The 243,793-nt window shown below is 40.5% G+C and overlaps 3 protein-coding genes, 1 long non-coding RNA gene and 1 pseudogene across 11 annotated transcripts in view; 2 read left to right on the top strand and 3 right to left on the bottom strand.

Annotated features, from left to right (window-relative positions):
- Positions 1 to 843: 843 nt before the first annotated feature.
- On the bottom strand, positions 844 to 145,620 carry dnaaf9 (dynein axonemal assembly factor 9). Of its 3 annotated transcripts, XM_059965715.1 has the most exons (38): positions 145,341 to 145,619; positions 120,379 to 120,458; positions 114,941 to 115,060; positions 113,499 to 113,623; positions 105,514 to 105,610; positions 104,563 to 104,669; positions 102,259 to 102,336; positions 102,057 to 102,152; positions 101,560 to 101,676; positions 92,660 to 92,715; positions 91,772 to 91,919; positions 85,148 to 85,229; positions 85,022 to 85,058; positions 81,397 to 81,481; positions 80,207 to 80,283; positions 72,436 to 72,480; positions 71,648 to 71,693; positions 69,924 to 70,035; positions 56,672 to 56,742; positions 53,972 to 54,022; positions 51,624 to 51,711; positions 50,650 to 50,753; positions 48,909 to 49,055; positions 39,345 to 39,433; positions 36,471 to 36,572; positions 35,320 to 35,437; positions 28,654 to 28,742; positions 27,134 to 27,292; positions 23,704 to 23,829; positions 16,032 to 16,069; positions 14,610 to 14,745; positions 14,180 to 14,266; positions 13,611 to 13,717; positions 12,486 to 12,560; positions 7,339 to 7,541; positions 7,114 to 7,179; positions 4,265 to 4,358; positions 844 to 3,588 (listed from the first exon to the last, which is right to left on the bottom strand). In XM_059965715.1, the coding sequence occupies exons 1-38, from the start codon at positions 145,433 to 145,435 to the stop codon at positions 3,482 to 3,484; spliced, it is 3,660 nt and encodes a 1,219-aa protein (XP_059821698.1). In that variant the 5' UTR covers positions 145,436 to 145,619; the 3' UTR covers positions 844 to 3,481. The 3 variants fall into 3 exon arrangements, with proteins under 3 accessions (XP_059821698.1, XP_059821700.1, XP_059821701.1); XM_059965717.1 differs by lacking the exon at positions 14,180 to 14,266 and having other exon boundaries at positions 145,341 to 145,620; XM_059965718.1 differs by lacking the exon at positions 101,560 to 101,676 and having other exon boundaries at positions 145,341 to 145,618.
- A 230-nt stretch (positions 145,621 to 145,850) lies between these two features.
- On the top strand, positions 145,851 to 213,118 carry LOC132391932 (uncharacterized). Its single transcript, XR_009511390.1, has 3 exons — positions 145,851 to 145,905; positions 148,890 to 150,339; positions 212,845 to 213,118. It is a non-coding gene; the product is annotated as an uncharacterized LOC132391932 (long non-coding RNA).
- Positions 176,460 to 176,636, bottom strand: LOC132392030 (U2 spliceosomal RNA; annotated as a pseudogene).
- Positions 179,692 to 191,867, top strand: LOC132391926 (plectin-like). Of its 3 annotated transcripts, none has more exons than XM_059965713.1 (2): positions 179,692 to 179,826; positions 182,838 to 185,652. In XM_059965713.1, exon 2 carries the CDS (start codon positions 183,005 to 183,007, stop codon positions 184,931 to 184,933), a length of 1,929 nt encoding a protein of 642 aa, XP_059821696.1. In that variant the 5' UTR covers positions 179,692 to 179,826; positions 182,838 to 183,004; the 3' UTR covers positions 184,934 to 185,652. The 3 variants fall into 3 exon arrangements, 2 of the variants coding, with proteins under 2 accessions (XP_059821696.1, XP_059821697.1); XR_009511389.1 differs by lacking the exon at positions 182,838 to 185,652 and adding an exon at positions 189,092 to 191,867 and having other exon boundaries at positions 179,738 to 179,826; XM_059965714.1 differs by lacking the exon at positions 179,692 to 179,826 and adding an exon at positions 182,542 to 182,559.
- A 10,470-nt stretch (positions 213,119 to 223,588) lies between the features above and the next one.
- Positions 223,589 to 243,793, bottom strand: part of LOC132391931 (uncharacterized) — a 30,635-nt gene continuing 10,430 nt past the window's right edge. For 3 of the 4 annotated variants that reach the window (XM_059965734.1, XM_059965733.1, XM_059965736.1), the window contains exons 2-3: positions 227,198 to 227,352; positions 223,589 to 226,148 (exon numbers count right to left, since the gene is read on the bottom strand). In XM_059965734.1, coding sequence (XP_059821717.1) covers positions 224,440 to 225,981 — 1,542 coding nt within the window. In that variant the 5' untranslated portion in view covers positions 225,982 to 226,148; positions 227,198 to 227,352 and the 3' untranslated portion in view covers positions 223,589 to 224,439. Of the gene's footprint in view, positions 226,149 to 227,197; positions 227,353 to 242,471; positions 242,645 to 243,793 lie in introns of those variants that run through there. The other variant, XM_059965735.1, reaches the window with a different exon arrangement.

Below are 243,793 nucleotides of genomic sequence, written 5' to 3'. Positions count from 1 at the left end.
AGGAGTACAGGTAAGAACGTCTTGTAATTTTATGCTGCAGGAAACTAACCAACAGCCCAAATATTGCAATTCTTCTTACTGGTAAAGGACTAAGTGTGGTGAAAAATTTCACAGTGAATCTATTTTTAATATGCTACAAAATACAATTGCTGGCTATCTAATGTACCAATCATCTTCTTGCCTCTATCATCACAGTAGTCATTGATGTTAAACTAACATGTTAATGTAGCCTAATATAAGACTCCATTTTAGTGTAAGCATCTTAACTATTCATTTGATTATGATCGACGACCTTTCCAAAACCCTGTAAAATCATACATCTGTTTTCAACTATGAACGTCACTGATCCCATGCCTCTATTTTGATGAGCCCAGAATTTAGATTAAATCATATAATTGATTTATTACAGCATGGTAATGATCTCATCTGGATACTTAATCATCCTGCATGGTATTTACTTCAATTAATGATACATCCCTCCCCAAATCATGGTGAAGCTGTCATTTTATAGCTTCAACCTAGAAAACAGTGTAAAGCTTTAAAAATATTTTTGCTATTTTTTTTTACAGTGCATCTCAGATTACAACTGTTAAGTCGTCCATCACAACTCACAAAAACTACTTTTTGCTGTCCCAGCAAGTTAATAATAAATGTGGCTATAGTGCTAAACAAACACACAAACCCATCTGAATATTAAAACAGCATAGCTGTAAAGTCTACTTTTTGGGGAAGGCTACAAAACATTTCTACAGTCACCTACTTTTAAATCTAACTCTGAACTGCTTGGACTGATAAACTGCCATTTACTTATTATGTTGACAAAATGCTCCGCTTAGTTCTCCATTGACATTAATTAACCTTTATTGTACCAATATACATTTAGAAACGAAGCTGGAAGCATTCTTCATCATATTGATGCAGCAAAACATGAAGAATACAGAGTACCTAAGTTATTGACTCTGTATGTTAGCAATAGGCATGCTATCATCTATGCAAAAATCTTATTGACCTTGGTTACGTGAACTTTTTTAAAAAGTTGAAGTATGGAAAGCTACATCACAGCAGAGTAACACAGCCTCTTCGAGAATTGCAGTGCAGCGTTCCAACTTAACAGATGAGGGAACATTTCTTATGAAGTGATTTAATGTTTGAAATTTGTAAAGCAATTGTATTCTAAATTTTATGGAAAAATTACTTGGATGGCATTTCATTTAAATTAACAAAATACTGAAGGAGCTGCACTTTACTTATATTAAGTGTCCTAATTTAAGGAAAACCAATGATGATCTGTAACCAAGTCTTCGCACATTTTTTGGTACCCTCATCAAGAATATTAAAGCAAGTGGCAGCATTATCCTACACTGATAGCCATTCCCCTTGAATGTGCTCACTTTTTAAATTAAGATTTATGTAATCTACACTCTATCATGCATATAGATGATTTACATGCATAATCAAGAGCCCAAGACCAACCAGAGTCAGATGCATATTGAATTCAGGAAGACTCATCATCTATTTAAGCAATACAAAGGATAAATAAAATGTAATACTTATTCCCTGTATAGTAAATATTTTAGAATAAGGGAAATATGTGGTCCAAATGGATCAACTTACATCTTAATTCTTGGACTCCGGTGTTGGCTAAAAGATCAATTATTTCTTGTATTATTTCAAAATCTATCCATAATTACTTTACTGAACCTGCAAAGCTTTAAAAGTCCCGTATATTTATCAAACTTTCCAGTAATATATGTCAGCTGTTTGATTCTGGGACAAAAAGAAAGGTAATGCTCTGTCTACTTGTATAGTTCTAATCAACACTTAACTGAGTACAGCTGAGTCAAGTAAATGAATAAAACCACTGTTGCAGACAGAGAAGCAGGCTACATAATGTAGTCATGTTACTCACCTGTGGAGTACCATCAGTACTTAAGTGCATTATCTGACACGATGCATAGCAGTTTTACAAGCTTCATCTAGAACAGATTAGGGCTTGTTTAGGAACAAATAATAGACTTTGTAAACTCCAAACTGTGGGAACCAAAATGCTAACTAGATTAGTGTAGCTGACTTACGCAAGCTACATAATACAAAGTGCAGCCAAAAGATTTTCTTTTTTCACATTTTTAAAGGAATTGTGTAAATATAGAACGAAGTTGAACAAATTAGCCTGAATACCTCATTTGCAGCTGAAATGGCCACTATCCACAATATTATTCATATTACTTGCAGAGAATAGGTCAGAAACGTAATTTTCACAGAACATTGAAATATTTGTTATTTCACCAATCCAACTGCTTATCTGTACCTGGTTTCTCTATTTGCTTGTCCAATTTCTCTCTCTCTATATGTAAAGTTCATGAAATCTAGCAATAGCTTTGTTTCACCATTATTTCATGCTTCACAAATAACATGTTACATATGGGAAAATTATCTTTTAAAGGATTTTACAAGTTATTACACTTCCAGGGATTCCAAAAGCTAGAAGTTCTGAACTGTGAATAGAAATACAGCTATTAGTTGTTATTAATGTATTCTAAACCTTATTCAACAGAGTAACTGGTTCCTAGCTAAAAAAAAAAATCTGATCAACATTACCATTACATGAAGATAATCCATTTCACCAACCCCTTTCATTTACTTTCCCAGCATAAGCTAATAATTTTTGGCCACAACACCTGAGTGCTGGGCAAGATGAGATAGGAGTAAAGTGAAAAATGCAGACAATTTTGCACTGTTATGTGCAAAATAAAATCACATAGGACTTTAATTTTAACATGCCAATTCAATACTCTTTCCCATATGACACAAGGGTTCATGAATATGGTGCTAAAACTGTAGACAATAGCTGAAGCAAAACATGCCTTATTGTTAGTCAAGCTTATGATCTACAGACACCATTACCAAACTATGACTTACAACTTTGCTAATTCTCTTATGAACTAAAGAATTTATGGAGGATTTTGTACTAAATTACATGGGCCAATCATGTGGAGTAATTGTGCCACCTATTTTTTTAAGCAAGCTATAAGACTGCATAGATCAGACACAATTCTAATTCCAGAATCACAAAAGAAAAATAAATTGGAAAAAAATGCAAATAGCTTATGGGTCAAACTATGTTCATTTCAAGCAGCTTGAAACTTAATAAAGTGTCGAGTTTTGTATTTTGTTGGGTTAAATTTGACCCCTTGTGTAAAACTGAAATGGGAATTTCATCAATTCTAATTCCCTTTGCAGCTTGCCCTCAACAGTTTCATGAACAACAGAAAACTCCATCTGAACATTTGATTAGAGGTATAAACATTTGTAAATTCCTACAGGTTTCTTACTTAAAACTTTTTAGTAACATTTTAAGACACATCAATGCACAAGGAAAGAGCTTGGTATTTTACCAATCTAATTCAGCTTTGAACAACTTGTTCATTATCAGTGATCTGTTGTCCTGTTGAATATAATGCACATCAGACTATACCAATATTTATGGTTCAAAGAGATCTTGACTCTCTTGTTTTTCAATTTCTGCATTGTATTTCTCAATGTCTTTGTTGACTTCGGACAGGTATTCTTCTATGAATGTGTCCATCACTGATTAGAAATATAAAGGAAAATACCCATCCTGTTTGTGATCTTTCTACAAATGGAAATCCAATTCATCTCTAATACCGCTGGTTTCCAATTCTCCTTAAGGTTATAAACAGTTTTGGATGCAATTTAATATAATGAAAAACGTGCAGGACAGACCTCAGAATTCTGCAATTTAACAGTTGCTCTTAACTACCTGAAAGGCAATGCCAAGTATAATCACTTAGACAGGCATTAGACAGCGTAAGATATTTGAATACACATGTAAAATACTTTCACTTTCCTCATACAGATTAACAAAAAGGAAAGATATCTTAGCAATCAATCCATTTGCTAGCATTAATAATGAGGCTATTTCAGTTTTGTCATTAATTTCTGTTCCATGTAAAAAGCTAATTATTTTCCGCAGAAAAGGCTCCAAATACAACATTAAAAGACATTCAAAAGCCTCAGAACAAAATTTTTTTTTTTTTTTAGTGCAAAAATCTTTTAGTGCAAATGAAGTCAATGGGAAAATTAGTATTCATCCCCGAAGAGTTCAGGCCACAAACAATTTTGAACTATCCTTACCTTGAAGCAGGAGATTTCACATTGAACTTCATAAATAAAACTTAATCATTCCATTTTTACAGCACAAACCCTAATCATTAATCTTAAAACATTCCCATTGAAAGGATACATGGATGATAGTCTCTCTTCTCACCAAAGAAGTTTACAAACTGGTTCCCATTATAAAACCAACCAGGTGGTGGTAGCTCTAAATGACGTTTCATCTGTTAAACGATAAAAAAGTTTAAGTATCATTTATATTCTTAGTTTCAATGCAAAATTGAAAAAAAAAAATTAATCCTAGAATTAACTACCAAGAAACACAGAGGCCCATTTGAAAGCAACAATGCATCACAACTGTCTGCGCATTGTACTTGAACGTATTTTTTATCCATGCTGCCACTGTCTTCTGTTTTCTGTGGAGCTCAATAATGCTTACCAGTTTGTGTAATCTCATGAAATGGTTTCTGAAAATCTACACATGCAGCAATTAGAATTGGAATTGTATTGAAATTCATTTAATATTTTCACATGTACTGAGATACTGTCTTGCATGTCATATTGAACAAATGATTACACAATGCACTGAGGTAGAATAAGGTAAAACATTAAGAATACAAAATAAAATTTAACACCTGCTTTATAATGAAGGTATACAATGTATAAGATTCAGCTGCACTACAGCAGGGGTTCCCAAGGGGTCTATAGGCTTTGGGGAGGGATGTGGTGTTGTTGACAATGCTACTGACTTTGTTTTGTTGCCCAATGTAGTACGTTAGCCCTACAAAACTGAAAGTTGCCCTGGAATTGGATTTTAAACAGGTACTGTCGCTTAGGATCTTTGATAGCTTTATGATGATCGTACCTCCTTTTCATAATCTTTTCTGTTACCGTTAATACAAAATTTGGTCATCTAGATTTAGTATGAATGATGATTACAAATTTTCTAAGTATAAGCTTGTGATCAGCTGCTTCTGACGTCATTTTACTTTTAGGCCACCCTGTGACTAGTAAGTCCCAGCTTCACAGGGCCTGGGGGTGCTCATGAAGAGAACTGGAAAGGCACTGTCAGCAATCTGTCTAAATTCACTCTGGGAATCCTAGCAGTCTCTCAGAATGTTTTGTTTAGTCTTAAGCCTTGGGGTGATTCTACAATGCATTTCCCTAGCCCAGCTACTTTCTACCAGAGAGTTAGGCTGTCTCTGAACATGTCCTTTTCAAGCTCCAGCAAGGAAATGTACTGTCCTTGTATTTTTCTGTTTATAATCTCTGCATCTTCTTAAGATTTAACATTTCTGTAGCTTAATTAGATATTGTAAGTACATATCCTCTGTGCTAATTACATATTTTGTTTCCCACTTTATATTTTGTCATGTAATATCTTTATACAGAGTAGGGAAGGTGTTAAAGTAAGTCAGCATCAGTTAAAAATAAGTACTAGGGAAATGAAAGAGACTTAAAGCTAATAAATCCACAGAACTTAATGACCGGCAGTTTAGTGCTTTGAAGAAAGTGGCTATACTATGGCCAGAGTTATCTAAAAAGTTCCATATACCTTACAAGAGTTGCCACAGAGCAGAAGATACCAAATACAAAGACACCATAATTACCAATATATGCCCATTATTTCAGAAATGAGGGAGACTGAAGATAGAGAATAGACCACTTTGTTAACATGCACTTTGTTAACAAGTACTTGCAAAATACTGGTATTTTTTAATGAAGGAAAATAGCAACAGTAATAGGATTGCATAGAGACAACATGGATTTATGAAAGATGAATTACATTTGACAAATCTGATGAGGGTGATTCAATTTGATATGCTGTATTTGGACTTTGAGAAAAGGCCTTTGATAATGAATTGATTCAGTAAACAACTAAGACAGCAATGGGTACATGGACATTACTGGAAGAGGAATTAAGTGGAAGAGAAAACATATCTTGTTCCAATTGTATAAAATCCTTGTGAAACTACACCTGGTGTGTTACTAAGATATCTTGTCTTCCTATCGAAGGAAAAACATATTTGTATTAGGAGTAAAAAGAAGATTTAAAGGATTTGATTCCTAGTTTGGCAAATATATCAGATGGAGAGTTTAAACAGATTAAGCGCACACTGTCTGGGGTTTAGGAAAATGATTCAGTCTTCTAATGTAGTAGTTTTAACATAGTTATCAGAATTAAATGAAATCAAGAAGAGAAACATCTTCATAAAGATTAAAAGTGCAGTGAAACAAGTTCCATCATTAACTGGACAAGTATTTGTAAAGAACTAATAAACTATTTAATGGGACTAAAGTAAGCACAATATTTAAAGACACAACATGGTATAATAGACCAAGTAACACCCTCTCTGCTGTGTTATTAGGATACAAAAGTGAAAATACTTCCTGAACACTGTAATGTTCCACAACCAAACAACATTCAATAGCTTTAAGTGATATACTCAACAATTTCATTTCTCTCCCCCTTTAACAGCTATGAATCAATCAATTCGCAAGTAAAAATAAATTCATGGAGTTGTCCATCAAAATGTTAACCCATTCAGGTCTTCCACCTACAAGTTAAATCTCATTTAGGCATTGATCGTGTGGATAGTCAGAGGCTTTTTCCCAGGGCTCAAATGGTTGCCACAGGAGGACGCAGGTTTAAGGTGCTGGGGAGTAGGTACAGATGAGATGTCAGGGGTAAGTTTTTTTACTCAGACAGTGGTGAGTGCATGGAATGGACTGCCGGCGATGGTGGTGGAGGTGGATACGACAGGGTCTTTTATGAAACTTTTGAATAGGTACATGGAGCTTAGAGAAATGGAGGTCTATGGGTAAGCCGAGTAATTTCTAAGGTAGGGACATGTTCGGCACAACTTTGTAGGCTGGAGGGCCTGTATTGTGCTGGAGGTTTTTCCATATTTCTATGTTTCTTTTAGTTCTGATTCAATCACTATAAAATTTTTTTAAAAATTAGTAATCAGTACTTACGTGGATATTTTTAATTTCTTGCTTGGTGAGGGTTTCTAATGTCCTGAAAGGCTTCTTCAGTAGTTTCTATAGGGAAAAATAATGAGAATATTCATATTTTCACTGAAAATATAAAGAATGTTAAGTAACCTAAATCTAGTACATGTTACAACTATACAAGACTTATTAATGATCAATTTATAATTAAGACATACGGTACTACGTATTACATTTACAACTCTCTACCTGTCTTGTGCACTGTCGCAGCCAGTCTTTCATCGTCTCCTCTTTCAGCATGCAGCCAATGAATACAACAAAATAATCAAGAGTCTTCCCATTAGTCCTCCCATCACCTTGCAAAGGAGGTGGTGAAGGGCCGTCTTCCAAAGGTTGTGCAGAGAATATATTAGTCTGGGTGTTGTGACAAATTTCAAATGTTTTTTCACAATCTAAACAAGAAAACAAGCAAAGGTATTTGCAGGGACAATGCCAGTTAAGAACATTATATTCTTGAGGTTATAAAAGGTACATAATGCTGTCTACTTAAAGAAGAGTATACAGAAAAGATTGTTCTCTAAGTGGTTATTTATCTTTCATTTTGTATTTTGCTTGCTAGATTAATATACTAGATCAATAGACCACCATATATGCCTCTGCACATACAGTGTTGCCATCAGATGTAACGATGTGATCAAACATTGCAAAAAGAACATTATGAATGACTATGAACAACCTAGTCTTGCTTCCTGGGAAAAGACGCTCCATATACACTTGACATTGCAGAAAATGATCAGTTGGCCTCTCGAAACGAAGCTATTGCAGATGAAGCAAATTAAGATTTTAGATTCCTAAATAGAAAGCTCTTTTTCCACAGGATGCAGGTATTCAGAAGAGGCAAACACTTATTCTCCATTCCCAATTTCCACTTAGCCAAGGCCATTTTGACAGCCAAATTTCAATGACATTAGCCTGCAGTTTCCAACATCTGGTAAAGTCTGCAGAATTTCTTATCAAAAGAAAATTAATAAACCCGATGAAATTTTAAAATATCCAAAGATTTTAGGATCACAATTACAACATTGGTATTCCAGACATACAGTGGCATGCAAAAGTTTTGGCACCCCTGGTCAAAATTTCTGTTACTGTGAAAAGCTAAGCTAGGAAAAGATGACCTGATTTCCTAAAGGCATAAAGTTAAAGATGACATATTTCTTTAATATTTTAAGCAAGGCTACTGATTTATTTCCATCTTTTACAGTTTCAAAATAACAAAAAAGGAAAAGGGCCCAAAGCAAAAGTTTGGGCACCCTGCATGGTCAGTACTTAGTAACAAACACCCCCTTTGGCAAGTATCACAGCTTGTAAATGCTTTCTGTAGACAGATAAGAGTCTTTCAATTCTTGTTTGGGGGATTTTCGCCCATTCTTCCTTGGAAATGGCTTTTAGTTCTGTGAGATTCTTGGGCCGTCTTTGAGGTGTATCCACAGATTTTTGATTATGTTTAGGATGGGGGACTGTGAGGGCCCTGACAAGAGGCTTGTGCCTCTTGAGGTAGTCCAATGTGGATTTTGAGGCATGTTTAGGATCATTATCCTGTTGTAGAAGCCATCCTCTTTTCATCTTCAGCTTTTTTTTTAAAACAGCCGGTGTGATGTTTGTTTCCAGAATTTACTGGTACTTAATTGAATTCATTCTTCCATCTACCAGTGAAATGCCACTGACTGCAACATAAGCCCAAAGCATGATCGATCCACCCCCGTGCTAAACAGATGGAGAGGTGTTCCTTTCATGAAATTCTGCACCCATTTTTCTCCAAACATACCTTTGCTCATTGCAACCAAAAATTTCTATTTTAACTTCATCAGTCCACAGGACTTGTTTCCAAAATGCATCAGGCTTGTTTAGATGTTCCATTGCAAACTTCTGAGACTGAATTTTGTGGTAAGGACGCGGGAAAATTTTCTTCTGATGACTCTTCCATGAACGTCATACTTGTGTAGGTGTCGCTGCACAGTAGAACAGTGCACCACCACTCCAGAGTCTGCTAAATCTTTCTGACGGTCTTTTGCAGTCAAACGGGGATTTTGATTTGCCTTTCTAGCAATCCTACTAGCAGTTCTCTCAGAAAGTTTTCTTGGTCTTCCAGACCTCAACTTGACCTCCACCGTCCCTGTTAACTGCCATTTCTTAATTACATTACGAACTGAGGAGACGACTATCTGAAAACACTTTGCTATCTTCTTATAGCCTTCTCCTGCTTTGTGGGCATCATTTATTTTAATTTTTAGGGTGCTAGGCAGCTGCTTAGAGGAGCTCATGGCTGCTGATTGTTGGAACAAGGTTTGAGGAGTCAGGTGAGCTTTGAAATTTGCATCACCTGGCCTTTCCTAATGATGACTGTGAAGAAGCCATAGCCCTAACAAGCTAATTAAGGTCTGAGACCTTGGTAAAAGTTATCTGAGAGCTCAAATCTCTTGGGGTGCCCTAATTTTTGCTTAAAATGTTGAAAAGAATGTTTCATCTTTAACTCCTGATGAAGGGTTTCGGCCTGAAACATTGTTATTACCTCCTCCCATAGATGCTGTCTGGCCTGCTGAGTTCTGCCAGCATTTTGTGTTTTTTTTTTATTTATTTCCAGCATCTGCAGATTCACTTGTGTTCATCTTTAACTTTATGACTTTTGGAGATCAGTTCATCTTCTACTCACTTAACTATTCACAGTAACAGAAATTTTGACCAGGGGTGCCCAAACTTTTGCATGTCACTGTAATTATTTAAATCTAAATCAATCTGCAGTCATGTTGGGATCCAAACAAACATTCAGTTCTCTATACACTAGTCTGATAACTAAATATACTACTGCACATTTCTCTAACAAAAAATACCACAGTGGCTCCAGCCCACTCCACTGCACATCAGGAGTCAATGTACAAATCATTTAGTCGTATGTAGTGCAATAAACTTGCTCTGACTGACCAGCCAGAAACACAATATCAGCAAGCATTTGAGAATGCTCCACGTAAATGTGCCCTTTCAAGTTACAGGAAATAGTTCACTGTCCCTTCATTCTTGCTAGTTCTAAATCTTGACACTTCCTCCCCACATAAGTATTTCCACCAGAAGTAAAGCACTAGGTAAGAACATACCTCACTACCTTCAAAATTGGAATGGGAAGTATTAACAGTCTTGGCAAACAAACTAAATCCCACAACTGCTTAGGTAAGAAATAAATGATGTACAATAGTGGTCACCAACCTTTTTAAGCCCAAGATCCACTACCTCGGCCTTAGTGAAAGGTGAGGTCGACTCCATATTGATTAGTCACACGCATGTGCACTGGGGCACAGAAGACCGGAAGTAAAGCCCACAACCCGAAAGTAGAAATAATGCATAAGCACCAGGGGTACCCACCCTTTTTTGCACCATAGGCCAGTTTAATATTGACAATATTCTTGCGGACCGGCCAACTGGGGGGTGGGGGTGGGGGGTGTGTTAAACACGACCTTCATGGCTGTTGCCACTTAACTGCTGTCCCGCCCTGCTCATGTTTTCTCCACTGAAAAAACTCAACGGGTTCATCTTTAAGTGCAGGGTGCTTGGACTCAAGGTACCGAAGCAGCTTAGAGGGCTTCATTGCCGCATTAGACAGCCTCCAGGCCCGTACTCCAGCCTCTGCCCCTCTGCTGCCAGACGCTCTGGCCAGGTGTGGCTGGTCATGCGTGGGGTGAGAGGACAAGGTCAGGGCTGGAGGTCCCCATGCCAGAGCCGTGGCAGTCGCGGTCTGGACAGAGCGACAGGCCCACGCCCACCCCCTTGGTAGGATCTATCGACCGACAAAAGTTTGTTTCAGCAGATCACAGCAAGGTAGCTGCTCTGATACTTACGAAACCTTGAGCCCGAATTAGGTCGTCTGCGAATACTTTAGCACCGGATTCCCCACGAACATTGGGTGTACTAAACAGGTTCAGAGGCGGCACACATCTGTCCGCGCTCCGAGACAGTAGCATCGGGTCTTCCCGCCAGCCACACTCCAGGCCAGTAGCATCAGCACTTCCCACCGGCCGCGCTCCGGGCGAGTAGCTTCGGCACTTCCCGCTGGCTGCGCCCCGGGCGAGTAGCATCGACGGCTCTCGCCGGCCGTGTGTTTAGGCGACTGATGACCTCGCATGGGTTCAAGGTCAACAGTGGCTGTGACAGGGAATGAGGAAAGGTGCAACTGACTCATATTGTTTCCTCGCAGCCCAGTGGTTGGGAATCACCAAAGTACACTGCGTAGTGCGGGAGACCTATGCACATGCGCACTGGGCAGAAAGAACGGAACGAAACGAAAACCCCGCAACCCAGAAACAATCTCTCAACAGTATTAGTGTATTTATTTTCTTTTTTTTGGGATCTACTGGAAAAGTCTCAAAGATCCACCAGTCGATCGAGATCGATGGGTTGGCAACCACTAATGTACAACACCGGGCTTCTCTTAACTCTCACTTTTGCATTTTCACTTTCCTTTTTAGATTTAAGTATTCGTGTATGCACTTATTGACAAGTTGAAGTAAAATAATTCAAGTTGAACTGCAGTACCTAAAGCTTAGCCTTACAGAAAGCAAATCTACTTTAATGAGGGCGGCAATGGAAAGTACAAGTAGAAAGAAGATAACACTGTTAGTCTAGCAGAAAATCTAGCAAAAATTACAAAAGCAAAATTCTGTAGAAATAGTAAATAAAAACAGAAACTAGTACAGGTACTCAGCATATCCAGCAACTATGAGCACAGAATCAATATTTCATATTAGAACATAGAACAATACTAGTAGGAAGCAGGCCCTTCAGCCCATGATGTTGTAATTAAGCCGCTGACGCCCAATTCCTTCTGCCTGCACATGGTACACATCTCGCAATCTCTTTAAAAGCTTCTATAATGTCTGCCTCCACCTCCACACTTGACAGTTCATTCTAGCACCTACCAGTCTTCTGAGGGAGAGAATTAAAGATCATTTGGAAAAGCAAGGGCTAATCATGGACAATCAACATGGCTTTATCAAGCAGAGATTTTATCTGACCAATGTAAATGAATTTTTTTGCAGAGGGGACACGAGGGATATTTTCTTCATTCAGAGATTGGTAACTATCTGGAATGCACTGTCTAAAGCAAAGTCCCTGAGAGCACTTAAAAAGAGTCAAGATAAGCATATGTATCATCTAGCACAGGCTAGGCATCTAGGACTAAGTGCTGCATGATAGGATTAATATGGAAGGGTACCCACTAGTCAGCATGGATGAGTTGAGCTGAATGACCTACTTCCATACTGTGCGATTCTGTGGACAAAAAAAAATCTCAATTGCCCCAGCATTTATACCACCTTACACAGAAGAATGATAGCAATGAAACTATGTACCTGAAAATTTCAGCTGTGCTTGAACATGATAAACATTTCCACAGAAAGGACTTGATTTCAACATGTTCCTCAGTGCTAGATGGACACAAAATGCAGATCAAGGTTACTAAGGAAAAATGCTAGAAGTATTCTTTGGTTTAAATATTTTACACAACAGTTTGAAGATTTAAGGAAATTGCCATTAATATTTACTCATCCTTCCAAATACCAACCATTCTCATTATAGCATCTAACAGTTAAATAACTCCACACACTGGGTCAGCAGGTAGCTTATTCAGGTCGTGAAAACTTACGGTAGTCATTGCAATTGATCTGTCTGGAGAAGATGTAAATAGGATATAAGTACGAACAGACACTAACAGAAGGAAAAATGCTGAAAAGTTATTGGAACATTTGAAATAAAAGTGTTGGGAATATAGACCTTAAGAGAGAAAAATAATAGTTTAACACACTGATGACATTAATCTGAATTGGAAGGCTGCCTGAATCAATTGCTTCCTGAATCAATTGGTTTGGTTTACATATAATTGCAAAGTAAACAATACCAGATATGGAAAGGAATTATTTCCTAAGAATCAATTGTATAGATCATCTAGCAAAGTCCAAAGGAAAATAATTTTTTTTCAAGTTTATAATTTATCACTTTCTTGTTTCTTTGGATCAGCAGCAAAAGATCAACTGTAAGAGGTTTACTAAGGTCTATAAATAAAATACAGCAAACAATTGTGTTGAGAACTTTCAATTGATATGTCAATATCTTTTCAACTCTGACAATAATGTACTTATTCTGCCCTTTCAAAGTTATGACATGTACAATGCTAGCTTGAAAGGGAGGTAAAGAATCTCAAATCCTTTTAGTTACGTCAACGGGACTAATGCATTGTCACACAAGTAGACATATCATCCAGAAATGAAACCAAATTATTATTCACATTTTAAAATAACTCCTATCCCATAGAATTATATTTGTACCCATCTACCAAGTTATTATCATTTTATTTCCATTTACAACTGCACCATCTTTAAGTACAAGCTTGGTAAAATAAAATAATCAGCAGCTGATGTTTTGCTGCTGATCCAAAGAAACTGAAGAATTTTATACTTCGCTATAAAACTTAACTGTACCTTTACACTTTGTCACAAATCGGGCCTTATCAAGTGGACGGTTGAACCGAATGCAGATCTGAGTCATTTGTGGGAAAACTGGTCCTGATCTGAATTTGCCATTCCACCTAGGTGAAACGTAAAATTAAAGTATACATTGCTTTCCAAAACATTCAGGAATATTTAATTTTCTTAAAAATGTTTTTCCTTAGCAAAGTAAAGCTTTCTCCAAAACAACATTGCATGCAAAGCACATTGGCATCTGTAAAAAGTGTTTCAGTACAGGTTACGCTATTTTGTTAAACTGTTAATTTAAAAATCTCTTTATCCAAGTTACATTATGTAGAACAAAACAAACCAGAAACAGGCTCTCCCGCTCACAATGTCTCCACCAAAGCTTTTTCATGAAATTGGCAGTTGCGTTGGCACAAAATAATTAATAATTTGAAGTAATCAAAGTAAATAGTAACAAAATTGTTGATATAAATGCCAGAATGTCTGCACAATTTCACATCTTAAATCATTTACACTTTTGTCTGCTGTTGTTTGTGAAGAGTAGCACAAAAATAATGTACAGTGGAAAATCTTACCAGCCAGGAAACATCAAATAACGTGTTCTCAACATAAAGGTTTCTGAGAAACTGTTTTCAGACAGAATCATTTCAATATCAGCATTCCTAAGTTTTGTGGGAAAGAAGGATAAAGGGGAATTTTATAAAGGTGATAATGCATGCTGATTTATTAATTTAATGCCGTAGGTTTTATTTTGATGTTCACAGGATGTAAAGCATTCTAACCACATGCAAGATATGTCTGTTTCCATCTATTGCAATTAATAATTGAGATATTTAATCTTTAATCTATGTCAAATTCCAGATAAAGGCACCTAGTGGGTAGCCACATTTTTACTTAATGTTTGCATTACAGAATTATAGAGGCTTATCATGTATTAACTATAATTCATTGGATGCGTCTTCTAAATGAAGGTGGAATTCAAAACTTCAATCCTGATTTTAATACCTTGTCACTGTTCCCTTTTCTGCTAGAATGAATGCAACTCTGGGGTTTGCTACACGAATCAACTTCTGCAGATGCACCAAGAGCGGATGCCTTTGCTCGGAGGTCAAGCTTGTGAAAACTACATTACTAACCACTCCTGCAAACAAAAAAAGGTAGCTCAATAAGTTATCAATAAGATTGAAATGAGTACAGAGAAAATTTATAAGGATGTTGCCAAGACTTGAGGACCTTACTTACAGGGAAAAGTTGATTAGATTGGACTTCATTTGTTACAGTGCAAAAAAAATGAGGGGAGATTTGACAGAGGTATTGAAAATTATGAGGGATAAATTCAAGCAAACCTTTTCTACTAGTCTTGTTAAGGATGAAAGGTGAAATATTTAAGGGGAACCTGGGGGGGGGGGGGGGGGGGGAGGGAACTTCACTCAGAAGGTAGTGCAAGTGTGGAATGAGCTGCCAGCAGAAGTGATGGATGTGGGTTTGATTGCAACACTTAAGAGAAGTTTGGATAAGTACATCGATGGAAGGAGCGTGCAGAGCCATGGTCTGGATGCAAGTCAATAGCACTAGGCAGAATAACAGTTTGGCACAGACTAGATGAACTGAAGGGCCTGCTTCTGTGCTATAGTGCTGTATGACTCTGTGATTGAGAAACTGAGACTAAACATAAAATGAAAATTAATGTCTTATTCTTTCCATTGTATCCCTTAGTTTGAAGTCTCATGCACCAAATCTCAGATTTCTAACTCAAACTTAGCTTTCTTCCACACCACTCCACCAGCTGCATTCTAGGTAAAAAAAAAAATAAATCACACTGTGCAGATAAATCCTCAGGTTTACACAGTGGAAAAATCTTAGTAAAAGCAGTCGTGGGTGTCTAGAAGATGCTAAAAAAAAATGTTAAATTGAGCGGTAGAATTGTAGCTCACCACTCTATTTTTGGCTCACAGACTGGAAGGGCCAATTGGGATCCATCCGTCAGTCAGGTAAAACGGTTCCATGAATAGTCCAACCACTTTAAAAATGGCTTAATGTATTGGCAAATGCCAGAAAGGACTTTAATATTTGGATTCAATTATGCAATTTCTATTGCAAAAAGCACACACGAACACTCAAGCTTAAAACAGAACTCAGCTATAAAGCTTATTACTAAAGTCAATGTTCCAGCTGGCTAAGATCACTTCACCAAGAAGTGGTCTTAGATACCTACATGGTGCATAAAAGTAGCAGTGTATCAGAAAAACTTGAACATTTGTCAAAAATTACCATTGCAATTCCTATACAGGATGCAAGCATACACTTGCATTATCTGGACACAATCCTAAAACATTTCGGTTACATCAATAGATGTGAGGTAAGCAAAAGAGCAAAAAACCAATTACTTTCAACAATATACACAGTATTTACTTCAATTCTAAATACCTTGAGAGCACTGATCCAAAAGCTTTGGGAAAAGTAACCTGGAACAAAACAAGTATATTATGAAAATAACATAATAAGTCAATTGATGCAGGCAAAATATGACCATAAGACAAAAGAGCAGAATAGGCAATTCAGCCAGCTGAGTGTTCTTTCTGAAGTCTCAAAACAATCTGCAAATTTGCTAAGGGTTATGAACATTGCCTAAGGACCTTACTTGGATCTCTACAATCCATAGGAGTGAAGAATGCTGTTCTGATCAAGCTTAGAACTGCTTACTGCTATCATAATCATGGTTAGGAATGACAAGAAACTATTACTAGGAATTTATTTCTGCTTTCTATATGGAACAGAAATGACAACAGGACTCCTAATTCAGCACAAAGCTGGGAGCAATAACTGGTTGGGATAGCACGGTCCAAAGTTACACAATGGTCTAAGAGACACAATCAAATATTCCCAACTGGTGAGGAAATCTGCAGATGCTGGAAATTCAAGCAACACACACAAAATGCTGGTGAAACACAGCAGGCCAGGCAGCATCTATAAGGAGAAGCACTGTCGACATTTCGGGCTGCGACCCTTTGTCAGGACTAACTGAAAGGAAAGATAGTAAGAGATTTCAAAGTAGGAGGGGGAGGGGAAAATGTAAAAACTTTAGGGGGGGGGGAGGGAAAGATGTGCTTGGTAGTGGGATCCTGTTGGAGGTGGCGGAAGTTATGGAGAATTATACGTTGGACCCGGAGGCTAGTGGGGTGGTAGGTGAGGACAAGGGGAACCCTATCCCGAGTGGGGTGGTGGCGGATGGGGTGAGGGCAGATGTGCGGGAAATGGGAGAGATGCGTTTGAGAGCAGAGTTGATGGCAGAAGAAGGGAAACCCCTTTGTTTAAAAAAGGAAGCCATCTCCTTCGTCCTGGAACAAAAAGCCTCATCCTGAGAGCAGATGCGGCGGAGGAACTGTGAGAAGGGGATAGCCTCCTACTTTCAAATCTCTTAATATCTTTCCTTTCAGTTAGTCCTGATGAAGGGTCTCGGCCCAAAACATCAACAGTGCTTCTCCTTATAGATGCTGCCTGGCCTGCTGTGTTCCACCAGCATTTTGTGTGTGTTGCAATATAAGCTGTATATTGATTTTGTACTTGGGTGTAAAGTTAATGGTGACAAGATTTAAGGACAGGTCTCATGAAATAATTGAATCAATAGGCAAAGAAGTCATATGTAGAGTTTAACAGCAAATTGAGGCTGTGATTAAAGTTCAGAGTAAAATTTATTATCGGAGTACATAGATGTCACCACATATAACACTGAGATTCATTTTTCTGTGGGCATATATAGCAAATCTATAGAACAGTAAACTGTAAACAAACTGCACAAAATGCAGATATAAATAAATAGAAATAAATAATGAGCATGAAATAACAATATAACAGAGTCCTTAAATGAGTGCATCTATCCCCTTTTGTTCACAAGTCTGATGGTTGAGGAGTACTAACTGCTTTTGACCTTAGTGGTGCAAGTACTGAGGCACCTGGACCTTCTACCTGATGCCAGCAGCAAGAAAAGAACCTGGCCTGGCTGGTGAGGACCTTTGATGATGGATACTCTTTTCTACATCAATGTTTCATGTAGATATGCTCAATGGTACGGAGGGTTTTACTCGTGATGTATTGGGCCAAATCCAATACCTTCTGTGGGACTTTTGTTCAAAGGAATTGCTATTCAAATACAAGGCTGTAAAGCAGCCAGTCAGAACTCTTTCCACCTCGCATCTATATAAGTTTGCCAAGGCTTTCGATGGCATGCCAAACCTCCGCAGACTCCTGAGGAAGCAGAGGCACAGTAGCGTTTTCTTTGCAATTATATTTATATGATGGATCCAGGACAGGTAGTGACAACCAGGAATTTAAAGTTACTGATCCTCTCCACCTCTGATTCTCCAAGGTTACTGGTTTCCCTCTCCTGAAATCTATAACCAGTTCCTTGGCCTTACTGACATTAAGTGAGAGATTGTTGTTGTGACACCACTCAGCCAACTTTTTAATCTTCCTCCTGCATACTGATTTATCACCCCCTTTGATGCAGCTGACAGCAGTGCAGTCATCTGCAAATTTGTATATAGTGTTGAAGCTGTACTTCGCCACACAGTCATACAGTGGCATGCAAAACTTTGGGCACCCCTGGTCAAAATTTCTGTTACTGTGAATAGTTAAGTGAGTAGAAGATGAACTGATCTCCAAAAGTCATAAAGTTAAAGATGAAACATTCTTTTCAACATTTTAAGCAAGACTGGTGTATTATTTTTGTTTTGTACAATTTTCGAGTGAAAAAAAAGGAGCACCATGCAAAAGTTTGGACACCCCAAGAGATTTGAGCTCTCAGATAACTTTTACCAAGGTCTCAGACCTTAATTAGCTTGTTAGGGCTATGGCTTGTTCACAGTCACTGTTAGGAAAGCCCAGGTGATGCAAATTTCAAAGTTTTATAAATACCCTGACTCCTCAAACCTTGTCGCAACAATCAGCAGCCATGGGCTCCTCTAAGCAGCTGCCTAGTGCTCTGAAAATTAAAATAAATGATGACTACAAAGCAGGAGAAGGTTATAAGAAGATTGCAAAGCATTTTCAGGTAGCTGTATCCTCAGTTCATAATGTAATTAAGAAATGGCAGTTAACAGGAACAGTGAAGGTCAAGTTGAGGTCTAGAAGACCAAGAAAACTTTCTTGAGAGAACTGCTCGTAGGATTGCTAGAAAGGTAAATCAAAACCCCTGTTTGACTGCAAAAGACCTTCAGGATGATTTAGCAGACTCTGGAGCGGTGGTGCACTGTTCTACTGTGCTGCAACACCTGCACAAATATGACCTTCATGAAACAGTCATCAGCAGAAAACTTTCCTGCGTCCTCACCACAAAATTCAGTCTCAGAAGTTTGCAAAGGAACATCTAAACAAGCCTGATGCACTTTGGAAACAAGTCCTGTGGACTGATGAAGTTAAAATAGAACTTTCTGGCCGCAATGAGCAAAAGTATGTTTGGAGAAAAAAGGGTGCAGAATTTCATGAAAAGAACAACTGTTAAGCATGGGGGTGGATCGATCATGCTATGGGCTTGTGTTGCAGCCAGTGGCACGGGGAACATTTCACTGGTAGAGGGAAGAATGAATTCAATTAAATACCAGCAAATTCTGAAAGCAAACATCACACCGTTTGTAAAAAAGCTGAAGATGAAAAGAGGATGGCTTCTACAACAGGATAATGATCCTAAACACACCTCAAAATCCACAATGGACTACCTCAAGAGGCACAAGCTGAAGGTTTCGCCAAGGCCCTCACAGTCCCTCGACCTAAACATCGAAAATCTGTGGATAGACCTCAAAAGAGCAGTGAATGCAAGACAGCCCAAGAATCTCACAGAACTAGAAGCCAGTTCCAAGGAAGAATGGGCGAAAATCCCCCAAACAGAAATTGAAAGACTCTTATCTGTCTACACTAAGTGTTTACAAGCTCTGATACTTGCCAAAGGGGGCCTAAGTACTGACCATGAAAGGTGCCCAAACTTTTGCTTTGGGCCCTTTTCCTTTTGTTATTTTGAAACTGTAAAAGATGGAAATAAAGTAATCTTGCTTAAAATATTAAAGAAATGTGTCATCTTTAACTTTATGCCTTTTGGAAATCAGGTCATCTTTTACTTGCTTAGCTATCACAGTAACAGAAATTTTGTCCTGGGGTGCCCAAACTTTTGCATGCCATTGTAGGTGTAAAGTGAGTAGAACAAGGGGTGAAGTACTCATCCCTGCGGTGCTCCTGTGCTGTTGGCGATTGTGAAGGAGATATTTTTGCCAATCTGAACTGACTGCAATCTACATGTGAGGAAATCCAGGATCCAAATGCACAAGGGGGTATTAAGGCTACTAGACAAGTATAAGGAGGAATTTAAGGTGAGGGGTGATATGGGAGGCAGGGTTTAAAGGTTGACACAATATTGTGGGCTGAATGGCCTGTACTATGCTGTACTGTTCTTTGAAAGAATGCACATGGAAAATAATCAAAAATCTTCAGAAGCTATCACAGATCTGTTATGTAGATTCTAAGACGACTCCCTAGAGTAAGTTCCTGGGAAGGGAAAGGAACCCTCACAGATAATCAGTTAAAACAAAATGGATATATGGTAGAGAAGGTCTGATAATGGTTGTGCTCTTTAAGTGAAACACAATGGAAATTAAGTGAACACAATGGATTCCTGTTAATTGGGCCATCAGTTAATCAGGGCAACCACTTATTTGGGACCTGAGAGTGGCCAAACAATTGCTAACTATTGTCAGTCATGTGTGCTTGTATGGCCATTAGACACTACACCACACTTAAAGTGAACAGTTTTTAAGTAGTCACTTGCATGTGTTTGTGTTCAAAAAAGTGATTTTTGTCACTGATAGTTGGCAAGAAATAAGCAGTAAAACAATTCAGAACTACTTTGCTGACTGCGGCTTCAAGCATTTAAGCTTGGGGATGCCAGAAACAGGCAGGAGTGAAAATGAAACAATTCTGCCAACTCAAGAAATCAGGAACTACGAATAGCTTGAAGTTGCCAACAATCATCTTTACATCGAAGCATTGTACCAGGCTGACAATTACCTGCACAAGGTACTACACTGATTTTGTTAACTTACAGTCAATCAAAATAACAGCAGGTGAATTCCTCAATCAATAACTATTAGGAACTGATACAGTTTTATAGTACTCTAGTAGCACTGGCAGTGTTCTAATTTGTTCTGCATTTCATTTAAATACAGTTTGTTACTCAGCTGAAGGGTAGTTTGTCTTTTTTATACCTTTATAACTATATTCATGAAACTTTGACCATTTGGGGTAGCTGCTCAATTGAGCCAAAAATATACTAGTATTGATGAATCCCAATTAAGTGGAATCAATTGTACTTTGCACCAGAATGCACTACACTGATACATACATTCTAGTCACTAATTCACTAAGAGGGGGGTGCAAGTGTGGAATAAGCTGCTAGCGGGATCATTAGATGTGGGTTCAAATGTAACATTTAAGAGAAGTTTGGATAAACAGATGAATGGGAGGGGCTTGGAGACCCAAGACCCAGATGTAGGTTGATGGGACGAGGCAGAATTATAATTCAGCATGGACCAGATGGGCCAAATGGCCTGTTTTCTTGCTGCAGTGCTCTCTGACTCTTATGATCAGCTATAATTTCTTCCATGGAAACACGGTTTCTATCCCATCAACCCAAAGTCAAATACCCCAAGTAAAATAAACTCAAAAAGATCCCAATAATTAATGGTCATGTGCAGAGCAATCACCAAGTTGTTCTGAATCCAAATAGGATGCCTTCAATGTGCATCAATAAAAATTGGTAAGGGTCAAAAGGCAACATGTCATATTTCTTTATCCTCCATAAGTAGTTGAGAGTTAGTAAGCTATCAATAAAACAGAAGTTGAAAGTCACCTTCCATTACAATCCTATTATTCACATTTCTGTGATTTCCCTACATATTATTTCTCTAATTGCCGCAGACTACTGGGGGATATATAAAGCCAGAGTGATTATCCATTTCATATTTTAAGTTCTATTCATATGGTTGTGCTGAATGTCTCCCCATTTGCAATACTAAACAAATGTTTCTTTCTGCAGAAATTCTACATGATCTGCTTTGTATTTATAGCTTTCTCTTTAGTTTCAGATTTGCACCAATGAAGAGTTCTGCACCTAATAGCTCCAGAATTGTATTTTTCCTTCCTTTTTTTTTAAAACTTTCCCCATTCACCTCCAGCTGAATCATACGTTTCAACCAAGATCATTCTCATTTTTTTTACTCCAATAGGTATAGGCCTAACCTGATGTGTATGCAAATCCTTTATCCAAGGAAACAACTTTAAGGACCTTCTCTGCACCATATTCAACACCAACTTTAGCGGTGACTTTCAAACAAACCAAAACCACTCCCAAGACTACACATGAGGGGGTTAACACTGTATGACTAGCTCCAACAATAGTTCTAAGTCAAAGAAAGTAAGTTTGATCCTTTATTAAGAAATCAGCAAAAATGAACTAAGTTGTAAGAATAAAATGAACGAAACTAAAGCTAGCAATATAATAAGCAGCTAAGCATATTCAAACGTACATAAGTATCAGCAAATTTAAATATACTAAGCCAAGCAATCTTAACATATTTTGAACATTAGCAGTCACCAAAACTAAATAATTCCCTCAAACTACCCCCTGCTCTAACCAGATTAAAAACTGAATTACCCATGAATATTAACTATACTCTTCCCCAACCCCTAAGTACCCAACACAAATACAACAGAGAGACAGGAAATAGATACGTGGCTCCTACACCGGCATTTCCACTAAATAAAACCAAATCCATATACAGTATCTCAGTTATGGTCTCACCAATACTCCACAAGTTGCACTAAAATTTCTCCACTATTTTTACTCCACACCCTTTGCACAAACGGCCAACATCCCATAAGCCATTCCAATTGTTTGCTAACTTTGGGTGATTGAGAAATCAGAGGAAAGTGTAACAAAAATAATGTCGCAATTCTGATCGACTAACTTTCAGAGATACAAGGGAAATCAAACTGACGACAATAGCCAAAATTCTTTCAAGAATAATTTTGAGAGGGTTTCCGAGTGGAGTATGTTATGTAATCAATTGGAAGCAGATAATTTTAACACCCAACAAACAATGACATGCCTTTGGTGAGAATGACCATATTTTGGTGAATCTAACATGAGAGTTCCTAATCAGCTTCAAGCAAAAACCAGGCTTCTGAAAAGCAAATACATTTAAATTGGTCTGATTGATGTTATATCCAAAGTGGAATGAAAGGTATGAATGAAGATAAGTACAGCAAATATTCAAATAAGTATCTCCTAATTCTTAATGAGTATAAATTAGATGACTCAAACTCTGTAGATGAAATTATTGCAGTGACTAATTAGTGGATTAATGACACCATTACATTAAAAGAAGAGGCTGATAACGTTGCAATTTTTTTTAATATAGAAACCAACATAGGTAAAGAGATTCAAGCAACACACACAAAATGCTGCTGGAATGCAGCAGGCCAGGCAGCATCTATAGGAAGATGTTTTGGGCCAAGACCCTTTGTCAGGACTAACTGAAAGAAGAGATAGTAAGAGATTTGAAAGTAGGAGGGGGAGGGGAAGATCTGACATGATAGGAGAAGACAGGAGGGGGAGGGATGAAGCTGAGAGCTGGAAAGTTGATTGGCAAAAGAGTTGGAGAAGGGAGAGGATCGTGGGACGGGAGGCCTAGGAAGAAACAAAGGTGGAAGGGAACACCAGAGGAAGATGGAGAGCACGCAAGGAGTGATTGTGAGAGGGACAGAGAGAGAAAAATGAGAGGGGGATAAAAGGGAAAAAATAATAAATAAGGGATGGGGTAAGAAGGAGAGGAGATTCATGCCATCAGGTTGGAGGTTCATTGGTTTTAAGTAAGGTCAAATGATAACAAAAGAATGAAAACAAGTTGATGGGCATGATAACTAAACAGAGATGCAGGCAAGAGGCAATATAGTCAACTCCAAATCCTATTCCACATGTTGAATTTTCAAGAAGCTAAGAAAGAGGTGTCCTTTGAAATATTATATCATTTAAGCCGCCAATTTCAAACGGTACCTGTGTTCCATAGTTGAGCACTGTGGGTCAACGCAGGTGGTGACAGCACCAATGACAAATGAAGACTGAACGTCAGGGTCTGGATGCATCTGGATAGCTTGCACAACGTCAATCACATCCGTGTATCTAGAAGATTAATTGCAGGCATTTGCACTGAAAATTACTTTTCAACAAATGACTGCAACACACAAAACATACGTTCCAATTTGTTAAGCAAGCTCTCATTTATACTGGTAATATTTGTTTAATAATGACTATGAAGTGCACGTGGGCTCCACTGAACCAAAACATGGCATTTGGGTAGGCTGAATGCATGTCTTTTTCCGAGGGAAAGAAAAGCAAAAACTAGAGGGCATAATTTAAGGTAAGGGGATACTCAGGCAAAGGGTTGAATGCATAATGGAATGAGAATATGTTGAGACAGGAAACTTGGCTAAGTCTTAAATAGGAAAGTATGAGAGGGACATGGGCCAATTGAAGGCAAATGGGACAAGCAAAGGTGAGCATCTGGGTGGCACTGACAAGATGGGCTGAAGAGCTTGCTGTCATGCTTTACTCCTTTATGACAGTGACTGGGCAAGCTTCAATCTCCATTCTGGTTCTATAGCTGGCCATGTATTGTACATTAATGATGGGAACACCATTGGACATCAATATCTCAGTTAAACAAGGCTTATTTTACATCATTTCATCAGAAAAAAATCCAGATTTACATTTCAATGGAACGTGCTTGCACTCCAGCTACCACAAATTATACTCACCATAAGACCATAGAAGTAGAATTAGGCTATTCCATCATGGCTGATCCTGGATCCCACTCAACCCCATATCCTTCTCGCCTTATCCTTTGATGCCCTGACCAATCAGGAAACTATCAACTTCCATCTTAAATATACCCACAGACATGGCCTCTACTGCAGTCTGTGACAGAAAATTCTACAGATTCACTCCTCTCTGGTTAAAAATAAAATCCTCTGTACCTCTATTCTAAAAGGTCACCCATCAATTTTTAGGTTGCGCCCTCTGGTTCTGAATACCCCCACCACAGGAAACATCCTCTCCACATCTTCCAATCTACTCCTTTCAACATTTGGAAGGTTTCAATGTGATCCCCCCGCACTCTTCTAAGTTCCAGTGAGTATAGACTCAAAGCTGCCAAATACACCTCATAGGTTAACCCCATCATTCCCAGAATCATCCTCTGGACTCCCTACAATAACACATCCTTTCTGAGATAAGAGGAACAAAACTGTTGACAATACTCCAAGTAGGGCCTAACTAGTGTCTTATAAAGGTTCAGCATTATCTCCTTGTTTTTATATTCTATCCCCCTTGAAATTAATGCCTACATTGCACTTGCCTTCTTTACCACAGACTCAACGTGTAAATTAACCTTCTGGGAGTCTTGTACGAGGACTCCCAAGACCCTCTGCACCTTTGAAGTTTAAAACTTCTCCCCATTTAGATAATAGTCAGCACCATGGCTTTTACCAAAATGCATTATGGTACATTTTGCAACACTGTATTCCATATGCCACTTTTTTGCCCAGTCCTGCAGCAATCACATTGCTTCCACTACCTACCCCTTTGCCCATCTTTGTATTATCTGCGAACTTTGCCACAAAGCCATCAGTTCCATTATCCAAATCAGTGATAAACAATGTGAAAAGTAGCAGTCCCAATACTGACCCCCGAGGAACACCACGAGTTACTGATAGCCAACCAGAAAAGGACCCCTTTATTCCCATTCGCAGTTTCCTGCCTGTCAGCCATTCCACTATCCATGCCAGTACCCTTCCTGTAACGCCATTGGATTTTATCTTATTAACCTGTCTTATGTGTGGCATGCCTTCTGAAAATCCAAGTAAATGACACTCACTGCCTCTCCTTTGTCCACCCTGCTTGTTCATTTCTCAAAGAATACAGACTTCTCAGGCAAGATTCCCCTTCACAGAAACCATGCTGACTTAGACTTAAATATCATTAGTCTTCAAGTATACCGAAACCTCACCCTTAACAATAGACTCCAACACTTTCCCAACCACTGAAATTATGCTAACTGGTCTATAATTTCCTTTCTTTTGCCTTCCTACCTTCTTAAAAGTGGAGTGACATTTGCAATCTTCCAGTCCTCCGGGACCATGCCAGAATCAAATGATTCTTGAAAGATCGTGACCAATGCATCCATTATCTCTACAGCAATCTCTTTCAGGACTCTGGGATGTAGTTCATCTGATCCAGGTGACCAAGCCACCTTAAGACCTTTTGAACTTGTAATAGAACTCACTCCCATTCCCAGTGAAGACTGATGCAAAGTACCTATTAAGTCCATCTGCCATTCTTTTGTCCCCTATTACTACCTCATCAGTATAATTTTCCAGTGGTGCAATATCAACTCTCACCTTTTTACTCTTTATATAATTGATAAAACCTTTAGTATCCTGCTTTGTATTATTGGCTAGTTTGCACTCATATTTAATCTTTTTCCTTCTTACAGCTTTTTAGTTGCCTCTTGTTGGATTTTAAAAGGTTCCCAATTATCTAACTTCCTACTCACTTCTGCTACCTTGTATGTCCTTTCCTTGACTTTCATGCAGTCCTTAACTTCCCATCAGCCAAGGTTGCCTACCCTTGTCATTTGAGAACTACTTCTTCTGTGGGAGATAGGTATCCTGTGCCTTGTGAAGTATTCCCAGAAACTTCAATCACCTCTGCTCTGCCATCATCACTGCAAGTATCTTCCTCCAATACACCTGGGCAAACTCTTCACTCATGCCTCTGTAATTCTCTTTATTCTATTGAGGCACTGATTGTGCTTCTCTCACTCAAACTGCAGTATATATTCAATGTATTATGATCACTGCCTCTTAAGGGTTCCTTTACATGAAGCTCCCTAGTAAGATCTGGGTTATGTAAGATAGCCTTTCCCCAAGTAGGCTCAAGCACAAGTTGCTCTTAAAAAGCTACCTTGTAGGTATTCCCAATCCCCTTGCATATTGAAGTTCCCCATTACAATAGTGTCATTACCCTTCTTACATTCCTTTTTCAACTCCTCTTGTAATCTAAACCCCACATCTTGGCTATTTGGAGGTCTATATATGATTCCCATTATTATTTTTTTACCTTTGTAGTTTCTTAACTCCACCCACAAAGATTCAACTTTCCCTGACCCTATTTCACCTCTTTCTAAAGATGTAATTCCATCTTTTAACCAACTCAGCCACACCACCGCCTATGCCTTCCTTCCAGTCTTTTCGATATAAAGTATATCCTTTGATGTTACGTTCTCAATTATGGTCTACTTTCAGCCACGCCTCAGTAATACCAACAATGTTATTCCGACCAATCTGTAATTGCACCACAAGTTCATCTACCTTATTCCAAATGCTACGTGCATTTAATTACAACACATTCAATCCTGCAGTCTTACCCTGGTGTGACAATCAGTAATCTCACTTTCTTTCTTGAGTACACAGACTGGCGAATAGTTCTATTTCTCTGTGCTTCTAGAACACTTGAAAGAAAACGGTGGATCTGATTGTAACTGAATGGCTCACAATTATCTGGCATCTGTCGGTAAACTGACCACCTATAACAAAAGAGGACAATAATTAGATGCCAGTAGAATGAACATAATTCTGATTCAGGGATGTTAGATAATTACTGAGTTCATGTTTTAAAAACTTTAAATTCTTCCAACAAATTTTACCTTGTGTAAAGGGGGTTTCTTCTTTTTCTTTGTTACTGCGTATGTTAATCAAAATGGCTTCTTTGTTTTGTTAAAAGTAGGAATGCTTCTTTGTTGCGAGAGTGTGCTGGAAGCTTGTTTGGATTAAAATTTACTGATAACAAGAATTGTATTCCTTTGTAAACCAATTGGGATTAATGTTGTTCTTTCTTCTGAGTCTGTAAGCTATTGCTGGCGGGCTTTTGGGGAGATCGGCGCGAGGGGGTGAAAGAGAGGAAGCAATGCTGTAAACTGGGCGAGGAATGGACCCCAAGCAGGGGTCCAAGGCCAGGAGGTACCCCATGGAGAGGAGACAAAGATAGATGTGCTTGGTTGACTACTTCGGGTGGTCCTCAGCTGCGAGTCAAGGTGTTCAGAGGGGACCAAATGGTGGCCAGAAGACTTCAGTAATTGAGCTCCAATGGTTGTGCACGAAGTGGTTTGAACTTTGATAAGTTTGGCGCCTTTTCTTTATTTTCTTTTCCTTCTTGTATCGTTATTAATTACTTATAGTAATCTTTATAAGCTGTAATTATTTAATCGCATATGGTGTCCTGTTTGTTCTTTGGCGAGGCGGGGACATCACACAGCATCCACATAAGCTGATTACCCAGTTTGGCGGGGCCAAAGGCTGCTCCCTCTAGACGAGAACGAGCTGAGCGAGCCTGAGGCGACCCGGGGGTTACACTTGTAATATGATTGTGCACTTCATTCTGATGCCATGCATTTTGAAATTCAAAAAACATTGTTTGGCTCATACAACCAAAAAAAAACTAAAACATGAATGAAATTAAATTTAAAATTTATTTATTTGTATCTCCACAGATGTTGCCTTATCTGCTGAGTATCCTTGACACTGTTTATCTTTTGGATTTCCAGTATCTGTATTATTTTTTTCTTCTTTATACATGGTTTTATAAGGTAACTTGAGAAGGACAACCAAATATACTGCAAATTTTAATTTGGATATTTTACATCGTTTCCTACACAATTCAGTTTGCCTTCTTGGTGTGGAAACACTTTTAATTCAAATATTAATCCACCACTTTTAAAGTAATATGTCAAATGAAGAATCGACATTGTGCATATCTTAATGACTGTTGCTACAGCAGATCAACACCTGCAGAACGACTATGGACATGAACCTTCCTTATTGCGCATCTATTTTTAAATAAGTTATGAAAAGTACATTAAATTATATACTTAAAGCAAAAATTACTGACCTTCCATGTTCTTGACTCAGGTTAACAATGTAAGTACAAAGTTCTTCTTTGTAACTGCCAGGCAGTCCTGTAATGATTGTGATCACAATCTGGAACAAATGTAGAATGTATAAATCAATTTATGTGACGTAGTGTGAACAAATGCTAACTCCAAATAAAGAAACAGAAATATTAGCAGTATTGGAAGAAGATACAGTGTACCTTCACATTACAATTGTTAAGGTAACTGTAACTTACCCATGGGATTTTATAAATCACTACTAATAACATGATTAATGGAACAAAGATTCCCACATGGAATTTGTGAAAAAATACAAATCCACAGATTAATCTTCAATTTGTAAATCTCCAGAAAAAGCAGATCCTCCTCATCTCTGTTCTGAAGTAGTTTAGAGATTAAAGATTAGCTTTTTACTTGTCACATGTACATGAAACATACAGTAAAATGTGCTGTTTGTGTCAGCAACAACAGTCAGACGATGCGTTGGGGTTAGCCACTGTTTCTGGTGCCAACATTTCTCCTAATCTCTGCCCTAATATCAAATGGATGCCATCCTCTCTCCTTCACATCAGAAACATCTTTCTTCACATTGTATGGCAATGGCAATACTATTATACTAAATAATAACAAGACTCAAAATAGATCCACAACTCAAAACTAGGCATCTGTAAAAAGCGTGGTTCTCCTTCAAGTATTTGTCCATGTTGGGAAACCTGATAAAACATAAGCTGGGGCGGAAAGAGTCTTAAACAGTTGGTAACACAAGAAGGTCTGCAGATGCTGGAAATCCAAAGCAACGCACACAAAATGCTGGAGGAACTCAGCAGGTCAGACAACATCTATCGAAAAGAATAATCAACAGTGAAGATCCTTCTTCAGAACAGGAATGGAAACGGGAAGAGGCCAGAATAAAAAGGCAGGAAGAGGGGAAAGGGGCTAGGTAGAAGTTGATAGGTGAAGCCAGGTGAGTATGAAAAATACAGGACTGCAGAGGAAAGAATCTGATAGGAAAGGACAGTGGGTCTCATGAAAAAGGGAAGGGGGAGGCGACCCAAAGGGAGGTGATAGGCAAGTGAAATGAGGTAAGAGGCCAGAGTAAGGAATCAAAGAAGCAGGAATTTTTTTTTCTGGAAGGGGAAATTGATTTTTATGCCATCAGGTTGGAAGCTACCCAGATGGAATATAAGGTGTTGCTCCTCCAACCAGAGTCCTCATTAGCATCAATCAATGGACTCGATGGAGCAGATGGTTCCACGGAAGTTTTCCCAGGTCCCGTTTCAAGGGAGACATCAAGGGCAACAGAAGAGCGGCTAGCCGCTGAAGGAGACCAGCCTATAACCTCTTCCTAATGGCCTCCACAGACCAACCTGGAAGTAACGCCACCAGCTTCTTGTGGAGCTCGGAAAGTCCCAGCCCCGGCAGCCAATGTTATGAGGATGTTGCCTGGATTGGAGTGCATTCTTGATGCGAATAGGCTGAATAAACATGGCCTTTTCTCCCTGGAGCAACAGAGGATGAGAGATGACCTGATGGAGGTGTACAAGATGATGAGATGCATTGATCGTGTGGATAGCCAGAGGCTTTTTCCCAGGGCTGAAATGGCTAACACAAGGTGCTTGGAAGTAGGTAGAGGGGCAATGTCAGGGGTAAATTTCTCGACACAGAGTGGGAAATCAATTTCCCCTTCCGGTAAAAAAAAAATTCCTGCTTCTTTGATTCCTTACTCTGGCCTCTTACTTCATTTCACTTGCCTATCACCTCCCTCTGGGTCCCCTTCCCTTTCCCTTTTTCCTGAGGCCCACTCTCCTTTCCTATCAGATTCTTTCCTCTGCAGTCCTGTATTTTTCATACTGACCTGGCTTCACCTATCAACTTCTACCTAGCCCCTTTCCCCTCTTCCCACCTTTTTATTCTGGCCTCTTCCCATTTCCTTTCCTATAGGGTCTTTTAAGAGGTTCTTAGATAGGAACATGGAGCTTAGAAAAATAGAGGGCAATGTGGTAGGATAATTCTAGGCAGTTTCTAGAGTAGGTTACATGGTTGGCACAACATTGTGGACCAAAACGCCTGTAATATGCTGTAGATTTCTATGTTCAACGTTCTATGGAATATACTTTTGTTGAGCACCGTGAAAAATCTCTTTGAAAGTGTTCCTCAACCATCCTAGCACATAGCCTATGTTCCCAGTCTACACTAGCCAAATCCTCCCTCATCCCATTGTTCAGGCATAATACACTGGTTTTAGATTGTACTATTGCATCCTCCATTTATATGAGAAACTCAATCATACTGTGATCACTAAAGATCCCTAACTACAAGATCACTAATTTTACCTGTCTCATTGCACAGGACCAGATCTACAATAGCACGTTCCTTCGTAGGTTCAGCAACATGCATTCTATGAAGTCCTCAGGACTGCCTCAACCAACTTGATTCAGCCAATCTATGTGCAAGATAAAGTCCTCTACACTAACTGCTGTTCCATTCTTACGTGCCTCAGATATTTCTGTTTATTGCCTGTGCCACTGTAATGGTAATTGGTGGCCCACAGACAACTCCCACCAGTGATTTTTTTCCTTTACTATTCCTAATCTCTACCCAGATGGATTCAACATTCTGCTCATTAGATTTTACATCATCTTTCACTATAGCCCTGATCTCATCCTGAGTTAAGAACACTATTCCACATCCCTTACCTTCCTGTCTATCCTTCCGTTTTACCTGATATCCTTGGATATTTAATTCCCAATCCTCTCCACCCTGCAACCATATTTCTATAATGGCCACTAAATCATACCTCTTTCTACTTACTGATTTATGCCTCAATTTCACTGACCTTGTTTTGAATACTACAGGCATTCAGATAAAATGCCCTTACACTCATTGTGCTTTTAAAATCTTTAAAATGTTTTTTTGCACTTAATTTTGCTCCACTCCACTCCACTCTTACTTTTCTCTTTATCTTTTGCTTTTACTTTATCTTTAACCACACTTTTCTCTGTTACTTTATCCACACTTCTCCAATCTGTAGAACCCACCCAATGACTATTTAGTTTAAAGCCCTATCCACAGCCCTAGTTATGCAATTTGCTAGGATCCAGGTCCAATTATGGTTCAGGTGGAGCCTATCCCATTGGAACAGCTCCCTCCTTCCCCAATACTGGTGCCAATTTCTCATGATTTCAAACACACTTCTCCTAGAGCTACGTATTCCCTTTGCCAATTTGCACAGGGCTCAGGTTGTAATCCAGATTAAAATCTTTTTGGTTCTGCTTTTTAATTCAGTCCGTGGCTGCTCAAATTCCCTCAGCAAAACCTCCTTCCTTGTTCTACCTATGCTGTTGCTACACACATGGACCACTACAACTGGACCTTTACCCTCCCACTACAAATTCTCTGCTGGTCAGATATGATGTCCCAAACCCGGGCACCATGCAGGCAACACAGTCTTCGGGACACTCTATCCTAGCGACAGAGAACTTTGCCTGTTCCCCCGACTATACTATCTCCAATTACCACCACATTTCTCTTCTCTCTCTCCTCCCCCCCCCCCCCACCTTAAATGGCTCCCTGACTACGATGCCACAGTTAGGTTGTTCATCTTCCTACTGACCCCACTCTCATCCACACAGGGAGCAAGAACCTCAGATCTGTTGGACAAGCTCAAGGGCTGATGCTCCTCTAGCAGCGTTTCTTGGATCCCACTACCCTCACTCACAGTCACACCCTCTTGTCCCAGGCCACAGACTGAATTTGAGGCAACTAATCCAATGTGTGAATAACTCCTGAAACAGAGCATGCAGGTAACTCTCTCCCTCCCTGATGTGCCACAATGTTTGAAGTTCAGATTCCAGGTCGTCAGCTTTGAGCCCGAGTTCCAACACTTGTTGCAGATGTGGTCACCAAGAACCACAATGGGGTCCCACATCATGCAGTTACAGCACGTCACCTGATCTTGCATCATCCCTACTTTATTTAATTAGCTGCAATTTATTGACTTTTTATTCAACCACGACAAAAGCCTTACCTGCTACTCCTCGCCAAAGCCTTGTTCCCATTCCCACAATGGTCCACTCTCACAATGGCTGCCCTGCTTTGACCCGGCTTTACTTTTATTTGCTCTTGCTAATGAATAGCGAATCGATTGGTCTGCCGCTAATGCACTAAGCCCTGCAAAACGCTCCTTTTTAAAACTTATCTCCCCGACCTGTGCGAAGCATTCTCTCTCTCTGCGTGAATTGATTGGTCCACTGCTAATGTAAGCTGTAAAGTTGGAAAGCTGGGTGGCAGAATGGTATATGGAATTTAATCCCAACAAGTGATGCACTTTAGAAAGTGGGACAGATGCAGTAAACAGTAGAGTACTATGGAATGCTGATGAGCGGAGTTAAGTCCTTAGGTCCCTTAAAGTGGCATGACAGGTCAATCGTATTAATAGTTAGATTCATATGCCTGCACACAGAAGAGTTGGATATTATAATGGAACTGTACAAAGTACTTGTCAGTCCTGCCGAAGGGTTTCGGCCAGAAATGTCAACAATATTCTTTTCTATACATGCTGCCTGGCCTGCTGAGTTCCTCCAGCATTTTGTGTGTGGTGCTTGGATTTTTAAACATCTGCAGATTTGCTCTTGTTTGTGATTAAAGTACTTGTCAAGCTGCACTTGGGAATATTGTTAGCAGTTCTGATTGCACTACTGAGCTGGGAATGAGTTCAGAAGAGCTTCACCAGGATGTTGTTGGATTGGAGGACTTTAGTTATGGGGAAAGATTGCCAGAAGTGGTGGTGAAATCAGATATCACTTCAGTGATGAGAGGCATTTAGACAGGCTAAAGAGATTTGTGCAGATAGCCAAAAAAATTCATTATGTATGTGATGAGCTAAAGGGCTCTTTTCTTTGCTGTACAAATCAATGACTAACTGGAAACCATCTTTCACCAGAATAACAACAGTATTAATGCATCAAAATAGCAAGGGCGTTTATAATATTAAATGTTTCTAATTCCATGAAATTGTAAATATAATCATTGCAGTTTGAATTTCAAAACATAATTGCATTCATATTTGCTTGCATTCTGATAACATCTTGAAAGTAACAATCAATACATCTGTCAAAGTAATAAAAAAAGAAATGCCAGAAATGTGCAAACTGATCAATTAGAACCTGCAGAGAGAAAGGATTACATTGCATATTACCTTCTATTCGGTATTTTTTTACTTTCATGTCCTTTAATCTACTGTGATATATTAATACCAATGTGGATTCAAAATAACAATGTAACAAAGAAGATTAAACTATGGATTACTCATTCCTTTAAATAAATATTGTGCATTTCCTGCCTTAACACACAGTGGGCATAAGCAATCACAATTTCACAATCCACCTACAACTTTTGAGGAAATTACAGGCAGGAGAGACTAAGGAAAGTCAGTAGATGTTGCTTACTTTGATATTCAGAAGCCCTTTGACAAGGTGCTGCACATGAGTCTGCTAAACAGATAAGAGCCCATGGTATTACAAGAAAAATACCACCATGAATAGAAGATGGACTGACTGGTAGGAGGGATAAACAGGGTCCTTTCTGGTTGGCTGCCAGTGATTAGTGATATTTTGCAAGGGTTAGTGTTGGGAATGATTCTTTTCACCTTATATGTCAATGATTTGGATGACAGAATTGGTGGCATTGTGGCCAAGTTTGCAGATAATATGAAGATTGGTGGAGGGGCAGGTAGTGTTTGACCAGGGAGCCTGCAGAAGAACTTAGACAGGTTAGGAGAATGATCGAAAAAAAGGTGCAGATGGAATATAATGAGGGAAAGTATATGGTCAGGCACTTTGTTAGAGGAATAAATGCACAGACTGTTTTCTAAACAAAGGGAAAATTCAGAAATCAGAAGTGCAAAGGGACTTGAGAGTCCTCTGCAAGATTCCCTAAAGGTTAATTTGCATGTTGATTTGGTGGTATCAAAAGCAAATGCATTCATTTCAAGAGGACTTAAAGTGGACTCAAAAGGAAGGATATAATACTGAGGCTTTATAATGCATTGGTCAGATTGGACTTAAGAGTATTGTGAGCAGTTTTGGAAAGAATGGCTGGCGTTGGAGGGGGTCCAGAGGAGGTTCATGAGAATGATTCTGGAATTGAAGGGGTTATCATATGAGCAACGTTTAATGTCTCTGGGCCTGTATTCGCTGGAGTTTAATAGAATTGGGGAGGGGGGGATCTCTCATTGAATGAGGAAGATTAGTTGAATGAGGCAGATACTGAAAGACCTAGAGGATGTGGAGAAGATGTTTCCTGTAGTGGGAGAGTCTATGACCAGAGGGCACAGCCTCAAGAATAGAGGGATACCCCTTTAGAATAGGGATAAGGAAGAATTTCTTTAGCCAGGAAGTGGTGAAACTGTGGAATTCATCACAACAGATAGCTGTGGAGACCGTCATTAGGTATGTTTATAGCTGAAATTGTCAGGCTCATGATTATTAAGAGTATCAAAGGTTAAGAAGGCAGGAGAACAATGGTGAATGGGTTAATAAAATAGCCATGATGAAATGGTGGTGCAGACATGATAGAGGCAAGTGTCTATCTGCTCCTATATCTTATGGTCTACCTTCCAAATAATAATGAAAAACAAAATATGTAACATTTAAGTGCTTCATTACCTTTTTCTGATCTTCACCTACTGAAGACGACAAAGTTGGCTGCTGTAGCAATATAGGCAGATCAAATCTTCTGACTGGCTCATGGCTCACACTACTTACAGCAAAATGCTGTAAAAACCTGTAAGCAAGATAACTTTAAAATGTCTAGTTTCCAGTATTGGTCCAATTAACATGTTTAGATTCTTGACTGGTCAGGACATGAAGGGATACGGGGAGAAGGCAAGGAGAATGGGCATGAGAGGAAAATTGGATCAGCCATGATGAAATGGCCTACTTTTGCTCCTATATCCTATAGCTTAAAATTGAGCCAAGATTATTGGACTATCATCCATAATTTGGACTATCATACCATTACCCAGCCAACACACTTTTTGTCCCTCTTCCCTCCGGGAGAAGGTTCAGGAGCTTGAAGATTCGTACAGCCAGATTTGGGAACAGCTTCTTTCCAACTGTGATAAGACTGCTGAATGGATCCTGACCTGGATCTGGGCCGTACCTTCCAAATATCTGGACCTGGCTTGCACTACCTTACTTTCCCTTTTCTATTTTCTAATTATGATTTATAACTTTTTTTTTAAGTTTTTAAAGTTTTTTTATAGTTTTTTTAAAATTATGTTTACTTCAATTTTTACTTCAGGGAGCGTGAAGCGCAGAATCAAATATCGCTGTGATGATTGTACGCTCTAGTATCAATTGTTTGGTGACAATAAATAATTTATTTCTGGTGCTTATTTTAATATTGGCAAACTTTAAGAATGTAAATCATTTAAAAACATAACTCGTAAGTTTGTGTTCAATTACTATGTATTTTACTGTAAAAGATGATATATTTTGGGTTAGAAAAAGCCTCATGGGACATGGAAAGACAGCAAGAATATTGTATTAAGGTAGATGTTCAACCTTTATTGGATTGAATTGCAAAATAATTTTGAAACAACGAATATACTGTACTCTTATTTCTTAATTCACAGGCCAAACAAAATGGATGTTTCTTAGTCGCATATAAAATATGATAAGGGCATTTTAAATCAAATGAGATTTAGTATCTTTGTAGAAAAAAAATAGGTTACTCATAAGGTGAAAAGAAAAAAAAAACATCAAATTACCAGAGTAGGTATGGGTTATTCAGTGATGCTGAAAAGAACACTTACTCATCAAGTCCTGGTATATCAGCACTGAATCTTTTTAAGTGGCTCCATCCTTCATCTCTTGCTCTGGATTGGACTTCATAAACCTTTTCCAGATTGCAATGTCTGTTAAAGAAGTGTAGCACCCTAATGAATAAAAGGGCCATTCTGACAAAGCTTCAATTTGCAATTTAAAATAATGACTTCAGCAAGAATAGTATTTTCAGTATTAATGGATTACAATGATAAATTAAACATTACATTAAAGGTAATGAAATTATAACTTTAGAGAAAAAGTCATTACACCTAACCTTTTGCTGACAATTCTAAAGAACCACTGGTGATCTCCAATTAGAGGGTCAATTCATATGCCAGAATGAGAGGCAGAGATGAAATATAGTCCAGATGTCAGGTATCACTGCATTGGGATGTTCTGCTCCTCAACTTGGCACTCAAAAGAATTCAGGGATGAAATATGTACATATTGAACTTTCCATCCAGATAATTAATTTTACATCAGGGCAGTCGGCTTACATGGATATGAACGGAATTGTCAACATTGAGGAAAAGGTCAGTGATTTTTTAAAATTTGATCTCATGATGTTTTAATTAATTTTAAGTACTTTCAAACTTTTGAAGTAAATGTACCATTTTAACTTTTATTTTTAAAAACAATTTAATCAATGTTAACTCAATGGCCTCCAAGAGAAGCGCATGTTCAAAAGGCCATCGAGGAATTTCCAGGGCAGGATTTTAGTGTCCATCAGTTAAAGTCCAACCCACCTTTCAGAAATACTGTGGAATGTGACCCTTAATGTATCTGCATCTTTTGTGCAAAATACAATTACTCAAATCCATTGTAGTGAAAACACAGTGGTTAGGGGTGGGAGCAAAACTGACAAAGAGTTTTCAACCTTAACTAGTAATTTAGTTTCTCTTTTCACAAATGATGCCCGACTGGCTGAGTGCTTCCAGCATTTTATGTTTTATTTTCAAACTTTCAATTCACAGCTTTGATTTGATTAGAGTTATACATTTCACATTCAAGCACTATTTGGAAATCCACCCAACGAACAGCACTGCCATTCAATAGTGCTAGATATTGTAACAATAATAACAGTTGATCATACATTTTGCAAATAAGAGAATATACACTAGTATTATATGGAGAAGTTAAGCAGAAAGATGGATCACTTACATCTACTACTGAATATTGTCCATTACAATGAGTTATATAATACACTGCAAGACAAATGATGCTGAAATCTCAGAGGTTTCACAAAGAGATATTTTATCTCAGCTGAGAGTTCAAATAGATTGATCAATGCCAATCTATTTTGATCAGATGATGATGTGCACACTTGATATATATTTGAACATGGGATTTAATTGTGGAGTACGCAGCCATAAATTTTGGAAAGATTTAGTGGTGTTCATCACTCTGACATTACAAATGAGGATGCAAGATAATAGGGTCAGCAGGAAAGACCAGGCATAGTTATCAGAAAAGTAAGTGCATCTCACAAAGAGAATTGTTAATACTGACATTTCAAAGGAAGAAGTCTTGTGAAACAAGAAAATAAAGAAATGCCATATTGCCACAGGTGTGATGTTATGTCAACCATTTTCAGCTATCATCAACAATCCAACTCTATTAGAATCAACATTAACTGCCACAGAATCAAAGTAGGGTTATAGCACAGAGTTTTCTCCACAAACTTGCATGTTTCTCTATCATATATCTATCCAACTCCCTTTTCAATGACATCACAGAATTTGCCTTCACTGAAACTGTAGGAAAAACACTCCAGATTCCAACCACAGAGGACAATGTAGTTTTTCCTCACACTTCTTTCCCTTCTCTTTCCCTTTATATAATACCTGTGATCTTCAGTCCTATCTCCCATATTTTCAAGCTTTATTTCTCTGTTTTATTCAGTTCATGAAAGCAAGAAATAGGAAGGTACTATTTTGATGCTTCCAGATCCAAAACGTGCATTCTTATGGTGATTTTTAGAGGAATCAACAGTTATTCACTTCCTGTGGTGTAAAGATCAAAGGCAAAGTACTGACTGGTGATAAACAGCAAAATACCATGGTAGCATATGTTCTGGATTTATAGAAGTCCATTGTCCAGGATAGCAATATAGTGTGGTTATTGTTTATTTCAGCAGCCTCTCCCTTTGGCAATACAATTAAGATCCCACTAATACAACCCAAGTGTACAACATTCAACAATACTTACCAGTTCAGTAAGCAGGCAACAATTACCTTCATCACAAAAATTTCCATGTGGTAATCCTAACAGCCGGTCTTGGCTCCTACCCAGTGATTTCCTAAAGTTGTCCTTGAGACAAATCATGCTCCAGTACTCTCTGCCACAGCCATCAAAGCAGATAAAGCTGTGTGCAACTGTAACCAGACAGCAGATTCTGAGGATCCCTCCAACTGCCACAATGGACTTTGATATTATGCAGCAAAACTATTTAACTCATAAATGTTTTACCAAAGTTATTTTAAGAGTTTGAAAGAATCAAAATCACTAAAATAAAAAGTAAAAATGGAATCATCTTAAAACATATTTAAGCAATAGAAATTAATCTGACAATTCCTCAACTCAACATAATTAAGCTTCATCCCCAAGTCCAGCAGCTGAGAAAGCAATGAAGTCCATTCACTTCTGTGCCACAATGTGCAGGCAATGCATCGAAAAAGTCCACAGTATTTTTTTAAACCAGAGTTTTACCACAATATGATCCAACTATCCAACTTATGAAAGCATTAATAATCAGTTGTAAAAAAACTCAAAAGATGCAAATGAAAATAAGCAAATAAGTAAAACGGTATTATACATTCTGTTTCATTCTAATCATTGAAGATCTTTTAATTAAATCTTACAATTTTTTCTGTTCCTCCGATAATTGGTCCCTCTGACAGACATTCAGTGCAATTCCAGATTTTCCCATCTTTTGCCATGTAGACATCACCTGAAATGTGAAAACCAATTTTAATCCTAATGTAATGAAGTAAAAGTATGCATTACAGCTTAATCACACCCTTCTGAGAATGTCAGATAGGACATTATAAAAGCAAAAATGTTATCTTTATCTAAAATTCTTTAGCAGCTGGGTCTATGATAACTGAGCATCCAAAGTACAAAAAGAACTAGTTCTGATGCCTTGCTTTAAAAAAAAATCTGACAATGTACATTGGCTACAGAAAAAAAAATTAACAGAAACAGAATCTATATACACTATCTACAGTAATTCTTCATCCATCAACACATAAAAATGCTTCAGTTTACTTGTTTTCTTTTGACCAGCTATTTAAATTAGAAGTATCAGACCTTTAAAATGTTTAAGATGCTGAATTCATCATCCCTAAGCTGATGTTTATCACATCTTCCATTCAATCTGCATGATATTATACATTCAGTATACCAGTTATCTTGTGCACCATTGTCTTTCTCAGAGTACATAGAAAGAAACAAGTACAGAACACTTTGGCCTGTGATATCTGTGCCAAACATATACCAAATTAAATTAATCCCTTCTCCCTGCACACAATCCACATCCCTGCAAAGTCATGTTCAGAAAACTTCTAGCCCAGATGGTACCTCTGGACGTGCCCTCAGATCCTGTACAAATCAGCGGGGTGGGTGGGGAGGGGAGATATTTGCAGATATTTTTAAACTTCCCTCCACTCCACTTTGTTGTTCCCATTTTCTTTAAGACTCCAGTCATCTCAGTACCTACAACCACTGCCCAGTGCCTCCAACATTCACCATCATGAAATACTTCCAGTGGCTGGTTTTTGCAGGCATTGACTGCACAGCCTCCCAGACAACTTCAACACAATGCAATTTGCCTGCCATTTAAACATATCCATATGGACGTCATTCCGCTAGCCCTATACTCATCTCTGGAGCATCTGGACAGTAAAGAGACCTATATCAGGCTATTTTTTTTAATTGACTACAGCTCTGCATTCAATACTGTAATTCCAAACAAACTCATCAACAACTCCCTTTGTAACTGGATACTCTTACTTCCAACAGACTGCAATAAGCAAGGATAAGCAGCAACATCTCCGCCACTATTTGAAACACTGGTGCTTCACACAGTTCCCTCTCTATTCCTATACACTCATGGCTAACTGGCCCAATTCAGTTCTAACTTCATCTGCAAGTTGACACCTTACAGGGCTGTATCTCACATAAAGGAGAGCCAGAATATAGGAAGGAGATACACAGCTTAGTAATATGGTGTCATGATAATCACCTTTCCCTTGAGACCATCAAAACAAAAGAGCTAGTCAGAGAGTTCAGGAATTAGGCAGGTGATATGTATACTCCTGTCTACATCAACAGTGTCAATGTTGAGACGGTCAAGAGCTTCAAGTTTTAGGAGTGAACCTCACCAATAGCCTGTCCAGTTCTAACCATATAGACACCAGGAGCCAAAGCAAATTTGGCATGTCCCCTTTGACCATGACCAGTTTTTATTGATGCACAGAAAACATCTTACCCACTTTCCTAACTGCTCTGCATATAACCACAAAAAATTGCAGAGAATACATTTCAGCATATTGTGGAAACCTGCCTCCCTCTATGGACTCTGTCTACACTTCTTGCTGCCTCAGTAAAACAGACAGCATAATCAAAGACCCCACTCACCCTGCACATTCTCGCTTCTCCCCTCTTCCATCAAGGACATGATACAAAACCTGAAAGCATTCACCACCATACTCATGACAGCTTCTACCTTACTGTTATCAGGCTATTGAATGGCTTCCTAGTATGACAGAGTGGACTCTCAACCTCATAATTTACTTTGTTATGACCTCTCACCTTATTGTTTACTTGTGTAATGTTCTTGTTCATTTTTTTTACTGTTATGCTGCATATATTTCTTTTTGGTTTTGTAAGAGAAGCTTGTTTGGGTTATAGATAAAGATAAGGGATGATGTGGAATGTGTGCCATCCAATTAGCAGGTGGTTTTCTTCGTGAGGGACAATAAGGTCAGGCTTGTTTGCTTTGTGTTCCGTGTGAGAGGAACTGGTCATATCACACTATCCAGTGGGAGACCCATTTGTTTGTGATGGATTGTGAGCGGCATTTGGAAGGTAGTGCGGGCGTACACGTTGACAGGCTCAGCACGTGAGTGACAGAGAAGTTCAAGTGGAGCTCCAACTTGTGCACATTTGACTGCTTAATTAGAATGAGACCTTTTCTTTTTGTTTTCTTCCCTAACCCTTCAGTTAAGATTCATAAATATAACTCCTTTAATTGTATGCAGTGTACTGTCTGTTATTTCGTGGCACCAATTTGTAACAGGGTAGCAAATTACGCAGCATCCACACAAACTGGGGTTGGGGTGGGAGAGTGCTTTAATCTCACTAGTTTGTCAGGGCTGGAGGTTGGCTTCCCTAGACTTGCACAGTCAAGGAAACCATATAACCATATAACAATTACAGCACGGAAACAGGCCATCTCGGCCCTTCTAGTCCGTGCCGACGCTTACTCTCAAAAAACCAGGGTGCTTCATTGTGGGGGTATTGTCGAAATAGATTTCGTTGGATGCTGTGTGATCTTGCTGAGCATTGATCCAGTGGTCTGTATTCTTAAATGCGTTTTAAACTATTGCTCAGTAAAGTATTGCTCAGTATGTGGTTATGGATGCTGCAGGGGTAGAGTTGAGGTCTAATAAAATGGCGGCCAAAGACTTTGTTTTAGTTCAGACAAGTGCTGATGTAACGGCAGTGGAAATGCCTAGGCTATAAGGGCCCCAGAAGAGGTGGGGGCCATGGGCTGTCCATACTTTCCAGGAGGAGGAGAGCAGGCCGAATCACAAGCAGTCTCCCGTAGCTGGGGGCAGAGACTTCAAAGACAGGTTGCTCTCATTTCTGCGGAGCGAAGGAAAGGACTGGTCTGATTTGAAATGTCCAATGAGTGCCCCAGTGAAGAGAGACTTCTGAGTTGGTATCAACCCTTACCTCCCTGGCAAATAAATGGCCCAGTGCCCAGGCAGAGGATCCTAGCTATCAAAAGCTGAGAATGGTCTCTGGGGTGTAGCCCACCCCCAAGGGGGAACAGGAGTACAAGACTTGGGTAGAACAGACCTTTCAGATGTTAGATAAGTGGCAGTGCTCTGATGACATAACAGGACAGCAATTGGTTGAGAGTTTGAGAGGCCGGGCTGCTGATATCGTGACAACTGGAAAAACACTAAACCCGTTTGCTACCTCTGCAGCCTACATGCAAGTGCTAGAAAAGTGAACCAAACTCATGCTCAGAACCTTGGAGATCATCAAAAAGAGCAAGTGGAGTCAACATATTGGACATCTGCTACAGTACACGACATTAAGCTACTAGGTACTCGCCTTATTATCTGGTGTTTGGGCGCGAGGTAAAGTTGTGCATCAACCTGTTTTTGGACGTGAGGAAGATCTACTACCAAAGACTTATTTTAAGTATGTGTCAGATATGAGAAGGAAGCTGAATTAACTGAGGTTGCAATGCCAAGCAGAATCAAGGAAATAAGATGTATGATCAAAAGGTTAGGTTCTCCCAACTCATACCTGGAGACCGAGTCCTCATACCTGGGAAGCATAAGTTGGCTGACCACTAGGCGGCTATGCCCTATATACTGGAAAACTACAAGAGTTCCAAATGAAAACAAAGGATAGGAATGGGCCTGTCAAGATTCTCCATCAAAACTACCTTCCACCTCTGGTACAAGAGGTGTATTTTGATCCAGAGCCTGACCTGGACCCTATATCGAGTAAGAGGACTCTGCAGCAACCTGGAAAGACTGAAGGACCAGCAGCAGGAAAGATTAGACCGGCCCCCACCCCTGAATGAGATAAGGACTTGGAGGTTGAGGATATGGGAGGGTGGAATATGCTGCCTTCTGCAAACTCCACACTAACTGAGGAAGAGCTTCGCAACTCTTCTCAGGCTGAGGCAGGTGAAATCAAGGGGGACTATGTGTGGACAGGCAGGTTTGCAGCTGGACAACGGGGAGGCGCAAGGCTCGAAAGTAACTGCGAATGAAGCTGAGCTCAGTCAAGTGGCAGAGGAACCTGCGTTGCCAGAAGGCACAAGTAACAGACGGGGGAAGACCTCGCCATGTAGACAGAAGTATCCAAGTAGTGTCTGAAACTGAAGACGATGATGATGGGATATGGAGGTCTCAAACAGTCAGAAGACCCCCAGATAAGATGCTCTTTTGGAAGAGGACAGTGAGGCTTTGAGAGGAAGTGCGGCGGTGGCCATTTTCAAATTGTCCAATTGCGTCTCAGATCGGAGTTCTGAGAGGCGGGACTGCGCAGGCAAGTGAAGGAGGCCTGGGAAGGAGGGAAGATATAAAAAGAACGCAGCCTTAAGAAGCGGGCAGCGGAGTGCGCCAGGAGCAGAGTGTAGGGCTTGGGCTCAGGGGGCTTAGGCGGAAGAGGGCACAGTAGGCTTATCTTTTAGTCCTTGTTATTTTCAGTTATTCGGGAAGTATGAGTGTGAGGGCAGCTTGTTGTTCTCGGTGTCGGATGTGGGAGGTCCTGGAGTCTCCAAGCCTCCCGGACGTCCACATCTGCGAGAGGTGCACCGAACTGCAGCTCCTGAGGGACCGAGTTAGGGAACTGGAGCTGCAGCTCGATGACCTTCGCCTGGTCAGGGAGAGTGAGGAGGTGATAGAGAGGAGTTACAGGCAGGTGGTCACTCTGGGGCCATGGGAGGCAGATAGGTGGGTCACGGTCAGGAAAGGGAAGAGGCAGGTACTACAGAGTACCCCAGTGGCTGTACCCCTTGACAATAAGTACTCATGTTTGAGTACTGTTGGGGGGGGGGGGGGAACAGCCTACCTGGTGGAAGTGACAGTGGCCGGGTCTCCGGCACAGAGGACGGCCCTGTAGCTCAGAAGGGTAGGGATAGAATAAAGGGGACCATAGTAATAGGGGACTCGATAGTCAGGGGTTCAGACAGGCGGTTCTGTGGAGGTGATCGGGAGTCCCGGATGGTAATTTGCCTCCCTGGTGCCAGGGTTCGGGACGTTTCTGATCACGTCCAAGATATCCTGAAGTGGGAGGGTGAGGAGCCAGAGGTCGTGGTACATGCAGGTACCAATGACATAGGTAGGAAAGGGGAAGAGGTCCTAAAACGAGAGTATAGGGAGTTAGGAAGGCAGTTAAGAAGAAGGACCGCAAAGGTAGTAATCTTGGGATTACTGCCTGTGCCACGCGACAGTGAGAGTAGGAATGGAATTAGGTGGAGGATGAATGCGTGGCTGTGGGATTGGAGCAGGGGGCAGGGATTCAAGTTTCTGGATCATTGGGACCTCTTCTGGGGCAGGCGTGACCTGTTCAAGAAGGACGGGTTGCATTTGAATCCTGGGGGGACCAATATCCTAGCGGGGAGGAAATTTGAGGAAACTATGGGAGAGGAGGTTAGTTCACCAGTAGATCAAGTAAATAGACAGTGTGTGAGGGAGGAAAGGCAGGTGATGGAGAAGGGATGCGCTCAGCCCGAAGATGTAGGGGAGAAGAAAGAAAAGGATAATAAATTTGAATGCATTCTTAGGGATGAAAAGAGAGGAGGAGGTGGAGAGTATCTTAAATGTATCTATTTTAATGCTAGAGGCATTGTAAGAAAGGTGGATGAGCTTAAAGCGTGGATTGATACCTGGAATTATGATGTTGAAGCTATTAGTGAAACATGGTTGCAGGAAGGGTGTGATTGGCAACTAAATATTCCTGGATTTAGTTGCTTCAGGTGTGATAGAGTAGGAGGGGCCAGAGGAGGAGGTGTTGCATTGCTTGTCCGAGAAAATCTTATGGCGGTGCTTTGGAAGGATAGATTAGAGAGCTCCTCTAGGGAGGCTATTTGGGTGGAATTGAGGAATGGGAAGGGTGTAGTAACACTGATAGGAGTGTATTATAGGCCACCTAATGGGGAGCGTGAGTTGGAAGAGCAAATGTGTAAGGAGATAGCAGATATTTGTAGTAAACACAAGGTGATGATTGTGGGAGATTTTAATTTTTGTCAAGGACCATGTGGCAGCCGCACCAATCGTGTGTGGTAGAGCGACGAAAGAAGAGGCGGCACACAGGTGCAGGAGCAAAGTTTAAAAGAGAGAGCATTGTGGGAACTCAGCTATAACCGGCACACCAATTGTGTGTTGGAGAGTAGGGAAGGTTTTGGCATAAAAGGGAAACACTATATAGCAGAACGGTCATCATCGGAGTAGTAGGGCTTTGACTCATTCAAGGTTCGGCGAAAGAAGGCTTCAGCGAGGTAAGTGGGTAAGTGGACTTCATTATTCCTTGGATTTTTTGAGGAATAGAGGGTTAGTTCTTTGCACTGGATGTCAGATGTGGGAATCCTGAAAATCTTCCAATCTCCCAAATGGCCACTTATGCACCAGGTGCACTGAGAGGCAGCTCCTGAGAGATGGTGTTGGGATTCTAGACCTGCAGCTTGAATACCTACATCTTATTAAGGAAAGTAAGCAGACGATAGATAGGAGCTACAGGGAGTTAGTCACCCCAAGGCTGCAGGAGTTAGATAAGTGGGTGACTGTCAGGGAAGGGAAGAGCTCAGATAGTAGAGAGCACTCCTGTGGCCATTCCCCTCAGTAATCAGTATCTCGTTTTGGATGCTGTTGAGGGGAGTGACTGACAGAGGACAAAATAAGAAGAAACTTTCAAATGGAAGAAGGGCACTACCATAGCTAACAAGTGAAGTCAGAGCCAAAGTAAAAGCAAAAGAGAGGGTATACAAGGAAGCCAAAGCCAGTGGGAAGATAGAGGATTGGGAAACTTGTAAAAACATGCAGAAGGAAACTAAAAAGGTCATTAGGAAGGAAAAGATGAATTACGGAAGAAAGCTGGTGACTAATATCAACGAAGACGCTACAAGCTTTTTTAAGTATATAAAGGATAAAAGAGAGTTGACGGTAGATGTAGGACCAATACAAAATGATGCTGGAGATATTGTAATGAGAGACGCAGAGATGGCAAATGAATCGAATGCACGTTTTGCATCATTCTTCACAGTGGAAGACATCTGCAGTAGACTGGAATTCAAGATTGCCAGGGAAGTGAAGTGTGTGCAATGAAAATTATGACTGAGAAGATGTTCAGGAAACTTAATGGTCTAAGGGTGGATAAATCACCTGGACCCAATGGAATGCACCCTTGGGTTCTGAAGGAAGTCGCTGGAGACATTAACGATGATATTTCAAGAATCGATACATTTGTACTGGATGACTAGAAAATTGCAAATGTTACTCTGCTATTTAAGAAGGGTGGGAGGCAATTAAAAGCCTGTTAGCCTGACATCAGTGGTTGGGAAGTTGTTGGAATCAATTGTTAGGGATGAGATTACGGGGTACCTGGAGGCACATGACAAGATGGCCAAAGCCAGCATGTTTTCCTGAAAGGAAAATCCTGCCCGACTAACCTACAGCAATTTTTTGAAAAAATTACAAGCAGGGTAGATAAAGGAGATGCAGCAGATGTGGTGCACTTGTATTTTCAGATGGCCCTCAACAAGGTGCCGCACAATCGGCTGATTAGCAAGATAAGAGCCCATGGAATTACAGGGAAAATTTTATCATGGGTGGAGTATTGGCTGAGAGTGGGAATGAAGGGATCATATACTGGTTGGCTACTAGTTACCAGTGGAGTTCCACAGGGGTCGGTGTTGAGACCACTGCTTTTTATGTTGCATGTCAATGATTTGGACTATAGGGTGAATGGATTTGTGGCTAAATTTGCCAATGATACAAAGATAGGTGGAGGAGCATGTAGTGTTTAGGAAACAGAGAGACTTAGATAGTTTAGGGGAATAGGCAAAGAAGTGGCAAATGAAATACAATGTTGGAAAGTGCATGGTCATGTACTTTGGTGGAAGAAATAAACAAGCAGACTATTATTTAGTTGGAAAAGAGAAATCAAAATGCAGAGATGTAAAGGGACTTGGGAGTCCTTGTGCAGGATACCCTAAAGGTTAATCTCCAGGTTGAGTCAGTGGTGAAGGCAGAAAATGTAATGTTGGCATTCACTTCTAAAGGTATAGAATATAAGAGCAAGAATGTGATGTTGAGTCTCTATAAGGTACTCGTGAGAACACACTTGGGAGTATTGTGTGCAGTTTTGGGCTCCTTATTTTAGAAAGGATTCACTGACATTGGAGAGGGTTCAGAGAAGATTCACAAGAATGATTCCAGGAATGAAAGAGTTACCTTATGAGGAATGTCTGGCAGCTCTTGGGCTGTATTCCCTGGAGTTCAGGAGAATAAGGGCGGATCTCATAGAAACATTCCCAATGCTAAAGGGCCTGAACAGATTAGATATGGCAAAGTTATTTCCCATGGTTTGAGAGTCTAGGACAAGAGGGCATGACTTCAGGATTGAAGGACGTCCATTTAGAATACAGATGTGGAGAAATTACATTAGTCAGAGATCGGTAAATCTGTGGAATTTTTTGCCACAAGCATCTGTGGAGGCCAAGTCATAAGGTGCACTTAAGGCAGAGATAGTTAAGTTCTTGATTAGCCAGGACATCAAAGGGTATGGGGAGAAGGCAGGGGAGTGGGGATGAATGGAAGAATTGGATCAGCCCACGATTGAATGCCGGAGCAGTCTCGATGGGAATGGCCTACTTCAGCTCCTATACCTTAAGGTCTTATGGCCTCTCCATGTTAAACAAGTCACATACAAGTATTCTGCATTAAGGGAATAACCCCTTAAGGAGATCATACTCAACTCGAGTGACCACACTACTACTCCATTTGCAGCCTAACCAATGTGTTACATAGCTAAATCATGAATTGCTTGCTTTAATACTAAATACCCGATTGATGAAGGCAAGCACACCATACACCTTCTTTATCTACCTGAGAGTATACTAATCTACTACTGAAAGACTTACTTTTGACTGCACACTCATTAAATCTGAAGTTGTTCAAAACTCTGCTGCCCAAATGCAGTTTGCACCAAATCTTATTTACCCATTCCCCATGCAGTTTTGGCCAACAGTGAATGATATTTAAGCATGGCCTCAATATTTCATGTCCATCTGTATCTTTGCAGTTTGTTTTAAAAACTGAAAAAAAAACAATACATACCCTCCAACAAATCTGGTTTCTTTTATATCGCCAAATTTAATCACTCCAACAACAGCAACCATGTTCTCAGCTGCTAAAGCCCCTAAATCTCTTGAAATCCCTTCCTAATCCTTTTGCTTCTTTGTAAACAGATCTTATTAATGATCTCTTTCACTAAGTCTTCTAACATCTGCCCCAAAAGCTCCTTGTATGGCTCAGCATTGATATTATTCTGTCTGTTAGAAATGCAATGCAATTCATAATTTTTAAAGTAAAATATATGAAAATAATACCAAATTGTTATCAAAGCACAATGATGACAGAACAGGAAACTATTTACCTTCAAAAGTATGGACTTACCTGGGAGTAAAAGGATTTATAAAGTTTCGAGCCTGGCATAAGTGCAAACACTAGGCAATTTGAGGCTGTGTGTAAATGAATGGGCAGATGGGGAAGCAACGATTTCTTGTATTCAATGATAAGGATAGCAACCACACCTGGAGAATTCTGAGGCAAAAAAAAAGTTCATGTTAAACTCACTTTTAAAACTTTCTTAAGGCAGAACTTCGATTTGTTTCACTGAGTTTATCAAAAGAGGAAGAATGAAATACAGAACACTCAATGAAAGTATTAAAATAAAAACTCAGCAGGGGAAAAAAATCATTACAGCTTTGTCCTAACTCTTTTATTAAATATATTCTATTTGTCATTGATTAGAAGTTATGGAGTACTACCTGTTCACCAGTTTGATTTGTTAATGGCAAAAGTGAGGAAATAATATCCATTTAGTCAATTGCTTTGGGATTCTGTCAGCTGAATTCCGAGAGAAATAGAAAACATGTACCGTCCCAAATCATGCATTTAAGCACATGCAACTGAGAAATGACAATACATGACTTTCATCCAAAATTCACAATGTTCTGATATGGTCTTTTACCGTCACGATTGTCTCCTATCACTAGTGCCCTGTCTGAATGCACCCTTCCCCATCTCAGTCTCAGAGCCAGTTATACTGCCAGAGACCTGATTTCAGTGGCACTAACCACTGAAAGAATATCCCAATCCATGGTTTCTAAAATGGTACTCCTGTTGTGAGGGGTAAAGCCACAGAAAACCCAGTACTGACTACTCCCCTACTTTTACTAATGGCCAGCCATCTATCTGAAGCCTTAAGTAAGACAACTTCAGTGAAAGTCTTGCCCAGGTCCTTCCTGGTTTTAGAGGTCATAAGTTTGAAAGATATTAGCAAACCAGAAATCAACACTCCTGTTCAAAGAAAATGGGAAGGAGAAAACAGGAAACTAAATAACTTTAACCTGTAAACAGATGACAGAAAACTATTGGTAATCATTATTATGGAAATGGAACATTTCACTCTATGAGTAAGAGTGTATTTCGATTACACATAGAGTCAGTATAATACAGCATGGAGACAGGCCCTTCACTCCATCACTTTCTTAGGTTGTGGGAACAGTTCAGTCCATCACAACCTATACACTCACTTTCAAAGACTCTTCATCTCATGTTCTTGATATTTATTGTTTACTTATTATTATTATTATTGTTATTATTATATTCCGTTTTTATTTGCAGTTTGTTTTTTTTTTGCATATAAGTTTAGGGTGCAGTCTTTCATTTACTCTGCATAAAAACACGGAAAACCTTCAGCACAATACAGGCCCTTCAGCCAACAAAGCTGTGCCAAACATGTCCTTACTTTTGAAATTACCTAGGGTTACCCACAGCCTTCTATTTTTCTAAGCTCCATTTACCTATCCAGGAGTCTCTTAAAAGACCCTATCGTATCCGCATTATTCTATTGTGATTCTACTGTGAATACCTGGAAAAAAATGAATCTCAAGATTGTATACTATAACATATATTTACTTTGAATTTCAGCTCAACTGGTCCACGCCAACAACGGCATCCTCTGCTGGACCCAACTGCCCCCATTCAGCCCCTCCCCTTTGTACCAAAACTACACCATACTCCAGGAGTCATTCTTATAAATCTAATCAGCCACTGGGACTAGATTACGCTGGAAACCTATGTTCAATCTACACTTTTTCTGGGGCAAGTAAGGGTTAAAGATGGCTCTTACCCCATCATAGTACTTTAATGCAGCCGCATGATTCTTTGAAATTATCATGCTTCCAGAGCGAGGATGAATAAATAAGATGCCTTCAGAAAAGATGAACAGTTTACCTAAAATTAAAAAACATGTAAATTACTGAAATAGTCTTACAATTCCATGATCTTAGAAGTCTTCAGCTACTCAATTACTTCTTAGCAAGTGTTAACAAACATTTTACATCAAAGTGTCGATATTCAAAGGTTTAGCTGATGTCTTAAATGTGAGGAAGGAGGGAGAACAGGCAAAGCAGCTTTGGGACAAAAACCTTGAAATTATGGCTTTAGCATCCAAAGACACACTCATCAATGGAAAAGCTAGGAAAAACATACATCCACAAAAAGCTAAACTTAAAGAACTGGAAAAGATGTAAATTTAAAAAGGGTAAGGCAGTAGTGGAAATAGGATACGGTTGGAATGGAAGCTAAAATGCATCACCACACATTAGGTTAGCAGGTGAATCAATGGTGAGTGTTAAAATAAAGTGGCAGCATCTTCTACAAACTCAAACTTATAGAAGGAAGAATGACAGATGGGTGAAAAATAAATCAATCAAAATATATTATTTGATAAGCATCATTTCCCTCTTTATGGGTGGGCTCACACAGAGCTAAACAGGTATGCTTATAGAGGTAAAGTTGATTAGGAATGGTGAATATGGATAAAGATTAAAAGCATCCCCTTCACATGCCTATATTGTTCAACCTATTCACATTCAAAGTAGATGTCCAAATATTCATGCTTTTTAGGAAAAATGACTGAATATATTCACAGAAAATCTATCACTATTCACACTTTACACCTTTTATTGCTAATTCTGTTACTTATAATAATGCAGAATGAGCCCAGTTGGTCAACAGGGTCCACAAAGGCACACAGGGTTGTAATCCCAATATTTTCCAACATCTCTAGAACTTTTGTTTTAGACAAATTAATTATGTTACCTTCTTCTGGTCTAGCAACTGGACTGCCAGAATAAAGATAAGCAGAGTCTCCTCCTAAGAGCAAGGTACCCAATAAATGTTTTTCCAGCTGAAAATAAAGAAAAATTATTTTAAAAGTATACCATTATCCAAGGTTCCAGATCTCTTGACTAAGAAATTGCTCTGTTATAATGCCCAATTTGATTTTATACTCCAAGCAAGCACAAATTACATAGCAAATATTCAAATTATTTTGCAAGGCACATACCATACCTGTATTAGAAGATTACAATACCTGGATAGTTCCCTTCAAATCTACATTCTATAAATAACAAATATACTTTCTTGTTCAGGAATTAGCCAAGTGAATCTCCTTTGACCTGACTCCTTTGATACTATTTCTTTTCTTAGGTAAGGGAACAAAACTATTCACTATACTCCAGATTTGGTCCCACCAATATGCTGCACAACATTAACAGAACTCTTCTATTTTAAAATTCTAACCTCTTTGCAATAATGGCCTTTCAAACACTATTGCTGTAAGAGCACCACAATGTAGGATACTTTTGTAACTGCCCATTATTGATCTAAAGATCAAAGGATCATTCTGCTTTAATATATTCTGCATTCTGTACAATGCTTTAAAAATAGCATGTATATGAAAATCACTTCCCAAACAAAAGAGGTCCACCATAATTTGTCATTTCAACGCACACCAATTTCCAGCAAAGTATTAGTATAAAAGCATCAGGTTTAAGCTGAATATAGAGGTGTCACAAAATGGAGATAGAAGAGGTGTTATCCCACATCTGCTTCAATCATGACCTTCATTACTGTCTACATGGGATTTGTCTAGTTTCCCACCACATCCCAAAAACATTTGGATAGGTAGATTAGCTAACTGCTATAAACTGCCCCTGACATCTAGATGTGTTGCAGAACTTAAAGCAAGGGTAGGATTAGTTTGAAAATTGATGTTTGATGGTCTGCTTAAGAGTCTGTTTCTTTGCTGAATCTTTTTACAGTACATCTTTATTAGAACACAGAACATTACAACACAGTGCCGACCTTTTAATATACTCAAGATCAATCTACTCTTCCCTCTGGCATAGCTCTCCAATTTTCTATCATCCATGTGCCTATCTAACAGTTTATTAAATGTCAATGATGTATCTACCTCTATCAGTAACCCCGGCAGCATATTCCGCGCATCCACTTCTGGGTGTAAAAAAAAAACACAAAATTCTGATATTTCCCCCATATACTCTCCTCCAATAGTAAAAGTATGACCCCTTTTATTCACCATTTCTGTCCTGATAAAAGGTGTCTAGCTATCCGCTCAATCTACACCTCTTATAGTCTCTTACACCTCTATCAAGTCATCTCTCATCCTCCTTGTACAACTACTTTTGATTTTGGTGCAAGTGAAGCATCCAACACAAAAACACAAGCTTGAAAACTGAAGAAGAACCGAAAACATTTTCAGAAACAATGAGAAAAAAGGGACAAATAAAGTTCAATATAATTTATTAATTTATGCAGATTCTTGTACTAGTACAAAATGTGTTAGAAGAAATGCTCCATTTGCAATCATATTTCACATGATTCAGGTAGCACAATTAAAAAGTTCTGTTTTGCATAAACAAGTACTGACTACATCTCATGATCAAATTTTGAAAAGTTTTGTTTTATTAACCATACATAAAGCAACATATTTTCAGGGACTTCAGTGTTCAAAATGTTCTCAAATGTCTACAAAGGAAACTTTTTGAAGGAACATGATGGAACAAATTTATTAAGAGCAGAATGTAGGTTATGGAACTGCTGACTGGATGTTTTTAGGTAAACACTAAATTTGGGATAAAGACTTTGCCCAATACAACTGATAAAACAAAAACAGAAAATAACCAATAAGATGAAAAACTCAAATTTCAGCAGAATACAGAAATAGATAAATAAAATTGTATTGTCAAAGCAATGTTTAAAAAAAAACAGCTACAGAGTTTAAATGCATAAGATTCTAAAATCAGATTGTAAAATTGGAAACTACAGTTTATTTTTCTTAAATTTTGATCTATTGGGATCTTGTTTAACTCATAGTGGCCACTAAACAGGCATTAATAAAAATGGAAGTCTGAATGTTCTGTAGTGAAGCATAACCGAGAATCTATTATCAAAAAGTAGATCTGATTATTTGGCCACAAAATGGAGATACAACATTGCAAGGGAATCTTTCCATTATTCCTACCACTGTTCACAATTAAAATCTGCAATATCCATGTCATTGTGGCAAACCTAACTTTCTATTTAGAAAAAAGAATTCAATTTATAACTAAGCACTTGGAAACAAAGGCAAAGATGTACAGTACCTTTAGTATCTGCTGTGCTTCTTCTGACAGTTTCACCTCAGCATCTTCAACCTTACAAAGACACACAATTTTGGTTATGAATAACTTCTCAGAAATTCCAGTTTATCAACATTAAATTACTGATTATATAATTATCTCCACATTCAAAAGAACATTCTCTGTAACTTCCACCATTTCCAGAGGGATCCTACCACCAAACACATTTTTACCTTTCCCCCAACTCTCCACTTCCCACAGGGATCGTTCTCTCCTTGATTCCCTTGTCCATTCATCCCTTCCAGCACTCATCTCTGCAAGCGACCAAAAAATTGCTGCACCTGCTAATGCAGCCTCCTCGACACAGGTGAGACCCATCATAAACTGGGCGACCGCTACATCGAGTATCTACACTCCATCCACCAAAAGCGGAACTTCCTTGTGGCCATTCCGATTCACATCCCCATTCCGACCCATCAACCCATGACCTCCTCTGGTACCAAGATGAGGTCACCCTCAGGATGGAGGAGTAACACCTCATATTCTGTCTGGGTAGCCTCCAACCTGGTGACATGAATATTGATTTCTCCTTCTAGCAAAAAAAGAATTCCCCTTCCCCACATGCTCTATTCCACACTTCTGATCTTTTACCTGTTCTCATCTAAATTCCCCCTGGGTCTCCTCCTCCCCTTTCTCTTATGGTCTATGTTCTGCTCATATCAGATTTGTTTTTCTCCACCTCTTGACCTTTCCCAACACTTGGCTTTACACCTCATATTCCAGCTAGCCTCCTTCCCCTCTCCCACCTTTTCATTCTGGCATCTTCCCCCTTCCTTCTCAATCCTGAAGAACAATCTCAGCTACATAATGTCAACTATTTGTTCATTTCTAGAGATGTTGCCAGACCAGCTGAGTTCCTCCAGTATTTTGTGTATATTGTATTGGACTTCCAATATCTGTAGAATTTCTTGTGTTTATTAAAACTAAAGAAGCTTTGATTATGATTTTTAGCTTCTATCAGTGAATCATTTTGGAGTATACTTTTTACTTTAAAAGCTAAATATTATAAAAGTAACATAGCAGAAAAACAAAGTATTCTGTAAGGTTTCAATAAGATAAGCTCTTGCCATAAGACGTGAACGAATTAAAAGAAATCTCAGATAAATACCATGGAGGTCATCTATCAGCACTTGGGCTCAAAGAAGAAAAAAAATACACAATACTGGTTTAGAGGAAGCACAAGGATCTCAATAGGTAGGTACTCCAGAACTCAGTTAGACAAAGGACAATAGGATTAAAACCATCCTTTATTCAATGGAAAATAGGCTCTGGGTAAAGGAATCAGAAGGGAGTTCATGGAATAGAAGTAATTGCATTTCTAAAAGTTAGAACAGTCTTGATGTGTTGAATGGCTTCCTCCTCTATCATATGGAAGTATAACTATGTATACCTTATCTCCCTACCCTCCCAAGTTCAAGGATCCAAGGACATGCCCCAGTACTTACTTAGGGTGTACCATTTATTGTGTATATCCTACATTTATTAGTAGTCAAAACATACAAGGCAGAGTTAGTAAGTTTGTAGATGACATGAATATAGGTGGTACTATAGACAGTGAAGAAAGTTATCAGGAATTACAGTGGGATCTTGATCAGCCAGGTAAGTGAGCTAAAAGAATGGTAAATGCTGATTCAGACAGTAAATGGCAATTCCAGTAAGTGTGACATGTCGCAATTTTGAGAAGTCAACCAAGGGTAGAACTTTCACAATGATCATCAGACCCTGTGAAATGTACAACAGAAGGATCTGAGAGTATAAGCACATAGTTCCCTGAAAATGCTATGACATGTAAACAGTAGCAAATAAGGCATCCAGTATGATAGCCTTCATCAGTCAGGGCAATGAGTTTTGAAACTGGGATATTATGTTGCAGTAGTGCAAGACATTGGTGAGGCCACATGCAGAAAAGATATACTATAGTGTTTCTAGGGCACATAGCACTGGTTATAGGGAGATTCTGGGCAGCCTAGTACTTTGTTCCTTGGTGTGTAAGAGACTGAAGGGTGATCAGGGTGATCTTAAAAGAAGTGTATAAAATCATAAAATGAATACACATAGTCTTTCTCCTCAGGGTTGAGGAATCAGGAATTAAAAGGTATAAGGTGAGAGGGAAAAAATTTAATAGCAACCTGGGGGCGGAACAAGCTGCTAGAGGAAGTAGCTGAGGCAGGTATAATAAGAATGCTTAAAAGACATCCGCATAGGTACTGTACATTTTCGAGAAAGGTTTTAATGATCTGGGTCAAACACAAATACGACTAGTGTAGATTGGTATCTTGGTCAGAATGAATGAGTTGGGCTAAAGGGCCTGTTCCTGTGCTGCATGTCTCTATGACTCCACTCCTAAAATACTCTTCAATTTTCCAGGATCTGCCATTCTTCTGCACATCTTACCAGCTCATCAATGTCATTATCTAGCTGAAGATTACATTCCTCATTATCAGTAACACCATCAGTATTTTTGTGTCATCTGTAAATTTACTAACCACTCCTCCTACATTCATTATCCTAATTATTAAAGCAGCTACTAACAACAGAATTCCCAACAGCAAGTACACTGTTGGTCACAGGCTTACATCTGTCTTCATACCTTTATGATGGTTTTAATATGCGTGAACTGAGGATTTTCTCTCATAAAGGCTGGTATAAACTATTGTCACTTACCATCCAAGAAATGTATCGAGGCACGGTTGCTGACAGAATCAGGTAGCTGCTGTCTGTAGACACAGGGCCATCTACAGGAAACAAAGTGGAATAACAGCTTGTTATTGTCTAAAATTGCCTGGATCAGTAAAGGTACAGCCATCAAATTAAGAGAACTGTGACAGCTTGGATATACAATTAAAGCCAGAAAGAACAGCAGAGGGAACAGTGCAGAGGTCAGTACAGATGGAAACTGTCTCCTTTCTTAAAGAGAATTTACAACAGAGACCTGAGAATACACGAGAAAATGTTAAATTTTGCTGATGGCACTAAACTCAAATGTAGCAACCATCAGGAAGATACGAAGGACAGATAATACGAGCAGGCGGAAAGAAGAAGTAGCAACACAGAGTCTTGAGATTAATATGTGCAACAGAAATTTATTTAGACCAAGCTAGTTCCTAACTGGTTTGGTATAAATAATCCTCTCCACCATTGAGCATAATTACAAGGAGTGTTCTCACAGGAAAGCAACATTCATTAACAAGGACACCCCTCCACCCCACTATCCAGACCATGCTCTCTTCACACTGATGCCATCAGGAAGGAGTCTCAAGTCCCATACCAGCAGGTTCAAGAGCAGTTATTACCGCTAGAGGCTCTAGAACCAGGAGGACAACTGCACTCACTCCAACATTGAACTACTGCACAATGTACTCATTCTTAAGGACTCCACTTGTGTTCTCAATATTTATTGCTTATTTTTTTCTCTCTCATGTTTGCAGTTTATTGTCTTTTGCACACTGATTGTCTGTCCATCTTTGTCACCTGTCTTTTTCATTGATTCTATTGTGCTTCCTTGTATCTGCTATGAATGCCCACAATAAAATGAATCACAGGGTGAATTAGTGATACATATGTACCTTGATAATAAATTTACTCTCCTTATGTGGCACTGCAGGGAACAGCACATCTTCGAATGTGGTGAGTGCTGTTCTTCTCAGATCTAAACTATACTGAGTGAAAAGATCCTTCATCCTCACTCTAATTCTCCTTCAAAACAATCTTTCTCTAGTTATCCACTAATTTCTCACAGAAAATCTCCTTCCTGGTAACCCAATCAGGCCCTCACATTGTTTCAGTAAACATTCCTTCAGCCTCCTTTCAGCAAAACAAACAAAGCTATGTACACTGCAGATGCTGGGGTCAAAGCAACACGTACAACACAGTGGAGGAACTCAGCAGGTCAGCAGCATCCGTGGAAACGAGCAGTCAACGTTTTGGGCCGAGACCCTTCATCAGTCCTGACCTAACCTCCAAGTACATTTGAGGTAACGTAGTAATGAATTAACTAACCAACTAGCAAGTCTTTGTGATGTGGAAGAAAACTATAGCACTCAGTGGAACCCATCCAATGAAAGGAAGATTCCACATTAAAAAGTACCAAAGATCACTGAAGTCTGCGGTATAGCTTTTTATTTTGGTCTGTAGACCTGGTTTTTTTTTTATTATCATGATTTACAGATGCTTTTTTAACTTTACTATATTGTCTTTTTTCTTAATTAATTTTTTTTCCCTCTGGATTAGATATACATGTTAAGACTTTGTAATAATGATTTATTTTTTAAGATGTCGTTTCTTCTTCCCATAAGACTTTGTTTTCCGTAAGCGTTTATTTGCCTGTATTTGAGAATGGGACGAATGTTTTGAATTTTTGAACCTTTTTTTATATATATACTGTAGTGGTTATTGAACCCTTTTTTAATTCTATTTTGATAAACTTTTTTTAAAAAAAAAGACTGGTGAATTTACATCTATATTTTGTAATATGGTCCTTTCAAAATGTCGTTTCTTTTTCCCATAAGTCTTTGTTTTTGAAACGTCATTTCCTTATATTTGAATATGGAATTTTTTTTTAAAAGGCATATTACACTATTTTAAACTTCAATGGTTATCTTTTTTTGAATGATTTTTTGCTTTTTTATATTATTTTTTCATTTTGATTGATATATATTCTTTCTGTTTACAACCCTGTATTTACATCTGGGTGTTATATAGTTTCTCTTTTCTTTCTTTTCATGAAGTCGCCATCTTGAAAATGGGGCTAATATTAGTGTTAGTTTATGCGCCTGCCGCTTGGCTTTTTTCCGTGGGGTTGGGGGAGGGGGTAGAGATCTTCTTTCACGCTTTTGCTTTTTATTTTTTTGCTTTTAATTTATGGGCCGACTTTAAATTATCAATATTGTTGAGGTGTCATGTTCTCCGGTTGCTCCTGAATCATTTTTCCTTCTTCCTGAATTATGGGTTATGTGTCTTTTTAACCTTTTATGATATACACAACTAATATTGGCATGATGGATAAGTCTATTAACTTTATCTCCTGGACCACTAATGGTTTAAATCATCCGATTAAACGTAAAAAAATATTTAAAGTATTCCATAGACTAAATGCTAATATTATTTTTGCACAGGAGACCCATATTAGGAGGGAGGATAATCAACGCTTTTTTAGGTTCTGGAAAGGTCAACAATTTCACTCGAATTGCACCGCCAAAATTAGGGGTGTGTATTTTTATAGACCCCTCAATTTCATTTACACATCATGAAATTATTTCTGATCCACAGGGCAGATTTTTGTTGATAACTGGTTCACTTTTTAATCGAAAAGTGGTTCTAGTTAATATTTATGCTCCAAACTTTGACTGCCCTGAATTCTTTAAACATTTATTTACTTCCCTTCCTAATCTAAATGAATATATGTTGATAATGGGTGGAGATTTCAATTGTTGTTTGAATCCTTCAATGGATAGATCTAAACCTATTCGAATTGTTCCGAATAGATCAGCCTTACTTATTAATTCTTTTATGGTTGATTCGGGAATTACTGAAATATGGCGGTTTTTGAACCCTAAAGATAAAGAATTTTCGTTTTTTTCACATGTATATCACAGTTATTCTAGAATTGATTATTTCCTTATTGATCATCGTTTATTAACAGATGTTATTGATTGTAAATATGATTCTATTGCTATTTCGGATCATGCACCTTTGAAGTTATCTATCAAGACTTTGGACTTTTCTAATAATACTAGATCTTGGAGACTTAACGCTACTTTGCTTCAAGATCCAGAATTCATCACCTACATAAAACAGCAAATTGACTTGTTTTTCTCAACAAACTATACAGAAGAGATTGACAGAGGAATACTTTGGGACTCTTTTAAGGCTTTCATCCGTGGACAAATTATCTCATATTCCGTCAGTAAAAAGAAAACAAAGATATTTAGATATCGCTTTATTAGTGGATAAAATTAAAGAAATTGATAAGATTTATTCCGTGACTCCAACCAAAGAACTTTATAAGAAGAGAGTTGAGCTTCAAATGGAGCATAGCTTATTATTATCTTCTTCAATTGAGAATCAATTAATTAGGACCAGGGCTCAATTTTATATCCATAGTGATCGAACTGGCAAATTGTTAGCTAACCAATTAAAAGCTATCTCGACTAAGCGACAAATTATTAAAATTCATAAACAAGACGGCAATCTGACTACTGATCACAAAGAAATCAATAACACTTTTCAAGATTTTTATAAATCTTTATATCAGTCAGAATTTGATGGCGATCTGTCCATGATGGATAACTTTTTTAACAATTTGAATATTCCCAAACTGACAGATGAAGATCGTAGCTTGTTTGATGCTCCTATCTCTTTGGCCGAAATAGGAGAGGCCATCTCATCAATGAATTCAGGGAAAGCTCCTGATCCTGATGGTTATATTATAGAATTTTAAAAAACTTTTTCTTCTTTGCTTTCCCCTTGGCTATGTGAAATTTTTAATGATGCATTTGTTAAGAAGAGATTACCTCAGTCTTTTTATGAAGCTACTATCTCTCTAATTCTTAAAAAAGATAAGGATCCCACTTTATGTGCATCTTATCGCCCTATATCACTATTAAATGTAGACTCTAAGATTCTTACAAAAATTTTAGCTATTAGGTTAGAAAAGGTACTATCACAGATTATTTCAGAAGACCAAACTGGTTTTATTAGGAATCGGTATTCCTTTTTTAATATTAGAAAATTGATTAATATAATTTATACTTCATCACCCACAATTCCAGAATGTGTTATTTCACTAGATGCTGAAAAAGCTTTTGATAGAGTTGAATGGGTATACTTATTTAACACTGAGATACTTTAATTTTAGTCCTAATTTTAAATCATGGATCAAACTAATATATCATAAACCTGTTGCTTCTGTTCTTACAAATAATTATAGATCTTCTTTTTTTCAATTATCTCGTGGTACGAGACAAGGTTGTCCCTTAAGTCCTCTATTGTTTAATATTGCATTAGAACCTTTAGCCATTGCTATTCGTGAATCTCCTAATATTTTTGGTATTACCCGCAATGAGAAATTATACAAGTTATCACTCTATGCTGATGACTTGTTGTTATATATTTCTGATCCTGACAGGTCTATTCCCACTATTTTATCCTTGTTGGCTCAATTTGGTAGTTTTTCTGGTTATAAACTAAACTTGGATAAGAGTGATTTATTCCCTTTAAACGCACAAACTTTATTGAATGAAAGGATACCATTTAAAGTTGTTGATGATAACTTTATCTATTTAGGTATAAAAATTACCAAGAAATATAAAGATTTATTTACATTGAATTTTTTACCTATGCTTTATCAAATTCAACAACTTACTACAAGATGGTCTCCCTTATCCTTATCATTAGTTGGTCGGATTAATGCTATTAAAATGATGATTCTACCGAAATTTTTATACTTATTTCAAGCTTTACCAATTTTTATTCCTAAATCTTTTTTTGATAACATTGACTCAAAAATTTCTTCATTTGTGTGGCAAAATAAAAATCCTAGGTTAAGTAAAAGGCAATTACAATAATCTAAAAAAGATGGTGGTTTAGCTCTACCTAACTTTAGATTTTACTATTGGGCGAATAATATTCGTAACTTAATTTATTGGAAATCAGATTTGGATTCACCATTGTGCCCACAGTGGGTAAATTTAGAATGCAATGAGGCACAGGGATATTCTCTATTCTCCGTTCTGGGTTCTTCTCTTTCTGCCGATTTAGTTAAAATTCAATAAACAGATATCTAACCCTGTTGTCAAACATACATTATGAATTTGGTTTCAATTTCGTAAATTTTTTACTCTGAAAAACTTTGTTCTTGATAGTCCTATTTTACTTAATTTTTTTTTCAAACCTTCTTTGACAGATCAAGCTTTTAGCATATGGAAAAGGAAAGGTATAAAATGCTTTCGTGATCTCTTCTTTGAAGGTAGTTTGATGTCTTTCGACCAACTTTCCAACAAATTTGAGTTACCTAAATCTAACTTTTTTAGATATCTACAAATTAGAAATTTTTTACATAAAATTCTACCATCCTTCCCCAATTCAACTTCAATGGACTTTTTAGGTATGATTTTTACCTTAAATCCCTATCAGAAGGGATTAGTGGCTTTTATTTATAATATGATTATGAAGATACAACCAGAAATATCAGGTAGAATTAAACAAGAATGGGAAAAAGAACTTCAATATAATATATCAATAGAAAAATGGGAAAAAATTTTACAAATGGTTAATTCTTCTTCTATATGTGCTAAACATGCTTTAATACAATTTAAAATTGTACATAGAGCTCATATGTCTAAAGATAAACTTGCTCGATTCTACTCTCATATTAACCCTCAATGTGACAGATGTCATTCAGATGTGGCTTCATTGACCCATATGTTTTGGTCATGTCCCACCTTATATAATTATTGGAAGGACATATTTGCTACCATTTCCTCAATTTGGAATATTGATTTACAACCTCATTTTATTACTGCAATTTTTGGTATACCAAATGAGGATGGTAATCAGTTTTCCCCTTCAATTAGACGAATGATTGCTTTTGTAACATTAATGGCCAGAAGGTCTATATTGCAAAATTGGAAAGAAGTAAACCCTCCTACCACATTTCAGTGGCTCTCTCAAACTATTTTTTATCTGAGCTTGGAAAAAATTAGAAGCACTATTTTTGACTCATCAGTTAAATTTGAAGAAACTTGGGGACTGTTCATTCGACATTTTCATATGAATTAATTTGACCTCTCCCAGACCTTCTCTCTGTCTATTCTTGTTCTGGTATGGAGTTCCGGAGTTTTTGGCACTATCATATACAAATAAACTGTTATTATTGCCCATGTTAGTTTAGTTTAGTATTTTTTTTTTCTTAATATATACTTTTTGCTTGTATTTTTATAATTTTTTCTTTTTCTTTTGACGATTATTCTTATTTTTTTCATATTATTATAGACTTGATTGATAATGTACTATGTTTTTCTGTTGATATTTTAATAGGATATTGTTATCCTACTATTAATTCAATTTCAAGTCTTATGCATTTATAACCTATTCATTATTATGTTATGTTTTTTTATATATGAAATTCAATAAAAAGATTGAAAAAGAAAGATCACTGAAGTCATAATGGAACAACACCACAGAGAAACAGCACCACCGTTCCAATCTAGCAATAAGGTTTTTATATCTTCCAGCTGAACTCCAATGTTATCCATCTTTCCAATAATGCAGTAACCAGGATTATTCACAGTCAACCTGCTACCAAATAATACTTAACACAATTCTAGCATGACTTTAAGCTCATACAGTTTAAATTTCTCCTACAATTTTCATTTTACCTTTAGTTTTCGGATATACCTTTGTCTTGCTTGCCACCCTCAAATACATTGCCTGGCAACTCTCTGGATTAAATTTGTCACTTTTCTTCCTAACCAAAAATCTACTGATAATTTTCTACAAGATAAAGTCGGAGTCAGCTGGAGACGCTCATGGAGTGAGTACCGTTTTGGATTCGCTCCATAACCTTTACTTTTTTTAACCTTTGATCACCCTTATTCAGCTTATTTTTACCTATACCGAAAGTTTCTTTATTCTTTTTTTTTTGGATTTACTGCCAAGAGTTTGTTGTGAACTTTTGAAGATATGCAAACAGAAATGTCTCTCAGGTCTAAGGGACGGGATCCCGGACGTAATCCGAACGGTAACGGAAAAAAGCAGGCTCCGACACAACAAACACAATTAACTTTTGAATTGTTTATGGAGGTTTTGGATAAAAAATTTGCTGAACTACAACAATTTTTTAAAGAAGATATAAAGGCTTTTCAAGAGTACATGGTTAAGACGGATTTAGTAATTAAACAGCAACAAGCTCTTATTGCGTCTCTGCAAGAAGAAGCTCGGAAGCGAGATTTGACTATTGGAAAACTGCAACAGGATTTAATTTCAACCATTAAGCTGATGGAAGCCCTTAAAGCCAAGAGTGACGATTTTGAGAATCGGTCCAGAAGACAGAACTTACGTATACTTGGTCTTCCAGACGGCATAGAAAAAGATGACCCTTCGAAATATTTTGCTCAACTTTTAAAAGAAGCGTTTCCGACGATTTTCCCGAATAACCCCCCTTTATTGGATCGGGCACATAGAATTCGGCGTCGATCACCGAGTGTTACAGACAAACCTTCGGTGGTAATTGTCCGGTTCCATTATGTACATGACAAAGAACAAGTTATAAGAGCAGCTCGTCGGGTAGGAATGATTAAAATCAAAGATTTTTGCTTCCGCCTGATCGAAGATTTTAGTTCAGATCTTTTAAAAAGGCTTCTTTTTAAACCGTTGATGGCTGAATGTTATGAGAAAAATCTGAAACCTGCGCTTCTATACCTTGCGAAGCTTCGAATTTCTCCGTCGAATGCTCCACGACAAGTTTTCCTTTCAACTTCAGAAGCGAGAAAATATCTGGAGGAGAACTTCCCTACTGCTACAGACACCAGTCTTTAATAAATGAATGATTCTGATCGTGTAAGATGGTTCTCGATCTCTTAAACCAGAATTAAAATCTGGTTATTTGTGTAGGTTCATCCTACACTTTATACTCAAGTTAAAGTGTGTTTGCGTCATGTTAATTGTTTTGCCTTATACACTTTAATCATTTAACTACATACTTGTCTATTAACTTTGTTCCTTCGAAGGTATATTTTTAATTCTTTGAAGGTAAATTTTTCCTTGTTTAAGATGGTGGTTTCTTGGAAAAGATTTTTGGTTTTGCTTAAGATGGCATTATGTTTATATTTTTCGCGTTTCTTCCGTACAATGCATCGCTTATCTTAGCTTAAATATTTTTTGTTTTGTCTGGGCCAGAGCCCGAGTTATAATTGTTTTTTAGTGATTATATTTTTATTCTTTTTACAACTAACTATACTTAGAAATATGGTTTTTATTATAGCGATTTTATTTTTAAAGTTGGGGTGATTCTTTTATATATATCCTTTTTATATGGAGTGTTCTTCAGCTGACATGGGGGTAGGATTAGTCTTACTTTTTCTCTTTTTAAGTCATATTTTGGCTTTTTCTCTTTTTCTCGGGGGGTGGGGGGATGGTCTGTTTTCTAATTCTATTTTTTTTGTACCAGTTTGTGTTAGTTTTTTTATTCGGGCTGTTTTTGAACTTCAAATATGTCTGTGTTGTCGTCACTTCCGGGTTTTCTCACTACTTTTGTTCCTCTTCCGGATGCATGAGTTTATAAGTTGGTTAACCCTTTCTATACCAAAGGGTTGATTATAGAATTATGGCTCAGACCATTAATTTTGTGTCTTGGAATACTAATGGTTTAAATCATCCAATTAAACGAAAGAAGATTTTCAAAGTATTCCAAAGACTTAATGCTCATATCATTTTTGTACAAGAAACTCATGTGAGGAGGGAGGACAAATTTCGTTTTTTTAGATTTTGGCGGGGTCAACAGTATCACGCAAATTCGAAAGCTAAAGTAAAAGGAGTTTCAATTTTTATTGACTCCTCTATTTCATTTGTTCAACATGATATTTTTTCGGATCCAAATGGCAGATTTTTGTTAATTACGGGTTTACTTTGTAATAAAAAGGATGCTTTGGTTAATGTTTATGCTCCAAATGTGGATTGTCCTGACTTTTTTAAGTCTTTATTTACTTCTTTACCCAATCTAAACGAATATAAGTTAATAATGGGTGGTGACTTTAATTGTTGTTTAAATCCTCCGATGGATAAATCTTTATCTATTCAGACTTTACCTAATAAGTCGGCCACTTGTATTAACTCTTTTTTGACTGACAATGGAGTTTTTGATATTTGGAGATTCCGGTATCCTAATGACAAAGAGTTTTCTTTTTTCTCACATGTTTATCACTCTTATTCAAGAATTGATTATTTTTTTGTAGACTCTTGTTTTATTCCATTGGTAATCGGTTGTAACTATGATATCTGATCATGCTCCGTTATTACTTTCTATGAAATTTACGGATACAGCTTCTAATGCTAGACAATGGCGATTTGACTCTACCTTGTTGCAAGACTCTGACTTTATAAAATTTATGGAGGAGCAGATCGACTTCTTCTTCTCAACTAATTCTACAGATGATATTTCCTGCGGAACACTTTGGGACACTTTTAAAGCTTATATACGTGGACAGATTATTTCTTATTCTGTTGGTTTGAGGAAACGTATCAAGATGGAAACTCTTTTATTGGTTGATAAAATTAAAGAGATTGATAAGAAATATTCGATTGCTCCTAGTAAGGAGCTTTACAAACAAAGGGTTGAACTTCAAATGGAACATAGTTTATTACTTACATCCTCGATTGAAAATCAATTAATGAAAACTAAAACTGATTTTTATATACATAGTGATAAATCTGGTAAACTGTTAGCTAGTCAATTGAAGAATGCTCTGGTTAAACGTCAAATCACTAAGATTGGTCAGCAGAATGGGAATCTGACAATTAATCATGATGAGATAAATAAGGCATTTCAAGATTTCTATACCTCCCTGTATCAATCTGAATTTCCTCACGGTTATAATACCATGTCTGATTTTCTTGGAAAATTAAATTTTCCAAGGTTATCATCTGATGATCTTTTGATATTGGATACTCCTATTACGGATGTAGAAATTAAGGGGCTATTTCCTCAATGAATTCTGGGAAAGCACCGGGTCCAGATGGTTATACAGTTGAATTTTTAAAATTTTTTTCCGCTACTCTTTCCCCTTGGTTAGGTAAGGTTTTTGAGGAGGCCATTAGATTAGGGAATTTGCCACAATCTTTTTATAGAGCTTCCATTTCTCTAATATTGAAGAAAGATAAAGACCCTACTAATTGTGCTTCTTATAGACCTATATCTTTATTGAATGTAGACTCCAAGATTTTTTCTAAGTTACTGGCATCTAGATTGGAGAAGGTATTACCCAAAATTATTTCAGATGATCAAACTGGCTTTATTAAAAATCGTTATTCTTTTTTTAACATTAGGAGATTGTTGAATATTGTTTATACTCCCTCACATGATACTTCAGAATGCGTGATTTCATTAGATGCGGAGAAAGCATTTGACAGAGTTGAATGGCCTTACTTATTTAATGTGTTGGAGAAGTTTAATTTTAGTCCGATATTTATATCATGGATTAAATTGATTTATCATACTCCAGTAGCCTCAGTGGTTACCAATAATCAAAGATCTCCCTTTTTTCGCCTATTTCGGGGCACTAGACAGGGATGTCCTCTTAGTTCATTACTATTTAACATTGCCTCAGAACCTTTGGCAATTGCCATCAGACAATCACAGGATATTTTGGGTATTAATCGTGGGACAGATATTCATAAGTTATCTTTGTATGCAGATGATTTATTACTATTCATTTCTAACCCAGAGAAATCCATTCCAGCAGTTTTATCATTATTGGCTCAATTTAGTGAGTTTTCTGGGTATAAGTTAAATCTTAATAAAAGTGAATTGTTTCCATTGAATAAATGGGTCCCAATTTATGGAAATTTACCCTTTAAATTAGTTAATGACTCTTTTACTTATTTAGGGATCAAAATCACAAAAAACCATAAAGATTTATTTAGATTTAATTTTTTACCCTTAATTGATCAGATTAAAGGTTTGTTTACTAAGTGGTCACCTTTGTCTCTATCCCTAATAGGTAGGATTAATGCTATTAAGATGGTTATTTTACCTAAGTTTTTATATATTTTTCAAGCGATACCAATTTTTATTCCAAAATCTTTTTTTATTAATGTTGACTCAAAAATTTCTTCATATATATGGCAGAATAAAAATCCCAGGTTAGGTAAAACATATTTACAGAAGACAAAAAAGGAAGGCGGGTTAGCATTACCTAATTTCAGATTTTACTATTGGGCAGTTAATATTAGATATTTGTTATGTTGGTTGAAAGATGGGGGTGGATCTTTTGGCCCTTGTTGGGTGAGTTTAGAAACTAAATCTGTATCAGCTTATGCTCTGGGTTCTATTTTAGGGACTTCTCTCCCTTTTGCTCTTTCTAAATTGCCGAAACGAATTGACAACCCGATAGTTAAACATACATTGCGTATATGGTTTCAATTTCGGAGATTTTTTGGGTTGACTCAATTCGTTTTAAATAGTCCTATTGTATCTAATTGTTTTTTTCACCCTTCCATTATAGATCAAGCTTATTCAGCTTGGAAAACTAAGGGATTACTAAGATTTTCTGATTTATTTTTAGATAATTGTTCCATGTCTTTTGAACAATTATCCAACAAATATAACTTGCCGAGATTTCATTTTTTTAGATATTTACAGATTAGACATTTTTTAAGTTCTGTACTGTCTACGTTTCCAAATTTTGTGCCTTCAGATATTTTGGAGAGTTTATTTGAATTAGACCCTTTTCAAAAAGGGCTTATTTCAAAACTTTATAATATAATTATGAAGATACGTTCAGAGCCTCTTTATAAGACTAAACAGGATTGGGAAAGAGAGCTTAGTTTTAGTATTTCTAGTGAGAATTGGGATAGAATTCTTCAATTAGTTAATACATCATCGTTATGTGCCAAACATTCACTAATACAATTTAAGGTCGTACATAGGGCCCATATGTCCAAGGATAAATTAGCTCATTTTTACTCTCATATAAGTCCTATTTGTGATAGATGTCATTCTGAAATTGCGTCTTTAACTCACATGTTTTGGTCGTGTTCATTTTTGGAGAAATATTGGAAAGATATTTTTGATATTATTTCTGCGGTTTTGAATATTGATTTACAACCTCATCCTATTACCGCAATTTTTGGTTTACCAATGTTAGATTCACTGCATTTATCTTCTTCAGCCCGTCGATTGATTGCATTTCTAACTCTGATGGCTAGAAGATCTATATTGTTGAATTGGAAAGAAATTGATCCTCCCACTGTATTTAATTGCTTCTCTCAAACTATGTTATGTTTAAATTTAGAAAAAATTAGAAGTGGTACTTTTGAGACTTCTATTAAATTTGAAAAGTTATGGAGACCATTTATTCAACATTTTCATATGATGTAATATGACCCTGTGCCAAGTTCATTTGATTTCCCAGCTTTCAGCTTATGTATTTTGAGAGGACCGGAAGTGACGGCATTGATGAATACTTATTTTTGTGAGATATTATAAACAGCCCGTTTTTTTTTCCTTCTCTTTTGTTTTTTTTCTTTTATATTACTTATTAGTTATAGTTATTAGATTAGATTAGCTAGTTCTGCATTACATAAATTTTTTTTTGTTTTTTTTTCTTTCTTTTTTCTGTTTCTTTTATATTATACATTATGAAATATTTAGATTTACTATGTCCATACATATATCTTATGGCTTATGTCTTGGTAAACTCATTTATATTGTAACTATTATGTATGTTTTTTTTTCATATGTAATGGAATGTGTATATTGGTAATTTCATATCAATATATCATCTGTACTCTGTCCATATTACTAATATTAATAAAAAGATTTAGAAAGAAAGAAAAAGAAAGATAAAGTCTTCTTCTTCACCATCAATCTAATCACTTTCCCCCCAACTTCAAACTTCTCCCTGAAATCTCTTCATGAAATGCTGGGTTTTCCTAGTATTATACTCTATTTCAGATTTCCTGCAAATTTTGAGTTCCATGAGGGTTTTATGTCTCCTCTATCTTCAATCGGTCAGTAGAATAGAATGGTTTTAAATCCAATCAGCTAGTTTTATGATCAACATACTTTTTTTTAAATTCCAGATTATTAAGCAAATTTAAATTACATAGCTATCACAGGATTCAAATTGGCTGTACCATCACCACTAATCTTTCACTAAGTAGGATAAGAAATCAAGTCATCTGAAATGAAGATACTTACCCTTTTCTTTCACAAATATTTTAGATTCTATGAATGATTCAGAGAAAACTATTGATCCTACAGTCCCTTTGGCTCCTGTTAAATCTGGAATGTCATAAACAGTCATTGATGCCTACAACACAAATGGAAGTAGAAAGCATTCAGTTAAGCAATCTCAAATCAAGGTTAGAGTCAGGCACAATTTACTAATTAGGGCAACGGAGCACAAATTTATTTTCTATGTATGGAAACAGACACATCAGCAATCTTCCTGTATCAGCTTGTTCTGCAAAACCTACATCTATATTATCGAACAAAAATAGCCTTTTGGAGGGAGAAGCTCATGAAGGAAGGCAATAGGAGATGGGAATTCATTTCCATGGATAATTTGAAGTGCAGAAGAGTAGCAGAAGTGAAGCAAAATCCAAAAATATTGTTTATAAATGTAATCAGAAATAACTCTCATCAAGTACTGGAAGATGCATGCAATTGGTTAAAGATACTCAGATACAGAAAGCACAGGCAACTTCAGAAGAAAAAGATTAACAGACAAGACTAGATCAAGATGTATATCAAATATGCATGAATACACAGCAATTAAACAAATATTATTTCAGGGGAAAAAAGCGAAGCATACACAGGAATAATGATCACAGTCACTTTCAAACTAAAGGTCAAGTTTTCAAACTCAGTGAAATAAAATTATATAGTAGCAGAAAGAAAATGACAATAAGGTTGTCTGTTCATTTAATAAAACTGGTTTATTAAAACTCTGCCATTAACAACTCCATAATAAGGTTTATAGACGACTGTGTTTCCCTGTCTTTCGGAAACACGTCTTTTTAAGTCTCATCTTTGTTACACTTAAGTCTTTTGTTGTCTTAAACTGTCCTAACTATTTTGTATTTGGAAGTTTGAAAGATTATTGGACTTTATGTAGAACAGATATTTACAACTTCCAAACAAAATTAGTGCCTAAAAATAATAATGGGAGGTTGATCAGACAAGGCATACAATCTCTGAAAAACTGCTATTTGCATTATTAGCCTTTATATTAGTGAGCAAAAATTCCAAACTCTTTTCTTTGTACTAATAGCATCCAAGTTGGATTTAAACCAGTAAGATTAGAAGGCAAGTCACTAAGTAAATCATGCTGCCATTTAGCCTGGAGTTGAGTATTAGATTTACATTTCCTTTAAATATAGTGGGAGGCTCTTCCACTTACCCAATCTATACCGATTCTCAGATCAATCCCACTAATCCCAGTTGTGTACCAATTTACCAAGAGCATTGACACTTATTGTAGTGAAGTTGCCAATTCATTCCTGGCTTCCACATTTTATGAATTTTAAGATTAAAGTCAAGAATCAACCAGAGGTTAGATGTCAGTGGGATAGAATGAGTATGATCAATCAGAACTTTATGAATTAAATACTTGGGATTTCATCACTTGTTATTTTATTGCATCTTCAAGGCAATATCGAAGACATGCAGCTACAGAACCTTCCACAACAGTAAAAACACTGAGCATGCAGTTCAGTACTTGAACGGTTGAAATAAACTCTAATCATTAATTGTCTCAAGTGTTGACAATCTGAGAATGGTAAATCTACAGGGATCTGTTGACTTTAAAATGTCACTGTTGTAGTTCCTTTCTGAACCTTTTATCTTAAATCAAATCTTTTTAAATATACTACAATTCTCAATAAATATCAGGAAAATATTTGACTTCATATATGACTTACAGTTTTAATGAGGAACTTGCTTAAATGGCTTTCCAATGGGATGATTCTAGAAAGAAATTACATTAAAAGCTATGAGAAATAGTTCACAATCTGAAAACTACAACTAGTGTGTAATTGGGACTTTTTTTTTTATATATTATTAGAATCCACTCATAGTTCTTTACAGTAACCTGTCCTAAAGTTTAACTAAGCAAAGCAAATTTATTAGAAAGCAATTCAAATTTTGCCATAACCCATTTGACATCAACAAGTGAATTAAACCACCATGAAATTTAATGTAGAATCACAAAGCACAGATGCAGGTCCTTTGACTTAACAAGTCCATGCCAATCATGGTGATGACATGATTGTCAACTATTTTCATGACTCTTCCTTACAGATGGATGCAGCAACAAATTAAACTGGAGGAAAAGGCATCACATCGACTCTTGAACTTGTATCACATGGCAACACTTGCAAATACCTGCCTCAGCCAGTTTGCCAAATGTTTATACAGTCTTAAACCCTTAAATTGCCACTCTTGACTTTAACAGGTGCAAGTATAGACTAAATTGCAGTTCTCAGCTTACTATGACCAACCTTCAAAACACCTCTACATTAGTGTGAAACTTAATCCCACAAAAACAACAGTAACCACTGTACATTTAAATCAAGAAAGCAAACTGCAGAACAGAAGTTAGGTTTTCCACTCTAAGCTCAGGAGTGAAAACATGTAGGCTAAAATCCTGTATGCACAAAGCCATCGAAAGCTTTTTGAAAACAATACCAAGCACAAAATCAATACTTACCTTGCCTGGCTATTCACAGCTTCAATCTGAAAGGACAATTTTGACCTATTGGAAAAATAAGAGATAGCAAAATATTTAACTTGAAGAGCTCAGGCTTAAAAAAAAACTACATGGAACCCACAAATTTTTAGCTTAAGCAAAATCATAAACTGTGCCTGGATGAAAGGCATCTTTTAATATACAGTCGGCCCTCCTTATCCACGGGGAATTGGTTCCGGGACCCCTCGCGGATACCAAAATTCAGGGATGCTCAAATCCCTTATTCAACCTGACTCAATGCAGTGGACCTCAGACACAGCAGAACCCCAGACCTTATTTAACCTGTCTCAGTGCAATGGACGTTAGGACCCGGCGGTAGAGATCAGAATCCGCAGTGTTTCTGTTCACGAAAATAATCACGATCACGATTGAAAATAAAGTGGAAATAATAAAGCGATCAGAAAGAGGTGAAAGACCATGGGTCATTGGAAAAGCGCTAGGCTACTTTGGTCAACGCTCTGAACAATTTTAAAAGGATAAAGTGAGAAAGGCCCTGCCCCAATGAAAGCTACAATTATTATTAAGTAATGCAGTGGTTTAATTATTGGGTTTTGGGTTTTTGGGTTTTTGATCCTCCACATCAACCCGGCAAGGTGGAGAGCGTGCTCGGAAGCGGTCTGTCCCGAGAACTTCCGTTCCCGAGCCCAGCGCTGAAACATACGTTAAGCGTTTTATATGCATAGAAAGGTAAAATATATACTACATAAGACAAATATTTGACTAACTGCCACTAAATAATACCAGATGTACCTGTTCTGACTTACTTAGTAAGAGAACTTTCGATTTTTGTTGATCCCGATCCATGATAACCCATGCACATTCTCCCGTATACTATAAATCATCTCTAGATTACTTATAATACCTAATACAATGCAAATGCTATGTAAAATGGTTGTTATACTGCATAGTTTATGGAATAGTGGCAAGAAAAAAAGTCTGCACATGCTCGAACAACAAGTACTGGAAGAGCACTTCTGGGTTTTCGCGATACACGGTTGGTTGAATTCGCGGATAAGGAGGGCCGACTGTAATGGTCACAAGCAAAAATACTGAAGATGCATTCTTGCAAAATTGCAATTTCAAACACAAATCCAGATTACCATGTGCATCAGAGGGTAGAAAAGTTATGTTGTTAGTGGTAAAAGGGACTGATAGGAGTTTTCAAGTATCATAAATAATGCAAATTAGGATAAAATGCTCTACTAATACTCAGCAGGTCAGGTTGCATCCATATACAAACTTTATTAGAATAACTGACAAAAAGGATCTTAAAATTTCATAGCTGCTCCACCCATGCTTTTCCAACTTCAGGCTAATGTACAAGCCACAACCGACTTTCAAGAAGATTTTAATCCTAACCCTTCGTCAGGACTAAGTCTCGGCCCAAAACGTCGACAGTGCTTCTCCCTATAGATGCTGCTTGGCCTGCTGTGTTCCACCAGCATTTTGTGTGCGTTTGAATTTCCAGCATCTGCAGATTTCCTTGTGTTTATTCAGAATTCCCATTCCCCTTTCTCACCTTATCTCCTTACCTGCCCATCTCCTCCCCCTGGTGCTCCTCTTTCTTCCCTTTATTCCATGGTCTTCTACCCTCCCCTATCAGATTCCTTCTTCTCCAGTCATTTATTTCTTTCATCTATCAACCTCGCAGCACTTCACCCCTCCCCCTCTCCAGGTTTCACCCATCACCTACCACCTTGTATTTCTTCCTCCGCTCCTCCATCTTCTTGATCAACTTCTCATCATCCCCCCACCCCACAGTCCTGTGGAAAAGATATGACTTTTAGCTTAATTAGCTACAATTTACTCCACAGGCAAGTGACGAAAGAATCAAAAGGAAAAAGATGCTAGAAAGAACAAGATGTAAGAGATAACAGGAAATAAGAGAAGGAATGCCAAAATGGATCATACAACATAGCAGTAGCACCATCAAGTATGCTCCACCTTTCCATCATGGCTGACTTGCTATTCCTCTGAACTCAATTTGCCTGCCTTCTCTCCATAACCCTTGAAGCTTTTATTAATCAAGAAAGGATTGGATGGGCCAAAAAAGAACCCTGCATCATAATAAGCAGATTTGGTCAGTCATAATCTTTAGTTGAAGTGGGAAACATTTATAAACTTCTACAATGAATGGAGGAACAGATTCAAGAAGTTCAACAGGTCTCCCTGTTCCCATTTGATATGTTATGCCTGCCAATGCTTTTTCATGAGAGTGAGCTTACTTTCTGATCAGATTCTTCTATCCTCATCTGCTTCACTTATCAGGAATTACCTGAGTATTTCTAAAATGTAAATCTTATAGGAAAATACAAGGAAAGAATGATTATAGCTTCAGCTGGAAAGGTACCATTAACATACAGTGGCATGCAGAAGTTTGGGCACCCCGGTCAAAATTTCTCTTACTGTGAATAGCTAAGTGAGTAGGAAGATGAACTGATCTCCAAAAGTCATAAAGTTAAAGAAGCAACATTCTTTTCAAAATTTTAAGCAAGATTAGTGTATTATTTTTGTCTTGTACAATTTTAGAGTGGGGGGAAGAAAGGAAAGGAGCACCATGAAAAAATTTGGGCACCCCAAGAGATTTGAGCTCTCAAGTAACTTTTACCAAGGTCTCAGACCTTAATTAGCTTGTTAAGGCTATGGCTTGTTCAGTCATCATTAGGAAAGGCCAGGTGATGCAAATTTCAAAGCTTTATAGATCTTTATAGAAGATTTTAGAACAGAGAAAATAACAGAAATAGCAAATGAAATCTGTGATCATGGAGAGTTACCTGATGATTTAAGTAAATCAGTGTTCATCACACTTCCAAAGAAAGAGGGAGCAACTGAATGTGAGTTACATCGTACAATAAGCCTGATGAGCCATGTGGCAAAAATTGTTCTCAGAGTATTCATGATGAGAGCAAAACGTTGTATAAAACCAGAAATCAGTAAAGAACAATGGGGCTTTGTGGAAAACACTGGAACCAGAAATGCAATTTCATGCTACGGATGATCTGTGAACAAGCCATCAAGGTACAAAAAGACATCCACCTATGTTTCATCGACTATACAAAAGCTTTGTGTCAGACACCAAGATCTCCTGGAAATGCTTCAAGATCTTGACGTAGATGGGAAAGATATCCGTTTCTTAAGAAACTTATACTGGGACCAGACAGCATCCATCAGAATAAAAGGAGAAGTGAGTGAGTATGTGAATATCATGAGAGGAGTCAGGCAAGGTTGTGTCTTTTCACCCAACTTATTCAACCAGTATAGTGAAAATATCTTGAGAAGTATCAAAGACATCAAAGGACTCACAATTGGATATGCTGATGACATCGTACTAATAGCTGACTCAGAAGCAACTCACTATAGTGGCAAAAGAAAGTAATCAGAGGCCTCTCAATCAACACCAAGACGACACAAAGCATGGTCATCTCCAGAAAGATAAACATCCCACAACGTGTGATCAAGATTGGAAATACAAACATCAAACAAGTGAACAATTTCAGATATCTTGGCATCCAAATAACAAGTAATGGCACGTGCGACGCAGATATCAAATACAGAATAGCAATGGCAAAGAAGCTTTCCAGAAAATGAAGACCATATCAACAAACAGAAAGATAAGCATGTACAATAAAAACAGAATACTGCAGTGCTACATTTATTCTATCCTGATTTATGGAAGTGAATGCTGGACCATCTCCCCAGCAATGGAAAAGAGACTAGAAGCAGCTGAATTATGGTTCTACAGGAGAATGTTAAAAATATCATGGATCACACACACATCAAATGCAGAAGAGCAAATCTAGAGGAAAGACGTCAGCTTATGGACATCAAAAGCCTAACCAAGTTGCTACACATCGAGGAAATGGAAGTCACCCAAAAAACGAGGGATAGATCTGTATCCAAAACCACTGTCACCAACATCCACACCGGATATGGTACCTAGACGGACAGACATAAATACCCTGCTCCTCAAACCTTGTCCCAACAATCAGCAGCCATGGGCTCCTCTAAGCAGCTGCCTCGCACTTAGAAAATAAAAATAAATGATGCCCACAAAACAGGAGAAGGCTATAAGAAGATAATAAAGCATTTTCAGGTAGCCGTTTCCTCAGTTTGTAATGTAATTAAGAAAATGTAATGTAATTAAGCAGTTAACAGGAATGGTAGAGGTCAAGTTGAGGTCTGGAAAACCAAGAAAACTTTCCGATAGAACTGCTCATAAGATTGCTAGAAAGGCAAATCAAAACCCCCATTTGACTGCAAAAGACCTTCAGGAAGATTTAGCAGACTCTGGAGTGGTGGTGCACTGCTCTACCTATGACCTTCATGGAAGAGTCATCAGAAGAAAACCTTTCCTGTGTCCTCACCACAAAATTCAGCATCAGAAGTTTGCAAAGGAACATCTAAACAAGCCTGATGCATTTTGGAAACAAGTCCTGTGGACTGATGAAGTTAAAATAGAACTTTTTGGCTGCAATGAGCAAAGGTATGTTTGGAGAAAAAAGGGTGCAGAACTTCATGAAAAGAACACCTCTCCAATTGTTAAGCACGGGGATGGATCGATCATGCTTTGGGCTTACGTTGCAGTCAGTAGCACGGGGAACATTTCACTGGTAGAGAGAAGAATGAAATCAATTAAATACCAACAAATTCTGGAAGCAAACTTCACACCATCAGTAAAAAAAAAAGCTGGAGATGAAAAGGAGATGGTTTCTACAACAGGATTATGATCCTGAACACTCCTCAAAATCCACAATGGACTAGCTCAAGAAGCGCAAGCTGGAAGTTTTACCATGGCCCTCAGCCCCCGACCTAAACATCATCGAAAATCTGTGGATACACCTCAAAAGAGCAGAGAATGCAAGACAGCCCAAGAATCTCACAGAACTAGAAGCCTTTTGCAAGGAAGAATGGGCGAAAATCCCCCAAACAAGAATTGATTTACCAATAATCAAAGATCTCCTTTTTTTCGCCTATTTCGGGGCACTAGACAAGGATGTCCTCTTAGTTCATTACTATTTAACATTGCCTTAGAACCTTTGGCAATTGCCATCAGACAATCACAGGATATTTTGGGTATTAATCGTGGGACAGACATTCATAAGTTATCTTTGTATGCAGATGATTTATTACTATTCATTTCTAACCCGGAGAAATCCATCCCAGCAGTTTTATCATTATTGGCTCAATTTAGTGAGTTTTCTGGGTATAAGTTAAATCTTAATAAAAGTGAATTGTTTCCTTTGAATAAACGGGTCCCAATTTATGGAAATTTACCTTTTAAATTAGTTAATGTTTCTTTTACTGATTTAGGGATCAAAATCACAAAAAACCATAAAGATTTATTTAGATTTAATTTTTTACCCTTAATTGATCAGATTAAAGGTTTGTTTACTAAGTGGTCACCATTATCTTTATCCCTAATAGGTAGGATTAATGCTATTAAGATGGTTATTTTACCTAAGTTTTTATATATTTTTCAAGCGATACCAATTTTTATTCCAAAATCTTTTTTTTACTAATGTTGACTCAAAAATTTCTTCATATATATGGCAGAATAAAAATCCCAGGTTAGATAAAATATATTTACAGAAGACAAAAAAGGAAGGCAGGTTAGCATTACCTAATTTCAGATTTTATTATTGGGCAATTAATATTAGATACTTGTTATGCTGGTTGAAAGATGGGGGTGGATTTTTCGGCCCTCGGGTGAGTTTAGAAATTAAATCTGTATCAGCTTATGCTCTGGGTTCTATTTTAGGGACTTCTCTCCCTTTTGCTCTTTCTAAATTGCCGAAACGAATTGACAACCCGATAGTTAAACATACTTTACGTATATGGTTTCAACTTCGGAGATTTTTTGGGTTGACTCAATTCATTTTAAATAGTCCTATTGTACCTAATTGTTTTTTCCACCCTTCCATTATAGATCAAGCTTATTCGGCTTGGAAAACTAAGGGATTACTAAGATTTTCTGATTTATTTTTGGACAATTGTTTCATGTCTTTTGAGCAATTATCCAACAAATATAACTTGCCTAGATTTCATTTTTTTTAGATATTTACAGATTAGACATTTTTTAAGTTCTGTACTCCCTACGTTTCCAAATTTTGTGCCTTCAGATATTTTGGAGAGTTTATTTGAATTAGACCCTTTTCAAAAAGGGCTTATTTCAAAACTTTATAATATAATTATGAAGATATGTTCAGAGCCCCTTTATAAGACCAAAAAGGATTGGGAAAGAGAGCTTAACCTTATTATTTCTAGTGAGAATTGGGATAGAATTCTTCAATTAGTTAATACATCATCGATATGTGCCAAACATTTATTAACACAATTTAAGGTCGTACATAGGGCCCATATGTCCAAGGATAAATTAGCTCATTTTTACTCTCATATTAGTCCTATTTGTGATAGATGTCAATCTGAAATTGTGTCTTTAACTCATATGTTTTGGTCTTGTTCATTTTTGGAGAAATATTGGAAAGATATTTTTGATATTATTTCTGCGGTTTTGAATATTGATTTACAACCTCATCCTATTACCACAACTTTTGGTTTACCAATGTTAGACTCACTGCATTTATCTTCTTCTGCCTGTCGAATGATTGCATTTCTAACTCTGATGGCTAGAAGATCTATATTGTTGAATTGGAAGGAAATTAATCCTCCCACTGTATTTAATTGGTTATCTCAAACTATGTTATGTTTAAATTTAGAAAAAATTAGAAGTGGTGTTTTTGAGACTTCTATTAAATTTGAAAAGTTATGGAGACCATTTATTCAACATTTTCATATGATGTAATATGACCCTGCTCCGAGTTCATTTGATTTCCCAGCTTTTAGCTTATGTATGTTGAGAGGACCGAAAGTGACGGCATTGATGAATATTTATTCTTGTGAGATATTATAAACGCCCCCTTTTTTTCCTCTCTCTTTTTTTTTTGCTTCTTTTTTCTTCTATATTAGTTATTAGATTAGTAGATTAGGTAGTTTTGCATTATATATTTTTTTTCTTTTTTCTGTTTTTTTTATATCATATATTTTGAAATATTTAGACTTACCATGTTCATACATATATTGTATGGCTTATGTCTTGGTAAACTCATTTATATTGTAACTATTGTGTATGTTTTTTTCATATGTAATGGAATTTGTATGTTTGTAATTTCTTTATCAATATATCATTTGTATTCTGTCCATATTACTAATAATAATAAAAAGATTTAGAAAAAAGAAGAAAAAAAAGAATTGAAAGACTCTTAGCTGGCTACAGAAAGCGTTTACAAGCTGTGACACTTGCCAAAGGGGGTGTTACTAAGTACCGACCATGCAGGGTGCCCAAACTTCTGCTTTGGGCCCTTTTCCTTTTTTGTTATTTTGACACGGTAAAAGATGGAAATAAAAAAGTAATCTTGCTTAAAATACTAAAGAAATGTTTTACTTTAACTTTATACCTTTTGGAAATCAGGTCATCTTTTACTCACTTAGCTATTAACAGTAACAGAAAATTTGACCAGGGGTGCCCAAACCTTTGCACCTCACTGTATGTCCCAAATATGTTACAATTATTTGCTGCATATTCTCCGATTCAATGAACCATTCATTATAATTCAGTATAAACCAAAAAAAGCTTTGATGCTGCATTGTGTGTCAGCACTCGATTGAATACACACCCTGTAATCTTACTGCCATTCTTATTTATAAAATTAAAGAGCACAATTATATCTCATACCTTAGGACAGCTTTATAGTGACCAAGACCATAACAATCCAATGTTGAAAGAAAAACATCTTCAGCCATTTCTTTGGCCTACAAAGAAATATGATAATACATTTGTGAATCCAAAGACAAAACTTAACAAGACTACATACAAAATCTTTCATGTTTGACCTTTAACATAGGACAGTTTAATTTACTTTACAAAACTAATACAGAGCAGGCTTATCAGTCAAACTGAGGGTTGGAAAAAAGATGAGAAAAGACAGGAAGGTGAGGACCCAGCAAACTGGTGGTGGAAGAATCAGGATTTAGTGAGAGTTACAGACAAGGATAAAAACATTGCCAACATCACACTTAGAGGGCATCTGACCAAAAATACATAAATTTGAACTTTAAGCCAAATGGTTGTATTCGATATGACATGGAAGTGGTCCAAAATTCAATTCAGTTGCAAATGTCAGAGTGGAAATTATATTAGTGGTACGAGAACTGGGTATGTGACAGGACATAAATTATTTAAATTTATCTTTCTAATACAATGGTGATAAGCATAATCATTCATTTACTTCTGCTGTATTTTATATTAAAACATGGCAAAATATTGAATGGCAAGCAGTATAAAATATTGTTATTTAAAAAGTATGGCATTAGCATGTAGTGGAACAATGTATTTCAAGATTTTAAAATCAAGGTTTATGCTGTATACTGTAGTTAGTTGGGAGGGCTTGTATTGTACTATGCTGTAATGTTCTATGTCAACATTAATTGGCATTCTTCTTACTTCTGTTTGTTTGACTTTGCCTACCACATTTGCCTACAAGTTACTACAGCTGCAAAAGTAGTTGACTAGGCGGAAAACACTTGTCTGGAAAGATGAGCCACAATGTTAATAGACTGAGGATGAAACAGTTGCAAAGAGTTCCAAGGACATGGTGTTCACATCCAGAGAAATAAAGTGAAGCTTGAAAGGAATCAGGGTAAATGCATTCTCAGCATTTCTGTATTTTCCATAGTAGAAAGCTGAAAATTTGTGAAACCAAAGGAATATTCATATATTAATAGAATTGTGTCCCACAGGGTGAATATCAGAGCATTCTGTTAATTTCTAATGGTTATAGTTAATACACAATACAACACCATCACCTAAGTAGTCATAAATCTTTGATTTAACAGTTAAAATACAATTTTATAGAAATCATTTACCATTTTTATGCTGGGAGTTTCTACGTAGCATTGAATGCTAGCCAACACTGCTTCTACTATAGCAAAGTAAATCTGTGGCAGCACCCTAGGAAAAACAGACCATTCAAAGAGTTAATTGCTTATTCACACACTAGTCTAGGACAATATCCTCCATCACATTTCCCACGGCTACAAAGCACAGGAACATTCCTTCCAGGTGAGGCAACACTTCACTTCTGAGTCTGTTGGGGTCATCTATTCCATCCAATGCAGCCTCCTCTACATCGGTCAGACCTGACGCAGATTGGGGGACCACTTCGTCAAGCACCTCCGCTCAGTCCGCCACAACAGACAGGATCTCCCGGTTGCCACCCACTTCAACTCTGCTTCACATTCCCATTCGGATATGTCCATATGTGGCCTACTCTACTGCCATGATGAGGTCAAACTCAGGTTGGAGAAGCAACACCTCATATATCGTCTGGGTAGTCTCCAGCCCCTTGGCAGGAACACTGAATTCTTCAACTTCCGGTAATTCCTCCTTCTCACTTCCCCTCATCCCAGTTTCGCTCTACCTTCTCCTCCAGCTGCCTATCACCTCCCTCATGGTTCCGCCTCCTTTTACTACCCATAGTACTTTCCCCTTGCATTCCTTCTTCATCTTTCTTGCCTATCCCCTCTCTGCTTTCCCTCCCCAACCCCTTGATCCTTCTCCTTACTGGTTTTTCACCTGCCACCTACCAGCCCTCTCCTTCCCACCCTCCCCCCACCTTCCTTACAGGGCCCCTGCCCCTCCCTTTTCAATCCTAACAAAGGGTCTCAGCCCGAAACGTTGACTGTTTGTTTCCACAGATGCTGTCCGACCTGCTGAGTTCCTCCAGTGAGTTGTGCGTGTTGCTTTGACCCCAGCATCTACAGAATATTTTATGTTTACATAGGAACATTTCTTGTTCATGAATTAAAAATAAAGAGTCAATGGGTATGAACAAAAGTTACATGTTTTCATAATGACTCCATATGGAATTTCTATATTTACAGTCTAAAAGATAAGCAAGGAACGAGTATTTTTTGATTATTCTGAGGTCAATATATCACTGTAAATACACTAGAACAAAACCTATAAATAAGAGACATCAGGAATTGAGATTGCCCAATGTCACCTTCAAAATTATGCAAATTCAGCCACAATTTGCATGTGTCTATCCTATATTAACCTTAGAGCACCGCAAAACAAAAGGAGAAAATGCAACTGAATTTTGTGCATATTTACTGAAGACTTCTTGGCAAGTCTGAGTGAACTGAGAACATAATGAATCACGCAATCTTCATCAAGTCAGCACAGAAATGGGAACTTTCACAATTATCTACCCTGAGAACATCGAACACAGATACACAGAATAGACATTACCCTTTACTTCCTAAAGGAACAGCTCCTCAAAGATATAGATCCATAACTGCTGCCGAGGTACTAAATTCAATGGCAGGGTCAAAGGAAGAGTACATAAAGCAAAGTACATAAAGACCACACAGCCAGAACTTGGCTTAACTCAGGAGCTCCATGAGGTATTTCTTTATGTATGAGAGGCCAACAAAATTACAAAAGATTTTTGTGTCAAAAAGTAACTTAGATCTGGTAATGTACAATGTTAATTAATATTTTCATTGTAAAGGATCCCATAGGTGAAGCATTAGAGAATTTCTAACTTCAATTGATTGTGACAACCTATAAATCATATAAGTCCTTGGGCAGACTTGAAGAAGGTGTTTCTTCTTGAAAGAAGACTTAAAATTGAGAGTCACTATTTAAAGATAAGGTTCACCCATTTTAAGATGGCGGCAGTATTTTTCCACTTCAACGGTCATAAATGTTTGTAACAACTACAAAAGACAATGGAAGCAGAAGCTTTGAATACATTTAAGTGTGAGGTGGATAGGTTCTTTCCAACCAAGAAAGTGAAAAATACAAACAAGGCAAATGTGGAATTTATGCTTCCTTCAAATCGGTCGTGACCTAAGTGAATGGCAGAGTACCCCCAAAGGGAAAAGTGCCATATTTAAATCAAATATTTGCATGTAAACCTGAAATCTAACATCCAGCATTCCAGAGATTCACTGTTCACAGAGAAGAAATTTCGTGCACATCACTTTTGAATGGCTGATCCCTCATCTTGAAACCATGTCCCTTTGGGAATCTACCTTTACCATGCTGCACTCCCTCTTGATCTTTTGTGTGTGAATCAGGTAATCCATCCTTCTGGACTGCAAGGAATAAAGACTCAAAATATTTAACCTCTCTTAATTAGGACAGCACTCATCCCAGAAATTAACCAGTTCAGTCTCCTTTGGCCTTCAAAGATTTTATATGAGTTTTAAGTGAAAGAATCAAAATCATGCACAGTATTGTAGGTATGCTCTCACCAGCATCCAAAACATAACCTCCTTATTCTTAATTAGTCTTGACCTGATGAAGTATCCTGGTTTTATACCTTTCCATAGATGCTGCCTGACCAACTGAGTACCTTTAGCATTTTCTGTGTTACTCCTCATTCTTAAATTAATGCCTTTAGCTTTTTTTCCCTTGCAATAAAAACCAACACACTTTTTATCTTAACTACTTGTTGGAACTACCACTTCACTCATTTAGTCTCCATCAATTTAGATAATAATCTATTTTTGTTTGCACTCAAAATGGACCTCACACTGCCCTCAAATTAAAATCCATTTGCCAGGTTTTTACTGAATTACTCAACATCCTGTCGCAGAATCACATTGCTCTCATTAAAATATACCCTTCGACCCATTTCCATCAACAAACTTGGAACCCTTACATTTTGTTCACTCCTCTGGTTTATTAACATAAATAATAAAGAAGTAAGCCAATAACCAATCCCTGGGGTACTCTAGTAGTTACAACCCTTCTGCCTGAAAAGGCCCCATTTATTTCAACTTGTATCTTTTATGTAAATGCACTTCCTCCTATACAAAAATTCTGATACATTTCCTCCAATACAAAACTAGAATAGTTACTGTAACTTGCAAATTAACACACAAGCTTCTGATTGAAAATCTCAACTGAAACCTGAATTGGATTCTGGGCAAATTAACAAAAGACAAGCTGGAATTTCAGTTCTTTGAATGACAAGAAACTATTTATCTTCCATATGCTATGTTTTGATTTCTAATGGAAAAGTATATTATAGATACTGAGTGCATTTCCTTTTGGCAGAATAAATACCCATATACTAAAATATTCAATTTTGTTTACACAAGAATCAATTAGTAACTTGTTAACAGACAATAATTACATAAAGTTGCAGATTTTTAATCCAGACAGATTGCTTCAATATTTCAAACTTCCAAGAGAAAAAGGTTCCTATTTTACGATTTGTTCTAAGGTTATTAAAATAGGACATTGCAATAACAGGTAGTCATTTAGAAATGTAATAAAGAAAACCTTCTTGTCACATCTGTTTGTGAATCTTTGGAATACTCTGCACCAGTAATGCACTGTGGATTTTAACTACTTAGGTATGGTCAAGGGGGCTAAAAGTCCATTCCTGTTTCATCTTCTTATTCAAATATCCCTGAATTTATTATTCATACATTTACTTTGGAACATGGCATAAATTTATGAAGTCAAACTTACAATAGCTCATCATTTTTCCGTTGATTGTTGTCTTTGGCTGCAGAATTAATTAAAGTTGGTATTAATTTCAGTTCTGATCATTTTTATAATAGAAACTGAATTGCTTTTCTATTAGTATTAATTTACCTATGTAAGGTACATGAGTGTTTCCAAAGAAGTATGTCCTTGAGCATGCCAAAGGTCCTCTGGGAGATGTACACTGCACAACCTGCAGGTACAAGAAAGATACTGCATGTAATTTCTGCAAGTTTGAAATCACAACTGATAAAATATCTTTCAATATTTTCAGAAAAGTCTAACATGGCAGCCAACTTGCATAACTTTGTTAGTGTAACATGACCAATTTAGAGCCAATTCGCATTTCACTCCAAACTCTAGACTGCTGGACAATCTACCAAATTAAATTTTAAACTGAGGGCCCTGGTGCCCTGGCCATTATTCTTTGATTATCTGCTCATTATTTTCTGACAGTTTCCTGTATACAGTTAGATGTTGCACTTCCTGCATTTCTCCAAAAAACAGAACCCTGACTGCATGAGTAGAATCAGAAATAGAAGCAAGAACAAACCATCTGAACTCTTGCACTTGCTGCGCCACTCATTAAATTCATTGCTGATCTTTTGCCTCATCCAACTCCATATCCCTTAATATTAAAAAATCTGCCATTAGTGTATTCAGAGATGGAACCTCCAAAGCCCAAAAGGTTAGAAAATTCCAAAGGTTCACAACCCTCCAGGTGGAGAAGTTTCTTCTAATCTCTGCCTGAAGGGCTACTTCCCGCCTGTCCATTTCACTCCACAGAAGCTGCCTGACTTGCTGAGTTTTACCAACATTTTTTGATCCACTGCACTTCACACCCCAACCACAGAAAACATCACCACATTCACGCACCATAAGAATTTTGCACATTTCAATAAATAATCTTGCGTTCTTAAATTTAAGGGAGGGCAAGTCCAGTCTGCTTTATCCTCATATGACAAGCCCACCAAGCCACAAATCAATCTGCTGCACACATAGAGTTGCAAGAGTGTTTGAGTACCCTTTACAATTGCCCGGTTCTCTGCATTAATTACTTAATCTGATCTTCATCTAAGTCACAAAAATAGACAAACACAACCTGCCTAAGCTAATGACACACAATTGTACTACTTCTTGTCAATATTCAGTACACTATTTAAACAATCACAGTCCAGGCTGGAAAAAGTATGTGAACCCTGCTATTTAATAACTGGTAGAACCTTCTTTAAAAGCAATAATCCCCACCAAATGTTTCCTGTAACTGATTAGACTTGCACAACTGTGAGGAGGAATTTTAGATCATTCCTCCATGCAAAACTGTTTCAGTTTTACAATATTTCTGAAATACTTGCATGAACAGTCCTCTTCAGGTTATGCCACAGCATCTGAATTAGATGAAGGTCTAGGTTCTGACTTGGCCATTCCAAAACACAAATTTTCTTCTTTTTAAGCCATTCTATTGTTGACTTACTCTGGTGTTTCAGATCACTGTCATGTTGCATCATCCAACTTCTCTTATGCTTCAGGTGACTGATCACTATCCTGATATTCTATAAAATGTCTTGACACAATTTTGAATTCATTGTTCCCTAAATGATTGCAAGCTGTCCAGGACCTGAGGCAGCAACATAGCCCCAAACAATGATGCTCCTTCCTCCATGCTTCACAGTTGGGATGCGGTTTTGCTGTTGCTCCTCCAAACATAGTGGGGTGGATTTCTGCCAGAAAGTTTAACTTTTGTCTCATTTGTTCACAGAACATTGTCCCAGAAGAACTGTGGAACATCCAGTTAGTCTTTTGAAAACTTGGGACATGCAGCAATGTTTTGTTTTGGAAGAACAGTGGCTTTCTCAGTGGTATCCTTCCATGAACACCATTCTTGTTCAGTGTTTTTCTTGTAGTGTTCACATTAACAGAGACTTTACCAAGTTCCAGAAATTCCTGAAGGTCTTTTGATGTTACTCTTGGGTTCTTTTTCACTTCTTTCATATTGCACATTGTGCTCTTGGTGTGATCTTTGCAGGATGTCCACTCCTAGGGAGAGTAGCAACAGTACTGAATTTCCTCCACTTGTGGACAATTTATCTTACAGTGGACTGAGGAGCACTCAGAAATGCTTTTGTAGCCTTTCCAGCCTCACTCATCTCTACAATCCTTCCTTTAAGGCTCTCTGAAAGTTGTATTGATCGAGGCATGGTACACAGAACCAGATCTCTCTTTAGAAGAGGAGGCTGTCAGTAAGCTGACTTCCTGTGATTTTTTTGTAGGGTATACCTGCAGTCCATACCTTCGGTCTCATCTTATTGATTGGAACAGCTGACTCCAAATTGCTTTTGTAGAAGGCATTACCCCAGAGGTTCACATGTATTTTTGTATCTACACTGTGATTGTTTAAATGAGGTACTCAGTATTGATGAGAAGTACAATTGTTTGTGTTTTACTGGTTTAGGCAGATTGCATTTATCTATAATTGTGGCTTAGATAAAGCAGACCATGTTTTATAAGTAATTAATGCAGAAAAATCATATAATTTGAAAAGTTTCACAAACTTTTTCTTGCAACTGTACATGTTCCTTGGTCAGGAAGACCAGTATATCCCAAATGCAGTCTCATTGGGCCCTATGTAATTGAGGTTTAAATATGCCAAAACTATAGTTTGTTTTGTGCTATGTGCTCAAACCTTCCCCAACCCCCACCCACTCCCGTTAACCTTAGTCAACAGAAATAACGAATCAAGGGAATATGTCCCAGAGACTTATTTATATTTTCTCTTCTTCCATTACTCAACCTTCAATCCATCTCAGTTTATCACTAATTAAATCAGACTTGAATTTCTTTAGTCTTTTGCATGACACCTTATCCAAACTCTTAAAGGTCCAAACACACATCAACCGTTCCTTCTTTAACTATTCTGCTAATTCCAATCTCAGTAAACTGTAACAAAATTTCAATTTGGAAATCCATGACGACTCAACCCAATCCTATTACTATTTTCCATAAGTCGTATTACAACTTCCTTCAGCACATACAGGGGCATGCAAAAGTTTGGGCACCCCTGGTCAAAATTTCTGTTACTGTCAATAGCTAACAGAGTAAAAGATGACCTGATTTCTAAAAGGTATAAAGTTAAAGATAAAACATTTCTTTAATATTTTAAGCAAGATTACTTTTTTATTTCCATCTTTTACAGTTTCAAAATAACAAAAAAGGAAAAGGGTCCAAAGCAAAAGTTTGGGCACCCTGCATGGTTAGTACTTAGTAACACCCACTTTGGCAAGTATCACAGCTGTAAACACTTTCTGTAGCTAGCTAAGAGTCTTCCAATTCTTGTTTGGGGGATTTTCACCCATTCTTCCTTGCAAAAATCTTCTAGTTCTGTGACATTCTTGGGCTGTCTTGGATTCACTGCTCTTTTGAGGTCTCTCCACAGATTTTCAATGATGTTTAGGTCGGGGGACTGTGAGGGCCATGGCAAAACCTTCAGCTTGTGCCTCTTGAGGTAGTCCATTGTGGATTTTGAGGTGTGTTAAGGATCATTATCCTGTTGTAGAAGCCACCCTCTTTTCATCTTCAGCTCTTTTTTTTTTATGTTTGCTTCCAGAATTTGCTGGTATTTAATTGAATTTATTCGTCCCTCTACCACTGAAATATTCCCCTTGCGGTGGCATGGCTTTACCTAACTTTTGTTTATATTATTGGGCAGCTAATATACGTTGTGCTACCTTTTGGTCTTTTTTCCATGGCCAACCCGAGTGCCCTAATTGGGTGGCAATGGAGTTGAGCTCCACTAAAGAACTATCTATCTCTGCACTTCTTGGCTCTGCACTCCCTACTAGTCTGTCCAGATTAATAGCTAATCCTCTTGTTAGACACACTTTGCGTATATGGGCTCAATTTAGGAAATGCTATGGTTTCCATGGTTTTTCCGTTTCCAGCCCTATCGTACATAATCACCTTTTTCTACCTACTACGTACGATTCAGCATTCCATGTTTGGTATAGGAAGGGCATTAGGCATTTTGAAGATCTTTTTTGAAGTTAATCGCTTTGCTTCTTTTCAGCAGCTCTCTTTTAAGTTCAATCTGCCCAATGCTCATTTTTTTAGATATCTCCAAATTAGACACTTTATTGCTCCTTTAATTCCTAACTTTTCTGAAATGCCTGCAAAAAATGCTATGGACTTATTTCTTTCCATTAATCCACTAGGTAAAGGTTTAATATCAATTATTCGTGATAAGTTAGCAGCCTTACGACGGGCCCCTGTGGATAAAATTAAAATGGCATGGGAGCAGGATTTAAATACCTCCTTATCTGATGAGAGTTGGGACTCGATTCTCAAATCGGTTAACTCAACCTCTCTTTGTGCTCGCCATTGCTTTTTACAGTTTAAGATTGTTCATAGAGCCCATATGTCTAAATCTAAACTATCTCGATTCTACCCTAACATTAGTCCGCTTTGTGATAAATGCAAGAGGGGTGAGGCCTCTCTCATTCATATGTACTGGTTCTGTCCTAGCTTGGAGAAATTTTGGAAAGATGTCTTCACTACGTTATCGTATATTCTGAATCAGCACCTAGAACCAAACCCCTTAATTGCTTTGTTCGGATTCTGGGGCGAGACAGATTTACGTCTGAGTCTGACCAAATGCCGAATATTATCCTTTGCCTCTCTCCTGGCTAGATGCTTGATCCTCCTTAGATGGAGAGATGTTGCCCCGCCCACTCATGCTCAATGGCTTAACAACATTATGGCCTGCTTGGACCTCGAAAAAAATCCATTATTCAGTTCTTAATTTGGATTTAAAGTTCCATAAGGTCTGGGAACCTTTTATCGAGTACTTTCATAACCTTCCTCTTGACTAGGGTTTTTTTGGTCCCTTACTTTCAGCTCCCTTTTTTTTCTGGTAGTAGGCATTATCATCATCCTCTGTTGCTAAGTGTATTCACAGTCTGGGAGTTTGATTGTCCTGATTTATATTCTCTATACTGTGTTGTGGTTGGTCTGGAGTTTTTTTATTGTGTTGTGGGGTTGGGGGAGGATACTGTAGCGGTGTGCTACACGCAGCGCTAAAATTACGACACGGAGTCGGTAACTGCAGTCGAAGGAAAAAACTTTATTCGAAAACTTCAGCCTCACTTTTAAGCCTCTGTCAACCGGCCCCCCATGACGTAGAGGCTCCAAAGCTCTGTGCTCGCAAACCCCCGTAGGCTATCTAATTGTGAGTCGGTTCGGATACGCTAGGAAATGGGGCGCCACAATACTAAGTTTACATGTCTTCAATTTAGGTGCTTTTTTTAAAATTCTCTTTCTTTGTATCATATTGTCATTGTATGCTTAATTTTGCACTGTATTAATGTTCCTCATTCTGATTTGGGTTTTTTTTAATTTGTAAAATGTATATAAAAAAAAGAAATGTTCCCCTTGCCACTGGTTGCAACACAAGCCCAAAGCATGATCGATCCACCCCGTGCTTAATAGTTGGGGTGATGTTCTTTACGTGAAATTCTGCACCCCTTTTCTCCAAACATATCTTTGCTCACTGCGGTCAAAAAGTTCTATTTTAATTTCATCAGTCCACAGGACTTGCTTCCAAAATGCATCAGGCTTGTTTAGATGTTCCTTTGCAATCTTCAGACACTGAATTTTGTGGTGAGGACACAGGAAGTTTTCTAAAGGTCATATTTGTGCAGATGTCGCTGCACAGTAGAACAGAGCACCACCACTCCAGAGTCTGCTAAATCTTCCTGAAGGTCTTTTGCAGTCAAACAGGGGTTTTGATTTACCTTTCTAGCAATCCTACGAGCAGTTCTCTCAGAAAGTTTTCTTGGTCTTCCAGACCTCAACTTGACCTCCACCGTACCTGTTAACTGCCATTTCTTAACTACAAACTGAGGAAACAAGCTACCTGAAAACGCTTTGCTTCTTCTTATAGCCTTCTCCTGCTTTATGGGCATCACTTATTTTAATTTTCAGAGTGCTAGGCAGCTGCTTAGAGGAGCCCATGGCTGCTGATTGTTGGGACAAGGTTTGAGGAGTCAGGGTAATTATAAAGCTTTGAAATTTGCATCACCTGGCCTTTCCTAATGAGGACTGAACAAGCCATAGCCCTAACAGCTAATTAAGGTCTGAGACCTTGGTAAAAGTTATCTGAGAGCTCAAATCTCCTGGGGTGCCCAAACTTTTGCATGGTGCTCCTTTCCTTTTTATCCCCACTCTAACATTGTACAAGACAACTTGAGTAAAATGTCAAAAAGAATGTTTCATCTTTAACTTTATGACTTTTGGAGATCAGTTCATTTTCTACTCACTTAACTATTCACAGTTACAGAAATTTTGACCAGAGGTGCCCAAACTTTTGCATGCCACTGTATTTCAACATGCTCCTGCAACTGGTGCCAAACTGTATGGGTAAAATTTTACAGGATGACTGCCATCTCCACAGCCGCCCGCTTCAAAACTTCAGAATGTTTATAAACAGAGGCCATGAGACGCTGTTCTTTCTTGGATTGTTGCAAAATTTTACACTTATTGAATGTGATAAACAAGATTAAAAAAATTCTCTACCAATACACTTCCCTCACTTCTATATAGAATAAACGCCACACATAGAAAAAAATCTTCCGGAAGTTGAAAAATTATTTAACATACAGTAGGGAATAGGCCCTTCAAGCCACACGAGTGAACATACTTAACCATCCTAAAACATGACAAATGAGAAATGAATTGCAATACCATATGTCTGGCAGTGCCTCCTCTGTTGTTTGTGTTTTTAACAAGGTGGCCTTCAGATGGAAACGTAAAGCTGTACGAATTCAAGTTTTCTTTCGTTGAGTGACAACCAAAGAGAACAAAAGGCTGCCGATGTGTGCTGAATAAGGAACTAAAAAAAACAGGATGCAAAACCAACTTCAGCACTTGTAGTTCAATTTCATAAAGTGCAAACTGTATTATTTATCTATGTCAAAATATTCAAAGGATTACTATATAACTTCAAAACTAGGACACTGATAATTTATGGTTAAAGAAGTTAACATTCCATTTATTGAAAATTTTTTTCCAGAATTCACTAAAAACAAGCATGAACATGCCTTAACATACCACATTCATAAATCTATTTTACTATTTAATAATGATCTCTCAACTGCCTCTCCATAACATTACTAAAACAATAGCAGGCTAGTAACAAATTGAAAAATCTGTACTGCATTACTCTGAAATATTGGTGTGTCAAGAGCTGGTCTACTGATAGTACAGAATCACTATGCAGCACTTAAGTTACATTGAATAGACAGAAACCGCCCAAAGATTTTTATCTGCAACAGTGACAGTTTGATTCCTGGACAAATTCCATAAAGGGACTTTTTATAACCCTTACCCTTTACAAGCATCAAGCATTTTTTACCTGTAGGTATGCTTTGAATACACTAAATTATTCAACAAATTTAAAGTATCTGACAATGGGCAGTAAATTTCTCTTTTTCTGAACAATGAGGAATAGATATCATTTTAAAATATTTACTTGAGAATTAATCTCCATTCTTTCAATCTCATTTAATGGTATAATTAGCAAACTAAATTGATTACTCAGTAAAATATAAAAAATTTGGCAGAAGCAAATACCTTTTATCTGTAACTTGACTTGTTATCAGCCCATGGCTGAAGTAGGTTCTAAAAGGCTGAAAAACAAAACATCAAAGAGTATTTCTTATTTAGCTTTAAAATGCACTTGTTTAGTTCTGATCCCCTCCTCATCCCGCTCCTGAGCAATCCACACAATTGCAACAAGCTTCTCCTTCCCTGCAGGTCTAATCTAGCTCAACTGCTTACTGCCACCCAAGTCTAATAAAGCACAATCATACCCAAGGCAGCACATTTTGAAACCTCACCAGAAATAAATCCCCGGTCCCATGCAAGAAATATCCTAATGCTCTGTTTTGAACCATTTCTGAACAACCGCTTATCAGAAGAAACACAAAAAATGAAATAAGTTTAAATAATTAAAATGTAAAATGCTAAAGAATGAAAAGGGGAAAAAAAGACACCCTGAGATGAACACAGTAATATTCATTGAAACAAAATAACGTACCTCCACTTACCTATTATGCAGATGGCTCCACTAGAGAGAGAAGGGCAACACTTCACCCCTTGTAGCTGAAGTCTCAGTAAAGAAGCATTTAAGGAACAGTGACCATAATTCTACTAATTTTAAAATATACCATGTATGGAAAGAGGGGGGGGGGTGGAGTTTCAAGATGGCGACGTAAACATCTGCCTTTTAGGCGCTCTTTATTTTTTCAACTATAATCACCCTTTAATCAAATCTTTTCGAATTTAATCATATGAGTTGATACTTTCGATTAACTTTTTTTTCCTAAAAGTATATTTGATCTAATTCTGTCAAACTTAAAATGGCTACAAGCAAGAAATCATCTAAGGAGCCTTTATCTATCGATGCAATTTCTAATCTTCTGGACGTTAAACTGGATGCTAAACTTGGAAGTTTGGAAAGCAAGCTGGAAAGTAAAATGGAAAGTAAAGCAACTAGTTTGGAAAGTAAACTGGCAAGTTTGGAATACAAGCTTACCACGAAAATGTCTGAACTTGAAGGAGTTGTTAGATCGCTTGATAATAAGCTTCAATCGCAGGCATCGGATATTCAGCGGCATGAAGATAAGTTTACGACTCTTGAAAAATTAATTTGTGAAAAAGTACGTACAATTGAAGCGCTGGACAAGAAGATACAATCGACTGTTAAAACAGTAGATCAGTATAAGTTTAAGATTACTGATCTCGAAAACCGATCTCGCAGACAGAACTTGCGAATCATCGGGTTTCCCGAAAAAGTTGAGTCCGGTGATATAACTGAATTTTTCTCTAAATTACTGTGGGAAATTTTCGGTGATGAAGGTTTGCAAGCTAAACCTGTTATCGACCGCGCTCACAGAGTTGCGAGGTTTTCGGCTACGAGTGTTAAACCACGAGCGGTGATTGTTCGCCTTCATTATCCTCGGGAGAAAGAGCTTTTAATTCGATTAGCTCGTAAAAAAGGTATGATTTCTCACAATAGCAACACATTTCGAATTGTTGAAGATTATTCGTTCGAAGTAATGAGAGCGAGAATTGCTTTTAAACCAGTGATGGCAGAGATTCACTCGACTGGACTTAAACAAGCTTTAATGTATCCAGCGAAGCTTAGAATTACGCTGAACGACAACACTCAGCAATTTTTTAACACTCTGCAATTTTTTAACACTCCGGAAGAAGCGAAGAAATTTGTTGAAGAATATCGATCTTCTAGTGCAACCTGAACTATGTGTTACGTTGAAGATTTTTCGGAGAGAGGATGCCATTTCATTTTAAGTTTTAACCTATGAAGCTGGGTTTGGTCTGGTGTTTTTTTTTACTATCACCATTGTTTATAGATGCTCTTTTTAATTTTTATAATATCTTTTTTTTATTCTTTTTTCTGTTTTGGATATAAACGTTTATATTTTGTAATAATGATTTACTTTTTTTTTCAAGATGTCGTTTCTTTGTCCCGTAAGACTTTGTTTTCTGTAAGCATTTATTTGTTTGCCTGTACTTAGAAATGGGACGAATGTTTTGGATTTTTTGGTCTTTTTTTTATATATTGTAGTCTCTTTGATAACTATTTTTTATTAAATTTCTTTTAATAGGTTGCTGAACTTACATTTGTATTTTGTAATATGGCTTTTCAAAATGTCATTTCTTCTTCCCATAAGCCTTTGCTTATGAAACGTCATCTTTCTTGTATTTGAATATGGAATTTTTTTTAAAGGTATATTACACTTTTAAATTTTAATGTTTATACTTTTTTATTAATGATTGTTTGTTTTATTATATTAGTTTTTTCATTCTGACTGATATATATATTTTTTTGCAACCCTATATTTAAATCTAGGTGTTACATAGTTTTTTTTAATCTTTTTATGGAGCTGCCATCTTGAAATGGGGGTAATGTTAGTATTAGATTATGCGCCTGCCGCTTGGCTTTCTTTCAAAGGGTGGGGGCAGGGGGGAGGGATCTTTTTTCACGCTTTTGATTTTTATTTTTTTGCTTTTATCTATGGGCCGACTTTAAATTATTAATATTGTTGAGGTGTCATGTTCTCCGGTTGCTCCTGAATCAATTTTCCTTCTTCCTGAATTATGGGTTATGTGTCTTTGTAACCTTTTATGATATACACAACAAATATTGGCATGATGGATAAATCTATTAACTTTATTTCTTGGAATACTAATGGTTTAAATCATCCGATTAAACGTAAAAAAATATTTAAAGTAATCCATAGATTGAACGCTAATATTATTTTTGCACAGGAGACCCATATTAGGAGGGAGGATAATCAGCGTTTTTTTAGGTTCTGGAACGGTCAACAATTTCACTCGAATTGTACCGCCAAAATTAGGGGTGTGTCTATTTTTATAGACCCCTCAATTTCGTTTACACATCATGAAATTATTTCTGATCCACAGGGCAGATTTTTGTTGATAACTGGTTCACTTTTTAGCCGAAAAGTGGTTCTAGTTAATATTTATGCTCCAAACTTTGACTGCCCTGAATTTTTTAAACGTTTATTTACTTCCCTTCCTAATCTAAATGAATATATGTTGATTATGGGTGGAGATTTTAATTGTTGTTTGAATCCTTCGATGGATAGATCTAAACCTATCCGTACTCTTCCGAATAGATCAGCCTTACTTATTAATTCTTCTATGGTTGATTCGGGAATTACTGAAATATGGCGGTTTTTGAACCCTAAAGATAAAGAATTTTCGTTTTTTTCACATGTATATCACAGTTATTCTAGAATTGATTATTTCCTTATTGATCATCGTTTATTAACAGATGTTATTGATTGTAAATATGATTCTATTGCTATTTCGGATCATGCACCTTTGAAGTTATCTATCAAGACTTTGGACTTTTCTAATAATACTAGATCTTGGAGACTTAACGCTACTTTGCTTCAAGATCCAGAATTCATCACCTACATAAAACAGCAAATTGACTTGTTTTTCTCAACAAACTATACAGAAGAGATTGACAGAGGAATACTTTGGGACTCTTTTAAGGCTTTCATCCGTGGACAAATTATCTCATATTCCGTCAGTAAAAAGAAAACAAAGATATTTAGATATCGCTTTATTAGTGGATAAAATTAAAGAAATTGATAAGATTTATTCCGTGACTCCAACCAAAGAACTTTATAAGAAGAGAGTTGAGCTTCAAATGGAACATAGTTTACTATTATCTTCTTCAATTGAAAATCAATTAATTAGGACCAGGGCTCAATTCTATATTCACAGTGATCGAACTGGTAAACTGTTAGCTAATCAATTAAAAGCTATTTCCACTAAGCAGCAAATTATTAAAATTCGTAAACAAGATGGTAATTTAACTACTGATCATAAAGAAATCAATAATACTTTTCAAGATTTTTATAAATCTTTATATCAATCAGAATTTGATGGTGACCTGTCCATGATGGATAATTTTTTTAACAATTTGAATATTCCTAAACTGATAGATGAAGATCGTAGCTTGTTAGATGCTCCTATCTCTATGGCCGAAATAGGAGAGGCTATCTCATCAATGAATTCAGGGAAAGCTCCTGGCCCTGATGGTTATATTCTAGAATTTTTTAAAACTTTTTCTTCTTTGCTTTCCCCTTGGTTATGTGAAATCTTTAATGATGCGTTTGCTAAGAAGAGATTACCTCAATCTTTTTATGAAGCTATCTCTCTAATTCTTAAAAAAGATAAAGATCCTACTTTATGTGCATCTTATCGCCCTATATCATTATTAAATGTAGATTCTAAGATTCTTACAAAAATTTTAGCCATTAGATTAGAAAAGGTACTATCACAGATTATTTCAGTAGATCAAACTGGTTTCATTAGGAATCGGTATTCCTTTTTTAATGTTAGAAAATTGATTAATATAATTTATACTTCATCACCCACAATCCCAGAATGTGTTATCTCATTAGATGCTGAAAAAGCTTTTGATAGAGTTGAATGGACATACTTATTTAATACATTGAGAAGTTTTAATTTTAGTCCCAACTTCATATCATGGATTAAATTAATATATTATAAACCTGTTGCTTCTGTTCTTACAAATAATTATAGATCCTCTTTTTTTTCAATTATCTCATGGCACGAGACAAGGTTGTCCCTTAAGTCCTTTATTATTTAATATCGCATTAGAATCTTTAGCCATTGCTATTCGTGAATCTCCTAATATTTTTGGTATTACCTGTAATGAGAAGTTATACAAATTATCACTTTATGCTGATGACTTGCTGTTATATATTTCTGATCCTGACAGGTCTATTCCCGCTATTTTATTCTTGTTGACTCAATTTGGTAGCTTTTCTGGTTATAAACTAAACTTGGATAAGAGTGAATTATTTCCCTTAAACGCACAAACTTTATTGAATGACAGGATACCATTTAAAGTTGTTACTGATAACTTTACCTATTTAGGTATAAAAATTACCAAGAAATATAAAGATTTATTTAGACTGAATTTTTTACCTATGCTTCATCAAATTCAACAACTTACTACAAGATGGTCTCCCTTATTCTTATCATTAATTGGTCGGATTAATGCTATTAAAATGATGATTTTACCGAAATTCTTATACTTATTTCAAGCCTTACCAATTTTTATTCCCAAATCTTTTTTCGACAACATTGATTCAAAAATTTCCTCATTTGTGTGGCAAAATAAAAACCCCAGGTTAAGTAAAAAACAATTACAAAAATCTAAAAAAGATGGTGGTTTAGCTTTACCTAACTTTAGATTTTATTATTGGGCAAATAATATTCGTAACTTAATGTATTGGAAATTAGATTTGGATTCACCACTGCGTCCGCAGTGGGTAAATTTGGAATGTAACGAGGTAAAGGGATATTCTCTATTCTCTGTTCTTGGTTCTTTTCTTCCTGCTGATTTAGTTAAATTCAATAAACAGATATCTAATCCTGTTATCAAACATACATTACGAATTTGGTTTCAATTTCGTAAGTTTTTTACTCTGAAAAACTTTGTTCTTGATAGCCCTATCTTACTTAATTTTTTTTTCAAACCTTCCTGGACAGATCAAGCTTTTAGCATATGGAAAAGGAAAGGTATAAAATGTTTTCGTGATTTTTTTTTGAAGATACTTTGATGTCCTTTGACCAACTTTCCAACAAATTTAAACTACCTAAATCTAATTTTTTCAGATATCTACAAATCAGAAATTTTTTACATAAAGTTCTACCAACTTTTCCCAATTCAACTTCAGTGGATTTCTCAGATTTGATTTTTACCTTAAACCCTTGTCAGAAGGGATTAGTAGCTTGTATTTATAATATGATTATGAAGATACAACCAGAAATATCAGACAGAATTAAACAAGAATGGGAAAAAGAACTTCGATATAATATTTCAACTGATAAATGGGAAAAAATTTTACAAATGGTTAATTTCTCTTCTATTTGTGCTAAACATGCTTTAATACAATTTAAAATTGTACATAGAGCTTATATGTCTAAAGATAAGCTTGCTCGATTTTACTCTTATATTAACCCGCAATGTGACAGGTGTCATCTAGAAGTGGCTTCATTGACCCACATGTTTTGGTCATGTCCCACTTTACATAACTATTGGAAGGACATATTTGTTACCATTTCTTCTATTTGGAATATTGATTTACAACCTCATTTCATTACTGCAATTTTTGGCATAACAAATGAGGATGGTATTCAGTTTTCTCCTTCAATCAGACGAATGATTGCTTTTGCAACATTAATGGCCAGAAGGTCTATATTACAAAACTGGAAAGAAGTGAATCCTCCTACCACGTCTCAGTGGCTTTCCCAAACTATTTCATATCTAAGTTTAGAAAAAATCAGAAGCACTATTTTTGACCCATCAGTCAAATTTGAAGAAACTTGGGGACTGTTTATTCGACATTTTCATATGAATTAATCTGATCTTTTCCAGACCTTCTTTCTGCTTATTCTTGTTCAGGTATGGAGTTCCGGAGTTTTTTTTTGACATTATCACATACTTATAAACTGTTACTATTGCCCATGTTAGTTTAGTTTAGTGCTTTTTTTTTTAATCAATATACATTTTCTTTTACTTATTTTTAATTCTTTTTTCTTTTTTGACGATTATTTTTTGTTTTTTTTTCATATGTAATTTTCAGACTTGATTGATTAATGTACTTTTTTCTGTTGATGTTTTAATAGGATATTATTATCTTATTATCAATGTAATTTCAAGTCTATTGTATTCATAACCTATTCATTATTATGTTATGTTTTTCTTTATATATATATGAAACTTAATAAAAAGATTGAAAAAGAAAGAAAGGAAAGGGGCTGCAGTAAAGCTAATTTTGATGGCATTAGACAGGAATTTACAAAAGTTGATTGTTAAAGTTATTACCAGGTAAAGGGACATCTAGCAAGACATTAACATGAAGAGCAAAGCTGGCAGGGTCAGGGAAATCTGTCTGACGAAGGATTTTGAGCCTCAGCACAGGAAAAAGAGATGCTTATGTCAGATATAGACAATTGAAATCAAATGAGTCTCTTGAGGAGTTGGAGATGTGCCTAGGAAACTAAGAGGTCTCCCGGGGACATGATGTATCTTTAGCAAATAAGGAAAAGGGAAATCCAAAAAGACTCTGTAAGTACAGGTTACTCAAGATTATGAATGGGTTCCATTCCTGAGAATTATTCCTAGCCCAAACAGTTCACAAGGTAGACACGCTACCACCTAGAAATATATTTAATTAAGAAGATAGGCCAACCAAGAGCAATTAAGAGTCATCGAAGACTATGGCACAGAAACAAGCCCTTTGTCTCATCTAGTTCATGCTGAACCATGCTGGGTCCTTGGCAGAGATCTGCGTATTTTCATTCGCCAGCATATGGCAAGTTTACCTATTAGCCATGACTAATGTGGTGCCTTTACTTAAGAATGGCTACAAGGGCAACAGCCCACTGAGCTGAACATTAGTGGTAACACACACAAGATGCTGAAGGAGCTCAGCAGACCGGGCAACATCTGTGGAAAAGAATAAACACTAGACGTTTCAGGCAGAGACTTCATCAGTTTTGAAGGATGGTCATCGGCCTGAAACAGTGACTGTTTACTCTTTTCCAAGCATGCTGCCTGGCCTCCTGAGTTCCTCCAGCATTTTGTGTTTGTTGATTGGATTTCCAGAACCTGCAAATTTTCTCAAGTTTAACATAAGTGGTGTGCAAGTTCCTCAAAAAAAAGATTTTGAAAGTTAAGGGCTGTCTGCATTTGGAAAAGCAATGACTGAGTAGGGATGGTCACATTACTTTGGGAAAAGCCATTGATGAATCTGTTTTCTGACTGAAGAGGTGACCAAAAGGATTGATGAGAATAGGGACCAAATGAAGGCAATGGTATTTGCTCAAGAAGGCACCTTGGTCAGAATGGATGAGTTGGATCTACAGGACCATTTCCATGTTGCATAATTCTATGACTATATAAAATTACAGAGCTGTATAAAAAAGTGCATTCTGCTCTTCAGCACAACTAACTCTGACCCCTAGAATCCAGAAGCAGAGTAGGAGCAGGAGGACCTCTATTATATCGGTGCAATACGAACACCACCAAAAAGCAAGTCATGAATTTACACAGTATTCAATTTCCATGAATAGAAGAGCTCTGCTAAAATCCTAACTCATAAACTGAAGTAAAAAGCAGAAAACCGTAGGCCAGTTAGCATAAACTCTCTTATTAGAAAACTGGAACTTATTGTAGTAGCAGTAGGGCGTTGAGAAAAATCACAGCTAAAAAGTGGCACGTGGCATTGTAACAGAAAATCACATTCAACAAATTATTATAGTTTTGACAATGTAATTAGTAAGCTGGATAGACAATTATGCATATGCCGCATCTGTGTATTTCTAAAACACATGAAATGGGTGTCACAGAAAAGGTTACTCCACAAGTTACAAGCTCCTGGAGGTCATGCACAGAGGTTTTTCTTACACAAAGTAGGTAAATTTCAAATTGGCATGTGTTAACTTTAACTGGTGGGATGCCATGGAATAAGTGTAGGAACTGAACTATTTATAATCTATATTAATGATGGATGAAGTATTGCTGCTTTGTACTAATTTATTATAAGGGGCATTATGTGGAAGTACCTTACAAAGGCAGAAAACTCTTTGTAAAAGACACGGAGGACAGTATGCATCAAATAAGCAATAAATTTTAAAATAATACTCTTAAGAAAATGAATGTATATTAAATACATTGCATCATTTTAATTATGCAAAATGCCAATTAAAAACATCAGTCCCAAATTTCATCCAAATTTTGGAAATGTTTGTATAAATGTTTGTAACAGTTGTCATGAATTTCCACTGGTTTCATTCGAAGTTAGCGGGGCAATCTGCCAAAAGCACTGCAGCTTTCTCTTGCAGGGTTACAAAGAGAATTCCATACCCCTTACCATCATGCCTCCTGCTACTTGATCCATGAAAGAGCATTGGCGTTGAAAGCCAGGAAGAAGTTTGCAGCCCATTTGTCTGCTCTTCCAGTTATATGAGGTATATCTGGAGGCAAGTGGCTGTGAAAGGGGCAGGGTAATAGAGTTAGGGGTAAAATAAGGAAAGACAATTTAATGAAATACCGAGGAGAAGCAAAACCACATTAACCATAATCTAACATAACATTTAGGATGCCAAATCTGAACATTTGATTTTTACCACAATGTTAGTGAAACCATCTTCTTTACAACCTTAGACCAAATTCTGAGGCAAGATCAAAATGCTCAGCCAAACAATGCTCAGGAAAAGAAAATGTAGTTATAAATTAACTTTGTAAAATTTTCTTGCAGACAAAATTCTTGCTGACATAGTTTTTTGGCCATGTGAGTGAAGTACTTTTATCCAAAATAAATGTTAAGAACTTCTACTATAAATTATATATTTTTTTTAAATTTCCCACCTCTCCAGCTTGTGCTTCTGAAAGTTCCAGTATTGAGGAAGAATTCTCAAAGTTAGAAAAGAAGCTGTTCCACTGTTTTTCAAATGCCGTCAAATCCTGAAATACAATGAAGTCAAAACCAAATTCAGAGCAGGTAATAGTGATGGAAGTTAGTACTATTATGATGTAACTTATTCCATTATGTTTGCAAACAAAACCTTACCTCAGTGATCAAGACTTCCAGAGAAACTGGATCCAAGCTGCTATACACTTGCCAAAGTTCCTCACTAGCATCAAACAGCTGCAACAGAAAAAGTGAAAGTAGCAACTTGACACTAAATTATTAACTAGCATTTTCTTTGTACAAAATAAAAATGAGTTACAATAATGTACTTAATTAGATATTAGATGGTACATTGACACATGGTCATTACAATTAAACAAAATGTGCCATTTCTTTATCTGTAGTTCAATATTTTTTAAATTTTAAATAAAAATTAATACAATTAAGCAAACTTGAAAACTATTTATCCTTCACAATGAATTAATGTTACTGAAATTTGTATTATAATTTATCATGCTTATTTAAATTTCTATGGTTTGTACAGACTGTGACTTCAATTTATTGCTAATAATCAGCCACTACTGAAAATTACCATCAGTTAAATATGATATTAGTTAGTCCATGAAATATCACATTAAAATTAGAAACTGGCTATTTTTTCATAGACTTTTTTTTGTCACTTCCTGAACAGAAAACTTATCAGGTCACTCCTTCTCCACCCATTGTAAATTTTGATGGCCATCTTCATAATAATAATCATCCAGCTTTACCCATCATGTCAAGTAACAATTACACCACCAGATGGTTTCTTGTTATCTTTGTTGTTTTTACTTCAAATTTGAATGTTGATTTACTCATCTGACAAACAATAACAAAACTGTGTCTAAACAGTAAAAACAAAATGAAAGAAACATATTAACAAACTCTAAGGATTTCAGTGAGGTTATCATTTAAATTTTTTGCTCTCCCAATAATCATTGTTAGGACTTGACATCCATTTACAGTCCAATTGGGTGCAGATGACTTAATTTACCAGGATGTTTCTTTAATAATGTACAGCTACACATTCTGCTTTGTTTCATTATTTTAAAACAAATTATGTTGAAGAACAAATTCTAGTTTTATTTGAAAGCTAACTTCGGGTAGCATTCTGCTTTTATTCCAAGCAACAACTATTTTCACTTTAGAGGCAAAGGCTTTAATTACGAATGATTTTACAACAGAAACAACAAATTGTTTTCTTCAATTTACTTCATAACAGTACAAGCGGATAGTAAACAGAGAATGTGAACCAAATAGGTAGAGAGAAGGAATGCAAGAAATTGGTGAAGATAAGAGAAACTGTCACCTATCCTGATGGAATAGCTGAAAGAAATCAGAAAGCTGGAAATGAGGATACCAAGATTTTGCTAGTAATTCAAGAAAACTGAAAAAGTGCTGCAAGACTTATAAAATGAAAAAAAGTATATTCAATTTTCCATGGTCACCCCTTACTTTAGTTTCCGGAACCACAGTCTCCCAAATCCTCACCTATAGTCTAAACCAGAGGGAAGGTAATGATCAACAAATGGATTATTTGAATCATTGGGCTCTCTTCCAAGGACGATGGGAGGGATTAGAGGAGGAGGGCTGGCGATATCAGTCAAGGAAAATGTCACGGCAGTTCTCAGTCAGGACAGATTGGAGAACTCATCTGGTCAGGTGTTATGGGTGCAACTGAGTAATAAGAAAGATATGACTACACTAATGGACTATATCATAGACCACTCAACAGTCCAAAGTATTTAGAGGAACAAATTTGTAGAGACTGGTGCAAGAAACACCAGGTTGTTTTGGTAGGTGATTTTAACTTTCCATATATTGACTGGGACTCCCATATTGTAAATGGACTAGACATAGAGAAGGTTGAAAGAGTAAAGAGAAAATTTACAAGGATGTTGCCGGACTGGAGGATCCGAGTTATGAGGAAGAATTGAATAGGTTAGAACTTTATTCCTTGAAATTTAGAAGATGGAAGGGAGAGTTGATAGAAGTATACAAAATTATGAGAGGTGTTTATAGGGTAAATGCAATCAGACTTTTTCCCACAAAGGTTGGGTGGGATTACAACCAGAAGTCATGGATTAAGGGTGAAAGAAAAAATTTTTAAGGGGAACATAAGAGAAAATACCTTCACTCAAGAGGGTTGTGAGTGTGGAACAAGCTGCTGGCACAGGTGGAGTATGAACTTTTAAAATCCATATAATCAATTTTAAATTTTGGCTCTGGTAGCTTTTTTCAGTAGCTTCCCAAATGAAATCAAGGAACACAAAGCTCCAGAGGGACTCAGCAGGTCAGACAGCATCAATGGAGGGAAATGTATGGTTGACATTTCACATAATCATCATTCAATTTATTGTGAACCTTAATGTTATGATATTGGCACAACTCTGTCTAGCACTTACATAAATTTAAATTTAATACCTCATGTTTCATTGTAAAAAACTCCCCTCCTCCAATTCCTTCCAGGGCAAATGCTTGTACAATGGGCCACTTCTCAACAATGAACATGTCAAACTTCTGAACATGGCCTATAAACAGTAATGGTCACACAATGATAAGCACAATGAGGTGATCAACAAATAGAAATACATAATGCAATAAACAACAAGATGTAGTTAATTCATTAATTGTACTACAGAAGGGGAAAGAAAAAACAAAATTACCCTACAGGTGAATGTTTCACTACACTTTTAACTAACTAAATGCAATTCAATGTTATTGGGCAAATTTCAAGTAGATCAAAACCTATTCTGGGATTTTATTTCTGTCCAATGCACCCTGATACAAATCCACCTCAAAAAGCAGAAATTCAACAATGTGGTCTAAAAAAACAGTAATTTCTCTTTAATACAGTTCATTTTTATATGGCATCATTAAATACCTATGGCACAGGAAGTCATTTAGCCCACTGCATGCACCTCCAATACAGCAATTCACTATTTCGCCCACCAGCTTCTCCATAGCTTTGCAAATTTTTCTGCATCACATATTTATCTAATTTCCTCTTCAAGGCCAGGTCTGCATGCAGCACGTTCCAGATTCCAAACACATGCTGCATAAAATCTCATTACTCATTTTCTTTCCTTTTAAACCTTTACACATCAGGAATCAAAGCCAAAGTGTTTAGCATGTATCCAGAATCTTGAAAGAGTCACAGTAACAAATTTTATGAATGAAAAGTTAAATAGAGATTCAGCACAACCCAGAAGCTGATATTTCAAATCCTAGCCTGAATATTTATGCAGAAAGCATTTTACATTTTAGAGGAAGAATGAAGAACCCATAAAAAAAGACAGAAATTAAAACACTGTTAGGATTTGCCTAATTTTTTTACTTTACACTTATAATGTTGGGAAACAGTTTTGCCTTTACCCTGAAAACTGTATGGAACTTGAATTCGGCTACAGTCTTGTACCATATTGACAAAGCTGGTAATTTTAAATTCTTCTGCCATCTCTTCATCTTCATACTAAGGAAAGAAATTTAAAATTTGTAAGTTATAGTGTAACATTTTGATTCTGTAGTGATAGAATATGGTATCTTAGAAAACTAGATGGGTAATTACCATGAGCATGGAAAGACAGTTAGCTGCAGATTCTCCTCTAAGTCTCAAAATGTCTTGGAAATACATCAGTGCTTGGGCATGTAAAAGGATCAGTCTCAGAATGCCTTGCCTACTACCATGACTGCATGGTAGTCACTGCAATGTAGCATGCGGTTAAGTCATCACTACCATTCATGTTCTGAAGGTCCAATTAGTAGGAGCAATTTACATTCAATCTAGCCAGCAAATTCCATACACAAAATTATCTGCAGAGAGCAATTTTTTATTCTTAAAATATGGCTGGTTATTGTCTTTTCCATCATGAAGTTATTGTGCTTCCTGAGACTTTTGAAGTGACAAAGCCTTCACCCACTCTGCTTAAAATATCTTAAAAGATTATTTCCTTAAATTAACACAAGTGACTTTTTTTAATGTTTCAAATATACATGAATTTCTTTGTGGTAACAGCATTACAACAAACTCAACTCAAAATTTATGCAGTTAATAATCTGTATTAATTTTCTCTTGAGTTAGCTTACTCTCAAGCACATAAGGGACAAGCTCAATCTTGTATACTGCAGATTGAAACTTTGATGTAGACTTCCGCGGCACCTAGGGTCAACTCGAGTAGTAGCAGTACTCTCAATGGTTACAATTAAATATTCCCATTTCAGCCTGATACAGCTAAAAAGCACAACTGCTTCCTAAGTCAGTAAAGTCAACAAAGATGTCTTAATGAGTTTAAGCAAACTATCACTGCTTAAAACCGATTGAAACAACACTGATTTGGGTTGGGAGTGCCCATGTAGGACACTTTGGAGGATACGGGGGTGTGGAGCGGGGTTACAAGTGCGTTTAAGGAAACTGGGTTTTAAACTCCCAATACCGACTATCTTGCTGGCAAACATGCAGTCTCTGGTGAATAAAATCAATGATCTCAGAGCTAGGGTGCTGAATTAGAGGGACATTAGGATCCTGGTCAACCTCTTCCATGCGGGATGCAGTGATTCAGATTGACGGGTTTACTATACACCATCAGGACAGATCTATAGAGTCTCTCAAAAGCAGAGGTGGAAGAGTATGTCCCATCATCAACTCTTTTTGGTGCACAAACATATCAGTGCTGTCCCAATTCTGCTGAACAGACCTGGAATATACAGTAAAGTGCTGTCCTTTTTATCTACCACAGGAGTTCTCTGGGGTCATTTTGGTAGCAGTGTACATTCCACCTCAGGCCAATGTCAAGCAGGCTTCAGATGATCTGAGCAATGGGATCAACATGCACAAAACAGCACACCCTAACGCTTTCACCATCATTTTAGGAGATTTTAACCAGGATAGTCTGAAAAAACCACGAAGCACTACCATGAAGAGATCACTTGCAATACTAGAGGAAACAACACACTGGACCATTGCGACACCACCATCAAGTATGCCTACTGTGCTATTCCACACCCTCACCAAGCTGTACTTTTACTCCTTGAGTACAGGCAGAGACTGAAGACTGCAGCACCAGCAGTAAGGACCAAGAAGGAATAGATAAAGCAAGTAAAGGAGCGCCAACAGGACGGCTTTGAATCGGTGGACTGGACTGTATTCAGGGATTCATCTTCGAACCTGGATGAGTATGCTGCATTTGTTACCAAATTCATTAAAACCTGTGTGGTTGAATGTGTGCCCACAAACACTTGTTATACATTCCCAAACCAAAAGCCATGGATGAACCAGGAGGTATGTCATCTGCTGAAGGCTAGTTCTGTGGTATTCAAGTATAGCAACCCAAGTCTGTCCAAGAAAACCAGGTATGATTTGCGAAGGGTTATCTCAAGGGCGAAGAGACAATTTCGAATGAAGTTGGAGGTGACATCGGATGCTCTGGCAGAACTTTGGCAAGGTCTGCAAGATATTACTTCCTACAAAATGAAACCCAATAGCATGAATGGCAGCGATGCTTTACTACCAGATGAACTCAACACTTTCTATTCACCATCTGAAAGGGAGAACACAACTACAGCTGTGAATAACGTTTCGGCACCCAGTGACCCTGTGACTTCCGTCTCAGAGGCCGATGTTAGGCTGTCTTTAAAAAGAGTGAACTCTCGCAATTCCTGATGGAGTACCTGGTAAAGATCTGAAAACCTGTGCCAACCAACTAGCAGCAGTACTCAAGGACAGTTTCAACCTCTCACTGCTATGGGCAGAAGTTCCCACTTGCTTCAAAAAGGCAACAATTATACCAGTGCCTAAGAATAATGTGGACTGCCTTATTGACTATCGCCCAGTAGCATTCACATCAACAGTCATGAAATGCTTTGAGAGGTTGGTTATGACTAAACTGAACTTCTGCCTCAGTAAGGACCATTGCAATTTGCCTATCGCCACAATAGGTCAATGGCAGACACAACCTCAATGTCTCTCCACATGGCTTTCGACCACCTGGACAACACAAACACCTACGTCAGGATGCTGTTTAGCACCTAAAACCATCATTCCCACAATCCTGATTGAGAAGTTGCAGAACCTGGGCCTCTGTACCTCCCTCTGCAACTGGATACTCAACTTCCAAACTGGAAGACCACAATCTGTGCAGATTGGAGATAACATATCCTCTCGCTGACCATCAACACTGGTGCACCTCAGGGGTGTGTGCTTAGCCCACTGCTCTACTCTCCATATACACATGACTGTGTGGCTAGGCATAATTTAAGTACCATCTATAAATCTGCTGACAACACCACCATTGTTGGTAAAATCTCAGGTGGTGACAAGAGGCCATACAGGAGTGAGATAGGCCAACTAGTGGAGTGGTGCCGCAGCAACAACCTGGCACTCAACTTCGGTAAGATGAAAGAGCTGATTGTGGACTTCAGGAAGGGCAAAACGAAGGAACACATACTAATCCTCAGAGGGATCAGAAGTGGAGAGAGTGAACAGCTTACAGTTCCCGGGTGTCAAGATCTCTGAGGATCTAACTTGGTCCCAATAGATCGATGTAGTTATAAAGAAGTCAGGACAGCTGCTATACTTTACTAGAAGTTTAAAGATATTTGGCATGTCAACAAATACACTCAAAAACTTCTATAGTTGTACCGTGGAGAATATTCTGACAGGCTACATCACTGTCTGGTATGGAGGGGCTACTGCACAGGACCGAAAAAAGCTGCAGAAGGTTGTAATTTAGTCAGCTCCATCTTGGGTACTAACCTACAAAGTACCCAGGACATCTTTCGGGAGCGCTGTCTCAGAAAGACAGCTTCCATTATTAAGGACCTCCAGTACCCAGGACATGCCCTTTTCTTACTGTTACCTTCAGGCAGGAGGTACAGAAGCCTGAAGGCTTCTCAGTGATTCAGGAACAGCTTCTTCCCCTCTGCCATCCGATTCCTAAATGTACATTGAATCTTTAGACACGACCTCACCTTTTTTTTTTAAACATATACAGTATTTCTGTGTTTGCATTTTTTGTAGCTATTCAATATGTATACTATAATTGATTTACTTATTTATTATGTTTTTTATTTATTATTTTCCTTTCTCTGCTAGATTATGTATTGCATTGAACTTCAGCTGCTAAATTAACAAATTTCACGTCACATGCTGGTGATAATAAACCTGATTCTGATTCTTCAATCAAGAATGAAATGTTATAAAATGTATTGAATGGGCATTATTCCAATCAGAATAATTTGTTAAATTTCTCAGAGAATACTATGGAACACGTAATAGAGGATATGACTGGTGTGATAAAGCTTAATAAAGAAAGAAAATATCAAAAACCAATCAGCTTTGCAAATTAGACTGCCCTCTTCCCACAACATAAAAAGTTCAGTGACATGCATGCAATATATCCATTTTCAAACTTACATATCAAAAGTACTCAGCAGTTTATGATCGTGTCAAATAATTCTCATTACATTAAAAATGCATCTTCTGCAATAACTCCAGTTTGAAATGTGGAGTTAAAATAATTCACTAAGACATTTGCAAGTTTTCCCCCTTCCTTGCTTGTGTATTATTCAATGTTTCTTGGCATTCTCAGTAAGAACTTAAATTGCAGTTGATGCATTTTTATGTGTACTTTAGTTTAATGTTTGGAGAAACTTTTTAGCTGTATGGTATTTGTGATTTTTCAAAAGGAAGAAGGACACTACTGTGGCTGACGTGTGACGTCAGAGCCAAAGTAAAAGCAGAAGAGAGGGCATACAAGGAAGCCAGAGCTAATGGGAAGATAGAGGATTGGGAAGCTTTTAATAACCTGCAGAAGAAAACTAAGAAGGTCATTTGGAAGGAAAAAATGAATTATGAGAGGAAGCTGGTGACTAATATCAAAGAAGATATCAAAAGCTTTTTAAGTACATAAAGGGTAAAAGAGAGTCGAGGGTAGATATAGGATCAATACTAAATGATGCTAGAGATATTGTAATGAGAGATGCCGAGATGGCAAAGGAACTGAATGTGTATTTTGCATTAGTCTTCACAGTGGAAAATGTCTGCAGTACACTGGACAATCAGGGAAGTGAAGTGCATGCAGTGAAAATTACAACTGAGAGGGCGCTCAGGAAGATTAATGGTCTGAGGGTGGATAAATGTCCTGGACCTGATGGAATGTACCGTTGGGTTCTGAAGGAAGTAGCTGGAGAGATTACAGAGGCATTACCAATGTTCTTTCAAGAATCCATAGATTCTGGCATTGTAGTGGATGACTGAAAAATAGCAAATGTTATTCTGCTATTTAAGTAGGATGGGAGGCTGCAGAAAGGAAACTATAGACCTATTAGCCTGATATCAGTGGTTGGGAAGTTGTTGGAATCGATTGGGATGAGATTACGGAGTACCTGGAGGCCATTGACAAGATAGAGGAAAATCCTGCCTGACAAACCTACTACAATTCTTTGAGGAAATTACAAGCAGGGTAGACAAAGGAGGTACAATAGACATGGATTTTCAGAAGGCCTTTGACAAGGTGTCATACAGGAGGCTGCTTAGTAAGATAAGAGCCTATAGAATTATAGGGAAGTTACTAGCATGGGTGAAGCATTAGCTGATTGGCAGTAAACAGAGAGTGGGAATAAAGGAATCCTATTCTAGCTGGCTGTCCGTTACCAATGGAGTTCCATCGGGGTCAGTGTTGGGACCACTGCTTTTTATGATGTATGTCAATGATTTGGACTATGGTATTAATGGATTTGTGGCTAAATTTGATGATGTTACAAAGCTAGGTGGAAGAGCAGGTAGTGTTGAAGAAAGAGAGCCTGCAGAGACTGAGATAGTTTAGAGGAATGGGCAAAGAAGTGGTAAATGAAATACAATGTTGGAAAGTGTGGTGGAAGAAATAAATGAGCAGACTATTATTTAGATGGGGAGAGAATTCAAAATGCAGAGATGCAAAGGGACTTTAGTGTCCTTGTGCAAGGTACCCTAAAGGTTAATCGCCAGGTTGTGTCAGTTGTCAAGAAGGCGAATGCAATGTCAGCATAGAATGTCGGTATAAAATATAAGAGCAGTGATGTGAGACCAGACTTGAGTATTGTGTGCAGTTTTGGGCTCCTTATCTTAGAAAGGATATAATGACATTGTAGAGGGTTCAGAAAAGATTCACAAGAATAATTCCAGGAATTAAAAGGTTACTATATGAGGAACATCTGGCAGCTCTTGGGCTATATTCCCTGGAGTTCAGGAGAATGAGGGGGGACCTCATAGAAACATTCCGAATGTTAAAATGTCTGAACGGATTAGATATGGCAAAGTTATTTCCCATGGTAGGGGATTACAGGACAAGAGGGTACGACTTCAGGATTGAAGGACGTCCTTTTAGAACTGAAATGTGGAGTAATTACTTTAGTAAGAAGGTGGTAAATCCCTGGAATTTGTTGCCATGAGCGGCTTTTGAGGCCAAGTCATTAGGTGTATTTAAGGCAGAGATCGATACTCTTGATTAGCCAGGGCATCATAGGATAAGGGGTGAAGGTGGGGGGAGTGGGGATGACTGGAAGAATTGGATCAGCCCGTGATTGAATGGCAAAGCCAACTCAATGGGCCAAATGGCCTACTTCTGCTCCTGTATCATATGGAATTATGATTTCCAAAGAAAGCTGAAGTTAAATTGATCTTCTATCCTTTTAGTAATATTTTGTATACAAAAGTGAACCTGACATTGTGATTGAAGATTTAAAAAGGCAGCACTTTGCAGCAGTTTTCAGATTTGGCACTGCGCCCAACCAGTGAACGGAATTCATGAAATAATCATGCGAATAAAAATAAGGCAGGGCCAAGCGGAGCAGCCATAGTGGGAGTGGGCTGGTGTTCAAGTTGATTTGACTCATCAGGCTTGGGGGAGATAAGCAAGTATCTGGTAAGTTGTTTCTTCTTTATTCTTCATTCCTTGTCTGTTAAGGCAGAGTAAGCACTGAGAATGGCTTCAGGAGTGGTACTGTGTTCTTTACGTGAGACGTGGGAATTCTGGGAGACCTCCAGCCTCCCAGATAACCACATCTGCATAGTGCACCGAGCTGCAGCTTCTCATAGAACACATTAAGGAACTGGAGCTACAGCCCAATTACCTTTGGCTACAGGAGACTGAGGAGGTGATAGATAGGAGCTACAGGGAGGTAGTCTCCACTAAGTTGCAGGAGGCAGGTAACCGAGTGACTGTCAGGAGAAAGAAGGGAAATAGGCAGACAGAGGGAAAATTCCAGAACTGAGTCCCCAAGGCAGTCCTACACTGTGTTCAATGCTGACTGGCAACTCCTGCCAAGCTGCAGGGCCAAACTCTGCCATTCCTTTGTGTTTATCAGATGTGTGGAGAGGGGGAGCTTGCTGCATGAGCAACAACTTGCTCTCCATATCGTACTGGCCAGGTTTGCGTATCTAGACCACTAGGATGCAATATCCAAGGTCAATTCTGACCAACAGAGGCCTCACTCACTCACAGAAGGGGACAAAAATTGAATAGGGTGATGAATACATGACCGAAGATGTTATATATAAAAAGGCAGATGAACTTGTAGCACCATAACAGACAGGCATTAATGACATTGTGGGCATCACAGAACTGTGGCTGACAGAAGATTATAGCTAGGAGCTTAACATTCAAAGATACACATCGTATTGAAGGACAGGAAGTTAAGCAGAAGAGGCGGGTTGGCTCTGTTGGTAAAAGATGAAATCAAAACACTATAAAGAGGTGACATAGGATTGGAAAGTGTAAAATGATTGTGGGTAGAGCTAAGAAACTGCAAGAGGAAAAAGACACTGCAGGGAGTTACATACAGACTTCAAAAACAGACTTCTACAAATTACAACGAGATAGAAAATTCATGTCAAAGGGGCAATATTACAATAGTCATGAGGGATATTAATATGCAGCTAGATTGGGAAAATCAGGTTTGTAATGGATCTCAATAGGAGCAATTTGTAGAATGCCTATGAGATGGCTTTTTAGAGCAGTTCGTGGTTAAGCCTACTAGTGAATCAGCTATTCTGAATTGGGTGTTGTGCAATGAACTGGAATTGATTAGAAAGCTCAAGATAAAGGAACCTAAGGGAAGCAGTGATCATAATATGACAGAATTCAACCTGCAAAGCACAACAGCAGAGATAGTGCTTAAAGTTGCATGCAAGGCAGCAGAAACAGTATAGCTATGTTTGTTTGATTTTATCATTAACCATAGAAAAATATTTATGATGGACTTGCCCCTCAAACAGATTTCAGATCAATACTAAAATATTTCTGAATAAGAATGCTATAACATCGTGAACTTTGCATGTCTGCTCAGCTATTATTTTCTGATACAATATCATTTTTAATACTTACTTCTTTTTCTGTCAAACAATGAAGGTGTAGATTTTTCCAATATACCACATAAGGCAGAAGATAGTTATAATTTATTGGGTTGCAATATAGATGAACACTCTCAGGCTTTATCAGTAGGATTACATCTGAAACAGAATGGGAATTTAATTACCATGTTTTCAATTATTAGTATTTCACTTAAGTGAATCCAATTAAAGACAAGATATCCTAATTGAAATGAATAATAATTACATAATTCCACCTTTATCAATGGAATGGAAATAAGGGTTCTTCCAGGTGTTTCTAAGAAAAATAATAGTTTGACATTTACACAAAATGCTTTCTGCAATACAAAATGCATACCACAGCTATACCCATTCTAGGCACACGCCATTAGAGCAACTAATGTCCTCTGAGACATACAGTTGAGGTGTTATGTTGAAATTATGAGATGTTAGCGAGGCCAAACTTGTGTGCAGTTCTGTTCACCTATCCACAGAACTATCAATAAGCCTGAAGGAATGGAAAGAAAACTTACATAGATGTGGCAATACTTGAGAACCTGTTATAGGGAAAGGTTGAATAGGCTAGGACTTTACAATATTCAATGCAACACAAAAGAATGAATGAGATTCTGTACAGATAGGGTTTATGCATGCAGGCACTTTCCCATCAGGTTAGGAGACACTAGAACTAGAGATCATAGGGTTAGACTGAAAGGTGAAATATTTAAATGGAATCTGGGGAGGGGACTACTTCACTCACAGTGTGGTGCGAGTATGATCAGAGCTGCCAGCGGGAGTGTCAGATACGAGTTTAATTGAAACATGTATGAGATATTTGGATAGGTACGTGGATAAGAGAGATATGGAAATTTATCATTTAGGTGCAGATAGATGGGTCGAAGTAGAAGACCAGGCTGGCATGGACTAGATGGACTAAAAGGCCTGTTTCTGTGCCACAGTTCTCCAAGCCAAAATATCTGGCAAAACATATGGGGAAAAGAATTCCAAGGAAATATAATGTCAGCATGGGAAAAGTACCCTGTTATCATAATAAGAAAGGCCTGAAATGTGACAATAGCATTAACTGGTATTGGACATAGCAAGATCAGATATTTTGAGGGAAAGCATTTACTTTTTTAAATCTATTTTCAGATTTTCTTTTTAAAGAAATGCTGATTGAGAAGGTTTATATTGAGAATGTGATACCCAATGTTCACTGGTGATTATAACTCAAATAGCTTAAGCAAGCAATACTAAATGGTGGCTGAAGACACTGGCAGGGTGAGAGCATGCATAGTGAATGTAGAAGAAAATTCCTATTCAGTGACACTTGCCCTCCCAATTTCCACTTTCTTCCATAAATACCATAATGGGGAAATTGTTCATAAGTAGACAAACAGAATTCAATGATTCACTTACTTCCTCTATGTGCACAAATGATAAAGACTACATATTTACCATCAAGCACTTCTTCTGGCAAATCAGTAACATCAGAATCAATGTTAGTCAAATTATACAGATCAAACAGCAGATAATTTGCCAGTTCTCTACAGCCTTCATTATATCTGCTATCAATACCTGCAAAAAAAACACAAGTTACCACAAAAATGCACAAGGAAATGTTGACACTATTTTTCAAACCATTTACTATTATAAATGTAAATAGAACACGTCTGATGATATACAAGACAGAATTTCAAAGTTAGCAGAAGAAAATATGAGAATTGTGAAAAGACTGATTGGCTAAAGTGGCAGATAAAATTTCAGATAAGAGGAAAATGAGAAAGGCATGGGAACTTCACAGCTACAGACCCAGACATGCCCAAATACTTACCAGTGGCAGGACAAGTTGATAAGGCAGTTTTAAGAAAAGAAAAAAACATGAAGCACAAAATTCAGGCCTTAACTGATTTTAAGAGAACTGGGCATTGCCAGTATGACCTGGTATGGGAACACCAATGCCTTTGAATGGGGAAAAAAACACTACAAAAAGTACTGGTTACATCCCAGTCCATCACACGTATAGCCCCTGCCACCAGTAAGCACATCTACATGGAGTGCTGTTGCGGCAAAGCAGCATCCATCATAATGAGCCCCTCCAAACAGGTCATGCTCTCCTCTCACTGCTGCCATCACGAAGGAGATACAGAAGACAAAAGTCCCACACCAGCGGATTCAGTAAGAGTTCAACCATCAGGCTCTTGAACAAGAGGAGGTAACTTCACTCACCCCAATACCAAATTGATTCCACAACCTATTGACTCAGTTTTAAGGACACTATAACTTGTGTAAGCAATATTTATTGCTTATTTAATTCAACAGAGTTGTCCTTTACAGCATGGAATGCTTTACAAAAAAAAGATAATTAAAGCAAAGACCACTCCAAATCAGAGAGAAAAAAATATCCATATACAACATAGTGAGATTGTTCTATTAAAGAGTTGCCATAGGCACATTCGGCAGAAGGATCACCAAACATATCAAAGTCAAGTTTATTGCCACATGCACAAGTACATGTATGCACAGGTGTAATGGAAAAATGTACAGAGCATCATAGTCAATTGGCAACTGATTCACAACATTTACAAGAAAAATGTAAGCTAAACATAAATTATACATGAAAATACTTTATTACAAAGGAAATTACAACAGTAGCATTACAAGTGCACAAATATAAATATTAGAGAAGTAGAAAGAATAAAAAATAATTTAGCACGAACAGTCTAACAAGAGGTGATCATTATAGAGCCTAATGGCCAAGGGTAAGAATGACCTCATATAGCACTCTTGAGAGTAGGGCAATTAACTGCACTAGTCTATTACTAAAAGTGCTCTCTGTTCAGTCAAGGTGGCACACCGAGGGTGAGAAACCTTGTCCAGGATTTTCCATAGGGTCTTTTGTTTGACCACAGTCTCCAGTGTGTCCAGTTTGACTTATATAACAGAGCCAGCCTTTCTAATCAGTTTATTGAGCCTGTTGGCATCACCCATGTTGATGCCATTGCCCCTGCACACCACCGCATAGAAGATTGTACTGGCAACAGCAGACTAGTAGAACATGTGAAGGAAAGGCCTGCATATACTGAAGCTCCTCAGTCTCATCAGGAAGTAGAGGAGACTCTGGCCCTTCTGGTACACAACTTCTGTATTGGTGCTTCACTTAGGTCTGTCATCGAGGTTCACCCCCCGATACGTGTCGTTCCTCACCACATTCAAATCCTCACCATCAATAGCAACAGGAAGCAATGCAGGCTGGGTCTTCCTGAAGTCCATCAGCACCTTGTCAAATGATGCAAGCTGAATGGTGTAGCTCAACATTAGTAAGACAAAGTCCTCCATCAGGACTTTGCATTCTTCCTCCTTTCCTCCCTTTACACACCCAATTATTGCCGAGTTATCAATAAGTTTCTGCAAATGACATGACTTAATGTTGTATCTAAAGTTCGAGGTATACAGGATAAAGAGGAAGGGAGCCAATACAGCCCCTAGTGCTGTATTGGGGCCCCAGTGCTGCTGGTAGCCAACACTGACACACAGCTCTGAATCCACGCATACTGTGGTCTGCCAGTCAGGCAAGTCCATTATTCAGGATATAATGGAAGTGCCCATCTGTATTGAACAGTGCTTTCCCCCCAACAATAAGGGTGCTGTATGGCACTTGAGAAATTAAAAACGTGACCCTCACAGTGCTGCCTTGCTTTTCCAAACTGGGGTAGGTTCTGTTCAGCAGGTAGATGACAGCATCATCAACTCCAATGTGCTCATGGTAGGCAAACTGCACGGGATCGAGGGCTGATCTGACCAGGGGTCAAAGGTGAGCCAAGACCAGCATCTTGAGAGACTTCATGATGTACAAGGTCAGGGCCACTGGATGGTAGTCATTCAAGAACTTCAGTCGGCTTCCTTGGGTGCTGGGACCATACATGATGTTTTCCACACAGTCGGGACCCTTTCCAGACTGCGACTCAAGATTGAAAATGCACTGGAGAACGCCACACAACTGCTCAGCACACTCCTTCAGGACCTTGGGGTTCGCACCATCCAGTGTTTTGCCATGTCTGAGTTTTCCCACAGCCCTTCTCACCTGCTCGGTAATGAAGGCGAGTGCTAAGTGGTCAAGCGTTGCTATACTGATTTTGTTGGACAGATTGGTTCAAGAATCAAACAATTGAAGGGCAGTAACTGTTCTTGAAGTTGCTGGTGTGGGACTTCAGGCCTTTGTGTCTTCTGTCCAATGCTAGCTGCAAGAAGACAGCATGGCCTGGATGGTGACAGATACCAGCTTTTTGAGGTAGCACTCATGTAAGTATTACCGATGGCAGGGAGGGATGTGCCCCTGATATACTGAGCCAACTCCACTACTCTCTGCAGCTTCTTGTATTCCTGCACATTTGAATTGTCATACCATACCATGATACAACCAGTCAGGATACTTTTAACAGTTCATCTGTGGAGGTTTAAGGTGTTTAGTGACATATCAGACTTTCTTGCAGCACCCAGACAGGTTATCCAATATAGCACATCCAGGGAATTAAAGCTGCTAATCCTTTCTACCACTGACTCATCAAAGTAGACTCACTACCCATATGGACTTTTGATCTAGGACTTGCCAACTTACTCTAGTCTCCTCAGCACCCACCAACTGGAACTCTAGGACTGCTGATGTTCGACCACGGTACACCCCAACCGAGAGTCGAACACCTGCTCAACCTCTTCATTTATTGTACCTGACTTTTAAGTCCCCTTCATCCCATCCCTACATTCTAGCCTGATCTCTAACTTCCCTCACTTTTTCCCCAAAACCAGCCCTACAAACCTGAAAAATACTAAGTCCGAGCAACAACATTGATGGACGCTGCAGTTCAGCATGATCTTGACCGAGAATCAAGATAGAATGACAAATAATAAGTTCCATATAAGCAATGTTCACAATAAAAACATAAGTTGTACACAACTTTCACAAAAAAGACAAATAAGAAAAATAATGATAAAGTCCATTTTAGTACAAAAGCGATCAAAGTGGTCACATTATTGCTAAACTTAGGGTTTTGCCTGTTGGTTCAAAAACAAAATGGTTGAAAGGAAACTGTTGCTCTTTAACCTGGAAATTTGGGACTTAAAGTTGCACACTTTATGCCTGATAGTAGCTGCAAAAGGAAAAAAAAGCATGCCCTGGATGGTGGGGATCTTTGATGACAGGTGCTTCCTCCAGAAGCGTCTCCTGTAGATACTTCCAACAGTGGAAAGGACTGTGCCTGTGACTTATTGGCGGTATCTACTACTCCCTGTAGCTTCTTACATTCCTGAGAATTTGAGTTGCCATACCACACCATGATGCAACCAGTCAGAATACTTTCAACAATATATTTCTAGAGTGTTTTGTGGCAACATCCTTAAACTCCTAAGGAAATAAAGTTAATAGTATGCTTTCCTTATGATTGCCTAATCTACCTACATAATTTAAGTTAACAAAATCTAGAAGCATTTTGCTAAATCTCTGTTGTACATAAAGCCTATACAATCCTTATGTGTGACACCCACAACAGGTTATGAATGCAACACACACAAAATGCTGGGGGAACTCAGCAGGCTAGGCAGCATCTATGGAAAAGTACAGTCGACGTTTTGAGTGGAGATCCTTCAACAGGACTGGAAAAAAAGAGAGGAGTAGATTTAAAAAGTGGGGGAAGGGAGATGGAAACAAGCTGATAGGTGAAACTAAGAGGGGGAGGGATGAAGTAAAGAGATGGGAATTTGATTGATGTAAGAGATACAGGGCTGGAGAAGGAGGGAGTCGGACAGGAGAGAACACAAGGCCATGGAAGAAAGAAAAGGTGGGGAGCAGCACCAGAGGAAGGTGATGGGCAGGCAAGGAGATAAAGGTGAGAGAGGGAAAAGAGGATGGGGAATGGTGAGGTAGAGAGTGGGGGGGGGGGCATTACTGGAAACTCAGGAAATCAATGCAAGGATCCCATGATCCTTTCCCTTCTCCAGCTCTGTATCCCTTTTGCCAATCACCTTTCCGGCTCTCAGCTTCACCCCACCCCCTCCGGTCTTCTCGTATCTTTTCACATTTTTCTCTCCCCCTCCTACTTTCAAATCTCTTACTATCTTTCCTTTCGGTTAGTCCTGACGAAGGGTCTCAGCCCGAAACATTGACAGTGCTTCTCCTTATAGATGCTGCCTGGCCTGCTGTGTTCCACCAGCATGTTGTGAATGTTGCTTGAATTTCCAGCATCTGCAGATTTCCTCATGCTTGCTTAAGGATTAAGGATGCTTTTGGATTAAACACCCTGACCTCAAAAGCTCTTACACCTTTCCCTCCCCCCCCCAAAAAAAAGCCATTTCCATTAGGTCATAAATATTCCATGAGCATTAGAAACATGGTCCTGCATAGAATGGTCAAATAGTACTACAAACTAAATTAAGACTCAATTCTTCCCTACATCTGCCTGCACTTTTTTTCCAGCCTAGTTCATTTCAACAGATATGCAGGTCAATCACAAATCCTAGTTTCTACTTTTCTTATAGCGTCAATTATTGAAGTTTATGGTGACAGAGAAAACTGAATAATTAAAGAAACCAGTAAAAATAAATGTACAAACACGAGGAAATCTGCAAATGCTGGAAATTCAAACAACACATATAAAAATAAATATAAAATATAAAACACATATAAAAATAAATCTACTTTACATTTGTCAGTTTTCCACCATTCCATTCCCCATTTCAACTGAATGAGAAAAACCAAGGTCACCCTGATAAAAATTAGTGATCCAAGTACCTAACCATTAAAACCTTAACTTACTACATTCTCTACCAAAGGTAGTAAATGATGAAAAAAAATTATATATAAAACAGCATATTGTGGTTGAAGTTTACAAACTAAAACATACCCAGAATGCAAAGAATTCCGTCAGATTTTTGCTTGCTGCTGTATTTCAGGAGGGCTTGAATTCGCCGAAGACGGCTGCAACTAAAAGAAAATATAGAGTTAAAATAACAGGCGATTAAAAATATACCACAACACGACAAAAAGTAGAATAAAATAACATAGTACTTCTTGCAAAGACCAAGTAACTGCTTTTACGTTTTGCCTATTAAATACAATATTTATTAGTCACAACAATTATAATTTGAACATATCTGCAAACACCAACATAAAATAAACAAACTCTTCTCAGGCTTCTACCCAGGATACAGGTATCAATTATAACCAATGCTTCGATGACAAACTCTGCCATCTTCATTATAACGTAGGTTATAATCAATACCTGTACCTGGCTGGAAGCCAAAACAATTTATTCATCATATACGCCAGGAAAGAACTAGATCCTTTTTTGACAACACAAAAAGTAATTCAGATTTCAAAAGATGTGAAAGCTGCGGCATCTTACAAATTAGATGTAAAATTGAAAAATTAGGAAATATAATTTTATTTTACCACTCAAAAACTTATTTAAATATCAGCACATGATGTTTGGATCGGACTTCTTTTCAGTCTTATGAACTTGCTTACCACCATCATGAAAGTACAGTCTAGCATTGGTATTAAAAGTATGATTTATGATAGCTCTAACAAATTCATCAAAAAAAATTAAACCTGGCAATGCAACTTCAACTCAGATTTAAAGTCCACTAACATTAACAAAAATGCCCTGTTTGTAATTTATTATAGCTTTCTTAAAGAAAGCAAGTAGATGAAAAAGTGTAAAGCATAATTCAGGCCCCGCTTCAATACTATGAATATATAAATTTAAAGCAAGCATTCAGCCTTTCGAGCATAATCTGACATTTAAATTGATAATGGTTGGTCTGATTATAACATCTCATTTACATTCCTGTCATACAGTATAGATAGTATGGTTGAGCACAGAAACACAGTACAGCCCACAACCCTGTGCAGAGCCAATTAAATTAGCAATCAAATAGCTAATGAAACTTCTGCCTACACAATCTCCATATCTATAAGACATGGGAGTAGAATTAGGCCAGTTGACCCATCAAGTCTGATCCACTATTCTTTCATGGCTGATATTTTTTCCCCTCCTCATCCCCACTTGCTGTAACCTTTGATGCCATGGCCAATCAAGAACCCACCAATCTACACCTTAAATACACCAAATGACTTGGACTCTAAAAACACCTGTGGTTACAAATTCCACAAGTTCACTACCCTCTGGCTAAACAAATTTCTCTGCATCTGTTTTAAATGGACATTGCTCTATCCTAAGGCTTTACCCTCTAGTCCAAGACTCCCCCACCATGGGAAACATTTCACATCTCCTGTCTTGGCCTTACAATATTCCAAAGGTTTCACTGAGATCCCCCCCCCCCAACCTACTAAATTCCAATTCAGTACAGGCCCAGAGCCATCAAATGTTCGTCATATAACCCTTCATGCCCAGAATCATCCTTGTATTTGCCTTCCTCACCACCAACTCTACCTGCAAGTTAACTTTTAGGGTGTTCTGCACAAGGACTCCGAGTCCCTTTGCATCTCAGATTTTTGGATTTTCTCCATTTAGAAAATAGTCTGCACATTTATTTCTTTCACCTAAGTGCATGACGTGCATTTTCTAACTTTGTATTTCATTTGCCACTCTCTTGCTCATTCTCCTAATCTGTCCAAGTCCTTATGCAGTTTTCATGTTTCCTCAACACTACCCGTCCATCCACCAAACTTGATATCATCTGAAAACTTAGCAACAAAGCCATCTATTCCAAACTCAAAATCTCTGATTGTAGAGCATAAAAAGAAGCAATCCCAACACCAACCCTGCGGTACACGACTAGTTGCTGGCAGTCAACAAGGATCCTTTTATTCCCACAGGCTGCTTCTTACGTATCAGCCAAAGCTCTAACTACACCAGTAACTTTCCTGTCATAGCATGGGCTCTCAACTTGGTAAACAGCCTCTTGTGTGGCACCTTGTCAAAGGCCTTCTGAAAATCCAAATATACAACCTCCACTTTATCCCTACTTGTAAACTCCTCAAATAATTCAAACGGGTTTGTTAGGCAAGATTTTCCCTTAAGGAAACCATGCTGACTTTGTCCTATCTTGTCCTGTGTCACCAAGTACTCCATAATCTCACCCTTAACAATCAACTCCAACATCTTCAGGTTAAATGCTCTATAATTTACTTTCTCTTAAAGAGTAGAATGCCATTTGCAATTTTCCAGTCCTCTGGAACCATGCCAGAGTCCAATGGTTCTTGAAAGATCATTATTAATGCCTCCACAATCTCTACCACTGCCTCTTACAGAGCCTTAGGATGCAGTTCATCTGGTCCAGGTGACTTGTGTACCCTTGAGACTTTCAGCTTTTTGAGCACCTTCTCCTTTGTAATAGTAACTGCACTCACTTTTCTTCCCTCACACCTTCAAAACCTGGCAGACAGCTAGTGTCTTCCACAGTGAAGACTGACGCATTTTCCTCACATTCATGTGCCAATGTAAACATCTCTTAAGTCTCCAATGTGTACCTCTACCAGGACCCTAGGCAACCAGCACTCTGTAAAAAAAAAACTTGCCTCTTACATCTCCTTTGAAATTACCCCATTACAAACTGTAATGTTTTAGAAATGAACCAGCAGCAACAGACCACACACGGAGTCTGGTTTTGATGTTAAAACCACTCTTTATTAATAACTACTTATAATATAGTAACTTAAACCAAGAAAAACAGAAGTTAACAGTGTTATGTATATATATGTGTGTAAAGTATAACTCCTAAACTACACTGAGCTGGGGGTGGGGGGTGGAAAACAAGGCTTAGAATCTTGAAATGGTTAAGTAGGAAAGTTCAGTTCATTCACGGAATAAATGATGGGAGAGAGCTATTTGAAATCAGGGTAAATGTAGAGAGAAGGCAATTACGTCAAATTCCACAGGGTCCACGATGGTAAGACTAAATATCAGTTGTCGAAGATCCTCCGTCGATCCATTCCAAATCCACATATGAATTATCAGCGAAAGTGGCCTGTCACAGAGATATCATCTTCAAGTGATTACCACACAACACACCCAGGCAAAACTTCTTTGAATGCCTTCCACTTGATTTTCTCCGGTCCCTCTAGAAATTCTTCAAATTGCCTGTCATTGATAACCTGTTTGATTTGTGGACCAACAAAAATGCTTTCCTTAATCTTGGCATCAGTAATTCTGGGAAGCATCTGTCTCAAATATCAAAATCCTTCATAGAGATTTTTGTGCATGGTGATAGCAAATTCCATCCTGACAGTCCTGAACCCAATAATTATAGCTAAAACCTGTCCTGCCATGCAGCAGCCGCACCACCTATGCATGCCTGGACAAGATAGGGAACTTTCCAGCTTACAGTGTTGGCAACATTTTAATTGAATTGAATAATGAATTGAAATAATAAACATAAGTTTATTTTAAAAAATGGTGTGATAGGGAAATTTCACAGTGATTTTCATTTGTCTGTTCTATCTGTGCCTCTGAATCGTATAAAGCTTTATCAAATCTCTCCTCAGCCTCCATCACTCCAGAGAAGACAATGTAGCAAGTTCATCCAACCTTTTATTATAGCATATGCTGTCTAATGCAGGCAAACTCCTGGTAAACTTCCTCTGCATCCTCTTCAAAGCATCCACATCCTTCCTATTATGGAGCAACCAGAACCATATGCAAGACTCCATATGCGGCATTACTAGAGTTTTATAAAGCTAAAGCATGACTTCCCTATTTTTGAACTGAATGCCTTGACAAATAAAAGCAAACATTCCATATACCTTAACTACTCTATCAACATGTGTAGCCACTTTTAGAGAGCTATGAACTTTCACCTCAAGACTACCTGCTCATCAACACTGTTAAGAATCTTTCATTACCAGTGTCTCTTTACATATGACCTACCAAAGTGCAACATTTCACATTCGGCAGGCTTAAACTCGATCTGCCATTTCTTTGCACTTATCTGCAACTGATCTCCATCTTGAGTACTAGCCTCCATTGTGTCCAAGACATCTTCAAGCACCAGTGCCTCAGAAAGGCAGCATCCATCACCCAGGACATGCCTCTTCTCATTGTTACTATCAGGAAGAAGGAACAGAAACCTGAAGGCACACATTCAGTGATTCAGGAACAGCTTCTTCCCCTCTGCCACCCGATTCCTAAATAGACATTGAACCCATAAACACTACCTCACTTTTACTATTTGTTTTTACATTATTTTTAATTTAACTATTTAATATACATACTTACTGTATATACTTAATATACTTGATTTACTCATTTTATATATTACCATGTATTGCACTGTACTGCTGCCAGATTCTGATTTATATCCCATTGCATTCCTTCCAATCTTATATGCTATTCACAACACCGCCAACCTTCTTATCATCTGCAAACATATTAACCCACACATCCACATTTTCATCCAGGACATTTATAGACATCAGAAAGAGCAGAGGTCCAAGTGCAGATCCCTGCAGAACACCACTAATCACAGACTTCCAGCTCGAATAAATTGCTTCGACTACTAGACTCTGTCCTGGGCAAGTCAATTCTGAACCCAAGCAGCCAATTCACCATGGATCCTATCCATCTTAATCTTCTAGCAGAGCCTCCTATGAGGGACCCTGTCAAACCCCTTACTAAAATCCATATGTAACACTTACCCAACAGGCTGGTATATGTCTAGGGGAAAAGGAGATCCAGCCACACACCAATCCCACCTCCCGCACACGCAGGTGCTGTGAGAATCGAGTTTATGCCTCGCGCCCGCCCACAGTATCAAACCCACAACAAATACCGTTATGAAATACACTTCAAAGAGTTTACTAAAATTAAAAGAGTATTAGGCAATACAATATATATGCAAGGGAAAAAAAACAAAAGGGCGCTAACTTATCAAAGTTCAGTCAGTTTAGTGCACATCATTGAAGCTCAAACATCGAACCATTCGACCCCTCGTAACTTGCCTCCAACCTCCATGTCTTCGCACCTAGGACCACGCTGGTGGTCTTCCGAGCAGTGCCGCGCACGTCCACCTTCCTCGACGTCTTCCTCCCGCTCCCTCCCAAAAGCCCACGAAAAACCCCTCCCCCAAGTTCCCAGCCTCACAAGACAAAATAACATTCCCCATTGGTTAACAAATGAATACAATTACCGTATCAATAAGCATAAAGCAAAACAACTGCGAGAGAAACACTTATCAAAGAAGCATTCCTACTCTTAACAAACCAAAAAACCCATTTTGAGTAACATACACAGGACATTGTAACAGGACATAAATAACATCCACAAGTCTACCTTCATCAATCACCATTGTCACCTCATCAAAAAACTCAATGAAATTAGTAGGACACAACCGTGCTGCTCAGAGCCATGCTGGCCCTCTCTAATTAGGTCAAGCTTTTCAGCGAACTTAAATATGCCAAATTGATAATAATGGATTTGTTTCATTACAATGTTTTATAAAACTCAAAAATCCATTGTTGGACTTCTTTAATGAGAAATTATTTCTAGCTTGGACTCCAAAACAATGCCTGAAGCTAAGTAAATATTGAGTACCCTGCACGCTGAAGCAAATAGAGCCTTGATCATACATCGTGATTGTATCTCCGGCAATGAAACAGAAGCACTATACCCAAACCCAATTTTTTCTTGCAGATGTTGTTCTTTTTTGCTGCTGTTCACTGTGCTTGTTGCTTGTGTGGTCATGCTGCACTATGTGGGCGTGCTGCTGACACCAGTATGTGTGGAAACACACATGAGCCGATTGTTCGGTTGTGTTGGTCATTAAGAAAATAACGCATTTCATTCTATGTTTCAAATAAATGTGATAAGTCAACCTTAGCCTGCACACTGTGATTCAGTAGGTGCTTTTCCTTCTGCGTAGAATCAGAAAAGATACTTATAGCATTACATATGCTGAAGCGCATTTCTGACAATGGAAGCAGATACAAACTTGTGCTACCCCACAGCTGTTCTCTGCTGTGTCAGGAACTTCAATGGATTTTTCTGAGCATCATATTTCAACTTTGAGAAGCTGCTTGTAATGGCTGTTGTTCTGTGGGCCTGCATGAACAGTGGCAATTCAGCAAGTTACATGGGCTCAGAGTTATATTCTTACCAACATGATCCAAGATGGCGGTGCAACGCAGCTTGCAGCGGCCACTCTGGAACTGATTATCTGTTATTTGTGAAGTGGGGTGCCATGCGCAATCATAATCGATTGAAAACGGACGTGGAAGCACGGAGAAACACCAGGAAATTCCAGGAAGACCTTCTTCGTTGACGCTGCTGCTGTGAGGTCCAGGACTCTGCTGGGAAGAACAGGCCCCCAGTCCTCGGGGTCGCGTAGCCGATGGCCTTTGGCGGGGCCGTCTTACTACGTTCGGCAGAGGATGGTGCTCGGAGAAGCTGTGCCAGAGGGGATGGTCGTCGCTTGGAGGTTCGACAGACTTGGAGTCCTTTCGACGGACTCAGGTCACTTTCGGTATGCGCTACGTCTGCTAGGCTGGTTTCGACGGAGTTTTCATTGTGTGCTGCGTCTGCGAGGCTGAGTCGGGCGGCGCCTTGGAAGTCCATAGTGGGGGTATTCCCTTCTGCCGCCGGCGTGGGATGGCAGTCTGTCGGGACCCTGGGGACTTGTGGAAACTGTGTGGTGGTTTCTTTTGAACTTACAGTCCTTTAACATCTTGGACTATTTTTACTGTGCCCATAGTCTTTTTTTTAATCAATTATTCTATTGTTTGCACTGTTGTAACTATATGTTGTAATTATGTGGTTTTGTGCAGGTCTCGTAGCTTTAGTTTTTGGTCTTATTTTTGTCTAGTGGATTTGGAGCTCCTTTCGAGGGAACACGAATTTGCAGCAGCCTCTCCGGACTCTGGATTGGGGATTGCCAAATGTTACGTGGATTTTCTGGTGTAGTCTGTTTTGTCATATGCTTTTGTGATATAATTCTGGGGGGATGTTGTCTCATTTTTTAAACTGCATTGCATTTGTGGTTTCTAAATGACAATAAACTGAATCTGAATCTGAACATCAGTGACACCTAGCAGCACCTGCTCCATGTGTTCACAGATCAATGAAAGAGACTGGGCATCTGACAACCCCTGGAGTAGATGAGATAGTTAGGATTTAATGCAACGTAAACTTCAAAATCAAATACTCAACTTTGTTTGCTTTAAAAGATGAAATAAGTTAAGAAGTTTTTCTGGCAAAGTACCATAACTTCTTAAGATAAATCTATCAGAATTCAAAGTACAGTAAATTTATTATCAAAGTACAGTTGCAAAAAAAGTTTGTGAACCATTTGCAATTACCTGGTTTTCTGCAGTAATTATTCATAAAATGAGGTCTGATCTTCATCGAAGTCACAATAATAGACAAAACAAAATCTGTCTAAACCAATAACACACTAACAACTGTACTTCTTCTCAACACTGAGTACACCATTTAAATAATCACAGTCTAGGTTCAAAAAGTATGTGAATCGCTGGGGTAATGCCTTTGAGAGAGATACAGTGGCATGCAAAAGTTTGGGGTCCCTGGTCAAAATTTTTGCTTGCGAATAGCGAACTTCTGACGCTGAATTTTGTGGTAAGGATGCTGGAAAGGTTTTCTTCTCATGACTCTTCCATGAAAGTCATATTTGTGCAGGTGTCGCTGCACAGTAGAACAGTGCACCACCACTCCAGAGTCTGCTAAATCTTCCAGAAGGTCTTTTGTAGTCAAACAGGGGTTTCGATTTACCTTTCTAGCAATCCTACAAGCAGTTCTCTCCGAAAATTTTCTTGGTCTTCCAGATGTCAACTTGACCTCCACCATTCCTGTTAACTGCCATTTCTTAATTACATCATGAACTGAGGAAACAGCTACCAGAAAACGCTTTGCTATCTTCTTATACCCTTCTCCTGCTTTATGGCCATCATTTATTTTAATTTTCAGAGTGCTAGGCAGCTGTTTAGAGGAGCCCATGGCTGCTGATTGTTGGAACAAGGTGTGAGGAGTCAGGGTATTTATAAAGCTTTGCAATTTGCATCACCTAGCCTTTCCTGACGATGACTGTGAAGAAGCCATAGCCCTAACAAGCTAATTAAGGTCTGAGACCTTGGTAAAAGTTATCTGAGAGCTCAAATCCCTTGAGTGCCCAAACTTTTGCATGGTGCTCCTTTCCTTTTTTCCCCCACTCTAAAATTGTACAAAACAAAAATAATACACTAATCTTGCTTAAAATGTTGAAAAAAATCTTTCATCTTTAACTTTATAACTTTTGGAGACCAGTTCATTATCTACTCACTTAACTATTCACAGTAACAGAAATTTGACCAGGGATGCCCAAACTCTTGCATGCCACTGTACATGAAACTGGAAAACACTACAAAAGCATTTTTAAAGACCTGAGTGTCCATCAGATCACAGTAAGAGAAATTGTCTACAAATGGAGGAAATTCAGTTCTATTGCTACTCTCCCTAGGACTGGGTACAAGGTCACACCAAGACCACAACATGCAGTGCTGAATGTAGTGAAAAAGAACCCAAGAGTAACAGCAAAAAACAGCAGAAATCTCTAGAACTTGCTAAAGTCTCTGTTCATGTGTCCACTGCAAGAAAAACACTGAACTAGAATGGTTTCATGGAAGGACACCACAGAGGAAACCACTGCTCTCCAAAAAAATAAATGCTGCATGTCTCAGGTTTGTAAAATATCACCTGGATGTTCCACAATGCTTCTGGGACAATCTTCTGTAGACAGAAGAGACAAAAGTTTAACTTTCTGACAGAAATGCACACCAGTTTGTTTGGAAGAAGGGCACTGCACACCAACAGCAAAATCTCATCCCAAATGTGAAGCATGGTGGTAGGTGCATCATGGTTCGGGGCTACATTGCTACCTCAGGTCCTGGACAGCTTGCAATCGATAAGGGAACAATGAATTCAAAACTTCAAGACATTTTACTGGATAATATCAGGGTAGAGATCCGTTGAAGCTCAAGCTGGATAATGCAACATGACAATGATCCGAAACACAACAGTAAATCAATAACAGTATAGTTTAAAAAGAAGAAAATTCTTATTTTGAAGTGGCCAAGTCAGAATCAAGACCTTAATCTAATTGAGATCCTGTGGCATGACCTGAAGAGGGCCATTCATGGAATGTATTTCAGAAATATTGATGAGATGAAACAGCTTTGAATGAAGAAATGGTGTAAAATTCCTCCTCGCCGTTTTGTAAGTCTGATCAGCAGCTACAGGAAATGTTTGGTGGAGGCTACTTCCGCTAAAGGATGTTCTACCAGTTATTAAATACAAGGGCTCACAAACTTTTTACAGCCTGGACTGTAATTGTTTAAATGGTGTACTCAGTATTGACCAGAAGTGCAATTGTTTGTGTTAATAGTTGACCCAGATTGTGTTTGTCTATTATTATGACTCAGATGAAGCTCTGTATGAGTAACTAATGCAGAAAACCAGGTAATTGCAAAGGGTTCACAAACCTTTTCTTGCACCTGCATACATCACCATTTGCAACCCTGAGATTCATTTTCTTGCAGGCATTCTGGTCAAATTCAAGAAACACAATAGAATCAATGAAAGACTCACTCCAACAGGACAAACAACCAATGTGCAACAGACAAGAAACTGCAAATATTAAAAGAAATAATAATAAACAGTAAATATACAGAACATGAAAGGAAGAGTCCTTGAAAGTGAGTCCATACGTTGTGATCACCAACACCGACCCCGTGGAGCTCCAATGGTAACCGACAGCCAGCCAGAATAGGATCCCTTTATTCCCATTCTCTACTTTCTGCTGACCAGCCAATGCTCCATTCATACTAGTAACTACCCTGTAATTCCATGGGCTCTTATCTTGCTAAGCAGCTTCATGTGCGGCACCTTGTCAAAGGTCTTCTGAAAATCCAAGTACACCATGTCTATTGTATCTCCTTTGTCTACCCTGCTTGTACTTTCCTCAAAGAATTGTGGTAGGTTTGTCAGGCAGGATTTGCCTTTCAGGAAACCATGCTGGCTTTGGCCTATCTTGTCATGTGCCTCCAGGTACTCCGTAATCTCATCCCTAACAATCGATTCTAACAACTTCCCAACCACTGATATCAGGCCAACAGGTCTATAGTTTCCTTTCTACAGCCTCCCACCCTACTAAAATAGCAGAATAACACTTGCAATTTTTCAGTCATCCGGTACAATGACAGAATCTACCAATTCTTGAAAACTCATTGTTAATGCCTCTGCAATCTCTCCAGCTACTTCCTTCAGAACCAAGGGTGCATTCCATTAGGTCCAAGAGATTTATCCAACCTCAGACCACTATGTTTCCTGAGCACCTTCTCAGTCGTAATTTTCACTGCACAAACTTCACTTCCCCAACACTCTTGAATGTCTGGTATACTGCAGGCATCTTCCACTGTGAAGACTGATGCAAAATACGCATTCAGTTCCTCTGCCATCTCTGCATCTCTCATTACAATATCTCTAGCATCATTTTGATTTGGTCCTACTTCTATCCTCGACTCTCTTTTACCCTTTATATACTTAAAAACGCTAATTCACCACACTTTATTCAACAGTGGTGTCATCAACAAACTTAAATGTGGCACTGGAGCTGTGCTTAGTTTCACAGTCATAAATATAAAGTGGCCTAAGCACACAGCCTTGTGGTGCATCTGTGCAGATGGCAATGTTGTTGCCAATTCAAACAGACTGTGGTTTGCAACTGAGCAAGTCAAGGATCCAGTTGCACAAGGAGGTACTGAAGCTTAGTTCTTGAAGCTTATTGATTAGTTTTGAGGGGATGACAGCTTTGAATGCTGTGCTGTATTCAATCAAGTTCATCATGATGTATGAATCAATGTCCAGGTATCCCAGGGTTGAGTGAAGAGCCAATGAAATGGCATCTGCTGTTGACCCGTTGTAACGGTAGGCAAACTGGAATGGAGCTCAATTGAAGCAGGCGGGTACCTCAGACTGTTCATGTCAATCTCAGAAATTGCAGGGTCACTGGGGATGAAGAGAGTTTATGAAGTTTCCTTCATGCTTTGACAGTCAAAACAAGCATAAAAGGCATTGAGCTCATCTGGGAGTGAAGCCTTTTTGCCACCTATGTTTCTTGGTTTCATTTTGTAGGAGGTGATAGCATTCAAGCCCTGTCACAGCCATCAAGCATCTTTCAGTGATTCAAGTTTAGTCTGGAATTGCTATTTTACACGAGATGGCTTTCCAGAGATCATACCTGGACCTTTTATATTTCACTTGGTCACCAGATCGAAATGCCACTGATCTGATGCTCAGCAGATTATGGATCTCATGGCATCCAGATGGGGTAGACGCTGAATGAATTTGTGGGGGGGACACACACACCTGTATATGACCATTTTTACAACATCCAATGACAATTGTGGCATGTTCATTCAGATCTTCTGATGAGCTTTTAAACATGGTCCCATCCACTGACTCAAAGCCACTCCTCTGCCTCCTGCGATCATCCGTTTTGTTGTCCTCATCTCTGGATCCTCGCTCTTTAGCCTTTGCCAGTATGCTGGTTGGAGGAGGACAGCAAGTGATCAGATGCAGGTGATCATGATCATAGTTTAACAGCAGTTGAATGCGTTGGGAACCTGAGTGCTGCAGGTGTTATGTTAATGATATTTGGGCCAAAATTTCTTCAAACAAGCCTGATTGAAGTCCCCAAGAATAATTTGTAAGGCATCAAAGAAGGCTGTTACTTGTTGATGGTGACACTCAATACCCTTTGGCAGTATATAAATTGCAGTCAGGGTCACAGTGGAGGAATCCCTTGATGAGCAGAATACTTAATCATTGGATGTTCTAGGTCGGGGGAATAAGACTGCAACAATACCACTGTTGTTTCCAAGCACCACAAAAAGTTTATCATGACCTCCACATTTTGCCTTCTCTGAATCAGCAGTGTGGTCCATCTTGTGTATTGAAAACCATTCTGGTCTTACCAACATATCCAACATCCATAGTGAGCCACATTGCCATAAAACAGAATGCAGTAATTCTTCATTTCCCTCCGATACATCAATCTTGCCCATAGGTCCAAAATCTTGTTCTCCAGTGACTGTACTTCTGCTGACAAGATGCTGGGTCGAGAAAGTTTCATACCTTGGCATTTCATTCTGGCTTGGAGTACTTCCTTCCTCCCCTATTTTTCAGCCATCAGAATGTACCTTCGTCTGTTTAAAGGTCCCAAACTTGCAAGTCTCAAGTCTGCTGAGACTCTCAGGAGATCGTGAAATTAAGACAGTTCAAAACTATGTTAATTAGAGGGAAATTACAGGCTGCAATTGTCCAGTGAGAGTAGTTCAATCCATCATAATAACTTTAACAATAACCAGTATGTTTAAGAATATAGAATTGCAATCAGTTACTCATTTTAAATTTACATTTACTATTTCCATATTTAAATTGCTTATCACTTTGTAAACCAAATAATCTTAATAAAATTGTAAGCACACCAAACAATTGCAACACAATTGTATGCTGTGCCTCCAAAATGTTTACATTTTTGCAGAATGCTCTGCAGAAAAGTAGTGGTTCAGTAGTACATGTAATTGATTCAATCCACTAAATAATACAACTACACCACTACAGTGTACATTACAGCCACTATAAGATTACAAATATTAAATGACTCATATTGGAATAGAAATAAAACATAGACACTCCAACTTCCACCATGGTGACACAAGCACATGTATACAAAAGAAATATTGCCCAGTATGTTTTGATTTGCATGGATTATACGTCCATCTCAACAAGGTAGCACACAGTCAGGGAGAGGGGGAGAGGGAGAGGGTGAGACGACAAAAAAAAATAGCACATCTTAAAGCTGGGGTGACAATAAGCCAAAGTTGCAAAAGAGTAGAGTTCTTAAAATTGTAAAATGAGATACCTACAAAAATTGGGAAGGTTATCTGAACAGGAGCACAAGAACTTTGAATCTGAGGCAATCATCAGTGTTAATATACTTCAGCAGATACAAATGTACTAGGAGAGGAATTATGAAGATAAGATGAGAAGGGTGGAAAATTTTACTAATACTTAACAATCAAGAAACATATGTGGGACTAGAAAGAATTAAAATTTCAAGAAGACCTTTTATTGGAATAAAGAAAAAAAGAAAATGCCAGTTTTAAGTCACAGAAAATATGGAATAAAGGCAGTTCAATAGTAGATTACCTTTTGCTTATGGAGGGCAATAGAATGGAAAATGTTTAACTGTAAAATTAACAAATCAGCAGAAAAATGACAGCTTATAGAAAAATGCACTAGATGGTAAAGAGAAACAGGTCATGAAAAAAGGCGCTGCTCCTCGAGTCAACCAGCCTTTTTTTTTTAAAATACACTGCAGTAATAACTCACAAATGTTAGATATTTGGATGCCACAACCCAACACGTGTCCACAAAATACAAGAAAACATTAAAATAAACCCCAAAACAGCTTTCTTGCACTACAGCATTTTGGGATTGTGCAAGAATGTAACAGATAGGTAGTTAGGAGATAGGGGGGTGTATCTGAACTGAAACATCTCCAATAAGAAACCACATGAGATTAACAAAGAATTCTAAATGCATTATTATGGAGTAATATACTGATGCAGTTTGAAGATTTGTTGATGGACAGAAATTCAATGAATAAAAGGGCCATTTTGAGGCTGGAAAACTGTGACCAACAGTGTACCACAGATTACATTCACAATCTCTTTGAAGAATCTAATTTCTTGCAAGTATACAGTCATCAAAAACTGAAATTGTTGATTATAATAACAGGTTACATTCAAGCTCTTATTGAAATCTCAACTCTCTGCAAGGTCATCACTGTCACAACACTGACCAGTGTGAATCACAAACAAATGGGATTGGTTGATAGTCTGCATGATTGCAGTGGATTCCGGATAATCAGGCCATCAGTTAATTGAAGAAGCCATTTATTTTGGATAATTCTTAAAAAGAACAAGAACTAAATCCAGAAAGTAACTGGATTCCCTTTATTAATTTGGGACACTGCACTGCTTAACTGGGACAGGAGACTTTTGCCAAACAGTTTCTAACTAATGTTAGCCACGTGCACTTGGGTGGCTATTAGACACTACACCGTGCTTAGAGTGGTCAGTTTTTAAATAGCATAGATTGTGTGTGTCTGTGTTCAAAAAGCACGAATAAAAATCTCTGATCCTTGGCAAGAAATTAGCAGCAAAGCTACTTGGAAATGTTTGTAGACAGCAGTTTCAAGCACTTGGACATGCCAGAAAAGGCCGGGAGTGAATCTGAAACAATTTCACAACTTCAAGTTAGGAATTACAAACAATTTGAAGGTATCTACAATGTTATAACAAAATGAAGATTTGCAGGATACAATCATCTAAATCACTATATGAATGCAGTCCCTTATCTGCACTAAGTGTCTGCACTGAGTTTTTAAATTTACAGTCAATCATATGAACACGATGAATTCCTCCATAAATAACTATTAGGAACTAATACAGTTTTATAGTACTGTAGAAGTATTGATATTCTGATTTGTTCTGTATTTCTTTAAGTACATAAATTGTAACTCAGTTAAAAGATAGTTTTTATGCACACTTTAAAAGGGAGAATAAAACTATATGTAAGCAAGTCCCTGCAGCACCCAGTAACCCTGTGACCTCTCAGTCTCAGAGGCCAAATTCAGAACATCTTTCAACAGGGTTAACTCTTACAAGGTATCAGGACCTGATGGTGTATCTGGCAAGGCTTTGAAAACCTGAGTCAAGCAACTGGTGGGAATTTTGAAGCAGATCTTTTATCTCTCACTGCTGCAGTCGAAGGTTCTCACTGCTTCAAAAGGGCAACAATCATACCAGTACCAAAGAGAAACATGCTGAGCTGACTCAACAAGTCACTCAGTGGCACTGACATCTACTGTGATATAGTGCTTTAAGAGGCTGGTCATGGCTAGATCAACTCCTGCCTAACCAAGGACACAGATCCACTGAAATTTGCCTATCGTCACAATAGGTCGACACCAGGCACAATCTCACTGGCTCTCCATTCAGCCTTGGATCAACGAGACAAATGTAATACTTAGTCACACTGCTGTTTATAGATTATAGCTCAGTGTTCAACACAATCATAACCTCAGTTCTAATCAAAAAGCTCTAAGACCTAGACTTCTGTATTTCCCACTGCAACATGTCAGCCAGTGATGTGGAGGCATACAGAAGCAAGACAGATCAGCTGGTTGAAAGGTGTCACAGCAACAACCTTGCACTTAACATCAACCAAGGAAATGACTGTGGACTTCAATAAGGGAAAGTTGAGGGAACACACATCAGCCCTCATTGAAGGATCAGAATTGGGAAAGAGTGAACAGTTTTAAGTTCCTGGGTGTCCACATCCCTGAGAATTTATCCTGGACCTACTCTATTGATGCAATTACAAAGAAGGTACAATAGCAGCTATATTTCATTAGGAGTTTGAGGATAATTGGTATGTCACCAAAATGTACCATGAAGAGCATTCCAACTGGTTACATCACCATCTGGTATGAAGGGGCTATTTCACAGGATCAGAAAAGAAAAACTGCAGGAAGTTGTAAACTCAGACAACTCCACCATGAGCAACACAAAGTACACTGCAGCTGTGGTCAAATCAACACGTACAAACATGCTGGAGGAACTCAGCAAGTTGGGCATAAAGAAGGTGGGGGGAGGGTGGGAAGGAGAAGGCTGGTAGGTGCCAGGTGAAAAACCAATCAGAGGAAAGATCAAGGGGTGGGGGAGGGAAGCAGAGAGGAGATAGGCAGGAAAGGTGAAGGAGGAATGTAAGGGGAAAGCACTGTGTAGTAGAAGGCAGGATCATAAGAGAGGTGATAGGCAGCTGGAAGAGGAGGCAGAGTGAAACTGGGATGGGGGAAGGGAGAGGGAGGGAATTACTGGAAGTTGGAGAATTTGATGTTCATACCAAGGAGCTGGAGACTACCCAGACAGTATATGAGGTGTTGCTCCTCCATCCTGAGTTTGGCCTCATCACAGCAGTAGAGGAGGCCATGTATGGACATATTCAAATGGGAATGTGAAGCAGATTTGAAGTGGGTGGTAAATGGGAGACCCTGTCTGTTGTGGCCAGTGGAGTGGAGGTGCTCAACGAAGCGGTCCCCCAATCTGTGACGGGTCTCGCCGATGTAGAGGAGGCCGCACCAGGAGCACCAGATGCAATAGATGACCCCAACAGACTCACAAGTGAAGAGTTACCTCACCTGGAAGGACTGTTTGGGGCCCTGAATGGTGGTAAGAGAGAAGGTGTAGGGACAGGTATAGCACTTACACTTTCAGGAATAAGTACCAGGTGGGAGATCTGTGTGGAGGGACCTGTGGATCAGGCAGTCGAGGAGCAAACGATCCCTGCGAAGAGCGGAGAGGGGTAGAGAAGGGAAGATGTGCTTAGTGGTGGGGTCCAGTTGAAGGTGGCGGAAGTTGCGGAGGATAATATGCTGTATCTGGAGACTGGTGGGGTGAGGACAAGGGGAACACGGTCCCTGATGTAGTGACGGGAGGATGGGATGAGGGCCGAAGTGCGGGAAATGGAGGAGATGCGGGTGAGGGCATCATTGATGACAGCAGAAGGGAAACCACGATTCTTAAAGAAAGAGGACATTTCAGATGTCCTGGAATGGAAAGCCTCATCATGGGCACTAGCCTCCCCAGCACCTTCAAAAAGCAGTATCTCAAAAAGGCAATATACATCATTAAGGACCTTCATTACCCAGGATATGCCATCTTCTCATTGCTGCCATCAAGCAGGTGGTACAAGAGCCTGAAGGGACACACTCAACATGTCAGGAACTGCTTCTTTGCTAACGCAATCAGATTTCTGAATATACAATAAATTCATAAGACACAGGAGCAGAATTAGGCCATTCAGCCTATCGAGTCTGTTCCACCATTCCATCATGGCTGATCTAGGATCCCACTCAACACCATAGACCTGTCCTCTTGCCATATCCTTTGATGCCCTGACCAATCGGAAAACAAACAACTTCTGCCTTAAATATACCCACGGACATGGTCCTCCACCAGAGTCTGCAGCAGTGCATTCCATAGATTCACTCCTCTCTGGCTAAAAAGAATTCCTCCTCTTTGCCTCTGCTCCAAAAGGACACCCCTTAAATTTGAGGCTGTACCCTCTGGTTCTGTATATCCCCACCACAGGAAACATCCCCTCTATATCCAACTTACCTAGTCCTTTCAACATTCAGTAGCTTTCAATGAGATCCCCATGCATTCTTCTAAATTCCAAAGCTGCCAAACACTCCTCATACGTTAACCCCTTCATCCCTGGAATTATCCTCATGAACAACTTCTGGATTCTCTCCAATGACAACTCATCCTTTCTGAGATATGAGGCTCAAAACTGTCAACAATACTCCAAGTGGGGCCTAACTAGTGTCTTATAAAGGCTCAGCATCATCTCCTTGCTTTTATATTCTATTCCCTTTGAAATCTTGTGTGCTGTCTTTACGACAGTTATTTAGTTTATAATATTTTCGCTTAGTAATTCATTCAATAGTATTTTCTAGTTAGAATTAGAAGTGTTTAAAGTATATTCATTGCATGTAAAATATATCGGCATGCGATGACGTCACATCCGGTTTCGCCGCGTCTTGTGGAAAAATACCGGTTTGAAATTAGCGCGAGGGTGGGGGCTTACCACGAGGCTCACCTGAGCAGAAGTTGTTTTGCAGGCATGAGAAATCACAGTGAGAGCAACGCTGTAAGTTAATAGATAATCGATATATTGAACTAAGATGTTAATGCCGATCCTGTTAGAAGTAACGACGGTAGATAATGTTTATGCTTTCGTTAGTTAAAGAGTCGCGGATAGTTTGCATGGAAATGTATTTAAAGTAGTCCCTGTATACTGCACCTTAGTGTAATGTAGTTATAGTCACCTTTGCAAGTATTTACACTTGAAATGTGATATTAAGGAAGGAACAAATACTGTATCAATCTTGTATTGTTTTATCAACAGTTTTCACCATATGTTAATGTGAAGAGTGAACAGTAAATGGTTAATCTTACTGCGATCTGGTTCTTATTAACTGGTTTATCTCGACGTTAAATTCGGCGTTCGTGACACGCGAAGGAGAACGTTACATCTTGCATTTGTCAATTTTACAATACACTCAACCTGTAAATAACCTTCTGCGAGTCTTGCATAAGGACTTCTAAATCCTTCTGCACTTTTTTTTAAACTTTCTCTCCATTAGCTTATAGTCCGCACTATTGTTCCTTTTATCAAATGCATTATCGTACAGTTCCCAACAATGCATTCCATCTGCCACTTCTTTTGCCCTTTCTTCCAAATTGTCTAAATCTTGCTGCAATTGCAATGCTTCCTCAACACTACCTACCCCTCCACCTATCTTTGTCACTGATCTGGATAATGGAATTGATGTCTTTGTGGCAAAGTTTGCGGATTATACAATGTGAAAAGTAGTTGTCCCAATACTGACCCGAGGAACACAACAAGTCGCTAGTAACCAACCAGAAAAGTACCCCTTTATTCCCACTCACTGCCTCCTGTCAGCCATTCCTCTATCCATGCATCTTTTCAGCAACGATTTTATCTGAAGCAGCCTCATGTGGCGCCTTATCAAATGCCTTCTAAGAATCCAAGTAAATGACATCCACTGTTTCTCCTTTTTCCACCCTGCTTGTTACTTCCTCGAAGAATTCTAACGATTTGTCAGGCAAGATTTCCCGTCACAGAAACCACACTGACTTATTTTATCATTTGTCTTCAAGTACCCCGAAACCTCATCCTTAATAATAGACTCCCAACACTTCCCCAACCACTGAGGTTATGCTAACTGGCCTTCAATATCCTTTCTTTTGCCTTCCTCCCTTCTTAAAGAGTAGAGTGACATTTGCAGTTTTCCAGTCCTCTATGACCACATCAGAAGCAAGTGATTCTTGAAAGATCATGACCAATGCATCCGTTACCTCACTCCTGCTCCGTGACACTCAAGAGATCTCTGGCACACTGCTAGAGTCTTCCACAGTGAAAACAGATGCAAAGTACCCATTAAGTTCTTCTGCAATTTCTTTGTCCCCCATTACTACCTCATCAGCACCATTTTCCAGTGGTCCAATATCAACTCTCACCTCCCTTTTACTTTTTAAGATTGATAAAAACTTTAGTATCCTGCTTTATATTATTGGCCAGTTTGCACTCATATTTCATCTTTTCCCTTCTTATAGCTGTTTAGATGCCTTTTGTTGAATTTTAAAAGCTTTCCAATTATCCAACTTCCCACTCACTTTTGCTACATTATATGCCCTTTCCTTGGCTTTTATGCAGTCCTCAACTTCCCCTCTCAACCACGGTTGCCTACTCTTGCAATCTGAGAACTACTACTTCTGTGGGACATATCTATCCTGCGCTTTGTGAACTACTCCTAGACACTTCAGCCATCTCTGCTCTTCCGTCATCCTGTCCAGTATCCTCCTCCAATCCTCCTGGACAAGCTCCTCACTCATGCCTCTGTACTTCCCTTTATGCCATTGTGGTACTGAGACATGTGACTTGAGCTTCTCCCTCTCAAACTGCAGTATGAATTCAGTCATATTATGATCACTGCCTCCTAAGGGCTCCTTTACATTAATCTCCCTAATAAGCTCTGGGCCATTGCACAACACCCAATCTAAGATAGCCTTTCCCAAAGTAGGCTCAAGCACAAGCTACTATTTGGAGGCTTATTTATGATTCCCATTAATACTGTTCTTCCCCTTCTTTTTGCACTCATTTTTTTACATATCTACATAACTGCAATTCAGTTTTTATTGCTCTATATTGTGATGTACTGTTGCTGCAAAAGAACAAATTAAACATATATTGGTGATATTAATCTTGATTCTGATTTTGATAGTTCGTCCCTTTATACCTCTTAATTATTTCGATAAAACAGGGTAATTGTGGCAGTTGCTTAATTAGGCCAAAATGCACCAGTCCTAATGTCTCCAATTAACTGGAATCCATTATATTTTGAAAGCCATAGGCAACATAATTTGGACTGCAGAGGGAGAGCTAGTAGAGCTTCTCAGTTCAATGTGGAACTTGCACATTATCCACAACCATGTGGATTGCCCCTGTGTAGTCCTGTTTACTCCAGCTTGCCAGGTTAATTTACCACCATAAATTGCCCCAAGCACAGAGAGGAGTGGCAGTATCTGGGGAAAGCTTATGAGAAAATGAAAAGAATAAAAAAAGCACTTGACAGACAGCTTAGGCTCAGTGGAATGAAGAGCACGTTACTATGCCATTTAATTCTATAACTCTTATATTGAGCTTAAACAGTACAGCACAGGAACAGGCCCACTGGTCCGCAATATTGTGCCAAACTAATGAATCTGGTAATTAAATTATAATTACTTCTCACTACACAACTTCCATATCACTCCATTGCCTGTACATTCATGTGGTTATCAAAGAACCTCTTAAATGTCATTAATGTATTTGCCTCCAGCACAACCCTTGTTAGTTCATTCGTCATTTAAACTATTCCTCTTACCTCAAATGTATGACTCCTTGTATTAAACATTTTAACTCTGGAAAAGAGATAATGGCTTTCTGTCTATGCCTTGCATTTTCTCATAAACTTCTCCAGGTCTGCCCTCAACCTCTGCTACTCCAGGAAAAAAAGACACAATCCAGGATTGTCCAACCTCTCCTTACAGCACATGCTCTTTAATCCATGTAGCATCTTCGCAAGCCTCTTCTGCACCCTCTCCAAAGCTTCCATATCCTTTTCTATGAAGGGATGTCCAGAATTGAATGCAACAAACCAGACTGCAGTCTAACTAGTTGAATAAAGCTACAACATAATGTTTTCCAACTCTTGAACTCAATATCCCCACTAATAAAGGCAAGCAAACCATACACCTTGCTTACCATGCTATCAACCCATGTCGCCACTTTCAGGGAGCTATGAAATTGGGTTCCAAGATCCCTCCATACATCAACACCGTCAAGGAGTCTCCCATTAACAGTGTACAGTCCCTTTACATTTGATTTCCCGAAGTGCAACATCTCACACTTGGCCAAATTACATTCCAGCTGTCAAAGCACATATCTGGAACTGATTTATATCCCGCTGTATACTTTGGCAATCTTCTACTCTGTCCAAAACATTACCAATCTTTGTATTGTCTGCAAACAGCCATCCACTGTTTCATCTAAGTCACATATACTATTTATCACAAACAGCAAATGCCCCAGTGGATCCCTGTGGAACACTACTAATCACAGACCTCTAGCCAAAATAAGTTCCATCAATCACTGCTCTCTGTTTCTATGGGCTAGCTAACTCTGTATCTAAATAGTCAAGTCATCATGGATCCCAAGCATCTGGATGTTGCAACGTCCACAGTTGTACCTTCATCAATCATCTTTGTCAATTTCTCAAACAACTCAACCAAGTTAGTAAGACATAACTTGCCCCATACAAAACCACTGCTTCTAATTAGTTAGCCCATGGTTTCATAAATACTCATAACTCCTATCCTTACGAATCCTCTCCAATAATTTTCCCACCACTGATGTGAGATTCAGCAGTCTACAGTTTCCAAGGTTACCCTATTTCCCTTCTTCAGTTATGGAATGACATTAGCTACCATAAGTCCTCAAGGACCACATCAGTAGCTGGAGAAGTAATGAAGATATTGATCAAAGTCAAGGCAATCTCATCTTTTGCCTCTGGGGTATATCCCATAAGGCCATGGGGATGTGTCCACCTTAATTTTCTTTAAGAATCCCAAACAACCTCCTTCCTCACCTCAAAATGCCCTAGCATGTAAGCACATTCCACATTGAAATCACGAACTGCTGAGTTCTTGCAGCATTTTGTGTGAGTTACCTTGAATCCCCTGAATCTACAGAATCATGTGTTGATGAGTTTCAAGTATAAACTGAAATACAGTAAAATACTCAGGTCCAGCAGTATCTGAGTTAATGTCATCAGTAAAGACCTTTCATGAGAACCAACATCGAAGGATGATCAAGTATCAAGGAAGAGTGAAACTGGGATGGGGGAAGGGAGGGAAGTTTCACTCTGCCTCCTCCTCCAGCTGTCTATCACCTCTCTCATGATTTTGCCTTCTTCTACTACACAGTGCTTTCCCCTTACATTCCTTCTTCACCTTTCCTGCCTATCCCCTCCCCCACCCCTTGATCTTTCCCCTTACTGGTTTTTCACCAGGCACCTACCAGCCTTCTCCCCACCCTCCCCTCACCTTTATAGGACCCCTGCCCCCCCCTTCAGTCCTGATGAAGGGTCTCGGCCCGAAACGTTGACTGCTCATTTCCACAGATGTTGTCCGACCTGCTGAGTTCCTCCAGCTTGTTCCACAGGCTAGCAACAGGCAAAAAAATTTCCAGAGCAAATCAAAACAGGAAACAAAAGGATTTAAAAACTAATGTTCTAATATAGCACACACAGCTCCTTTGAATCTGTATTAGATTCCAAATATAAAGAACAGAAGCCTGAGGCAAGAGACATGTTTTTCTCACCTGCTGACAAACTCATCCGACTGAAAAAAATAAAATGTATTCAAAAACAGGGCAGTAATTCCTCAATACTCTGATGCCCAAAGGGCCTAAATATTTTCTCTGCTACTGATAGGTAAGGCTTGTATTGACATAAACTCACAGATGGTTCAAATCTGCTTTTAAGGTACATCAGCCAAAATGCTGACTGTAGAATTATTTTCCAACTACATAAAACTCAAAAAAAAACAGGTCACAACGCATCAATTGCAATTTCATTTTCAACATTAGACATGACTGTCTATGCATCTTCTATAAACTAATACCACACTCTGTAAAACGAACAAAAATTATGCTTTGTGATTGAAAATTTAGTGCCCAAATTCAAGTACTGCTGGTTCTAAATACATGACAATCATCTTGCTGGAATGATTAAACTCAAAAGTGTTCAGCTTTTTTACAACCATAGAAATGTATAAACCAAGACAAGTATTTGGTCTTTCTGCAATGTCCAAAGGGACAATGAGGATAAATCTAGTTCAAGTAAATGAAAAGGACAGACACACTTGCAGAGAAGGTCAACCATGGAATGGCACAATCACATTGGACAAGAGAACATCATTGTTACTCCTTAAGCAGGAATGTCAAGAGCGGACAATCAGGCTGGAGTGAAGAGGATGAAGGGAAATAAGAATAACAGGCTAAGGATAGGGTGGAGGCGGTGGGGAGTAAGAGAAATTAGTCAACAGGCAAAAGCAGAGGCAGTGGACAAAGGTGAGGGGCATACAGGGAGAAAAGAATGCAATAGGATGGGGAAAGTATGTCAACCCAGGAAACGAGGCCTGGGATCACATGGCCAACAGTCAGGGCTGTGTTAAGGGTGAGGAAAATAGGCAAAAAAAAAGGGCAATTGGACAACTTCTATCCCTTGTTACAAGATCACTAAATGGCCCTCAGTACAAGAAGATGGACTCTTGGCTTTATAATCTACCTTCTTACACCCATGCACCATATTGTCTGCCAGTACTGGGAATGGAGCAGCATAAAGTGAGCAACAGTGGTACAGGAGTAATAAAATATGGCAGTGAAGGGAGGATAGTTATCATTTGGTTTGAGACAGCAGCAATGGTACCTGGGTGTAGGGTAACTGCAAGCACGAGGAAATCTGCAGATGCTGGAAATTCAAACAACACACATTTGTGTTCCACCAGCATTCTGCGTGTGTTGTAGGGTAAGTGGTTAAGGGGGTAGAAAAGGAAGATAATGTAGGGGTGGGGAAGGCAGCAAAAAGATGGGCAACGGAAAATGTAAGAGTGTGATGAATGGGAGGGAGAGAGAAGACTATGGATGAGGGAATGTGGTGAGGTGCTGGAGAGGAGGCAGCAGTCCAGGGAGGGTAGAGGATGCAAGATTGAGGAGGAACCAGAAGGGAGGGATGTGGCTCAGTCCGAGGAGAATGGTCAAGGGCTGACAAAAGTCAAGGGATAAACTGGGAAGTGTGGTTTAGTGTCCACCTAAAAGACAGTAACAGCTGAGAGGAGTGGGAGTTGTTAAAGAGAAGTGGAAGAACTAGGGAGTAAGCAAGGAAAAAGGAGTTGGGGTGGGGGGGTCCCAAAAGAGAAGAGGGAAATATGAATGAGAAGGGAAAGGAGCAATTGTGAGTGAGAGTTCCTGGGCAGAAGAGCATGGACTGTGGGGGAGGGGGGAGGTCTACCAACAGAAAGGAGGGGAGAGGGGCCATGCAGCGAGGTTCCCCCAGAATGAAGAGGGAAGAATTGCCCCAGACTGACAGAGTGAGGGGAAGTTGTGTTGGAGGGGGGATTTCCCCAGACGGGGAGGAGGAGAAATGCTCCAGACTGGAGGGGGAGTTAGTCGTGGGAGGGGGAAAAACCGAAGGGCGGAGTGGTAATGGAAGGATGACCAAGTAGAAAAGGTGCTATGTAGAAGGATATTCACCTGGGTAGAAGGGGGTAGAATCCGTTGAGGGGCTTACAACCCCCAATTTAATACAAATAACAAGCAAAAAAGAAAAAGACAGAGAGAACAAAGACGTGACGGGTCGCAGAGGGGGCGGGGCACTTCATCCTGGTAGCTGGACTGACAACGGCGAAAACCCCCGGAGGAGCGAAACGCGTTTGCGAAGAGAAACAGAAGATGCGATTAGGAATCGTTTCTGCGCTTTTCTCGGGCGCGGTGGCGCCGGTCCCGCTTCCCGCGGCGCGGCGCGTGCACGTCCCGCGGCCCGGACGGCGCGGCGCGAGCCGGCCCACCGAGCATTCGAACGCTAACGGCCGCTCGCCCACCTCAGGCTCGCGCTGAAAGCCTCGAACTTGACACTCCTCCACGCAGACGCTCGGCGGCCTTTACCCGCCGAGGCTTCCTGCAGCATCGACAGCATATCGCGTTAAGTGTCCGGTTTGTTCGGTCCCGTTAGTTCCCGTCCCGCGCAACCGATTCTTTTGCACAGTAGTTGTGTGGGAGGAGAAGAGCGAAGCAACGAACCTCCCTCACCGTGGTGCCATCGTCGTGAATGGCAACTGCACGAATAGGGCGTTGAGCTCCAGCGCGAGAAGAAGGGGGAATTACGACAAAACGCACTTCTAGTGTCACTCTAGAAACTCGGTTTATATTTCCCTTTGTATCGCATAATTATAAATACTTTGACTACTATTATTTACAAATAATTTGTTTGCCTATCTATTCTGCATTGATTTATTGTCGTTTATAACATTTATGACGCCCCCTCCATCATTGTACTTATGGAACATCTTCCACCCCCGTACCCACCCCCAACCCTTACGTCACAGCAATGGGAATGTTGTCCTTGTGGTTGTTGGGCACTGTCGTCCAGGCGATGCTGACAGGGAGGTAATAATTAAAAATTCAAAGAAAATTTATTTTCAAATACATGTATGCATATACAATCCTGAGATTCGTTTTCTTGCGGGCATGCTCAGTAATTCCATTAACCGTGATAGAATCAATGAAAGACCGCGTCAACTTGGGCTTCCAACCAGATTGCAAAAAGCAAGAAACTCTGTAAATACAATAAGATATAATAATAAATAAGCAATCAATATTAAGAACATGAGGTGAAGAGCCCTTGAAAGTGAGTATCTAGGTTGTGGGAATATTTCAATGATGGGGGAAAGTGAAGTTATCGCCTCTGGTTCAAAGATCTGATCATTTACATGCAATATCTGGTCATTAACCTGGTGGTGTGGGTCCTGAGGCTCCTGTACCTTCTTCCTGATGATAGCAACAAGAAGAGAACATTTCCTGGGTGGTGGGAGTCGATGATAGATGATGTCTTCCTGCAACAATACTCTGTGTAGATGTGCTCAGTGGAGGGGAGGGTTTTACCTGTGATGGACTGGGCCAAATCCACTGCTTTTCCTGTTATTTTCCATTCAAAGGCAGTGATGTTTCTCTAATGCAGCCAGGCAATTTACTCTCCACCTATAAAAGATTGAAAAAATTTTAGATGTCATCTGGAGTTTTCACAGACTTCTAAGGAAGTAGAGGTGCTCCCATGGTGTCTTCATAATTGCTTTTACAGCACGTAAATGCAATAACGTGGGCCCAGGACAGGTCCTCTGAAATGATAGCACTGAGGAATTTAAAATTGATGACTTTCTTCACCTGAGATCCCCCAATGCACACTAGCTCACCGGACTCCAATTTCCTCCTCTTGAAGTCAATAATCAGCTCAGTGGGTCTTGCTGACTTTGAGTATAAGGTAGTTGTTTGTGTAATTGGTGCCCTGCCTCACCCATCCATCTCTGTTTCTTTCCCCTCTTTGGAATAATGACTTCTTTTGGAGTCATAATGTACTATAGCACAGAAACAGATCCTTCTGCCGGTGAAGAATAATCTCCTATCTCATTTGCTTTTCCCGTGCTCTAACATGAAATACTGATGTGATTAAACATTGTATGTAGATGGTACGTAAAACAATTTTTCTCTGTACCTTGGTGCATGTGACTACAATAAATCACTCATCAATTCCTCCATCCTCAAAAAATACATAGAACACGGATCTTCAATCAGAATCTTCACCTAAATGAGTGACAGAAACCTTCAACTTGAATAAGTAAGAACAACCTTCAGGTGGGCTGAGGAATGGCAAATGCAGTTTAACTCAGACGTGTGAGTTAAAAGAAATAGAGGTAGAACTTCCACAGTGGAAAATGCTGCCCTGTGGGCAGTGTTGTAGAACAGAGGAACCTTGAAGTTCAGGAACATAAAGTGGAGTCACATGAAGAAAGTCTGAACTTCATCAGTCAGATTCACTGTCAGGGCATTGAGTACAGAATTTGGGAAGTCATGGTGAGTTGTACTGGAAACTAGGAAGACTGCTCTTGGAATATTGTGTTCTATGTTCTGTTGACCTTGCTGTAGGAAAGGTGTGGAAGGATTGCAGAAAAGACTTATGAGGGTGTTGTTAAGACATCAGGGATGGAGTAATAGAGGTTGGACAGGCTAGGACATTTTTGAGATTGACGTGTGTAAAATCATGTCAGAAATGCACTCGTTTTTTTTAAATCCAGGTTGGGGAATTGAGAACTAGAGGGCAAAGGCTCAAGGAGATGTAAAAGGTTTAATAAGGAACTTGACAAACAATGTTTTTTTTAGAATAATGTTATGTATGAGGAATGAGCAGCCAGAGGAAATTGTTGAGGAAAGTACAATAAAAACTTCAAACAGACGGTTGGGCAGATACATGGAGGTTTAGGTTATGGTCCAAATGCTGAATGGGCATCTTGATCAGCATGGACAAGCTGAGTCTGTTTCTATGCTGTATTCTGTAGCTCTGAAAACTTAAACCATTTTCTCCTTCCACAGATGTTGCCTGACCAAAATATTCTGGTTTTATTTTAAAACATTGACTTCTCTAACTTCCGTTAATGCCCCTCCTCCCCTTCTTACCCCATCCCTGACATATTTAGTTTTTTTCTCTCTCTCTGCCCATCACTCTGCCTGTTCTCCATCTCTCTCTCTGGTGCACCCCTCCCCCTTTCTTTCTCCCTAGGCCTCCTGTCCCATGATCCTTTCCCTTCTCCAGCTCTGTATCACTTTTGCCAATCACCTTTCCAGGTCTTAGCTTCATCCCATCCCCTCCGGTCTTCTCCTATCATTTCACATTTCTCCCTCCTCCTCCTACTTTCAAATCTCTTAGTATCTTTCCTTTCAGTTAGTCCTGACGAAGGGTCTCAGCCCGAAACGTCAACAGCGCTTCTCCCTATAGATGCTGCCTGGCCTTCTGTGTTCCACCAGCATTTTGAGTGTGTTGTTTGAATTTACAGCATCTGCAGATTTCCTCGTGTTTATTTTAAATTCAACTACTTTTTTACTTCCTTTTCAATAGTTCCTCAGTAAATATTTCCATAGGGGACTATCTGGGTAAATTGAGTCTACAGTGGCTCATAAAACAATGCATTTCTCACCAATCTTTCTGACAAACATTAATGCCAACTACCTCCAGATTCTATCACTCAGAGCAATTTGCAGGGTTCAATTGACCCTTCAATGTTTATTTAGCTTCCCTTTAAAAATCCTTTTACTCCTGTTACTCACTCTGTACATGAGTCCTTTGTTCTCCTTTGGTTCTTTCAAAATCGACTAGCTGACGAACAATGACCTTTGAGTCCAGAAAAAAGGTCTCAGCCCGAAACGTCAACTGCTTGTTCATTGTTTATGAACAGTTGTTCATTTTGGTTTTAGTAACCTTAAATGGAACTTTTCCACGCAGATTTGGAATGTACTCCTGATTGGTTGGCAAAAACAGATTTAGATATAGTTTTCAAATATAAAAAATTGTTGTACATTGAATTCTTGTCAATCTGCTTTAGGAAGGCCATGAAGGCTTTTGCTGAAGATGATGCTAAAGAGGTTGGCCTCTAGGGAAATCAGCTGTGCAGATCAACCGAAAAAAGTAGAAATGACGTCTACTTAAAATGATGTTCTTGTGCACAAATCCTTGAAAACCAACATGCACCTGCAGCAGACAATTTGGAAGGAAAATGGAAGTTGTAACTGACTTCATTAAAACCTGTGTGGATGAGTGTGTGCCTACAAAGACTTACTGTACATTCCCAAACCAAAGCTGTGGGTGAACCAGGAAGTAAGTCGTCTTCTGAAGGCTAGATCTGTGGCATTCAAATCTGGCGACCCAGGCCTGTAGCAGAAAACCAGGAGGGCAATTTCAAGGACAAAGAGACAATTTCAAATGAGGTTGGAGGCGACATCAGATGTACGGCAACTCTGGCAGTGTGAGCAAAACATTACATCCTACAAAGCGAAACCCAGTAGTATGAATGGCAGTGATGTTTCACCACCAGATGAACTCAACATCTTCTATGCCCACTTTGAAAGGGAGTGAAAATCATTGCTGCACCTGATGACCCAGTGATCTCTGTCTCTGAGGCTATTGTTAGGCTCTCTTTAAAGGGAGTGAACCTTCGTGAGGCGGAAGGTCCCAATGACCTTCAGAGACCTGATAAGTCTCTGAAAACTTGTGCAAACAAACTGGCAGGAGTATTCAAGGACATTTTCAACCTCTCACAGCTACAGGCAGAAGTTCCCACTTGCTTCAAAAAGGCAACAATTATACCAGTGCCTAGCAAGAATAATGTGAGCTGCCTTAATGACTATTGCCCGGTAGCACTCACATCTACAGTGATGAAATGCTTTGAGAGGTTCGTCATGACTAGTCTGAACTCCTGCCTCAGCAAGGACCTGGACCCGTTGCAAATTGCCTATCACCACAATAGGTCAATGGCAGACGCAATCTCAATGGCGCTTCGCATGGCTTTAGACCATCTCGGCAACACAAACACCTATGTTAGGATGCTATTCATTGACCTATAGTCAACGTAAATACTGACCTAAATACTCAGCATTTAATACCATCATTCCCACAATCCTGATTGAAAAGATGCAGAACCTGGGCCTCTGTACCTCCCTCTGCAATTGGATTCTTGACTTCCTAACCAGAAGACCACAATCTGTGCAGACTGGTGATAACATCTTCTCCTCACTGACGATCAACACTAGTGCACCTCAGCGGTGTGTGCTTATCCTACTGCTCTACTCTCTATATACACATGACTGTGCGGCTAGGCATAGCTCAAATACCATCTATAAATTTGTTGACGATACAACCATTGTTGGTAGAATCTCAGGTGGTGACAAGTGGGCATACAGGAGTAAGGTATGCCAACTAGTGGAGTGATGTCTCAGCAACAACCTGGCACTCAACGTCAGCAAACATGAAGGAGATGATTGTGGACTTCAGGAAAGGTAAGACTAATACTAATTCTCATAGAGGGATCAGAAGTGGAGAGAGTAAATAGTTTCAAGTTCCTGGGTGTCAAGATCTCTGAGGATTTAACCTGGTCCCAACATATCGATGATTCTGATGTCACACTTTATTGCAAAATTATTTGACTTCATAGATAAGGATGTCTTAACATAATTATACACTCAGTGGCTACTTTATTTGATACATCCTGAACATGATGACCTCTGAGTGAATGTTCATGGTCTTCTGCTGCTGTAGTAGTCCATTCACTTTAAGGTATGACGTGTTGTACGTTCAGAGATGCTCTTCTACACACCACTGTTACAGACGCCTTCCTGTCAGCTTGAACCAGTCTGGCCATTCTCCTCTGACCTGTCTCGTCAACAACTTGCTTTTGTCCTCAAAAACTGCCACTCACTGGATGTTTTTAGTTTTTACACCATTCTCTGTAGACTCCAGAGACAATGGTGTATGAAAATCCCAGGAGTTTCCAAAATTCCCAAACCATCCTATCTGGCAGCAACAATCATTCCATTGTCAAAGTCTCTCAGATCACATGTCTTTCCCCATTCTGGTGTTTGTTTGGAACAACAACTGAACATCTTGACTGTGTCTGTATGCTTTTATGCATTGAGTTCCTGCCACATGATTGGCTGCCTTGCACTAACAAGCAAGTGTATCTAATAAAGTGACTACTGACTGAATATCACAAAAGGAAATTCAGGTGTTGAGACTGAACACTCCACACATTAGTTTTTAACATAAAGCTTCCTTTCTCTTTCACAGACGTGCTAAATTAGTAAACTAACAGCAGCTGTTTGGCAGCAATCCCTGAGCATTGGATTAATTGGTAATTAGTTTATTATTGTCACATGTAGTAAGGTACAGTGAAAAGTCTTGTTGCATGCCACCAGACATCATTCCTTACATAATTACATCGAGAAAGTACAAAAGACAAACCAATAACAGACTGCAGAATATAATGAAGTGCAGGAAGATAGACAATGAGGTGCAAAGGCAATGATAAGGTAGACAGAGAGATTAAAAGTTTTTCCTTGTTGTATAAGGGCTCCATTCAAGACTCTTAACAGCAGAGCTCAAAAAGGCTTGTAAAAACTAAAAGTGGTGAGTTTGTTAATACAGTGGATTCCAGTTAATCAGGATATTGGTTAAACAGGACAGCCATTTATATGTGACAACTCTTAAAGGACAAAAACTAAATCGACAAAATAGCTGGGATGGATTGTGTTTATTTGGAACAATATGCCATTTGTTTTGGGCAGGAGACTGTTGCCAAACAGTTTCTAACTAACGTCGGTCACGTGCACTTGCAAGGTCATTAAACACTACACCAATCTTGGAGTGATCAAAATGACACTTGTTACCTCACATGATTTATCATCTCAAGAGGTGACATGGTTGTGCTGCTTGAAGATGTGTTCCATCACAGCGCTAGAAACCCAGGTTCAATCCTGACCAGAGTTTACACATCCTTAATGTGACAGTCGATTTCCTCTCAGTGCTCCATTTTCCACCCAAATCCCAAAGGTTGTTGGGAAAATTGACCATGCAAATTGCCCTAATTTGTGAAAGAGCAGTACAATCTGGGGGAGTTGAGAAGTTTGTGGAGAAAACAATATATGGGATTAATGTTGGATTAGTTTAAAATGTGTTTAGATGGTCAGCATGAGCAAGGGCCTGACTCCATGGTGTATCTCTCTATGACTCTTTAATGCTGCTCCAGCCCTAGTAATTTGTAAGCTCTGTTCACCTCTTTATGGACTGTGGGTTTGTGAAGAGAGCATGGCGAAAGAAGCAAGGGCCTGTGTTGTGTTCATCCAAGCATCTGCATAACAGAGTACTATTTGTGGGTTGTTTCCACGGACACACACACAGATGGACATCAAATGATGCTGGCAGGTCATCAACTCAGTGAAAAATGCCCTTTGGTCTGCCTGAAAGTTGTTGGGCCAAGATGACCGTGGAGGAATGCTGCCTACTGGAACTTTCCAGGCTGCAGGAGTATGTGATGAGGGACACACTGTATCTCCATGCAAGGGCTCAGTGCAGAAGAACTACAGTATAGGGTTCTGCTGCTGGACAGGGAGTGGCATTGTTGGGGGAGGAAACTCTCAATTATTGTAATAGGACACCACCCCAGAGGGCATCAACGTTGCCATTGATTGATATGTGGGAATGTAATAAAACAGTACTGAAAAGCACCGACCTTGGATACAAAGAATGAAAAGGCATTGTGCACTTATTCTTGAAAATACTTCTTTATTGTGAATAAAGTTTATTTTCTTTTAGAAAATTCAGGACTCTGCATTTATGTAGTGACAATGGCCAAATAAAACCAGTGAATTAGATCATGCAAGAGAATGTTCACCTCATATCAAAGGAATAGCTTGAGGTAATAGGACTTAGTATATTCCAAAGCAACACACACAAAATGCTGGTGGATCTCCACATCAGGCAACATCTATGGTAAAGAATAAACAGCTGACATTTCAGGCCGAGACCCTTCTTCAGGACCGTAAAGGAAGGGGAAAGATGCCAGTGTAGGAGAGAGGAGGCTAGCTGGAAGGTGATAGGTGAAGCCATGTTGGTAGGAAAGGTCAAGGGCTGGAAAAGAAAGAACCTGATAGGAGAGAAGCAGCTTCAAGGGAACAGGTGGTTGCTTAGCTTCTTGAGGATCCTCCTGATGAACTCTTTCTTTGTGATCTTTACCTGAAGGGGACATGGCACATATCTATGAGAAGGTGAATGACCGGAAGATGTAATCAGTCAGGATGTTACAGTAAATGAAAATTCAAAAAGAACAATTGCAGATACTGGAAACCTAAAATAAACAAAGGGGAGGAAGAGGAGACCCGGGGGAAGTAATGGGCAAGTGAGAAAAAGTAAAAGGTCAAAGTGGGGAATAGAGAGGGGAGGGGAGGACAAATTCGTTTACCAGAAGGAGAAATCAGTATTCATGCTATCAGTTTGGAGGCTACCTAGATGAAATATAAGGTGATGCTGCTCCATCCTGAGTGTGCCGTCATCTTGACACAAGAGGAGACCATGGATCAATACATCAGACTAGGAATGGGAATGGGAAACGTGATTAAAATGTTTGGCCACCAGGAAGTCCCATCTATGATGGATGGTGCGGTGTGCTCAATAGGTGTATATTCCATGCTGCAGAAAGTTGCCTTAAAGACAATAAAACCTTCAAAAATGTTACAGTTTGAAAGTGCTTGCATAACAACACTAGGTGGAGTAGCTTACCGCAGCTTAATATTATTTGCTATATACTACAATTTGAACGCGCAGACAGAATTGAATTTGTGATGCTGATAAACTCATCCAAATACTTCATGACTTGTGCTGTGGGTAAAAATACCTGAGAGAGCTGTGAACGTTGTTATCAAGACCAATTGTTTTTCTGTTCTCATTGGTTAAAATGCAGAATTGAATGCTGTTGGGGCCCATCAACTGACCCTAGTTCACACCAGTTGACTCGAATTCATCCAATTGCTTAGCCATTTTCTCCAGTCTTCCAAAGGTTGATTTTGAAAACCTCAAGTTCAAGTTTATTGTCATCTGTCTATACCTATGTACAATCAAACGAACAACGTTCCTCCGGACCATGGTGCACCACAATAAATGTTTCACATTAGCATATACAACAAAATATTAAAACAAAGAAGCTAGTAAATTATAATTTAAAGTACATGTGGTGTGCAGCACAGGAAAACAGCAAGCAGTAAACCAACAAACTGAATGAAGAAGTAAAGCACTTTAGTTAAAGGAATGTCAATTGTCTGATAAAAGTTGATCAGGCTGATGTTCTGCAATACCTTCATTCCATCCATGCTGCAAGCTATCTCATTTTAATAACATTCTGATAAGCATTATATAGAAATGTTCATGAGGAAAGGGCAAACATAATAACAATCCTGTGTCAGTCTTCAGCTGGTATCTCAAGGACTGGAACATACTGAAGTTATTGTTGATTAGAAAACTCAAACTGTATGATATTTGCAAAAAATATCATCTGGTGTCCAGGACCTGATGGCTTCCACAACATGGTTTTAAAGAAAATATTACAATAGACAATAGACAATAGGTGCAGAAGTAGACCATTCGGCCCCTCGAGTCTGCACCGCCATTCTGAGATCATGGCTGATCATTCACTATCAATACCCAGTCCCTGCCTTGTCCCCATATCCCTTGATTCCCCTATCCATCAGATATCTATCCAGCTCCTTCTTGAAAGCATCCAGAGAATTGGCCTCCACCGTCTTCCGAGGCAGTGCATTCCACACCTCCACAACTCTCTGGGAGAAGAAGCTCTTCCTCAACTCTGTTTTAAATAACTGACCTCTTATTCTCAATCCATGCCCTCTGGTACTGGACTCTCCCAACATCTGGAACATATTTCCTGCCTCAATCCTATCAAATCCTTTAATTATCTTAAACGCTTCAATCAGATCCCCTCTCAATCTCCTCAATTCCAGCGTGTACAAGCCCAATCTCTCCAATCTCTCTGCGTAAGACAGCCCTGCCATCCCAGGAATCAACCTAGTGAATCTACGCTGCACTTCCTCAATTGCCAGAATGTCCTTCCTTAAACCTGGAGACCAAAACTGTACACAATATTCCAGGTGTGGTCTCACCAGGGCCCTGTACAAATGCAAAAGAACATCCTTGCTCTTGTATTCAATTCCCCTTGTAACAAAGGCCAACATTCCATTTGCCCTCTTCACTGCCTGTTGCACTTGCTCATTCACCTTCATTGACTGGTGAACTAGGACTCCTAGGTCTCTTTGCATGTCTCCCTTACCTAACTCGACACCGTTCAGACAATACTCTGCCCTCTTGTTCCAGCTTCCAAAGTGGATAACTTCATGGGATTACATGGGATTACATTGAATATACTGGGATAAATTGGGTAATCCTGTCTAATTAGTTCATGCTGGTGCTAATATTTGATTTCTGTTTCCTACCATCCCACCTAATTCAAACCTTTCAGCATATTTCTTTTCTTACCTCTATTTGTATGATTTCTGAAAGCTTATCTACACAACTATTTCTTGTGCTCTCTAATCATTTGTTCACTGAAAATTTTCATAACTTTTCATAAAACCAAACTGTTCAGAAACAGGCCCTTCAACCCACAATTTCTGCATGGAAAACAATGCCAAATTAAACTAATTCTCTTCTATCTGTATGTGATCCATATACTCCCAACCCTGAATATTCATGTGTCAATCTAATGGATTCTTAGGCACTATGTTATCTGTTTCCAGCATTTCCATTCCAAGTACTTACAACTTTGTGAGTATATATTTTTAAAAACCTGCAATACTCATATTGTTTAAACTTCTCCCATATAACCTTAGATGCATGTCCTGTTATCTACCCTAGGAAAAACTACCTCTGACTGCCTACCCTATCTATTCCTCTCATAATTTTTATAAGCTTCCATAAGGTATCTCCACTCCCCATTCCTCAGTCTGTGTCACTCCAGAGAAAACACCCCAACTTTGTCCACTCACTCCCTATAGCTCACACTCTCTAATCTAGACAGCATCCTGGTGAACCTCTTCTGCACCGTCTCCAAAGCCCCCACATCCTTTTTGTAATGGGACAGCCTGAACTGCACACACTATACCAACTGCAGCTGAAGCAAAGTTTTATAGGGCTGCAATGTAGCTTCCTAAAGCTAATACTAAATGCCCTAACCAATGAAAGGGAGCACCCTATCTATTTGTGTGGCCATGTTCATTTGGATCCTAAGATGCCATCAATGCTCTCAATGGTCCCACCATTAACCATATACTTTCCCCTTACATTGGCCCTCCCAAAGTGTAACACATCACACTTCCCTAGAGTAAACTCCATCTGACATTCCTTTCCCCGTATACGTAACTGATCGATATTATGCTGTATCCTTTGATGGCCCTCTTCACTGTGCTTATGATATCTAAAGACTTACTAACCTGCCCATCAATATTTTCATTCAAGCCATTTATATATAAATGCTCTGTTTTATATGGGCAAGCCAATTCTGAATCCAAACTGCTGAGTCATTTGCACATCTAATATTAGAGACCTTGTCTTATGCCTTACTCATCAATTGCCTTCCCCACTACCTCAAAAAAACTCTTAAGTTTGTAGGATACAACCCACACCGCACAAAGTCATGCTGACTATCCCAAAGCAGGCTATGCTTTTCCAAATATGCATAAATCACATGACAAATAATCCTCTCCTGCATCTTCAATACTTCTATAGTGAGGCTCACAATTTCCTGGATTATCCCTATTTCCCTTCTTGAACAAAGGAACTCTATTGACTACTCTCCATTCTTCCAGGATCTCACCTGTTGCAAGTCAGGATACAAAGATCTTTGTCAAGTCCCCAGTTATCCTCCTCTCTTGCCTCCTTCAATAACCTGGGATGTATCCTAATATAACCAGGAAGAAAAGCAGTCTCATTTTACAGTCTGTGGTTCTAACAAAAAGGCTTTCCTGATATGGGTTGTCATAGTAGGGACTCGGGTACATGTGGGGTCAAACTCCACTCCAGAGATTTGAGAATAAAAGTTGTGCTGAAATTCCATTGGCAAAGAGAGGAGGATGGGGACTGCTAATTTTCATGTGGAGTGGTTAAAGTATAAAAGTTCGCAGGTGGATATCTCAGAGCATTATCTCCCAAGCAGTAAGGTTGATCAACACCTCCACCCACTAACCCAACCTACCACACCCCAACACAACTACTTTATCATTTTCTTTCGGACTCACCTTATGTACAGACACTCCTGTGCCTAGTGTCACTCTATGGGCATACAATCAATATGTGTAAATTGGCTATCTTATGTATATTTATTTAATATGTTTTTTTAATTATTGTGTACTTTATCCAATTGTATTTTTTTGTTGTGCTGCATCGGATCTGGAGTAAAAATTATTTTGCTCTCCTTTACACTTGTGTACTGAAAGTGACATTTTAAAAAATCTTCAAACCTCTAGATGGACATAAATAAATAGTCATGACACTCTTTCAAAAAAGGACATAGAATCTCTTGGTGTGTCACTTTGTATTTGCTCCTCATCAACATGAACAAAATCGATTATCTCTGTCATTCTTTATTGGAGTTCTTGCAAACCTGCTTTCTGATCGATTGCCCCATTTCTAAAATGTAAAACCAATTCAATAATCACTGGCTATAAAGCTGTTCAGGATGTTTCAAGATTGTGGCAATCACAATAAAAGCTCTTTTCAGGTACGAATTAAAATGACTTTCTGCCTCACTGATTGCCTCACCCTTGATTTCCTGGCTCTACAGACCTTAAGTGATGTTTAACAATGTCAGATTGACAAGTTTCCTTCACTTAGGCTTCAGAGACATTTTATTTCAGGTCCACCAACATCTAAATTGGGGATCTGAACATATGTTATGATGAAGTAGCATTCCAACCTTGCTTCAAAGTCCAAAGTAAAATTTATTATCAAACTGCAAACATGTCACCACATACAATCCTGAGATTCCTGTTCTGCAGGCGTAGTTAGCAAATCTATAGAACAGTAACTGTAAACATCAGAAACTGTTAACTGTAAACAAACTATGCAAATGCAGATATAAATAAATAGCAATAAATAAAAATCATTAAATAACAATCATGAAATAACAATATAAGAGTCCTTAAATTAGTGTAGCTATCCCCTATGGTTCACGAGGCTGATGGATGAGGGGTAGTAACTGTTCTTGAACCTGGTGGTGCAATCCAGAAGCACCTGCACCTTCTACCTGATGGCAGCAGTGAGAAAAGAGCGTGGCCTGGATGGTGGGGATCTTTGATGATTGATGCTGCTTTTCTACAGCAAATTTTCATGTCGATGTGCTCAGTGGTTAGGAGGGTTTTATCTTGCATCAACTCCACTTGTTTCACTGTTTCTCTCTATGAATCTAGAGTAATGTGATAAAAAATCAGTCAGTCTTTCTTTTAAAAGAATGACTGAAGAGGTGGCTAGGGGAAGAAGAGTTCTTGTTTTTCAATCCCCGTTTACTATGAAGAAATGTTTCCTGACATCACTTCTGTGTGCACTGCCTGCAGTATTGAGGTCTGGCTTTGATAATCTGCGTTTCCCCAACAGAGGAGGTAGCTTCACTCTAAGAACCATACCTAATCCTTTAATCGTCTTAAGCACAAACATCTCAATTAGATAACCTTCTTAATCTTCATTCCTCAAGAGACTAAATTTAGCAACTCAGCTTCAGAATTTAACCTTTTCAGTCTGATTAGCAACAGCAATATCTGAAATTTGCATTGTTTGGTGATTTCATATGGTTAATCTGGGAGAATTGTGATTTTGACAATAAAGAACAGAATAAATCTATGCTAACCATGGTTATTAATCAATGATACCTTGTTAACCCATGACCTTAGCTGGGTACACGTTTATCTATACTTTCTTTTTTATTTCTTTTGTCTCTGAATTTGGTTGAATCTATGGGATCAGCTAATACTTAAAGAAAATTATCAACTTGGCTTTATTTTAGTTGAACTAAATTTAGGACTTATCCCAAGAAATTATGAATCTTGAAATTAACATTAATTTTTCAAATTATGGTAAATCCATATCTCATCATTTCTTTGAATAGCCACAAAACAGCTTTTAGTTTTTACACTTTTTTGTCAAAGGGGAGTTTGCAAAGAGGAATGGTAAGAAAACCTGCACCTAACTTTACAAAGTGGAAAATCTGATGGGAAATTCTGGAGAGAGTTGTAAATGGAAATTTATTGGTTTCCCATTCACTGTTTTGCATTCTTTGGATTCAATAAACTTTGCTATTTTCCTAATATTCCTTCTATTAAAAAAAGTTTGAAAGTGCTGGATGTTTCATTGTATATAAGAAATTTAATGGCATTTTATGTCAATATTATTGCTTAAGATATTTCAAAAATACAAATTTGTTTTATTATTTGTCAATTCCTCATTACTTAAAAATTCTTTGTTTAAGTGGCAATCCTCGTGATATTATTAAAAATCTTTAGTTCCACTTACCTTAATTTCATGAGTAGGTAGAAATTTAATTTCACGCTTGTATTCAGATTCAGATTATTGGCATAAGTACCAGAGTACCATGGAATTCCTCGCTTGTAGGAAGCACACAGACTAAACAGTGTACAGTACATGATAATAATAGATACCACAATAAATTCAGCCAGAGCAAAGATGGAAAAGTTTGTGAAATGTTTAAAATTAAAATTAAAAAAAACATTTTACTTCTCAGTTCATTATCCTTAAAGATACTTCAACGTAATTAGTTAAGCAGCTTGTTTAAAAATGAAATAAATTTTGCTGGATACTTGATATCCCTGCAGAACCATAGGAACTGGATAAAGGTGACACCCAAGATCAATTGGTAGTTGTTCACATGTTTCCTCAGCTCAGTATTGATCTCAAATTCCAGGAAGTGCTTTTGAGGATATTGGCCAGGACATTTATTATTGCTTGTTGTTTAAGTATATTTTTGTACTTTTATTTTATAATTATCCATTTCAGCATTCAAATGTCATAATCAAATTGAGTATAATACAAAACAAAGATCTTAAAGTTTCTCATAATAATGTTCTTAATCTGACATCTGTCATGCCAATGATATTTCAATTCCCATGCTGGAATTGTAATTGGATTCTGGGGCCTACCATGAATTTTAGTGACGGATTCGTACTTGCTGAACAAAAGCTGCTCAATCATTTGTGTCGTACTGTTATAACAGTAGAACATAAAAGTATTCATTCATAAAGATAAGACTTGATTTAGCCTGAATAGATTTAAATTTAATGCAAAAATTGAATCCAGCTAGCCAGTTACTGCAAAAATAATTCAGCATTGTGTGATAGCGAGGTATCTTCATTATTAATTATAAACACAAACTTGCAGTTGTCTCATGGATATCATTTGACATAATGTGAATATCTTACATTACCTACTGAAGAAAATTTATAGGAAATTCAAGATAGCTATGTTTCAGAAGGAAATTTGAATTCCCAAAGAGAATAAATAATTTTAGGTTTTCTCTGTCCTTTTTACAGTACTGTACAAAAGTCTTAAAAAATGTAAAAAAAGATTCTGTAAAGCAAAGATGCTTTCAAAAGCAATGAAATGAAAAGTTACTATGTATAAAAAAAACTATAGAGAGCAGTAAACAATAAAAAACAAAATCCAATCAGTATTTGATGTGACCACCCTTTGCCTTTAACACTGCATCAATTCTCTTAGGTACACTGTCATGCAGCTTTTTAAGAAAGTCAGCTGACAGGTTGTTCCAAGCATCACAGGGAACTTGCAACAGTTTGTCTGCAGACTCTGTCTCTCTCGCTTGCTTCTGTCTCTCCAGGTTATCCCAGACAGCTTTGATGATGTGGAGATCAGGGTTCTGAAACCATATAAAAAATCAAGGGTGCCTAAGACTTTTGCTCAGTACTGTATGTTGTTATGAACTAAGTAAATCATACTACAAAGAAATGAGCCCTTGCCCCAAATGATCTGTGTTGCTGTTAACACTGCATTGATCTTTATCCATCCTTTCGATATTCTATCAGTCTTTCACCCTTCCTCCTGAGCTCCTGTAAATACATTTTTTAAACATTTTTCCCTCCAGCCTCCTCTCCCTTTTAATGACAATTAGAGACTTTACGAGTAAAGCCTGAAGCAGATGGATACAATGAACTACGACTGGGGAGAGATGTCTATCATAATCCTATCGGTAGGCCAGGGATCTAAAAAATATCAGCAAAGCAGATGGTGACCTTTCGTTAGTCAGAGAGCAAGATTAGAATCAGAATTAAGTTTTGACATCATTGACATTTGTTGTAAAATTTGTTATTTTGCAGCAGCAGTGCAATGAAAAACATAAAAAGTTCTAAATTAAAGCAAAAAATATATTTTAAAATGAAATCAAAGAACTAGTGCAAGCAGAGAGCAAATATAGGTAGTAGTGTCCATAGGTCCTTTCAGAAATCTTATGGCTGAGGGGAAGAAGCTGTTACTAAAACATTGAGTATGAGTCTTCATTCTCCTATAACTCCTCCCTGATGGAAGCAATGAAAAGAAGACATGTCCTAAGTGATGGACGTCCTTCACCAGGAAGCTGTGTTTTTGAGACATTGCCTCTTGAAGGTGTCCTGTATGCTGGGGAGGCTGATGCCTATGATGGAGTTGGCTGAGTTCACAACTTTCTGCAGCTTTCTCTGATCCTGTGCAGTGGCCCCTCCATACCAGACAGTGATGCAACCAGTAGAATGCTCACAAATGGTACATCTGTAGAAACCTGCGAGTGCCTTTGACGACATACCAATTCTCCTCAAATTCCTAATAGATGCTGTCATGCCTTCTTTGTAATTGCATCAAAATACTAAAGGCTTTGGCCCAAAACGTCGACTGTACTCTTTTCCTTAAATGATGCCTGGCCTACTGAGTTCCTCCAGCATTTTCTGCATGTTGCACAGAATTCCAGCATCTACAGCTTTTCTCTTGTTTGTGACCAAAATACCAAGGTTGTGTTCATGGGTTTACTGTCCATATAGAAATCTGATGGTGGAAGGGGAAAATTGGTTCCTGAAATGTTGAGTGTGTGTCTTCAAGCTCGAATACCTCCTCCTTGATGGTAGCAGTGAGAAGAAAGCATGTCCCACGTGATGGGAGTCCTGAATGATAGACGCTGCCTTTTTGAGGCATCACCTATTGAAGATGACCTTGATGTGATGCAGCTGCCTGAGTTTACAGTTTTCTGCAGGTTTTTCCAATCCTGTGCAGTGGCCCCTCCATACTAGACGGTGAATGCAACCAGTCAGAATGCTCTCTACAGAACATCTGTGGAAATCTGCTGGAGTCTTTGGAGAACATCAGCGGACATGTCGGGATGATAGTTGTTGGTTAGGGTGTCAGTTAAGTGGTGGGATTAGGAGCAGACAGACTGCAAAATGATAAATGTGCAATCTCTGATCGGGGGTTTACGCGCAGGATAACAGTGTTCATTGGGTTAGCGTTCTGCAGAATATACCCATGCTGCTTCTGTCAGTAGTTCTGAAAAGAGACATTACCTGGGGGAATCCAAAAATTTTCAACTTTTACATGGCTGTTTGCCTAAATCCTGGGAGGTGATGCAGAAGTTTAACAAAAAACTGATTAACAGTTTGTACATTAATTTGTCTTTATCCAAAATAGCTTTCCTTAAATGCCAAAGTCTGCTCCACAAGCAAATATGTTGTCTGTCCTTCAGCATGTGTTTATTAAAAATATTTAAGGACAAGTATGTTGGGCCTTTGGTTTTAGATATTTTTAATTTTTTTCACCTCCCTTGAAATTCCTGGCATTAAAAGCTGGATTCTGTAATGTGCACACTGCTGTTGTTTTTTTTGGACAAAGGAGTTAGGGTGAATCTTGTAACCTGTATTTTATGGAATTGTGAAAAAACAGGCTCTGTAGTTTATATCAAACAGTGAAATAGTCTTGCCATTAAACGACAGTAGTTACATATTTACACTTCTGTTCATTCTCTACAGGATTACTTTGGAAATTCCTGCAATTTCACAGGGCTCTCTGAAACAGTATGTCACTGTGAAAAGAGGATTTATTTTTAGACTGCAGAAAAGCAGTGGGTGGAACCTCAGATAATGTGGCTGCCTTTTTTTTCCCCCTGCAACATTTCTAAGGGCTTATTTTTAGTTTTCTGAAATTGTGTATCCAAATGGTTGAATGTCGTGTCTTTCCTTCCTGTAGGAAATCAGTGGCAGTTTCAGTCAACAGCTCCACATAATACAGCAATTAATCGGAAGATATCACATAAAACTGTTTAGAAAGAACAACATCTGTATTTTGGTATGGATTACCGCATATTTATGATATACGTATTTACAAAATCTGCAGTTTGTAACAGTGAGTTGATGCATTGCCAAGATTAAAATAGCAACATTAATCTCCAACTGTTTACTTTGCTGTAAAACCTTGGCTCTGATGTCCAGGGACGCAGCATAGCAGTTAGCACAGCGCTATTACAGATTGGGCCATTCTGGAGTTCGGAGTTTATTTCCTGAGCCATCTGTAAGGAGTTTGCACTTTCTCCCCGTGGCTGTGGGGGTTTCCTCTGGGCACTCTGGTTTTCTCCGACAGTCCAAAGCCGAGTTAGTAGTTAATTAGTCATTATAAATTGTCCTGTAATTATGAGGGTCTTCATTGGTTGAGGTTGACCATGGATGTTACAGCCCAGCTGTCTACATGGTACGCAAGCCAGGGCAGTACAACGAGGAGTGCAAACTGTTGCCCATTCAGCAGGCACCCCCTCCCCACAAAGGTGGTAAATCCAAAGGAATGGCAGAGACCGATACAGTTTGGCTCTGGCAGCATCGCCTGAGGTGCTGAGTTTCTCCGGTATTCTGTGTGTATCTCTTAGTCCTGGTATCCAGGGATTTATCTGACTCTCAAAACAGGCTAACCCCACACTGACATTGTATTGTTCAAGATTAAACTAGTACTGACATCCAAGCATTTTGCATTAGTTCTGAAGCTGCTTTGAATAAAAAGTATTAGAAACTACCTTAGAAGGTCAGAATCTTTTTACCAAGGTGGTATTGTCAAGTTAGAGGACATACACTTAGATTTAAAGATAAAGATCAGTTTTATAAGACAATAAGACATAGGAGCAGAATTATGCCATTCAGTCCAACAAGTCTTCTCCACCATTGCATCCTGGCTGACTTATTATCCCTCTCAACCCCATTCTCCCACCTCCTCCCTGTAACCTTTGACACCCAGACTAATCAAGGACCTATCAACCTCCGCTTTAAATATACCCAATGACATGGCCTCCACATCCATCTCTGGTAATGAGTTCCACAGATTCATCACACTCTGACTAAAGAAATATTCTTTATTTGTGACATGTATGCCTAAACATCGAACATGCAATGAAAAGCATTGTTTTGTGTCAACAACCCATGCTGTCCGAGATGTGCTGGGGACATCCAAAAGTGGGGCCATGTTTCCAACACTAACATGGTTTACTCACAAGTTACTGACCCTCCCCTAACCTGTATGCTTTTGGAATTGGAAGGAAGCTGGAGCACTCAGAGTAAACTCATGATCACGGGGAGAACGTACAAGCTCCTTACAAGCAGTGGCAGAATTGAACCCAGGTCACTGGCGCTGCAAAATGTTATGCTAGTTTAAAGAAGATGGAGAGGGTACAGAGGAGATTTACCAGGATGTTGCCTGGTTTGGAGAACAATTCATGTGAAGCAAGGTTAGCAGAGCTGGGACTTTTCTCTTTGGAGCATAGAAGAATGAGAGGGGACTTGATAGAGGTCTACAAGATTATGAGAGGCATAGATAGGATGGATCGTCAGTACCTGTTTCCCAGGGCACTAATAGCTAACACCAGAGGGCATATGTACAAAATTAAGGGAGGGAAATTTAGGGGAGACATCAGGGGTAAGTTTTTTACACAGAAGGTTGTGAGTGCCTAGAATGACTTGCCAGGGATGGTGGTGGAGGCTGAAACATTAGGAGTATTTAAGAGCCTCTTGGACAGGCACATGGATGAAAGAAAAATGGAGGGTTATGGGGTAGTGTGGGTTTAGTACTTTTTTTTAAGGACTATATGGGTCAGCACAACATGGAGGGCTGAAGGGCCTATACTGTGCTGTAGTGTTCTATGGTTCTATGGTAAGAAACACAGGACAAAATTTTTATTTACACAGTGTACCTGGAACAGACTATGGGACAGTGATGAATTCAGATATATTTGTGGTGTTTAAAGGGCTGCTTTAAAGAGAAATGAATATGGAAGAATAAAGGTATGTGGACCATGTCCAGGCCAAATGGATTTAGTTCATGCAGACATTATGGGATGAAGGGCCAGTTCCATGCTGTTCCTGTTGAATATTCCATACTTAAGATGTTTAAACTGTGGATCATTTAATTTTAAAGACTGTGTTTCAAATTTCAGATTTACTTATTTATCACATATACATCAAAACATACAGTGAAATGCATAATTTGTGTTAAATACCAATACACCCGGCGCCAACATAGCATGCCCACAATGTTAAGCAGATTCCAAGAGGACCACAACCTTGGCGTAGGATTTGGAGGTTTGCCTGCCTCAAAGACCTGGAGAACTATGTTGGCTGGAGTACAGGCCTTGTGTTTTAGCTCCTGGTAGGGTCAACAATGCCAAACAGGTCAAAGGGTAGAGGCCAGTATAGTCCACCGGTCGTCCAGGGGTTCAGGAGTTCCAATCACATCTAACAACTGTGATTAGTCAAAAAAAAGTTACTAGAAAAAGCAATGAAGATTCCTTCTATATCTGTGTGCAATGGTATTCCTGACTCTCTACCCAGGAATTACATTGCTGATAGTAGTGAAAACCAAGATGAAGCTACTGGCAGGATGAAGTAATCCCTGAACACTACCAAGACCAAGATCAACATTGGTTTTTGGAAAGTATGAACCATGCACAACACTGGCAAGCTTGGACAGATAACTGCAGAAATGTATTGTTACAACCAACATTTACTGGGCGCCAGTGAAAACAGATAGACAGGGTCTGACAGACTGAAGGCAGCAACTGGTGAAACAGTTTTATCAGTACCTGCAGATTCACCTACCTGGGCAGTAGGATGGTGGGACCAAGGACGACATCTAGTGCAGACTCAGCAAAGATAGAAATGTTTTCTGATCAATGAACAACTTATGGGGATTAACCAAATACAGTGTCCACACCAAGGTGAAGCTGTACCAGCAGAACTGTGTTCTGTCCACACTCTTGTATGGGTCAAAATGCTGGCACATGACAGGATGACCTTGCAAGCTGTCATCATTCCACAGCATGAGTCTTCAGAAGATCCCCTGCATTTTCTGGCCAAGAAAGATCTCCAAACTCATCCTACTCTTTCAGTGACACCAAGAGGACACGGCCACAATCATCATGAGGAAATGTTGGAGATGGATTGGGCATGTGATGAGATTAGAGGCCAACTCCATGAAAAAGACAGCACTTCATTGGTCCCTTGAAGGGCGGCAGAAACACAGGAGACCAAAGACAACATGGCACTGTCCCACAGAGGCATGGACCCTGAACCACAGCTGGGGCACAATAGAGAAGATAGCCAAGGACAAACAGCAATGTAGGACCTACATTGCTGCCCCAACGCCAGTGGCATAATGGGCAGTAAATAAGTAATGTTCAGCAGAGCAACACTAACACAACAACAGCGACAAAGAGAGTTGCGCACCTCTGCTCCATCCACCAAAAACAGAACTTTCCGGTGGACAGGCATTTTAATTCCAATTCCCATTCTCCAGCCCTTTACCTTTCTCACCTGCCCAGCTTCAACTATCACCTTCCAGCTATCCTCCTTTCCCTAACCCCTCCCCAGCTTTTTATTGTGGTGTCATCTCCCTTCCTTTCCAGTCCCAAAGAAGGATCTCAGGCAGAAATGTCAACTGTTCATTCATTTCCGTGGACGCTGCTTGACCTGCTGAGTTCTTCCAGCATTTTGTGTGCCTTGTTTTGGATTTCCAGCATCTGCTGTATTTCTGGTGTCAAACAAAACAAGTAAAGTTCAAGGAGCCCCTTTTCTTTCTCCCACCCACTCACTTACAGGCCTCCAACCTCATCCAAGTATTGCAGAAAATCCATCAATCTGATGAAAGATACGTTCTAATCAGTCCAAAGCTCAAAGACTTCTGTCATTCATGACTGAGAGCTGTAAACTTGAACACTCAAAATATCTACATACTGGGGGACAAGCTGAAACTTTTCATTTCAACTTCAAATGTGGTTTTAGTTACAGCTCTAATAGCTTACATGATTTCTCTAGAATTGCAAATTCTGGACAATGAGGGCATGAGGGCAATACTGACTGGTTCAGCAGTAGATAGGGTTGATGGAGCAGGAGGAAGCTGTCCAGCTCTTCAAGCTTGCTGCACCATTTTTAAGGTCAAAGCCGATCTTACACCACAGAACCATTTTCAAGCACTGCTACATATCCCTTGAGTGTTTTAGTATTCAGAAATATTTTGCTTTCTGTTTTGAAGTTACTTAGTGACTGTGCCTCCACAGCTATGGATTCATGGAATCTTTGGCCCTTGGTTTCCATACCTGCCATTCGTTCCCTGTCTATGCTGATCCCACTTTCCACCACTTGTACTACAGCTTTCTAAAGTTAGTTCAATGCTTCAGCACAGAAACAGGCCCTGTGCCAAGCTATTATTCTGCGTAGCCTCATTGACCTGCTCCTGGACCATAGCCCTCCATACCCCTCCCATCCATATACCTATTAATAGTTCTCATGGTGACGTTGAACCCTCATCCAGCACTCCTGCAGCTAGTTTGTTCCACACTCTCACCACCCTCTGAGTGAAGAAGTTCCCCTCATGTTCCCCTTCAACATTTCACCTTTCACCCTTAACCCATGACCTCCAATTCTCCTCAGTGGATAAAGCCTGCTTGCATGTACCCTTTCAATACCTGTTATAATTCTGTATACCTCTAGCAAATCTCCCCTCAATCTCTTACACTCTAAGGAATAAACTCCTACCCTATTCAACCATTCTCTATAACTCAGGTTCTCAAGTCCTGACAACATCCTTGTAAATTTGCTCTGCACTAAACCATGAGTTGTGGATCCTCAGCTGAATACTTATATTTTAAGAGAGTTTGTGTCACTGCCATACTGTCAGACTGTGCGTTCCCTTTGGCTGGCAAGATTCTTCCTCAAATCTTCTCAGAATATCCTATTCCTTGCCTTCAATTTATATCCATTTGTTATAATCACCTCTTCTAAGATGAAAACTTTTCTGTTAATATATTTGCACCTTATTATTTTGCTTAATCAGGTCTCATTTACTGTTGAGGCCTCACATTGGAGTATTTCGAGCAGATTTGGGCCCTTATCTAAGAAAGGATGTGCTGACATTGGAGAGGGTTCAGAGGAGGTTCACAAGGATGATTCCGGAAATAAAAGGGTTATCATATGAGGAGCATTTGATGGTCTGTACTCACTGGAGTTCAGAATAATGAGGGGGAATCGCACTGAAACCTATCGAATGTTGAAAGGCCTCAATAGAGTGGGTGTGGGGAGGATGTTTCCTACGGTGGGAGAGACTAGGAACAGAGGGCACAGCCTCAGAATAGAGGGGTTGTGGCGACCCACTTCCTAGCGCACTCGAACCGGCTCACAAATAGCCAGAGCGCCGGCATAAAGGCCAGTCCGAAAAGGGCGCCAGGTCTGTTTCACCAACAAAGGGAAAAGCCCGCATGGGACTGTGAATACATTCCCCCTACAGCAACCACGCCTGGGGAGGGTGGGATCAGGGAGGCTTTAAAGCGAGGCCGCGAAGTTCGAATAAAATCTTTTTTTTAACTGCAGTTTACCGAGCCCGTGTCGTTATTTCAGCGCTGCATGTAGCACACCGCTACAATTGGTGACCCCGACAGCCCAAACGATACTTGGGCCAAATATGAACGACGCCGCATCTGTTCATGCACTTTCATTGAAACTGCCAAGCTTCTGGACGCTGCGAGCTCACCTATGGTTCCAGCAAGCAGAAGCCCAATTCCACGTTTGGCAGATAACTTCGGAGGACACCCGTTACTACTACGTGGTGAGCTCCCTCGACCAGGACACAGCGGCACAGGTCGCGGAGTTCGTACAGTCGCCCCCGGCAGACGGCAAGTACACGGAATTCAAAGCCCTGCTCCTCAGGAATTTCGGACTCTCACGGCGCGAGCGGGCTGCCCGTTTACTGCACCTGGATGGCTTGGGAGACAGACCTCCATCGGCTTTAATGAATGAGATGTTGTCTCTGGCCAGAGGACACAAGCCCTGCCTCATGTTTGAGCAGGCATTCCTGGAGCAGCTGCCCGAGGACAAACGCCTGCTGCTGTCCGACGCAGATTTCAGCGACCCCTGGAAGGTGGCAGCCCGGGCGGACTTGCTGTGGAATGCCAAGAAGGAGAGTGGGGCGTCCGTCGCACAGTTCACCAGGCCACGCTCCCAGCAGCAAACCAGACCAAGCCCGGCCGCAGAGCCCGCTAACCCCAGAGGCAGAGGTGAGGAGACCAATGAACAATGGTGCTTCTACCACCAGCGGTGGGGCACAGAAGCCCGCCGCTGTCGCCCGCCCTGCAAGTTCCCGGGAAACGCCAGGGCCAGCTGCCGCTGATGGCTACGGCAGCTGGCCATCGGGATAGCCTTCTGAATGTGTGGGACAAGCGTTCGGGACGCCGTTTTTTGGTTGACACCAGTGCCAAGATCAGCGTTTTACCTCTGACAAGTTACAACATCCACAACAGAGAGCTGGGTCCCACCCTGAGGGCCGCGAACGGCAGCACGGTGAGGACTTACGGCACTTGTACGGTGCAACTACAGTTCGGCTCCAGCCGGTTCATGTGGGACTTCACTCTGGCTGCCGTAGCCCAACCGCTTCTGGGTGCGGATTTTTTGCGGTCTCACAGCCTACTGGTCGACCTGCCGAGGCAGAGACTGGTCCACACCGAGACCTTTCAGACGTTCTCCCTGGGAGAAGCCCAGTTGCCAGCCCCACACCTCGACTCCATCACGCTGTCCGACAACAACTTCACCAGAGTCCTGGCAGATTTCCCATCGGTTCTGGCACCGCAGTTCACGGCAGCCATGCCCCGACACGGCGTACAGCACCACTTCCCGACCCAGGGACCACCCCTCCACGCCCATGCTCAACGGCTTCCCCCGGACAAGCTCGGCCTGGCGAAGGAGGAGTTCAAGAGGATGGAGGAATTGGGGATCATACGGCGGTCCGACAGCCCATGGGCCTCCCCCCTGCACATGGTGTCCAAAGCAACAGGGGTATGGAGACCATGCGGCGACTACCACAGGCTGAACGAGGCTACAACTCCAGACCGCTACCCTGTGCCGCACATTCAGGACTTTGCAGCGAACCTGCATGGCGCACGGATCTTCTCCAAGGTAGACCTCATCTGGGGATACCATCAAATCCCGATGCATCCGGACGACATCCCCAAAACGGCACTCATCACCCCGTTCTGCCTTTTCGAGTTCCTCCGCATGCCATTCGGCCTGAAGAATGCCGCACAAACGTTCCAGCGGTTAATGGACGTGGTAGGACGCGACCTGGACTTCGCATTCATCTATTTGGACGACATCCTCATAGCCAGCAGCAGTCGTCAGGAGCATCTGTCCCACCTCCATCAACTCTACGCCCGACTGAGTGAATACGGTCTAACAATCAACCTGGCCAAATGCCAGTACGGGCTCGACACCATCGACTTCCTGGGCCACAGGATTACTAAAGACGGGGCAACCCTTCTGCCCGCTAAGGTAGACGCGGTCCGCCATTTTCCCCGACCCACCACAATCAAAGGCCTTCAGGAATTCGTAGGTATGGTAAATTTCTACCACCACTTCCTCCCTTCAGCTGCCCTAATCATGCGCCCCCTGTTTGCCCTGATGTCGGGTCCTGGCAAGGACATTACCTGGGACGAGAAGTCCGCCGCGGCTTTCATTAAAACGAAAGAAGCCTTGGCAAACGCCGCGATGCTAGTGCACCCCAGAATGGACGTCCCTACCGCCCTCACAGTGGACGCATCTAACACGGCAGTCAGTGGGGTACTGGAGCAACTCATCGCGGGTCGCTGGCAACCCCTGGTGTTTTTCAGCAAACACCTGCAACCACCTGAGCTTAAGTACAGTGCTTTCGACTGGGAACTGTTGGCGCTATACCTGGCAATCCGGCATTTCAGGTACTTCTTAGAAGGTAGGCCCTTCACCGCGTTCACGGACCACAAGCCGCATACCTTTACGTTCACAAAGGTGTCTGATCCCTGGTCGGCCCGCCAGCAGTGCCATCTGTCCTACATCTCTGAATACACGACGGATGTCCGGCACGTCTCGGGTAAGGACAATGTCGTGGCGGACGCGCTCTCTCGCCCTAACATTCATGCCCTTTCCCAAGGGGTAGACTTTCAGGCGCTGGCAGAGGTGCAGCAGGCAGATGAGGAGACCCCTAGTTACAGAACCGCAGTCTCAGGTTTGCAGCTCCAGGACCTCCCCGTAGGCCCAGGTGAGAGGACCCTACTCTGTGATGTCACCACCGGCCAACCCCGTCCCGTTGTCCCGGAAAACTGGCAGCGACGCGTTTTTGATTCCATTCGTAACTTAGCGCACCCCTCCATCAGGACAACCGTCCGGATGGTCTCCAGCAGGTTAGTTTGGCACGGACTCCGCAAGCAGGTCAGTCAATGGGCCAGTACGTGCATGCACTGCCAGAGGGCCAAGGTGCAGCGGCACACCAAAGCTCTGCCGCAGCAGTTCCAACCCACCCACTGGCGTTTCGACCATATTCATGTGGATATCGTGGGCCCTCTGCCAGTGTCACGAGGAGCGCGGGACCTCCTCACTATCATGGACCGGTTCACAAGATGGCCAGAGGCGATCCCGCTCACTGACACCACCTCTGAATCTTGCGCCCGGGCACTGATCGCAACTTGGGTGTCCCGCTTTGGTGTACCGGCCCACATTACCTCCAACAGAGGAGCCCAGTTCACCTCCAGCCTGTGGTCAGCTATGGCCAGCCTTTTGGGGACACATCTGCACCACACAACTGCCTACCACCCACAGTCGAACGGCCTGGTGGAGCGTTTCCACCGTCACCTAAAGTCGGCTCTCACGGCCCGCCTGCGAGGAGCTAACTGGGTGGACGGGCTTCCCTGGGTCCTATTCGGCATCCGCACGGCGCCCAAAGACGATCTGCACACCTCGTCGGCCGAGTTGGTGTACGGCGCAACCCTGGTCGTCCCCGGGGAGTTCATACCAGCCCCAAGGGGGCACGAGAAAGAACCCGCAGCAGTCCTGGGCAGACTACGCGAGAGGCTCGGCACCCTGGCCCCCATACCCACTTCGCTGCATGGGCAGAACCCGACCTGCGTACCCAAAGACCTGCAGAACTGTAAGGTTGTGTTTGTATGAATGGGCGGGCATCGGCCACCGCTGCAACGGCCCTACGAGGGGCCGTTTACGGTGATCAGGAACAACGGGTCCACGTTTGTGCTGGATGTTGGAGGGAGAGAGGAGGTTTTCATGGTGGACCGACTCAAACCGGCCCTTGTGGACTTGGCGCAACCGGTCGAGTTTCCAGCACCGCGGCGCAGAGGCCGACCTCCCAAACAGGGTCCGGCCCAGACTGTGGACAGTGGGGGGTGTATCCTGGTTCTGGGGGGGGTGGAGGGGGTTATGTGGTGCACTCGAACCGGCTCACAAATAGCCAGCGCACTGGCATAAAGGCCAGTCCCAAAAGGGCGCCAGGTCTGCTTCACCAAAAAAGGGAAAAGCCTGCGCGGGACTGTGAATACGTGCCCTCTACAGCATCTGCGCCCGGGGAGGGCGGTATCAGGGAGGCTTTAAAGCGAAGCCGCGAAGTTCGAATAAAATCTTTTTTTTAACTGCAGTTTACTGACTCCGTGTCGTTATTTCAGCGCTGCGTGTAGCATACCACTACAGGGTGTTCTTTTAGAAAGCAGCTGAGGAGGAGGGCCAAGTCATTGGGTATATTTAAGGTATAGGTTGACAGGTTTTTGATTAGTCAGGGCAATGAAGGGTTACGAGGAGAAGGCAAGAGATTGGGGTTGAAAGGGAACTGGATAAACCATGATGAAATGGCAGTGCAGACTTGATTGCATGGTTAGACCATTGGCTGATTGGTAGGAGGAAGCGAACAGGAATAAAAGGATCCTTTTCTGGTTGGCTGTCAGTGACTAGTGGTGACCACAGGGGTCATTGTTGGGACCACTTCCTTTTATGCTGTATATCAATGATTTAGATAATGGAATAGATGAGTTTGGCACCAAGTTTGCAGATGATACGAGAATTGGAGGAGGGGCAAGTAGTGTTGAAGAAACAGGTAGGATGTAGAAGGACACATTAGACACATTAGGAGAATGGGCAAGAGAGTGGCAAATGAAGTATAATGTTGGAAAATGCATGGTCATGCACTTTGGTAGAAGAAATAAATGTGCAGACTATTTTCTAAACTGGAACTACTACTACTATGTTGACTCAGTTCTAGAGGGCCAGCATTGGGCACAGGGAGAAAATCCAAAAATCTGAGATGCAAAGGGATTTGGGAGCCCCTGTGCAGAACACCCTAAAGGTTAACTTGCAGGTAGAGTAGGCCATGAGGAATGCAGTGTTAGCATTCATTTCAAGAGGTCTAGGATGCAAGAGCAGGGATGTGCTGCTAAGACTTTATAAGGCACTGGTGAGGCCTCACCTTGAGTATTGTGAACAGTTTTGGGCTCTTCATCTAAGAAAAGAGGTGCTGGCATTGGAAAAGGTTCAGAGGAGTTTCACAAGGACAATTCTGGGATTGAAAGGGTTACCATACAAGGAATGTTTAATAGGTCTGGGTCTGGACCCACTGGACTTATCTAGGACCTATACAAGGACCCTATCTGCTCCTCGATATCCCTGTTACCATTGGGCGGCCTATAAAAATCACCCAGTAGAGTTATTAACCCCTTCCTGTTCCTAACTTCCACCCACAGTGACTCTGTAGGCAATCCCTCCATGACGTCTACCTTTTCTGCAGCCATGACACTATCTTTGATCAACCTCTTTTGCCTTCCTTCCTGTCCTTTCTGAAACATCTAAAACCTGGCACTTGAAGTAAACATTACTGTCCCTGAGCCATCTAAGTCTCTGTAATGGCCACCACATCATATCTCCAAATACTGATCCACGCTCGAAACTCATCTGCTTTGTTTATGGTGCTTCTTGCATTAGAATAGATACATCTTAAACCGTTGGTTTGAGCACATCCCTTCTCCTTCACCTGCCTATCCTCCCTCACACACTGTCTCCAAGCTTTCTCTATTTGTGAGCCAACCTTCTCTTCCCCAGTCTCTTCAGTTTGGTTTCCACCCCCAATGATTCTAATTTAAACTCTCCCCAGTAACCTTAGCAAACCTCCCTGCCAGGATATTATCCCCCTGGGATTCAAGAGCAACCTGTCCTTTGTGTACAGATCTCACCTGCCCCAAAAGAGGTCCCAATCATCCAGAAACCTGAATCCCTGCCCCCTGCTCCAATCCCTCAGCCACACATTTATCCTCCACCTCATTCTATTCCTATACTCACTGTCACATGGCAGAGGCAGTAATCCCAAGATGCCTACCTTTGCGGTCCTGCTTCTCAAATTCCTTCCTAATTCCCTGTAGTCTGTTTTCAGGACCTTTTCCCTTTACCTACCCATGTCATTGGTACCAATATGTACCACAACATCTGGCTATTCTCCCTCCCACTGCAGGATATTGTGTACACAATCTGAAACATCCCGGACCCTGGCACTGGGATGTTTAATGGTTAAATATTTTAAGGAAAACTGTACACATTGAGCCTTTGATAATGGGTCATCAATCTAATAGACACTGCTTGCACTGACTGAGTATTTTGAGCATTTTCCTCCCTTTTCTATCACATAGCAGCTGCAGTTTCTTAAATGGATCCTGTGGTTTGGTCTTGAGCAGTTTCTTTACTTCTCATTTAACTTATTGATCACCTTCTGTGAAATCAAATACCTCTTCCTGACAGATTATATACCTTCACAGATGTGAGCCTCTTGTTTTGCTGCTTAGATATTTCCAGAAGGACTGTTAAAATTACGCCCCACAATTTAAAAATTAACCTCAACACACCTCAAAGCTGTACTTCCCACCTCGTCTCCTGGAAAAGTGCCATTCCCTTTTCCCCAGTTCCTTCCTCTTCACTGCATCTGTTCCCAGGATGAGCCTTTAATTTCCAGGGTCCTCTTTCCTCAAAGAATGGGATTTGCCATCCTCCATTATTGATGCTGCTCCCACCCACATCTCCTCCATTTCCCAGACATCTGTGCTCAACCCATCTTCCTTTTGCCTAGCCTGAACAGGGTCGAGTTTCTCTTGTCCTTGCCATCCACCCCATGAGCCTCTGCATCTAAAACACCATTCGCTGCAACCCCCTCCATCTTCACAACCGAACCCTACCACCAAACACATCTTTATCTCACCCCCCTCCCACTCTCCAACTTATGCAGGGATTGCTCCCTCTATAATTCCCTTGTCCATTCGTTTCCTCTCCACTGATCTCCCTTCCTACACTTATCCATGCAAACGACAGAAGTGCTACACCTGCCCATTCACCTCCTCCCTCACCTCCATTCAGGGCCCCAAACAATCCTTACAGGCGAGGCAAAACTTCAGCTGCGAATCTATTCGGTGCTCCTAGTATAGCCTCCTCTACATTGCTCAAACCCGACGAAGAAAAGCATATGTCTGCAAAAAGTGGTATTTCCTGGCGGCTAACCATTTCAATTCCTCTCCCCGTTCTGACATGTCAGTCTGTGGCCTCCTCTACAATGAGGCTGCTCTCAAGTTGGAGGAGCAATACTTCATTCTTTTAAGGTAGGTTCCAACCTGATGGTATGAACTTCGATATCTCCAACTTCCAGTCATTATTCCTTCATCTGCCTTCCCTCTTTTTCATGTCTCCATTCTGGCCTCTTCTCCTCACCTGCCTATCACCTCCCCTGGTGCACTTCCTCCTTCCCTTTCTCCTATGGTCCTCTCACCTCTCCGATCAGATTCCAACTTATTTAGCCCTTTACATTTCCCATTTATCACCTCCCTGATTCATCCCCCACTCCTGCCCCATCCACCTGGCTTCACCTATCACTTGTTCTCCTCCATTAACCCCACCTTTGCTTCCCCCTTTCCTTTCTGGCCCTGATGAAGTCTCAGCCAAAACATCGACTGTTTATTCCCCTCCATAGATTGTTCCTACAAAGCCAAAAGACTCCATTTTCAAAGCAATGAGCTTTATATTTTGTAACTATCTCACCAACTGGAAGTCAGACTCCTTATTAACATAATAAAGCTCCCAGTGGACACAAGAGACTACAGATAATGTATTCTGGACAAACAAGTCACTGGAGGAACAGTTTACACTAGGCCAAAACACAATAGCTACCGTGGAAACAAATAAATACATCGCCCTTTAAACTGGTTTAGTTCAGTTTCCCCAAAGGGAAGTGCACCATTCCCATTACTGTAATAGCAGGTTGATGCTTGGAGAAGGCAGAGCAAGCTCCTAGCCCAACTCCCTGTCCCAAAAATCAGTTTAATACATGGTCCACAAGTAAGGTACATACCAAATATTAAACTGGGAAGAACAGAGTTTTTTTTAATCAAAATAGACTTTATTCAAAAATAAAATTATATACAATAAACCATTCAATGACTTTCAATTCTTTACAATTATTTCCATTACTGTCTTACATTTTCACACTTTTTGCCACCCATGTGGCACTCTGTTATTCCATATTTACATACACTTGTTCAGGAGTATACACTCCGCCGCCCCCCCCCCCCACCCCTCAACTCCCGTGGGAGAAGAACCCTAGACTGTGGTCCTTCCCCACCAGGCCCTTGCGGTGGCTGCAACAAGTTTGAGTGCGTCCCTCAGCACGTACTCCTGCAGCCGAGAATGTGCCAGTCGGCAGCACTTCCCCACGGACATCTCCGTGTACTTGTAGACCATCAAGTTTCGGGCTGACCAAAGAGCGTCTTTGACCGAATTGATGATCTGCCAGCAGCACCAGGTGTTGGTCTCAGTGTGCATCCCCGGGAACAGCCCGTAGATCAGAGAGTCCTCTGTTACGCAGCTGCTGGGGATGAGCCTCGACACAGCCCCTTCCATCCTCCTCCACACCTTGTCCGCAAACCCACAGTGTGCAAAGAGGTGGGTCACCGACTCCTCCTCACTGCAGTCTTCCCGTAGGCAGAGGGGTGTTGAGACGACATTCCGGGTGTACAGGAGGGATCGGACTGGGAGGGCACCTGACACCGCCAGCCAGGCGAGATCTTGTTGCCTGTTGGTGAGGTCTGGCGATGAGGCGTTTTGCCAGGGTCTGCTCAGGAAACCACCCCACTGCGTCCATCACGTCCTTCTCTTGCAGTGCCTGCAGGACCTTACGTGCTGACCACTGCCTGATGGCCCTGTGATCAAAAGCATTGACCTGAAAGAACTTCTCTATGAAGGACAGGTATGGCAGCAATGACCAGCTGACAGGGGTGTTGCACAGGAAAGGGGCCAGACCCATCCTTCGTAGCCAGGGCGACAGGTAGAACCTGGGCACACAGTGGTACTTGGTTCCCACATTCCTGGGATTCACACACAATCTGATGCAGCCACACACGAAGCTGGCCATCAGGGTGAGGGCGACATTGGGGACGTTTTTGCCTCCGTTGTCCAGGGACTTGTGCATGGTGGTCTGTCTGACCCGCTCCATCTTGGATCCCCAGACGAATCTGAAGACGGCTCAGGTGATTTCCGAGCTGAAGGAGCGGGGGACTGGCCGCACCTGCGCCAAGTACAGCAGCCCTGAGAGCACCTCACACCTGATGACCAGGTTCTTGCCCACTATCGATAGGGAGCGCCCTCCCCACAGTCCCAGTTTCTGTTTGACCTTGGCAGTCCACTCCTGCCAGTTCTTGTTGCACGCCTCAGCCCCTCCAAACCAGATCCCCAACACCTTCACGTGATCAGACCTGATGGTCGGGCCAGTTGCCGAAGAGCATGGCTTTGCTTTTCATGTGGTTGACCCTGGCCCCCAACGCCTGCTCGAACTGTTCGCAGATGCTGATCAGCCTGCAAACTGACCTCAGATCAGAGCAGAAGACGGTGATGTCGTCCATGTGGAGGCTACACTTAATCTGAGCCAAAAGGCTGAGAAGCAATATCTTATTTATCAGGATACTTCAGGAACCTGTTTATCCTTACTCTTTTATATCAAGCTGACCACTGCAAGTGACCCATTTCTACTGCAACTTTTATGCCTGTTTATCAATTCGATGCTTTTCTTATTTTTGTTGATAGATGTTGCATTTCCCTCTTTTCAATGAAACTTTTAATATGTAAGATTATTGATATTCTGCCAATCAGATGAGAAAGTGGTGTATTAGTCTGCACTTACACCACTGTCACAGTCTTTATGAAGGGTCCTGGCTGGAAATTTTATCTGTTTAGCTCCCTCTGTAGATTTTCCAGAGTTCCTCCAACAGTTTGTGTATGTTGCACAGGATTTCCAGGATCTGCAGAATCTCTTATGTTTTCTCTCATGAATTGGCATAGGAGGTTCTGATGTACCTGAGAGATGCTACATAACCGCAGGTTCTTGGTTTCTCAATGGTAATCCATGTAACTTAAAGGCACCTTCGTGGCTCCAAGTTAATCAGTCTCTGAGGACCATCTCTGCAACAAGCAAAGATGTAGGATCTTTCATTCGTGAAATCACTCTTGTGCCCCTAGGACCTTCTCCAAAGCCAGCACATCTTCCTTTGAAAATTGCTCACAATATTCCAGACGAGGTCTGACCAGTGCCTTGTAAAGCCTCAGCAGTTCATCCTTGCTTTTATGTTTTAGTCCTCTCAAAATTAATGCTATCACTGTCCTCTTCCTGTAACACTTCAGCCTCCACATCCTTCTCCCTGGTGAATAGTCATAGAGCACTACAACACAGAAAAATGCTCTTCAGCCCAATGAGTATTCATTTAAAATCTTACTTATTTCCCCTGGCTATACAAATAAGTTACACTTTGATCTTTGTTCTCTTACTTCCAATATATTTATAAAAAGTATAGATTCTCTTTAATCCTACCTTCCAAAATAATTTCATGGCCCCTTGTTGTCCTCCCTATTTTGACCTTAGTTTCTGTTATATCCCTAGAAACCAGCAGCTGACGTTTAGTTTCATTTCAATGTTCAAAGAGAATTTATTATTCAAATATATATATATAGTACATCTCCAAGTACTACTTGGAGATTCATTTTCTTGCAGGCATTCACAATAGAACAAAGAAGTACAACAGAGTCAGTGAGAAACTATATATAAAGACTAACAAGCAACCAAAATAAAGAAAACTGGGCAAACACAAATAGTAATAATAATATATCAATAAGTAAATAATACTGAGAACATGAGTTGTAGCGACCTTGAAAGTGAGTCCATAGGTCATGTTCAGTGATCAGTTCAGTGATGTGGTGAACAAAATTGTCCATGCTGTACATTGTTTTAAAGTACACATAGTAAACAAAGCTAATCTTTAAACCATGCTACAAGCCAATCACACAATAAGTAGACAATTAAACTGACAGGCAAATGGAAGGTCAGGGTTACTCATTATAAGCTTGTTCATGATACAAAGCTCGGCATTATTGGGGGTTGAGGGTAGTGTCAGCAGTTCAACAGGTTAGGCTTTTGTATTTGAACTCAATGACTAGGGTTCAATCCTGACTCTGGATGCTTTTCAAATAGTTTGCACGCTCGCTGTCTAACCATGTGGGTGTTCCAGGTGCTCTTGTTTGCTGCTATATCAAAACAAATGCTGATTGGTAGGTATATTGGCAACTGTAAATTGCTATAAGGTGATGGGAGATAAATAAAGATGGAGTTATGGGCATGTGAGAAAGAATTAGAAACAAGATGGGGAAGTGTGATTGATGGGATTGCTGAGACAGCTGAAGAACAGTAAATGGACTGAATGACCTCCTCCTATGCAGTAATGGAATATGAGATAGCAGAAGGATATAGGCAGGCTGGCTGAATAGGCAGATTGAATTTATTGCCGAGAATCTTGAAGTGAAGCATTTCTGTCTGAAGAATTTGCAGATGACACCAAGATTGAGGATGTAGTTTACAGTGAGAAAGGTGAACAACTCTTGCAGCGGGATCTAGACCAGCTGGGAAAATGGGCAGGTGCTGCACTTTGGGAAGACAAACCAGTGTGGGATTTACACACTGAATGGTAGGGCACAGAGACATATGGGAATATAGGTCCAGTATTGCTTGAAAGATGCATCACAGACAGATAGAGTTGCAAAGAGAGCTTTAGGCTCATTGGCCTTCATAAATTAGAGTACTGAGTACACAAGTTGGGATGCTATGGTGAAGTTGTATAAAACATTGACGTGTCCAAATTTGAACAATTGTGAGCTGTTCTTGTCACCTACCTACAGAAAAGAAAACATAAATAAGATTGAAATAGTGTGGAGGTAATATACAAGGATGTACCTGAGTTATATGGAAAGGTTGAATAGGTTAGGATTTTATTCCCTCGAGCGTAGGAGAATGAGGGGAGATTGAATAGAAGGATATCAATTGGATAAATGCAAGCAGGTCATAGATTAAGGGTGAAAGATGAAATATTTAAGGGGAATCTGAGGGGGATCTTCTTTACTCAGGGAGTGGTGTGAGTGTGGGATGAGCTGCCAGTCAGTGAAGTGGTGGATACAAGTTTGATTGTAACATTTAAGAGAAGTTTGGATAGGTACGTGGATGGGAGGGGGTGGAGGACTATGGCCCAGAAACAAGTCAATTGGACTGGGTAGAATAACAGTCTGCATATACTAGATGGGCCAAAAGCCCTATTTCTGTGCTGTCACGCTCTATGTCTCTGATAAAGACAGTCAATATAGAAGAAATAGATTTGACAAAAGGAGCAGATAGTTGGAAATGGCACGGGAAGTTGAGAAATTTAGGCATATAGAGTGTGTTAGGGTTTATTGATTGAGGCTTAGAATATATTTTTATATCAAAATAAACTTAATTCATAATAAGAAATATTTACAAGAGAAAATATGCAATGCCTTTGCATTCTTACATTGATAGTCAATGTTTTCAGTACTGTTCTATAAGACCATAAGATATAGGAGCAGAAGTAGGCCATTTGGCCCATTGAGTCTGCTCCGCCATTCAATCATGGGCTGATCTAATTCTTCCAGTCATCCGCACTCCCCTTTCACCCCATATCCTTTGATGCCCTGGCTAATCTATTACAATCCTACACGTCAATAGCATTGTTGCCACTCATGTGGCTTCCTGGGGTGGTATACGAACTACTTTAATTGTTGAGGGGCTTTCCTCAGCCAACCCAGCCTCTCCACTCCAATAGCAGAAGAACCCTCAATTGGTCCTTCCCCACCATTAAGCTTCAGTGCGAACCTCAGCCCATTCTTCTGCAACCTGGCAAGCGCCAGTCGGCAGTATTCCTCCACGGATATTTCAATGTGTTGACATACCAACATGTTTTGGGAAGATCAAAGGCATCTTTCACTATGTTCAGAAGCATAGAGTATAAAAACAGAAGATGTTGCTTATCCTTTGTAAAGCATTGACCCTGCTCTGATTAGAGTTGGGGTTCTCAACCTGGGGTCCACGGACTTCTTGCTTAATGGTATTGGTCCATGGCATTAAAATTGTTGGGAAGCCCTGAATTAGAGCATTATGCTCATTTCCAGTGTCCACATTACAGGAAGGATGAATGGTTTCTCGAGGGTATCCAGAAAAGACTGACGAGATTGTGCTGAGGGATGACAGGTTCATGAGTAAATTAGAAAGTCTGGCCCGTTTTCTATAGAGAAGAGAAAGCTGAGGGGAGTTTATTAGAAGTATATCAATTACTGAGGTGTATAATGGAACGTTGATCTTTTTGGTAGAATGATCAATGACTAGAGGTCATAAGCATAAAATAAAAGAGTGAGAGGAGAACTAACACTGAAAGAAACAGAAGCTTTTCAACCCCACTGGAAATGACAGTCTACAAGTGCGATTTGTGTAGTTTCCATTGTGATTTCCAAGAAGAACGTACATAAGTTGTTGGTGCAGAGAAATTTGCCATGCTATAGAGAAAGGGCCAGTGAGCAGAACTAATGAGTTGCTCTGGTAGAGTGTAGGTGTGGGTATGATGGGCTGATTGGCCTCATTTGTACAGATTGTCTATTAAGACCAGTGGTCCAATTTCTCATACTTTCTAATTATGTCTTGCTCTGCATGCCCCCCACCCTTCAAGCTTCACTCTCCCTGTGCTGTCTTTACGACAGTTATTTAGTTTATAATATTTTCGCTTAGTAATTCATTCAATAGTATTTTCTAGTTAGAATTAGAAGTGTTTAAAGTATATTCATTGCATGTAAAATATATCGGCATGCGATGACGTCACATCCGGTTTCGCCGCGTCTTGTGGGAAAACACCGGTTTGAAATTAGCGCGAGGGTGGGGGCTTACCACGAGGCTCACCGGAGCAGAAGTAGTTTGCAGGCATGAGAAATCACAGTGAGAGCAACGCTGTAAGTTAATAGATAATCGATATATTGAACTAAGATGTTAATGCCGATCCTGTTAGTAGTAACGACGGTAGATAATGTTTATGCTTTCGTTAGTTAAAGAGTCGCGGATAGTTTGCATGGAAGTGTATTTAAAGTAGTCAATGGAGCAGGTAAACTCTCCCTGTATACTGCACCTTAGTGTAATGTAGTTATAGTCACCTTTGCAAGTATTTACACTTGAAATGTGATATTAAGGAAGGAACAAATACTGTATCAATCTTGTATTGTTTTATCAACAGTTTTCACCATATGTTAATGTGAAGAGTGAACAGTAAATGGTTAATCTTACTGCGATCTGGTTTCATTGACTGTGGTTTATCCGGACGTTGAATTCGGCGTTATTAGTACACCCGAAGGAGAACGTTACAGTGAAAAAGCGGCATTATCAGGTGTTTCAAGTGCTGCAATGTCAGCTCAATCCAGCATCAAGTCGACACCGCCCAGCGACAAGGGCAGTAAACTGACATCAAGTAAGCCCACCCAGGCGTTATCAGGTGTTCCAAGTGCTGCAATGTCAGCTCGATCCGGGATCAAGTCGATGGCGCCCAGCGACAAGGGCAGTAGAACGACATCAAGTAAGTCCACACAGGCAAGAGCCAAGGCAGAAGCCGCCAAGGTGCGACTGCATTACGCCAAACAAAAGGCAGTTTTGAAAATGAAACTGGCCATCAGAGAAGCCGAAATCCAGAAAGAAGCCGAAAAGGCTGCCAGAGAAGCCGAAAGGGCCGCCAGAAAGGCAGAAACCGCCAAGGTGCTACTGCGTTACGCCAGACAAGAAGCAGTTTTGAAAATGAAACTGGCCACCAGAGAAGCCGAAAGGGCCGCCAGACAAAGAGAAGAGGCTGCCAGAGAAGCCGAAATCCAGAAAGAAAGGGCCGCCAGACAAAGAGAAGAGGCTGCCAGAGAAGCCGTAATCCAGAAAGAAAGGGCCGCCAGAGAAGCCGAAGAGGCCGCCAGACAAAGAGAAGAGGCTGCCAGAGAAGCCGTAATCCAGAAAGAAAGGGCCGCCAGAGAAGCCGAAGAGGCTGCCAGACAAAGAGAAGAGGCCGCCAGAGAAGCCGAAACCCAGTTGGAAATGGCAAAAATATCGACAGAGTTGCAAGTGCTGCAGCGAGAAAGAGAAGAAGAAGCTGCCATGGCGGAAGCAAAGTACATAGAAGAAGCTGAAGGGTCGCGTGATCTGACCGCAGTAAGATCTACTTTAGAAGGGACCAGACTGGAACGCACAAGCGACTATGTACAATCTCAAATAGACAGGCAGGCTCGTCTCCCCTCTCCATACATATTCGATAACTTCCCCAGCTACGAGGAACCTCAGAGAGTCACGATTGCATCACATCCATACGAGGAAGGAAATTTACCCTCACGGCTCCGTGATGAAGTCAAGAATGAAAGAACCGACAACGCTCCTTCACCCCCACAACAGGACGGCGGGGAGGGAGAGGTTCACTCCAGGACAACAATTGTCAGCTCGAACTGTACAGAAGTTTGCGGTCAAACTCAGTCAAGCCGTTCTTGTTCCGAGATCTGCCTCACTGAGGTGTACCCTAAAGAAGCACAACAAGACATTACCAAGCGTAAAGTAACCGACGAGACGCTAGGTCAGTCAGTTTTCGTTCAAACCGAGGACGGAAACAAACTTGCACAATCAGCTCAAGATACCATTTCTTTAAAACCCAAAGACACCAAGGTCTTCAGAGATGAAGCAAATAATGGGGTTGCCCCATTGCCTATCAGAGAACCATGCCAGCGCTCATCAGGTAACAAAGAGCAGGCAGTCAAACGGTTCACGTCCTTACGGAAAACCCAGAAAAGGAAACCTGAGATGCAGCAACGCACCCGATTGGCCCACGAGGTACTGTGCACCCTAATGGCAGAGGTCACAGCCATTATAAACGCACAATCATTCCTACCTGTGTCTTCTGACCCAGAAAACCCCTTTATACTTTCGCCATCAACGCTCCTTACGCAGAAGGCAGGAGCACCTCCTCCACCAGGAGACTTCTCAGACAAGGATTTGTACACAAAGCAATGGAGACAAGTCCAGGCTCTGGCAAATCAGTTCTGGCCTCGCTGGAGACAAAAATATCTACCTTTGTTGCAACAGAGACAAAAGTGGACAGAACCCCGAAGGAATCTTCAAGTTGAAGACTTAGTCCTGCTCAGGGACAAGCAAGCCACCCGCAACAGCTGGCCAATGGCCAGAATCACTGCTACATTCCCTAGCGAGGATGGACATGTCAGGAAGATCGAATTGAAGACTACCGACCAAGGCGATGTGAAAATTTACCAAAGGCCAGTTACAGAAGTTATTCTACTTCTACCCAATGACTGATTAAGAGACTAAGTTTGTACTCTGCTCATTGTGACCTTACGAAGGTCAAGCGGGGAGTGTGCTGTCTTTACGACAGTTATTTAGTTTATAATATTTTCGCTTAGTAATTCATTCAATAGTATTTTCTAGTTAGAATTAGAAGTGTTTAAAGTATATTCATTGCATGTAAAATATATCGGCATGCGATGACGTCACATCCGGTTTCGCCGCGTCTTGTGGGAAAACACCGGTTTGAAATTAGCGCGAGGGTGGGGGCTTACCACGAGGCTCACCTGAGCAGAAGTTGTTTTGCAGGCATGAGAAATCACAGTGAGAGCAACGCTGTAAGTTAATAGATAATCGATATATTGAACTAAGATGTTAATGCCGATCCTGTTAGAAGTAACGACGGTAGATAATGTTTATGCTTTCGTTAGTTAAAGAGTCGCGGATAGTTTGCATGGAAGTGTATTTAAAGTAGTCAATGGAGCAGGTAAACTCTCCCTGTATACTGCACCTTAGTGTAATGTAGTTATAGTCACCTTTGCAAGTATTTACACTTGAAATGTGATATTAAGGAAGGAACAAATACTGTATCAATCTTGTATTGTTTTATCAACAGTTTTCACCATATGTTAATGTGAAGAGTGAACAGTAAATGGTTAATCTTACTGCGATCTGGTTTCATTGACTGTGGTTTATCCGGACGTTGAATTCGGCGTTATTAGTACACCCGAAGGAGAACGTTACACTCCCAATTATTCTCTATTCCAAGGGAATGGCTGATTAATGTGCCCATGGCTGAAAGCAGCTGGACTGCATAGAAGTCAGGGAAAAGTTATTTGGTACCAGGTAGAATTCTGAAACTTTAAATAATTTACACAAGAGAGATTATAGAATGCACAAAATTCTCACAGAATCAGATCAAAGCCTAAAGAAATCCACTAACATATGACATCTGATGCTCCGCGCACAGAATGCTGCCAGCGGGTATTTTCTTGACTGCTGTGAGAATTTTAGCGGATCTACAGAGCAAGCTAGCAGAGGTGTGACATCATGGTCTGCCTGTCCTGTGTCTTTCCAATTCTCTTCAGTGGGTTCTTTTGACAGTGCAAGTATGCTCTGGATGCCTTGGTGGGCCTCCAAGGGTATTCCAAACACCAAAATAACTAGACCCAGTTTCTTGACCAAAGTAATTCAACTGTTCATATTACAGAATTCGGTTGAAAGGAAGATCACATAGCATGTAAAAAAGGCTACCATTTTGCACTCCTTTAAGGAAGATCTATCTATCTCTCTATCTCTTTCTCTCTCTCTTGTTCCTTCCCCCAGCCCTCCTCCTTTTTCACTATCTCACTCTTCCTCTCCTCCTCATATTTATTCTGCTCTCATTTTTCTCTCTTCTCTCCCTCCATTTCTCTCCAGTGACTTACCCTTTTTTGTTGATTTTCTCATTCTTCATTCCTGTTGGAATGATTTCAGAAACTTTGTTTTAATTTCCATGAGAGAATTTTTGTTTTCCTGAATCTTTGATACTAGGCAGCCTTTTATTCTGTCATCTTCCCTCTTCCTTTTTAGTCCTGAAAAAAAGGGGTTTGGCCTAAAACATTGACTGTTTGTTCTTTTCTGTAGATGCTGCCTGACCTGCTGAGCTCCTCCAGCTTTGTGTGTGTGTGTGTTGTGTTCGACAGTACTTTTTGCATATTAGTAAAGACTTGCATATTAGATTTCTGCATTTTGTATATACAAAGACTTTACTAATTTTACTGATGTCAGATGGAATATAGTGTATGGTCATGCATTTTGGTAGAAGAATAAAGGCACAGACTATTTTCTAAATGGGAAGAAAATTCAGAAGACAGAAGTGCAATGTGACTTAGGAGTCCTTGTGCAGGATTCCTTGCAGGTTAACTTGAAGCTTGAATTAATGGGAAGGAAGGCAAGTTCAATGTTGGCATTCATTTCAAGAGGACTAGAATATAAGAGCAAGGATGTAATGCTAAGGCTTTAAAAGGCATTTGTCAAACTATGCTTGGAGTATTGTGAGCAATTTTGGGCCTCTTATCTAAGAAAAGATGTGCTGGCATTGGAGATGGTCCAGAAGAGGATATGAGAATGATTCGGGGAATGAAAGGGTGAACATGAGGACCATTTCATGGTTCTGAGCCTGTATTTGATGGAGTTTAAAAGAATGAGGGGGCATCTCATTGAAACCTATCAAATATTGAAAGACCAAGATAGAGTGGATGTGGAGAGGATGTATCCTCCAGTGGAGGAACTATAATCAGAGGCCACAGCTTCAGAATAGAGGGACATCCATTTAGAACAGAGATGAGGAGGAATTTCAATTCAGTTCAGTTCCAGTTTATTGTCATTTAGAAACCACAAATGCAATGCAGTTAAAAAATAAGACAACGTTCTCCAGAATTATATCACAAAAGCACAAGACAAAACAGACTACACCAGAAAATCCACATAACATTTGGTAATCCCCAAATCCAGAGTCCGGAGAGGCTGCTGTGTATTAATATCACACTACCATCTTAGCACGTTCCCCGGAAAGGAGCTCCAAATCCACCAGACAAAACAAGACTACCCAGACATATCAAGTCAAGAGACCTACTCTACCACCCAACAAACCAAAAATTAAAGCTACAAGACCTACACAAAACCACATAGTTACATATAGTTATAGTTACAACAGTGCAGACAATACCATAATTGATTAAAAAACTGACCATGGGCATGCAGGCGGCAGAAGGGAATACCCCCGCTATGGACTTCCAAGGCACTGCCAGACTCAGCCTCGCAGACACAGCACACAATGAAAGCTCCGTCAGACCAAGCCTTGCAGACGCAGCACACAGTGAAAGCGCCCTGATCGCAGTGGACTCCGAGTCCGTCGAACCAGAGGGCAGTAAGTTTGTGGAAATGATTGCCACAGATGGCTGTGGAGGCCAAGTCACTGAGTATATTTAAAGTGGAGGATGATAGATTCTTTATTAGTCAGGCCATCAAAAGTTATGGAGAGAAGGCCAGAGAATGGGGGTTGAGAGGGATGATAAATCAGCCATAATGAAATGGTGAAGCAGACTCGATGGGCCAAATGGCCTAATTCTGCTCCCTTTGTCTTATGGTTTCAGTGTGTCTCACTTGAAAATTCAAGAATCTGAAACCGGAAGCCAGTTTAATGAGAGAATATCCTCACCTTCTAGGAACTCAAGGGACTTCCCTTTTGTGAAGCTCAAGCAGATAATTTTCTGCCATCTGTCACTGTCTGACATTTGGTATGAGCCAGAATCTGCAACAGTGGAGACTGGAAAAAATTTAAATTAAAATGTTAATTACCACATTCAGATTCCTGAACAAAGAGGAGAATAAATTTCCATCACTTTTATGATCTGAGGATCATTCTGATCAGCCGGAGCTTACTTACATCTCATTTACGCAGAATAGCAGTAAGTCTGAGAGTGGGAGAGATTTCCATTGGATGATTTATGTTTCAGTCAAGGTTCCTGTCAAGGTTCACATAGCTCCAAATAAATCTGCCATCCCTTCTATCTATTTTATAAACTGAGTTATTGTCCAGTCAAACACTCACAAAACCTGTCATGTGAAAACCTTTATATTTTTGTTCATGTTTATTGGGCGCAATATTCACAGAAAGTCTTGAAAGACCTGTATAGAATAGGCATGCAGAGGCTGTGTCCATTGCAGAAGAGTCGAGCATCTGAGGACACAGTCTCAGATTAAAAGGGATACTAAAATGAGGAGGAATTTCTTCAGCCAGAGAATGGATAATCTATGGAATTTGTTACCACAGAAGGCTGTGGAGGCAAAAGCACTGGGTAAATTTAAGACAGAGATTGATAGCTTCTTGACTGATACGGGGATTACAAGTTATAGGGAGAAGGAAAAAGAATGGGGTTGCTAAGAAAATACACCCATAATTGAATGACAGATCAGACCTGATGGTCCGAATTCTGCTCCTATATCTTATGGCCTATGAAGGGATCATGTGAGACCCTGATGCCAATTTTGCAAATGTAATTGCTACTGCAATGTGGGAAACGTTTCAGACAATCTGTGCACAGCAAGCCCCCAAAAAAGGTACTGTTCTAATGAATCAGATCATCCAATTACTGTGAGTTTACACCTGTTTTGCTGACTTACTGACAGGCTGCAGAACCTTCGGCAGAGTTTAGCAGACTGGACCTTCAGTGAACTACATGGCAATTTTCATCAATGGCATAGAGCTGGGATTCGAAGTCACCTGATCAGCCACAATGAAATTCCTTAGCATTGTCAGAGGAGCTGTCCTGGGTCCAGTATACAAGTGCCATTACAGAGAAGGCTCTACAGTGCTTAGACTTTCTTAGAAGCTTTTTGCAGATTTGATCTTCTTCTTTGGCTGTCCAGCGATTTCGACGTTGACTGTGCTGAGAGTTTAGTCTCTGCAGGCATGTTTATGGGCCACAAGACCAGCTTTGGATCGGCACTGTCTCCCACATCGACTGCATTTGTGATTTCACTGGTCTAGCACCGAATGTCTGCGTTCATGTCCTGTTTCATATTTCTTCTGCCTTTTCTCCTCGATAGCTGGGATTGACTTCTTGACAATGCAGCGCCAACTTCTTCTGTCCAAAGCATCTTTCTCCCAGGTGTTTACATTCATGTTAGTGTTCTTCATATGGTGCTTGAGCACATCTTTGTAGCGCAGCTTCTGACCACCATGCTTCCTCTTTCTTTCATGTAGCTCGCCATAGAGAAAAATTCCTGACTGCAGATTTGATATATCATCTAAAACTTGGACACACTTCTATAGATGCACAGTGGAGAACATCTAGACTGGTTATACCATGCTCTGATATAGCAATACCAATGCCCATGAACAAGAAAGCCTATAAAAAGTGGCATCCATCACAAGCAAAGCCCCTGCCACCATCAAGCACGCCAACAAGGAGCGATGTCATAAGAAAGCATCAAGAATCCCCACCATCCAGGCCACGCTCTCTTCTCATTGTGGCCATCGGGAAGGAGGTACAGGAGCCTCACACCGCCAGGTTCAGGAACAGTTATTACCCTTCAGCCATGAGGCTCCTGAACCAGTGTGACAAAGTAGGCCTGCCACAAGTAATTTCTTTCTCTCCCAACCCTCCTCCCCACCAGGAAGAGTTATTTTCAGGAAGGGGGAAGAGTTGATTAATTTTGTTGTGCACTATCATTGTGATTCACTGTGACAAGTGTACTTGTGGGCATTTGTAGTGTAAGTGGGGAAGAGGGCAAGGGTCCTTAATGATGTCCCAGATGATAGGGAGACTTGTGCCCATGATAGAGTTGACTAAGTTTACGACCCGGCTGTGTTGTGTTGAGCTGTGATACTGAATGGTGAAGCAGTTTTGAAGGGTTGGATGGCTTCTTCCTGCTCCCATTTCTTATATTCATGTTATTATATTCCGCCACACTAATAACAAACTACTTCGCTCTTTCCTCCCTGTAACACATGTTCCAAGCACAGTGGGAAGTTTCCCCCATTCTGCTTGTATTCACATATTCAGAACATAGCAGAAATGTTCTCTGCTCTCCATTCTAATCCATCAAAACTTCTTGTGAGGCACTGCATTCAGATTTCACAAATAGAGCGGACTAAGCGTGGATGCCCTCAACCGCATCTCTTCCATTTCACTCACATCTGCTCTTACCTTATCCTCACACCACATTACCAGGGTTAAGGCTCCTCTTGTTCTCACCTACCACCCCACCAGCCTCCGCGTCCAGCACATAATTCTCTGAAATTGCCCCCGCTTTTTGCATTCCGTATGGATCACTGGCTACGTGACTCCCTTGTCCATTCATCCTTCCCCACTAATCACCGTCCTGGCACTTATTCTTGCAATTGAAATAAGTTCTTCACTTGCCCCTACACCTCCTCCCTCACTAGCATTCAGGGCCCCAAACAGTCGTTCCAGGTGAGGCGACACTTCATCTGTGGGTCATTTGGGGTCATATACTGTGTTTGGTACTCCTTGTGTGGCCTCTTGTATATCGGTGAGACCCACCATAGAATGGGAGACTGCTTCGCTGAGCATCTACGCTCCATCCGCCAGAACAAGTGGGATCTCCCTGTGCCCTCCCCATTTTAATTCCACTTCCCATTCCCATTCCAATATGTCCATCAATGGCCTCCTCCACTGTTGGGATAAGACCACACTTAGGTTGGATGAACCACACCTGATATTCAGTTTGGGTAGCCTCTAACCTGATGGCATGAACATTGATTTCTCAAACTTCCAGTAATGCCTCCTCTCCTCCTTCACCATTTCCCATCCCCTTGTCCCTCTCTCATGTTATCTCCTTGCCTGCCCATTGCCTCTTTCTGGTGCTCCCCTCCCCTTTCTTTCTCTCATAACCTTCTGACTTTTTCACCAATCAACTTCCTAGCTCATTGCTTCATTCCTCCCCCTCCAAGTTTCACTGATCACCTGGTATTTCTCTCTCCCCTCCCCCCACCTTTCAAATCTACTGCTCAGCTTTATTTCTCCAGTCCTGCCGAAGGGTTTCAGCCCGAAACATCGACTGTGCTCTTTTCCATAGATGCTGCCTGGCCTGCTGAGTTCCTTCAACATTTTGAGTGTGTCGCTCGGATTTCCAGCATCTGCAGACTTTCTCTTTTTTGTGAGGTCAAGTATGTATAGTCTGGGACAGCATGGTAGTGCAATGCTTTGCAGAGCCAGCTGTAGAATTGATCGGGGTTCAATTCCTGCTGCTGTCTGTAAGAAGTTTGTTCGTTCTCCCCACATGGATTTTCTCTGGTCCTCTGCTTGCCTCACACATTGCAAAAAGACGTAAGGGTTACAGTCTGAGAGTTGTGGGCATCTTATGACTCACTTCACTGCATGTTTCGATGTACTTGTGACAAATAAATCTACTCTTACCTTAAAATAAACCAAGCCCAATAATAAACCGACTTTCTTGGCTGATCTCTGTGGAGGCGTAAATTCCAAAGGTGCACTTCAGCAAATTGTTGGGTGATGTGCTGCTGGGAAAATAAGGATAGTTGTATATTTAGGAATTGTTATACATTTTTCTGTATGCTCTTCTAGATGAGGCAATGGAACAGTTTCTATTTTGGGAACAGTAGCCATGAAATCAAGGTCGCTTACCTGACAGAAGCCAGATGGTCAGGGAGATACACTGTCCAGGAGAGTTGTCCATTAATACTCTGCAGCATTCCCCACTCATTTTTGGTCTGTTCATTGTGAATCTCCTCTTCTGAGAATGCAGAATGAATAAGCAGGTAAGGCCACAAAATTCTGCTGTTAATTCTTATTAAAGGATCACTTTACCTCAATGATTCCAACAGCAATTTTAATTAATGCCCAAATGGGGGCTTTTTTTCAGACAAGAGATTCTGTAGGTGCTGGGAGTCTTCAGCAGCTCACCCACAAAATGTTGGAGGAACTCAGCAAGACAGGCAGCATCTGTGGGGGGAATAAACAGTAAAACGTTTTCAGCTGGGAGCCTTCATAAAGAATGGGAAGGAAGGGGACAAAAGGATTTAATTTCACAGCCAACGCATTCCAATTAAGGACAAAGCCAAGGCCAAAGAAGATACAGGAACAGACAATCAGGTGGAGGAAATCCCAAATCTTAGGCTCTAGGAGTCTTGGCAGGTCAGAGAGCAAGTATCTAGGAGAGTTGTAGGGACTGGAAGACACTAGAGAGAGAGGGAAAGGTGAGGCCATCTCAGGGTTGTATATGGTGACACTGAACTACATTGATAATTAATTTACTTTGAACCTTTGAATTTTGAATCAAGGCATTGTCTAATGATGGCGTTCTGAGTTAATGATCAGGGTTTATGTCATAAAAAAGGTTGGGAACCCTGGTCTAATATGACTAAGGAAGAAGAAGGATAACCTGTCTTTGAAACAATTGGGTGATTAAAACATGATGACACAGATTGAGGGCAGAGGGCAAGAGATGTGGAGAGGATCTGAAGTGAACTATTTTTTTACTCAGGATGTAATGAGTATCTGGAATAAAATGTTTGAGACAGTGGTAGATGATAAGTTACAGACAGCATTTAAGAAGTCAAACACGAGGAAATCTGCAGATGCTGGAAATTCAAGCAACACACACAAAATGCTGGTGGAACGCAGCAGGGCAGGCAGCATCTATAGGAAGAGCACTGTCAATGTTTCGGGCCGAGACCCTTCATCAGGACTAACTGAAAGAAAAGATAGTAAGTAGGAGGGGGAGGGGGAAATACGAAATGATAGGAGAAGACAGGAAGGGGTGGGGTGAAGCTAAGAGCTGGAAAGGTGATTGGCAAAAGGGATACAGAGCTGGAGAAGGGAAAGGATCATGGGATGGGAGGCTTAGGGAGAAAGAAAGGGGGAGGGGGGAGCACCAGAGGGAGATGGAGAGCAGGCAAAGAGTGATGGGCAGAGAGAGAACAAAAAAGGAGGGAGGGGAAATAAAGGATGGGGTAAGAAGGGGAGGAGGGGCATTAACAGAAGTTAGAGAAATCAATGTTCATGCCATCAGGTTGGAGGTTACCCAGGCGAAATATAAGGTGAAATATAAGGTGTTGTTCCTCCAACCTGAGTGTGGCTTCATCTTGACAGTAGAGGAGGCCATGGATAGACATATCAGAATGGGAGTGGGACGTGGAATTAAAATGTGTGGCTACTGGGAGATCCTGCTTTCTCTGGGGACAGAGCATAGGTGTTCAGTGAAATGGTCTCACAGTCAGGTCTCACCAATATATAGAAGGCCACACCAGGAGCACCAGATGCAGTATACCACACCAGCCAACTCACAGGTGAAGTGTTGCCTCACCTGGAAGGACTGTCTGGGGCCCTGAATGGTGGTGAGGGAGGAAGTGTAAGGGCAGGTGTAGCACTTGTTCCACTTACAAGGAACAGTGTTTGGACAAGTATTTAAATAGCCTCAGTCAGAATTAGATTTAATATCACCTGAATATGTTAAGAGATTTGCTAACTTTACGGCAGCAGTATAATGAAATATACATTAAATAAATATTGAGATAAAAACTGAATGACATTAAGTATATATATGTCAATTAAATAATTGAATTAAAATAAGTGGTGTTCATGGGTTAAAGATCCCTTTAGAAATCAGATGGCAGAGGGGAAGAAGCTGTTCCTGAATCGCTGAGTGTGTGCCTTCAGGCTTCTGTATCTCCTACCTGATGGTGACAGTGTGAAAAGAGCATAACCTGGGTGCTGGGGATCCTTATTGATGGATGCCACCTTCTTCAAGCACTGGTCCTTGACGATGTCTTGGATAATTCAGAGCCTGGTACCCATGATGGAGCTGACCAATTTTACAAGTTTCTGCAACTTATTTTGATCTTGTACAGTAGCCCCTCCCCCCATACTGGACGGTGATGCAGCCAGTCAAGAATATTTTTCCTGGTATATCTGTAAAAGTTTTCAAGTGTTTTAGACAACAAACCAAATCTATGCAGACTCCTATTGAAATATAGCTGCTGTTTTGCCTTCTTTATAGCTGCATCAGTATGTTGTGTCTAGGTTAGGTCCTCAGAGATCCAGGAACTTGAAATTGCTCACTCTCTCCACTTCCGATCCCTCTGTGAGGATTGGTATGTGTTCCTTTTCTTAACCTTCCAGAAGTCCACCGTCACCTCTTTGGTCTTGCTGATTTGAGAGCGAAGTTGTTGCTGTGACACTACTCAGCTAACTGGTATATCTCACTCCTGCATGCCCTCCCATCACCATCTTGAGATTCTGCCAACAATGGTTGTATCATCAGCAAATTTATAGATGTGGTGAACTATGTGCCTGTCTGGACACGCCCCCTTCTGACTGCTCCTGTGGCTCCTCCCACAGGCCCCTGTATAAAGGCGATCGAGGTCTGATCCTCTGCCTCATTCTCCAGGATGTAATATGATGGTCACTCACTGCTGGTTCCTTCTTCGGTCAATAAAAGCTGATATCTCGCCTTACGTCTCAGTGTGAGTTATTGATGGTGATTCAATTTTATTGACTGAAAGTTTTAAAACATGGAAACCGTTTTACGTCCGGAAAGGTTGGATTTGGACCCTCAAGACCCTGAAGCAGCTCTTGCCTTTGAACATTGGCTTGCATGCTTCCAATCATACTTGGCGGAGCTTCGTGCGACTGACCCTGCCGTTATGTACAGAATTCTCCTCTCGAGGGTCACCCCAAAAGTTTATTCCATTATCCGGGACCTGCCGACCTACGAAGGGGCACTGGATGCCCTCAAAAGACAGTACCTGCGACCGGTGAACACCGTCTACGCAAGACATCGTTTAGCTACTCGGCGACAGCGGCCTGGAGAATCGAGCGCCGAGTTTCTCCGAGCACTACAGACACTCGTCCGAGCTTGTGACTGCAAGATGCTCATGGCAGAACAGCATGCGGAGCTGCTGGCGCAAGACGCCTTTGTGACGGGACTGAGGTCAGTGTACATGCGCCAGCGACTGCTGGAACACTCCGATCTTACCTTACGCTCGGCGATCGAGACGGCCAGCGCTCTGGAAGCTGCGCTGCACTACACCGACGCTGTCCAGTCGCGCGATTCCCCGCCGGTTCCGTGGACGCCTCAGACACCGCCACCGCCGGCTCCCGCGAGCGAAATCGCTGCTGCCAGTCGCGATTCCACGAGCTCCCCAAACCCGACCACGGCGGTGGCCCGTCAGAAGTCTGTGCTTTGTTATTTCTGTGGCCACAAAAAGCACTCTCGACAACGCTGTCCAGCGCGAGAAGCGACCTGCTCCAGCTGCGGAAAGCGGGGCCATTTCGCCAAGGTCTGTAAGTCTAAACTGCGAGCGGAGTGCAGCGCTGCGGGTGAAACGTGTGGGCCGCCATCTTGCATGCCCAGATGTGGGCGGCCATCTTTGTCGGCGTCAGCATGCCCCGCCCCCGACCCTCCGATGCTTACCGGGTACCCCGGATGTGGGCGGCCATCTTTGTCGACGTCAGCATGCCCTGCCCCCGACCCCCCGACGGCGATTCAATTCTGGCTGTAACTCTCGACCAAAGCACCCCACACCCGCTTGCAAGGTCCAAGATGGACATCCGGGTGGAGGGGCACAGGACTAGATGCCTGTTTGACACGGGCAGCACTAAGAGTTTCATTCACCCGGACACAGTGCAACGCTGCGGACTCGCAACACGGCCAGTAAGTCAGAAGATCCATTTGGTTTCTGGGTCGCATTCCACAGACATCCGGAGGGGTTGTGTTGCGACATTGGTGGTGCAAGGCACAGAATATCGGAACTTTGAGCTGCTGGTCATGCCTAATCTGTGCGCACCTGTGCTATTGGGGCTGGACTTCCAGAGCCATCTCGAAAGTGTGACTATGGTATATGACGGGCCCCTCCCACCACTCACTGTCCGGAATCCTCAGTTCTGTGGGACTTCATCACCACTGACCACACACACACAGCGACACACACATCCCATCCAACACGACAGCTGCGCTACTGACACCACTTGCAGACTCTCCACTCTCGAGGTCCCTCCCCCGCCGCTGTTCGCCAACCTGACCCCAACTGTAAACCGGTGCAGTGGCTGCTCAGGGAGGGGATCATTGAGCCAAGCACAAGCCCTTGGAGGGCCCAGGTGGTCGGATGGTGGCCCCACCCCCCCCTCACGAACTCCTATTCTCTTTTTCCAGGAAGTCTCTCACTCTACCAGTTTGGCTGATGTCCCCGGGGCCAGTGCTGCTCCGCAAACATGTGAGGAGCAATAAATACTCCCCGCTGGTCAGGAGGGTTCACCTTCTGCATGCGAACCCCCAGTATGCTTACGTGGTCTTACCTGATGGGCGGGAGGACACGGTCTCCATCCGCGACCTGGCGCCCGCAGGTGCAGGAGACCACTACCCTGAACACTCTCCGGTAACTATGAACCCTGTACCCGAGGTGACACCGCGCTCACCAGGCCCTACATAGACTCCTCATGACACTTATATACCAGGTGCCTCGCACATGCATGAGCTGGAACCAGCACAACCTCCGTCTCCTGTGCAATCACCAATGTTGCCGGCATCGGCGCAATCACAGCCGGTGCTACGTAGATCGCAGCGACAGATTCGACCACTTGATAGACTTGACCTGTACGAAACTTTGCCACATGGGGACTCTTTCAAACAAAGGGGGGGTGAATGTGGTGAACTATGTGCCTGTCTGGACACGCCCCCTTCTGACTGCTCCTGTGGCTCCTCCCACAGGCCCCTGTATAAAGGCGATCGAGGTCTGATCCTTTGCCTCATTCTCCAGGATGTAATATGATGGTCACTCACTGCTGGTTCCTTCTTCAGTCAATAAAAGCCGATATCTCGCCTTACGTCTCAGAGTGAGTTATTGATGGTGCATCACTATGCTTAGCCACGTAGCTCTGCTCTGACACCACTATGCTCTAACACAATGGTGGCAAGAAAACAAACTCTCCCTCAATGTTGCAAAAACAAAGGAGCTGATTGTGGATTACAGGAGGAATGGAGACAGGCTAACCCCTATTGACATCAATGGATCTGGGGTTGAGAGGGTAAACAGCTTTAAGTTCCTCAGCATCCATATCACTGAGAACCTCACATGGTCAGTACACACCAGCTGTGTGGTGAAAAAGGCACAACAGTGTGTCTTTCACCTCAGACAGTTGAGGAAGTTTGGTATGGGTGCCCAAATCCTACTAACTTTCTACAGAGGCATAAATGAGAGCATCCTGACTGGCTGCATCACTACCTGGTATGGGAATTGTGCCTCCCTTAATCACAGGGTTCTGCAGAGAGTGGTGCAGACAGCCCAGCGCATCTGTAGTTGTTAACTTCCCATGATTCAGGACATTTACAAAGACAGGTGTGGAAAAAGGGCACGAAGGATCACTGGGGACCCGAGTCACCCCAACCATCAGCTGCTACAATCCAGGAAATGGTACCACAGCATAAAAGCCAGGACCAACAGGCTCTCGGACAGTTTCTTCCACCAGGCCATTAGATTGATTAACTCACGCTGATTTGAGTGTATTCTATGTTACACTGACTGTTCTATTTATTATAAATAACTGTTATTGCACATTGCACATTTAGATAGAGATGTAACTTCCCATCCTTGTGTATGGGAAGGATGTAAGAAATAAAGACAATTCAATTCAGGCACATGTGTAGAGAGAGTAGAATGGTGGGCTAAGCACACACCCCTGTGGTGTGACGCATTACTGAGGGTTATGGGCGAACTGCTGGAAGGTGAGTTCAGTGCAGATGGGTGCTACTGGTTAGTGTTGGCACGGTGAATCGAGTGGCCTGTCTGACTTCATGACTCGGGGGTGAAGCACCCGGGAAGGGTTTAGTTATGTTAGGCTGCCGTCACAAGTGGCAGATGCGGGTTCAAAGTCTGGATAAGTACATGGATGAAAGGATTATGGAGGGCTATAGTCTGGGTGTGGGTTAATGGAAATAGGCAGAATAATGGGTTGGCATAGGCTAGATGGGCCAAAGGGTCTGTTTCTATGCTGTAGTGCTCTACAACTCTATTAAGGGTACAGCATAAACAGAAGAATTGGAATTGGTTTATTATTGTCACATACTGAGACCATAAGACATAGGAGCAGAATTCATCTATTCAGTCCATTGAGTCCACTTTTTATCAATGAAGATTTATTATCCCTCTCAACCACATTCTGCTGCCTTCTCCCCATAACCTTTGATGCCCTTACTAGTCAAACAACTATAAACTTCCACTTTAAATATACAAAATGACTTGGCCTCCACAGCCGTCAGTGGTAATGAAATCCACAGATTCACCACCCTCTGGCTAAACAAATTCCTCTTCATCTCTGATGTGAAAATCTGCAGATGCTGGAAGTCCAAGCTGCACACACAGAATGCTGGAGGAACTCAGCCGGCCAGGCAGCATCTATGGAAAAGAGTAAACAGCTGAGACCCTTCATCAGAGCTGGAAAAAAAGATGAGAAGTCAGAGCAAGAAGGTGGGAGGAGTAGAAGTACAAAGTGATAGGTGTTAGGGGAAACCGGGATGGAAGAGGGGTGAAGTTGATAGGTGAAAGAGATAAAGGGCTGGAGAAAGGAGAAACCGATAGAAGAGGGTAGAAGACCATGGAAAGGGGGAGGTGCACCAGAGGAAGGTGATGGGTAGGTAAGGTGAGAGAGGGAAATGGGAATGGTGAAGACGGGTGGGGGGGGGGCAATTTCCATGAGATCCCCTCATTCTTCTAAACTCCACTGAATACAGGCCCAGAGCCAACAAACATTCATCATGTATAAACCCTTTCATTCCTGGGATCGTTTCAAATTTGAACTATAGCACTCAAACATCAAGAGAAGTTACGTCCCTTATCTAAGAAGGAATGTACCAACATTGAAAAGGGTTCAAAGGAGGTTCATGAAAATAATTCCAGGATTGAAAGGGTTGACCTACAAGGAGCATCTGTTAGCTCTGGACCTGTACTCACTGGAATTCAGAAGAATCAGGGGTGACCTCATTGAAACCCATCAAATGTTGAAAGGGCTCGATAGAGTGGATGTTTCCTATGGTGGGAGAGTCTAGGACTAGAGGCACAGCCACAGAATAGAGGGACATTGCTTTAGAACAGAGATGAGAAGGATTTCCTTTAGCCAGAGAGTGGCGAATCTGTGGAAGTTGTTGCCACAGCTAGCTGTGGTGACCAAGTCATTTGCATATTTTTAAGGCACAGGTTGATAGATTCTTGATCAATCAGGGCATGAAGGGATACGAGGAGAAGGCAGGAGATTGGGGCTGGGTGGGAAAATATATCAGCCATGATGAAATGTTAGAGCAGATTTGATGGGCCAAATGGCCTGTATCTTATGATCTTTTGGTCTCAGTTGGTCAGTTACTTTCAGAGAGTCCACAAATATAGTTGATTAGGGTGGACATAGTGGAGATTATAGGTTTATGTTTAGCTTTATAATTGACACGTACTGCGATACAGAGAAAAGTTTATCTTGCATACTGTTTATACAGATCAGATAATTTTTATGATGCATTAAGGTAGAACAAGATAAATCAAAGTTCAAAGTACATTTATTGTGAAGGTGTGTATACAATATACAACCTTCGGATTTTTCTTCTTACAGGCAGCCACAAAACAACGAAAACAAAAGCCACAATAGATCCCGTTGAAAAAGAGACCGCCAAACATCCAATGTGCAGAAAGAGAAACAAATCTTCCAAACAATAAAAACAAGCAAATAACATTCAGAACCAACGTTCATGAAGATGAGTCCACAGCCATGAAGCCAGACAAAGCTAGTCCAGGGGCTCATTAGTTGCAGGCCACAGCCTCAGTTTGGCACAGAGATGAGTAAACCCCGGGGACCAGTGAGCTGAACATTGGCCTGTCCTTCACCACTGGCCCCAACGCTCTGACCTTTTCAATATGGCCGGGCTAGGTCAGTAACAAGTGCGGAATGACATGTAACAACTACAGAAAAAGTGCAGTGCAGATAGACAATAAGGTGCAAGGTCATACAGTAATTCTTTTTATAATGTAGTTGCCTATATTGTTGCCACAAATAAGGCCCAAATCCCCCATTTCCTGTAATCCCTGGGATACTGTCTTACTTTTTTAAAAAAAGAAGGGTGAGACAGTGAAGGTAATGGTGATTATTCTGAAATAATGAAATATTGATTTCGTCAACTACGGTTTGTTGGAATTTGGCAGCAGGGGTGCAGTGATATCACAGAATTCCTGATGCAGTCTGCACTGCCAGATTTTTATTTTTTTGTGTTTCTGGCATATATATTTTTATAAACCATGAGTGCGAAAGGTGGATTGGTGGGGAAGGAGGCAGATCTATCAATAGAGGAGCAGTTTGACACAAGCGCCTACAAGGTTACCAACAAGGAACAGTACTGTTCAAAAGCCTTAGGCACATAAATACATATAGCCAAGGTGTCTAAGATATTTGCACTGTATTGTATTTGTCAATGTTGAGCAGAGAGCGAGTTTATAAATCTGGCAGGAGTAAAGAATGTTGGGAATGGCGAGGGTGGAGTGCTGAGGGAGAGAGGTGGGGCAGGTGGCAGAGAAGGAGTTGCATGGGCAGGGTGACATAACCGTGTCATGAAGTTTGTTTTGTTTTGTGGCAATCCATAAAATTACTACAGTACTCTGCACAAAGTGTTAGGCACCCTGGGTATATACTGTATTTATTTGTTCCTAAGACTTTTGCACAGTACTGTAAAATTCTCCTTAATTTTGCTTGCCAAGGACAGTTCTAATATGAGGCAGCTCTTCTAATTTTTTTTTAAGTTCACTACTGTATCTTCAGTATTCCTCAAGAGACCATTTATATTCCTCAAGCATGACATCAACGCTGAACTGTTGTAACCCACAGCAGGAAAATCAAATTGGAAAATAACCCAGGGACTCTCGAGAGAATTCATGTTGTGGATAAATCACACAATCAAGAAATAATATTTTGCAGTGCTCCAGGGCAAGAGCAGAGGTGATCAACTAATTATCTCTTTCAATGTACATGACGAACTTCATGACTTCATCTGGAGCTGCGCAACTCTGGCATTTTCAGGGCAGCTTCATACAAGATTAAAGTGTGCACTGTGTATAGCAGGAATAACTTGTCTCAAGGTTCATAACAACTTAGGCAACCATGTATTAGTCATTGTTTCTCAGTGGGAAATGATAAAGGTGGAGCTGCTGGGGGTACCAATAATTCTTCGGGGAAAAATTCAACAAATGCTGTTGCTGTGACGTAGCACTGAAGGTGTTCTGGGAGGACAGTCAAATTGTTCTTCAAAAACAGGCTGTGCTCTAAGAATGTATAACACAAAACAAACAACATGGAACAAAGAACAGTACAAAACACACAAAAGGTGGCAGGAACTCAGCATCTATGGAAATGAATAAACAGTCAAACTTTTGGGCTGTAACACTTACTCAGGACTGGAAAGGAAGGGGGAAGATGCCAGAATAAAAAAACAGATGGGGAGGTAGTAGGGAGTAGAATCGTACAACTTGGTACTGGCCCATGATGTTCTGATGACCTTTCAAACCAACTCCAAGATCAATCTAACGAACCCTTCCCTCCCACATAGCTCTTGTTTTTTCTTTCAACCATGTGTCAATCTGAAATGCTCCTAATAGATCTGCCTCTACCACCAGTGTGTTTCATGCACTCAGCACTCTGTAAAGGAGAGAAAACCTGCAGGTGCTGGGAGTCAAAGCAACACACACTAAATGCTGGAGGAACTCAACAGGCCAGGCAGCACCTATAGAAAAATGTACAGTCGATGTTTCGGGCTGAAAACCTCTCTGTAAAGAACCTTCCTCTGACGTCCCTTGTTAAACATACAGTATGCCCCCTCAGTGACACAGTTAGTGGAGCTGTGCCTCACAACACCAGGGATCTGGGTTAAATCCTGACCTCAGGTGCTGTCTCTGTGGAGTTTGCACGTTCCCCCTGCTACTGCATGGAGAATGGGTGCTCCAGTTTGCTCCCTCATTCCAAAGACATGAGGCTTTAGAGTTAAGTTGGCCCTCATGTGTGGGTGAGTGGCAGAATCTTGCGGGAGGGGAAATTGAAAATAATACAGTAAAAATGAAATCATATGAAACTAATGCAGGAATTGTTGAATGACTAGTTGGTGGCCGGCATCAATTTGGTGGGATGAAGGGCTTGTTTCCATGCTGCATCTTTCCATGGCTCTCACCCATTTTGTAATCGAGCACCTCATAAGAGTCATTCAAACAATATCCTTTAAGTAAATGATCCGACAGTGTTATTCTAAAGAAGGGAATGGGTATCTCAGTCAATATTTAAAAATAAAAATACTTCATTGGTTAAAAAGCAGCTTGGATATCCTGATGTCACTGGCAGCATTATATTTTCTATTAGTATATCTATCCAAAATTCCTCATTGGACATCACCACAAACCATCGCTTCCAGAAGCAGCTCGAGTTGAAAACGCAGATATGAGATATATAGAATATAGAACATATAGAGCACTGGAACAGGCCCTTCAATGTTCAAAGTAAATTTATTATCAAAGGCATATATGTCACCATATACAAACCTGAGATTCACTTTCTTGCAGGCATACACAATAAATCCAAAATAGAATAATAACCATAACGGAATCAATGGAAGACCACAGCAACTTGGGCATTCAGCAGCAGTGTGCAAATACAAAAAAAAATAATAATAAGCAATAAATATTGAGAACATGAGATGAAGAGTCCTTGAAAGTGAGTCCATAGGTTGTAGGAACATTTCAATGATGGGGTAAGTGAAGCAGAATGAAGTTCAAGAGTGTGATGGTTGAGGGCCTACAATGCTATGCTGAACCAATTAAATTAGTAATCAAATGGCTAACTAAACTGATCTCTTCTGCCCACACAATCACCATATCCCTCCATTTTGTTCACTTTAATATGCCTATCTAAATGACTCTTAAAAGTCCCTAATGCTTCTGCCTCTCCCACCACTCCAGGCAGCACACCACTGTCTATGAAAAAAGTTGCCCCTCACTTCCCCTATGAAATTACCTCCCCCCCCCCCCGCTTCAAATGCATGCCCTCTGGTATTAGACATTTTAACCCTGGGGGGAAGATACTGTCTGTTCTATCTATGCTTGTCATAATCTTATAAACTTTGATCAGATCTCTAGACAGAGCTGGTAACTTTAATGCTTCCCAACAATTCCCGAAATTAATTGCCCAGTCACACAAAGTGCCTCACCATCAGGCCAATTATAGACACAATGAGAGAGCTCGGAACTAGAACCATCTGGGGGTAGCATGGTAGTGTAATGCTATTTCAGCACCTGCAAGCTGGGTTCAGTTCCACTGCTGTCTGTAAGGAGTTTGTATGTTTTCCTCGTTCCTTCATGGGCTTCCTCCCGTAACCTCCCACAATCCAAAGATTTTTTTTATTTAGAGACACAGTGCAGACTAGGCCCTTCCAGCCCTTTGAGCTGCAGCACCCTTACAACCTCTGACAATGCCAATTTAATCCTAACCAAACTACCCAGTATATCTTTGGACTGTGGGAGTAAACCAAACCATCCAGGGAAAACCCATGCATTTCACAGGGAAGATGTACAGAGACTCCTTACAGAGGGCACCAAACTCCAATGCCCTGAGCTGTAACAGTGCCACAGTGACCGCTATCCTACCATGGCGCCCAAAGGTGCCGTAGGTTAATTGGTCACATGGTTGTATTTGGGCGGCACAGTAGTTCTGAAGCAGTAGGGAACTGAAGAGGATGGCAGCAGTAATAAGGAACTCGATAGTTAGGGAGACAGATATGTGATTCGATAGATGCAAAAAAGAAACGTGAATGGTAGTTTGCCTCCCAGGTGCCAGTGTCTGCAAAGTTTCTGCACACATCCGCAATATCCTGAAAAGGAAGGGTGAGCAGCCAGAAGTCATGGTACATATTAGTACCTACGACATACGGAGCAGGTCCTAAAAAAGAATACAGGCAGTTAAGGAAGGAAGCCGAGAAGCAGGACCTCAAGGGTAGTAGTTTCAGGATTGCTGCCTGTGCCACGCTACAGTGAGGACAGGAATAGAATGAGATGGAGGATAAATGTGTGGCTGAAGAATTGAAACAGGAGGGCAAGGATTTAGGTTTCTAGATAATTGGGGCATCTTCTGGGGCAGGTGGGACCTGTACAAAAGGGACAGGTTGTATTTGAGTCCAAAGGGGACCAATATTCTTGCAGGCAGGCTTACTAGAGCTGTTGGGAGTGGTTAGAACTAATAATATAGCAGGGGAATGGGAACCAGTATGATAGAGCTGAGGATGAGCCAGCAGGTTTACAAGTAACATGGGTGTAACATGAATATAAGGAAGGACAAGCCAATGACTGGGTACAAATGCAGACAGAGCAAATTGTTAAATTGTACCACAGAGGCAAAATTCAAAAGGGCGAAGAATGCAGGACTGAAGGTGCTGTATTTGAATATGTGTAGCTTTCAGAATAAGGTGGATGAACTCGTGGCACAATTAGAGACTGGTTGGTATGACATTGTGGGCATCACTGATTCGTGGCTGAAAAAAGCACATAGCTGGGAGTTTAACATCAAAGGATATACTTTGTATTAAAAGGACAGGCAGGAAGGCATAGGTTGTGGTGTGGCTCTGTTGGTAAGAGATAGAATTACATCTTTAGAAAGAGGTGACAGAGGGTCTGAGAATGTTAAATCTTAGTGAGTGGAGTTAAGAAACTGTAATGATAAAAAAAAATCCATTATGGGAATTATATATAGGCCTCCAACTAGTAGCCAAGATGTGAGGCTAAGATTGCAGAGCGATCTGGAAAAGGCATGTAACAAGGGTAATGACACAATTGTAATGGGGGACTTCAATATGTAAGGGGATTGGGAAGTTAGGTTGTTGTCAGATCGCAAGAGAGGGAATTTCTTGAGTGCATACGAGATGGCTTTTTCAAGCAGCTTGTGCTTTAACCTATGAGGGGTAATTGATAAGTTTGTGACCTAATGTAGAAGGAGGCAATTTTAGAAAACCTAGCACATTTATTTTTCAACATAGTCCCCTCCTACATTTACACACTTAGTCCAGCAGTCACGGAGCACACGGATCTTGGACCTCCAGAAAGTGTCCACAGCAGGGGTGATCGAAAAGTTCGTGGCCGAAGGTAGAAGGAGATGAGTTATTAACTTCAAACTTTCTGCGTAATCACTGAAAGAGTTGAACTGCATGTGCGTGTAACGAGAGGTATTTAACGCATCTCGTTAAAAGTGAGTGGGAATTTGGATGATTGGGAAGCTTTTAAAATCCAGCAAAAGGCAAACAAGCCAACAACATAAAGCAAAATACCAAAAGCTTTTTTCAGATTTATAAAGAGTAAAAGGAAGCTGAAAGTTGATATTGGACCACTGGAAAATGATGCTGGTGAGGTAGTAGTGGGAGACAAGGAAATGGCAGATGAACTTAATGGGTACTTTGCATCTGTTTTCACTGTGGAAGACACTAGCAGTGTGCCAGAGATCTGTGAGTTTCAGGGAGATGGAGTGAGTGCCATTGCTATTACAAAGGCAAAGTGCTAGACCAACTCAAAGGTCTTAAGATGGATAAGTTACCTGGACCAGATGGACTACATCCTTGAGTCTTGAGAGAGGGTGCTGAAGAGATAATGGATGCATTGGTTGTGATCTTTCAAGAATCACTTAATTCTGGCATTGTCCCAGAGTACTGGAAAATTGCAAATGTCACTCCACTCTTTTAGAAGGGAGGAAGACAACGAAAGGAAATTATAAGCCAGTTAGCCTAACCTTGGTGGTTAGGAAAGTGTTGGAGTCTATTATTAAGGAAAAGGTTTGGGAGAACTTGGAGGCTAATGATAAAATAAATCAAAGTCAGCACAGTTTCTGTAAAGGAAAATCTTGCTGACAAATCTGTTAAAGTTCTTCGAGGAAGTAACAAGCAAGGTGGACAAAAGAGAGGCAGTGGATGTCATTTCCTTGTTTTTCAGAAGGCATTTGATGAGGTGCCACACATGAGGCTACTTAACAATATAAAATCCTATGACATTACGAGAAAGATACTGGCATGGATAGAGGAATGGCTGACAGGCAGGAGGCAGTGAATGAGAATAAAGGGGGCCTTTTCTGATTGGCTGCAAGTGACTGGTGGTGTTCCTCCGGGGCCAGTATGAAGACTGCGACTGTTCACATTGTTTGTCAATGATTTGGATAATGGAATTGATGGCTCTGTGGCAAAGTTTGTGGATGATACAAAGATAGGTGGAGGGGAGGTAGTGCTGCGGAAGCACTGTGATTGCAGCAGACAAATTGGAAGAATGGGCATAGAAGTGGCAGATGGAATACAGTGTTTGGAAATGTATGATAATACATTTTGGTAAAAGGAACAATAGTGTGGATTATTATCTAAATGGGGAAACGTTTCAAACATCAGAGGTGCAGAGAGTCTTAGGAGTCCTCGTGCAAGACTCCCAGAAGGTTAATCTACAGGTTGAGTCTGTAGTAAAGAGGGCAAATGCAATGTTGGCATTTATTTCTTGGGGAATAGAATATAAAATCAAGGAGATAATGCTGAGCCTTTATAAAACACTAGTTAGGCCGCACTCAGAGCATTGTCAACAGTTTTGGGCCTCATATCTCTGAAAGGATGTGTTGTCATTGGAGAGAGTCCAGAGGAGGTCCACGAGGATGATTTCAGGAATGGAAGAGTTAACATATAAGGAGCATTTGGCAGATTTGGGTAGGTATTCACTGGAATTTAGAAAAATGCATGAAGATCTCATTGAAACTGAAACTGACTGTTGAAGGACTAGATAAGTTATATGTGGAGAAGATGTTTCCTGTGCTGGGGGTATCCAGAACCAGAGGGCACAGCCTCAACATTGAGGGGCAGCCTTTTAGAACAGAGGTAAAGGGGATTTTTTTTAGCCAGAGATGGTGAATCCGTGGAATGTTCTGCCACAGACTGTGGTGGAGGCCAAGTCTATGAGTATGTTTAAGGTGGAAGTTGATCATTTCCTGATTGGTCAGGGCATCAGAGGATATGGAGAGAAGGTCATAGCTATGGAATGGGATCTGAGATCAGCTATGGTGGATTGGCAGAGCAAACTCAATGGGCTGAATGGCCTAATTCTGCTCCTATGTCATTTGGTCTTATGGGGCTGGATGGGCCTGTTACTGTGGTTTTCTCTAAATTCGAAAAAAATTAAATAACCTAGTTGACCCTAATCAATCGGGAACAAGTCACTCCTGATGGTCTTCAGCTGTGCAAATGGGATGTCACCCACAAGTCACCCCTTTTTTTTACAAATCTTGAGTACCCAGGCAATTTCCCAAACAATCCATTTAGGAAGGATTAGATTTTGAGGAGTGATCACAGCCTTACAACTAGCATTCAGGTTCAGCGACAACAAGCCCAATTATCTTTCACCTGCCACTTGTCATGAGACGAGTTAGTTATGGAAAGATAAAGCACAGAAGCAGGACCTTAAGAGAGTAAATTTAGAGAGAATGTTTCCTATGGTGAGGGGAGTCAAAGACCAGAGGACACAGCCTCAGAATAGAAGGACATCCGTTTAGCACAAAGAAGAGGAAGAATTTCATTACCCAGAGAATGATGAACCTGTTGAATTTGTTGCCACAAATGGCTAGGGAAGACAATTTATTGGGTATACTTAAGGCAGAGGTTGATGGATTTGATTAGTCAGGACTTGAAAGGATACATGGAGAAGGCAGGAGATTGGGGCAGAGATGGAAATGAATAAGCCATGATGAGATGGTGGAGCAGACTTGATGGGCCAAATGGCCTAATTCTACTACTGTACTCAGGAAGAAGATACGATGGAGGAGCAAACTACGGATGCTGGAAATCCAAAACAGAAACAGAAAATGCTTGAAGCTCACAACAAGGTCAAACCTTCAGGTTGCCTAGAGCCTCTTTTTATAGATCTTCCCCTTTGGGAAGGAAAAGACCAGGTGTATATTTGTTTTGTTCAAAACAGTAAGGCACAAGTATCACACTTACAGTTATTTTTAATAAGATACTCGTATAAAGTAGTTACTTCTTTGCAGGTGCAGTCATTTAAATATTGAGTACAGATGGAAACACTGTATTTTTCCAAAGATCTTTTGCATATCAATGTAGTACATTAGTTGTGCAGACGGCAGAACAATGTTTGGCAAAATTTCAGATGGTGATGAGGAGGCGTACAGGAGTGAGATAGATCAGCTGGTTGTCACAGCAACAACTTTGCACACAACTGCAGTAAGACCGAGGAATCAATTGTGGACTTCAGGAAGGGGAAGTCCTCATCGAAGGTCAGAAGTAGAAATGATGACTAATTTCAAGTTCCTGGGTGTCAACGTCTTGAGAATCTATCATGGGCCCAACATATTGATAGAATACAAAGAAGACATGATAGTAGGCATTTCAGTAGGAATTTGAGGAGAATTGGTATCTCATCAAAAACAGTTGCAGATTTCTACAGACATGCCAGGGAGAGCATTCTGACTGGTTGCCTCACTGTCTGGTCTGGAGGGACCACCGCCCATTTTCAGAAAAAGCTGCAGAAAGTTGTAAACTTAGCCAGGTCCATCATTGGCACTAGCCTCCCCAGCATCCAGCCCACCTCTGAAAGGCAATGCCTCAAAAAGACAGCCTCCAACATTAAGTACCCCCATCACCCAGGACAGACCCTCTTCTCATTGTTGCCATCAGGAAGGATGTACAGGCACCTGAAGAGACACACTCAATGTTTCAGGAACAGTTTCTTCCCCCCTTCTATCAGATTTCTAAATGGGCAATGAACCCATGAACACTGCTTGAGTATTTTTGCTCTCTACTTGAGCTACATTCTTAATTTAATTTAAATATATATTTCTTATTATAATTTATTGGGTTTTTTTGTAATGCACTGCACTGCTGCCACAAAACAACTTCAATGACAAACGCTGGTGATTTTAAACCTGATTCTACTCTGGGGCAAAACGAGGGCAGGAAGAAGGAACACTTTTGCACAGTACTGTATTTGTGGGGGCGTGGGATAGGTGGCAGAGACGGAGTGCAGAGGAGCATGGGATGGTGCAGGTGCTGCCACACCCAGCCCTGAGACACCAGGCAAAGGTCATTTGATTCCAAACAATTGGCTTATTGATCATTACAGAATGTCTCTCTGGTGTTTCCCGCTTCCTCCCCTCTCCCTTCCCCTTTTCCCAACCATGATTCCCCTCTCCCTGCCCGCTTCTCACTCTCAGTCCACAATAGAGACCCATTTCAGAATCAGGTTTATCATCACTCACATGTCATGAAATCTGTTTTTTTTGTGGCAGCAGCAGTAAAGTGCAAAACATAAAATTACTATAGCACAGTGCAAAAGTCTCAGGCACTCAAGCTGTATACAGACATCGAAGACTTTTGCACAGTAGTGTATACATATATATTTTTCTCTCTTTCTCTCTAATGATCTCTAATAATCTCTCACAATCTCTCATAAACTCTCTTTGACTATCTCTAACTTCTATCAGTCCATCCCTTTCTGTTCCTCTCATCTTTATGCATGTCTGTCATTCTCCTGTACACAAGCAGCAATCTTACCAACACCTTGTCTGCCAAGTCTTCTGCTGCAGTAGTGTGAAGGTTAAACAGTTCTGTGATTGTGGGCCCACAGCCTAATCTACACTCAGGCATTGAAATCAACCAGTAGGAGCAGAAAAGCTTGTATGTAGTACCTATAAAGCTGAACATTAAACTGTTTTTGATTATGCTGGGGTGATCTGTAGTTTTATTCCAGGTTGCCTACTGATTACTAATGACCCACAAAGTTATAGTTTTCTCAATTGTTCACTATGGAAGTCAACGAGTGAATGAATCTGCACTGTCAGGTCCTTAGGACGATTCCCTGCATGCGGAACAAGAACTATTATTTATTTATTTAGAGAGCACAGAACAGGTACTTCCAGCCCAACAAGCTACACTGCCCAGCAACACACCTATTTAACACTAACCTAATCATAGGATCATTTACAATGACAAAATAACCTGCCTATCCGGTGTGAGAGGAAAGCGGAGCACCCATGCTGTCACAGAAGGAACGCACAAACTCTCCCCAGGAGGTGCCAGAATTGAACTCTGAACTCTGGAATGCTCTGAGGTGCAATAGCGCTGCACTAAACATTGCACTACCGTGGGGTCCTAAAGAACTGGGGAACGCACACAGAACACTGGAGAAACCCAGCAGGTCAGGCAGCATCTATGGAGATGAATGAACATTGACGTTTCAGGCAAAGATCTTTCTAGAAATCCAGAATCAGGTTTAATATCACCAGTATAATTATATGTCATGAAATTTGTTGTTATAGAGCAGCAGTACATTGCAAAACATAATAATACAAAACTTGGAATTGTAAGAAGATAGTAAAAAAAAGTAAGAATAGTAAGAAAAACAGTAAAATTAGTAAAATAGTAACTTACTTACAGTAAGTATATACATTTTAGTAAGTTAAATTAAATAAGTAGTGCATAAAGTGGGGAAAAAGTAGTGAGTGAGGTAATGTTCATGGGTTCAATGTGCATTCAGAAATCTGATGGCAGAGAGAGGAAGAAGCTGTTCCTGAATCGTTGAGTGTGTGCCTTCAGGCTCCTGTACCTCCTTCCTGAAGGTAGCAATGAGACGAGGACATGTCCTGGGCGATTGGGGTCCTTAATGATGGATTTTGAGTATGTTACTTTGGATTTCCAGCATCTCCAGAATTTTGTGTGCTTACGAACTGAGGAATGTGTGTTCTGTGACATTGAAGTACACAGGGAAATAACATCAACCATCAAAGGTCATTGAAAGCCATTAATGTATAATTGTTGTCAAAATTCACAAGGAGTCACTGGGTCAGATCATGTATTTACACAATAAAACACCTACCACGTTTTATCGATCAATGCCTGAGGTAAAGCTGAGGGAGCGGATGGAAGGAGCCTGAGCATATCACCTTCAGCCCATTTCTGATTTCTCCATAGTAATGGATATGTTAATCGATCATTGTAAATTGTCCTGCAATTAGGCTAGTGTTAAATAACTGGGTTGCTGGGTGCCATTGTTTGTTAGTCCAGAAGGGCCTGTTCCACACTGTATCTCTGAATAAATTAAACATATCAACTTTAGCCATGAATTAACAATAATAATGTGAACAGTCAGAACTGTTGAGTATAATCAGGGAGAGTTATTGTGAAACAGCACCATGTGCTGATAGATTCACAGAGCACAGAAACCGGCCCTTCAGCCCAACTAACCAAGATGCCCATCCAAATCCTAATCCTGTTTGGCCCCTATCCCTCTAAATCAGGGGTTCCCAACCTTATTTTATGCTTAGCTGTCCATTAGCCCCGCATTGGGAACCCCTGTTTCAAACCTTTCCTGTCCAACTGTTTTTTAATGCTTTTTAATGTTGCCTTAACCACTTCCCCAGTCGTTCCATGTATAGATCAGCTGAAAAAAACTACCCCTCAAACATTGTACTTATTAAATATTTCCCTTTCAGCCTAGACATACGCCTTCATGAGCTTGATTCCACAACCATTGGGGCGGGAGGGAATCAATGTGCATTCAATCTGTCTATACTCGTTCATTATTTTATATACCTCTATGCAGTCTACTATGCTCCATGGTAAAAGGGCGCCACAGTAGCATAGCGGTTAGCGTAACGCTTTACAGTGCTGGCTGTAAATTGGGGTTCAAATCCTGTCACTAGTCTGTAAGCAGTTTTGTACATCCTCCCCGTGACCACATGGGTTTCCTCTGGGGACTTTTGTTTCCTCCCACATTCCACAGATGCTCGAGTTAGGTTAGGTACATTGTGGGTATGCTACATTGGTGCCAGAATCATGGCGGAAATTGTGAGCTGTCCGCAGCTCATCTTCAATGCACTCAAACACAAGGAGATCTGCAGATGCTGGAAATTCAAGCAACACGCACAAAATGCTGGTGGAACGCAGCAGGCCAGGCAGCATCTATAGGAAGAAGCACAGTCGACGTTCCTGGCCAAGACTCTTCGTCAGGACTAACTGAATGAAGAGATATTAAGAGATTTGAAAGTGGGATGGGGAGGGGGAGATCCGAAATGATAGGAGAAGACAGGGGTGGGGATTTGAAGCTAAGAGCTAGAGAAGTTGATTGGCAAAAGGGATACAGAGCTGGAGAAGGGAGAGTATCATGGGACGGGAGGCCTAGGGAGAAAGAAAGGGGGAGGGGAGCACCAGAGGGAGATGGAGAGCAGGTGTGAAAAGGAGTGATAAATAAATGTGACGTGTACAAGTGACAAATAAAGTCAATTTTTTATCATTAATCTTTATTTCTTCCTATAATTCAGTAGCTTGAGTCTACTGTAATCCTTATAAATCTCCTCTGTTCTCTTTAGAGTTCAATTGCATCTTTCCTACAGCAGGATGGCCAAAACTGAACAAGTACGAGTAGGAACCACAAGGAGGCATGCCAACTTGAGCCTGGAGTTTGAGGTCCGGTCATTGGCTAGTCTGGGAGTTGATATTAAAAATCGAAGACAGTAGGTTGATCAGAAGCCCAGAATTCAAAGCCCAGCTGCTAAAGCCTGGAGAATGGAAGCCCAGAGATCCTGTCCTGGATTTGGAGAACTGCCTTCATAGAAACATAGAAAACCTACAGCACAATACAGGCCCTTTGGCCCACAAAGGTATGTTGGACATGTCACTACCTTAGAAATTACTAGGCTTCCCTATAGCCCTCTATTTTTCTAAGCTCCATGTCCCTATCCAAAAGTCTCTTAAAAGACCCTATCGTATCCGCCTCCACCACCATTGCCGGCAGCCCATTCCACGCACTCACCACTCTCTGCACCCCCTGACATCTCCTCTGTACCTACTCCCAAGCACCTTAAACCTGTGTCCTCTTGTGGCAGCCATTTCAGCCCTGGGAAAAAGCCTCTGACTATCCACATGGTCAATGCCTCTCATCATCTCATACACCTCTATCAGGTCACCTCTCATCCTCCATTGCTCCAAGAAGAAAAGGCCAAGTTCACTCAACCTATTTTCATAAGGCATGCTCCCCAATCCAGGCAACATTTTTGTAAATCTCCTCTGCACCCTTTCTATGGTTTCCTCATCCTTCCTGTAGTGAGATGACCAGAACTGAGCACAGTACTCTAAGTGGGGTCTGACCAGGGTCCTATATAGCTGCAACATTACCTCTCAGCTCCAAAATTCAATTCCACGATTGATGAAGCCAATACACCATACGCCTTCTTAACCACAGAGTCAACCTGTGCAGCTGCTTTGAGCGTCCTATGGACTTGGACCCCAAGATCCCTCTGATCCTCCACATTGCCGAGAGTCTTATCATTAATACTATATTCTGCCTATATAAACTATATAATGTTTCATCATGAAACATTACCTCTTTATTCCTCTCCATAGATGCTGCCTGCCCTGCTGAGTTCCTCCAGCATTTGTATGTGTTACCCTGAATTTTCAGCATCTGCAGAATCTCTTGTTTTGAAAAAAGTAACAAGCCCTTTCTCAGTGTTCGTATTCTGAATTATCAGTGATTTTGAACTTTACAAGCGTGTCAGAAGGCAATTTTATAAAATTGCATAAGTATAAGAAAAAGTTTGGGCTACCTAATCTCAGTTCAGTTCTGCCCCCTCAAATGTATTACAATGAATAAATACCATCCCCAATTAGCTGGTGAACTAAATTACCATGTTTTCTGGGTTATTAATCTTGAACTCTGCTCTCATTGCCCAGCAACGCAGCTATTTCACCATATTGATTCAACAGTGCAGAGAGTGTAATGGTACCTGAATACCTTCCAGGTGGTGTGGAAGAGTCATTAACCTCTCCTGTGCCACCATAATGGCGTCACAGTCAATGCTCGAGCCTGTGGCAGTCCAGAATGATCTGGAACTGAGACTCAACTGAAAACATTTAAGAGGTGCAATGATAGCTTCAGGCCTAACGGGCACAATTATTTCCTCACGCAATTTAACATTAGAGGAGCCACAATTTGTAGATGCCCAAGTGAGGAAAAGCACAGAGACGCATAAAAAGGCACAGATTAGCTTAATGATTTAAGAATTATTGCCAGTGATCGTGTAGAATTATTTCTGGCAAGATCCTGGAACACCTTTGCAAAGAAGCAGAAAAATATTCCTGAAACGGTCACATTAGAAGCAGTGCATTTGGGACAAATATCAGGGTACGTCTATTTGGTAAATTTCCAAAGTGAATTTTGAGAGCAGACTGTGGTATCATCGCCTTATCCTGGTGGAGGGGCTTATAAGTTCCTGTAACTGCGCGAGAAATGCCATCCAGCGTTTATTTGCTGGTAGGGCCACCAATGGCAGTAAGGTCAACAGGGCGTTCCAAAGAGGGATCCAACCAAGACCTCAGTGGCAGAAGATGATGACACATCACAACAGCAGTGAAGGTGGAGGGAGGCTGCAGCAGTGAAGCGCCCCCAGTCATCTTGGATGCATGGCACTGGACCCTTATGTACTATGTGTCAAGGACTATGTGATGGCTGCTTGTGCACCAACACATTAACTAAAGTGATGCAGAACATTCTCCATTAAGGGAATAACCCCTTGGGAGAACTTTATACTCAATTTTATACTTTATATTGATTTTAAGTTCAAGTTCATTGTCCTGGACAGTCATATCCAGGTTATAACTGATATGGAAATTAGCTTCTTGCAGTAGCAGCACAATACAATACAAGATAACATACCGTCAGATACCTCCTCTTACTTACTCCTCAAACAAGACCCTGCTAAGGAACACCAGGCCATTGTCTCCCACACTACCACCAACCTTATTGACTCTGGGAATCTCCCATCCACTGCCACCAACCTCATAGTTGCCGCACCCCGCACTTCCCGTTTTTTCCTCCTACCCAAGATCCACAAACCCGCTTGTCCAGGTAGACCCATTGTTTCAGCTTACTCCTGCCCCACTGAACACATATCTACATACCTCGACTCTGTTTTGTCCCCCCTCCATTTCAGTCCCTTCCTACTTCCATCCATAACACTTCACATGCTCTGGATCTTTTCAGTGATTTCAGGTTCCCTGGTCCCCATCATCTTATTTGTACTATGGATGTCCAGTCCCTATACACCTCCATCCCCAAAAGGCTCAAAGCTCTCCATTTCTTTCTGGACTCCAGACCCAACCACTTCCCCTTCACTATCATTCTCCTCCATCTAGTGGAACGTCCTCACATTCAATAATTTCTCCTTTGGCTCCTAACAAAAAGTGTAGCCTTGGGCACTCGCAAGGGTCCCAGCTATGACTGTCTTTTTGTTGTCTACATGGAGGAGTCTATGTCCCAAGCTGATACTGTTGGCCGTCTCCCACTTTTCCTGCACTATATCAATGACCGCATTGTTGCTGCTCTCTGCACCCATGTGGAACTTGCCAACTTCATCCACTTTGCCTCCAACTTCCACCTGCCCTCAAACTTACCTGGTCCATTTCCAACGCCTCCCTCCCTTTTCTTGATCTCTGTCTCTATCTCTGGAGGCAGCTTTATATAAAGCCACGGACTCTCACAGCTACCTTGACTATACCTCTTCCCAACCTGTTACTTGTAAAAACACCTTCCCCTTCTTTCAGTTCATCTTACTCCACTGCATCTGCTCTCAGTATGAGGTTTTTCATTCTAGAACGAAGGTGATGTCCTCCTTTTTCAAATGTAACTCCCTTGTCCATTCATCCCTCCCGTCACTTACGCTTGCAAGTGGAAGAAGTGCTATGCCTATCCCTAATTTAGTCCCTCACTACCACTTAGGACCTCAAACAGTCCTACCTGGTGAGGCAGCCCTTCACCTGTAAGTCTTTTGGGGTCATATACCATGTCCAATGCTCCTGGTGAGGCCTCCTGTACATTAATAAGACCAGATGTAGATTGGGAGACTGCTTATCTGACTCTGACAGCTACCTCGACTATAGGAAGTAGGAGGCACAGAAGCTTGAAGGAAAACACTCAGCGATTTAGGAGCAGCTACTTCCCCTCTGCCATCTGGTTCCCAAATGGACATTGAATCGTTGGACACTACCTCACTTTTTTTAATATACAGTATTTCTGTTTTTGCACTGTTTAAAAATCTATTCAATATATGGATACTGTAATTGATTTACTTGTTCATTTGTTATTTTTAAATTTTTACTTATTTTTTCTCTCTGCTAGATTATGTATTGCATTGAACTGCTACTGCTAAGTTAACAAATTTCATGTCACATGTCGGTGATAATAAACCTGATTCATATACTGACTCTGATTCACCGAGCACCTACACTCTGTTGGCCAGAGAAAGTGGGATCTCCTAGTGTCCGTCCATTTTAATTCCACTTCCCATTCCTATTCTGATAAATCTATCCATGGCCTCCTCTACTGTTGTAATGAGGTCACATTCAGGTTGGAGGAACAGCACCTTATATTCCGTCTGGGTAGCCTCCAACCTGTGGCATGAACATTGATTTCTCGAACTTCCAGTAATGTCCTCCAGCTCTCTTCACCATTTCCCAACCCCTTTTCCCTCTCTCACCTTATCCCCTTGCCTACCATCACCTCCTTCTGGTGCTCCTGCCCCTTTTCTTTCTTCCATGGCCTTCTGTCCTCTCCTACTAGATTCCCCTTCTCCAGCCCTGTATCTCTTTCACCAATCAACTTCCCAGCTCTTTACTTCCCTTCTCCTCCCAGTTTCACCTATCACCTTGTGTTTTCCCTCCCCTCCTCCACCTTTTAACTCTACTTCTCTTCTGTTTTCTCCAGTCCTGCCGAAGGGCCTCAGCCCGAAATGTTGACTGTACTCTTGTCCATGGATGCTGCCTGGCCTGCTGACTTCCTTCAGCATTTTGTGTGTGTTGCTCTGGATTTCCAGCACTTGCAGATTTTCTCTTGTTTAAGATACAGAAACATAAATTTTAATGAACTTAAATTGTACATAACTTACATGACCAAATGAATACAATGGCCTCAGTGCAGTTTGAGAGAGAATAGAAGCAATATATTCCAAGTTGGTGTTAGGGCTTTTCAGTTCAATTCAAGAACCTGATGGCAGCTGGGAAGAACCACGTTTTAATCACTGGAAGCCTGGAAATGATTACTCCTGAGCACAAAGTATCAGGGAGAGGCCATTCAGCTCTTTGAACCAAATCCACAATCCAATTAGATCATTGCTCATCTATCTTGCAATTCTATTGAACTGATGCAGTTCCTTGTTAATCCATCAATCTTTCATGTTAAAAGAATCTGATCAATATCAGTTTTCATATCTTCTGTGGCTTTTCTGAGGAAGGGAATCAAGGATTCTCTGTATTCTATTATACAGTGAGAGGCAGGGCATTGAGGGGTGCAATAGCACAGAAGGATCTGGGAATACATATCTATTGTTTCTTGAAATTGCTGGCCCAGGTAGAAAGGGTTGTCAAGAAAGTTTTTGGTATATTGACCTTCACAAATCACACTATTGAGTTCAGAGGTTGGGATGTTTTGTTAATTTTGTATAAGATGCGTGTGAGGCCTACTTTGGAATATTGTCTGTTGTCTGTTGGAATATTGTCTGCAGTTCTGGTCACCCACCTACAGGAAAAATATTAGCAAGACTGAATGAGTGCAGAAAAAATTTCCAAGGATATTGCCAGACTTCAGGACCTGAGTTACAGAGAAAGGTTAAGTAGGTTAGGACTTTATTCCCTGGAGTGTAGAAGAATGAGGAGAGATTTGATAGTGGTGTACAAAATTACGAAGGGTATAGATATGGTAAATACAAGCAGGCTTTTTCCACTGAAGTTGGGAAAGAAAAGAACTAGTGGTCATTGGTTAAGGGTGAAAGGGGAAATATTTAAGGGAGCATAAGGAGGGAATTCTTCAGAGGCTGGTGAGAGTGTGGAGTGAGCTGCCAGCTGAAATGGTGGATTCTGGTTTCATATCAGCATTTCGGTACATGGATGGGAGGGCTATGGTCCCAGTGTAGGACAATGGGACCAGGCAGATTAATAGTTCAGAATGGATTTGATGGGCTGAAGGGCCTGTTTCTCTGCTGTAGTGTTCAATCACTTTATGGTTCTTGCTGGTCTGTACTTGTAAAGGTGATTTTGGACCGCATCCCTCAACTGCCCAGCTTCTTTTGTTCAGCCCTGGTGTAATTTTTCCCACCGACACACAAATGAGATCATACTTTCTTTTAGACCATAAGATTTAGGAGTGGAATCCCACTTGGCCCATCAGATCTGCTTAACCATATAATGATCACCTTTTCTAATCTGTGCTCCTGCCTTTTCCCTATGACCATTAATCTCCTTTACAGATCAAGAACCTATCAGTCTCTGCCTTAAGTACATTCAATGACTTAGCCTCCACAGCCCCCTATGGCAATTAATTCCACAGATTCACCAGCTTCTGGTTGAAGCAATTCCTTCTCATCTCAGTTTTAATAGATGGTTCCTTTATTTGAGGCTAGACACAGAAAGGTAAGTCCATCTGCTTCAAATATTTTAACCATCAAGCAAAGCCTTAGAGGCAGAGAGGGCATCAATTACGCATTTATACAAATCCCATATATACTTATCACATTCCCATTCACTCCCCTCACTTTCTACTCACTCGGAGGTATTAACAGGACTAATTAGCCTAGCCATCCGAATGTTTTTGGATTGTGGGAGAAAACCAGAACATCGAGAGGAGACCCACATGGTTGTAAACAGAACGCATAAGCTCAAAGTCAAGCTGAATTTATTGTCATATTAACAAGTCAGATGATGGCGCACTCCGCCAGAGGCAAGGTGATGCGGTGCCCAAGCTGGGGTTGGTACTGCCCCCTCCCCACCCCATTGTTCACTTGGCAGAAGGTAAGCTGTGGCCAGCTGATGAAGATATGAAGATGCAGAATATAGTATTAATGGTAAGACACTTGGCAGCGTGGAGGATCAGAGGGATCTTGGGGTCCGAGTCCACAGGACGCTCAAAATAGCTGCGCAGGTTGACTCTGTGGTTAAGAAGGCATATGGTGTATTGGCCTTCATCAAATGTGGAATTGAATTTTGGAGCCGAGAAGTAATGTTGCAGCTATATAGGACCCTGGTCAGACCCCACTTGGAGTACTGTGCTCAGTTCTGGTCGCCTCACTACAGGAAGGATAAGGAAACCATAGAAAGGATGCAGAGGAGATTTACAAGGATGTTGCCTGGATTGGGGAGCATGCCCTATGAAAACAGGTTGAGTGAACTCGGCCTTTTCTTCTTGGAGCAGCGGCGGATGAGAGGTGACCTGATAGAGGTGACCTGATAGACCTGATAGATGATGAGAGGCATTGATTGTGTGGATAGTCAGAGGCTTTTTCCCAGGGCTGAAGTGGCTGCCACAAGAGGGCACAGGTTTCAGGTGCTTGGGAGTAGGTCCACAGGAGATGTCAGGGGTAAGTTTTTATGCAGAGAGTGGTGAGTGCGTGGAATGGGCTGCCAGCAACGGTGGTGGAGGCGGATACAACAGGGGTCTTTTAGTAGACTTTTGGATAGGTACATGGAGCTTAGAAAAATAGAGGCCTATGGATAAGCGTAGTAATTTCTAAAGTAGGGACATGTTCAGCACAACTTTGTGGGCCGAAGGGCCTGTATTGTGCTGTAGGTTTTCTATGTTTCTATTTATTAAGTATCAAAGGATATGGGGGAAATAGTTAAATGTGAATGGTGCAGATCAACAATAATCGTGTTCACAACAGACAGGAAGGCTGTAAGGTCTATTCTGCATAATTTCCTTTCCCCTTACTTCTTCCACCTCACAACAAAAAAATAAGGAACCATTATTGTTTCATGGACAACAACAGACAGTACCAATGATTAAAGCAGAAACTCTTTGCATGTGGGAGAGAGAGATTCAGTAAAATTCTGAATCTTCAAAAGCAATCATGAGGTAACTTTGCTTTGATTGACTTCAATCTCCATGCCACCGGTTAACAACCCTGAATGCTTTCTGTGCACAGACATTTGAAGATTTAAAAGACCTCCAGTGGAGGCCATTTGATGCACTGTATAGTGGTGGGATTTTTTTAAAAAGACTTCCCTAATTACTCTCTGTTCTCACAGCTGTATGCCTTTTTGTTCCATTCTTTTGAAGTTCACTAGGGAAAGTGAATATTCGCTCAGTACTATCTCTGGTCTTGGTAAAGGGTGTTGAACTGACAACAGAGGTGTAAGTGCAAACACTGACACATCACTATCAATAGACATTGGCCTTATTTATAATATATTTGGAAACTTTGAGGTCTGTTGAACAGCATGCCTCTACTGCTTGTTACTCTGCTGGTGTCTAGGGCAACAATGAAGGCCCTCCATCTCTGGTGTTGTTCAGGGCTTCCTTCATCATGTCAGTAGCTCAGTTTTCACGACTAGCAGTTATGCAAGTCCCGGGTCGAGACTCAGGAATGCTGCCACATTCAGATGTAGAAGGATTCTTCATTGCTGTTTCTGTAACAATTTTTGTTTTCCCAGTCAGGGTTGTTAGCCCTGAGCTAAACAGCCAAATCTGGAGTACTGGTGGCCCACTTCTCTGTCCTCTACCCTTTGACCTGTTTGGCATGGGTGACCCTACCAAGACCCAAAGCAAAAATCCCTGACTCCAGCCAACAGACGTCTCTGGGTTATTGAGGCACTCAAATCTCCAAACCCGATGACCACCTTGTGGTCTTCTTGGAGGTGAATAGCATGTGCCACTCCTCAATTCAAGGTGATACTTATTTTTATTCTAAAAACATAAGTAATAGCTATGAAGGTAGTTTATATACCCCACCATATATGTTCTGCTATTAAATTATCATGGATGTCTTTGAAGTAGAACTTCAGTTTTCCTCTGTATCCTTGAGGTAGAAGTGACTGTCAAGGCCTCCATTGGTCAACATCATCCATTGATGTTGCATACTGGCTGTCTAGATATGCAAGCCTGGGCAGGACAATATAGAGAGCCTGGTAGGGTGTATTCTGGAGTGAGGGTATTTAACAGATATTAAATTCAACAGCAACTGTTCTTCAGACATGAACATGGATTGTAGATTAAATTTAAAATGCAGCCCTGAACAGTAGTTTTCCTGGAGATGAGGACACCAGTTGATTGAAAAACAGGCCAATTTGATTAATGCAACACACAAAATGCTGGTGGAACGCAGGCCAGGCAGCATCTACAGGGAGAAGCACTATGGACGTTTCGGGCCGAGACCCTTCATCAGGACTAACTGAAAGGAAAGATAGTAGGAGATTTGAAAGTAGGAGTGGGAGCATTTTGGGTGTCTGGAATGTGGGTACAAAAAAGGAGGTTTGTGAAAAATGTGTGTAATTCAAAGGAAACATTGTAACTATAGAATTGTCCTGCTGTTATCTTTGATCCTTAGCATTTAACGTTGAGTCAAAGAGGCCTCTTCCTTCAAGAGTGTCGCAATATGAAGCCTGCTGCCTGTTTTTGTTGAATAAAGCACTTCTGTATCCACTAACTTCAGTAACTTTGTTCGTATCACAACATTGCCCATGCAGCAAGCTTCCTCTTTCCACGCATCCGATGAAACCAAAGAAACAGCAGAAACCAATACAATTTGGCACCAGCAGTTTTTCAGGAGTTGCGAGGCAGCATTGAACTCCAGCTCCAGACTTTTCCCTCGGGATTTTCTCCAGAAGCCATCCCACGTGAGAGGGTATATCTTGTCAAAGGCCTTCTGAAAACCCAAATATCAACCGATTCTACTTTGTCTATCCTGTTTGTTATTTCATCAAACAATTCCAACAGTTTGTCAGGAGAAATCTTCCCTTGAGGAAATCATGGTGACTCTGGCCTATTTTATCATGTGCCTCCAAGTACCCTGAGACCTCATCCTTAATAATCAACTCCAACATCTTCGCAAGCAGTAAAGTCAGGTTAACTGGCCTATAATTTCCTTTCTTCTGCATCTCTCCCTTCTTTAAGTGGAATGACATTTGTAATTTTCCAGTCTTCTGGAACCATTCCAAAATCTAGTGATTCTTGAAAGATCATTACTAATACCTCCACTATCTCTTCAGCCATCTATTTCAGAACCCTGGAGTGTATACCACCTGGTTCAGGTAACATATCTACTTTCAGACCTCTCAGTTTCCCAAGAACCTTCTCCCTAGTAATGGTAATTCACACACGTCATGACCTCTGACACCTGGAACTTCCACCTGGTGTCTTCCACAGTGAAGACTGATGCAAAATACTGATTCCGTTTGTCTCCCATTTCCTTGTCCTCCATTACCACCTCTGCAGCACCATTTTCCAGTGGAACAATATCCACTCTTGCCTCTCTTTTACACTTTACGTATCTGAAGAAACTGCAGCTCCAATTCCTTAATATGTTGTCTCAGGATCTACAGCTCTGTGCACCTGGTGCAAATGTGTTTAGCTGGGAGACTGGAGGTCTTTTACAAGACAATCTACCTCACTCAAGCCTGATCTCGCCAAAGCCTGATGAGCCAAAGCCATTCTAAATACTGGCACACTCAGAAGAATGGCCACACTGCTTGCGCCTGTACTATTTTTAATGACCCTTTCTAATATGTGTATATACTGTATGTATTATATATACTATAATTATGTATTATATATTGTACTCTTCTCTGATGAATAGCAATGAGAAGAGGGCATGTTCCTCCAGCTTTTGGTGTGTGCTACTAAAACATTGAATGTGTTTTCTTCAGGCTCCTGTATCTCTTCTCTGATGAGCAACAATGCAAAAAGGGCAAGTCCTGGGTGACAAATGCCGTCTTTTTGAGATATCAATTTTTAATATGTCCTTGATGCTTGGGACATAAATACTGAGGTCGTGTTCATGGCTTCATAGACTGTTCAGAAATCTGATGTTCCTAAAATGCTGAGTGTGTGTCCTCAAGATTCTAAACCTGCACTTCTTTGTGTGGACGTTGCAGCAAGGTAAGGGTTAACATAATGTCCAGACAAGGATAAATTGCAGATAGAGTGCAGACAGCCCAGGCAAGAAAAGTCTTTGAAGAGCATAGCCTTTCTTTTGCACCAGCAACTGGAGCCATTTGGCTTATTGAGACAAGATGAGAATGTTATCAAAGGATGCAAGGTCCATACACACTAACTTAGGGACAATTACTTTCAAGGACTCTTCATCTCCTGTTCTCGATATGTATTGATTATTTATTTTTTATTATTATTTCTTTCTTTTTGTATTTGCCCAGTTTGTTACACATTGGTTGAACACCCAGTTGGTATAGTTGTTGTAACGTTCTCCTTCGGGTGTACTAATAACGCCGAATTCAACGTCCGGATAAACCACAGTCAATGAAACCAGATCGCAGTAAGATTAACCATTTACTGTTCACTCTTCACATTAACATATGGTGAAAACTGTTGATAAAACAATACAAGATTGATACAGTATTTGTTCCTTCCTTAATATCACATTTCAAGTGTAAATACTTGCAAAGGTGACTATAACTACATTACACTAAGGTGCAGTATACAGGGAGAGTTTACCTGCTCCATTGACTACTTTAAATACACTTCCATGCAAACTATCCGCGACTCTTTAACTAACGAAAGCATAAACATTATCTACCGTCGTTACTTCTAACAGGATCGGCATTAACATCTTAGTTCAATATATCGATTATCTATTAACTTACAGTGTTGCTCTCACTGTGATTTCTCATGCCTGCAAAACAACTTCTGCTCAGGTGAGCCTCGTGGTGAGCCCCCACCCTCGCGCTAATTTCAAACCGGTATTTTTCCACAAGACGCGGCGAAACCGGATGTGACGTCATCGCATGCCGATATATTTTACATGCAATGAATATACTTTAAACACTTCTAATTCTAACTAGAAAATACTATTGAATGAATTACTAAGCGAAAATATTATAAACTAAATAACTGTCGTAAAGACAGCACACTCCCCGCTTGACCTTCGTAAGGTCACAATGAGCAGAGTACAAACTTAGTCTCTTAATCAGTCATTGGGTAGAAGTAGAATAACTTCTGTAACTGGCCTTTGGTAAATTTTCACATCGCCTTGGTCGGTAGTCTTCAATTCGATCTTCCTGACATGTCCATCCCCGCTAGGGAATGTAGCAGTGATTCTGGCCATTGGCCAGCTGTTGCGAGCGATTTGCTTGTCCCTGAGCAGGACTAAGTCTCCAACCTGAAGATTCCTGTGGGGTTCTGTCCACTTTTGTCTCTGTTGCAACAAAGGTAGATATTTTTGTCTCCAGCGAGGCCAGAACTGATTTGCCAGAGCCTGGACTTGTCTCCATTGCTTTGTGTACAAATCCTTGTCTGAGAAGTCTCCTGGTGGAGGAGGTGCTCCTGCCTTCTGCGTAAGGAGCGTTGATGGCGAAAGTATAAAGGGGTTTTCTGGGTCAGAAGACACAGGTAGGAATGATTGTGCGTTTATAATGGCTGTGACCTCTGCCATTAGGGTGCACAGTACCTCGTGGGCCAATCGGGTGCGTTGCTGCATCTCAGGTTTCCTTTTCTGGGTTTTCCGTAAGGACGTGAACCGTTTGACTGCCTGCTCTTTGTTATCTGGTGAGCGCTGGCGTGGTTCTCTGAAAGGCAATGGGGCAACCCCATTATTTGCTTCATCTCTGAAGACCTTGGTGTCTTTGGGTTTTAAAGAAATGGTATCTTGAGCTGATTGTGCAAGTTTGTTTCCGTCCTCGGTTTGAACGAAAACTGACTGACCTAGCGTCTCGTCGGTTACTTTACGCTTGGTAATGTCTTGTTGTGCTTCTTTAGGGTACACCTCAGTGAGGCAGATCTCGGAACAAGAACGGCTTGACTGAGTTTGACCGCAAACTTCTGTACAGTTCGAGCTGACAATTGTTGCCCTGGAGTGAACCTCTCCCTCCCCGCCGTCCTGTTGTGGGGGTGAAGGAGCGTTGTCGGTTCTTTCATTCTTGACTTCATCACGGAGCCGTGAGGGTAAATTTCCTTCCTCGTATGGATGTGATGCAATCGTGACTCTCTGAGGTTCCTCGTAGCTGGGGAAATTATCGAATACGTATGGAGAGGGGAGACGAGCCTGCCTGTCTATTTGATATTGTACGTAGTCGCTTGTGCGTTCCAGTCTGGTCCTTTCTAAAGTAGATCTTACTGCGGTCAGATCACGCGACCCTTCAGCTTCTTCTATGTACTTTGCTTCCGCCATGGCAGCTTCTTCTTCTCTTTCTCGCTGCAGCACTTGCAACTCTGTCGATATTTTTGCCATTTCCAACTGGGTTTCGGCTTCTCGGGTGTCCCATTCCTTCTGGATTTCGGCTTCTCTGGCAGCCTTTTCTTTCTGGATTTCGGCTTTTCTGGCAGCCCTTTCTTTCTGGATTTCAGCTTCTCTGGTGGCCTGTTTCATTTTCAAAACTGCTTCTTGTCTGGCGTAACACAGTCGCACCTTGGCGGCTTCTGCCTTGGCTCTTGCCTGGGTGGACTTACTTGATGTCGTTCTACTGCCCTTGTCGCTGGGCACCATTGACTTGATCCTGGATCGAGCTGACATTGCAGCACTTGAAACACCTGATAATGCCGCTTTTTCACTGTAACGTTCTCCTTCGGGTGTACTAATAACGCCGAATTCAACGTCCGGATAAACCACAGTCAATGAAACCAGATCGCAGTAAGATTAACCATTTACTGTTCACTCTTCACATTAACATATGGTGAAAACTGTTGATAAAACAATACAAGATTGATACAGTATTTGTTCCTTCCTTAATATCACATTTCAAGTTTAAATACTTGCAAAGGTGACTATAACTACATTACACTAAGGTGCAGTATACAGGGAGAGTTTACCTGCTCCATTGACTACTTTAAATACACTTCCATGCAAACTATCCGCGACTCTTTAACTAACGAAAGCATAAACATTATCTACCGTCGTTACTTCTAACAGGATCGGCATTAACATCTTAGTTCAATATATCGATTATCTATTAACTTACAGCGTTGCTCTCACTGTGATTTCTCATGCCTGCAAAACAACTTCTGCTCAGGTGAGCCTCGTGGTAAGCCCCCACCCTCGCGCTAATTTCAAACCGGTATTTTTCCACAAGACGCGGCGAAACCGGATGTGACGTCATCGCATGCCGATATATTTTACATGCAATGAATATACTTTAAACACTTCTAATTCTAACTAGAAAATACTATTGAATGAATTACTAAGCGAAAATATTATAAACTAAATAACTGTCGTAAAGACAGCACAGTTGTGCATTGATTATTATTCTAGTATGGATTTATTGAGTATGCCCACAAGAAAATGAATCTCAGAGTTGTATGTGGTGACATATATGTACTTTGATAATAAATTTACTTTGAACTTTGAATCTGCATTGTGAATGGTGATAGATCTTGCAAGTCAGGAATTTGAACATCCACAGTTTAATGGTCAATACCCAAAAAAGACTGTCAATTCTGTTTAAAAATAGCATTGTTGTGTTCAGACTTTAGAACAGTTTGGTGACAGAGGTCATACGATCTCTGTGTGCACAAGCAAATAAAATATGATTGAAGAACGAGTGTGAGTTTCGAGTCCAGTTAATCAGTGACACCATTTGCATTTCTCATGTTAAAATGTACTGAGATAAGTTAGTGATATAATGGACTGATATATGATTGTGATCGAGTCATTCCCTTTGTCATATTCTGTTAGTATAGATTTGCATAAATTCTCAATTATCCGATCATAGCTGTCAGTATAATGCACTTACATCACCAGTAACACAAGTCCAATTCTGTCACTGTCTGTAAAGAGTTCATACATTCTCCACATTGATTGTGTGGGTTTCCTCCAGATCCTCCCTCATTCCAAAGGTGTTCATGTTAGTAGATTAATTGGTCACATGGCTGTTACCATGATGTGTCCCTGAATAAAACGAATAATAAATAAATAAATTTCATGAACACAAGTAAGTCTGCAGATGCTCAAAATCCAAAGCACATCCACAAAATGCTGGAGGAACTCAGCAGGTCAGGCAGCATCTGTGGAAATGAATAAGCAGACAATATTTCAAGCTGAGACCCTTCTTCAGGACTGGAGAGGAAGGGGAAAGATGTGGGGAGAGGTAGGAGGATAGATAGAAGGTGATCGGTGAAGCCAGGTGGGTGGGAAAGGTTAAGTGCTGGAGAAGAAGGAATCTGATAGGAGAAGAGAGTGGACCACAGGAGAAAGGGTAGGAGGAGAGGACCCAGGGAAGTGATGGGCATGTAAGAAGAGGTGAAAGGCCACAGTGGGGTGGTGAGGGGGAGGGAATTTTGATTTCACCAAGAGAGAAATAGATATTCATGGCATATGGCTGGAGGCTACCCAGATGGAATATAATGTGTTACTCCACCATTCTGAGGGTAGACTCATCTTGGCACAAGAGGAGACCATGGACAATGATAAATAACATTATATATTATCTTTTGAGAAGTGTCCTTACAAAGGTTTATAAAATCATGAGGGGTAAAGATAGGGTGAATAGTCACACTTTTTTTTACTAGGATTGTGGAGTCTGAAACTAGTGTGTATAGGTTTAAGGTGACAAGGGAAAGATTTAAAAGGAAGCTGAGAGGAATTTCTTTCACATAAAGTTGGGGGAGGGAGAGAGGGAAATGAAAGAAATTGCCAGAGGAAATAGTAGAGGCATGACTTTTAAAAGATATTCAGAGGAATGCATACGAAATGAAGGGAAGTTGAACTAGTTTGGGAAGGCATATTGGTTGACGTGGACGGGTTGGGCCATATGACTTGTTTCTGAGCTCCATGACTCTATGACTGTATGACTAACTTTCACTGCCTTGGGCTGCTCCAACGTGCAGCACAATCAATTAAGTACCATTGCATTGCACTCATTACAGAGATGAAATGTGGCAACTCATTTGCTCCTAGCAAGACTTTACAAGTGGTCATGGTATATAAATTATTACTTGCAGCATAGATGTTGGAAGTGAGATGAACCCTGGCAAGGAACAGGGATGAGCTTGCTTGCTATTCAGAAAGCAAGATGTCCCTTTTGAAAGGAAGAACCACTCACTCATGAGTAAATGATCTCTACATTAAATCATCTCCCAAATCTCAAGCCAAGTTATCTCTATCAATCATCAAATGCCAGTTACGCTGCTGATAATTAGGGCAACAATGAAGGTCATCCATCTCTATCTTTCTATTGGCCATCTACTCTACTGTGTCCCAGGTGTGGTTCAGCATCTTTATCTTGGGCTTCATTCAATGTACCAGTCACTTCTTTGTGGTTTTCACTACTGTCAATCATGCAATTCCCGGGTAGAGACTCAGGAATACCGTCAGACACAGAGGATTTTTCTCTGCTGTTTCCATAACAACTTTTTGACCAGTCAGGGTTGTTATCCCTGAGCTGAACTCCCAAATCTATAGGACTGGTGGAAGACTCATAGTGTGACCTCTACCCTTTGACCTGTTTAGCATAGGTGGCCCCTCAAAAAGCCAAAGCATAAAGCCCTGACTCCTGCCAACATAGCTCTCCTAGTCATTGAGGCATGCAAGCTTCAACAAGTTTGAGGTCCTCTTGGAGGAAGGTATCCCTAGAGGGGCTTTGACACATAATTTTCTGACCAAAAGTGAACATTATTTTCACTAAACTGGATAAGATTAGAAGCCCGCAGTCTCTGATGCAACATTTTATTTCCTGCTTGTGTGTCCAAAAGCGTAAGAGGCAAACTTTAAACATAAGAGGTTCTGGAAACCTTGAGCAGCACACACAAAATGCTGGAGGAACTCAGCAAGTCAGGCAGCATCTATGGAGGGGAATAAACAGTTGCTGTTTCTGGCCAAGACGTTAACTGTTTATTTTCCTCCATAGATGCTGCCTGATGTGCTTCATCAGGACCAGAAAGGAGGCGGCAAAAGTCAGTGGAGGGGTGAAGAGGGAGGAGGACAAGTTGTGATAGGTGAGGGGGACAGTGGGTGGGTTGGGGAGGAGGAATGAAGTGAGAGGATGGGAGGAGATAGATGTAAGAGGTAAAATGCCAGAAAGGATAGAACCTAGTAGGAGAAGACAGCAGACCACAGAAGAAAGGGAAGGTGGAGGGGCACCAGAGGAAGGTGATGGACAGGTGAGGAAGAGAAAAGAAGTAAAACAGAATGGGGAATCAATGAAGAGAGAAGGGAGAAGGGGGACTAGTTACTGGAAGTTAGAGAAATCAATGTTGATGCCATCAGTTTGGTGCCTATGCAGATGGAATATGTGGTGTTGCTCCTCCAACCTGAGTGTGACCTCATTGTAGCAGCAGCAGATGGGCTGACAGCCCTAATGAGGTAAAGCTGTCCCCTTGAAAATGAAAAGCTTTAGTCATCAAGATTCCGGTGTAGTCTATGGCAGTGCTTTGAGACGGATTTACCTTCATTATTCCGGGTTTTTTTTTGTTGACACCAACCAAATGCTAATGGAACACTAATTTTTTTAGGCATACGATATTGACGTTGGGTTTCTACACCAATGTGTGACATTTCTGCTGCAGCTGAATGCCTCAAATGTATCATTTTCTTACCAAAGAGAGCCATTCAGACTGTTCAGCCACATATTACTAAAGCAATTAGTCATGCATTGTGACTAGTCTCTAAATACTTATTTAGGATCATTCAAATGAAAACAAATTCTGCAGACAAGGGTCCCAACCTTGAAATAACCGCACTTAATTTATTCTCTAAGACACTCTGGGAACAATTACATTCTTTCAGAGGCCTATTGTCCAGTTTTTAATCCTTAACAGCTTTCAGTGTCTAAGTAGTAGTGTGAGTTCGAAACCCGCTGACTGCCCCATTGAAGAGATCCAAGTCAGTTTGTAGAGAAAACTCTCATCAGATCTGAGTCCACAAATATCAACATCTAAGGAGAACTGTGAAAGCTGGCATCACACTCATTTACCTGGCGAAAGGAGCCCGGTGCAAAAGGGTGGAAAATGGCAGGGATTGTGCGATTAGGTTTAACTTCATTATTGTCACAAGTACCGAGATACAGTGAAAAGCTCGCTGTACATACTGCTCATACAGGTCAAATCCTTACACGGTGCATTGAGCAAGAACAAAGTAAAACAATAACATTGCAGAATAAAGAGTATCAGCTACACAAAGACAATAAGATGCAATATCATAACAAGGTAGATTGTGAGGCCAAGAGTGTTATTGTACCAGGGAATCATTCGATGATCTTATAACAGCGGTGTATCTTTTCAACAGAACATCATGAAAATATACTTTTCATACATATGCTGTGGAATAGGCCTTCGAGCCACGCCATCCAGCAATCCTCTGGCTAAGATAAATCCTTAGGCCTAATCACAGGAGAATTTACAACAATCAATTAACCTACCAATTGGTACGTCTTTGGACCATGGGAGGAAACCAAAGCACGGAGGAATCCCACACAGTCACGGGGAGAACGTGCAGCAGCGGGAATTGAACCCAGGTCGCCTGCACTGTGAAGGCCCTTGCTAACCTCTACAGTATTTTTTATTCATTCTAGGAATGCGGGCTTTGCAGAGTGAGCCAGCATTTAAATGCCCATTCCAAGCTGTCCTTGAGAAGATGGTGCTGAGCTACTATTTTTTAAATGCTGCAGCCCTTGAGGTGTGGGTGCACCCACATAGTGACAGGGACGGTCATTCTGTGGCTTTGGGGGAGATTTCCAAGCGGTGACAATCCCATGCTTTTGCTGCCCTGTCCCTCTAGCTGGTAGAGGCCGTGGGTTTGGAAAGTGTTGTCTAAGTAAGTTGTTGCAGTGTATCCTGTGGGTGGTACAGACTGCTGTCAATGTGTATCATTGGTGGAGTGAGTGAATGAATGGTTGTGGGTGGATGCCTATCAAGTGAACTGCTGTATTCAATATGGTGGAACTTCTTGGAGGTGCACTCACCCAGGCATGTAGAGAGTGTTCCGTCACTCTCCGGACTTTAGCGTTGTGATGGTGGGCCGGCTTGGGGATTTGGAGGTGAGTGAATCACCACAGGATTCCCAGCCTCTGATCTGCACCTGTACCCACATTGTGCATATGGTTCGTCCAGTTTCTAGTCAATGGTAACACCCAGGATATCGATAGTGAAGAATTCAGAAATGGTAATGCCGTTGTAAACATCGATGACACGGCACAGATGGGGCTCATCACCAACAACACTGAGATGGCAAATCTCAATGTTGCTAGGCAAATAACCTCTTCCTCAATGTCAGCAAGGCAAAGGAGCTGGTTATCGACTTCAGGAGGACTCAGACCACTCACATTGCTCTTTATATCAGTGGCACAGCAGTTGGAACTGTGAGCAGTTCCGGGCTCCTGGGAGTGCACATCTCCCACATCCTCTCATAGTCCCAGAACAATCAAGAAAACCATCAATGGCTTCACTGTCTGAGGAGGCTGAAGAGAGCTGGACTTTGCACATCCATACTCACAGCATTCTACAGATGCACAGTAGAGAGCATCCTAACCTGCTGCATCACTGAATGGTACAAGAACCGGACTGCAGCAGACAGGAGGGCTCTACGGTGGGAAGTCAAAACTGCCCAATGCATCGCTGGCACCAGCAGACCTGCCATCAAGGACATACTGTATATACAAAAAGGCACTGGGAAAAGGGCAGTAACATCATAAAGGATCCCACCCACCCTGCTCATGGACTGTTCGTCCCATTGCTATCAGACAGGAGTAGCATCTATGCCAGGACCACAAGACTCAAAAATAGTTGCTTTCCCTGATCATTAAGGGTGATCAACACCTCCACTCACTAATCCACCCCTCACACCCCCATGACAACCTACTCATTCCGTGTCAGTAACATTATGACTTTATGTAAAGGCACCCCTGTGCCTAGCGTATCTTTATGGACAATCTAAGTGTACAAGTTACCTTACGTATTTATATTCATTGTGTTTTTTATTATTATGTTATCTACCGATTGTGTGTTTTTATTTGCGCTGCATCAGTTCCAGAGAAACAATTATTTCATTTTTCTTTGCACTTGTGTAGTGAAAATGACATTAAACGTTAACCAATCTTGAATTGAACATCAGCAAGTGATGAGTGGATTTTCCCTTTGGTTACTATCATTGGGATGGGTGAATGTAATTTGACATCTATCTGCTCAGGTTGGGATATTAGAAACACAGAAAACGTATAGCACAATACAAATCAGCCGAGTTTGTGCTGGGAAGATTCCAACCCTCTGAAGGTGTTGCCCCTTGTAGGAGCCACGTATCCATTTTCTGTCTGCAATGTATTTTGCGGCATGTGTATTATGATAATCGGGGATGTGGGTTGGGGTATGGTAGAAGCAAAGTAGTTTAGTTTAGTCTAGTTGAGAAATAGAGGCAGCTCAGGGATGATACTTTTTTTTTGTTGGCCACTAATTCAGTTTGAACATTTAAATTTGCTAATTTTGCTCTTCGAACACTTAAATACATATCAAGCTCTAATTGATACGTTATTGGAACACACCCACCCCTCTCTGTGTGAAAATACTTACTTCTGACATCCCGCCTGTACCTACTTCCAAGCACCTTAAAACTATGCTGCCTCCTGTTAGCCATTTCAGCCCCGGGAAAAAGCCTCTGGCTTTCCAGACAATCAATGACTCTCATCATCTTGTACACCTCTATCAGGTCACCTCTCATCCTCTGTCTCTCCAAGGGGAAAAGGCCAAGTTCACTCAACCTATTCTCATAAGACATACCTTCCAATCTTGGCAACATCCTCGTAAATCTCCTCTGCACCTTTTCTATAGTATCCATATCGTTCCTGTTGTGAGGTGACTAGAACTGAACACAGTACTCCAAGTGGGGTCTAACTAACTTATATAGCTGTAACAATACCTCACAGCTATTGAACTCAATCCTTCAGTTGATGAAGACCAACACATCATATTCTTTCTTGACAACTGTGTCAAACTATACAGTAGCTTTGAGTGTTCTTTGGACAGGGACCCCAAGATGTCTGTGAACCTCCACGCTACCAAGAGTGTTATCATTATTATATTCTGTCTTCAAATTTGACCTACCAAAATGAACCCTTAAGTGTGAAAATGAATCCTTCACACTTACCTGGGTTGAACTCCATCTGAAATTCTCAGCCCAGTTCTGCATCCATCGATGTCCTTCTGTAACTTCTGACTATCCACAACACCTGCAACTATTGTGTCATCAGCAAACTTACTTAGCCACCCTTCTACTTCCTCATCCAGGTCACTTATAAAAAAAATCACAAAGAGGAGGGGTCCCAGAACAGATCCCTGCAGAACACTACTGGTCACCCACCTCCATCCATAATGCAAACCATCTACAACCACCCTTTGCCTTCTGTGGGCAAGCCAGTTCTAGATCCACAAAGCAGGGTCTCCTTGGACCCCATGCCTCCTTATTTTCTGAAGGGGAACCTTATCAAATGCCTTACTGAAATCCATATACACTACATCTACTGCTCTACCTTCATCAATCCATGTACACTACATTCTCAAAGAATTCAATCAGGCTTATAAGGGATGACCTGCCCTTGACAAAGCCATGCTGACTATCCCTTATCAGGTAATGTCTCTCCAAGTACTTATAAATCCTGCCTCTCAGTATCTTCTCCAACAACTTGCCCACCACTGAAGTCAGACTCACTGGGCTATAATTTCCTGGCTTATCTCTACTCCTTTTCTTGAACAAGGGAACAACATTTGCAACCCTCCAATCTTCTGGTACTTCTCTCGTCACCTATTGATGTTACAAAGATCATTACCAGAGGCTCAGCAATCTCCTCCCTTGCTTCCCACAGTAGCCTGGGGTATATCTCATCCAGACCCGGCAATTTATCTAACTTAATGCTTTTCAGAAGGTCCAGCACATCCTCTTTCTTAATGTCTATATGCTCAAGTGTTTCAGTCCACTGTAAGTCATCCCCACAATTACCAAAGTCTTTTTCCCTGGTGAATACTAAAGCAAAGTATTTATTGAGTACCTCTGCAACATCCTCCAACTCCATGCACATTTTTCCACTATCACACCTATTCTCACACAGCTGATCCTCTTGCTCTTCACTATTTGTAGAATGCCTTGGGGATTTTCCTTAATCCTGTTTGTTAAGGCCTTCTCATGGCCCCTTCGAGCTCTCCTAATTTAATTCTTAAACTCCTTACTGGCAACCTTGTAATTTTCTAGAACTGTAATAGTACCTAGTTTCTTGAACCTTTGATAAGCTTTTCTTTACTTCTTAACTAGATTTTCTACATCCCTTCTATACCATTGTTCTACTACTCGAACATCCTTTCCCTGCCTCAATGGAACATACCAATGCAGGAAACCATGCAAATGTTCCATAAATATTTGCCTCATTTCTGCCATGCGTTTCATGAGAACATCTGCTCCCAATTTATGCTGTCAAGTTTCTGCCTAAGAGCATCATATTTCCCCCTAACCCAATTAAATGTTTTCCCAAAATGTCTGCACCTATCACTCTCCAGCCCTATGGTAATGGAGATAGAGTTGTGATTACTACCTCCGAAATTCTCTCCTACTGAGAGATCTGACACCTGATCAGCTTCATTTCCCAATACCAGATCAAGTCCAGCCTTTCCCCTAGTTGGCTCATCTACATACTGCATCAGGAAATCTTCCTGAACACACCTAACAAACTCTACCCCATCTATAAAAAGATTGCAGCTTGCTGCTGTGCGGAGGGACTCAGGAGGGCTTGTGCAAGAATCACAAAAGGTTGGATTGCAAGAGCAGTAGGATATCAAAGCAGCAAATGGGATGTTGGCCTTCATTGCTAGAGGGATTACATTTAAGAGCAGGGAGGTCATGCCACAACTGTTCAGGGCACTGCTGAGGCTGCATCTGGAGTTATTTGCGCACTTCTGGTCTCCTTATTGGCTTTGGAGGCAGTGCAGAGGAGGTTCACCAGTTTGATTCCAGAGATGAGGGGGCTAGGCTATGAGGAGAGATTGAGCCACCTGGGACTGTACTCACTGGAATCCAGAAGAATGAGAGATCTTATAGAAACATATAAAGTTATGAAAGGGGTAGATAAGATAGAGACATGAAAGTTATTTCCACTGGTAGGTGAGACTGGAACTAGGGAACAGAGCCTCAAGATTCGGGGGAGTAGATTTAGGATGAAGATGAGGAGGAACTGCTTTTCCCAGAGAGTGTTGAATTTGTGGAGTTCTCTGCCCAATGAAGCATGAGGGCTACCTCAGAAAATATATTGAAGATAAAGTTGGATAGATTTTTGCATAGTAAGGAAATTATGAGTTATAGGGGAAAGGCAGGTAGGTGGAGATGAGCCATGATCTTATTGAATGGTAGAGCAGGCTCGATGGGCCAGACGGCCTACTCCTGCTCCCATTTCTTATGCTCTTGCATTCTACCCCCTTGCTCTAATGAGATGCCAGTCAATACTAGGAAAGTTAAAAACTCCCATCACAACAACCATATTATTATTGGTTTGTTCCAGAATCTGCCTCCCTATCTGCTCATCGATGTCTCTGTTACTACTGGGGGGGAGTCTATTTAAAATAAACATGCAGTAGAGTCATTTCTCCCTTCCTGTTTCTGACTTCCACCCACACTGACTCAGTACACAATCCCTCCATGTCTTCCTCCTTTTCTGCAGCTGTGACACTATCCCTGATTAGCAATGCCACACTCCCCACCTCCTTTCTGCCCCTGAGATATGCAAGTATCTGTATGGCACAACATTATAGCTCCACGTATTGATCCACACTCTAAGTTAATCCACCTCGTTTATGATACTCCTTGCATTAAAATAGACACATCTCAAACCATTTGGTTGAGTGCATTATCTGCCTATGCTTCCTCACAAACTTCCTACAAGCTGTGTATACTTGTGTGCCACCCGCCCCATCCTCTACCTCTTCACTTCGGTTCCCACCCCCCTTCAAATCTAGTTTAAACACTCCCCAAACCTCCCTCCCAAGGACATTGGTTCTCCTCTATTTCAGGTGCAACCCGTCCCACTTGTACAGATCACCCCTTCCCCAGAAAAGGTTGCAAGAACTTAAAACCCTGCCCCTTGCACCATCTCCTCAGCCACTCAATCATCTGCACTAACTTCTTGTTCTGACCTTCCCCAGCTTGTGGCATCGGGAATAATCTAGAGATGATCACCTTGGAGGTCCTGCTCTTCAGCCTCCTTCCTAACTCCCTAAACTCACTGCGCAGGACCTCTACCCCATTCCTGCCTATGTCATTGGTACCAACCTGTACCACGACCTCTGGCTGCTCACCTTCTCCTTCAAGAATATTCTGCAACCACTCAGAGACATCCTGGACCCTAGCAACCAGGATGCAACAGATTATCCTGGCATCTCTTTTGCTGACACAGAATTTCCTATCTGTCTTCCAAACTGTTGAGTTCCCTATAACTACAGCTCAGCCTGAATCCACCCTACTACTCGGAGGCTCAGAGCCTCAGAATCTCTCAATCAGATGTTGCCCTGGTCAAGGACAGAGACTCTCACTTCACCTCTGAAGTTCAGCTCTTCTCTCCGTGTTTGGATCAATGAAGTCGAGGGCTGTGTCACCTTAGTGGGATCCAAACCAAGCTGCTGCAAACAGGCTAAGCAAGTACAACAACAAAAAAAATCTGCCTTGTATGGTAAATCTCCTTTAAACTTTCCTCCTCTCACCTTAAACATATGTGCTCTAGTATTTGACACTTCCTCGCTTGGAAAATTGCTTTGTCCACCCTACCTAGGGCTCTCAAAATGCCCTGTCTCCCCTCAGCCTCTGATGCACCAGAGAAGGCAACACAACGTGCTCATGGATTGACAGAGAACAGCAGGTGGAGGGAGGGCTACTGGGGCATCAGCGCTTCAGAAACAGGGTTATGATCACTGAATTATATGACATAAAATTCATTATTTTTCAGCAGCTCTGCACTGCAAAGACAAAAAATTACAATAAAATAAATAAACAGTGCAAAAGTCACTGGTCCACATAGTCTCAGCTGAAACTTAACAGGGCATGCAATTGTGACAGAGGAGCATTTAAAACAAGAATTGGTCTATCTACAACCAGCTGATCACAAAAATTCTTCTCCTTTTCTTGAACAGAGTTGAGGGGCTGAGGAGGTTAAAGCAAGTTGCGGAAGGCTGACGATTTTGGTCAACGATTTCCCTGCTGTCATCCGATTGTCAAACGGTCCATGAACCCATGAACTCTAACTCACTAGTTTGCTCTCCTTTCTGGACTATTTACCAGTGCCTATGAAATGTATCTCCCCCCCCATTCCCCAGAAATTTTCATGCTTTATTGTTTTACAACATTGAATCACAGTGGATTTAATTTGGCTTTTTTGACACTGGTCAACAGAAAAAGACTCTTTTGTGTCAAAGTGAAAACTGATCTTCACAAAGTGATGCAAATTAGTTACAAATATAAAACACCAAATAATTGTTTGCACCTGTATTTACCCCTTTATTATGACACACCAAAACATCACTGGTGCAGCCAATTGGTTTTAGAAGTCACATATTTAGTTAAAACAGTACTTGCCAAAGAGAAAACAAATTTCTATACATTGGTCTAAATGTGTTCCAATTATTAAACACAGAATTATTGATTGCATATTTACTTATCCCTTTCAAGTCAGTACCTAAGTCTGACTGGATAGGTTCTCTATCAGCTTTGCACATTCTTTTTACAAAACTGCTCAAGCTCTGTCAGATTGTATGAGGATCATGAGTGAACAGCGCTTTTCAAATCCAGCCACAAATTTTCAATTGGATTGAGGTCTGGACTCTGACTTGGCCACTCCAGGATATTAATTTTGTTGTTTATAAGCCATTCCTGTGTAGCTTTGGCTCTATGCTTGGGGTCATTGTCTTGCTGGAAAACAAACCTTTCTAGTCGCAGTTCTCTTGCAGACTGCACCAGGTTTTCCTCCAGGATTTCCCTCTATTTTGCTGCATTCATTTTACCCTCTACCTTCACAAGTCTTCCAAGGCCTGCTGCAGTGAAGCATCCCCAAAGCATTATGCAGCCAGAACCATGCTTCACAGTTGGGATGGTGTATTTTGGTGATGTGCAGTGTTTGGTTTATGCCAAACATAGCATTTAGTCTGAAAGCTAAAAAGCTCAACTTTGGTTTCATCAATCTATAGACCCTTCTTCCAGCTGACTTCAGAGTCTCCCACATGCCTTCTGGCAATCTAGCCAAGATTTCATGTGAGTTTTTTTTAACAGTGGCTTTCTCTTTGCCACTCTCCCATAAAGCTGCAACTGGTGAAGCACCCGGGCAACAATTGCTGTTAATGCAGTCTCTCCCATCTCAGCCACTGAAGCTTGTAACTCTTCCAGAGTTGTCATATGTCTCTTGGTGTCCCCCCCATTTGTCCCTTTCTTGCACGGTCACTCAGTTTTTGAGGACGGCCTGCTCCAGGCAGATTTACAGCTGTGCCATATTCTTTCCATTTCTTGATGATTGACTTAACTGTACTCCAAGGGATATTCAGTGACTTGGAAAATTTCTTGCATCTTTTCATACCCTTTTTGGTTGCTTGGAGTGTTCTTTTGTCTTCATGGCGTAGTTTTTGCCAGGATACCGACTCACCAGCAGTTGGACCTTCCAGATACAGGTGTATTTTTACTACAATCAAATGAAACACCTTGACTGCACAAGGGTGATCTCCATTTAACTAATTATGTGACTTCTAAAACCAATTGGCTGCACCAGGGATGAATTTATGTGTCATACTAAAGAGATAAATACTTATGCAATCAATTATTTGATGCTTTATATTTGTAATTAATTTAGATCACTTTGTGCAGATCTGTTTTCACTTTGACATGAAAGAGCCTTTTTCTGTTGATCAGTGTCAAAAAAAGTCAAATTAAATCCACTATGATTCAATGTTATAAAACAATAAAACATGAAAGCCTCTGGGAAGGGGGAAATACTTATTATAGGCACTGTATTTATTTCCTTTTTATATTTCTTAATGTAATTTGTAGCACTTTTTATGCATTGCACCGTACTGCTACCAGAAAACAACAAATTTCACAACATATGACATGATAATAAACCTGATTCTAATTCTGATTCAATGTCCTCTGTGCTGACATTCCTAGTGGTCTTGGGTTCCCTTCAGGAAAAATTCATTCATCCAAGACCTTTGAAAAGACTTTATCTGTACAAAAATTGACACCACAATTGAGACTGACGCCAGGGTGTTTAGGAATGAGTGAGGAGCCATTGTTTGGCAGTTGAGGGAAAGGGAAGTGAGGTACATGATTTTAGCCTGGGGCACTGGAGACTGTTTCAATCAAAGAACTTGTTCATTGTTTTTGGACGGGTGAGTGGTATGCAGACATCAAAGATGCATTCATACTCTGTGGTAGAGAGTTGGCTGGATGGGGATGGCTGTCATAGGTTAGCTCAGTGGTGATGTTAGAATCTGGTCTTTCGGACTTTCAAGTTCCTACATCTTCTCCGCTGAAGAAAGATGCGAGGACCTCACTGTTTTGGAGGCCTGAGTTTCTACAGATGTGCTACAGAAAATATCCAGACATGATGCATCTCAGCCTGGTATGGGCAAATGGATCATTGGAACCTGGAGAGAGAGGTAAACACAGCTGAGCTCCACTTGTACTTACTGTAGATTTTATGTATGGCTTGCCACTTCCTTCCATACAGTTCACCTTCATGGTACATTGCTTCAGGAAGGCTAACGGTACCATCAAGGATGCCTGCTACCCTGGCCATTTCTCTTTCTCTCTTCTAGCTTCAAGAGAAGATTTTTTTCTATCTATCAAAATAAATTTTATTCAGAATAAAAAGTATTTCTAAGAATAAATCATGAAATAACTTTTCATTCTTAAATTCATAGTTAATGCTTTCAGTTCTGTTCCATTACGTTCCTTAAAACCAATATGATTGTTGCAGCTCATGTGGTTCCCCCTCCTGTTACTATTGTAATAATTGAGGGACTTCCTCAACCAACCTGGCCCCTCACTCTCCAGCAGCAGAAGAAGCTATACTGTGGTCCTTCCACACGGAACCCTTGCAGAGGCTTCTCTAAACTTCTCAGCACATTCTCCTGCAGCCTGGAATATGCCAGTTGTAGCATTCCTGCATGGATATCTTGACATGCTGAAAGACCAACAAGTTTTGGACAGACGAAAGGGCTTAATGATCTGCACTTTATGTCCATTTCTGTGTGTCCCCCTGGCAATGTTTTGGCAATGATTTCCACAGATTACCTACCCGCTGGCTAAAAAACAATTCCACCTATGCTCTAAAGGGGTATTCTGAGACTGTGACCTCTGGTCCTAGCCTTCTCCACTATACTAAATATTCTCTTCAAATCCACTCTATCTTGGTCTTTTAATATTCCATACGTTTCAATGGGATTCCTCCCTTATTCTTCTAAACTCCAGTAAGTACAGACCCAGAGCCATTAAACACTCCTCATATATTAGCCATTTCATTCTGGAATAATTCTTGTGAACCTATTCTGGATCCTTCCCAACTTTTCTTAGATAATGGACCCTAAGCTGCTCACAATACTTCAAGTGCAGGCTGACTAATGTCTTATAAAGCCACAGCATTACATCCTTGCTTTTATATTCTAGTCCTCTTGAAATGAATGCTAACATTGCATTTGCCTTCATTACCACTGTTTGAACAAGCAGGTTAACCTTCAGGGAATCTTGCACGAGGGCTCCCACATTTGCACCTCTGATTTTTGATTTTTTTTCCACATTTAGAAAATAGTCTATGCCTTTATTCCTTCCACCAAAATGTGAGACCATAAACTTCCCTACACTGTCTTCCAGCTGCCACTTCTTAGCCCTTTCTCGCAATCTGTCTAAGAACTTCTGCAGACTGCCTGCTTCCTCAACACTACCTGCCTCTCAACCAATATCCCTTTGTATCATTTGCAGACTTGGCCACAAAGCCATCAGTTCTGTCATCCAAGTTATTGACATGTAACGTAAAAATAAGTGGTCCCAACAACAACCCCTGTGGAACACCACTTGTCACCTGCAGTCAACCAGAAAAGACTCCCTTTATTCCCAGTCTTTGATTCCAGCCAGTCAGCCAATCTTTTATCCATTCTAGTATCATTCCTGTAGTACCATGGGTCCTTATGTTATGCAGCCTCATGTGCTACCACCAAGCACATCATTCTCTTCCCCCCGCCGCACTTTTTGCCTTCCACAGGGATCGCTCCCTGCACGGCTCCCTTGTCCATTCATCCCTCCCTAATGATCTCCTGCCCGGTACTTATCCTTACAAGTGGAACAGGTGCCACACCTGCCCCTACACTTCCTCCCTCACTACCATTCAGGGCCCCAAACAGTCCTTCAAGATGAGGCGACCCTTAACCTGTGAGTCTGTTGAGGTAATAAACTGTATCCGGTGCTCCCGGTATGGCCTCCTGTATATCGGTGAGACCTGATGTACAAACTTTGTCGAGCACCTAGCTCTGTCTGCCAGGAAAAACGGGATCTCCAGGGTGGCCACCCATTTCAATTCGACTTCATATTCCCATTCTAACATATCACCTCATGGCCTCTTCTACTGCCGTGATGAGGCCACATTCAGGTTGGAGGAGCAACACCTCATATTCTGTTAGCCTCCAACCTGATGGCATGAACATTCATTTCTAAAACTTCTGATAATTGCCCCCTTTCACCATTCCAAATTCTCATTTCCCTCTCTCATTTTATCTCCTTACCTGCCCATCACCTTTGTATGGTGCTCCTCCCCTTCCCCTTCTTCAAGCCTTCTGTCCTCTCCTATCAGATTCTCCTTTCTCGAGCCTTTTTATGACTTACGCCGATCGACTTCCCAGTTCTTTATTTCACCCCTCCCCCTCTACCAGTTTCACCTATCACCTATTACCTTGTGCCTCTTCCTCCCCTCCTCCCATCTGCTTGGTCTGACTTCTCATCTCTTTTTTCCAGTCCTGATGAAGAGTCTCAGTCTGAAATGTTGTCTGTACTTTTTTCCACAGATGCTGCCTGACCTGCTGAGTTCCTCCAGCATTTTGTGTGTATTGCTTTGATTTCCAGCATCTGCAGATTTTCTCTTGCTCATGGGTGGTACCTTGTTAAAGCCTTCTGAAAATACAAATAATCAACATTCACTGACTCCTTTGTCTGTCCTGCCTACTACTTACTCAAAGAATTCCAACAGATCAGTCAGGCAAGATTTCCCCTTAAGGAAACTATGCTGACTTTGGACTTTTTTATCATGGTGTCCAAGCATCCCAAAACCTCATCCTTAATAATTAATTCAAACTTCTTCCCAACCACCGAGCTCAGACTAACTGGCCTATGATTTATTTTCTTCTGCCTCCCTCCCTTTGAGAAAAATAGAGTGACATTTATAATTTACCACTCCTCTGGAACCATTCCAGAATCTAATGATTCTTGAAAGATCATTACTCATGCCTCTACAACCTCCTCAGCCACCTCTTTCAGAAACATGGGCTGTAGACCATCTGTTGACTTATTTAAGTTCAGACCTTTCAGTTTCCCAAGCACTTTCTCCTTAGTTATAGAAACTAAACTCACTTTACTAAACTGAACTTCACACAGACAAGGAATTTTCTTACATCCTGGTGCTAACTAATCTGAATCTGATTACTTCACATGGGTGGGTTGCCTTGGCAGATCTTTGCCCTTTCTTCAGCCAGAGGCAAGGTGCCAGAAGACTGGATAACAACCATTGTTGTTCCTTTGATTGATTCAGGTAATAGGGACAAACTAGGGAATTATAGGCCTCTGAGTCTTAAATCAACGGTAGAAAAATTACTGGAGAAAATTCTTTGGTGGAGGATTTACTCACACTTGGGCAAACCATAGACATATCAGAGATAGTCTCTGATATGTTTGGGAAAGAAGAAATTGTGAAGAAATATATTATAAGTATGCATCATCAGAAAAAGTATAGACCAGGGGTTTCCAACCTGAGGTGCCTGCACCCCCAGGGGGTGTGAGATGGGATTTCAGGGGGTGCGACAAAGAGTGGTGAGTCACAAGTCATCACTCAGCCAGCTGCCAGTGTGCCTTGAGAAGTGGTAGTAATGCTTGTCCCAAGCACACTCCAGTCTCCCGCTGCCCGTGTCGAGAGAGATGTAAACTCACTCCAGTCTCCCAATGCCCGAGTCAGCATTGAGGATTCTCATCAGTGTTACCTGGGAGTTACACCTCAGAGTTGAGGAGTCTCATCAGTGTTAGCTAGAAGGTTACATCTCAGAGTTAAGAATCATCTCATAATTTCAAATTCTTTATACGTCCCGAATCAACCATTGAGTAACGACTTCACGTTAAAACCAAACCCGCA

Source organism: Hypanus sabinus, chromosome 3 (genome assembly GCF_030144855.1).
Source record: "Hypanus sabinus isolate sHypSab1 chromosome 3, sHypSab1.hap1, whole genome shotgun sequence".
Taxonomy (NCBI): Eukaryota; Metazoa; Chordata; class Chondrichthyes; order Myliobatiformes; family Dasyatidae; genus Hypanus; species Hypanus sabinus.
Note: the sequence above shows the minus strand (reverse complement) of the source record. Positions and strands in the feature narration are given on the sequence as shown.

What these genes read in the sequence shown, in the direction of transcription:
- dnaaf9 (XM_059965715.1), bottom strand. Translation starts at nt 145,435, where the DNA reads ATGCTGTCGATGCTGCAGGAAGCCTCGGCGGGTAAAGGCCGCCGAGCG. An exon ending in GCAAGTTCCTCATTAAAACT is followed by an intron (nt 70,036 to 71,647) that starts GTAAGTCATATA and finishes TTTGTGTTGTAG; the next exon opens with GCATCAATGACTGTTTATGA. An exon ending in CATTAAAGTACTATGATGGG is followed by an intron (nt 49,056 to 50,649) that starts GTAAGAGCCATC and finishes TTTTTGCCTCAG; the next exon opens with AATTCTCCAGGTGTGGTTGC.
- LOC132391926 (XM_059965713.1), top strand. Translation starts at nt 183,005, where the DNA reads ATGTCAGCTCAATCCAGCATCAAGTCGACACCGCCCAGCGACAAGGGC.